Below are 288,358 nucleotides of genomic sequence, written 5' to 3'. Positions count from 1 at the left end.
ACGTATTTACGGACAACCCTGCAGGATTCATGGTGTCAATTCCCTCCAACAGTACTTCAGACATTAGTCAAGTGCATGCCACGTCATGTTGCGGCGGTTCTGTGTGCTCACAGGGGCCCTACACGATACTGGGCAGGTGTACCCGTTTCCTTGGCTCTTCAATGTACAAGGCATGTCCGGAAAGTAGCACCGAATTTGGAAAAAAAACTCTTTAAAATATTTTTAACAGAAAATTTCTTTTTGCAAGAAAGAGAATTTCTGAAACTATTTTTCTACATATTTGCCACCGCTGTTCAGACAGACATCTGTCGTAGTGAGAAACCTACTTTTCTACTCCCTCTCCATACAAAAATGCCGCCAGAGAAGACACCGTTTTATGAGTCCTCATCGCCGTCAAATCTCCTTCCTTCAAATTCACTCTCCAAGTTCAAGTACAAGAGGTAGTCAGAAGGTGCAAGATCGGGGCTGCACGTCAGATGACAAGACTGTTCCCAACCGAATTGTTGATTAAGGTTTTGAATAACAGTAGCAGAATGGGAACGTGCGTTGTCACAAAGCGACACTGCCTTGACTGAACTTTCCACGCTTTTTGTTTTGAACTGTGTGCCGAATTTTCCTCAATGTTTCACAGTATCGGACCTCTTGGTAGGAATTCAACAAGCCAAATGCTCTGTCCATCCCAGAAAGCAATGCACATGATTTTTTTGTCTGACAGTGTTGTCTCGAATTTTTGTTTTTGGGGGAACTCTGGAGTGATATGACAGACTGAAGTTTCATCACTGGTCACAATTCCATTGAAGAATTCATCCCCTCATCGCTGTATCAGGTAAGAAATGTCAATGTACTGCCAAGTCGCTTCGTTTTGTGAACATCTGCAATCAATTCCAGAACCTAACTGGAACTCAATTTTTGAAAATTTAAACGACTTGTGACAATCTCAGCAAAATAATTTTTTTTAAATTTATGGAAACTCATCAAAAACAATTCTTATTGTGAATTTTTTTATTCACTTTCTGAGGCAAATCATCGACAACAGAAGAACACCCACTTCATGCTTCATCATGAACATTGGTTCGTCTGTCATCGAACTGTTTAACCCACTTCCTCACCATTCAATCAGTCATTACATTTTCACCGCAAACATCTATAAGCTACCAATGAATTTCAGCTGGCGTAACCATCTTTGCCGTCGAAAACCATATTACAGAACGCACTTCACAGTCACCGAGCCCAGAGATTGTCTTAAACGTTTTGAACGGTCACTAACAAACGTAAACACAAGACAGTCCGGCTCTAATGGCGTCAGTGGAAATACAGTGAACCAGAGATATAACTGCAAAGGCACGGAACTGCGACACTAGTGCTGCCTGTACGCTCTTTCCCATGCATCTGTGTTGATGCCATTTTTCATGCGCACGAAACGTCCTACATCGAATGTTCGACTCTTCCAAAGTATTCATGAGGATCTGAAATTTGGCTGGCTGCCAAATGATTTGGTTAGGCTTAATTGAGTCCCTCCCCATTAACAATGGATCTTGCCATTGGTAGCAAGCTTGCGTTCCTCAGAAATATAGATAGCCGTACTGTAGGTGCAACCACTATGGAGGTGCATCTGTTGAGAGGCCAAACAAACATTGAAACCTCCCCTTAGAAAAATTAATGAATCACTCTCCTGGTAACCCCCTCACGTTATTTGATTTTCAAACAGCTGAGCAAAACTGAACGTCCTCAGACATTTCTCTCTTTACTTATTCTGATCATCACTAAACTGACACACAATATTTTTAACACAACGCAATCTGATTTTCAGTAATCCCCACAAAAGAATGGCCCTGACTAACAATAACCTATACCTTTCATGAATCACTTACCTCACAAAAATCTTCGTTACCCGAACTACTGCAATACAGTTAGCGCCAATACTGCAAGCTAAATAAAAGATTCTAACTACTGAAGGTACTAACTACTGATAGCCATAGTTAGCAAATGAAAGATCTGGATGGAGAACAAACAATGTATTTACCTTAATAATATTCAAAAGTCATTTTATATATATATATATATATATATATATATATATATATATATATATATATATATATATCAGATAATGATATCCAGTCTTAAAATTTACTCTTTCTGATAGACACACGTCCAGATCATACGCTCTCAAAACTCTGCCATCTCTCTCCCCACATCCACCACTGCTGGTGGCTCACCTCCAACTGCGCAACGCTACGCGCTGTTCACATCCAACTGCCCAACACTACAACAGCGAATATTCCAGCAATGCCAACCAGCCACAGACTGCACACAGCACAGCCAGTGATGTTCATACAGAGCGCTACGTGATGTTACCAAAATAAAAACCTAAACAGCCTACTTACAACAGGTGGTTCCTGAAGAGGGGCAGCAGCGATTTCAGTAGTTGCGGAGGCAAGAGTCTGGATAATTGACTTATCTGGTCTTGTAACATAAACCAAAACGGCCTTGCTGGGCTGATACTGCAAACGGCTGAAAGCAAGGGGAAACTAGGGCTGTAATTTTTCTCGAGGGCAAGCAGCTCTATTGTATGGTTAAATAATGATGGCATTCTCTTGAGTAACATATTCCAGAGGTATAATAGTCCCCATTGGGATCTCTGGGTGGGGACTACTCTGGAGGAAGTCGTTATCAAGAGAAACAAAACTGGCATTCTACAGACCGGTAGGTTAGAAATTTTAAAAAAGTAAATGGATAGTTTAAAGCTAGATATACTGAGAGTTAGTGAAGCTCTGTGGCAGGAGGAACAGGAGTTCTGGTCAGAAGAATACAGGGCTATAAATACAAAGTCAGAAAGGGGTTATTCAGGAGTATGTTTAATAATGTATAAAAAAACAGGATAAGCTACTATGTACAGCATAGTGAATGCGTTATTGTTGCTAAGATAGATGTGAAGCCCACACTCACTGCAGTTATATAAGTTTGTATGTCATCCAGCACCGCAGATGAAGAGATAGAAGAAAATTTTTATTAGGTAAAATAAATTATTCACATAATTAAGGGAGATACAAATTTAATAGTCATGGGGGACCGGAATTCGATAGCATGAAAAAGAAGAGAAAGAAATATAGCAGGTGAATATGGACTGGGAGAAGGAATAAAGGAGGAAGCCGCCAGGTCGAAGTTTTCACAGAGCATACTTTAATCATCGCTAACACCTGGTTTAAGAATCACGAAAGAAGACTATATACGTCAAAGAGACCTGGAGACACAGAAAGGTTTAAGATTGATTATGTAATCATAAGACATATATTTCGGAAACAAATTTTAAATTGTATGTGATTTCCAGGGGCAGATGTGCATCTGACAATTTATTGATCATGAACGGTAGATTACAACTGGAGAAATTTCAAAAATGTAGGAAATTAGGGAGATGGGGTCTGGATAAATTGAAAGAACCAGATGTTTTTGGGAGTTTTGGTGGGAGCATTAGAGAATGAATGGCAAGTACAGAGGAAAGGAATACAGTAGATGAAGATGGGTAGCTTTGAGAGAGGAAATATTGATGGTAGCAGTGAATCAAGTAGGTAAAAAGACAAGGGCTAGTGGAAATCCGTGGGTAACGCAAGAGATATTCAATTAAGGGGACAGGAAGATACTGCCTACAGGAAAATTGAAGTGATCTTTGGAGGAGCGAAAACTACCTACATGAACATCAAGAGCTCAGATGGAAAACTAGTCTTAACCAAAGAAGAGAAAGCTGGAAGGTGTAAAGAGTATATAGAGGGTCTGTACCTGGGAGATATATTTGAGAGTAATATTATAGAAATGGAAGAGGACGTAAATGAAGATGGGATCGGTGGTAAGATACTGTGAGAAGAATTTAACGGAGTGCTGAATGATCTAAGTCGAAATAAGTCCCCAGGAACAAACAACATTCCCTTACAACTACTGGGAGCCTTGGGAGTGTCAGCCATGACAAAATTCTTCCATCTGCTGAGCAAGATGTATGAAACAGGCGAAATGCTCTCAGACTTCAAGAGCAATATAATAATTCCAATACCAAAGAAAGCGGGTGCTGACACGTGTGAAAATTACTGGACTATCAGTTTCAGAAATCATGGTTGCAAAATACTAACACGAATTCTTTACAGAAAAATTGAAAAACTCGTAGAAGCCGACACCAGGGAAGTTCAGTTTGGATTCTCTAGAAATGTAGAAACACACGAGGCAATATTGACTCTACGACTTCTCATAGAAGATAGGTTAAGTAAAGGCAAACCTAGATCTATAGCATTTGTAGACTTAGAGAAATCTTTTGACAATGTTGACTGGAATTTTCTCTTTCGAATTCTGGAGGTGGCAGGGGTACAACTTGTACAGTAACCAGATGGCAGTTATTAATTGATACCAATTCTTGTTCTGGTGGCAGAGCCAGTTCTTCACTTTATGAATCACCTTCACAGCGTCCTTAAAATGTCTTCCACGAATTTCATCCTTTACTGGCCCAAACAAGGTGGAAGTCCAAGGCGGCTAGGTCAAAGTGTGTCACGTGTGACAGCCGTGGACGCTCTCCCCGACCGCTGTAAATCGTGGAGCTCCTCCGAACCGCCTTCTGATGATCTCAGCCTCCATACCCAGAGATTAACTGTACTTATGTCGACAGCAGATGCTCCATAGACTTTGCACAAGCATTTATGAATATTCCTTACAGTTTCTTTCTCAGCAGTGGGAAACTGAATGTCGGTGTGTTCCTTGTAACGTACATCACCTATAGACGACATTTTGAAACTGTCTTGCAGCTACACTATCTGTCGGAAGTGACGGAAATTCGGCACGCTCACCGAGGAGACCACATACTACATATGTGACGTTTGGCATTCGTAGTGATGTTTCCGGATAAGAATAAAATTGTGGTGCATTACTTTCTGTTCAGCCCTCGTAATAAATATAGTAACATATGAAGATGGTATCTGTCCGAAAGAACAGATACCATTGGTGATCCTGCAGCTCTCGAAGAATGAAATTACAATGAAATCCAGACCATTAGCTGCTTACAGGCGTTGATAAATGTCAACAGGGACAGTTGAAAATGTGTGCCCCGACCAGGACTCGAACCTGTGACCTACTTACATGGCAGACGCTCTATCTGACTGAACCATCGAGGACACAGAGCACAGCGCGACTGTTCTTTCGGACATGTCGAAAGAACAGACACCAACTTCATATAGATAAGGCTTACCGGCCAATGATCTTCTGAAATAAAAATTTAGCCCATTTTTACCATCTATCATAAATCGAAGACAGTGAAGCTATAGGATTTAAATATGCAGATGAGTGGTTTATGATCCGTTATAATGAAACGAAGCCCTCTTAGGTGCAGATCATACTTCTTCACACTCCATAAAATGGCTCTAGCCTCCTTATCCAAGGTAGAATAATTTTGTTCTTTTCTCCTGATGGAACTAGCAATCATTTGAGAGAACCCGAGTTAGAGTCTTGGTCCAGCACACAGTTTTAATTTGCCAGAAAGTTTCAAAATGAGTATTATCCAATTTTGCTTGCCATATAGATGGGGCAGAGATAATTGCAAAAGCCAGTCTAGTAGACTTATACAAGCCTCAAGGGCCAACAGTGGTTTGCAGATCTTGAGATCAAATTGTAAATAAGCTTCATTTAAGTCAGGTTTGGTGAATTTCTCTCCTCCTCCTAGCATAGCAAAAGTATCATCTCTGTTTCGTAAGGGATACTGAGGATGACTGGGTTAGGGTTAACAGTTACTTCAAAATCTCCACAAATTCTCAAATTAGGTGTCTGACCTTTAGCTTGCTGAATGATAGTCATAATAGGGATACTCGCTCTCCCCTTGGGTAGTGAGCGCTCGCGGTAAAATGCGATGGTCAGATATTACATAGCGTAGAGGACACGCAAACTGTGCGCTATCTTCAGAAGAATGACTGTGTTAAGTTCGTCGTACCCTTAGAAGTAAGCGTGTATACTTATTGGCGCAGTGCTTAAAGTGGAGAACACTCATTTTTAAACTGATGAACAGAATTATGTCCGAGTTATTAACTTCAAAGATAAGACCAGACAACCCACATCAATTTAAAAACGTCAGTACAGCATGCCTAGCTACGGTTACAACTCACAAATCTAAAGTGTCACTGCTAGTTGCGTGATAAACTTCATAACAAAATAAGTATAGGAGATCTCTCATAAACTACATTTTTGAAGCTTACCTTGAATTAGCAGTACTCAGAAAGTGGTAGCAGACAGTGCTTTAGGGAAAAGTCAAGTTACTGGATTTCATTGACATGTAGTGGTTTTATGTTTAATGTGTGAGTAACAGTCACGAAATACAACTTGATGTCTATTTAAGCTTCATCCGAAAACGTCTTTCGTCATAAGGCTACACTGTTCTTAAGAATTACCTGATTTTGTTCTTCGCCTCATCAATTAAAATACACTCCTGGAAATGGAAAAAAGAACACATTGACACCGGTGTGTCAGACCCACCATACTTGCTCCGGACACTGCGAGAGGGCTGTACAAGCAATGATCACACGCACGGCACAGCGGACACACCAGGAACCGCGGTGTTGGCCGTCGAATGGCGCTAGCTGCGCAGCATTTGTGCACCGCCGACGTCAGTGTCAGCCAGTTTGCCGTGGCATACGGAGCTCCATCGCAGTCTTTAACACTGGTAGCATGCCGCGACAGCGTGGACGTGAACCGTATGTGCAGTTGACGGACTTTGAGCGAGGGCGTATAGTGGGCATGCGGGAGGCCGGGTGGACGTACCGCCGAATTGTTCAACACGTGGGGCGTGAGGTCTCCACAGTACATCGATGTTGTCGCCAGTGGTCGGCGGAAGGTGCACGTGCCCGTCGACCTGGGACCGGACCGCAGCGACGCACGGATGCACGCCAAGACCGTAGGATCCTACGCAGTGCCGTAGGGGACTGCACCGCCACTTCCCAGCAAATTAGGGACACTGTTGCTCCTGGGGTATCGGCGAGGACCATTCGCAACCGTCTCCATGAAGCTGGGCTACGGTCCCGCACACCGTTAGGCCGTCTTCCGCTCACGCCCCAACATCGTGCAGCCCGCCTCCAGTGGTGTCGCGACAGGCGTGAATGGAGGGACGAATGGAGACGTGTCGTCTTCAGCGATGAGAGTCGCTTCTGCCTTGGTGCCAATGATGGTCGTATGCGTGTTTGGCGCCGTGCAGGTGAGCGCCACAATCAGGACTGCATACGACCGAGGCACACAGGGCCAACACCCGGCATCATGGTGTGGGGAGCGATCTCCTACACTGGCCGTACACCATTGGTGATCGTCGAGGGGACACTGAATAGTGCACGGTACATCCAAACCGTCATCGAACCCATCGTTCTACCATTCCTAGACCGGCAAGGGAACTTGCTGTTCCAACAGGACAATGCACGTCCGCATGTATCCCGTGCCACCCAACGTGCTCTAGAAGGTGTAAGTCAACTACCCTGGCCAGCAAGATCTCCGGATCTGTCCCCCATTGAGCATGTTTGGGACTGGATGAAGCGTCGTCTCACGCGGTCTGCACGTCCAGCACGAACGCTGGTCCAACTGAGGCGCCAGGTGGAAATGGCATGGCAAGCCGTTCCACAGGACTACATCCAGCATCTCTACGATCGTCTTCATGGGAGAATAGCAGCCTGCATTGCTGCGAAAGGTGGATATACACTGTACTAGTGCCGACATTGTGCATGCTCTGTTGCCTGTGTCTATGTGCCTGTGGTTCTGTCAGTGTGATCATGTGATGTATCTGACCCCAGGAATGTGTCAATAAAGTTTCCCCTTCCTGGGACAATGAATTCACGGTGTTCTTATTTCAATTTCCAGGAGTGTATATGCACATTTGATTATATTGTCATTTCAGTTCAGCAGCTTGTCACGTAAGGAATTAATTAATCAACGTGAAGCGATACATCTTCGTAGATCTAACATTAACGACTATAGAATAGACTCGTTGACAATAGTTTCTCGCATCGAGCTGCCTTGTTCCGATCCATCCTCCCCATCCCTCCACTCCACTTGCCTCCCTTCCCCTCTCTGTTACTCGCCATGAGCCAGCTGGTTGCTCACTGCTGAGGCGTGAGCGCGAGCCAGCTCAGACGAGCAGATCGGTGAACAGTCCTGCTCTGAGGAATTCATATGACGACTCTCGACGAGTTACAAATGCACAGCGTCTGTTCTGTACATTGTAGATACTGCTTGTCGGTGTCTAGTACATATACACAGCACATTCTGGGCCTTGGTATAAAGTTCTGTTGGGTTCTAAGTTGGAAGACAACCGCTTGCTTGATAATGTGTGAGTTACATGTCAATCTGTTCTAACTGGGAGCCTTGATAGACCTCGTCCATAATCAGCGTTCTTGCAGGGTTGCATTTACGAATCTTACAGCATCGCCACAAACTAATAACATTACCGGATTTATATGTGTAAATGTCGTGCTGTAGTAGGTTAACAGCGTTGTCTTGGATTTCCACTATAATAACCGTACATATATATATAAAAGGTGTGGAAATATCTGAGCCACATGAAATGAACTCGACTTCTCTGCCCCACCCCCTTGGGGTGGAGAGTGAGGGTTGACTTAGAAATCTTCAGTAGGAACCATCAATTTTTATTGTGGAATCGGATTCTCAGAAAAAACGTAACTTTTGTATGGGACAATTGTATCGTTGCATGATGGATGCTACTGTAATCGACACAAGTCAAAATGAGTTACAAACCATTGAAAAGTGATAGAGGAATGTTCGATATGTTAACCATTGCATTCGATACATTTTGTATTCAAATAACTGTGTGATGCAGGGCGGTGAACGTCAGTCGCAGTCAATCGTCATATTCTCGCTGTAGGTGCAACACCTCTCGGTGCGAGGATGTTGTCCCACTGTGTCGAGCACGACTGCGGCCATACCGCGATCGATGGACAAGGAAACAACGGCGCAAAGCGGTCGCGCTTCACATTACTGCAGACATTCGAATAGCAAACATCAATTCCTACGTGTGCAACAATTTTGACTATTGCAGACAGGACAGATATTGCTTCGTGCTTTGCGTCAATAGGCATGTAAGAGAAGTTTGTCGATGGTATGTGAATCTGTTTCCTGAGGGGAAAGTTCCTTCTGCAACATTTCACAGTATTATCCAACTGTTTACTGCAACTAGAAGTGCTCAACCTACACGAAGAATCCGACCACGACATGTACTGAACGAATAGGTCGCAGTGGATGTTTTAGCTCTAACAGCTGCATATCCTCACATTATTCATGGAAAATCACATGAGGTTCTGGAATTTTGCGACGAAATGTTCTGCACATATTGTGTGAACAGAAATACCATCTGTATCAGTAGAAAAGATTTTCCGCTTCTGCCTCAGGTTGACCCAAATCTGGGACTATCTACAAATTTTTCTACTACTGCCAATATCTGACCAATTCCATCAAATTTAACCAAATCTAATGAATTAACAGAACTCGGAAAGAATTATGTATTTTAACTAATTATTATAAAAATAAAAACTCTTACACGAAAAATTTAAGATCTTAACAACAAGAAGAATTTTCTTAAATAAATCTTCCCAAATCTCATCAATATATTTCAAATATCTAATAAAAATAATTCCTTAGACACTATTTCTTCCAAATCTCATCTTTTCATCCCCCAAAAATTTTATTTTTCAATAAAAATTTAACAGATATTTATAATTTTGTAAATAAATTTTTCTGTATATAAATGGACTTCATTTTTAAGAAGCTCAACAATGTTCTAAATTGTTTAATAAATTATGCAATATTACTACCTGCAGAATTTAAGTGTGAGGTATGAAGAAAGAATTTGTTTGGAGCTTTTCTAATGTTTATTTTCCTTATAAATGGAGCAACTTTGTAAAGAACTTAAAAGGAACTTCAATCTGGTTCAAACTGATTAAAAGCAGAAAGTCAAAACGAAATAATAAATTAGAAAAAGATAATTTCATTTATTTTAAAGTTAAAGACATAATCGTCAATTGAAAAGCAATCAAAACAACAATTGGAAATGATTAACATATTCTAAACTTTATACATTAAGGTTTTAAGTGTAATGCAGATAAACCACTGAAAGAAATATTTCCATTTTCTGTTGATATATTTGAAAATCAAGACAATAAAACATTAAAAGAAATATTTCCTTTTTCTATCAATATGTTTGGGAAACAAAAAACGGAGATAATACATTTTAAAAAATTTTATTTTCTGCCAAATTGTTTGGGGAAAAGGGAAATAAAAAACAGTTAATCAATTTTTAGTAAATACAGCAGTAAAGAAAAAATTACAAACTGTGAATTTCGAAAATATTCTAAACTCAAGTGGCCCTAATTATTTTTGAAATGTGGTAAAACCAAAAATTATAAGCATAGCTAAAGAAAATCTTAAAATACTTACTGGCTTGAAAATATTTCTTTAATATATTTTGTGACTACAGACACAGGCAAAAACAGAAAATATAAAATATGGATATCAAACTCAAAATTATAGAGAAGATATAATATAAAAATTTAGGAAAGGGAGAACAAATATTTTGACAAAACTATGATTTTGAAATATGATGATTGGGATGGACATTAAATAGGATTATTGGAATAAAATTAGGAATCAGTAGAAGTTTGCATTTAGAGGATTGGGATAGACATTAAATACAATTATTGGAATGCAAATAGGAATCAATATAATTGTTACATTTAGAGGTGCATCTTATATGGAATTGCCACAGAAAATAGTAAAAAAATTGTTTTAATGTAAAAAACAATGAAAACAGTTTTCTGTAGTCTATAGCTTCTGTGTTAAATCCAGTAGATAGGCAAATTAGTACAAGTAATTATAATGAATTATTTTAAGAGCTTGAAGAAAAAATACCTGATTTTTCATTTATTTATGCAATTAAAAGTACTCTAAAAATCGAGACAAAAATTGATTATATTCGAAAAATGATAATAAAGTTAACGATATTTTAAAGAAATACTAAAATTAATGGCATTCTAAAAACTGAGACTAACATTAGTGTATCTATTAATAATTTTTTATTCGATGTAACATGTCAAGCATAGCCATTAGAACCAACAAATACAATGAAAGAAGAAATTAACTCAAAGATAGAAAAAGTAAACTCAAAGAAAAATAATGATTTGTTATACTTTAGAAAATTCACACTACTGTTTGATAAGAGGTTCATTTCTACTCGTTTAAAAGCAGATAAATAAAAATGGCCATCAAAAATTTGTCATTTTTGGTTTTTACATTTTAATTAATAAGTCAGTAACAGTAGAACTACAAGAGCAAGATCAATGAATAAAATTTAAAAATTATTAATTTAACCAAAAGTTCCTTTCATTATTTACACAGATTTTGAAAGTTCGTTATTAAAAATGGATACTGTCAAAAAGCTTGGAAAATTCTTTTACACTAAAATATCAAAAACATGAATCAACAGGTTTTTTGTGATTAACAGATATAGATGGGCATTACAAAAGTACAGATGCTTATGGAGGGCCAAACCGCCACACAGAATTTAAATAATTTATTTGTAAAAGTATTCAAGCAAAATGGGAGATTCAAGAAATGACACCATTAACACCCACAGAACTATCAAGATATAATAAATATGAATGTGGTCCCTTATGTAAAAAATGTTGTACAACACATTATGTGATAACTGTAATCGACAATGAAAACATCCTACTTTTGTCCCAGTATATTTAAATAATTTATTTGGCTTGGATTGTCATTCATTTGTAAAAGAACTTGGTTACAATCAGGAAGATAAGTTTAACACAAAACAATGAAAACAGATATATTAGCACTGGTAAAGAGATTTATTGATTCATTAACATTTACAGCTTCCAGCCTTTATAAACTTTCTTCTAATTTATGAAACAATCAAATGAAAAATATTAAGAAATTTTTCCTTGGGGATGTGATAAATTTAGTAACTGAAAACGAATCTTATCTTTATGATTGTGTAGATAGTTGAGAAAAATGTGAAGAGAATAATTCCCGCCAAAAGAAGAATTTTATAATAAATTAAACGAATTTAATAATTTGTAAAAAAACTTTAAATAAATAAATTAGGAGACTACCATGATTTATATTTAAAAATTAGTGTTTTATGGCTAGATAATGGTGTTGAAAATTTTAGAAAAACAAGTCTAAAAATTTATAAGCTCCCGTTGGTATTTTACAGCACCAGGATTAGTTTCTGATTCTGTGTCAAAAATGACAAGACAAACACTAGAATTATTGGATGATAATGATTTGATTTTATTGGCTGAAAAAGCAGTAACAGGTGGAGTTGCCCTGTGTTGTAAAAATATCTTAAAGCTAATAATAAATATATGAAAAATTATAATACAAACATTATTTCGAATTTTGGGATATATTAAGACGCTAATAATTTCTATAGTTCTGCTAAAGACGAATATTTCCCTTCTGGAGGCTTTGAATGGAATGAACCAAACAATTTTGATTCTAAAAGAAATATGTGAAATATCAAACATTTCTAGTTTCTGAAGCAGTGTTAGAATAGTCAAAAAATTACATAATTTACATTAAGATTTACCACTACCCCGAAAATAAAATTATTAACGATTATAGATAATAAATTGAAATATATTTCTCACTATATTAATGTCTCGGAATTAAAATAACAAAAATCCACAAAGTTTTAAAATTTCAATAATCCAAATCGTTAAAATAATACATAGATTTTTACAAATTAACGAATAGTTCAAAATTTGGGAAAATAATGGAAAATATAAGAAAGATTAGATATAAAATTACTCTCAAATCCAGATAAATGTGATAAATTAATACCAAAAGAAAAATTCTAAGAATAGCCCATTATTTGCTGTAAATTTTGTTGATAACCAAATGAATAAAATATTTTGATACTAGTGATCACCCAGAAAATAATATTTATAATATTCCTCAAGTTAATAGGAAATTATTAGGAAAAATAATGGAGGAAGTTTGTGGTTTAAGAGCAAATATATGAGCTTAGAAAATTAATGAAAAGGAAGACAATAATCAAAAGCATTAAAGAATTTCTCATCAAAAATAAAATAAATTTTGAACATTATAAAGAGTATTTGACAATAAAGAACAATACAGAACTATGAATTTAGTAGAAAATGAGAAACTTTAAATTTCTTCTTTTGAGTTTAATAAAAAACTAATTAGTCACAGAAATGAAAGATAGATTTTAGAAAATAAAATAGAAATTTACTGTATGGACATTATTAAATTAAGTAATTAATCGCTTTTAATTCTTTAATTTTTATAAAGTTCACATTTAATATATTTTTACTCTCTATTAGAAAATAGATCAGTTATATGTTCATTAATTTCTAAGCTGTATTCCCAAACATCATAATCTTTTAAATTTGTAACATCAGTAAAAAAAGTTTTTTCATCAAAATTTGCAACATAGAAAGTGCATACAAAAAGTAACATTTTCAAAGATTTATTAAATATCACTCAGATGATTCTTTTAAAATATGTTTTATGCTATAATTTGCAAATTTTTACAAAAATTGAAATAGAAAAATTTATTACAATCAATAATTATTAAGAATTTATCTATTTTATATGTTCCAGTATACATTTTTAAGTTTATTTGAAAAGCTGTCATTACTTGTTGGATTTGTATCAAAACCATTTAAATTTTAAATTTCTTGAAAATGTGAACATTGTTTTGAATTTGTGTTTACATCATTTACTTATATATTTATCATTTTTTTATATTTTCGTCAATTTAAATAGATGATATTTTTACATATTCTTCACTCACAATTCATTTTAAATGTTCATTATAATTATATTTAGAAACACACACTCCACACACTCACACAAAGAATTTTATTTTTATTATATAGTCTTACATTCATTTAAACAAGGTCTATGCAATGTTCTATAACTATCTCTTGTAAATTTCTGTGAAGTAAAACAATCGACTCAATTCTCAACCCCATCCTTTGCAAAACTTTTAGGTTCCATTTATTTCGAAATATTAGAAAAAATGGAAGTAAAAACTAAAAAATTATAATACATAAATAATAATAATATGTAAATAATAAGAATAATAATAATATATAATTAAAAAAATTTCTTATAAATGAGATCATTCTAAGATATTAAAAATAACAAATTTAAATATATAGAGAAACTCCTTTTTATGAATATTGTTGAAAATCCTTGGGTTAAGGCAAAAGATGTAACAATAATTTTAGAATACAAGGATCCTATCAAAGCCTTTAAACAGATTACAAAGAAGATAAAATTATTTTAGAATATGTAATTCCAAATTGGTAGGTTTAAGGGTTAATGATAAACAAGTATATCAGTGAATCTGGATTATATTGTTCAGTTGTAAAATCGCAAAAGATAGAACCCAAATTATTTCAAAAGTGGGTTGATAATGGAGTTAGAAAAATGGAGACTAAAACATGAAGAATTATGTAAAACAACTATTTAAAGGTCTACTAACGCATTTAAAAATCTAAACACAGTTGAAAATAAATAGGTGTAAAACTCAGATAAAAAATTTGGTAGAGCTATAGAAATTTTAAATTAAAGGACTGGTGAACTAAATATAATAGTACCACATCTTGTACAATAAACTGATTACCCTATTTTGAGACCAAATTTTGTATTTTTGTTCTATATAATAATACCTGTAGGTATAACTCTTATGTTATTAGACCACAAGGGAAAAAGACTAGAAAAATAGTTAAACACAATTAGAAATAGACACCCTAATTGCAAACAAATTTGAAAACTTGGTTATTACTCCAGCTCAATAAATTTATATCAAAGAAACAACGAAATTTAGGATTTTTATATAATCAGCATCTTTTTAATATACTAGATACACCAGAACAATTTTAATAACATAATATATCAAATCATTTAATTTCTAAATTAACTCTTATATTAGCAGCATTTAAAAATTTATAAGATAATTTTTAAGTAATATTAATTTCTGTATTTTGAATCTTTATTCAATAAATTGGTACAGATAAACGGTATTTTGGTCCATAAATAGGTTTACCAAATTTTAAGTTAGGTTTAAAAGAAGCAACAGTATTAGTTTGATATAAATATTTATCTTTTTCTAGAAATAATCCATTTCTAAAACCGCATCTACACTAAAATTTATATTTCTTAATTCAGGAGATATAATTTCTACTAAATTATTAGAAACATTTTTATTAGCTTCAGTAATTTAAAAATTTAAGCCTAAAACTTTTCCAATACTACCTTTTTCATTCATAAATAATGTAACGCCACTCAATAAAAATTTGATTTACAGTTTTATCTTCTTTAACGTATATATAGGTTTTTAAAATTAATCCAGTTTTCTAAATCTATTAACTATTGAAGAACAGAGACTTAAATTTTTGCTCAACATACAATTTATTACTTTTTGAAGTAATATTTGGAGTAAATAATATTGTGTAAAACCAACTACAACAACATTTTTATGAGAATTACCACATAATTGAAATAACTGATGGCAACTCATTTTTTATTAATGAATTATCTGTAAATCATTACTAAAATAAATGAATCATAAAATAGATCGGGAATTAATGGTAAGTATTCCAGAAGGCAAAAAGAGAAATAAGTATAGTAAGCTCCTTCCTAATTCTATTCCATGTTATAAAATAGGACCAAGTGGTTATTTTAATAGTTTATCCTCTTGTTTCCCAAATATATATGTAGAACATGGAAATATTTTTTTAATAGTTTATCTTCAATATTCTTAAATATATCACAATTTTCAGCTTTGGAATAAGGCAATGTTTCTAATTTTTTATTTGGATTCCTCACCAACTGGCGATTATCTACAGACTAAATTAAGTTATGTTTTCTAATTTATAATATCCCTTTAATTTTCCTCTTTTTAAACTTCATCAGGTTAAACATCAGTGTAGTTCCTTTTAACCTGGTTACAAAGTTCCTCCACTTATAAGGAAATAGCACATTAAACTTTTTAATTTAAAAAAATGAAAATCGAAATTTGGGAGAACTAATTTATAGGGAAAAATTTATTAGATTTTTTTATTTAAGAATTCCATATTGTGAAATTTATTTTTATATCTTTTCAATCTTTTAGATCTTAATAATGTCTTCCTAAAAAATTTAAAATTATATCCACTAATTAATTTATTCGTGTCTGGTAAAATAATTTTAAATTCATTATTAAGCTGAAAAGAAATTGTTTCTCCACATCTAGTATTTAATAGTCACAGCGAGTGATACTGTATAAAAATGTAATTCTAGCTCATTTGATTTTTTATACATTTTAGTACTTACATTCTTGAGTTTCTTATGAAATGAAAAGCGTCTTATATATCTAGACAAATTTATTTACTACTTTTATAAAATTTTTACTCAATGCATAAGGAAAAATAAAATTTTTTGGGAGTGCAAAGACGAGATTCGGGAAAACTAATTTATAAGAAAATATTTTTATAAAATTTTTCGAGAAAAAAGATATTTCTTGGAATGGAAAGACGAAATTTGGTAGAATTTGTTTATTTTATGGAATATATAAGTTTTACAGATTTTTTTAAAATTTTCCTTTTAATCTTAAAATCTTAAATTTTTTCATCCACAACATTTTTTGATAATCAGTCAAAATATAAAATTCCTTCGAATTTCTTTTCAATTGGTTGAATGTAAAGAAATAATTTGATTGTGAAAGGGATTGATTGGTGTCATCAGGGATCAGTAGAAGTAAGAGTAAGAAATTTAGCCGGCCAGAGTGGCTGAGCAGTTCTAGGCGCTACAGTCTGGAACCGCACGACCGCTACAGTCGCAGGTTTGAATCCTGCCTCGGGCATGGATGTGTGTGATGTCCGTAGGTTAGTTAGGTTTAAGTAGTTCTAAGTTCTAGGGGACGGATGACTTCAGAAATTAAGTCCCATAGTGCTCAGAGCCATTTAAGAAATTTATTGCCTGTAGCCCCATATCTGTGCCAACTTGGGGCAGATCCAGTGGATCTTTTCTGTCCATATCTGTTGTTGCAGTAAGCCCCACATAGGGGCGACTTTTAAAACTGCTTGAACTTTTGCAATTGGATACAACAATAAATACCAGCCAATGCTGATATTCAGAGGTAATTTTCTCAGATGAAGCAATGTTTACAAATCGTGGTCATATGAATTGGCATAATATGCTTTATTGGCAGTGGAGAGTATGGACGGCTTAAGGCAAGACGAGCTGTAGTGCCACTGGAGTGTCCAACTTTTATGTGATGTCTTAGGTACCCAGATAATTGACCCATACTTCACAGACAGTAATGAGAATGGTCGAATGTGTGGCGGCTTTTTAGATAATATTTTGCAAGTACTACTGCAAACTGTCTAACCTCAAAGAAGAATGGATATGTATTTTCAACACGATGGTTGTCCAGCGCATTAGTCATGAATCCTAACCTAACCTAACCTAACCTAACCTGGCCTGCACATTCACCTCATTTGGTGCCTCTAAATTTTTTTCTATAAGGAATGCTAAAAGAATGAACACGAACCAACAACCTCTCCAAATGTACAACAGCGAATTTATCACTGAATGTGCAAACATTTAGAGAGGTAAGATTCTCTTTCAGAAAAAGTGTTGCAATGTGTATTGCGGCAAACCCATTTCAAACATATGTTTTAGTAAAATGAAGATTTGTGAGAGACAAGGGCATGCACACAATACAAGCACCCCAGTGGTGAGCGGTAAGGGCACTCAACTAGCACAAGCACCCGGGTGGTGAGAGACCAGGTGAATCACCTAAAACCAGGACCTCAATGGGGAGAGGCAAGAGGAATAAACGAAAACAAGCAACATCCACTTAAGTGCGATCTGCAGAGGTAATTACACCAATAATGTGCACACTGTAATGAGTTATGGTCTGAATAACCAGGTTACTTTGCTTTAAAACACTGGTGTTGCAATGTGTAATGTGAGAATACCGACCAGGTACCCTTCTATGACCCTAATCTATTGGGTAGTTTCCTCAGATACTATCATGTCTCAACGGATTATAACTCGTTTTTATTTGTGTAGATTACAGCGCTATCTATTACCCAACGGTAAAACTGTTCCATACAAAAGCTATGTATTTGTGCCCTGTATAACCCACAATAAACATTGGGGGCTCCTATTCAATATTTTAAAGTTGACCCCCCTTCCACCACCTGGGGATGGGGCAGGAGGATCGAGTGAAGTGTCAGTGCACGTCCCCTTTCGAGATGCACAACTTATATTACAACCCTTTCTTTAATCCGATGTGTAGATTCCCATATATTTCCCAAAATAGTTTTAACAGCCACACCCTCTACATGCAGTGTTACTTATTATTGATGGACAGGTAAGTCTTCATTTCAAATTCAGTAGTGGCTAGCGTGTGTCTTTGGAATTCTATGGATCATTCGAAAAAACAATGGTCATACTCTGATATGACGGGAAAAAGACGATTTATTTCTCATATAACCGTATTGGTAGCAGATACTTTCAGCGTGGACTGTGATTCCATTATGTCGCCATTATCGTATACCTGGCATAGCGATCATATGAAGTATTTGGGTGTACTACAAATCGCCTAGGTGTCAGCGTCTGAGGAGACTTAATGTAGGATGTGTAAAGCACAATCTGGATTCAGATGCACTTGCAGGAATGCACTTCGTTGTATAGGAGAGAGAAGCAGCTTACAAAAAAACGCTCTACCCCCTCTCCCCGCCCCCCCCCCCCACCTACCCACCCCACAAACTCCACCCCACCTCTCCTCCCCCCACTTCTGTCCCCCTCCCATACTTCTCTACCGTCTCCGCATCCCTCTACCCCCATCTGTTGATGAGCAGATCATTAATGGCTCAACTATACGGCCGCTGCTGGAAGCAACATTGCGACTGGATTCAGAAAAACGATTATTATAAAATTTTACTATGGATAACGTAAAATTGTGGCTGATTGAGAGTACTTAAAAAACCGCTCCGTGCCTCGAATGGTGTCATAGGTCTCAAGTGGCGTTATTTGTAATAGGCACAGTCTGAATATCTCCCTATGCCATCCTGCTCCAGAGTACCACCTTTTCATAGCTAGAGCGTATGTACCAGTTCTTGCTTCTAGTACTTCGAGGCTGCTGCCGTCATAGTATTGTCGAACACACACACACACACACACACACACACACACACACACACACACACACACACAATTTCAGTGGAGAACTCCTGATAACAGTAATAATGCCGCACTTGCATTGCGTTAACACAGACATATTTTTTATTTTTTCGATCTACACCACAGTGTATTGGCGCTATTGCTCAGGCAGGTAGACTTCATGTTAACTTTTTCAACTATCTGGCCACACCACTGTCAAATTACGACAGGTAGGAAAAAATATTACTTTATTTTTCTTTCAATGCCACTGAGTGCTGGTGCGAAAATAAACTGGGGGCACTGCAACTCGTTACTGACTCAGCTATATTGTCGATGCTGTAAAGTATTGCTGCTGCTCAAAATAACTTTTTTGCAATATTGCGAATTTATGTGGCTTCTGTTGCTGCTGGAAGTGGCTGTGCTGAAATAAACAATTGTAATAGTACCATTATCAATGAAAGCCATTATAATAGCAACAATACTACTAATATATTTGACAAATACTTACTGGCTTCTTGCTGCTGCCTGGTGCTGCTGAGAACGTCTTTTTTGCAGTATTGCGAAGTTATGTGGTTATTGCTGTTGCTGATGCTGCTGGAGGATGACTGACGCTCGTGCTGTTCAGTCATTTGATAGTATGAAGTGCTGCTCCACGTGGGGTCCCTGAGCCCAGGAGCCCATTGGCCGAAAGGTGTCGATACTCAAACGCTATTGCAGCCCGTGCTCATCGGACCATGAGAGAGGGAAAAGAAACAACAGAGATGGCCCAGAGATAGTACAATTACATAAGACCAATTAATTGAGTTATCTTATCAGGGGTCAGGGTCAAGATCGCAAATTAGATCAAAATGTTCCAGAACCAGTATTGCCTTACTATTTATACCCCACTGTACACGTTTTCCCAATTAATTGGCTTTCGGTGGCCATTCAGCAATCTCAATAGTAATGTAAATTACGACAATGCGAACATAAGGGCAACACAATACCCAGTGGCCGAACGGAGGGAAAATCTCCGACCAGTAGGGAATCGAACCCAAGCACCTTCGCTCAGCAATCTGCAGCGTTGACCACGCAGCTAGCGAAGCAAATTTATGTACTGCGATGGCACCGGGACTAACCACAGACACGCGAATCTTCTTTGCTGTTTCCGTCTCATGTTCGCTGTCAATGACATACTGCAGTCAGTTGTTCATTTGGGTAATTTTATTGTAAAATTTCTTCACACAGAGAAAATTTAGACACAAAGGCGCATACGTTGAACTCTTCTTTGATTTCACGTGGTCAGATGCTAGGTTTTGAACCGTATTTCTCAATAATACACCGACACAGAAGCACTTTACTCTCCATCTACATGCTTAGCAGATATGACAGGAACTACCAAAGTTTCTTAAGGGATGTGGGGGAACGAGTATTAGACCAGTCATTACTGTTACACTATCCATCACAAAAACTTGTTAATAATCAACTGTGATAATTCAAGCCAGAGAAGACCTATTATTTCAGCCTCATGTCACACATTTTCTGTTGGGTGAGTGAGGGAGATTTTGGAATATTTGTTGCCCTTGTGGTGATAAACCTTGTAGTTCTGATATTATTAATATTACCCTCGGATCTACTCATAAGATCGAGTATTCGTTGTTCATTAAGTTAAGAATAATTTATGTTTCATTTTACAGATTTGATGAAGTTCTTTTAAAGACTTTTTATTCAGTCTGTTGTCATTATTATTAATATTGTATTCTGATTTTTTATCAGACAGATTAAATTTTGTTTATTAATTTTGGGATGCTTTTCCAATTTATATGTTTTACAGATTGATGAAATTCTTCTAAAGATTTTTTTATTCAATTTGCTATCATTTATATTAATATTGTCAACAGGATTTAGAATAAGAGTGATTAAATTTTCATTATTAAATTTAGAATTATTCTTTAATTTTCTTGTTTCACAAATTGTTCAAAGTCCTTTTATATTTTTATATCTTAGTTCTCTCTTCTTCATGTTTTTCAGATTAAAATAATTAATATATACCTCTAGATCTTGTTTAGTTATATTTGTATCACCTTTTCCTTACAATAATTTTCTAAATCAGCATAGCTTAAATCACATATTTGCTTACAATAATTTTCTAAATTTTGAAATAAATGAGGTTTGGAGTACATTTTCTTCGCTTTTATTTACACATAAATAATTTAGCTTTTTAAAATATTACAAAGTTTGCAACTGTAATTTACTTAGATTTTTTATTAAAATTTCAATCGGTGATATAGATAGATGAGGTTTGATAGAGCTTCTTTATAAAGAGAATAATTAATTAGAAATTTATTTCTTAAATAAAGGAAATTTGTTCATGGATGTAGATAAACAAGATCTTGTAGAGCTTATTTATAAATGAAAAAAATTAATTAGGTTTTTATTTGTTAAATGAAATGGAAATATCATTTATTGTTCGAGATAAACACAATCTTGGGGAAGCTACTTATAAAGAAAAAAATTTATTACATCTTTATTTTTTAAATAAATGAAAATTTGGTTCATGAATGTAGATAAACACAATCTTCGAGAAGAGAAAAATTTATAAAATTTTTATTTTTAAATAAATGGTAATTTCATTTGTGGATATAGATAAATTTGAAAATGGGGGAAATGACAAAACTGAAATATTGTTTTATATTAGAGAATTTTTAAAAATTATACTCTTGAGCCAGAAGCGTTATATATATATATATATATATATATATATATATATATATATATATATATATATATATATATATATATGTACTACTCACATCCAGTACTGAGTACATTACCCAGTTGTCTGAATATGTGTGCAAATCTATTAAGTTGGAGAAAAACGAAGATTATTTTGTCTACTGTTATGCATTTTGCAGCTGTTTATGTTCTGTGCCCTTTACATTTTTTCTACTTCACTATTACCTGTTTAAACTGTTCTGTGGCAAAATAAATGGAACCTTGCAAAATTTCCATTTGTTGCTAATTTTTGGACACCAGTGTATTCGTTGAATTTCATGGTGAATACATTCAGCTGTCTTTTATTTTGCACCATGCTACTGATGTGTATTGTAAATCACTTTCAAACTTCGCCTACACGAGGAAATAAGGGCAACAGACAGATTCCATATTTCTAGATTTCCAGAAGGCACTCGACATGGTGCCCAATTGCAACAGGCTTTTAAGGAAGGTACAATCATAAGGAATAATTTCACAAATACATGAGTGGCTCGAAGACTTCTTAAGTAATAAAACCCAGTATGTTGTCCTTGACTGCGCATATTCATCAGAGAGAAAGGTTTTCGTCAGGAGTGTCCCAGGGTAGTAGGATAGGACCGCTGTTGTTCTCTATATACTTAACTGAGTTAGTGGACAGGGTAGGCAACAATCTGTGGTTGTTTGCTGATGATGCTGTAGTGTACGGTATGGTGTCGAAGTTGAGTGCCCGTAGGAAGATGCAAGACAACTTGGACAAAATTCCTAGTTGGTGTGATGAATGGCACCTGGCTCTACATGTGGAAAAATGTAAGCAAATCCAAATGAGTAGGAAGAACAAAACTGTAATGTTCAGATACTGTATTACTAGTGTCATGCTTGACGCAATCGAGTCGTTTAAATATATGGGCATAACGTTGCAAAGCGATAGGAAATGAAGATACCATGTGAGAACTGTGGTAGAGAAGGGGAATGGTCGACTTCAGTTTATTGGGAGAATTTTAGGGAAGGGTGGTTCACCTGTAAAGGAGACCACATTAGGATGCTAGTGCAACCTATTCTTGAGTACTGTTGGAGTGTTTGGGATCTGTACTGGATCGGATTGAGGGAAGGCACTGAAGCGATTCAGAAGCAGTCTACTACATTTGTTACTGGTAGGTTCGAACAACACTTAAGTGTTATGTAGATGCTTTGGGAACTCAAATGGTTATCTCTGGATGGAAGGCGATGTTCTTTTCAAGAAACACTATTGAGACAATATAGAGAACCGGCATTTAAAGCTGAGTACCAAACACTTCTACTGCCACCAATATACTTTGCACGTAAGGACCACGGAAATGAGATACGAGAAATTAGGTCTCATACGGAGGCATACAGACGTCATTTTTTCCTCAGTCTATTTGCTGCTGGGACAGGAAAGGAAATGACAAGTAGTGGTACAGGGTGCCCTCCGCCATGTCCCGTGTGGTGGCTTGCAGAGTATCTACGAGGTCTGTTCAAAAAATTGCAGAACTTTGTTCACAAAATTTCTCCACACATTCGTTTTATTTCTTGCGCATGGTCTCCTTCGTAATACTCTCCTCCACAACTGATACACTGCTCCCAACACTGTTTCCACTGGAAGCATACTTGATATGTCTCTTACTACATATGCGAAGTGTCGTCTACGATTTTTCTTTTATGTCGTCTGTCGTTGCAAAGCTTCGTCCTTTCAACGTGGTTTCCAACTTTGAAACTAAGAAAAACGCCAGCAGGATCCAGGTCTGGAGAATATGGAGGATGAGCCAGCACAGTGAATTCGTTTTTTCTGCAGTAGTCACGCATCAACAGGTATGAATGTGCGGGTGGATTATCGTGATGCACGAGCGATGAATTATCTCGCCACATTTCAGGTAGTTTCCTTCTCACATTTTCTAGCAGGAATCACAACATGCCCCGATACTACCATCAATTAACACTTTGTCCCTGTGGCACGAATTCATGATGAACTAAACCTTCCAAGTCAAAGAAAACTATCAGCATGGCTTTGACATTTGACCTGCTCTGACTGTCTTTTTTTGCTCATGGAGAACTTTGCCGCGACCCATTGTGGAGACTGAACCTAGGTCTCAACAACATATCTGTAGACCCAAGTCTCATCAACAGGTATGGTTCTCTTAAGGAACATCTCGTTCTCATTTGTGCATGTGGCAAAATTTCGTTAGCGTTTTTGACATGAGCGTCGTCGGTTGACGTCGAAGGGCCTCCTGAAGGAGGGTCACTTCAACTTCCGTCCAGCCATTTTTAAACAGTGTGAACCATTCGTAAGATAGAGCACGGCTTAAGTACTAATCACCGTAGGGTTCCTGCATCATTTGGTGTGCCTCTGTAAATGTTATCATGAGTTTCACCCAAAATTTAATGCATAGCGTTGTTCCTCCATCTCTGCCATCTTGAAATTCGCAAACTGTGCAACACAACGCTATACTCAATACAGCACTGAATAATAACTAACAGACATACAACAATGAAACTTCCGGAAGTTACACATTAAACATAGATGTGTGCAGAGATGGCAATCGCATTTAGCTCGAAGACGCCATTGGCTCGAAATTACGAATGTTGAAGAAATTTTTGAACAGACCTCATATGTAGATGTAGATGTACTAAACGTTAGAGACTGTACAGTTTGACAAGTAAGTGTAAGGTTATAAACATTGTACTTACAGACATAAAAGGCACGAATGTTATACCATGCTGTGATTTATGACAAGATACTGTTGCAGGCCAACCATAGGCAACAAATTTCTCAGCAATATAATAATTGTGCAGAGCAGTTGCTACCAGAAGACTTATTCGCATCGGAACTCAACAACATGGTAACAGCCAAATATAGATCAAGCAGTACATGTAAAACAAGCGAAGATATTGCCATGTTGAAGATAAAAACAGTATAGCATATACTAACGAATGAAACCTTTACCAAACAAACAAAGTGGTAAAAAGTAGTCCTTGGTTGAAAGTAAAACTTACATCTGTCAAATGGATCGTAGTATTAAATGTACACCGTAGCTAGCAACAAGATACAATCAATGCCTTCTCTGTGCGATAGCAATTAAAATACTATTGATGACAGTGCTGCTAAAGTAAAGTTACTAAACACAGCCTTTTAAAATTCCTTCACCAAAGAAGACGAAGTAAATATTCCAGATTTCGAAACACGAACAGCTGCCGACATACGTACCTTAGAAATAGACATCTGCGGTATAGTGAAGGAACTTAAATCACACAGTAAAAGATAAAAGCAAGTCTTCTGGTCCAGGTTGTATACCAATAAGGGTTCCTTTCACAGTATACTGATGCAATGGCTCTATACTTAATCATACACAACCGCTTGCTCGACGAAAGATCTGTATCGAAAGACTGGAAAGCTGTGCAGGTCACACCAATATTCAAGAAAGGCAGTAGGAGTAATCCACTAAATTACAGGCCCATATCATTAACGTCGATTTGCTGCACGATTTTGGAACATACATTCTGTTCGAACATTATGAATTATCTCGAAAAGAATGGTTTATTGACACACAGTCGACACGCATTTAGTAAACATCGTTGTTGTTAAACGTAACTACCTCTTTACTCACACGAAGTGTTGAATGCTATTGACAAGGGATTTCAAATTGGCTCCGTATTCCAAACTTCCAGAAGGCTTTTGACACTGTACCTCACAAGCGGCTTGTAGTGAAATTCTGCTTATGGAACATTGTCTCAGTTAAGTGACTGGAGTTGTGATTTCCGGTCAGAGGTCACAGTTCACAGTATTTATTGTAAAGTCATCGAGTAAACCAGAAGTGATTTCAGGCATTCCCCAAGGTAGTGTTATAGACCCTTCGCTGTTCCTCATTTATATAAACGATTTAGCAGACAATTTGAGCAGCCATCTTAGGTTGTTTGCAGATGATGCTGTTGTTTATCGTCTATTAAAGTCATCAGAAAATCAAAACAAATTGCAAAATGTTTTAGAAAAGGTATCTGTATGTTGCTAAAATTGGTAATTGATCCTAAATAATGAAAAGTGTGAGGTCATTCACATGAGTGCTAAAAGGAATCTGTTGAGCTTCGATTACATTACAAATCAGGTAAATACCTAGGAATTACAATTATGAACAACTTAAATTGGAAGGAACACACAAAAAATGTTGTGGGGGAAGGCAAACCAAACACTGCATTTTCTTGGCAGAACACTTAGAAAATGCAACAGATCTACTAAACAGACTGCCTACACTATACTTGTCCATCCTATTTTGGGGTACTGCTGCGTGGAATGTGATCATTATCAAATAAGATTAACAGAGTACATCGAGAAAGTTCAAGGAGAGCAGCACGTTTTATTTTGTCGCGAAATAGGGGAGTGAGTCTCACTGAGATTATACAGGATGGGGTGGACCTCATTAAAACAAAGCCCTTTTTTACTTATGGCAGAATCTTTCAATCGACAACTTTCTGCTCCAAATATGAAAATATCTTGCAGACGACGACCTACACAGGGAGAAACGATCACCATAACAAAAGAAGGGCATTCAGAGCTCGCACGGAAAGATATAGATGTTCGTTTCTACCGCACACAGTTCAAGATTGGAATAATAAAGAATTACTATAAAGGTGGTTCGATGAACCATCTATCATGCACTTACTTGTGATTTGCTGAATATCCGTATAGATGTAGATGTAGATGCAGATGTAGAAACAGAAACAAAGGAAGTAAAACTGACCAAAATGTTTGGTAATAAATTTATATTGATTCTGAAGTGCATTCAGGTGAATTGAGTGCTTAGAAAAATATTCCAATTTTAACCTCCATCACCAAAGATGATGGGTGGGGTAGAATAATTTTTTCAAAGTTACATTTTAGTGCTCCGCTATAAGCACAGGATAATGTAAGTTAATAGAAAAGCAATAGAGAAAGAGGGTAGAAGAATGGAGGAGGGGGATGGGAGAAGGAAGAAACGGACACAACCAAAGAGAGACAAAAGAAATTAATGTTCAAGTGTTGGCTTATACAAATCAGCAAAGGGCATGGAGGGGGAAATAAGGATAAGGGAACTGATAAAAAATTATTAACCAAGTCACTATACCTACACTATACTTGTCCAACCTATTTTGGGGTACTGCTGCGTGGAATGTGATCATTATCAAATAAGATTAACAGAGTACATCGAGAAAGTTCAAAGAAGAGCAGCACGTTTTATTTTGTCGCGAAATAGGAGAGTGAGTCTCACTGAGATTATACAGGATGGGGTGGACCTCATTAAAACAAAGCCCTTTTTTACTTATGGCAGAATTTTTCAATCGACAACTTTCTGCTCCAAATATGAAAATATCTTGCAGACGACGACCTACACAGTGAGAAACGATCACCATAACAAAAGAAGGGCATTCAGAGCTCGCACGGAAAGATATAGATGTTCGTTTCTACCGCACACAGTTCAAGATTGGAATAATAAAGAATTACTATAAAGGTGGTTCGATGAACCATCTATCATGCACTTACTTGTGATTTGCTGAATATCCGTATAGATGTAGATGTAGATGCAGATGTAGAAATAGAAACAAAGGAAGTAAAACTGACCAAAATGTTTGGTAATAAATTTATATTGATTCTGAAGTGCATTCAGGTGAATTGAGTGCTTAGAAAAATATTCCAATTTTAACCTCCATCACCAAAGATGGCAGAGAATGAATAAATCTAAAAAGGTTGAAAGTTAAAGGGGTAGGTAGTGGTAGGGTGGGGACTGGGCGGGGAGGGGTGTTGAAGGGAGGATTGAAGCCAGCCAGGGGAGAAGGTGGGAATATAAAGTACAAAGAAACATGGATATGAAAAGAAGAAATTGTGCTAACAAAACACATGAGGCGGTCCATAGCTTATGAAAATATTTTAAAAGTTTATATCACAATCAATTTTAAGGTATGAAAATCTTATTCGTAAGGAATGAATTTAGGTTTAAAGCTTTTGTCTGTAAGTATCTCCTCATTTAAGGAGAGTATATAATAAAATATTATTTACAGGGAATTTACCTTGATTCTGTTTCATACTGAAAAGAAAATTTTACAAAATTTATCCCTTTATAATAATTAACTGTTCATCAAAAATTTTATTAGGAGTAGGCCTTGGCATACAAAAAAAACCAAAATCCAATCTCACCAACAGAATATATAGTAAAACATTTATCTTGTCTATATGCCTATCTCCTACATCTTTCATCCAGAAGGTGATATTTGTGAAATTAAATTTTTTCAGTATGTTTGGTGTAATGTATTATTCACTGTAGATATTATGCTATATTGTATACCCCTATCGAGAGGTTACTACCATTATCTTTTCTGGTCGCAACACTCCCACCTGTTGCATCTAGCAGTCAGGCCTACTAGATGTGTGGCCTGCCAAGCGAGTGTTTTTAACATTTGTGCATCGGAAATGTTGATATTACTTATCATAGCCACTGCTTCTGTACATTGACAGCAAAGCCCCATCACCCAGCTGCTTTGCTATAATTTGTTTCCTTGTAAATATCTCAATGCAACGAAGTTAAGTCCATCTGACTAATAAATTTTAAATATGGCGCTGTCTGTAAACGTTTCCATGGACTCCACCTTGGCAAGACCACATACCACTCTGTTGTATTCATTTTAATCAGAGCTTGGCTATTCTAGTAAAAGAGAACTTATGGCCAAAAATATCTGAACAATATGGCTATCCTCTACTAAATGATCATGATCACCATTTCGTTTCATATCTCCTCTCTCATTTTCTGAGATTCTACCACCGCAATGATACAAAATTTCCTCCAATACATTTAAACATAAAAGAAAACAACGAACTCTCTGCCCAGTCGGCATGGTATTACATACACATTTCAATATCTAATGGTCTCTTAATGGTTTTCCTTATTGCTATAGTGTACTTTCTGGATTGGTATGGATATACACTACTTCTCTTTCACACACACACACTCGCATAAGCTCATTCATTAATAACCTAGAGAATTTACTAACGGTCAGGCTATTCAAAGAAAATTCTTGCTTTTTGATACAGTACTTGTAACTAAGTCGCCATATTCAAATAACAGTGATTAAACATGTAAAATAAAACACAACAACCGACAAATCACATCTTCCCCACAGCAAAATTTCAACCCAAATTAACAAGTCACAGACCTTCGGATTTAATTCCACACATAACCTTTCTTACAAACCTACTACATATTCTGGAGGATTTACACTCATCTCCTGCTGCAATGTAACCCTCATTGTGTTTCTGGGCAGATGGCTAACTCACCTTTTTCTCTCTCAGAGTATCAAAATTTCTAACTTGCTTCACACGAATGTAATTAATAATGGTAATTTTAGTATCATGATTACTTAATTATCTCACACATGGATCCTCAACTGAAAGTTTGCACAAGCACTTCTGCCATTGTCTCTTGGTCAGATTGAGACAAAGTCAATACTCATTATATGGAAGTACTTGTCCCTAATTCAAATTCTGTACATGCATTTCTTAAATATTCTCGGCTTAAATTTACACACACAAGTATCTCAGCTTAAAATTACCAAATGCAAGTATCTCAGCTTAAAATTACCACACATGGTTTCAGTGTGACCACTGGTCATTGGCAAAGAATCCTAAGTTCCCTATGAGTTTTACCTGCCTACCTTTACATGACTCTCCCAACAAAAAGTTTTGTTCTTGTCGATATTCCGAATAGGGAAAACATTATTTCTAGCTACTCTAAAATATTCCACATGCATACCATTCCCATATTCTTTAGTTTTGCAGAGCATACTGAAAATAGGTGTTTCAACTTCAGGAACCAGCGACAGAATGTCAGAATATTTCCGTTCACCAGGCCATCCCACCCTTCCTCAGAAGTGGTGGAGGATCCTGTTACTGTATTGGTCAGCCACACTCCAGGCCCTCTAGTGCTCTGTAATACTTCCTTTCTTTGGTTCTGCCAAAGGTGACCAGAGGACTGTCTCAAAGATAATTACAGATTCTACATCCACTATCTGTGGTCAGCAGGCAACAAACCATTCACTCATTTCTCATACATCACATAACTGGATATAGGGATCTATTTTTGAAGGAAGTGCATATATCGATTAGTAAATATACAAATTATCCTTCTTTTCTACATCAGTATCTGGTTTCAGTGTATTGAATAAAATTGTTACCTTAAAACCACTCTTCTGACAAGAACAATGAAGTATGTTGTTATACGACGGGTATTACTGTATCCAATTAGGCAAATGTATTCTATGCCAGGTAGTACTGTTCCATTTCACTATATTAAAGAGGCCCATTCTTTAACAAAAATTAGTTTTCAATAGGTTCTTTGTATACATTAGGTTCCTTAAGCCATAAATATTCTTAGGTATATTGTGTAAATTTTCATGTAAACTATGTAGTGTCCAATTATTCTTTTGGTACATTTTCATTCCCTCACTTTCATTATTCTTCTACTATATGCCACTAACTTCCCTCTTTAGTGTCATACATCCTCCCCCACAATCCCCCCCCCCCATGCCCATCCAACAACATCACACTACAATATAGGTTATACTATGGATTCCCTTGGTGAGACTGTAATTTGGTTTTTGTGCACCTCAGAGCAAGGTGACGCAATGGTTATCACACAATACTCACATTGGGGGATGGCAGTTTAAACCTATGTCTAGCTTCCAGCTTTTGGTTTTCCATGATTTCCCTAAACTCCTCCAGGTAAAAGCTGAGCTGTTTCCTTTGAAAGGATGCAGACAATCGCCTTCCCTATCCTTGACACAATCCAAGCTTATGTTCCATCATTAATGACATCGATGTCGATGGTACGTTAAACCCGATTTTCCTTCGTTGCTTTCGCATTTTGTGCACCAAAGCCTGGTTCTAATATAATTTTAGATAATAAATTTGTTCTTAAAGAAAATCCAATATGAAATGTAATCTATGTAAACTTTCCTGTAAATAATGTTATATTGTAAATGCAAATAAATATTGTAAATGTAAGTAATATTATATGTATATCTCTTGATATAACAGAGATACTTGCAGACTGAAGCTTTTTTCTAAATTTGTTTCCTTATGAATAAAAATTTCTTAAGCATAAAAATGATTTTCGTGTAAGCTTTCAAAATATTTAAGTAAGTTATTGACTGTCTTCATATGTTTCAGTACAGTTTCTTCTGTTCAGTTCCATGTTTCTTCCTATTATATGTTCCCACCTCTCCACCTGGCTGACTTCTGTCCTTCTGACTGGTTCACAACATAACATGTGAAGCGAACATGACATTCAAAGCAATAAAATTGTTACCTTAAAACTACTCTTCTGACAAGAACAATGAAGTATGTTGTTATACGACGGGTATTACTGTATCCAGTTAGGCAAGTAAAAAGAACTGGAGGTTACACTTTATCTTTACTGCAGGCTACATTAAACTCGAAGTTATATCATTCATAGATACAATGATCAGCCAGAACATTATTACCACTGACCTAATATTGATATAAACTCGTCCAGGCGACAGCATCATCACCTGGCAAGGAATGACTGCTAGTGAGACGCACACACAGTGCAAGTAGTATCAGTGGGCATGCTGCCCGTGTGTAGAATGGGGAATGCACACGATCTATCTGAGTTTGACTGAGGACAGATTGTGATGGATGAAGGCCTCAGCATGAGCATTTCAGAAACTGCACGACTTGTCGGGTGTTCAAGGAGTGCTGTGGTGAGTGTCTTCAACACATGACATAAACCAAGGTGAAACCTCTTACAGACGTAGAGTTGGGTGGCCACCGCTCATTACAGATATCGGACGTCGTAGGCTGGGGAGGCGGTGAACTGTGGTGCTACCAACATCAGGCTTGAATGCTGGGCGGGGTACAAGTCTGTCTGAATACACAGTGCACCGAACAATCCTAACGATGGGCCTCCACAGCCTACGACCCATGCATGTGGCAATGTTAACACCATCACATCGGCAACTGCAACTAAAATGGGCACGACCATTGGCACTGTACATTGGCGTACTGGCATAACGTTGCATGATCTGATGAATCCCAATGCCTGCTTCATCATGCCGATAGGAGGGCGCGAATCTATCGTGTTCCAAGGGAACAACTCCTTGACACCTATACTGAGGGACGAAGGTAATCTGGCGGTAGCTCCATTATGCTCTTGTGGACATACATGTGGGCATTCATGGGTCTTGTGGAGCTAATGGCAGGCACCATGATGGCCAAGGAGTATTTTACACTTGTTGCAGACCACACACATCCTTCATGACGATCATGTTTTCTGGCGGCAGTGCCATTTTTCAAGAAGATAATGCATCATGTCACAAGGCCAGAAGAGTGATGGGGTGGTTTGAGAAACACAGTGGTGAGTTCCAATTGAAGTGCTGGCCCCCCAAATCACCAGATCTGAACCCAATCAAACACACCTGGGATGTGGCTGAATGTGATGTCAGAGCTCATCTCCCCCTCCCTGGAATTTAAGGGGATTAGGTGACTTGCGTGTGCAGATGTAGTGCCAATTCCCTCCAGACCTACCAAGCCCTCATTTCTTCTATGCCATGACGCTCCGCCACTGTTATCCATGCCAAAAGGTGGATATACCAGCTATTATGTGGTCATCATCTTCTGGCTGATCAGTGTGTGTAAAGTGCTGCATTCATGTGGACTGGGCTGTGGATAAGGGAGAAATTAAAGTGTTAGCAAGAATTAACTCCGAAACTTACTGAAGATGTTGTAGTGTTTTTCTTAATACACCTTAAATAACTCTGAAAATGAGATGACTACTTGATTAAAAAAAAAATTCTGACGAAGGCTAACATTGAATCCAGTACCGTATATATTCTACAGGGTTCATGAAGATGTCTCAACAAAATAAGCTTATTTTTAGAAACTCTAAAAACTAGTTTCAGGAGTTGGTCTGCATTTAGTGGAATTAAAGCAGCAGCTCATTTATCGTATGTCCAATAACTAAATACTATTTTAAAACATTAAGCATCTCTCGAAAACGCGTTGGTACTGGTATAATTTAATGCAACAAAATTACAAAAAACGGTTGTTAAAGATCTACTTCCATTGAGGACATTTTTGTTTGGCAAAGAAGTGTCCTTAAAGAACTAGCTCACAAATTTCATTTTATGCTTTTCAGGTAACTGAGAATAAATCACCTTTTAATTCTTTTACAAATACGTCAGTCTTTTCTACGCTTTTTATTCTGATTGGTAGTTTGTTTTTACGATCTGATTGATATGTTTTTAACATTTATTCGCATTTACATGTTTCATACTGACTGTAAATTATTGACAATGCCAATGACAGTGTGTGTGTGTGTGTGTGTGTGTGTGTGTGTGTGTGTGTGTGTGTGAGAGAGAGAGAGAGAGAGAGAGAGAGAGAGAGAGAGAGAGAGAGAGCACTGTTATATTTACATAACATCGTACCTCCTATAAATGTGAAGGTGGAAAAAATTATTTTGGGTACGGTTGAACACAAACCTACTATACAGCTATACTGCACGCCATAACTCAACACTTATATCCACCACACCACAATGAACTAACAACAGCTTGCCTTTTGTACTGTAACAACTACTGAATCCAATATGGTGTTTCCCAATTACCCAGCATCGATTGTTAACGAAAGCCGATAACAGTTCCTGCGATCTTCGGTAAGTGTGTGTGATGTCAAAATGATGATATGTTTGCACAAAGTCTTCTGTACTGTAGGGTATCCATTTAAAAGTAAGGAATCACTCTTGAGTACATACCAGCACCGATTGATAGCAGCAGAAAGATTCATTGTTCGAAAGAGGGTGGATTACACTCATTTCAGAGTCACTGGAACTTTCCAAAGTGGATGAGCAGCTGGAAGCTGTAATGATTCATAATACCATCTTTGAGAAGATCTTAATTGTTCTATGCTTCATCAGTTACTCACTATAATAAGTTCCCTAACATTATCTTTGAGAATAATTTAATTATTCCACACTTCATCAATTACTGGCTTTTTATGTATCACAACAGCCCTCCAGTCGATTTCGGTGACATTTTCCAGATCCTGAATTGACAGTTTCTTAAAGTCACTCACAGGAAACTTTTTATTTTCACGGGCATTATATACTTCCAGTTGCGTCCAAATAAGATGATTTGGTTTGAAGTGGCAGTGATAAGGTGGTATTCTTATGACCCTATGTTCACATTTATACGTTGCCTTGTTGATAATGTATATTGGGAATTGTGACTTATGAACTGACACGAGTTCTAATAATTCTACTTTATCAGTATATTATCCACAATATATTTGTATTGTCATCATCACTGAATAATGTCTTCCTCTCAAGAGGACAAGGTTGGAATCTTATGCTTTAAAACTGAATGGAGTGGAGCATTTTCAAGAATACTTGCTGATGGAATCTCTAAACTTGCTAACAAAGAATTTTCGAACCAACTGAAAAATGTTTCATGACTCATTTACTGATGCTGCTCTGATGTTTTCTTTGTCTGAAAAGCAGCCAACATCTGGGAATAAAGCCATGGTAGGTACTGTCAGTGATTTGGACTATCTTTCTTCAGTGACCTTCGATATGTTGTTGCTTTTGTTATGATGTGTTGAAATGGCAGGACTCTACCCCTGTGTGTGTGTGTGTGTGTGTGTGTGTCATGTCGAAACACTATACATTCTTTCAACAGTGATATGCTATGCATTTGTGTGTATTCCCTGCTGCTATCAAAAGAAGATTAACATTTTACGGGCACAGGATCGCAGATCCACAGTGACAGGGAGTCAAGGTAACATCTGAAGGAAGACAAGTTCGAAAATCATTCGAAATGCTGAGGAACTGTCAGTATTGAAAATTTTCCATTTTACTGATGGCAGAGTGGATTCGTAAACGATATTACGAAATCAGTGTGAAAATGGTAGACGCTACTAATTCCTGGAAAATAAGGTCACTACGTATGAACAAAAAGTTTTTTTCTCTTACTGTACAATATATTTAAATTAAAAACTCGGCGCACTAGCAAATAATCGAACTGTTAAATGAAGGTAATTACTGTCACTAGGCACAAAAAATTAAGGGAATCCTCATAAGTAAACAATATTAACATGCTTTCGATGCTGGAATGGGAAACATGCCTACGGCGAAAGAACGAAAAACAAATAAAGGGGAGACGAGAAGTCTACTAAGAACTGTAGATAATAATTCAGTTGATGTACAAGACTAGAAACTAGCGATAGAGATATGAGACATGCTGAAAGATTCCCATACGCATTTAGATTTGTGGGGCCGAATGCTTGTGCTAAAGGATTACACGAACATAGAAAAGAAAGTGAACGACTCAATGTTAGATTGAAACTTCCTGGCAAATTAAAACTGTGTGCCGGATTCGGCAGTTCGAGTCCGAATTCGAGTCTCGGTCAGGCACACAGTTTTAATTTGCCAGGAAGTTTCATATCAGCGCACACACCGCTGCAGAGTGAAAAATCTCATTCTTCAATGTTAGATTACCTGGCGAGGCGCAGTGCATAGGTGTTCAAAGTTCGCGGTTCCAGCGTTGAATTATCAGACAAGTAAGCAGTTGTCCGTACTTCGATGGGTATATCTTCTGAATATAAGAATTTTGCAAGAAGCATGTGGTGTGATGAGACAGATTCCTCACTTAATAAATTCAAAAGCCGTCCTTTAGAAGAAGAAAGACGACTTACAAACATGGAATGCAGAAGTGAAAAGAGAACTTTAAACGTTTAGACTTTCAGGAGATGCCTACCACAACAAACAAAGCGTGGCGGAAGTATTCAAAGGGGACGAGGCCATGGAAACAGTGATAACAGTGATAACAGTCACGGAAATTACAAGAAAACACATGGCCATGGTGAACGATGTTTTCGTTGACAGGAGAATGGACATATTGAAAAATACTGCCCACAAGTCGGTGACAACAGTTTAAACAATGAGCAAACGAACCATAGAAGGGAAGCACATAAATCATCTTCAGATTATACACTCCTGGAAATGGAAAAAAGAACACATTGACACCGGTGTGTCAGACCCACCATACTTGCGCCGGACACTGCGAGAGGGCTGTACAAGCAATGATCACACGCACGGCACAGCGGACACACCAGGAATCGCGGTGTTGACCGTCGAGTGGCGCTAGCTGCGCAGCATTTGTGCATCGCCGCCGTCAGTGTCAGCCAGTTTGCCGTGGCATACGGAGCTCCATCGCAGTATTTAACACTGGTAGCATGCCGCGACAGCGTGGACGTGAACCGTATGTGCAGTTGACGGACTTTGAGCGAGGGTGTATAGTGGGCATGCGGGAGGCCGGGTGGACGTACCGCCGAATTGCTCAACACGTGGGGCGTGAGGTCTCCACAGTACATCGATGTTGTCGCCAGTGGTCGGCGGAAGGTGCACGTGCCCGTCGACCTGGGACCGGACCGCAGCGACGCACGGATGCACGCCAAGACCGTAGGATCCTACGCAGTGCCGCAGGGGACTGCACCGCCACTTCCCAGCAAATTAGGGACACTGTTGCTCCTGGGGTATCGGCGAGGACCATTCGCAACCGTCTCCATGAAGCTGGGCTACGGTCCCGCACACCGTTAGGCCGTCTTCCGCTCACGCCCCAACATCGTGCAGCCCGCCTCCAGTGGTGTCGCGACAGGCGTGAATGGAGGGACGAATGGAGACGTGTCGTCTTCAGCGATGAGAGTCGCTTCTGCCTTGGTGCCAATGATGGTCGTATGCGTGTTTGGCGCCGTGCAGGTGAGCGCCACAATCAGGACTGCGTACGACCGAGGCACACAGGGCCAACACCCGGCATCATGGTGTGGGGAGCGATCTCCTACACAGGCCGTACACCACTGGTGATCGTCGAGGGGACACTGAATAGTGCACGGTACATCCAAACCGTCATCGAACCCATCGTTCTACCATTCCTAGACCGGCAAGGGAACTTGCTGTTCCAACAGGACAATGCACGTCCGCATGTATCCCGTGCCACCCAACGTGCTCTAGAAGGTGTAAGTCAACTACCCTGGCCAGCAAGATCTCCGGATCTGTCCCCCATTGAGCATGTTTGGGACTGGATGAAGCGTCGTCTCACGCGGTCTGCACGTCCAGCACGAACGCTGGTCCAACTGAGGCGCCAGGTGGAAATGGCATGGCAAGCCGTTCCACAGGACTACATCCAGCATCTCTACGGTCGTCTCCATGGGAGAATAGCAGCCTGCATTGCTGCGAAAGGTGGATATCCACTGTACTAGTGCCGACATTGTGCATGCTCTGTTGCCTGTGTCTATGTGCCTGTGGTTCTGTCAGTGTGATCATGTGATGTATCTGACCCCAGGAATGTGTCAATGAAGTTTCCCCTTCCTGGGACAATGAATTCACGGTGTTCTTATTTCAATTTCCAGGAGTGTATTATGTTAACTAATAGCAAAAGTTCGTTACTCAGTGTAAAACACACTGACACACAGTGTCATTCTACAAATGAATTGGGTGTGATGATGTTGGACACTGATCACGTACGACATACACCACTTTCCATAAAAACGAAAGAAACGACGTGTGGATTCTGAACAGTGGAGTAACAGTGTGATAAATTCAACAAACATTAGGAATCAGTGAAGATAGCTGCTCGTAGATATTTGTTGAGTATGATCTCAGAATGTGGAGGTCGAACAGTCGACTTGCACAACGCTCTGTACATCCCAGACATCATGTGTAATTTGATATCAGTCCCTCAGGTGACCGATAAAGGAATGTTGGCGCCACTAACAAAAACTGAAGCTAGGATAGCGAAACAATGTGGGGAAATAATTGTGAAACATTCAAGTAAAGGGAATCTCTATTACTTAAGTAAATACAATTCCAATACTTCAATGAGTGGACATGGCCATGTCACAAATCCTAACACTAACCAGGAGCTGGATTTGTGACACCCAAGACTAGGCCATATTCACATCGATAAAACAAAGAAATAAGTCAAATGCAATGTATAAACTCTCAAAGCATCTAATGACAAGATGTATCAAATGTGCAGTGTGTCCACTGAAGGCAGATGAAAGCTAAACCTTTCCACAAACTGACTGAAAACAGAAGAAATGAATCGCTACGTTTGATACACGGTGATGCAATGTGTGTCTTTGGCTCACAGTCACTTGGTGGAGCGAAATTTTTATCACATTGATTGACAGTTACTGGAGATATGTGAGTAGTAAAGAGATGGCGGCACAAGGACACTTATCAAACTCACATGCAAATTAATTAAAATGGTCCATTAATTACCCCCACCCAACCCCAACCCCATCCTGCAATAACGTCATATGTTTTCCTCAGCTGGTACTTGGGTGATCGTTCCCTCCCCCTCCCCCCACTTCCTCCCTCTCCCCCAGCTGTCCTACTGACGGCAATTCCGAATTTTAACTGGAATTTGGAATTTTGGCGGGAATTTCGAATTTTGGTGAGAATTTCTTTGTCCCAGGGCTGTACTGTGGTTCCACCCCACCACCACGCGAGAATTGGCGGGAAATTAAAAATGGCGGCACCCCTTCTGGGACTCGAACCCTAGTCCTCCTGGAAAAATAGCACAAGTGCACCAGTCAACTTAAGGAAACTGTCCAGGTGCAGGTGAGGAGTGTTAGGTTAGTGTACTTTGTTTATTTTGGTTGGGAAACTAAAATAAAAGTTAGTCCTAATTAAGTAATTAACCATAAAGGTAACTCCTAATTACACACATATATGCATGGCGCTACACATGGAGTGCCTAAAATTGCATTACAGCTCAAAAACTAAAGATGCCATACAACAGGTGTTATCCTGCTGGAAAAAAATTTCACAGTACCACTCGAAACTAGTGACAGACGTACTCAAACTCTAAGCTTCACCTACGAGCTGGCTGCAAGAAGGATGGAGTGGAAGTACTACTTTTTTTTTGTTGTGGGTATTGTGCTCAACTGACAAGATGCTGATGCTGGACATACAGAAGCTTAACAAGTATATTACTTGTAAGCATATAGCTGACGACTGTATCTATCGCTGTTTGACATCAGAGTTCGCTACAGACGCCTCCTGCTGCTTTACTCGACAATCACCCTGCAACCCAGCTCATCGAAGCCAATACACGTCACCATAACTGATGGAAAATGCTTCTCTGTTCTGATAACGAATCGCAGTTGTCGGGAAAAACAACCAGCCCCCATAAACAACGGGTCATAATACAACACATGTACTGTGGATTGGGAAAACCATCGTAATATCACAGCGACCACAAAAACCGACCCCTGAAGATTACAACAGGGGACAGGGGCGGCAGTTGCACCTGTGTCCTCCTCAATGGGCATTCACGAACTAACCATCTTAAAGGTAGTCTTACCCTCCACGAACCACCCCTCATCCCTACCTCTCCTCACTGTAGGTATGGATAGAGGCCTGTTCTATCTCGTTACTGTTGGTCCACAAAGAGATCCTTCTGGTGGCACTGATATAGTGTCTCCGGTCTGCGGAAATAAGTCAAGATAGACAACAACAGAATACTTCATGCAATCTGTTAAACGTATTTCTCGGAAAGACTGGATGCCCCTGGAACAATAATGAAACTCTGCAAAACCTTCCAGAACGCATTTTCGGATGTCCGCTGCTTGTAGAATAGGCAGCTGCCACACCCTTTGCCGACCACAAGTCCCCCGCCATATCTGGAAGAAGAGTCTTTGGTCATCTGCAGCCTACCGCCCTCTCATAGACGGACGAGTGGGCGTGCCACGCGCAGCACCCAGCCTGCCTTGGAGCAATGCTGGGGTTGGGCTACACAAGCCCTATACATGTCCAACCTGCGTAAAACAAGATAAAAAAACTACCACTATTTTACTGTTAAGGCAGAATGTCCTTATTATTTAGAAACCGGCAACAAAGTAAGGAAAAAGAGAGAATTTAAACTCCAAAGAAAAAATATCTTTGTTATAAGCCATTTCTTTCAGCTTGATGGACAAATTATACGGCCTGAGAACGTCCGTCGGGTTCAAGCCCGTATCTGCAAATAAACAGTCATGCTCTTGTGTATTACAAACATTCCAGGCAAGTGAAATAACATTACAGAATACAGCCTTTCACGCCATTTGCTCACATGTCTGAAAGAAACACGATCATTTTACGTTCGACAACAACAAGCTATAGTTCAAAGGGACTTTGCTGTTTTATATACTATTGCAGGTCCCGTTTTACCAGTGCGATGCAATATCACACTGGCGATTACGAAACAAACCGTGAGAACCCGTCTTGTAATACGAGGAGAACCTCCTGTAAGATCTTCCCACATATCTCTCTTCCAATACATCAAAGACAAATACCGTGTAAGTGATTACCTTTGACATTTTTGTTTCATAGCTCCCCTCTACCGACCGGTGTAAAGTTTCTGTCATACAGGAGACAATCATTTGCAATAGCAGCAGGTTCTTGTGTTCTAGTTTTGTTAGAAATTTGATCACCACAGTCTGTTTCACGCATTACTCACATGTCGGGAAAAAGACTATCATTTCTAGATCCCACAAAGAGCTATAATTCAAGTGATGTCTACTTTATAATTAGAGGCTATGAAGTATGAAATAACACAGGACTTGCAGTAACACCTATTTTTAAACAAGCAATCGTGACGATAATAATAAAAACTGTCATGAATCCACAATAATAAATGCAGCCGATTTTTATTAGTTTTATGAGCAAAATTGAATTAATTTGCATATCAATTTTATATCAAAAGTGTCCTCATGCAACCATCTCTCTACTAGTTATGTGGTGATACATTTTCTAAAAGCCAAAATTTAAATGTTTCAGTCATTGAAAGAATATAAGGCATATGCAGAAAATTGACGACAGAAAAGAGTAGGAACACTAGGTCTAAACAATGGAGGCGAATATATTAATGAAGAACTCGAAAAATATCTGCTAAAAGAAGTAATTTGGGGGCAGTTGACAATCCCTGGCGCACCTCAACAAAACAGTGTAGCAGAACGGTTCTACCAAACTCTTTCAAATTTTGTAGGATGTCTGCTCTTAGAGAGTGGATTGCCACAAAATTTCTGGGATGATGAAATAGTTATGGCAAATTACAAGTGAAATGGATGTGCGACAACAGCAGATGATGACGAAACTCCCTAAAAACAATGGCATAGACGAGAACCAAATACTGACCATCTGCAATTATTCAGACGTCATGTATGAGTAAAAATGAAATAAACTATTACTTGAGGCGTCGTATTTAATGAAAGAATCTTTCCTGCAGTATTGAACAAAGGTGTTGCAAAAGTGATTGACCTAAAGCTCACAATCATCACAGATAATGAAGAAACATTGCAGAATGTAGTTATTGTAGAAACTGGAGACGCACCTGACATTGAATGAAGTGAATCTGTGGAAACATGCATGGCTTCCAAAACCATTGATGTAGAAAGGGAGACCAAAACTGCTGGCAATGATTGCTTCACAACAGAGGATAACGACCATCAGCTATAAGAACCTAAAATAAATAAAAACTGCAGAACAAGTTATGGGTGCCAAGTCAATCCACCAAAATGGCTGACAGACTATAAGACAAAAGAAAGGAAGAAGGCGTATGCTGTTGAAAATGAGAGTATACCAAGAGAAAGGGACCCAAGAAGTCTACAGGAAGACATGTCGGCGGAAGATAAAAACAAATGGCAAGCAGCAATGTCAGGAGAAATTGAAAACCTAGTGTGAAACCGAACCTGGACGAGCATGAGTGATGACTTTAGGAAATGACCAAACACCAGGCATAAATTTTGACAAAAATTACAGTCCAGTTGTAAAATGAAAAGTATGTGACTACTTATGGGAATAACAGTTGAACGAGATAGGGAACTTCATCATTTAGATGTCATTGCGGTGTATGTGATGGCTGATATAAGAGATAAAGCCTATGTGGAATTACTTATGGGTTTCACAAGTGCCACTGAAAAACTAAGAAGAAAACTCAATGGTATAATGGATCAGGAAGAACTGTGTAATGGTGAGTGCATCTGAAAACTTGAAAAGTACATCTATAGGTTGCATCAGACTGACAGGAGATAGAATGAAACACCTGAAGAGTTCCTGCACAAGCAAGGGATGCTACGATTAGTAGCTGACCAGTGTGTTTACTATTTTTGAGAGCATGAACTGATGATAACTACATATGTAGATGATATAATGTTGTATAGAGACAAAACTGAGGAAAGTAAAATGAAATATATTTTGAGCACTGAATTTGAAGTGAGAACCTTGGAATAAAATGACATGTACAGTCAATTCGAGTTACGAACAAAGATAGAACACTGATTTTAGACCAGACAGCAATGCAGAAGAAATATTAAAGGAATTCTATATGGAAAACTGTAAACCTGTTCAAAATCCACTCATCATGAATGTAAAGTTACAAAATGCAACAGATGAAGACAAGCTCAGCAAACATGGTGCATCAAGGTACAGAACCGCAATCGAAAGTCTTCTTTACTTGAAAATGGGCAAAAGGCCAGATTTAGCATACCCAGCATCGTATACAAGCAAGTTCTGCAACAATCAGGGTAAGGGGCACTGGCATGCTGTCAAACACACACTATATTACTCGCAAGGTACAACGAATGACGCATTTGCTTACTGGAAGACTGGTAAGAAAACTGAAATGTATGCTGATGCAGACTGTGCAGCTGATCCAAATCACTGTAAATCGTTTAGTGGATATTTGCTAGTTTTGGGGGTGCAACTGTAAGTTGGAGCAGCACGGAACAACGAACTGTGGCACTAAGCACTACCGAAGCAGAGTTTGTTGCACTGAGTGAAACAGTAAGAGATCAAAGTGGACGAACAGTTTTCTCAGTGAGATTGCCCAAGATTGTTTTCACTGCCATCCTATGAAGATTGTCATCGATAACTGTGAGGCTTCAAAAAGAAGTAAACATATGCATATAAAGATGTTCTTTGTACAAGAGGAGATGAAGGCCAACAACATAAGTTTGGATTACATTGCAAGTGAGAAGAACGCCGCTGTCTGTCTGACAAAAGCAGTCAAAAACTTGAAATTGGAAACCCATCAGAAGTTAATGGGGGTCATGGGCCAGGGATGGTGTCAGTAATATGGACTATTTCTCTTGTGTGATCTTTGATATGTTGTTGCTTGTGTTATGATGTGTTGAAATGGAAGGACTCTACCCCTGAATGTGTGTCACATCGGAATAAAATACGTTCTTTCAACTGTGATGTGCTGTGCAATTGCACATGTTCCCTGCTGCTCTTAAAAGAAGATTAACAGCTATTAGCGTGCAAAAGAATAAGTCTTTTGTGTTAGCAGAAGAGCCAACACCGTGTTACGAGTGGAGGCCGAAATGCACGCGTTTTAGCTCAAGCAGGCTAGCGTGAGGCGGGAGGAACTATACTGACGTGAGGTCTGGAACATGACAAGGATTGAGAATTCAGAAAGCGGACGTAATTAGTTTGGTACTTAACTTTGATCCATTAATGATGAACGTCGCTCTTGACGGTACATGATTCACAATATCTGTTCAAAATACATTCTTGAAGATAGCTCTTATAGTAACTGAATATGGCGCCTTGCTAGGTCGTAGCAAATGACGTAGCTGAAGGCTATGGTAAACTGTCGTTTCTGCAAATGAGAACGTATGTAGACAGTGAACCATCGCTAGCAAAGTCGGCTGTACAACTGGGGCGAGTGCTAGGAAGTCTCTCTAGACCTGCCGTGTGGCGGCGCTCGGTCTGCAATCACTGATAGTGGCGACACGCGGGTCCGACGAATACTAACGGACCGCGGCCGATTTAAAGGCTACCACCTAGCAAGTGTGGTGTCTGGCGGTGACACCACAAAGTCTACCACCTTCGCCAGTGGAGAGTGCCATACATCCTCTTTTGTCATCACTCCAATCTTTCGTAACCTGCATTTCATAGATCCAAACGATGTCCTCAAAATAATGTCTTTTATTTCACACAAAAATCTGCATCACCTTGCAGCTATGTCTCCTCATTACAACCTAATTTTACAGCATGAAATATTGTTGTATTTAAAACCGAGACTCTGCAGAATTAGTCGCCATGACAGTGAAAGATGGCGGTGCCTTTCGGGCAGACTACTGCTGTGGTGATACCCGTCAGGCACCTCCCCTTTCTTTTTTTTGTGATTATCACACATTTTCATTCGCCTTTGGTGTATCTAAATTTTCCCTGATTTATATTAATCTGGTGGACTATTAGGGTTAGCATAAACCACTGATTGGTCTCACAGTACTTGCATACTTGAGTAGCAGTAGTAGAATTAAACTCGGCTAAAGTGCGAGATTATTGGACGCTGGAGGTGACCGTTGCACTAGGGGCAGCTTTAGACCTTTCCCCAAGCAGCAAGCCAGTTCGCGGATTCCTTTGGAGTCACCGAAACGGGCCGTGGGCCTGGCAGGGCAGTAGTTTATGGGGCCTCCATTCTGGCGGCCGGCCTTGTTCCGCTATCGGCCAAGCAAGAGGCTAGGAACGCGGTGGCTGAATGCGAAATGACACTTCTTTAGAAACTGGTGGCACTGGGCACCCTGGCGCCGGCCTAACTGCTTTATTAGCGAATGGACGTGGTGTGGAAGCTTGCTCTCCATATCCCATGTGCGGATCCAGGTAATGTGGCGTCGGGCTGGCACCCAGCTAATGTGTTTATTATAAGAACAGCGTACCTTGTGAGACGGGACGACGAATTTCTCCGGATGTCGCATTTCTTGGATGCCGCCGCACCCCGCCACAACGGCGCCAACGAAATCGTTTGTGGACGAGACGGAGCTTGTTTTCACTAGGAAGCTTCCCTCATGTAGGCTGCAGGACCTCCAGGCATTGTATGCAGTTTTTTCAGAGAACAGAATGTGTACCGCACTGCATTGATTGGTTGAGGAAGATCGGGTCTCCTTACTAGAAAACGGTAACCACTGCTGGGCCATGATAGGTTTATTTGAGAGCATCGGGGGGAACGGCTGTTTTTCGGAAGATTTTGAGCGAAAGGGAGAGACGGGTCTTGCTTCTCGACCGTCGTGGAGGACAGTCGCGAGAGCTCTTCCGTTTCTACAGAGAGAGCAGTTAGTTGTAAAGACGTCCGGACACCCGGGCGAAACTTTATATTTTCGCGGACGTGAGACAATTACCGGCGGACGTGGGGTCATCTCCTGCAGTACGACGCTTCAGCAGCACCAGCACCTCGACCACGTCTCGCCCTTCACCGGCTATATCGGTAACGTTGCGCAGTTTTGCCAAATTCAGAAGCCTATCAGTTGTTTTCACGGTCGTCTTTTTTCATAGCAGCCTTGTACACACAGTAGTCACTCCCAGTGTCCATTGCATGTTTAATAGTACCTTGACGCGAGAGACCAGTCAGTAGAACGATACAGCAGAGTGTGCTTGCCTAGATTGGCATCCTTCCACGCGTGGTAGCCAGTCTCATTTACACGTAAATTCCAGTTAGGCTCCACAGGTCTATTGCTAACCAACCTGAGTTCGTGTTAATGAAATGTTATGCAGTTGAAGTTTCTTTTCATATGTTTGTTCTCTCTTGACCTTGATATTAGTTAATAAATCCCTTTGTGATGCCGTAGGTCCTTGTTACTAATTTTTCAACGACACCCATTCTCATTCCATAGGATGTCATTTATTTTGTTGTGGGTTACGGGTTTGAAGTAATTAAATTAATTTTATGTCTAGTTAGCCAGCTCAGGAGTGATCCACGCAGGGGCCACTGTTTAATATCAGATTTCCTTTGCTATTGATAAATGTGGCACCCTTGGGTATGGTGGTTACGACTTTTTAGTTGTTTTGCAGACGGACAACTCCCGCCACCATAGGCTAGCTTGCAACAGTTTGTTTCTTTCAAAAAGTTTGACCTCGCAAAATCTGAAACTAAGCTTATCTAATGTAGGCCAATCTCTGTTAATATAATATTTGTATATGTGATGCTCAATCGCTTCTTGTGTGAAATGATCCAGACTTGGTATGCGTTTCTGAATACTTCTCTTCTTGCATGATCCATGAAGACAAGAGCATCCTGCTTCAGCTCTTTCCTTCTCGTATTTTTCTTGATCAATATGAAATATGGTCGATTCACTAACCTTAACTGCAGCTGCAGTTTGCACAACTACCTTAGAAACCAGTAAGAGGAGTCCCCCATTTTCTGCCTCTCTCTCAGAATATTCGTGCACATTACACATGAGTTGTCACAATTACCCTTTAAATGCAGTTGCTTGCCCGGCTTTCTTCCATGGCATTATATCCCAAATCTGGTGTCTGGCCCCTTTCTTTCGCATTTCATCAGACATGACAACCGTTCCAAAAACAACACACACGCAGGCCATGAAGGTCGAAAGGTACCGACCTGCCACCGTGTCATCCTCAGCCCACAGGCGTCACTGTATGCGGATATGGAGGGATATGTGGTCAGCACGCCGCTCTTCCAGCCGTATGTGAGTTTCTGAGACTGGAGCCGACACTTCTCAATCAAGTAGCTCCTCAGTTTGCCTCAAAAGGGTTGAGTGCACCCCACTTGCCAACAGCGCTCGGCAGACCGGATGGTCACCCATCAAAGTGCTAGCCCAGTCCGACAGCGCTTAACTTCGGTGATCTGGCGGGAACCAGTGTTACCACTGTATCAAGGCCGCTGACGGTAAGAAGATACACACATTTCATACACAGCACTAGCCCAACAATGAAAGTTAACTGACCAACAGTGCACAATTTGGGTGTGACATTGAGCACTCTGATTGGAGGAATATAGCTCCTACACACGAGGTGTCAGTTATCAAGTAATTTTAATCATGCTATAGTTTTAGGCTTCGTCAGATACGTGGCCATGGACTCTAAAATCAAGCAAAATAAATTTAAAGTTAGTGTTAACTATATTCAATAAAAATAAACTGTGGTAACCGTTATAGTTAAAATAGAATGATCCACTATCTAATGGAAGAGTGATGCATACATGCTTTCCATCCAGCGCCCAAAAAGGATCTGAAAATTTTCACCTTTTCAGTCTCCATTACAATTTACCTTCAGTCATCTTCATAATTTTGAAACTAACAGTAAACATAAAGTTCTTCAGTCAAAACAAACCCGAAATTCAAAGACGGATAATATAGAAGGTAGTTTTTTTTACTTAAATTTACTTTGTATTATTTTATTTAAGAGTGGGCCTAGGCTGCAATATTGTGATACTTGGTCACAGGATGTACCATATTCTCTACCTCCACAGAATGCAAACACAAGTTAGGATGAAATGGATAAGGTGGAATTAGACCTGGGAGACTGCAAGACATTTGAAGAAGTTCATTCGTCAGCATCAGCTTCCTTCTTCATTAGCACTATATCGGCGTCAAAAGTGGTTTCTATCCTGTCAGCAGTCATCACTAAACTACGCGAAATGGGAAAAGAAGATGCTACTGATGCTGCTGCTAAGGAGTACAGTATGCTGAGAAGCTGAGGTGTTTAGATCCAATGCAAAGAATCTGTTCAGAGAGGCTTACAGCTGACGATTTTTTCGAGGCCCAGCTTAAGAATCTCACTAATTACACTAGACTATCAGTCTTGGAAAACCAGGTTAATTCTCAACAGTCTAAGGTCCACTGCAGCCATATCATAGGACTACTCATTTTCGAGGTGGTCAAATAGATTAAGAAGAATTAACACCTGTGGAATCTCAAAACAACTCAGTTACTCAGTTTTGGCAAAGATTCAGACCAAATTATAAAAGCATTTATTAACAAGTTAGGCAAAATGTCAATTGTGCTTTCAATTATTATTAGTAGTAGTACACAAGAATGAAGATGCATAATTATATTAAAAGAGTGCATAATGTGTAGGCTAATACAACAAAACACTGAACTTCAATTGTCACGAAACTTCCTGGCAGATTAAAACTGTGTGCCGGACCAAGACTCGAACTCGGGACCTTTGCCTCTCTTCAATTGTCATGTTTACGTATTTGTGGTTTATTGCTTCATATGGAATGAGATGTGAGTCAAGAGGAATATTCAGTATGAGTCATCGGCGTTGACCACCGATTTAATATTAATGTCTGCTCTGATGTCACAGTTTTGTTGTTAGTTGGCCAAGGCAATGAATTGAAAGAGAAAAATCTATTGTGGTGACAGACTGACCCGCAGCTTAGACCGTTTGAAAAAATAGCACTAATATTACATTATAGTCAGCATGTTGTATACAGTGTTGTTTACATGTTTCTTATTGCACTGACATTACCTATGTGATACACAAGAACTCTGTATTGGGCTGCTTTTTGAAGCTGTAATTGACACTGTGCCTGCAGCTCTGACACGATGGCTAGATGTCATCTTATTTCCATGTACGTTATTACCCGTTTAAATGGCATAATACTAGTAATCTTTATATTATTTCGAAAAAAGGGTATAAAAGTTAAGTATGCATAGTAAAGGTCATTACTCTCTCACTCATATTAGTTTAATGTGAAATATAAACATAGACAATCAAACTGCAGAATAATATTGCACTAATTTGGAACCCTATTTTCATTGCTCCATATGAGTTCACCCTTTTTTTAAACTGAGGAGCTAATACATCACATTAATATAGTGCACATTTTAAGAACCCTATGGTGACTCAAAAAAAGCTGGAGTATATGCCTGTGCATTGAGATCTTCAAGAAGTTCCTTCTTAACAGCTTGTAATTAAGCTGCTTTCGATCAAGATATTTCTCTGTTAGTTTTCTTCCAATATTACCCAAAAGTGGGTTGAGCAGCTTATTTAATAAAACAACATTGAGTTTCTCATTGTCACTTGTAGAACACTTCAGCTCATTTGTGAACCTCACCTTAAAGGGTTGCTGGAGCAATGCTCTTAGATTTTCTGTTAGGCAAGAACAGTGTAGTGCTTCTGCAGACAACCACTACAGATAGCACAGTGTGACAAATGAAGGATTCAGATATCATAGCCCACCATGATCTTGATTTTTATTAACATATTCCATGGCAAACAATTATTACCAATAGTTAACATGTCTAAGCAGTTATCACATGTCGTTTTTTATTCTGTAGCTCTTACGAGACACTGCATACAAAAGTGACAAAGGCTGTTTTCGTTTTCATCTGACAAGCTGAAATAATTAAATAAATTATATGACAAGTGGAAGAATTAATTAACAAAATGCTGATGACAAATTTAGTATTAAAATTAAGTACCACTGTTATATTAATCTGAAAATAGAAGGGTTAGATAATGTTTTTTCTCTTCACAATTCTAAAATATTACAAACAATATTTAAAAAGTATGTAAAATAAATAGTTCTTACTTACTGCTCAATGTTCAGTGAAGTATTTCCAGCACAGAATCGGGCAATTGCACCATCAATATCAGTGTTGAAGATGATGCTGTATGAAGAATTTTTTCAGATGAATGACTGGTGGTGGTTTCCACATTTGCATGCGTAGATAATTTGCACGATATTTCCTTTCTGTAAAGCCTTGGCAGGCAGCTTCAACTTGAAAATTGCACCTGTATCTTTTGTGAAAGACGCCTACAACCGTTTGCATGAGCAAATATCGCTGCACAAAATTTCTACTTATTGGTTAACTTTAAGTTGAAAGTTTGAGTAACTTAATTGGACTGGAAACGGGATAAGGCATTGCTGTGAGACTAAGTTAAGAATTTTATATAATAAAAATCATGAGAATACTCGTTGGTCACTCACTTTAGTTAACAGTACAATTATATGGAATGCTGGCCCATCATCAGTGATACAAAATAAAAATAAAAATTTTATCCAACCTGGCTATTTCTCCTAACTAAGATGACTATAGAAGTCATCACACAGAGCGTCTATACTCTCCAGGGTCTCAGCAGGGAATGCCTAACCGTCTCCCCTCGTTCTGGGCCCACACACAGTGGCCGGAAGGGCTCAAAGAGTCTGCACAGTGGCTATTTGCCAACGTAACGGGACCTGCTAACACATGGGGAACTTATGTATCTATGGTCCAGTGCAGTCGCAATTTACTTGGTTGGCTAAACTGCATCAGTACATTCACAGAGCCCACAGCAGACAGACCAATCATAAGTCAGCTGATGATCTGCATTCACATTTGCAGACTATACTAAGAGTGATAATGCAACATAATTCCGAATAATAAATCTTATAGTGATCTTCCCTGAGTGTTGGAAGGGCACCCAGGTGTGTTTCGAGTATATGAATGTTGTATCAAGCCATGTAGCGGCTCACATGGAACCATTACATAACCTTCCCCTTCTGAGAAAAAAATGAGCAGTAAGTGTCCTTGCTTTGGAAGGGCACTTTCAAACATTTTTTAAATCATAGTGGCAAGACTTGACTCATGTAAATATATGACTGATCACTAATTTTAAGCACACAAAATCCTAATAATCTAATATATAGAACATAATATATGGAAATTATTAACTATTAACAAATTATTCTCCATCAGTGAATATCAACACAGTCCTAATGCAGTAACATATAGGCCCATGCCCTTCTGAAACATCATTATGGAAACATACAGCACTTAAGCTGAACACAAGTCATTTCATCTTTACCTTGGCCAAGCATTCCGTTTGAAATGTTACGTAACTGAGTGCAATTCTGAAATTGTTAACAAAGACATGATCATTTTCTACATGTTAAACATTCGAAATTTCAAGAATCTTTCAATACTCGTGTACTAATACATAATTCTCATAAAGCATGTATACAAATCGATAATCGACTTTTAGGCACTCAAATTATAAACATGTATTCGTAAGTGTGTCCTCCTTTGAAATAATCTGCAAGACAGAGCAAAACATATGAAATCTTTAAACCTGAAAAATCGAAACACATTACATGAGAAACTTAGCCAAGTACAGTTAATGTAACATTCACAAGCTTATTTTGGCACTTCATCAATATTTCCCTTTTTTTAAATTGGCAAACAAATATGATGGAAATTTCTGAGATTATCACATAAAGCCATTGAAATTCTTTTAAGTTTCATTACTGAACTTTGGATTAATGTAGTAAAGTCATTTCTTTAACATTGGTCCATATTTCTTTAGTAAGAAATCAAAAGATCAGTTTGGAAGTAGAATTTCCTTTTCACTACAACAGTCACAGATTTTAAGAAATCAGTCTATGTCATTAACATATGTACATTTCTGAAAAATTACATAAAGATAATATGTGTATAAAATCAGATCTGCTGCAAAAGAAATTCACACTCTACATTTGTTAAATACATAGCACTTTCGAGCACTTTTATACACTTCACTATTGGGCTTGGGGCACTTGAAGGACATTCTTGTTGGGCAACTGGGTGGTTGTTGGGGGTGGGGAGGGAAACTTGTTCCGTAGGTGTTAGGGACTGTAGCCCGTCCATCTGTCACGCAGATCAACTCCTTACCTCTGTCCTCTCCTTCACGATTTGGCAGCAGCTCAACAGGACCTGTGGTGCCTCATGTTTAGAGCCGCATCACGACATGGCGGCACGCGTTTCTGCGTCAGGTGAGCATCGACCTCTGGGGCAGGATGATCTCACCCCAGCTGTCATTGCCTCTTGTTGTGTCACGAGTGCCTGGACCCACCTGGCTGACATCTCATAGTAGTGTGGCCTTATCAGCAAGTGTTGTGCTGACAGCCACTACTCATGACGTCAGCCCCTCGGTAGTGTCATTCTCTTTTCTTCTTCCCGCAGTCCCGCTATGCCCAACTCTGGTGGTGAGTCTGACATGTCTCTTGATTTGGTACTGCAGACACTATGGATGTGGTGGTGTTGCTGACAAGTCACAACTGGTGCCATTCCCCTTGCATGCACCTGCCCTTCTTCTCACATTCATCCTGGTGCATCGCAACACCTGACTTAGGGTAAGCCAAGCTCGCCTCTTGTGGGTGCTGCAGTCTTCAGTTTTGTATTTGGCAATGGCTGCCAAGCTGGCAGCACGTCGCCTTATGGATCATCTTTATGGACCACCCATGACCATTTGAAGTTTCTGCACGACTCCCTCAGTTTGCGGGGGGGGGGGGGGGGGGGGGAGTGAGGAGGGGCATCACCTCGCCTTTCAGTGTGGGCGCTCGACAGGTGTGGGTCACTACCTCTCGCCACACCCCTCTGCTGCTCGTGCTGCTCTCGTCCACCTGGAGTGCCCACCGCTTCCGCCGGGTGGTGGGAGGAGCCCACATTATCGCATCTGGCGGCTGTGGACAGCATTCGTCAATCAGGGAATTCCAGACGTGGTCCGCTCACCCCATCATCAACCGCTAACTGCCTTCACCAGTGGCTTCCATTTCCTCCAGCTGCAAACTGCTTCTTGACAGGAATCTGTGGTCAGGGGAACACTGTTCTCAATACACACTTCATAATAATTTTCTAACATTTACCTCTTCTCAATGATTCTTCATATTGTGCCTTATGGGCGTCAACTTTCTAGTTATATTTACCAAGGTTTGTGATTCAGCTGATTATTACGTAAACAAATTCTCTATCACTAATTTACAATAGCCTCCTTTCTTAACCGTTCCCTCAGTAGCTTTACAACAGGGAAAAAAACTTTTTTTACAAGACTTAAAGTATTATTACTTAATGATAAATAAGAAATAAATAGAACTTTAATTCCATGAATCGTTTATCGATTCTTTGTGTATCGTATCAACATTACTTAGGAAGCTAGAATATCAAGTATGAAAATAACCCAAATCATTTCTTTACACTCTCGTGTCATTCACACCTCAAATTTCACATTCTTTTATACATATACGTAACACACACAGTCAATCTTGACTAACTACGCAGAAAGCATCCCCAGTGACGTCAAATTTTCCGCATGCATGACTACTCATTTCAAGCTACTTTCACACTCAATACGTAGAACATGTACTATATTTTTTACCATGCCTATTCAATGATTACAGACTATGTCAATGCTACATTAACAAATACAAACACAGATCCACCATTAACCTAAAGTACATTTTTCAATGTCTACCATGCAGTCTACAACCTTAATTTATACGGTAATTTACTCCTCTGGCTCCCTTACCTTTGTTTTCCCTTTCCGTGCTCCTGGCATGCTTCATGTGGTGTCTTGCCTCATTCCGCTTCAAGCTGTTGAAGACTTATTTGCTACAACATAAATTATCTCCAGAAAATGCATTATCTTTTTTTACTTTTAAATCTTCCTGGTAAATCTTGTTTTTACCCTTTTAACTCTATCATAGACGACGTACATTGCCTTGTTGACATTATACAACATAATACTTGGGCAACAAAGTCTATGAGTGATATTTAATATACAAGGTAACGCTATTTACCTGTATTACATAAATTGTACATTGCTACACTGTTTGCTATTCTATGAGGGGCTTCACGTTGGTCATGTGATGCAGCCCCTCGATTTCTTTGTCCATAGGGTCTGGACTTTGATAGCATTGGGGTGAGGGATGCGGCACACTTGGTAAGGTCCACTATAATGGCTGAGGAATTTTTTGCAGATCCTTTTCCTCTTGTCTGTTAGCTTGTGTGACCAAACCCAAACCTTTTGTCCAATATAGAAGTCGATTTTTCGTATTGTCTTTTGGCACTTCTTTCGCTTTATTTTGGTAGCATGCTTGGTGTTTTTCAAAGCTATGTCTATGATCTCCTTGTGTTGGAGTTGTCTTTCCTTTGGCCGTGGTACCACTTATTTGATTCGGTTCGGAGGCTCCTTATTTTTCAATACTAATACCAGTGGCAACATCATTGACGCATTCAGCAACTCGTTCAGAATTACTTGGAATGCCTTTATATGCATGTCCCACGTATTGAGCTTGTGGTAACAGTACATCCTACACACCCGCCCTAACTCTTTCATGATGTGTGCCGTCAGGTTAGATGGTGGGTGGAACGAGATAAAGTTCGCCTTCATTTTTCTCCACTTTAACATCTGCAGCCCATGTTGCAACTGGAATTGCTGCCTAATGTCCAAAATTACCCATATGACCGGCCCGATCTCTTGCACGAAATCGTTTACAAATGCCACCGCCACTGTTTTCGCCAATGCTTTCATCAGCGAAGTAAAGCAGACAAATTTTGATGTTAGCTCCATGGCTACGACAATGTACGTGTAGCCAGACTTCATCCGAGTTATTGGCCCATAAAAGCCCACTGTAGCGACTTCTCACTTTTCCCAAATATTGTAATATCTGAAACCTTATCTCCGAGTTTTCTAACTCTTCTTTCATCTTCTTTATTTCCTACCTATTCTGCACTTTTACCACTTCTACTTTTCCCTCAAGATCCACGATTGCCCTAGTGTCCGCATCTACCTTTCCTTGAGATGCTTCGATGGCTTTTATACATTTGATCATCTTTTTTTTCGCTATTACATCTTTCTGTTAATGTTTGGAGTCTCTTTTCTAATTTTTCTCCATGTGTTCTCATTTCGACCTGAACTCTTTTCTGCTCTTTCTCGACAGCGCTTAATCTAATACCTACTACTTTAAATTTTTCGCTGCCCTCGTTTACAACGTCCTTTCGAAGCTGTTCGAGTAGCGCCTTATTGTCTTCAAATTTCGCATTTACTCCAGTCATGATGCCCTCGAGTTTTGGGTTAAATTTCATATTACTTTCTTCCTGTTTCGCCATACTTTCTTTCATCACCCTGACCAATTTGGCCACCCACATGTTATTCAGGTCTGTGTTAGCTGACGTAATTTGTCTGCTCATTATTGTCTCAGTTTCGTCTACACTCGTGCTTGGGTCCAAAGTCTTGCTACTGGTTGGGGAGATAGCTTGCACATTTTCTAAGTTCAGGATTGCCGCAGCACAACTGAAATTGGGGACATTCCCTTTACTTGTCTAACCCACACCTGTCTCCTCTTTCTCCACGGCTATCTGATTAATGGTAACTTCCTCTGCACCTGACCTATTTATCTACGCACCACTCCTTGAGCGACCACGTGTCTCCATTTTGGATACTGGGACCACACTTTTGCACAAAGTACCTAATTAACAGAGCTGTGCTCACGGAAAAACAGATTCCCTACCTTTACTACACAAATTACCACCTATTATTTTTTGTAGCTTAGAGCAAGCTATAATTACATGGAACCTAGCACAGTCATCACACACAACCTAACACATTTATTGTCACATGCAATGTAATTTAAAGTTCCCCAAAGTATATGAATATAACACACACAAAAAATTGCCCCCAGAATCACACAAATAAAATCACAAAGCAATGCAACACAGAATTTGCAATGTTGATTATTCACAAATTAGAATGTGGAAATTTAATCATTTATTAGTACATCCTAGCAATCTCACATCATCACAAAAGGGCTCCTAATTTGATTGATATCCTAAGCTAAAGGGTCGCCACTATGCATAATTACTTTCTTTCCACAAAGCCTTGGCAGGCATCCTAAACTTGAAAATGGCACCTGTATCTTTTGTCAAAGACGCCTACAACAGTTTGCATGAGCAAATATCATTACGCAAAATTTCTGTGTATTGGTTAACTTTAAGTTGAAAGTTTAAATAACTTAATTGGAATGGTAAAAGAAATAAGGCGTTGCTGTAGACCAAGTTAAGAATTTTATGTAACATCATTTATTTAATAAAAATCATGAGAATACTCGTTGATCACTCACTTTACTTAATAATACAATTATATGGAATGCTGGCCCGTCATCAGTGATACAAAATAAAAATAGCAATTTTATCCAACTTGACCATCTCTCCTAACTAAGATGACTATAGGAGTCATCACACAGAGCGTCTATACTCACCAGGGTCTCAGCAGGGAATGTCTAACCGTCTCCCCTCGTCTGGGGTCCACACATGGTGGCCGGAAGGGCTCAAAGAGTCTGAACAGCAGCTATTTGCCAACCTAATGAGACCTGCTAAAGTGTGGGGAACTTATATCTCTCTGGTCCAGTGCAGTTGCACTCTACTTAATACAGTGGTTGGCCAAACTGCATCTCCACATTCACAGAACCCACAGCAGACAGTCCACGCATATGTCAGCAGATGATCTGCAGTCACATTTGCAGACTATACTAAGAGTGATAATATAACATAACATAATAAATCTTATAATGATCTTCCCTGAGTGTCAGAATGGCACCCAGCTGTGTTTTAAGTATATGACTGTTGTATCGAGCCATGTAGCGGCTGTATATAACTGTTAAGAGACCGGTTTTAACTGATGTCTATTGCATGCATACAAAAATGTGCATCCATCATATCATTGAAGTCTCCAAGCTACCTGAGATGTCTAAAAAACAATTCAGTGTCAGCACTCGAACAATTCCTCATTAACACGTAATTGATTCCAATTTTCAATCGATATCATACACATGCTACTTTCGATCCTGCTGTGATGGCAATTGTATCAAACGTCTACAGAATAAAAGCCTCTTGTTTACTTTGTCCAGATTCCCGTATTTTCTTCATGTAAGGAAGAAATGTTTTGGTGAGCCATATAAGTTGGTCATCACTTATTCCAAAGAAGCGTAGTTTGTCATTGTTACGCGAAGTACATATGTGATACTGCATATATTGAGAATGTCATATCATCTATGTATTATCTGCATGAACTCAATGGTAGCTTGAAGATTTCCCTGATTGGGATAATATTCACTTGCTCCAAAAGTGCAAATTTTAAGAGCAACTACAATGGAGTCTGAAAACAACTGCTTTGCTCGTTTGACATTCACTATCACCAAATTAGTCTGATACACCATCTTTGTGATTACATTCCAGCTTGAACACCAGGCTACTTTGTAGTTTGTAGAGAGTGCTAACATGTTTGCCACTTACATGGTTCAAATGGCTCTGAGTACTATGGGACTTAACATCTATGGTCATCAGTCCCCTAGAACTTCGAACTACTTAAACCTAACTAACCTAAGGACAGCACACAACACCCAGTCATCACGAGGCAGAGAAAATCCCTGACCCCGCCGGGAATCGAACCCGGGATTGCCACTTACATCTCTCCCATCTATTATGAGTGTACTGTCTAGAAACTGAGAGCAAACATTTTTGATTTTGTTGCTTTGATCATAACTTAGAAACAAATAACGATTTTAATCTAAGGGATGCCTCTTCTACTGCAACAATTATGTGTAGCGTTTTTGGATGTACGTGAAGCCCATTTAAGTAACAGCAGAAGAAGAATACCATGAGTAATTGGTATTTAGTTGAGAGCCCTCTGAAAACAAAACATAACAGGCTATTTGTCAACTATTCACCATCCTATGAGGGTTTGTCATTAAGTTCATCTTTACTGTGGTATTGGTCAGGTTGTCTATCGTACATTAATATTGGTTGAATAGACATTTAATAAATAATTAATGAACCCACTTTATCTTTGTCAAAGGAGACTAACTAAATTTCAGTTTTCACTCTCTTTCATATGTCCTTGGGAATTCCTGCCTGACCACAAGACACACAAACATACTTTTTAAAAGTGGTAGGTGCAAGATTTCCATTCCTGTGGCAAATGTATCACCTGTTGGATACTTTTTCTAGAGAACAGAAATCGTTACAACTTCTTTACTGAACTTGACTTCCTTTTTTTAATGCTTTTAGCTGCTTTGGTGGAATTTAGTAGAGCATTACACATTCCGTCAGCTTCTATTTTTTCATTTTTAACTTCGAATTTTTCTGTTAGTGTTCTATTTTCTGCACACAGCCTTCCTATGATTTTGTTTTTCCTTGCAATGACTCCTAAATAACACTTCCCTGCGTTCCTATTAGAAGAGCAGAAACCCTTACAAGACATGTACACTTGAATTCCTACCTCTGCTTCTTTTTAAATATGATTGCAATGTCAGCTGCAGTTTCTTTTGTCATGTGCAGCGTGGTAGAAATACCTTAGACTACTTTCTTGTGCATCAAAGACAGCGTTAAAGTAATTTCCTTTTCTGTGCAGGTATTCAGTTTCTGCCTGCTTATATGATGGGTATCCAGCGAGCATTATTGGGATGTAACTGGGAAGATGTCTCCCAGTTATGGTATAAATACTAAAGCAACTATCATGAAAATGCTGACTATGTACTACAGATGTTCTGGTAGGCTGCTTAATACTGTTTTCCTCTCTTCCCTATCATAGTAGAGCTGTACTGGCTTTTCATGCAAGTCGTCATTTATTGGAAATTTTTGGACTGAAGAATCAGTCACTTTTGAGTCTTCATTTTTACATAATGGAATGCGGCAATACACCAGTGTTGCTTCTTTTCTGATCAGTCGTCTAATGACTGTATTTGTTAGTATTGTCATGTGGTTCTATATATAGTACATAATTCAAACTCTATTAAATAACTAGAGACATGTAGTGCGTTATGTTGTAAGAATACATTTTCATTTGCATGACTCAAATAGGGAATAAATACTGTGATTCTTGACAGACACTATTTTATTCACCTAGCGGGTGGCAAATTGCAACTAGAACGCTTTTTGTCATTGAGTACCTAACCTCTAACTTGAATTTTACAATTAATGCATTTAATGTATGCTTAAAATATTTAATGCTGGATTTTTTGTCAGAAATACGTGTGTTAGGTCCTATGTGCATTTTGTGGTGACAGTAATAGTAATTTATATTAAAAATCTATTGGGAAATTTGAAATCAATTATTACATAAGAATTTGCTTACCAACAAATTTATCACACCTGTTCAAGAGGAAAATTAAACACCCACCAAAAGAATATCACTCATAAGGTTTGCTGTGATGACAGTAATAGTAATTTATATTAAAAATGTATTGGGAAATTTGAAATCGATTGTTACATAAGAATTTGCTTACCAACAAATTTTTCACACCTGTTCAAGAGGAAAATTAAACACCCACCAAAAGGATATCACTCATAGCTTTGAACTACAGGGATTTAACATGACATCTATCGGCTGAACTTGAACTACGACAAACAGCAAGAGTGGGAATGTAGATGCCTTCAACCATCTCGCAGACGTCACCAGTAAAACTTATCGCGGCATGTTTCCGGTGGACTGTGCAGCTGGCCCCGGCAGAGGTTCGAGTCCTCCCTCGGGCATGGGTGTGTGTGTTTGTCCATACGAAAATTTAGGTTAAGTAGTGTGTAAGCTTAGGGACTGATGACCTTAGCAGTTAAGTCCCATAAGATTTCACAGACATTTGAACACTGTTCCGGAATTATGTGGCTCGACGATGAATGTGATATCATACTAGAAAATTTCAGTTCGACATCGCTTTTGTCAGTTGCCAGGTACGTCAAGAGGCCTGCACACATTCAATATTTATTGACAATACTAATTTGTTAAACCTTCAACATGTTGAAGCAAACGCACGCCATCAACATTCTTATCAATGTTGTCAGTTGGCAATGAGATTTTACCATGTTAAGATGTCGGACACTCAAAAGAAATCGTGTGCCGCAATTGTATTATGTGTAACAACAGGGAAGAACGAAAAAGAGATAATTAGTCAGAAAATTGTTCAAAAAGGGAAGTGACTTCTTGCATTTAGTGACTGAAATCAGAATCACTTTCCTATAACTGAAATCAAAATCACGTTTCAGAAAGAGTTCATAGAATGTGTTATGATCAGTCCTGCATCGTACGATAAATTATTATTGTAGATACATAAGAAAATATAGAAGAAAGTACGTTAACGAGGGATCATTCTCTGTCGAGGAGAGAGTAGGAGTAACTTCGAGATATCTGGTGTCAGATAGGTCATTTGAATGCTTGAAGTTATGTTCTGTAATATTAGCAAACAAAATCAGTAAAATTGTTTGGAAACGTATGAAGTAATTATATCTGCTTGAAATTAACGAACACATTTCTTTACGTTTTATGATCAGTGCAAACTGAATGCTACAAATCGGTTGCACAGACGGTCATTGCGAACGTGGCCTGCTCAGGCAAACCTGAACGTGTAAATAGTCATTTAGACAGTCCAGGTCACAGCCTGTCCCAGATGAGGTGCAGCTTGGGTAAATGGCCGGAAAAGATTTATCCGTCGTGCTGACATGTCATATCATAGCTCTGGCACTTATTTTTACAAGATCTTTGCACTATCGCCGACAATTTGTTGATTAATGATGAGGAATATCTTTACACGTGCGTGTAACGGGCGTCTAAAGCTAGCGAAATGAGGGATGCTCAACTACCGGACCTACCGATAGATGGCTCTAGCGCGTGCCGGCAAGAGATTGTGTGTCCGGCGTCCGCCATATCTGAATTTGGCAAAGAACGAAGTGTCAAAACACGGATGAAAATGTTTTTCGTTCTGCGCCCTCATAAGTATTTTAGGTTGGATGTTCTAGATATCTACACATCAACATAATGAAGTGTTTCTGATCTAGCGAGAAAAAACAGTGACAGTTCTGCTATGAAATTCCTAAATTCGAGTGCTTTATCAGTGCTTTACTTATTTGCCCGCCTTAAAATACTATTTAAGATTCAAAGGAGGTCAACAAACTACCTTACTTGCCGAGGCTTTTAACTACTGGTATAATTCGGAAAATCAAGTGTGGACAACAGTGAAGACGTCTCTTGAAAAAAAGTTGACATAGTTTGCTTAGGGGTATCTTTACTGACAACAGACATTACAACTGAACTATTAAAGTATTACTTACGTATAAACGGAAAAAGTCGTTATTTTTTCTTTATCTGAAGTGATGCATTACCGATCTGCATATATGCTGACACTGTAATTGCAACATGCACTTACGAATTTGGCTCTCTCTCTTTGATCAGTAATTTAAATGCCATGATTTTATTAACGCCTGTACATGACACGGTGTATTTAAACTGAGTGATGTGGTAGAAGCACTAGTTTTCAACAGTGCTTCAGCCTTTGATATGAGGCAAGAAATACATTTAAATGAGACAAACACGAAGCCCAACGTTAAGGCTCCTCTTAAATGCATGACTTGTATCATTTGGAAGTTAAGTCTAGTAATAATATTATATTGGACTGATCCATGATGATGTAGTAAGTGAAGGAACTTGTTGAAAATAACCTCGATCACAGCTGTTAATTTTAAGGTTGGAGTGTCTTAAAACTGTAATTTTCCAGTCTGACACCCAAACCATTTTAGAATTGAATTCAAAACATGTCAGTGATCAAAATTAATTACACTTTGAATTACAACCATAGAATTCTATTTCTGTGAATCTTGGTTCCAGTCTTTGACATGGTGTCAATCACTGGAATGACTGGTTGTCAGTATATGGCCCAAGCAAAAAACAAACCCGAAAGTGAAAGCTGACCAGACAGGCACCCAAATGGCTGCTACAATCTGTGTGAGACAAGGGTGACATTATATTGCAAATTTAGTGTAAAAAGTTCCATATTGTCTGAATTTGTCCTATACTGTCCATTCTAGTCCAGTCGATTTTCTTATCTGCAAAAGTACACTAGCCAATACCAGTGGCACAAAGGTAGTGCCACATTACAAACTATCTGGTAACAACAGAAGTATTGGTGGACAATGTACAGTAAATAATGTGTAATAACCTGAGAAATTCAAAATTGGTTTGAAGAAATAGAACGGTATTTGGAAAGAGAGTAACATTTTGAAAATAACAAATGACACAAGTAGAGTTTTCAGTTTTTATGAAAGCTCGCTTAAATTTTTTTTCCCCCTCTCTCTTTTCGATTATCAAGGGAAAAATGTGATAACGTAAAAGTGCAAGAAAGTTGTGTACGATGTTGGAAATGATGAAAAAGAAAATCTCACTATGTTTCCTCCTCCATGTGAAGAGTATTCCTGTAATAATAGCTAATAGCATACCAAGAACATGAGGGTGTCACAGTGGAGATTTGTTTTCTGGTACAGACATCTGATACAACTATTCCTCAGCAAAACATACTTTCAATAGGTGTGGTACAAGTGCACTCTCATAGGATAACAGAATATTATGTCCTCCAGGAATCACATTGGGTACACCACATACAGCATAAACTGTATAGCAACTACAATGCTTTGTGAGCAAGTAATAAGTCACTATCTTTAATTTTAACATAACTCTTGACTCCCAGAATTATCTGCTTATACGTGTGCTTGTACTACAGGTTATTGGTAAAGCAAATACTAATTGAATAGGTCTTCACACTTTTAATACTTAGCAGAAATTCTGAAAAAAGTAAATTGTTTTATTACTGTATCACCTCTATGGTGAATTAAGAGGTACTGATTGGTTTCTTTGAACATTTAATAGAAGCCTTCTTTTTTCCTGCTATTGATAAAGAGCCATTCCAAGTTCTGTACAGAACAATCTCTCACATTTTTCATGAGGTTTGTTATTCTGTACACTAATATTTCTTCTAAATGCTAAATAATGCATTCAGACAGTGCTGGTATTAAAGGTAATTCATGAAATAAATTATATTTAAACCAGAAAATTAAAGGTTCCACATGGCACATGAAAAGTACCTTGCTACACACATGTACAGATTCCAAAATGTCTGTGAATTTGAGTTACAAACATTTTTAAATAGAAATATGAAGATCACAATACTTTGAGTCTGCAATAACTCAAACATAAAATACTTTAGTTCCCTATGGGAAACTTTGTTCTTTATGTGACTTGTGCAACTGCTTTCACTCTTAATGGAAAACTAAATGGTTTATGTTAAAGTTAACTAGCAAAAAGTGTAACCATTGTTACATAATTTCTGTGAAGTAAGATTCCTTAATGTTATTACCTTCCTTTGTCATCATAACTTGATAATTTCAGTTCCGTATGGGACATACGAACTAACAAAATGAAATTCTTTTATTACTATGACCAAACAAAATCTTTCTAACATGTAGTACACAGTTCAAATCAGCAAAAAGTGTAACCATATAATTAAGGTAAATGTTGATGAAAATTAGGCATGTAACATGAATACTGAAATTTCCTAGATTTCCACGTGTACCTGTAATCACTGTATTCTGTACTTTGTAGTGCTAGAAAGATAATTCTATATGATTATTTGCATTCTCTTCCCCCCCCCCCCCCCCCTCAACACAGGAAAATATAATAGAAAGACATCCTAGCAAAATAAAGACAAAATTCAGAAAATTAGGTTTTGCCTGACTCAGGCCCCCTTATTCTAGAATGGTTATAAAGTAATAAGAATGCTTATGATCAACTGGAACATTGTGTTCATTATAGGAAGTATTAAAACAAGAATTAACAGAGTAACAATTTTATTGCTCTTATGTTGCAGAGTATCCACAAACATTTCTGTTTGAAACATAAGGCCACTGCATACCCCATTAGATCACAACCATCCTGTGATTAAACTGTTTTCTTAAAGTGAAAAATTCAAGTTAACATAGTTATTGAGGCAAATATTTTCTCACACTGAAAGCCATCTGTCAAATAAGTCTCAGAACATTTTTTTTCATTAATTTCACACAATTCACCCATTTTTAATGCAAGTGCATATTTTGTAACACCAAACATCTTAAAATAAGCTTATATAAACAATTATAATTTTGTTACAATATCTACACAGGACGTAAAGACTTAATTTTACTTCAATGTGATTCATCTTTTGAAGTTCATCATTACACAACAACAAATCTATGGACAAAATAGTTCTAAAAAATCTGTCAAAATGTCACACCCATCTGCATGGAATGTCCCATTACATAATTTTTCCAATTTGAGCACTATACATGATTAAACAATATGAGTTTATTTAACTTCTGCCTTATACTTGATTTGTTGTTTAAAATTTTCTCAGCAGGCTTTTTTTCCACATGTTTTTAAGTGTATGCAGGAGTATAGGGATGCAATCTTACAAACAAGTTGAGTCTGATGTAAGTCCTCAATCCTAATTTCATAATGGTAATCATGACCAAGAGCAGGAAATGGGTAATCTACAAATTTATTTTTAACACAATGCAAAATCTTGGCCTGTATGTATTTCTGTCGCATATCCCCAGCAATCACAAACATCTGAATCTGTTTCTGAGTATTCTACAACAGAGTACATGCAGTCACTTGTTTTAACCAGTTTTCCCCAGTTAACAAAATTTACAAATGCAGTTTTATTGGCCATATTGGGAAAAGCATAGAGAGAATCATATTCTAATGCAGATTTAACTACTGGTGGCTTCAGTATGTGAAGACAGTCTTTGCATGTGATCTGCCTTGAAAGGCGCAATGACACATACCCTGCAATATAATAGAGTATGTTTTACTTGTGAAATGAGAACTTAATCTTATCATCAAGAAGTGCACACCACTCCTCTACTTCATTTTCTGCAGAACTTCCATCACTTTCTACTACATGCTTTCTTGCATGAAAATCATAAACAGGTGGCAAACAACACACATTAAAATTTGAGCAATTCCCATTCATTGCAGTGACACTGTTACCCAAGAGCAACTTTATCATGGCACATTTGAACTGGTATGCATTTGGATTGTTGTTCCAACCACATCCGGACCGAATGCAGGGGGAAAAAAGGTCTATGTGGTCTTGTGACAGTTTATATGTTAGCAAATACTTCAAAGGAGATTCAACACGAAGCATACTTGTCAGAGCTATGTGCCTTACTGATTGCACATTGAAAATTATCCCAAAAGCAAAAGTATTTCTTGCATGGAGCAGCAATGGAACACCAATGGTTTTTAAGCTTTTGATATAATTTTCAGTGTGTGTAAAAATATCAACGTGTTGACTGGGTGTTGTGTGATGTCCTTAGGTTAGTTAGGTTTAAGTAGTCCCAAGTTCTAGGGAACTGATGACCATAGATGTTAAGTCCCATAGTGCTCAGAGCCATTTTATTTTATTTATTTTTTTAATTTTTTTAAAAATACCTAGCCAATAAGATTTGTTGTCAAGTCTCAGGGGGCTCTTATACCCTTTACCTAATGGATTTCTGGAGTTCAGAATATCATAAATCCTATCCATATTATACAAAAATTCTACTGTTGCTTCACTTCCTTTAATATTTGGATCACCAACCCTCCTCAAAAACTCTATACTATCTGCCACACTAGAACTCAAAGTCTGTGGAGCTAATGAAACATTCATTTTTCTATTTACATAACTTATATGTTGTCCTGATAGTTTGTTGGCAAATGTCATACCTTCTTCTTATTGTACCTTGTTCAATTGCTCAACGAAATGCCATCTAATAATGCCAGTTGGAGACTCAATAGCAGATACTTCTGCTAGAGCATTTCTGGCAAACTTAATCATATGACATGTCCAAGATACTATAAACATTGTAGCTTTTAAAATCACCCTTGGAAAAATTTAAAGTACAGCCAAGTGTACGTAAAGTGCTTATATTTACCTTGCAGCCATCACATGTAACACACCAAACCCTAATGCCAGAACTATGCAGCCTCTCTAATGCGGATTTTATCAGTGTGGCCGATTATTTGCCTGTACACCTTTGATAAAGAAATATGCAATTGGGCATATAAATTTGCCTTTAATAGGGACAAGCATGAAAACCAGAGCCTCAGATGCCTCTATTACTTCTTTTGACTGAGGCACTTCCCCACCAAACTCTAAAAAACCTGTGTATTGCTTAGTTCCTTGGTCCCAAACTACACTCCTGGAAATTGAAATAAGAACACCGTGAATTCATTGTCCCAGGAAGGGGAAACTTTATTGACACATTCCTGGGTTCAGATACATCACATGATCACACTGACAGAACCACAGGCACATAGACACAGGCAACAGAGCATGCACAATGTCGGCACTAGTACAGTGGATATCCACCTTTCGCAGCAATGCAGGCTGCTATTCTCCCATGGAGACGATCGTAGAGATGCTGGATGTAGTCCTGTGGAACGGCTTGCCATGCCATTTCCACCTGGCGCCTCAGTTGGACCAGCGTTCGTGCTGGACGTGCAGACCGCGTGAGACGACGCTTCATCCAGTCCCAAACATGCTCAATGGGGGACAGATCCGGAGATCTTGCTGGCCAGGGTAGTTGACTTACACCTTCTAGAGCACGTTGGGTGGCACGGGATACATGCGGACGTGCATTGTCCTGTTGGAACAGCAAGTTCCCTTGCCGGTCTAGGAATGGTAGAACGATGGGTTCGATGACGGTTTGGATGTACCGTGCACTATTCAGTGTCCCCTCGACGATCACCAGTGGTGTACGGCCAGTGTAGGAGATCGCTCCCCACACCATGATGCCGGGTGTTGGCCCTGTGTGCCTCGGTCGTATGCAGTCCTGATTGTGGCGCTCACCTGCACGGCGCCAAACACGCATACGACCATCTTTGGCACCAAGGCAGAAGCGACTCTCATCGCTGAAGACGACACGTCTCCATTCGTCCCTCCATTCACGCCTGTCGCGACACCACTGGAGGCGGGCTGCACGATGTTAGGGCGTGAGCGGAAGACAGCCTAACGGTGTGCGGGACCGTAGCCCAGCTTCATGGAGACGGTTGCGAATGGTCCTCGCCGATACCCCAGGAGCAACAGTGTCCCTAATTTGCTGGGAAGTGGCGGTGCGGTCCCCTACGGCACTGCGTAGGATCCTACGGTCTTGGCGTGCATCCGTGCGTCGCTGCGGTCCGGTCCCAGGTCGACGGGCACGTGCACCTTCCGCCGACCGGTTCCTGGTGTGTCCGCTGTGCCGTGCGTGTGATCATTGCTTGTACAGCCCTCTCGCAGTGTCCGGAGCAAGTATGGTGGGTCTGACACACCGGTGTCAATGTGTTCTTTTTTCCATTTCCAGGAGTGTATTTGCTTCCTAATTGCCACACTGTCTCCAATTAGACAAGAATCGCTGAACTGGTCCCTTACAATTGGGTTCGAATCAACGCACTTAAAAACATCTTTTAAGAAGCCAGTTTCACAGTCGACACTTGCCACCCATTTGGAAATAAATGATTTATGGGTCAGAGGCATTAATTTTTGCAGGTATTCATATGCTGCTGGTGAATAAAAGTACACAGTCATCGCAAACATTTTCATATGTGTTGTGTATCTATTACCCTTTGACGAGAGAGAGTTGTCCACTAAATTGCACACTAATTCCACTTGTGTTCCTTTCTGATGATTGAGGAAGTTATGTAACTTCTCAGGAAGATGCCCCTTCTCCTTCGATGAACTTATGATGTCATCCATGGAAAACACTTTCTTCTCTCTTCTTCAAAGTTTTTCACGGACACACTTCAGTTTACGTTTTAATTCGTGCACAATGTCTGAGAAAAAATTGCAAGTTTCGGTCACCTTGTCTTCCATTTCTACTTTCGACTGTATACCACAATCAATTACTTGAGAACCAACTGCACTCTGAAATAAAGAAATAATTTCGTTATATATGATTGAAATAACTCAAGGCTTGATGAAAAATATTATAAGAAAACTTTGGGGGTGTGAAAACATCCTTATACTAACGCAGCTTCTGCATTGGATAAATGGGACATGCTTTCCACGGAAGAATTCTCATTGACAACATTCTCCACGCAATCAGTAGCTTCTGCAGAGGACAGAACAGTAAAAACAAAAATATGGAACTGTATTACAACATTGCTTAGACCTATGTAGCCCATTTGTGTCCGTACGAAATAAATTCACAAAAGTCAAAACCACACACACAGCAAGGAAATTAATTAGCTACCTCAAATGGAGAAGCATCGTTGTCACTCAAAATCCTAAAATGTCGTCGTGGCTGTTTATTTGGTGGTATCAAATGTGTCGGAAAGTCAAAAACTGATGGCACTGTTTCGAGTCTGAGACGTTTCTTCCACGTTCCAGGGCTCACTACGTAATCATCTTGTCGGAAAAGGTTTCCGCAAAGAAAACTGCAAGACGTAGGTTTAAAATCTTTCCGCTTCACGGAAGTAATCCACTTCTTTAGCAGCTCTGGGTGCTTCACAGGAAACCTGTTCAAAAACATCGAATTAGCAAACTAAGTCCGTATTGTTGTCGTATTGTATCGGTAGTCCTATTACCTGTGAAATGGTAAGTCACTTTCCTTACTCCATCGCTTCGTGCAATTGAAAGCGGAACAAGAAATCACCATTTCGATAATCCTTAATTCCTTATACACCGTACAGACCGAGAGAAACTTCTTGGCAAATTCAAATATGGCGGGCAATATAGACGACAGTAATCAGCTGGTACAGCCATCTATCGGTAGGTCCGGTAGTTGAGCATCCCTCATTTCGCTAGCTTTAGACGCCTGTGTGCGTGTATGAAGTTCCGAAAGAGGCGCTTGTTTTGTCAGATGTGTGTGAGTGAGAAAGTTGTGATTGAACGGAGAAACGTTTTATTTATTGTTGAACGTTCATATTTCTATAAAAAATCAACATTATGATTCACAGTTTGTTTATAATAAATTCTTCCGGGTAAGTTATCAGAATACGAAGCAGCTTGGATTATGTAGTTGTTACCTATTAATGTGTCACTGTACATATTTATTTGGAGATAAAAACGTGTTTCCGATATTTCGCAGTGTTTTAAAATGCTGGTGTGGTGCACGGCTATTGAAGTAGTGCCACAGTATTATTACTTGCTGGATGAGTTACACTGAACTTGATAACTGAGAATTTGTGTCAAAAATTACTAAAACTGTATGAGACCAAGAGACTTGAGCGATCATTAGTGGCTGTCAAACACTGATGGAGAGATGGTGCACAAAGAGGTGTCAGTTATACGGCTGAGGCATAGATCTGTCATTTTGTGTACAAGCTGCTGACACAACATAGAGTTATGTGGAACTGACGCGACACAAAATACCGATATGCCTTCGTACTTCATTGACAGAGACCTACGTTTATCGAAAAATATTGAGTGGCGTTTGTAAATGCGTGAAGGCGTGAGAAAAATATTTAACTCTATGTGTGTATGCATGTGTTTAATAATATAGAGGTGCAAATCTCCTGCGAATGGGTATAGTAGAAGCAAGCAACGCTGTAGGTGTTGACCTTAAGGTATGATGTGATGACGTGCCAAATGTTCAGTGGACTTACATCAGTATTATTCATGTTGTTACATTGAGGACCATTCAATTTATACATCCGTATATACAATCACTTGTCCTGGTCTGAAAGTTATTTTTCATCATCTTCGCGTTCGTAAGGAGAACAGTGAAATTTTAGGACTGTAGGTGAACAGCTTTGAGGACCCAACAAGTTTGGTCATTTGTGCACTGTAATAACTAACACAAATTCACATTGTTTCCTTGGGGGGAGGGGGGGGGGGGGGAATTGAGGATGTAGTCATGTGTGTACCATAGCAAAAATTTAAATTAAACAAATTTGCATTTTTTAAAATGAATTTATAGTGTAAGTTATGTTTATCAGATGTATGTATCACTGTATGTTCTTGTTGCTTTATACAGCGTCAGCCATTAGTCATCTAGTGCCGAGTTTGACGTACCATGCATTCTGTACACACCTATTTTGATCCTCCGTTGTTTTGCCAGCTTGTACTTATATGTTGGCATCCAGCAAAGAACTTCATTGTCAGCTGAATTTAATGATATTAGGTGTCTGCTTCATCACATGATACAGTGATGTGACGTGTGATGTCATACATGTGCAAACAGAAAGAGACGAGAACAGATACTATTTCTTTTGACTGATCAGTTTTGCAGCCTGCTAGCTAGGTTAGGTTTTATGGTGACAGTTTGGTATCCAAGTGGTATTGAACATTCCAGCGAATCCCAGTGTTCTACTTACTGTCAATTTACCCTGCTCCATTTCACTCACTCTGATCTTGGTTTGCATGTGTCTCCTAATAGTTCCAAATATCCGCATCACTAGAGGCCTTTCTGTTTGTGGATGATTTTGACATCTGTCACTGTCATATGGCTACGTCAAAATTGATAATACACACTGAACTTTTTGTTTGAGAAACTTAATTTGAAAACTCTGTTTAGTGTACCAGACATTCCAGGGTATTTTTACTCTTGTGTTTATTTATTTCTTTTGCTGTACCTCTCATTGTGTTCCCTGTACATTATTTCAATCTTATTGTTGTTGGTTTTCAGGCTTACTTTCCCACTTGCTCTGTTAAGTTCTTCCATTTGCTGTTAACTATCTGCATCAGAAGGAGACACTAAAATATCAGAAAAATAAAGGTGATTCAGATATGTTTCATTAACTGTAATCCATCTTCATTTAACCAATATAAGAATCTGACAACTTTCTCTAGTGTACAAGAAAATAGTTTTGGTGAAATGGCAGCTTGTTACCTAACTCTTTTGATTCTAAATTTCCCACTATTCTGACGTGTGTAAGTTGATTTAATGACTTGTTTCACAAGGAAAATTTGTGAAGGTTTGTTGAAACTGGGTGAAAAGCTTGTTTGGACTAAGAATACCAGAAAAATTGGTATCCTAATTCATACTTGTTGCATGGTTTTATACTTTTGTTCACTTGTAAGTGGTCCATAGCCTCTAAAGCCAGCTCATTCCTTTATGCAATTAAAATTTGATGTGTTTTTTCATGTATTTCAGTATAGTTTCAGTGAATATCTTGTACATAACAGAGACATCTCTGCGGTGTATAGTTTCTTAGGTTGGTGTGTGGTGATAGCGTCCCACTCCTATCAGTATCTTGCATATGGTGACGGGTTGATTTGTACCATAGCTCAAAAACTAGGTTACATTCAGTGATGTCAGTGTGTGAGGTGGCAAAGCCAGTTGATGTGGATACCAAATGAAGATTGTAGTAATAAATCTATGTGTGACCTAGCCTGAGGTCAGTCTCGCGTGTTTAACGGACCTTTCATTTTATTGGTTAACACTGCAAGTAAATTCATGGTCCTTCAAGTTGTAACTTTGCCACTTTCCAAATGATTCATGGCTTCGAGTGTAGTGATGGCCTAATGAGGCCTGTAACTCAGTGTGTGGAAGATGTAGTTGAGGCTGGAGGAAGCTTTAGGGGTGTCTTTTTACCATAACTTGAGTCTACACATACAGGTTACTGTGAACATGAACTGTGGTGACTAAAAGTTCATGTATAGTGTCGGTAATTTTCCCATTGTCTGTTGCTGTTTGTCTGGACTCGCATTTGGGAGGACGATGGTTCAATCCCGTCTCCGGCCACCCTGATTTAGGTTTTCCGTGATTTCCCTAAATCGCTTCGGGCAAATGCCGGGATGGTTCCTTTGAAAGGGCACGGCCGATTTCCTTCCCCATCCTTCCCTCACTCGAGCTTGCGCTCCGTGTCTGATGACCTCGTTGTCGACGGGACGTTAAACACTAATCTCCTCCTCCTGTTGCTGTTTGTAACGATTCACGCAATGAATCATGGGAAGTCAACATGATGAATCATGAATTAGATATAGGTAGCCAATGAGGTCCTCATTCATAATGTTCTTGGATTCATAAAGTTAGCTGGTATTTTTTCTAGGTAGGCTAGTTATAATCTAACCACATCTCTGGAATTTTTGGCACAATGGGAAATAAGATACAAATAGGTATTTGCAGGGAAGAATGTATGTCACATGAATTGATTGTGGCAATCATGTTGAGATTAGTTAACTTTGCCAACCTATCTCTCAAGCTGTGCTACAGGTAAGTCTGCTGTCAGAACATTTTTTTTTTTTTTCCCCAGTCGCCAAAGAAATACAGAAATCAGTAAGCAACCTTAAAATTTATAATAATCAGATCACTAAAAGTTACTCTGGTGCTCTCCACATAGAAAACAGATGTAATCAATTCATATCTTCTGTCGAAGTAAGACGCTACATTCAGCAATTGTCATTGGCTACCGTATACTACCACCGGATTGGCCGCAACTGACATCAACAAATCACCAAAATCGGCATACAGCACTATAGCCACCATGATATTTATTTGAAGATTCCTAGTGGCAAAGTGTTGCCCTTTCTTCTACATCTTATAGTGAATACTGGTATGATGTCTTGCTACTGTCTCCCCAAATAACAGCTGCCCCATTCATTCTGCTGCAGGCATATGTTCCTGGTTTTACAGAACAGTCGCACACCTTATTGCACCTCAAATGGCCAAATAACACAGTCTAAATCTCGTGGAAAATGTCTGCGACTATTTGTAGCAGTAGGCAAACTGTAGAAGTCAACATACCTGCAGTTCGGTAACTTTTTGGGATTTAATTGTCAATTTGTGACTTCAGCTGGATATTGCATACCTAAAGAAAGTTGTGGACTCTCCTCATCACTGAGTTGAGGCCATTACCAAGGGTAGGGGTGGTATTATCTGTTATTAAGGTGGTATAACTAGGCCTAATTGTTTTTGTCTGGTGTGCTTACATCACCTATAAAAATTGCAAGCATCTGTGGTATGTAACTCTTTACTATTTCTTGAGTCTTGGCAGTCTCCTTTCTGTTTGTTCATACAGTTCAGGCATTCACGGCTGATGTGTACAGCTTTATTGATTCTTCTTTATGGCCTCAGGCCTCAGTAGGCGCCTTCCAGAGGAGGAGGTTAAAGTGCCAAATTGTAGTTGTGGTGACAGACTGGTCTGTAGCACAGCCTGGTGTTTAGGTTAGGTTGGGAAGAGACAATTTGGTTGAGAGTTGGCGAAGCTGACGACTGTGAGAATAGAAAATCAGCTTGTTGTTGTTGTTGTGGTCTTCAGTCCTGAGACAACAAACTTATTAAGCCTAATGTTTACACCTGTGTCATACTGAAAAATGTAGGAGGAGGGAGGGGGAGCGGTTGCGATATGTAACTTTTACCTAGGACGAGATGAAATGTTAGGCATAGCAACATGCATTTGACAGTAGCGTAATGCCCACAAAGCCAGAATCGCCAAGGATGTATTAGCAACACTGTTCCAGTTTTGAAGAAATATCTTACTCTGCAGACTTCTTGCAAGTTCATTTCATATTATTTTTTCTCTAGCATAACTGTTCCTATTAAAACAACATTTCTCGAGCTGCCCCTTCTTTCTTTATATCTCAAATGGGAATTATTGAACCCACCAACATGACTCATCTGATTCAACCCATATTATCAAAATGGTGGACATAAATGACTCATTGGAATCCAATATGTCTATAATATGCAGAAAAAAAGAATTGTAGTTATTCTAATAACATCACATTTAATCTACAGTGGCTGACAAAAAATGTTAACCCCAGAAAGGGAGGAGGAAACAAAATGAAACTTAGTGGGTTTAGAGGGTATATGATGTTGTTCTGTTATTTCAGCTATTCCAAAATAGTCAAATTTACACAGAACATGGCAGTATGAGCCCATCTATCAGTATGACATTGCCTCCTCTGTTGACTGGATGCGTGCATGTACTTGGTTTTAGTAGGGTGTCATAAAGCTGTTGTATCCTCTCGTGAGGCAAGCTGACTCACAACTGTTGTCACTGGTCCCTGATATCCTGAATACTGCCACTAGCATGGAGCTGATGCCAGAGCAGGTCCCACACATTATCCGTTGTTGACAGAACTGGGAATGTTGCTGGCCACACGAGTACCTCAACATCATGGAGACAGTTCAAAGAAACATGTACCATGTTTGGACGAGTACTGTCCTATTGAGCGATGATGCTATGATACTGTCCCATGAAAACTAGCTTAGAAGGATGCATTTGATGTATTGTCAAGAGTTCACTCAATCATTTAATATTTCCCACCACTCGAAACACAGCCATATGTGTTGTGATGTTAACGGCTGCTGCTAGTCTCCAGCCAACGGTGCAGGACGACATATAATGTTATAGTGAGTCCGTTACTTGTTCTTCAATGGCAGATGCAGATGTGAAGGGATTATAAGGTGCTTTGTGCCCAATATTGTGATCTACCCTTGTGGTGGTCAGATGTGGTTGATCGGAATGTGGAGGATGAGTATGCATGGCCTCATGTTCCCATGTGGTCTACCATCAGACCCCTGTCACATCTGAATGCCCCACAAATCTGGATATTGCTAGATTTGATCAGCAAACCAAATGTAGACCCACAGTGAGGCCCCTTTCAAACTGTCAGATGCTGATAACGTCATCTCACATGAGTATGTGGGATCTCCTTGTTCTTCAGTGATTGCTCAACGTGACATTGTTCAAACCCATTATATACCCCAGTGGGCCTGGTAAAAATACTAAACATGGACAACATTAATGCTCCCTGATGGCTATTCTACCTGTGAGAGAGAATAATAACTCTCCATTATTTAAATACCTGCTGGTGCTATTTTAATCACTTTTTGTGTGTGTGTGTGTGTGTGTGTGTGTGTGTGTGTGTGTGTGTGTTACATTGACATCCAACCATGTCTTCTTTTGTCAGGTGGTGTACATTCCAAAAACTGATATGGTAACAAAATAGATGCTGTCAGTGTTCTATCACTGTTTCTGCATGTATAGCATCACAAATCAAAACTGATATCTAGTGGATTAAGATACCCCTCTGAATGGCTTTCTTCAACTCAGCTGCCCTTACTTACGGAAAGCCATTATTTTCATTATTGGATAATCTCTGTTTTTAATTCGCTGCTTACCTATGCAAACATGTTAAGAAATGAATTTCGAACAAACGTTGGATGTCATTGTGAAATCCTCACAGTATTTCATTGATGCAACTGACTGATGTTGGATAGTTAAACAAGTGGTCACAATTTGCAACTGGACAAATCTTTAAGTCTCATTTGTTCACTTAACCTGGCCAGGTGGGGACCTCAAATCATTCTTTTGTTTCTTTAAAGTCAGTACCGCCAATAGACTTTTTGCATGATCATGATTTTGGCTTTAAGTTGCCATTATCAAGTGTTTTAATGCCGACTTAAAGCCGAAATCATGGTCGTGTAAATGTAACACTGCAAATAAAAAAAAAGGTCTAATGGCGGTACTGACTTTAAAGAAATATATTATGACTGTGGCTCCACATTATGGAAAAAAAATCTCTTCTGTTGGACTGATTGTGTCATATATGTTTTTACAAGAAGATTAAAGACAGTAGGTGAAAGTACGTAAATAGTCTAAGATACCTACCTTTTATTGTAAATTTTAATCAGAATATTGGGATTCCAGGTATTTTGAAGTTAGATATTAGTTCTTACTTCAGCATCAACTAGGTGCCAAATGTGAAATAATAAATATGATATGTTGAGGTACTGTATATATTGGCAGGAAATTTGTCAGATAAATGTGGAGCAGTAACTGAGAAAGCAAAGAAAAGAAGTGCTGCAGCTCTTTTGTGATGATTTTTCTTTTTAAGAGTTTCTTTTGAAATTAAATTGATATTTTGTTTTCATGTATGTTTGCCCGCTTTTGTAATCATTTAAGTGCTATGAATACAATTAGTGCATGTCTTTTTGAAATCTGTTATTGGAGGAAACATTTCGACCAACTTCAATTGTAATTGCAGTATTCCTGTATTTGTGTATAGCAATATTTTTGTAATTTTTATTGTTCTTTCATGTTATTAAATACAGTTTTGTTTTTCGACCATTAAGTGTTTCTGTATAGTGCAGTCTCCACATAAAAAATGCAGTAATAAAAATATAACATTTAATGTTTGTTAACTTATCTAAATTAAAATAATAATTTTGTGCATTGTTACTTGAGGATCAGAATTCATTTTCTTTCTACAGGGATGTCTTTATGGAGAAACATTGGAAGAGTGTGATCCTTCGCTCTGTGTGTGATTATTTTTTTGATCAACAACGTAAAATCAGCTCTCCAGAAGATATGCCACCCGTAATAGCAACACCACATCATTACCTCATCAGCATCAATCGTTGTTCTATGTTTTTTGTAGCCGTTTGTATGACTGAAGGTAAAATGCAACTACCTCTCATTTAAAGAATTCTGTAGCTTTATCACATAAAAATTTCTTCCACAGTAGACTTGTTTCAGCTTGTCTTAATTGAAAGTTGTTAATTTATTGTTATTGTTAGTAGTAGTAGTAGTAGTAGTACTGTTGTCATAATCACCACTGTTAACATGTGTGTTGTTGCTGTATTTGTTACTACTGCTACTACTGTTGTGAAAGTGAGTAGGGTATAAATTTAGGCCTCAGTCGCACCACAACTGTTTTGTGTTATTTTCCTTAACTGCTCAAGGCAAATGTTGGGATGGTCACTGTGAAAAAGATAATAGCAGTTTTCTTCCAAGCAATGTTGCACATTACAATGGAATGTTGTTTATACAAGAGAATAAATATCTGGACCTGACAGCCTGGATTGCAAGAATGGTACCAACCTGTATCAAAAAGAACCTCAACCTCAGGATTAGCTGTTTGTTAGTGGCAAAATGTTAAGGCAAAACAGTGGATGGTGATTCTGGGGTACCTGCTGGGCCCAACTGTATCAGGTTCATGATGACCTGTGAGCTTCTATCACAGTAAACTGTAAAATAGCCCAAGATCTTAATCCAGTGGCAACAGAGACCTGTTTTAAAACTCATTAAAGAAAGAGTGTGGCAGGATGTTTATAGTGCCAATAATGTACACAATAAATATGATTTACTCAAAACATTTGTTGTGTTCTTTGAAAGGTACCGTTAGAATATTTAAAATGGGGGGTACTAGCGCTAACAGGCAACCTGTGGGTGGCTGACTAAATGAATAAGGATATCAAGCAGAACCAGTTAGGTATTATATCAAAATGACATCCACATGGATACTCTGAAATCACACTTAACCATCTAGCAGTCCCCTGTGCAGGTCTGGGGGTTAGAATAGGCCCAAGGTATTTCTGCCTGTCGTAAGAGGCAACTAAAAGGAGTCTCATGTTTTGGCCTTTATGTGTTTGTCCCGTGTAGGGTGTGACCTCCATTTTTCAAAATTTTGCAAAGAGCGAGCCAGTTGGGGAAGGGCGCCTTACATGGTGTATAATGTCTATCATGTGCTGAGACCTCTTGCATTCTTCGTCGAGTGGATGTGCACTTCCCCTCATTCTCCAGCTGTTGGGCAAGGTCACCCTCCTGGGTGCATTTTCCTCCATCCTCTGTGCAGTATCGCTTTCTGCACTGTCGATGATAGTGGACTTCTTAGCTCATTTGCGCCTGATATCCAGCACAGTAGCCAGTCTGTTATGATGGGGCTGCCATGTACCCTGCTGGTTGTAGCCCCCTAACCACACAGGGATCGCTCTGCTGATGCCTGCGGCGTTAACTCCCCACGTATGCCAAGGAGTAGATGCCAGTCACCCTGGGGCATCGGGACTCCTGGCAATGGCCATCCTGCCAGGTGGTCTTTGCTGCAGCTGGGTGGCACCCGTGGGTAGGGCTCCTGGTCGGAGTGGGTGGCATCAGGTCGGATGACAAGCCATGAAGCGTAGTACGTCATCTCTTGCTGGTGGTCAAACACCAGCAGTCTCTAAGTGGTCAAGGTCTATCTTCAGTGCTAAGAAATATGACCCCAAATAGCTACCACCCTGGCCACACCATGGGAGGAATGCCAGGCTAAGGATGGCAGTGAAGCTTATTCACCCCAGTACCTCGTATGTACGAGAGTTGGTGGGGAATCTTTCTTGTCAATGAAACCTCAGTTTTTTGTGGAGCTTTTAGAGGAAAAATTTGGGGAAGTGAAGGGCTTGTCCAAAATGCGGTCAGGATCGGTCTTTTATCAAAACAGGATCCTCTGCCCTGTCACGGGCACTGCTCACCTGTGACAAGCTGGGGGAGGTTTCTGTTTCAGTCACACTCCATAAGAATTTAAATATGGTCCTGGGTATCATATTTCACAGGGACCTTCTTTTGCAGTCTGACGATGACCTGCGCACCAGTTTAGAGCGGCGAGGTGTCCATTTTGTGCGCCTCGTCCACCAGGGTCCGACTGATAATCAGGTTGCCACCGGTGCCTTCATCTTGGCCTTAGAGGGTGACACACAACCCGAGAAGGTCAAGGTGATTGTCTGCTGTTGTGATGTAAAGCCATATATCCCTCACCAATGCAGTGCTTTAAGTGCTGGAAATTCAGCCATGTCTTCCCGCTGGACTTGCAGCGTCACCTGTCAGGGTTGTCGACATCCTTCACATCCCAATACTCTCTGTGCCCCGCCTCCCATCTGTGTTAACTGCGGAGGGCACCATTCGCATTGCTCAGCAGACTGCAGGATTCTCCAGAAAGAAAGAAAAATAATGGAATACAAGACCCTGGACCGACTGACCTACACTGTGGCTGAGAGAAAATATGAGAGGCTACATCCCGTGCATATGATGTCAACCTATGCATCTGTTACGACAATAGTTCTACCATCTTCTGTTCCGTCGCATACAGTTGGCTCTCAAGAGTTTTCTGGCTCCACCTGCCCCCTTGATGGTGGGGGGTCACTTCCCTCCCTGTTGCTCCTGCACAACCTACTTCAGGAGCAACATCCCCCCCCACCATCAGGGACGTCAGTCCCCACTTCTAAGCCGAAGCCGTAGAAGCGTAAGTCTTCTTCGACTCCTCTCGCCAGGAACGGATCCCTTGGGTCATTTCCTTCCCAGGTTCCTACCAGTAGCAAAGCTGAAACTCGACAGTGGCTGAAGCAACCACAGGTAGCTGGTCGTAGAGCTTCACAGTCCTCCTCAGCCCTTGAGACTGAATCAGTGAAGCCATCCCAGCTGGACAAACCAAAGGAGCAACGACAGAAACCTAAAAAGAAAAAGACCCCCAAGAACTGAGGCACTGCCGTGGCACCGACACCACCACTACCTACAAGCTCCTTGTCTGAGGATGAGGTGGAGAGTCTGGCGTCTGCTGAGGACCTAGATCTCATTGGGCCCTCAGACACAATGGATGTCATTCGCACAGGTACTCATCTGGTGGCAGCAGGTGACCCTGAGTCATAGACTGGACATTGATTGTTTCATGCCTTCACAGTCTCACGAACACGTAATCCTCCAGTGGAATGGCGGCAGTTTTTTCCACCACTTGGCTGAGCTATGGCAACTGTTAAGCTTTACATCTGCTTTCTGCATTGCCCTCCAGCAAACCTGGTTCCCGGCAATGCAGACCCCTGCCCTCCGCGGCTGTAAGGGATATTACAGGAACTGTAGCGACTATAATAGTGCGTCAGGTGGAGTTTACATCTATGTCCTAAACTCCGTATGTAGTGAACCTGTGGCCCTTCAAATCCCTCTTGAAGCTGTAGCTGTCAGGATAAGGACAACGCAGGAAATAACAGTCTGCAATGTATATCTTCCTCCAGATGGTGCAGTACCCCTGAACGTATTGGCTGCACTCATTGATCAACTCCCTAAACCTTTCCTACTTTTTAGAGATTGTAATGCGGATAACCCCTTGAGGGGTGGCGACATTCATACTGGCTGAGGTAGGGAGATCAAAGATTTACTGTCACAACTTGTGCTGTGTCTCATAAATACAGGTGCAACCACACATTTCAGTGTGGCACATGGCACATATTCGGCCATTGATCTCTTGGTTTGCAGCCCTGGCCATCTCCCGTCTATCTACTGGAGAGCACATTACGACCTGTGTGGTAGTGACCACTTCCGCATCTTCCTGTCACTCTCCCGGCGTCATGCCCACGGATGCCTACCCAGATGGGCTTTAAAAAAAGGCAGACTGGGAAGACTTCACCTCTGCTGCCACTGCTGAATCTCCCCAAATGGTGCCATCAATGATGTCGTTGAACAGATCAATACAACAATCGTTTCTTCAGCGGAAATCGTGATCCCTCTCTCTTTAAGGTGTCTCCGGCGAATGACAGTCCCTCGGTGGTTCCGGGAAGTCACTGAGGCAATTACAGAGCGTCAGCGAGCTCTACAGCTACACAAGCGGCACCCTTCCCTAGAGCACCTAATAGCCTTTAAGCGGCTCCGTGCCCGCGTGCGCCAGCTTATAAAATGATGGAAACAGGAGTGTTGGGAGAGGTACGTGTCGATCATTGGATGCCATACGTTATCTTCCCAAGTCTGGATGAAGGTCAGATGCCTTTTTGGGTACCAGACCCCAACAGATGTCCCTGGAATTAACATCAATGGAGTGTTATCTAACGATGCAAACGCGATTGCCGAGCACTTTGCTGAGCACTATGCTTGAGCCTCTGCATTGGAGAACTCCCCCCAGCCATTCGTACCCTCAAATGGTGGATGGAAAAGGAAGTCCTCTTGTTCACGACACGCCACAGTGAACCCTATAATGCCCCATTTACGGAGTGGGAGCTCCTGAGCATCCTTGCACATTGCCCCAACACAGCTCCTGGGCCATCGCAATGGCAGGAGAGCATCATCATTCCGGTGCTCGATCCTGCTCAAAACCCATTTGATGTGGAGAGCTACGGGCCCATCAGCCTCACCAACTTTCTTTGCAAGCTGCTGGAACGTATGGTGTGTCGGCGGTTGGGTTGGGTCCTGGAGTCACATGGCCTACAGGCTCCATGTCAGGGTGGCTTCCGCCAGTGTCGCGCTACCACTGAGAATAGCTTAGGCCAACACACAGCTTTTATTTCATCAAAATTTTATCACAGATAAAAAGATATAATTTAAACTCAGCTTAGCAGTTCAGATATTTACCTCAGTGATGGTGCAAGCACATCAAAGAACCAATATCAATTGGGTGTGCTTCTTTTTACCTCAGTGACAGAAGTATTTTAGTAAGTTAAATCAGTCACAAAAATAAGTGCCACAATCTTATCTTTACAAATGCAAACTAACTTGAATTTACAGGGCTAAGACATGTGGATTTCACTTTGTGTATAAAAAAACTTAGTAAATCTTTCTCTTATTTCAATATGTTTCATTTACATTTGACTTTTCTGATATGAAAAATGACTCTGACAATGCGATCCTATAAGGATTCCATTTGTAACGACTGATGTACAGAACCCAAGAAAGCAACAACATACAAAGGTCGTTCTTTAACTTTTCTTGTGAAGCACAGGCATATAGCTAGCGGTAAATATAGCAGCATTCAGTTTTTGAGCAAGATCCTGAACATGGGCTTTCCATGACAGATTACAATCTATCTGAACACCCATGATTTTGAATTCTTCAAACTCAGTAATTATATGTTCATTCTGTGTAATCAAAATACCGGTTTTAGTTGATTTGCGTGTTACAAACTGTAAAAACTGAGTCTTACTGTGATTTAGCATCAATTTATTTTCTACATGCGAAGAATTTATGTCTAGAACTGCACAGCTCAAAGCCTGGTGCAGGAACACGCACTTCATATGCATGCATTTTATTCTGGTGGTGTCTCAGCAGTCCCTGAAGGAGAAACATACAGCTTCCAATATGTTGTAAAATGGTGCCTTGCTCTCAACACCTCTGTCTGCCATACAACCTGGAAAAGACTGAACCGTTAGTTTGATACCTTGCCTGTCCAGGTGGTGTGGGCACTGCCCATCAATGGTGGGTGCAGCAACTGAAGCTAGGTGCAGTGCCACTAACAGTGCAACAACTCTGCCAGTGAAGGCCTGTCACATGGCTGTGCAAGTCTGGACTGACTGAGAAGTGCTAAACAAAGATTGTAGAGGTTTATGTTCAATCACCAAATAAAATTTTCTGCCAGAGAGATACTGATGAAACTTAGTGACACCATAGACAATGGTGAGAGCCTCCTTTTCAGTTTGCAAATAATTACATTGAGCCTTGTTCAACAACTTAGAAGCAGAGGTAATCAGCCTTCCAACAGAACCAAATTTATGTGACAAAACTGCACCAGTGGTGTAAGAGGGAAGCATCCACAGCCTACACAACAGGTTTGACTGGATCAGAATGAACAAGATTGATAATGTGTTCTTCAGGAGTGCTTCCTGAGATGACAGTGTTGTCTAAATTTTTTGAGCAAAAAGGAACTTTTGGAGTCAGCTGCTCCAGGAAGTGCTGAAGTGTGCTTGGTGTGGAAGCACTGCCAAACTGCAAGCTGAAAAATTTGAAGAGAATCATATGAGTACTAATGACAAAGACCTCTTGTGACTATTCATCCAGTGGGATTTGCAAGTAAGTGTCACACAAATCAATTTTGAAAAAGTAACAACTGACATTTAATTTATCCAGCAGAGGACTCTGGACAGCTTTTTTTAGAATAGCAAGAGGGGACACCCACTGACTAGCAGTAATGGGTGCTAATGCCCCACTGTCTTGCAAAGCAGTAAGCTCCTGACTCACCTGGTTACAAAGAACATGGGGAACAGGGCGAGCTGTAACAAAACTTGGCTGTCCATCTTCCTTTATTGTGACATGGGTGACAAAATTATTGGTTTTGCTGAAACCCTCAGAAAACAAATCCTGACATTCTGCATATAACTTAGGAACTGTGTTCCAAGGATCAAAGGAAGAAACGGAAATTGTATTATCCTGAATGCTTAGCCCAAATGAATCAAAAGAGTCTAGATCAAAAATATTAGTACTTTCTTGGGAGGAAAGGACTGTAAATGTCACTGTCTTCATCAAATTTTGGAAAGTTGCTGGAAGGTTACAGATGCCCAAGACAGGAATGTTGTGGTCATTATACACCGTCAGTGCATGGCACGATATGCACAACTTAGGTTTGCAAAGCAATTCGTATGTGCTGTGATTGAGCAAAGTCACTGAAGCTCCAGGGTTAAGTTGCAAATGGACTGATCGTGCAGCAATAGTAAGAGAGCTCCAAGGTTTTTTGTCTTCATGTAGCACTGCAGATGATTTGGGAGCCTTCCCTGAATGGGTATTGCACTGTTATTTGACACTAACAACACTGTAGGGCTTTAAAGACACACCACACACAGTTTGTGACTTAGACTTACATGAAGGAGTATCAGGAAAGGGTGCCTAAGGGTTCTGTAAACCCGCAGACTGTGTATGTCCCCATTCGCCACAAAAAAAGCAAGTCGCTTCATGCGAGGGGCAAGACGGCGAGCATGTGTCATATTAAAGCGAGAGCACAACTTCACATCTTGTGCTGGACATGATGTGTTTGCATGAGCGCTGTGGCTGTGGCTAGCAGGACCACTGTTGACAAGGCGGCTGAGAGGCGTGTTTGTTGGGGCTATCTATAGAACAAAGAGACACTACCTCAAGACTGAGTGCTGTACTTTTGCAGGAATCCTGATAATCTAGAATATGCAAGTAAGGGCCTGGGTATTTAAGAATATGTTCCCGAATTCGATAGTCGACTACTTTGTGCGTGATGGCATCATGAATTATTGTATCACTGTAATATTTTCCACAGTCTCATTTGAATTTACACTGTCTAATAAGACCTTGGAATTCATTCACCCACTGACAGTATGTCTGTCCATGTTGCTTATGCAACCTACAGAATTTGTACCTGGCAGCTGCCACTTGAACCCTGTCCTCATAATACTTCATAGCCCCTACAGGTCCGTGGGTAAGAATAGGTCCAAGGTATTCCCGCCTGTTGTAAGAGGCGACTAAAAGGAGTTTCACACGTAATGTTCCATGCCTTCCCAGTCTCACAATGACATCATCCTCCAGTGGAATTGCGGCAGTTTTTTCCACCACCTGGTTGAGCTATGGCAACTGTTAAGCTTTACACCTGCTATCTGCATTGCCCTCCAGGAAACCTGGTTCCCGGTCCCCTGTCCTCCGTGGCTATAAGGGATATTACAGGAACCGTAGCGACTATAATCAAGTGTCGTACGATCCGAGTTTTAGCGCATGTCCTTTTTCCATCTGTGTCCTCCACCCAAATACTTTTAGGGTGGTGGTTTTAATGTGTTGCAAGGTGGCTAGCTTTTCCTTTTCATTTTCACGGTCAGCCAGCCACTGTAATCTGCTTTCTTATTTTACTCTCTTCTAACTGTTTCTTGCGTCTCTCTGTTGTTTTCTTGTCCTTTTGCTTCTTTTAGGGTTTGTTGCCTTTCCTTCATTATTGTCGTCTTTCCTTTCTTTCTGTTTTGTATTATATGTCTCATCTATTTTATTCTCACACTTGGGGCATTGATTTATTAGGAACAAGGGACCAATGACCTTGTAGTTTGGTCCCTTTCCCCCCTCTTTTAAATCAACCAACCATCATAATACTTCGTAAGCACCTACAATAGGTCTTCATAGTCTACCAACTCAGGGTGTGACATGGGAAACAACTTTGCCCAAAGGTGATATAAACAGTTACTCCTTCCATGGCTAAGAAATAAGAATGTTTGTCTGTACCTGGTATGTGATATGATGCGATGTGTGCGTTGATCTGTATGAGGTATTCTGTCCAGTCTTTCTTTGTCTCGTCAAACTCGTGAAACAGTGGCACATATGCAGGCGGTGGCACTGCCATTGCCTCTGGTGTCTTGTGTGAAGTCATCTCTGCCATCATGAAGCAATTCATCACTTCAAGCAATTGAACCATTTGTTGACTGTGAAACTGAATAAATTGAGTTAGATCAATTACAGGCGATACAGCAGGAGATTGCGGTGAAGTACCTATACGAATCAAGCAGTGCACAGAGACAAACAGCGCAAAGCAAAAATAGTGAGACAATGGTGCCCAGAGAAAGCCAAAAGAGGGTGCAAATGCAGTAACATGGGAACCTGAAACATAAACAGCACAAGGAATGGAAACACTGGCTACTCAGAGGAAAATCGAGAAGAGCAGAAACAAAGCAAAAAGACAATGGAACAGTAAGATGCTGAATTTAAGACTTGAAGATAGCTGTGAAGATAGCTGCATGTAGGTAGTAGTACTTGTCGCCACAGCTTGTGTAAGACTTTGTACACGGTGGTAAGGAGAGGTGGGCTACAGAGTGGTGGGGTAACTGTCATCATTAGAAACCTGGACAGGAGCAGAAATGATTAATGAAAAAGTTAACACAACAAATGGAAGACATACTTACCTTGTATTTGTCAAAGCAAACAAACGCCATTGCAAATTACAGCAAGAAGTAGTCCAGATCATATATTAGCAACTAGGAGGAGACTCATTGTCCTATGCACTAACTATTGTGTTGGTGCAGTGAGGCTCCAAGCGCAAGTGGGGCGAGCAGCTGCCACCAGCTGCCCTAATCGCAGCGGCAGAGGATACTTGTGGTGTGGAGCTGCTGAAGGTGTGGCTTAGTGGGCACATACCATTAGGTTCGCCCGATCCTGCACGACTGCTGTCAGTGTCGAATGGAAACTTGCCATTTCGTTACCGACCTCGATATGCCGCGGGGTAGTATGAATACATTGTAACACGCAATGTTTGCAGGGAAGCACAGGGGGTGCAAGTCACACCCATCTACAAGGAGGACAGGGGACACAGCATGTTATCTTTAATGGAGAGTCAGTGGCAGAGGTAAAAGTAACTTCAGGGGTGTACCAAGGAAGCGTGCTTCATGTTGTATATTAATGACTGTGCAGATAATATTAACCCTTAATTCATGATGTGTGGTCTCTCAGACTGCATGAGAATTTTCGAGATGTGAGCTTGCAGTTTATTTACATGAGTTCATGTCATTGAAGCTATGATGGCAAGACGACGTAACCTTGTGGAGTCAGAGATTCTCAACTATCTGGAGAATGTTTAACCAATGCAACCGAGTCATGAATCTGGTAGTCAGATGAGTGCAGAGGACGACGACGATTTTGTTCGAGTTGAAACTACTGACTTAAGTGAAGTAGAATCTGATCCATCTCATGATAACCTACCTCTTGCTTAATGTAAGCATGAACCGTTCTACACAAGTTTTTAAGTCAGTGAGCATCCAGTCCACTGTATAGCTATCTCTCTTCTACTCTTTGGATGTTGGATTTACGGATTCTACCATAGGGCTTGGATGTTCCTCCTGACCACGAGCCTAATGTGTGTGCAATACAAGATGGAGCCTTCGAAAAGGACAAGGATGGCAGGACAGAGGAGTTTTCGGTCAGCTACCTGATGGAGTCGGTAAGTCACTTTGTTCAAAACTCAAACGCACTCTCTCTCACCAGTTAGAAAGAATTTTGACGTACGATTTAATTTGCAGCTGACAGTGATGATCGTCAAGGTGGTGTAGATCCAGGTGTTGTGAACAACTTACAAGACGGCAATGGCATGGTAGTCAGACAGTTGACGGAGTGGTGGACACGGTCACATTACATTGGGTGTCAGATGTGGTGCAACAGCTCATCATGGATGAGGAAGAGGAAGTGCAGTGCAACATTCACTCCCTGGCAAGGATGTGGAGAGTTCCAGCGGCACCAAGTGGACACACACCAGGTAAGCACAGTGCCCAGAATGTGTCACGGGAGATACCTGGGCCAATGGGACACACCAAACGAGATGTTGTAAATGACTCACCAACCTCTTCAGTGCGGCTGTGTGTCAGTGACCTGATCTTGAAACTGATGATAAATTACACCGAAGAAAAGGCTCACAGCAGAGGTGGTAATAATGAGTGATCCCTAAGCCTGCAAGAACTGGATGCTTCCACTGGATTACTCTACGACCGTGGAGAATATGGCGCTCAGGGTATTTCATACAAAGACTTATGGAGCAATAAGTGGGGACCTCCTTTCTTTCAAAGCACCATGTCAAGGAACAGAATTGCAGAAATATACAGTGGTCTTAGGTTTGATACTATGTCAGGAAGACAGTGTAGGGAAACTGATATATTTTGCCTTTCTTGAGAAATATGGAATACGTTTACTGACAATTGCATTGTCTGCTACAAGCCAGGTGAGAACATGACTGTTGACGAGCAACTATATTCTTGCGGTTACAGATGTCCATTCCTACAGTACAATTGAGTAAACCTGACAAGTATAGGATAAAATACTGGCTTTTGTGTGATGCTGTCAAGTGCTACGTCCTGAATGGATTCCCTAAATGTGGCAGACGTGAAACTCTTAATCCAAGCAAGAGTTTTGGTCAGCATGCTATTATGAAGCCGGAACAGCCATTGCGCAACTGTGGTCGTAACATCCAATTGACAACTTCTTCACCTCTGTGAAACTGGCAGATGTGCTAAAACAAAAAGGAACAAGTTTAGTCGGCACTCTTTGGAGATCATGCGGCACGAAGTGGAGACAACATATTGTAAGAAACACACTTGTAAAAGTCAGGTGACAATCTTCTCACAGTATACCAAGAGAAAAAGTACTTACTCCGAGTAACATGTGAGCTGTATGTCAGGTGAATTAGAATTCTGAGAAGAAACTACCAGAAGCTGAGAAGTCTTAGAATGAAACTAAGGGCGGAGTCAATATAATTGACCAAATGTATAGATGCTACAGTGTCAGAGCTGGCACCCACCTATGGCCTGTGCATGTCTTTTACAATATTCTTGACCTTGCCATGATCAGTGCCCACACAGTGTTTAAGTTTCTTGCCTTTAAAAAGATTTCATGCTGAGACTTTATCCTCGGACTAGCAGATGAGCTTGTTGATCCCTACAAACTGCAGAGAGGAGCCAATCTCCCCTCGCATGCACTCACTACTGGCACTGGCCAATACAGAAACAGAAGGCATTGTCAAATATAGGTTTCCTGCAAACAACAAAAAGGGAAATAAAACATGAAACGTATGCTTAAAGTGCAACTAGTATGTGTGCAAAAGGTGCCAAGCAAAAACTCTTGTTGAACATCTGAAATGTGAGCCCATCCCAACTTAGACAATTCTGTCAACTTTTTGTTCCTAAATATTTCCAAATATTTATAATTATAGACTGAAGTTGTTTCTTCTTATGTCTCAGTTCCTTGATTGCAATAATCAAGAAAACATACAGAGCATTTTAGTCACCTGCTGCATTTTAGAATCTTTCACAAACACTCAGTACTTACCTTATTTATCTGTAAAAGTAAAAATAGCATTAGTATTCACATAAACAGTATGTTTTGACTGTTTCAATCTTTTTATAAAGAAAACCATTGTAACATTGTTACTTGTTTTAACAATGATTGATGAAAGACTGTGGAAATTCTTCTGTAAAATTTAAAATAAAAAAGTTTTTTTCTGAAAATTTAAGTTTGACAGTGTACTATTCATTTTAGAAACCAGATTATCCATTGGTTACACTTTAGAGTCTTGCTAAATGTATCATCAACATGGCAACACTCAAAACACCACCCAAATACTAATAAAATGATGGTTTCCTACTGAGGGTTAAAAATGACCCATGTTGTACTACCACGTGTACATCAAAGTCTGGTACTTCTATTGTTAAAATATTAAATATGTCGTCATACTTTGTAGAAAGTTGAAATCATTTGAAAGAATCTTATTCCAGCACTGAGACAACCACAGTGGTGATGAAGTCAAAATGTGGTGTGCCAAAGCGTTCCAAGAATATTTAATTTCAAAATGCGCATGAGCACGCACATGGGTACTCATGTGTCTGGGCATGTCTGTCTCCTCTTAAAGTCTAGGATTACATACTTTCTCTTGAAACATGGCTTCAGCATCATTAGCTTGCTATGTTTCTGTTTTGTAGCATAGGCCAATATTCTGTGTGCTGCCTCTTGTGATCCAGCTATGTGCTTTTGATTTTACATTACCTTGGTGATTGTGTGGACAGTTTCTGGTCCAGTAAATGGAGTTATCAAGCCTATCCTGATCAGTTTTTCAACTTGTCCATTGCCACTAATTCGTGAGTGACCAGGTACCCTCAGTAGGTTGACCATGTTGCTTTTCCCTAGTCTCACAAGGGCTTCATGGCATTCCACAGTGACTTTTGATCCTGTTGCAGGGGCTGATAGGGATTTCAGAGTTTTTTGGCTATCAGATTAAATGTAGATGCTACGATTCTTGTAGTGCCTGTGTAAATTCTCCTCCGTTCCCACTCTAATAGCAGATATTTCTCTCTGGAATAATGTGGCCAACTTCCCAATAGAAACTGCTCTTTCTAGTCTAGGTTGTATGCTGTATACAGGCTGATTATAATTAAAGTTTGACTTTCAAAATGATGGAAAAAAAAAAAAAAAAAAAAACCCTCACTGCTCAGAATGACATCAAATTTGAGTGAAGTATTGCAACCCTCTGGGCAGGGGTGCATGTCTGGTAACTGTATGGGTAGGCATGGTGGGGACTTGAAGGAATTAACTAAAATAAAGGATGAGAATGAGCCAAACTTTTCTAAGCAGTTTCCAAAATTCAAACATAAAGGAGATGTTCTATGTGTACATCTACATGTACATACATACTCCGCAAGACATCGTATGGTGTGTGGTGGAGGTAATGTGGACCAATATTAGTTGTTTCCTTTTCTATTCCACATGCAGATAAAGTGATGGAAAAATGACTGCCTTTGTGTCTCTGTATGAGCCCTAATTTCTCATATGTTATCTTCGTGATCCTTACACAGAATGTATGTTGGTGGCAGTAGGATTGTTCTGCAGTCAGCTTCAAGTGCAGGATCTATAAATTTTCTCAGTATCATTCATCGAGGAAAAAAAAAAGGTCGCCTTCAACTCAGTTCCTGAAGCATCTCTGTAATACTTGCGTGTTATCCAAACCCACCTGTAACAAATCTAGCAGCCTGTCTGAATTGCTTCGATATCTTCCTTTTATCTGAGCTAGTGTGGGTCCCAAACACTCAAGCAGAACTCAAAAATGGGTCACACTAGTGTGTGTTCTGTGGTCTCCTTTACAGATGAACCACACATCCCTAAAATTCTTCTAGTGAACTAAAGTTGACTATTCTCCTTCCCTACTACAATCCTCACATGTCCGTTAAATTTCATTTTGCTGTGCAACATTATGCCCAGATATTTAAGCAATGTGACTGTGTCAAGTAGGACAGTACTAATGCTGTATCTGAACAGTATAGGTTTGTCTTTCCAACTCATGTGCATTAACTTACATTTTCCTACATTTAGGACCAGCTGTCATTTATCATATGAACTAGAAATTGTATGTAAGTCATCTTATATCTTCCTACAGTCACTCTACTTGGACACCTTCCCATACACCACAGCATCATCAGCAAACTACCACAGACTGCTGCCCACCCTGTCGGCCAGATCATTTATGTATATAGAAAATATTAGTGGTCCTATCACACTTCCCTGTGGCACTCTGGACAGTACCCTTGTCTCTGATGAACACTTGCCAATTAAGGACAACATACTGGGTTCTATCACTGAAAAAGTCTTCGAGCCACTCACATATCTGGGAACCTATTCCCTATGCTCATACTTTCCTTAAGTCTGCAATGGAATACTGTTTCAAATGTTTATCCTACTTATTTCCTGGGGTTGTTTTCCAGATGACTGCCTAGATGTTTGGATGACACAAAGAAAATTGACTTTGTCCTCAATTATTTATAAGGGGATGATACCAATTGGGTAGCAGCCCATTCAAAAGAATTGTCTTTTTGGAGTGACTTCCAGGATAAATTTAAAAAGAAATATTGGTTGTCAAGTACTCGGGAAAAGTTGACTCTTGAGTTACCAGAAATTAGGTATTTCAGTAGTAGCTGGGATAGCTATAACAAATATACTAAATGGCAGCTAACAAGAGGGGGACCTGGCCGATTGAAATATGTTTAAGTTAAGCTTTTGTTTATGAAAGGAGATAAAGAAATATCAAACTTTCATCCAATTTCACTTTTGACAGCATTCCCAAAAATTGTAGAAAATGTGGTGTACAACCAGCTTCATAACCATCTTCCAACAAATAAAACATTTTCAAAGCCATAGTTCAGCTATCTAAAGTATTCTGATATTGAGAAGGCTACCTACACACACAGCAAAAATTTAGTTCATTCATTCGACAATATATTGCTGGCTAGTGGTTTATATTGTGATCACGAATAGGAATTTGACTGTGTAAATCAATATCTTTATAAGTAAATTAGAATTATAAAAGAAAATGCTGCAAAACTGTTCAAATGCTTTATCTCTGACATGAAACAGGTGGTGTCCATGGCAAAGATAGATGTATTAAGCTATCAGACATTATCAAACTGGTAATTAATTACGTGTGGTGTCCCAAAAGGTTCCAATTTTGGATCCTAACATTTCTTCTTCAATGACCTTTCATCAGTGACATTAGCAGGTGCCAAGTTCATTTTGATTGCAGATGATGCAAACACTGGAATAAATAGCAAATCAAGTATAATCTCAGAAAGATCAGTTAATGAAATTATCATGGACATTAATAAATTGTTCCTAGCCAATTGTTTGCCACTGTACTTTGAAAGAACACACTATATGCACTTTGCAACTTTTAAAGAGGTTTCGTGCCTGCATATGCCCAAAAGATGAGGAGGAGCAGATAGAAGACAGTGTTAAATTCTTGGTATTACAACTCGATAATAAATTCAACAGGAAGGTGCATAGCTCAGAACTGCTGATGTGCCTCAACAAATCTTTATTTGCAATGCGAATATTGTCAGAGACAGATGACGTAAAAATAAAAAAAAAAACTAGCATGCTATGACTACCTTCATTCCATGATGTCATACAGGATTATTTTTTGGAGTAACTCATCAAGCCAAGCTAAAGTTTTCGAAGTCTAAAAATGTTTAATAAGAATTATTTGACATATTGTAACATAGCAAGTTATTGCTGAATAATATTTATTGCAATATAGCATGCAGCTGTGTATCACGGTGGCTGTAGAATTCTGTCATTGCTATGAGTCACAGTGCAGCTGATGCCTCTAGCCATGAGAAAGGTCTCCAGTAACATCTAGTAGGAACGTAAACTGTTACCCCCTACGAATCTAAATAAACCATAGAAATTATCAGCCGATTTTGTTCAAACTTGGTATACCATCCTTTGTCATTAATAAAAGAATCCTATCAAAATTTCAGAATTTTATCTCATATAGTTCCAGAGATTGAGAAAATTACTTAAAAGTCAAAAAAACCAACACTTATGTTTCAAAACTCAGTTAGGAACAATAGCAGTTTGTCTTTTACTATCTTCTAAAGTCTTACGAGAATTCTCAGTAGGCCTATATAAAATCACTTTATCTGCTAATTATTTTTGTTGTGTGTATACATGGGACTGAATGAGAGAGTGTCTGTGGGACATACGTAAAAACATAATACTATTTTATGTAGAAACTTATGAAAATGGATCGTGGGAAAATTGTGGTGCAACCACGAAGCTGATGACGTATGTCGATGTGTGCTTGCTTTTGTACGAGAGCATTGTCGATGGGTACCGTGCTGGATCAATGACATAGCAATTGCTATCCAGGGCCGACGACGGGCTGCAATGATTTAAATGACACCCTTCACAGACTAATCTTATCACTTTTAAGCATCTCTGTGCTAAGGCACACTACCTTAGTAAGCAGAGTAAAAAGGAATGCTGGGAATGCTATGTTTCCTCCCTGGGGTGTATGCCTCTTCATCCCAGATTTGTTCTAAGCTCCGTAGGCTTCTGGGCTGCCAGCAACACTCAAGTGTTCAGGGTCTTATCCTAAAGGGTGCTCAGTGGACTGATCCCTCAGTCCTTGCAGGACACCGTGTGACACACTTTGCAACAGCATCAGCATCCTCTTCCTACGAGGTGCATTCAAGTTCTAAGGCCTCCGATTTTTTTTCTAATTAACTACTCACCCGAAATCGATGAAACTGGCGTTACTTCTCGACATAATCGCCCTGCAGACGTACACATTTTTCACAACGCTGACGCCATGTTTCCATGGCAGCGGCGAAGGCTTCTTTAGGAGTCTGTTTTGACCACTGGAAAATCACTGAGGCAATAGCAGCACGGCTGGTGAATGTGCGGCCACGGAGAGTCTTTCATTGTTGGAAAAAGCCAAAAGTCACTAGGAGCCAGATCAGGTGAGTAGGGAGCATGAGGAATCACCGAAGTTCGTAGGATGCACCTGTTACCGTAGTGCCCTTTAGAACGCAATGGATAAGGATTACGCTCTCGCTGTCCCAGAACATGGACACCATCATTTTTTCAGCACTGGCGGTTACCCGAAATTTTTTTGGTGGCTGTGAATCTGTGTGCTTCCATTGAGCTGACTGGCACTTTATTTCTGGATTGAAAAATGGCATCCACGTCTCATCCATTGTCACAACTGACGAAAAGAAAGTCCCATTCATGCTGTCGTTGCGCGTCAACATTGCTTGGCAACATTCCACACGGGCAGCCATGTGGTCGTCCGTCAGCATTCGTGGCACCCACCTGGATGACACTTTTCACATTTTCAGATCGTCATGCAGGATTGTGTGCACAGAACCCACAGAAATGCCAACTCTGGAGGCGATCTGTTCAACAGTCATTCGGCGATCCCCCAAAACAATTCTCTCCACTTTCTCGATCATGTCGTCAGACCGGCTTGCGCAAGCCCGAGGTTGTTTCGGTTTGTTGTCACACGATGTTCTGCCTTCATTAAACTGTCTCACCCACGAACGCACTTTCAACACATCCATAACTCCATCACCACATGTCTCCTTCAACTGTTGATGAATTTCAATTGGTTTCACACCACGCAAATTCAGAAAACGAATGATTGCACGCTGTTCAAGTAAGGAAAACGTCGCCATTTTAAGTATTTAAAACAGTTCTCATTCTCGCTGCTGGCGGTAAAATTCCATCTGCCGTACGGTGCTGCCATCTCTGGGACGTATTGAAAATGAACGCGGCCTCATTTTAAAACAATGCGCATGTTTCTATCTCTTTCCAGTCCGGAGAAAAAAAATCGGAGGCCTTTGAACTTGAATGCACCTTGTATTCTGCTGCTCTTCTCCAGCAGGAACGATGAGGTGAAGGAACCCCTTCTGTTTCAACCCTCGCCAAGCTGAAGCCTATAATGAACGTTTCATTGAAGGGGAATTCTTGCAGGCTCTTACCTCTTCATATGACCCAGCCCAAGGCCTGGATTCCATCCAAAACCAGATGATCACCGCTTGGACATTACCTAGAGACATCATCTACTCAGGACAATTCAACTGCATTTGTCTCATGGGTGTCTTCGTCTTGCAATGGCGAGACAGCATAGTTATCCCTGTACTTAAGCCTGGCAAGAACCCAATATCTCTCAACAGCTACTGACCGATCAGCCGGACTAACTTACTTTTTAAACTGCTAGAGAGGATTGTTAGCTTTCAGTTATGTTTGGTACTCAAATCTTGGGACCTTTTGTCTCCGTATCAGTGTGGCTTCTGGGAAGAGCGGTCTACAACTGATCATGTACTCAAATTGGAAACAACAGTCCGACAGGGTTTTTCTAAACGCCGAAACTGTATCGCGGTCTTCTTTGACCTACATAAGGCATATGACACAGCTTTGTGCCATCATATGTTAGTTATCCTCCATGACTGGGGATTTTGTGGCCCCCTTCTGATTTTTATCCCACCGGCTCGTCCAGCTTAGAGTTGGCACTTCAGTCAACACCCCTCGAATCCAGGAGGATGGTATCCCACGGGGTTCTGTGTTCAGGGTCACACTCTTCATCACCATCAATGGGCTTATAACCTCTTTGGGCATCTGGTTACGCTGGCATTGTATGTTGATGATTTTTGCATCTGGTTCAGCTCCCACGCACTTCAATGCGAGATGCTTAAAATAGTTTTCACAGCGAAACTTTGTATCAAAACTGGCAGAAAATCCAAAGAGATTCTGATTGTATGTGAAGTATGCTAGTGACAACACAATCAGTGCCTTCTTTGTGTGATAGTAATAGAGATACTACCGAAGATAGTGCTGCCAAAGCAGAGTTACTAAACACAGCCTTCAGAAAACCTTTCACAAAAGAAGATGAAGTAAATATTCCAGAAGTCGAATCAAAAACAGCCTCCAACATGAGTAACATAGAAGTAGATAGCCTCAGAATAGTGAAGCAACTTAAATCACTTAATAAAAGCATCTTTTGGTCCAGACTGTGTAACACTTCGGTTCTTTTCAGAGTATGCTGATGCAATAGCTCCATACTTAACAATCATATACAACTCTTCGCTCGACAAAAGATCTTTACCTGAAGACTGGAAGTTTGCAAAGGTCACACCAATATTCAAGAAAGGTAGTAGGAGTAATCCACTAAATTACTGGCTCATATCATTAATGTCAATATGCAGCAGGATTTTGGAACATATATTGCATTCGAACATTGTGAATTACCCCGAAGAAAATGGTCTATTGACACATAGTCAACATGTATTTAAAAAATATTGCTCTTGTGAAACACAACTAGCTCTTTATGTGCACAAAGTGTTAAGTGCTATCGACAAGGTATTTCAAATTGATTCTGTATTTCTGGATTTTCAGAAGGCTTTTGACACTGTACCACACAAGCAGCTTTTAGTGAAATTACATGCCTATGGAATATTGTCTCAGTTATGTGACTGGATTTGTGATCTCCTGTCAGAGGGGTCACAGTTCATAGTAACTGACGGAAAGTCATTGAGCAATACAGAAGTTATATCAGGCATTCCCCAAGGTAGTGTTATAGGCCCTTTGCTGTTCCTTATCTATATCAATGATTTGCAAGACAATCTGAGCAGCCATGTTAGGTTGTTTGTAGGTGACACTGTCATTTGTCAACTAGTAAAGTCATCAGAAGATCAAAACAAAGCACAAAACAATTTAGAAAAGATATATGTATGGTGTGAAAATTGGCAGTTGACCCCAAATAATGAAAAGTGTGAAATCATCCTCATGAGTGCTAAAAGGAATCCATTAAACTTCGGTTACACGATAAATCAGTCAAATCTGAAGGCTGTAAATTCAACTAAATAACTAGGTATTACAATTACAAACGACTTAAATTGGAAGGAGCACATAGAAAATGTTGTGGGAAAGGCTAAACAAATACTACATTTTATTGGCAGAACACTTAGAAAATGTAACAGATCACGAAGGAGACTGCCTACACTACACTTGTCCGTCCACTTTTAGAGTACCGCTGTACGGTGTGGGATCCTTACCAGATAGGATTGATGGAGTCCATCGTAAAAGTTCAAAGAAGGGCAGTACATTTTGTATTATCTCAAAATAGGGGAGAGAGTGTCACCAAAATGATACAGGATTTGGGATGGCCTTCATTAAAACAAAGGCATTTTTCATTGCAGAGGAATCTTCTCTCAAAATTCCAATCACCAACTTTCTCCTCCAAATGCAAAAATATTTTGTTGATGTCGACCTGCATAAGGAAAAATGATCACCATGATAAAATAAGAGAAATCAGAGCTTGTACAGAAAGATATAAGTGTTCGTTCTTTCCTCGCGCAATACGAAGTTGGAATAATATAGGATTGTGAAGGTGGTTTGATGAACCCTCTGCCAGGCACTTAAATGTGATTTGCAGAGTATTGATGTAGATTTAGATTAGGACCTCTCCGTTTGGTGCCATAACAACCCTCAGTCAGTCAGTCGCCCTGGATTCCTTCCGTACATGCAGTGGGAGGCTCATAACGATTTGTGTGATAGCAATCATTTTCAAAACTTCTCGTCTTTTCTCCAGCATCACTTGCCTGGATGCCCTCCCAGGTGGGCCTTTTCGAATGTCAATTGAGATGCTGTTTCCTCAGCTGTCATCCCAACTGTTTCACCACACAGTGGCATTGATGAGTGCATATGAGTTTTGACTGACACCATCCTTTCACCAGCTGTTTCAGCAATTCCTTCTTTCTTGGCTTCTCCCAAACAGAAGACTGCCCCTTAGTGGACCTCAGAAATTGCTACGGTTATTAAAGCCTGGTTAAGTCCCATAGTGCTCAGAGCCATTAAAGCCTGTCATCATGTCTTTCAGCACTACAAATGGCATCCATCTCTCGACTGCCTCTTGGCCTTTAAGTGACTTCAAGCCCAGGACCATTATCTTCTTAAATGACAGAAGCAGATTTGTTGGAAGTGATATGTCGCTGCCATATGGTGACATACTCCATCTTTGCAGGTATGGGCAAAGCTCAGGTGTATTTTTGGCCTCAGCGTCAGTCCACTACCCAACCTGTTCCATCTTCTCAAACAGAGTCTGGAATGACTCCCTGTATCCTCCACTCTCCACTGTGTGGAGCCATGTAATACCCTTTTTAGTGAGTGGGAATTCGCCATGGGCCTTGCACTCTGCCTTGACACAGCTCCTGGACTGGACCAGTTGCACAATGAAATGCTTCAACACTTATTGGTGGCTAGCCAGTGTCATATCTTGTCATTTTTAAATGTCTGTGGAGCGAAGGGGAATTTCTTTCCCAGTGTCGAGAAAGTGCCTTCTTTCCAGTTTTGAAATCAGGTAAACTGCCTCTTCAGATGTACAGCTATCATCCGATCAATTTACCCAATGTCCTCTGCAAGTTACGTGAATGTATGGTGTGTTGAAGGCTGTATTGGATCCTTGAATCCAGGGACTTCATGGCTTCAGTACAGGGTGGTTTTTGCTAAGGCCGCTCTACTGCAGAGAATTTAGTGCCTGCTACCTGAATGGCCTTTGCCCACCAGCAACAGCTTTTTGCAGTCCTCTTCAATCTGCATAGATCTTATGATACCACAAGGTGCAACCACATTCTTGCCACATTACATGAGTGGGGCCTCCATAGCCCATGCCTGATTTTTATGTGGAACTTTCTTTCATGTATCATTTTTCAGGTACATGTTGGTGCCTCCTGTAGCACCTCGCATCTGCAGGGGAATGGGATTCTGCAGGGTTTTGTTGTGTCCCCCTCTCATTTTAGTGGCTGTCAGTGGTCTGATGTTGGCTGCTGGATCTATGATATCCCCCCACTTTGCATGCTGATTATTTTTGCATTTATTTCTGTTCTTCCGCAATGGACATTGCTGAATGCAGACTGCAGGGAGCAGTATGCTGGGTGCAATCTAGGGCTCTCACTTATGGCTTCCATTTTTTTGCTGCCAACACCTACTTTATTCATTTCTGTCATTGCCATACTCTCCATCCCCGCTCGTATCTGTACCTTCATGGTCAGTCCAAGAATGTAGTGGACTTTCATATTTTTTGGACTGGTCTTTGATGCCCAGTTGACATGACTTACCCGTCTTTATCGACTATGGCAGACATGTCGGTTCCACCTCAGTGCTCTTCCATGCCTTAGCACCACCAACTGGGGTGCAAGCTTCTCTACTGTGATACAGCTCTACACAACATTTGTCCAATCCCTTCTAGATTACAGGAGTCTCGCATGTGGCTCAGCACCACTTTCGACATTACAGATGCTGGACCTGATACACCATTTTGGGGTATGACTGGCAACTAGTGCCTTTTGGATTAGCCCCATGCTCAGCCTCCTAGTAGAGGCAAGAGTTCCACCATTGGGATTTCAGGTTCTGTGCTAACAACAATCAACCACTTGTATGTTATACATTCGCTGCTCCCCAGAGCACCCGAACTACTGTCTCCTCTTTCCAGATATGAAGACTCACCTCCTGCAGTGGTGGCCCAGATCTGGGGCTACATTTGCCATCTGCATCTGGTCCCTTTTTTTTCTGAACTCAGCTTTCCTGTCTACCACCTCTTCTCCAGGCCCAATCACGTACAACTCCGTGGTGCAATTCTGCTCAATTTTCAGTGTGTTTCAGGGTTCAGAAGTAGTCTATACTGATGGCAGCCGGTCACGCTGGCTTTGCTCACATTTTAGTGGGATGTAATGAACTCCACTCCCTACCCGATGGCTGCAGTGCTTTCACTGTGGAGTTGGTAGCCATCTCTGATGCTCTTTAACATGTGCATTCCTGCACTGGTGAGCCTTTCCTGATCTGTAGCAGTTCTTTGAATACTTTACAAGCTTTTGACCAGAGTTACCCTTGTCATCCATTGGTCCTGACTATCCAGGATTCCCTTTTTTTCCCTAGGACAATGTGGATGCTAATCAGTGTTTGTCTGGATCCCAGGCTGTGTTGGGATCCCAGTGAATGAACTCCCTACCAGGCTTGCCAAATTGAGATCAGTACTCTGGAATCAGACCTTTGATCAGTATTGCACTGTCAATTCGAAGGATTCGGAATATGGAATGGCATACTCTGACATTTCACTGACAACCAACTTCACAAAGTACAACAAATAGCACTCAGAAACAATAACAAACATGGTCAGAATGATGAGTATTGAAGTAGATTCAGGGTAAACAGTAGAAGCAGGAAATAACTTACAAGGAATAAAGGAAACCTGTGCATTATCTCTGCACAGTGCAAAAAAAGATTATGGCATTTAAATGCCAGATTGCACATTGTGTCGGGAAAACCATCATAGCTCACGAAAAAATTGTCATATTTGTATGAAACAAAAACTGTTTTACACAGGAAATAGTGGGCACCTCAAGTATGGAAAAATCTAAAAATCGATTCTTTCAGCCCGTTTGCCTTCCATCTCCCCTTAACTCAATTGAAGATCAAGCTCAAGGCATAACTGGTTAATTCATCTGCATTGCTGGTTAGTCAAACTAGCTCTTATCCTAATTTAGCTAAATGCTTTAAGGTAAAGAGATGGGAATAGCTAACCCTCCCTCTTTGTGGTATTGTACTCATTCTAAGAGTCATTTGAAAGTGATTTATTGTATTTGAACTTACTGGTTCTTTTTTCAGATACATGAAATGAAACTACATAAGAGAATAAGACTGTCATCCAAGAAGATCAAGTTTGAAAAAGGGCTTCTGAGTGTGACACACTGAGGAATTTCAGTATGTATTTGAAGACGAAAAGAAACAATACCTAACAGCAAACAAACAGGATGGTGAAGAACCAAATACGTTGCTTTACTGCTGGAAATTATTGTGTATAAATATCCCAACCTTTATGGACTGGCATATAAGATTTTATTCATTGCTGCTGTTAGTCTACTTTGAGAAATTAGCTCAGAAGTCCACATGAAGTGTAAACAGTTGCAATAACACTTCATAGCTACAAACAATCCTTAGCAAACAGTGTCTTGAAGAATGCAGAAATTAGTGGCCAAAAGGTGGTTATAGTGAGACTGAATACCATGCCATTCAAAGAAGTAGTGTTGGCAGCAATTGAACTTTGTATACCAAGCAAATTAATAAGGGACTGAAGAAGTCCCAAATGGTACATAAAACAGATCAGTACACTGTTGCAGACGCAGTGAAAAAAGCATGCCTGATTTAAAAGGGACATAAAATCTCCAAAATGGCAACATTTTTGAGCTGCTCGAAACTTGGTGCAGGTTTCAATGTGAAATGCTTTCAGTAGTTTCCACAACAAAACTAAATCTGGCTGAAAATCCAAAGAGGTTCTGTTCATATGTAAAGTATACCAGAAGTGAGTCATACTCAGTACCTTCATTGTTTGATGTCAGTGATACTGTTACCAACAACAGTTTAACTAAAGTGGGTTACTAAACACAGTTTTCCAAAATTTCTTCGCAATAGATGTTGTTGCAAGTATTATGGAATTTGAATCGCGGCCAGCTGCCACCACGAGTAATTTGGAAGTAGATACTTTGGTGTAGTGAAGCAACTTGGGTCATTTAAGAAAAGCAAATCTTCTGGTCCAGACTTTATAACAGTTAGGTTCTTGTCGGAGTATCCTGACGAAATAACTCAATTTTTAGCAGTCATATACAACTGCTTGCTTGACAAATAATGCATATCTGAAGACTGGAAAATTGCACAGTTTGTACCAATAACTAAGAAAGGAAATAGAAGTAATCTGCTGAATTATAGACCCATATTATTGACATAGATTTTTATCAGGTATTTGGAATGTATGCTGTGTACCAACATTACGAGATATCTCATAGAAAATGATCTGTTGACACACAACCAACACGAAGTCAGCAAATGTGAAACACAACTGGCTCTTCATTCACACAAAATAACTATGCTATTGACAGGGTGTGTAAAGCTGACTCCTTAATTATAGATTTGCAGAAAGCTTCACAATTACAAACACTTCAGATTGGAAGTAACATAAAAAATGAAACTGATGGGGAAGGTAAACTGATGACTATTTTATTGGTAGAATGCTTACATGATGTAATAAATCTACTGTACTTCCTCATCATGTCCTGGAGTATTGCTGCGTGGTGGGGGATACTTATCTAATTGTATATATGGAAGACATTGAGAAAGTTAAAGGAAGGCGTAACTTGTTAGAGGTTGCACAGAATTATTAAGGTATTGATTTTTAACACGTGCTATTCAAGAATGGACCTATCAAGAAATATGAGAAGCATTCAATAAGTAACGCAACACATTTTTTCCTCAGCCAGTTTCAGGTGAAAAGCTGTTGACTTTGTGGTGGGACATCATGGAATATTCCCACTTCAGTACCTATAGTTTCATGAAGTTCAAATAGGTGGTGCCACTATACATAGCCTTCAGAATGATGTCTGAAACAGAGGTGCAGTCCAAGCAGAGAGCTGCCACTGAGTTTCTTGTGGCGGAGAACCTAAGCATTGCTGATATTCTTAGGCACTTGCAGAATGTGTACGGAGACCTAGCAGTAAACAAAAGCACCGTTAGTCATTGGGCGAGGCGTCTGTCATCATCATAGAAAGGTTGCGCAAACTTGTGCGATCTCCCACGTCCCAGGCAACTGCACCCAGCTGTGACTCCTGCAGTGTTGGAACGTGTGAACACACTCATCCCAGGTGATAAGTGGATCACAATAAAACACCTCGCTGCACAACTAGACGCCTCTGTTGGTAGTGCTGACACACTTATTCACTAGTTGTGGTACTCAAAAGTGTGTGCCCCCTGGGTTCCTCACCGCATGACAGAAGGCCGTAAAGAGCAATGAATGAACATCTGTGCAGAATTGCTTGCACTTTAAGAGGCTGATTGTGTCTTTTTTTTTTTTTAGATCATCATCACAGGGAATGAAACATGGGTTCATCTTTCTCTTTGAACTGAAAACAAAATGGCAATCTGTGGAGTGGCACCACACCAACTCTCCTCTGAAGAAAAAGTTCAAAACCACACCCTCAACTGCTAAAGTCATGGCGATAGTCTTCTGGGACTCTGAAGAGACCATTCTGTTTTCTGTCCTCCCTCATGGTGCAATGAACAATGTGCTAAACTCAGGAAATTAAAGAGGCAACTGCAGCGTGTTCATCACCACTAAAGTGCAAACGAACTTCTCCTTCTCCATGAGAACGCAGGGCTTTACAAGTTTGTGCACCTGAGAGGAGCTCACTGAACTTCCAATGGACTGTTCTTTGTCATCCACCCAGCAACCTGGATCTCGCACCTTCCGACTTCCACCTGTGGCCTAATGAAGGATGCAATCCACAGGGAGCAGTACATTAATGATTGGGCTGTTACTGATGCAGCAAGACGTTGACTATGGCGTTGACCAGTAGAGTGGTGCTGTGCAGGCCCCTAAATAAAACCAACCTGCTTTCAGATATTTGTGTTGTGTTTCTTATTTAACACTCCTTTTAGTGTGAAAGTGGTTCTGTGAACCCTCTACCAAACACTTAAGTGTGTATTGAAGAATAGCCACATAGATATAAATGTAAATTTATTGCCTTGGCAGAAAATGATTTAAGTCATGCGGTACTTGCCATTTCAGAGAGTACAATAACTGCTCAAAATTTGAAGGACAGTCTACTTATATACAATTATTTGGTATGTTTCTCACCAAAATTGTTTGTTATAAAATTGCATATTTTTATTTAATGTAAGTACAGGATGAACAATTCTCTCAGAAAGCTTACAAGAAACAAAACCTTCCTGCTTCATGCTTCTTGATCCTGTTACCCAAATAAGATATTTTGTGGTAGTTATGTTCATAATGGATGTAGGTTTTTTAATTATATTTTACGAAATCTTTTGTATGGAAATATAAAAGTACACGTGACTGCTTATGCTGTAGCAAACTAGCTCTTGCAGCTTTAGTGTATCATATACACTTGGGTAGATTACTTTAAATGTTATGAGCCTGCAAGAATTGGATGAGATGAATGCTGCTGACGTAGCTCACGGAGTGACTTTTGTGGCATTGGCCACACTGCATCTCAGGAGCTATGGGTTGGGCTGGATGGGATTGCGGGGCCAGCCCGGGCGCATGATGGACTGACTAAGACTTAGGCGGAGTAGTGAGCAACACCTGGTGGGTTGTGGTGGGTTAGCAGTCTGCAGCGCATAGGTCTGCCTGCCAGGGAAGGATCTTGAACAAGGTTGGGGAGTGTGTCTGTCTTTGGGGTTAGCCTTCAGGGTCTGTCTTCTTTCTTTCTCAGGCTCTGGCATTCCTAGGCTTACCTTTCCTTTCTTACTGCCCCACCAGGGGCACAATTCTATCCTCCCTCAATCCACATTCAATAGTTCCTTCACGTAAACCCTTCTTGTGTTAGTATACTTAAACCTGCTTTCATAGGATTGCTTGAGATGTAGCAATGCTCAAGTAATCCAATGTCAACTTCAGAAAAGAAACAAATAATTTTCTGAATTCTGGGTTGAAAGATAATTAATGCAGTGCTACACAAAATATGAAAGGTGTAAAGACTGCATCGTAATTAAAATGGCTAAGAGTTTAAACCTAGGTACTACCACATATTCATTTACTTACGATATATATTCATTGTGACATTTTTAGCCAAAGCTGGGGAATATGTGGTGCAACATATCACTTCAGCAGACTAATGTGTAACTCTACGTCTATGTAGCCAATGAACAATGATCAGAATAATAGTTTTTTAATTAAGAAAAGAAAACTGTGTGTGTGTGTGTGTGTGTGTGTGTGTGTGTGAGTGAGTGAGTGTAGTGTCCATCTGTGTAAGTGTTACATAAAACATATGTTCAAGGTGAGACTTCGATTGGAGTATTACCACATGTTGCAATACCTGCAAACAGTTTGTGTAACATCTTTAGCACATTGCACCACCAAGAAAATGCATGTGCCATGACAATGCTAAAAATGACATTGCATCAGAACCCAAAACTTATCGCTATCTGCCAAAACTGTTTGTAGTCGGATGTCTGATATCAAACTGAAGAGACAAGCAATGTTTCCTATTACTAACTGTTGGAGTATTGTACATTTGGGATACAATTTAAGCATTTGAGAAAAGAAGTGTGGTGTCTCACTTTGTAGAAAGTTGAAATTGCTTGAAACATTCTCAGGTTCGAGCACAGACACAATTGAACCAGTGACAGTTAAAATGTTATAATTTGATGTGGTCCAAGAAGAAGATTTAATTTCAGGCATAGCAGTATTCAGTTTCAAATCTAAACACACACACACACACACACACACACACACACACACACACTAAAGGGAATATTGTGGCACTTTACAGTGGTTTGCTGAGTACATATGTAGATCCAGCTGGGATTTCTATGAATGCTTCTTACTCCTCTAAAATTGCTCTTATCGGTCATGGTGCACCATTAAGTATCAGTTTTGTTCAACTTGAGAAATGAGCATCTGTTGATAAAGTGTGTGAAATGGCGAACAGCAGTAATAATGAAAATACCATATAGTCTGTGTGTGTTGATTTTTGAAAAAGGAAGAAACCTCCCACTCTTCTACACATAAAAATATAGTATGGTGTCATATGATTATCAAAGTCAATGTAAAAGACTGTGAAATGGAACACAACTTAGAAACTCCAGCTCCCTTCAGACCATCTTGATGTTCAATGCAGGTACTACAGTGCATAAGAATTTAGAAAAAATCAATTCAGTTGTTCGCAGCCAGTGGGGCCTGCACTGCATCACATCCTCTTTAGTTGCTGCCATCTCACTGTTGAGGTAAAGTGCCACAAGTGGTGGGCGTTACATAGGGGGTGACTAAGCTGATAGCTTGACTGAGATGGTCCTCCTCCTCATCCAGCCACTCCAGCAATATTAAATGGTTCTAATTCATTTACAAATTGAGCACTGTCCTTTGACATTTAGATACTGCATCTAGCAAGAGGAACTGCTGTATATTACTCAAAGTGACACATTTTACCTGATTGTTTATATTCAGATAAGAGCCCAGAGGTTAGTTTACAATCACCCCTCTCTGTTATTTTAAGAGACACAGAGATTAATTTGCTGTTAATGAATAGATTTTGTTCAATGTTCAGTCTGCTTGCAACATTATAAGGGAGGAGTTTTCTGTGAGTTACCAGGGTTGCTATTTGGTAATGTGCCAGGCTACTTACCAAAGGTCTTGGGTTCAATCCCCAGTCAGTCCAAGGGTTTTCGTGTGTCACATCACTTCTTTCACCTCTGAAATGTTTGTTAATATGAGAAATGCTAAGTTGGACTGTGGTTCGGAGTCCACATAGGAGTGTAGGTTCATCTATAACTGGCTGGGTATGTCAGTTCAGGGGACAGAGACAGGCAAAGGCAAACCACATCCAAAAGCACCTGCCTAGTAAAGCACTGCTGTGTTCAAACCAACCTTATGAATGATCACAGCTCATATAAGTGATCAGCCAGGCACATTTTTCTTATATTATCCTTTAGTCTATTAATTAATCTAGGTTTTCCTGAGTGAGGTGGTGCAGCGGTTAGCACATTGGACTCCCATTCAGGAGGACAAAAGTTCGAACACGTGTCTGATCATCCTGATTGAGGTTTTCCGTACCGTATTTACTCGAATCCAAGCCGCACTTTTTTTCCGGTTTTTGTAATCCAAAAAACCGCCTGCGGCCTAGAATCGAGTGCAAAGAAAGCGGAAGTTCTGAAAATCGTTGGTGCGTGCCGCCACAACTTACTTCTGCCGTCGAATATGTGTAGCGCTACACAGGCATGCTTTTTAGGCACAACGATAAATACTGGCACCAAATCCTCTGCGTCAGTAAATAAATTACAAAAAAAGGTGGAAGACGAGCTTTTTTCTCCGTCCCGAATTTCGACCACTGCATTTTCATACATTATCCAACAAAGTAAATACAAATTGTGTATTGTTCATCTTCGAATGTAGCAGCTTTTCAATGTACTACGAAAATCCGACTGGCAAGACTGTTTGCAATGTTTGTCAATATGGCCAATTCTACGTTTTGAATTTTTTCCTACCTGTGAGAAGAGATGGTTGCTAATGGGAACTTTTATGAATTGTGAATCACATGCAGTATTCTCTTCACCGTAGGAATAATACGAATATAAACATTTTGCCATGTATTCTTTCGTGTTTGCTGCTATCTAATTTAAATCCTGTCTGCCTAATAAATTACGAAACTAGGGTGAGACAACAGCAAACGCGGGAGTATACACATATCATGTCACGTTTATATTCGTATTATTCTTATGCCTAATAGTGATACAGTCAGAAATGAAGCACAGCAATTGACTAGATTTTTAAATCTAAGATGACTCTAATTTCTGTACAGAATGTAATGTACCAAAGAGGCGCCTGCAAAGATTTTCAAACGGAGAAAAATTTTCACTAACTCTCGTTCAGAACATCTATCATGCGCAGTAGTAGTAGTAGTAGTAGTAGTAGTAGTTTATTCATCTCGAGACAATGTACATTGCATGGATTATTAAGGTTCTTGTTGATCATTATCAAAGAAAGCAGCAGTGTAAGTAACAACAAATAGCAATCTCTTGCCATTGTTTCGCTAATGAGACGATTCCTCTCTTTTTTTTTTGATTGTAAGCGGCGTTAGTGCGCACAAAAGCAAGCCATGCCGCGAGCGGCGACAGACCGTAAACACGCACTATCTGAATGCGACAAACAATGCATGACACAGTACAGTAATGCATTTTCAGCTTAGAGTGACGTAAACACTTATAACAAAGAAAACGGCGCTTATCAGATCAAAGAAAAATAAGCAATCAAACCAGACGAAGCACGTGAAAAAGGAAGGGTACCCGTATAAATACGGACGGAGCGCCTGACGCATATCAATGGCTACCTGCTAAAGCTTAACTGCTAAGGTTACGACTCGAACCAAACTACTGTAGCGGCATACATTCGACCTAAATTGTGTCTCATATTACAATGCACCAACTTTGTTTCGATTTGGAGACGCGGCCTAAAACTTTTCTCTCCCCCTCAATTTCGAGTCTCAAATTTCAGGTGCGGCTTAGATTCGGGAAATTTTTTTTCCTTGAAATTGAGTCTCATTTTTCTGGTGCGGCTTAGATTCGAGTAAATACGGTAATTTCCCTAAATCACTCCAGGTAAATGTCGAGGTATTTCCAGCGAAAGGGCACAACCAATATCCTTCCTTTTTCTTGAACAACATTAGCTTGTACTCCATGTCTGATGATCCCATTGTCAGTGGGACATTAAACTTTAATATTCCTTCCTTCCTTAATGTAGTTTTTAGGAGTACATTTTAGAATAATACCCACTGTTACCTTGTTTCATTTTGTCTGGTTCAAAGTGAGAAAGATTGTAAGATAATTGTAATATGAAGAAAGCATTGTTGTTGATTTTTTGTTGTTGATTCATTCTTTACATTTCAACCATATTAATCACAGATTATTTCAACAAGAGCACTGTTAATGAGTGTCAAAGTTACACAATTACCTGTGATCTGTTCAACTCCAGTCTGGATACTGAGTCATCCATAAACCTTTATCATATCACAGATAGCTTGTTTCATTCGCATGTGTAACCACATATCACTGTTGTTTCTTTGTTATGAACATTTGTGTTTTCACTAGAACAATTGACATCTGTTTATTCTTTTCAATAATTCCTAATGTTGCCTTAAACACACACAGTTTGGCAATGAACTTTTCTCTTGCTACTCATTTTGGGACCAAGAACCCATGTGATGGAGCACACTTCATATTTGATGGTATTTGTCAGTTTCAAACCTATTTCCTGTGCAAAACACTGTAGCTATAACTTACTTTAAAACATTTATTCATTCATGTCTGTTGCATGAATTTTCATAACAGGGACAGGTCTTGAGTTTGGCCCCGTGTATGCTCCACTTAACGCAGAATAATGAAAACCTAGGTTCTTTTACGCTATACATGTTTCAGCTTTTGTCTTGCTTTCATAGACACATCTTGACTGTCGTAGCAGATAGAGTGATTTGCATTCTGTCATAAATCAAGTACATAATACTTTACTTTCTTGCTTTCCAGTGCCGCCTTTATTTGTTATTGAGTTCCTTCATCGTGTTGTGGACACCTTTGAAGATTATTTCGGTGAATGCACAGAATCAATTATAAAGGAACATTATGTAGTGGTATATGAGGTGAGTGAGAAGGAAAAAACTGGGTTGGTCATAGATTTTCTCTATGCTTTTAATAACATATTTATTCTGTTTTTTCAGTTGCTTGATGAAATGTTGGATAATGGGTTTCCATTAGCTACTGAATCTAATATTTTGAAAGAGCTGATAAAACCACCAAACATTTTGAGAACAATAGCCAACACTGTAACGGGAAAGTCAAAGTAAGATACATGCATTTTTTATATATAGCATTATTTACTCTTCATTAATTGGATGTTGGATGAAATTATCACTCGTGGAGTAACTTCTGTGATCAGTTAATGTTATGAGAGAGCTCATGACATTAGTAATGAAAGCACCTTCACAATAATTAACAACACAGTTTTGTTGGCTTGCTTTAATTGTATTGTTGTTTTGAGGATAGGCATTGGTTATTATGGATTGCTGATTATACATTTGTACATCTTCTGGAAACCATCTGGTTCTGTCCTTTGCTTTGTACAATTGCCACACGTCATTATTTTTGCCCCACGATATGGTGTACACACCATCTCTTCACTGTTCTTCTCTTGAGGTGCTTCAAAAAATGGGAAACAGACCTCTAATTGTATTTACTTCCATTAAGAGTAGTTGTGTGTTCATTATTAATGTTTGAGTGAACTGCCAGACTGGTAAGCATGACATTTGTATGGTTAATCCTGACTGTGGACTACTTGTATTATGGGGAACAGTTGCCCATGACATTAGTATTTTCATTGTTCACAATTAAAGTGCACTATTTCAGCTTGCAGTCTCTGTATGCTCAGAGCCTAGTCTCGCCAGTCTCTGCTGCTGCCTATTTAAGTGAAAACTCCTCACTGGAGCCTGTTGTCAGGTGCAAGTGGACTTTACTAGGGTAGAAAGAAGAGCAAATACATGAGTTCACAAGTATGAAAGAGGACTTGTGGCATTGATGCTTGAACAATTGTTGGCTATGATGATTACTATATACTGATACAGTGATTGATGAGTTAGCAGTAGTGATTGATGGGTTAGCAGTGAAAATTATTCTGTTTATAAATCCTTTTGATGAGTTACCAAGTCTATTAAAGACAGTACAAGAAAACAGGTTACAAGGATGAAGTATATTTGCTAAGTGTTGGTTAATTATTGACATAAATTTTCATCGGTCTTCTCAGAAGTTACAGAAATGAATCATAAGCTTCACAATGCTCTAGTAATCCTAAAATGCAAGTTGCTGTGACCAAAAAATTCACAAATAGTGCATTTTTTGGTTGTAGGGCTATAATGTTGACATTTCTCTGTGACCTGTTTTTGTGTGTTGGAGCACACGTTTTCTCAAGGTGGAGGATCAATAAACTAGAATACAAATCTTTTGTTTGCGTTAGATGATCATTGCACATTTTTCATTGGAATCATGGACTGCAAAAATCAAACTTTTTCCAAATATCACTCTTCTTCTTATGGAGCACATTTGCAGTTATATACAATGCATCACATAATTTTCGTCTTACGCCTTCCGCAGTCTCTCAAAATGCAGATTTGTTATAGGCAGTCTGATCCTGAGAGTCATCAGTGATTTACGTCTTACCCGTGCTACTTGACAACAGCAAAATCACACAATCACAACTAGCCTCGCAGTATTGCATGCTTCAGTGAGAGGGAACAATTCAACGAGTGGGAAGTGACTGCAGTCCTGCTGTTCTTGAACTCGTCAGTTGCAGAACTGTAGAGGTAAGGAAGGAAGCAAGCCAGTATAGCACTGATGGAAAAATGGCACCTCAATTTCTAACTTATGTGACCCTCGACATTAGACTTGTACTCTCTCCATTCCTGATCACTGAATCATGCGGTGGGAACTCTCTGTACAATGTACATTCCAGTAACCCTCCTGGCCTTAACCTTAGTCAGTCATTGACCTTCACCAACCAATCCCCTTCCCTGTTCCCACTCCAGCACTACACAGCTCTCCACTCCACCAATGCACCCACAGATTTAGATTATCACACAATATGAAGGTGATTTTTTGGTGTGGAAGGGATGACAGCTGTCAAAAAGCAGGTGCTTTTGATGGTTAGTGGGTTCGGTGCAGACAGAAGTGTGGACAGAGCCATACTGAAGAGGAGGACCAGGTGAAGTGAATGAGAGATGTGTTTAGGCTGTCTGGAAATGCGTACCAGGTGTCTTGGCCCTGTGTGCAGATCATGAAGATGCAATCAGTGAACCTGCACAAGGGGCTTGGGGTTCTGGGATGTTAGAAAGTTTTCCTCTTGATGGCTCATAAACAGATTGGCATAGTAAGGTGTGCTACGGATGGAGAAGTAGTTGTGTGAGGATGTAACTTGATTAGATAAATAAGGAATGTATAGTGGCACAGCACTTCAGACACCAGTTGTAGCAAGGTGTCGGGAAGGCTGCAGCATCATTAGGATAAGAGTTGGAGGGATTGAGGGATTGGTGACAAACTTCCATGATCGTAGTTTGCCCCTCTCACATTGTCCTGTAGGCAGCAGTTCTCCAATCGGAACAGGCTGAAGGTCTAATCTGTTTGTGGTGTTTACTATTTCTAATATTTCTTAATGATGACCCATTCGGTCAGAATTTGGTGTACTGGGAGTTCAGGTGGGTTTGTGGTTGTGTACCTTAAATAGATGTAGGCTGTATAGACAAGGTGAAGTTACTTGGTGACATATTTTACTGTGATATTACTGCATGTGCTGGAGCATGTGGTCTGAAGTAATGCAGTCTTTGTAAGTTGCTATTAGCTCACTGAACGTCCCTAGTTTTTCACTCAGACAAATTGTAACAAATATGGAGACCAAACTAATAAAATAATACTGCAAAACACTTCCTTCTTGTTTGTACTGTGGTTTCTTCACTCACTGTTTTTTTACATCCCCGATACTTTATCTTTGCAAAAGAGGTTTGTCATATGTTTTCCAGGATATCCATCCCTAAAACTATGCTGACACAATGCACATAATTCCCTCACTTCAATGTTAATTACAGGTGGAATCCTTTCTACAGTGTTATGTTTCCCTGTACCTTGCAGTACTTCGTCATGCAAATTGAGCCTCAGTGATATTGCACACAGTTTAACTGGTTTGTCTATTGCCCCATTGTGTCTTTAACCGTGTCATTATGTAACCTTTTACTAATACACAAAAACACAACAGCTGAATAAAATATGATGATGGGAGGAGCACACAAATCTAATTCTATATTAATACTTCTCATTTTATTCAATTTCTTCTCCAGTTTGGCTGCTCATCTTTAATACTTTACACAAAACAAATTTCCAAATGACAATTGGGCCAGACTCCTTGTTCAGAATGTTACATTGCCCATACTAAGTGCAAAATAACTTCAAAATTCACTTTACACACTTTCAAATCGTCATGTGAGTGTCTCATGACCTGCACATGCAAACCAGAATTGGAAATCTGGTAGGAGGCTGACTAGTCATTGCAGGAAATAACCAGGAAGCAGTTTTTCCGCTCGCCCCACTGAAAAGCACAAATGCTAGCTTCTGCCCTCTTCCCTTTGCTAAGGATTCTTGTCAGCATATGGCAACATTTTGCTGCTGACCTGGCCACAGGTCTTCAATTGCTAAATGACTGAAGCTGTGGTGCAATAGGAATGAGGGCTCCCAGGGACTCACCACTCTGTGGTAAGTTTGTGCTTGGCTACCACAGGTGTCAGCCTTTGCAGCACATTTTCCCTCCCATGGCGCATGTCTGTCCTCCTGGTGTTCTTTTTCCCATCCATTAGGAAACAAGTCTGGGATATGTTTAGGAATGTGTTCTGAAGTTTGAGTAGCCTGACATCAGAACACTCCCCCCCCCCCCCCCCCCTCCCTCCGTGTTTTTTCATTTTTTCTTTCTTCATTCTCCATCTCCGATCCTTCCACCACTTTGGTGTTTGAGGTTCCTGTTTGTTTCTTCTTCCTCCCTGTGTGCTCTGTGTGCTCCTGAAGGTTGGCCCATGGGTCTTGACACGTAACAGGCAACTGCGTAACACGTAATTCCCAGCACCGGGGCGACAGGTAGGATTCACACAAACTCCCTTGTACAGGCCAGGCCCAGGGAGGCGTGATGGCCTCAGCTGTTACCTTCCCAAATTGCCGGTTGGTCCCTCCGTGAGAAGTTTAGGAGGTGTAACCTGAGATGTGAATGATCACCTAAGAGGGGGACCAGTTGGAAGGAGCGTGCAATCTGAGGTGGTGGCAATCATGGGGGATTTTTTTTTTCATTGAGTCAGTCACCATCTGTCTACATCTACTAAATGTAAACGGAATGAGGCTGAAGGTTCCACAGCTATTCTGTTTGTGTCGAGACCTATCAAATGCTGAATTGTATTGTGGGGTGTTATTTACACTAGACTGCTCGGTGGTCTGACCGAGGGAGAACTCCAAACTTACTTCTCCGATCAGGGCGTCACTGCGGTCCATCAGGTAATGAAAAAGGTTGATGCAACTGTAGTGCCTACACACACTCTTTCTCCCTCATTTGATAGAATAGTGCTTCCATCAGAGATTAAAGCAGGTTATGAAGTCATCATGGTCCGACAATACATTCCAAACCCGATGCTCTGCTACCAGTGTCAATAATACAACCACACTCGAATGTCCTGTTGAAACACGGCTAGATATGTTACTTGTGGTAGAGATGCTCACGAGGGCAATTGCCCACCACCTTCTCCCCACTGTATCAATCACAGTGATGACCATGCAGCCTCACCCCAAGAATGTCCCATGTATCTCGCTGAGTGGACCATCCAGGAGATCCGGGTGAAGGAAAAGTACCTTACCCCGTCACTCACAAGTTGTTGGCTAGTCAGAAGCCCTCTGTTTTACTGTCTCCCACTTACAGTACCGTTTTTGCTCCATCTCACTCCATGAAGGACAAGGCCATGTACACCTGCAACCTGAAATTCAATGCTGCAGTTGCAAAATCACCCATTTTCATGGTCATATTCCTGTCTCCTCCTCCAGCTGTGCAACAAGCCACCAAATCTTTGCCTCTGGCGGTGAAATCACCTGCTACACAACCAGCAGGCTGGGAAGGACAGAAGGAATACTCCCGAGAAGACTTTTTACTTCCCTCCAGCCGGCAAACAACTGAGTCTTCATCTGCCAATGGCAAAGGCTCCAAGAAATCAAACAAAGGCAAAATGTCTTCTCCTTCACAGACTCAAAGATCCTCTTCGACGGTGGTGGTGCGTGGCACCCTCACCTGGCCAACCTCCATATTGCTGGTGCGCACTGCCACCTATTTATCCACCGAAATCCTCAGGACGAGTCAGGATGAGATGGAACAGGATCCTCCAGCCTCTGTGTCCTGTAGCAGTGTCTTGGTAGCTGTCGAGGTGACAACCCTTCATTTTTTTCCCCTGCTCCCTTTTCCTTGTAATGACTCTCCTCCAATGGAACATTCGCAGCATTAGATCCAACAAGGAGGAATTACAGCTGCTCTTGGAATTTCATTGTCCATTTGTTTTCTGCCTCCAGAAAACAAAATTGCATCCTTGCGACTGCTTTGACCTATCTCATTTCTTTCCAGTCCGCTTTGACCTCCCCCCCTCCCCCCCCCCCCCCATGGTGGCATGCCATCTCATGGGGGAGTCATGCTGCACATCCGGGATGATGATCATAGTCGATCCATCTCACTGAGCAAGCGGCTGCAAGCTGTTGCAGTCTGCATTTTCCTTCCTCTCTTCGTGTTTCTCTTTGCACTATCTACACTCTCCATCATTTGGTGACACCAGGTTAGACTTCCTCCCACTTACTGGGCAACTCCCTCACCCCTTTTTGCTGCTCGGTGACACTAATACTCCTTTGGGGCTCTTCCAGAACATGCCTGAGGGGTGCCCTCTTGGCTGGCCTACTCAATCAACTCAACATCATCTGCTGTAACACTGGAGCATCGATGTTCCTTTCAGACTCCACAAACACCTGTTCCCATTTGGACCTCTCATACTGCACTGACCAGCTGCATCATCTCGAGTGGTCCATTCTCTCTGACTCGTACTTGAGCGACCATTTCTCATGTGCTATCTGTTTGCTGACTCCTAACCCACCTACATGTAAACCTAATTGGCAGCTTTCTAAGGTCAACTGGAGGCTTTACTACTCCCTGGTGACCTTCAACAAGCAACTCTTCCCCGTTGTGATGACCAGGTTGAATACCTTACAAACATTATCCTTACTGCTGCAGAACATTCCGTTCCTTGCACTTCACCGCCACCTTTACTGTGCCATGTCCCAGTCCCTTGGTGGACTGAGGTGTGCCTTGACACAGTTCGCATGCAGAGCTTTACTCTCCGCGATTTTAACTTTCATCCTACAACTGCATTCATTATAAACAGTTGTGTGCGCAGTGTCATCACATTCTTCATGATAGAAAAAACGGCTAGTTGGATTTCATTTAGCGGTCCTTTTACCAGTTCCACTCCCTCTTCCATCGTGTGGATCAACCTCTGACGGTCCTCTGGGCCAATTTCCAGTTTCCGGCCTGACTGTAGCGCATGATGCCATTGTGGACTCCATTGCTATCTCTAAAATCTTAGGTCACTATTTTTGCAGAGATTTTGAGCTCCACCCACTATCACCCTGCCTTCCTCCATCGGAAACGAATGTGTCAATTGCGATTGAAAATGTAGAAAACAGACTTTCGTACTGTTGCTAAATATTTTCATTTGAAGGGTTGGACTGCTTCACAAATCGAAACAGAATTGGATGAAGTTCATATGGGATCTGCACCATCATTGAAAACCATTTACTTTGGGATTAATGAACATAAACATGGGTGGACAAGGACCAACAACAAACCATGCAAAACAGTACTTTTTCACTATGATAATGCACACACATCAGTAATAACAGTGAAGTGCATGCATTGGGCTTTGAATTGGTTCCTCACCAACCCAGTTCACCAGACGTAACCCGAAGTGACTTCTTCCTGTTCCCCAACTTGAAACTTTATGGTTGTAGGCAGTGAGTATTTTGCAGAGTTTGATAGAACCTAGTTTTCTGGTGGGATGACACAGCTGGTGAATCACTAGATCAAATGTGTGTCCTTCAAAGGAGACTGTTGAGGAGTGGAGTGGGTTGCTTATGAAACAAACATTTTTCCCCTGCTTTCTTACCAAACTTATCAAACCTCTGTCGTACATCTCTGAGGTACTAAGTTTCACTTGATCACCGATCACAAGCCCCCTTATTCCCCTTATTTTGCTGTTTGGCCTCCACTTGAAGCTTCCCGATAAAAAAATGCAGCAGCTGCAACAGTGGGCATTGTTCCTAAAGCTGTGTACACACTGCACTTGAAACATGTCAAAACATGTTTCTGGCTACTGCATCTGTACACTGTTCGGAAATGTGTTTCAAAGTGTGGAAACAGCTATCTGTAGCAGTGTTGTTACAGATCAAAGGAAACTATGTCTGAGGCCAGCTACCATGTCACTGCTGCACGGTGCTAGTGTACCTATTATGTCATGTTCATTGTCTGTTTTATAGAGTTGTTAGGTGTTGTTTCCACTTGCTGTATTGAGTTTTTTTTCAAAGAATGAATGAGGCTTGTGGAATGTATGAAGTAAGCAGTTGAAGAAGAGCAATAAAAAACAATGGGCTCTGCAGAGAACTACTGCTGCAATAAATTTCCTTTAATTTACGTCTATGGTTGTTAAAAGGCCATAGACGTAAATAAAAGGAAACTTATTGTATATACGGGTCACTGTTTTATTCGTGACAATGTCACAGCTTGTGGAACTACTGCTGCATTTGATATTGACACATTTGTAAGCAACCCCAAGACAGACTACATTGTTCAGGAAGTAATTTTCGATGATTTGTGTGAAATCATACCAAATGAACAAAAATTTGATGATATTCAAATTTAATGATCATTTTCATTTACTCATTTATTCTCGACCCTTTAGGACAGCTACCAGTTCTCCACAAACCTCAGTTATTATATGCCAGAAATTAATCAGTAGATGGCATTGGAGGGAAGTTATGAAAGCCAGACCCATCTTCCATATTCAACTCCTGTAGCAGGTTATTCCTGCTAAATGTTCTGTAGTATATTTTTGCCCACCAACAATATTTGATGCCTTTCATTTTGTTTGCATTAACCTTAGAGCATTAATAATGCAGCACCACATATCATTACAGTTTTCTTGTCTCTAGACATAATGTAGCAAACTATATGAAAAGAATATGACTATGTTACAGACAGTACAGATACACTACAAGAAATGTGTACATAGCTGAAGTAACTATACCTTCACTGAGGTGACAAAAGTCATGGGATAGCAATAATGCACATTTACAGATGATGGTAGTATTGCATACACAAGGCATAAAAGATTACTGCAGTGGCAGAGCTGTCATTTCAACTCAGGTGGTTCATGTGAAAAGGTTTCCGATGTAAGTGTGAGTTAACAGACTTCGAACGTGGAATAGTAGTTGGAGCTAGACACATGGAACATTCCATTTCGAAAATCATTAGGGAATTAAGTATTCTGAGATCCACAGTGCCAAGAGTGTACCGAGAATACCAAATTTCAGGCATTACCTCTCACTATGGACAATGCAATGGCTCACACCCTTCGATTAATGACCGAGAGAAGAAGCATCTGTGTTGAGTTCTAAGTGCTAACAGACAAGTAATACTGTGAAATAACTGCAGAAAACAATGTGGGATGTGCACTAAATGCGTCCTTTAGGGCAGTGTAATTTTGCAGCAGACAACTAACGCGAGTGCCTTTGCTAACAGCACATCGCCTGCAGCATCTGTCCTGGGCTCGTGACCATATCTGTTGGACCCTGGACACCTGGAAATCCATGACCTGGTCAGATGAGTCACAATTTCAGATGGTAAGAGCTGACGGTAGGGTTCAAGTGTGGCCCAGACCCCGTGAAGCGATGGATGCAAGATGTCACCAAGGCACTGTGTAAGCTGGTGGTGGCTCCATAATGTTTTGGGCTGTATATGTGGTATGTACTGGGTCCAGTGGTCCAACTGAACCGATCATAGACTGTAAATGTTTCGATTTAGCTGCTTGGAGAAAATTTACAGCCATTCATGGACTTCATGTTCTCAAACAATGATGAAACTTTTATGGATGACGGTGCATCATGTCACTGGCCCACAATTGTTCGTGATTGGTTTGAAGAACATTCTAGACAGTTCAGTCCAATGATTTGGCCACCCAAATGTCCTGATATGAATCCCGTTGAACATTTATGGGACGTAATCAAGAGGTCAGTTTGTGCACAAAATCCTGCACCTGCAACAGTTTCACAATTATAGACGGCTATAGAGGCAGCATGGCTCAGTATTTTTGCAGGGGCCTTCCAACAACTTGAGTCCATACCTTATCAAATTGCTGCACTACACTGGGCAAAGGAGGTCCGACATGATGTTAGAAAGTATCTCAAGACTTTTGTCACCTCAATGCATGAGATCCAACAGCACACCGCACAGTACTCCAACATTGATGCACTTTCATGCTTGTCATGTGGCCCAGTTGCTGACTTCGATAGGTGTGAGGCACTGTTTTTCCAAACAAATATTTTTTAGTAATCTTTTCACTTCCTTTTGCAATTTGTTATACAGGTTTATTCCCTGGTATAAAATGCTGTTTTGAGTTTTTTGTTTGCTTTGCCTGGGTAAACATAACTCCAAACTGGCTCTTTTGGTTCATGATTATGCATAGAGCTATTAGTGCAGTATTTATCAATATTTTTCCTGATACCTGTATGATGCACCACAAATTGGTATATGCACTCTATTGGTGCAATAAGGATGCCCACTTTTATAAATAGCTCTTAACAATGAGCCTGGCTATTACTTCCATTTATTATTGTTATGGATTTTCTGCAGTTTAGTAACTGTGTCCATGTTTTGTGCCCGTGATCTTCAGGAAAAAATCCCTTAGCTAAGAGTGTATGTAAGCATAGTATGTCGCCACAAGACATTGGCTGCAACAAACTAATGCTAACACCCTAAGAGCATAATATACTGATGACATTCTTTTTGCCAGTATCTTTGTATGTTCACTTCATGTTAGCAGACAAACAATGTTAATCCCTAAAAACTTGATGTTTGCTACAAAGTCTATAGGTTTATCATTATGCTTAAAGTGACAGCTGCTTCCTACCTCTATGTTGCCTTCAGGGGCACAGCATTCTTTTGCTGGGTAAGGGCTTGGTGACCCCAGGGTTCCTGAGTTGGGGACTGGTAAGTATCGTGAGCTCTGGGCATGCTTCAGCAACCACCATGCAGTGCAGCAGTGGAACATTGAGTGTCAAAAGGAATGTGGATCTTGGCTTGACTCTCGGATCGCAAGGATTATAGAACAGTCATGATGAGGCAACCTTTGGGGAATTTGCTGTACATCAGTTGTATAAGGCTTACCCAGGCAAGCTCTGGGTGGACTTTCTTCCGTAGCTGCATGTTTTTACTCCCAATGATTGGGGTGGCTGTTGGGCAGAATTAACACCCACAATCCTAAGAGGCCTCATATGGCTAGTCCACCTGGGTCATCTCTATCAGTGGCACTACTCAAAGTAACATACCACATCCTGTGGTAGATAATGTTTTTGTTGTGATGAAACATTTGGACAGTTCTTCTAGAAAATTGTTACCATTCCGTACCCATAAAGCTCTCAATGGACTTGCAGGGCAGCTCAAGTCTATCAAGAGGCTGCAGAATGCTGCTCTCCTGCCTGAGGCTATGAAGGCTTCACAAGTACAGAAGCTGTTGAATGCCAAGGTACTTGGAGAATATCCCATCAACAGCAAACTGCACACTGTGTTAAGTACTGTTAAAGGCATTGTCACATGCTGGGACAGTATTGATATGGATACAAAAGAACTGTTGGGAAGTAAAAGGGTGACTGAAGTCCCAAATGTTATGAAGAGGGTTGATGGTGAACTCCAAAAATCAGCTTCATTTAGTCTGAGATTCAGTATGCTGAAGTTGCTAGAGTATATTGTAGGAGGAGTGCCAACTCTTCAGTCATGCCACTGTTGTTTGTGGTGGTCATGTTACATATGGAAGATTTGGCAGTGCGGCACACAAACAAGGTTTTCAATGCACCAGCCCACCAAGGTGTGTTAATTGCTCCCAGGCCCATCCAGTTTAGAGCAGAGACCGTCCTGTCTTCACTGAAGAAAAGAAGATTCAGGGAATTAGTCACCCAATGTCTCTCATACTCTGATGCGAAGAAGGAATTTAAAGCCATTCAGCCGCAAAGTTTTGTCAAGTCTTTTGCATCAGCATTGAAGCAGCCTGTATGAAAGGTTAGTGTTAGCACTCAGACTGACAGTTGAGGAGGGCACATCTACCTGCACCTGTAAATGCAGCTGCCACCATGCATTGCAGGTCCCACAGCCCAGTCCTTATATCACCGAAGCATTGAAAGTTGCCAAACATAATATTCAGTGTAGATAGCAAACCCTCATGGCAGACATCAGAAGACTGTTAAATCAGCCTTGCCACTATCCCAAAATCCAAGTTGAGGACAAAGGCCAAATGACCATAGGGTTCCACTCAGAAGTCGTCGTACTGTGCGGCCTCTTTGCCGTCAGGTGGATCTGACGAGGTTGATACCATCGCCAGTATGGACGTCGATTTGGCCTGAGGGAACAAGTGAGCCCCTCAAGTGGCACTTCCTGTCACCACCACCACCACCACCACCACCACCACCACCACCACCACCCCTCTGTTGTTGCCGTCTCACCACCACGGCAGAACAAGAAAGGGAAAGACAGACTAAAAGCTCACTGTTAAAATGGCTTCCATACTGCAATGAAACATTACTGGGTTCAGGTCACACGCAAAGAAACTGAAACTGCTAGCACAGGAATGTGCATGTGCTTGTGCTTGTGTTTACAGGAAATGCATTTTAAAGCATCTGATGCCCCCTTCCTGAGAGGCTATGTGTCGTATCTAAAGGATGGCCTGACTGGAGAAAGGGCAAAAGGAGGGGTTGTTTTGTTAATAACGCGCACCAGTCCTCTGCTTCCCCTAGCTACTGACCTGCAAGCGGTTGCAGTTCAAGTTCATGTATGTCAGAGGATCACTGTTTGCTCACTCTATTTACCTCCACAGAGTGCAATTGACTCTGCCACAGAACAACTCCCCCGACCATTTCTCCAACTAGGAGACTTCAGTGCCGATCACATATTGTGGGGGTTCGATCTCTGCCTGCCCTTAGGATTGGGGTTTGGAGAGCTTCCTGACTTCTCACGAGCTGTGCATTCCCAACACAGGTGCTCCCACTCATTTTTGTGCAGCTACTGTATCACTTTCAGCCATCGACCTCTCTCTCTCTGCTCTCCAGCCCCTGCAGACTCTGTTCAGTGGAAGTCAGTGACGACTTTCATTCCAGTGACCACTTCCCACCGCATATTCATCTAGTGGCTAGAGCTCTCCCTGGAAGGACGCAGCCACGATGGATGATCTGCAGAGCCAACTGGGTTTGGTAAGTGGGCTGTGTTTGCCGTTCCAGGAGTGGGTGGACCACATTACACCAGAATCCACCATGCCAATGATCTGTCCATCCCAAAGTCCTCTCATCCTAGGAGGCCACCTGTGCCCTTGTGGGCTTAACAGTGCCTTTCAGTCATTCAGGTCAGTCATGCAGCTCTAACAGTTCAAGAGCCCCGCGATGGCAGAAAACCTCAGTCTTTTGATTAGCAAGGCTGAAGGCTTGATGCATCATCAAGGAGAGCAAAAAAAAAAAAGTCATGGCAAGTGTTCTTGGACTCTACAAACCATTCCACTTGTTTTTACTACAGTATGGGAAGCCATCAGGAGGATTTTTGGTAAAGGCAGTTGGTTATGTGTAGCAGCATTTTTGGGTCAGGGGTGTCTCCAAACACCATCTGGAGACATTGCACAGACAAAGGCAGAGCATTTTGCACTGACTGCTGCCACTGATAGCCAGGATGCAGCGTTTTGTCATTACTGTGCCACCATGGAAAGGAGAGAGTTAGACTTGAGGTCTAACAATTCTGAGTCCTGTAACTGCCCTGTCTCCATGTGGGATCAGGATTCGGCACTGTCTGTGTCTCGTGATACTGCGCCCAATCTTGACCAAATACAATACAGCATGCTGCTTAACTTGACACCAGTGTCCAACTAAATCCTCTTATGAAGTTTTAATCCAATGTGGCAGACAGGCAGCTTTCCCAATTCATAGAGGTATGCAATTTTGATCCCTCTTCTGAAACTGAGAAAGGACCGAACGTGTCCCAGTAGTTGCCAGAGTGAAGCTTTAACAAGGTGTATTGGAAAAAACCATGGAGTTAATGGTTAACTGTCGTCTCGTCTGGATGTTTGAGACAAGGTGTCTCCTATGTTGCTCTCATTGTGGATTCAGGAGATTTTGATCCACTGTTGACAATTTTACCTTGCCAGAGGCAGCTTTCCTATGTAAACAGCATTGTGTAGGTATATTTTTTTTTATATCAGTAAGGTGTATGATACTACTTGGAGACACCTTGCTCTAGGGCAGCTCCACCTGTGGGACTTCTGTGGCCATCTCTCCCATCTTTATGTGGTCCTTTTTAATCAAAGCATTTTTTTTTTTTTTTTTTTTTTTTTTTTTTTTTTTTTTTTTTTTTTTTTTTTCGGTACTGAGTTGGTGATGCTCTGTCAAATAGTTTAGAGCGGGAGAACGGTGTTCCTCTTTGTCATTGCAATAAGGAGTCCTGTACAACGCTCCTTATTTGTGGATGATTTTCTAGTTTTCTGCTCTTCCTCCAGTATTGCAACAGCACTTGTCAGTTGCAGCTTACATTGAAGAGACTGGAGGAGTGGGCTGCAAATACTGGTTTTATGTTTTCTGCAGAGAAGTGTTTGTGTGTAAATTTTAATCATTCTCGTATTTTTAATTTAGCTGAATTGCGAATGTGGAACACTGTTCTCCCTTTTTCCTGTTTTTGGGCCTCATTTTTTTACTCCAAGCTGTCTTGGTTACCACACCTGAAGGATCTGAAGGCAAGGCTCAGAAAGCATTGAACATTTTGAAGTGTCTTAGCCACAGGTCTTCGGGAGCGGACAGGGCATGTCTGCTTCAGTTGTATAGGTATTTCGTTCAATCGCAGCTGGACTATGGGTGCACAGTGTAAAAGTCAGCGTGGCCTTCATACATGAAAATCATTGACGCTGTACACCATGAGGGGATCAGGCTGTCCATGAGCATTTAAAGGACCAGCACTATACACATTGTTTGTGATGAGGCTGGTGAACCACCACATACCATCTGGTGGCAGCTTGTCATGGTGTGTCAGGCATGTCAGCTCCTCGCTATTCCCACTTCTCCAGCATATCATGCCATTGCTTGTCCAGCTGTGGAACACCTCTTTATGATGCGTCCGTAGGGAATGAGACCATTTGGGATCTGCGCAAAGTGTGTACTGGAGTCCCTTGGTGTGGGGCATGTACAGGCTCAAATCCAGGGTTGTAACTGACTGCCATCCTGGTTGCTGTGGAGTTAGTGATTTTAGATTTAGTGCAATACAGGAGAGACTGCATTCCTGCTTCTGTTTTTAATGCAGTATTTTCCAACATTTTAAATGAGCACCACAAGTATGTAGCTATCTTGACAGACGTGTATAAATAGGGGCACCCTGTTGGTTGCTCTGTTGTTTCCATAGATCGTGTCCTTAAGATTCGGTTGCCTCCTGAATTCACTACCAGCAATCTTGAGGGTGCGGGAGTAGATGAGATGTGCCATACAGATTAGTTCTCTGTTCAGACTCCCTGTGTGCCCTTCAGTCTCTGCAATGCTTGTATCCAGCTGATAAAGTACTTTAAGATATCCAGGATGCCTTCCTCTGGCTACAATGGCTAGGAAAGGAAGTATCCTTCTGCTGGCTGCCAGGGCACAATTGGTATTGCTAGGAACAAAAGGACAGTAATAGCAACCAAGGAGGCATGCCTTGATCTTCAGTTAGTTCAGTGTGCCATCCCCTGCATGCTATAGTCTCACCGTTGAGGTACAGCATCATGCCATGATGGGAAGATGTCTAACTGGAAGTGGCAGATGATAAGCTCCGTCTCGTAGACTCAGAATGCAGCAGTGGTGTACCTCCTTCCAGTCACTCAGATGGGGTGAGGTTCTCTCTTTACTCGTTTTCACATAGGCCACAACCTTATGATGCATGGCTTCTTGCTCCGGTGATAAGGCCCTCCAATGTGTGGTGCTTGTGGCATACAGATCATTGTGCAGCACATTTAATTAGACTATGTTTTATTTTATGACCAGAGGGTGGCAGCAGATTTGCTGACAGACCTGCCATGTATATTAGATAACATTCACATGAATGTGGTGAGAGTTTTAAGGTTTTGTGGTATGTCCAACTTGTTTCCTAAAATGTTAGGGAGATGTTCTAGATGTGTTATCAGGGTGACTGCCTCACCCATGCTTTTTTGTAGGTGATCAGCCAGTCACATTTCCCTGTGTCTTTCTTTTAGATCTTCAATGCTTTTACATCTGTTTTAATCACAAGTGTAGGACATTTATCCTCTATCACTTGTCTTCAATCGTGTGAGATAGTGATTGTGTGGCTATATGCGAGTGAGGTCAGAGTGAGTGAATGATTGTTAGACTTAATCCACATTTTCCTGTTTTTTTTTTTTTTTTAAAAACACACCACACACACACACACACACACACACACACACACACACACACACACACACACACACACCTCTGTAATTTGATGTGCATACTGTATTCATTTTGTGTTCCATGTTAATTTATTACATACTGAGCCATTGTAAACATCCTTGAGTATTTCATTTTCTTTCTCTAATAGGACTTCTGATGTTGTGTCAGTAACTATGATGTTGTTGTAATCAGCAGGTCTTAAGTCTGTCAGCATGGTTCACAAATTGTATATTACAACTGTAGTCCTCCTAGTACAGAAGAATATTGAATATTTATTTTAATACCATTGTCCTGCTGTCTGGAGACAAATATTACTTGTGCTCTATGGTAAGTGGAAGCCAGACGCACAGTTTTATCGTCTTTCAAAAAAATACCCCAATTCTGGATGAGTGTATCCTATGGTGAAAGTCATCTCTTTTCATTTCCTTTGGAGCGTGAGAGGCCTGTTCAGAAAGTTTTTCTGTTTATCATCATTACACCATAAACCAAAATTTTCTCTTCTTTTACCCTCCATGTGTGAAATGTAAATAAAAAAGTTATCAAATACCAGCCTCCTGTTATCACCACAAAACTTCTTTTAAAAACCTAAAACTACCCAAACTCACAATTTTGTTTCCTTCTCCAAAGCTTCACTTGCCCCTTAATAAAAATCAAAGGCTATAATTTAGCCTTGCAGGTCTGCAGTATGCTACATTTTGTAACCACATTGTACAGACGTCATGACGTTGTATTGTTTCACATATTTTCTTCCTTTGAAGAAAATAATTGAGTTACCTACTTTTCCTCCACGTTCTGCCAATTTTAGTCCCAAACATACTTCTACTTCTGAGAGGATTTCATGTAAGCAGTCATTTATTCTCTGTTTTATCACGTTTCTCTACAGTTATAGGTAAACTGATTTTGAGCTTCATTGGTGCACATGAATCTGTCAAACTTGAAAATCAAAGAGGAAGGGACTTTAATAAAAGACCCAATATATTTGGCAAACTATATAAATGATTATTTTAGTAGCATAGGAATAAAATTACAGGAAAATTTTCTAACAGCCCCTCAGGTCAAAAAGCCAAATAATGGTGTATCACACTCAATGGTGTTATTCCCTACAACACAGGAAGAAGTCTATAAAGCAGTCAGCAAACTGAAAAACAAAAACTCAGCTGGTCTGGATGAAGTCCCCATTTTTATAATTAAGGACTGTATCAAGAGCCTACTTCCACTTTTAGTTGATATTATAAATCAATCTTTCAAGCAGGGCTACTTTCCAGACTATTTAAAATATGCGAAATTACTACCTCTCTTCAAAAAAGGTGATGCAGGAATAATTGAAAATTATAGGCCAATTTCTCTACTATCATGCTTTGCAAAAATATTAGAAACTATTATGAAAGATAGGCTAATCAATTATTTAAATAAATACAACTTACTGTCTGTTGACCAGTTTGGATTTCGATCAGGGAAAAGCACAGAATCAGCAACAGCACACCTCACAAAACACATTCTAGAAGCATTAGATAAAGGGAACTACACAACAGGTATATTTCTTGATCTAACTAAAGCGTTTGATACAGTAGACCACAACATATTGTTAAATAAGTTAGATGAACTTGGAATTAGGGGACTTGTGAAAAAGTGGTTCCAGTCATATCTAAAAAATAGAAGACAGATAACTGAAATCTCACATATTTCAAGTTGCTCAAACTATATTGTAAAGTATACTTCAGACCCAAGTTATGTAAATATAGGTGTCCCACAGGGTAGTGTCCTTGGCCCAGTACTATTCCTCATTTACATAAACGACTTCCCACAGAGCATCAAGCATGGACAAACAATATTGTTTGCAGATGACTCAAATGTTCTAATCAGTGACAAATCACCAGATGCACTAAAAGAAAAAGCCGAACAAACACTAAACAGTGTACGTGAGTGGGCATCCAATAATAAACTAACACTAAATCTTAAAAAAACAAATGCTGTTAACTTCTATGTCTGCAAAAAACCACACTTTAACAACTTTAAGTTAAACAATGAAACTATAGAATGTGTAGACTACACAAAATTTCGTGGTATGCATATTGACAGTCAGTTAAAGTGGGAAGAACATATTAAAATACTCAGTAACAGAATCGCTACAGCATGCTATGCTCTGAGAATTCTGACTGCAGTTTGTGATACTACATGTGTCAGATCTGTATATTTTTCTTATATCCACTCTGTTATTACCTGTGGAATAATATTTTGGGGAGTCAACAGTAAAAATATTCAAATAGTTTTCAAATTACAAAAAAGAGCAATTCGTATAATAACCAAGAGTGGCAGTAGGGCTCACTGCCTTGAACATTTCCAAAAGCTGGAAATCATAACTGTCCCCTGTGAATACATTTTTCAAAGTGTTATGTATGTAAAAAAAAATATTGACTGCTATATGAAAAATTCATTAGTACACAGCTATGAAACTAGAAACCAATTCAATCTGCATCTAGAGAGGAAAAATAAAGTTAAAACTCAGCAGAGCTTGTTGTACAATGCTGTTAAATTATATAATAAATTACCCCAAAAAATAAGAGATATTGACACAATCGGACAGTTCAAAACAAAACTAAAATTTTTTTTATTAAATAAAAGTTATTACGCAGTAACGGACTATCTGAATTAAAACATGTAGTGTAATTAAAGTAGCCTGCATTGTAATACATGAGGAAATAATTATGATATGTAATCAAAAATTGTACAGTACTATAAGAAAATTACAAATTACACAAGGATATAAAACTAATTTAAGATACCTCAAAAATGTGTGTAAATACTAATTTTATGTGTATAATTGTAGGTATATTGTATTGTATATGATTTTGCTGACGAAATCCACACAATGTAAATTGTTACATGGATTAATAAAGAAATCAATCAATCAAAACATTGAATCAAAAACAGCTGAATGAAACTAATCTCCATGGCCATGTCTGTTATATGAATGTTTTCACTCACCCACTCAATCACTGACAGGGTTTAAGTGGTTTTCACTGGGTTTAAGTGGTTTCACTCAGTGTGAGACACTGGATTGAAAGATGTCTCCATTGGTTGCGGCCGTTATATGAATGCTTTCACTCACCAGGTTTGAATAAGACAACAGACTGACATAAGTCTCTGTCTGTTCCCACAGACTGGTTTCAGTCAAAAGAATTAATGAATAATTCAACCGATATGTAAGACTACAACCAAATGAGTCAACTGTTTTCCAACAGCTGAATGAATCTATTGTTTCCTTTTGGTTGTTCCTATCACTAATTGCTCAGCCAGCTGGCTGTGTTTGAACACTTGACAGCTTCCAGGATTGGGTGAACCACAGCACATGAGCGATGCATCGTGCTGCTGACTTATCCATCCCAAAGTCCTCAGTGCATCTTAGGAGGCAACCTGTACTTTGGTGCTCAGCAACCTGGAACAAGTATGTGGCTCATCAATAGTTTAAATAATGCCCAACAGTGGACAACCTCACAGCCTTTTGAGTACCGAGAGTCAAGGCTCAACATGTAATTAAGAAGAGCAAGAAAAGGTCATGGCAAGCGTTCCTAGACTCTGTTCACAATTCCATTTGTGTTAAAAAAGTAATGTAAGCAATCGGAAAGACTTTGGTAAACGCAGTTGTTTACCAGCAGCAGCAGTACTGAAAGAGGGGTGTCTACAAACACCTGGAGACATTGCTTAGACGAGGGTAGAGCATTTTGCAAATTTTGCAATGACGAATGTCACTGCAAGCCGAGGTTGGACTTTTTGCTACTACCATGCGACTGTAGATAGGGGCAAGTTGGACTTCAGATTCAACAATTCTGAATCTTATAACTGCCCTTTCTCCATGTGAGAGCTGGAATCAGCACTGGCTGAGACTCGTGATACTGCACCCAGTCACAAATCCAGGACAGCATGCTTTGACATTTGCTCACAGCGTCAAAAGAAATCCTCTTAGAATGTTTTAATTTGAAGTGGCACAGGTCACATCTCCAACTCATGGAGAAAGGCAGTTTTGATACCTCTCCTAAAACTAGGAAAGGACCGCACATGTCCCAGTAGCTATCAGAGTGTTGCCGTATGGAGTTGTATCAAAAAGATCTTGGAGTGAATGGTTAACAATTCTCAGGTCTGGTTGTTGGAGACCATAGAAATCCTTAGCCACTGTCATTGTGGCTTCCAGAGATTTTGGTCCGCTGTCGACAACCTGACTCTGCTAGAGATGGCTGTTCAGTAGGCTTTCCTATGTAAACATCACTGTCTCGATACAGTTTTTATCTTTAATAAGGAGTATGACATTACTTGAAGACAGTGTTCTAGAGGAACTGCACCAATGGGGCTTTCATGACCACCTCCCCATCTTCATAGAGTCTTTGCTGTCTTAAGTAGTTTTTTTAGGTTCTGAGTTAGTCATTGTTGGATCGTTTTGAGCAGGAGAATAATGTTCCTCAGTGTTTTAAGCGTTACCTTCTTTGCCATATCCATAAATAGTATAACATTTTTTGTAAGGAGCCTTATAAAAGGCTTTCTTGCAGTTTTGTATTCCTCCTCCAGTGTTGCAACAGCAACTTGTCAGTTTCCAAGTGCAGAGACTAGAGGAGTGGGCTGCAAAGAGGGGTTTGCAGTTTTATGCAGATAAGTGTGTGTGTGTGTGTGTGTGTGTGTGTGTGTGTGTGTGTGTGTGTGTGTGTGTGTGTCATTTTAACCATTCTTGCCATATTTTTTAATTAGCTGAGGGACACCTGTCTACTTTATAAAGACTCAGTGAGGTTTCTGGGCCTCATTTTCAACTCCAAATTGTCGTGGTTACCACACCTGAGAGACCTGAAATCCAGAACCCAGATGGCACTGAATACCATAAGGTGCTTAACCACAGGTCTTAGGGAGCAGACAAGTCATGTCTCCTCCAGTTTTATAGGGCTTTCATGTGTTCACAGCTAGAGTGTAGGTCACAGTGTATGGATCAGCAAGGCCTTTTTATCTGAAGATCATTGATGCTATCTACCATGAGAGGATTAGGCTGGCTACGGGTGCTTATAGGACCAGCCACATAACCCCTCCTCCCCCCACTACCTCCAAGTGGGCTCACAGCTCTTTAGTGAGTTCATGCGTGGTGCACAAAGGACTCCAAGCTATTGTAGTCCTTTCTGAGGCAGGGGAACTGCCAATCTCCATCCGGCGGCATCTCCTCATGGTATGTTAGGCGCGTAAGTTCCTCACAGCACGGAATTCGCCTGCGTACCATACTGTAGCTCATCTGCATCTGGAATACCTTTTCTCCAATAGTCCATGAGCAACAAGGCCATTTGGGCTCAACAATGCCATTTGGGCTCTGCGTGCAGTGTGTCCTGGAGTCACTTGGTATGGAGCAAGTACACCCCCAGAATTGGGTTTTAGCTGCTTGCCGCCCTGGTTACTGCAGAGGCCCAGAGTAATTTTAGATTTAGTGAAATAAAGAAGGGGTTTCACTCCTGCATATATGTTTAATACATTATTTTGTGACATTTTATCTCAGTGCCAGAATTCTAAGCTATCTTTACAGGTGGGTCAAAACGGGAGATTCCCTTGATCACTCTGTTGTTTTCCCTGCCTGTGTCCTCAATATCTGACTGCTTTGAGACTTTACTGTCTTTGCCACAGAATTATATGCAATCTTGTACATCTACTTCTGCATACATACTCCTCAATCCACCATACGGTGTGTCGCGGGGGGTACCACGTACCACAACTAGCATCTTCTCTCCCTGTTCCACTCCCAAACAGAACACGGGAAAAATGACTGCCTATATGCCTCTGTACAAGCCCTAATCTCTCTTATCTTATCTTTGTGGTCTTTCCGCGAAATGTAAATTGGCGGCAGTAAAATTGTATTGCAGTCAGCCTCAAACGCTGGTTCTCTAAATTTCCTCAGTAGCGATTCACGAAAAGAACGCCTCCTTTCCTCTAGAGACTCCCACCCGAGTTCCTGAAGCATTTCCGTGACACTCGCGTGATGATCAAACCTACCAGTAACAAATCTAGCAGCCCGCCTCTGAATTGCTTCTATGTCCTCCCTCAAACTGACCTAATAGGGATCCCAAACACTCGAGCAGTACTCAAGAATAGGTCGTATTAGTGTTTTATAAGCAGTCTCCTTTACAGATGAACCACATCTTCCCAAAATTCTACCAATGAACCAAAGACGACTATCCGCCTTCCCCACAACTGCCATTACATGCTTGTCCCACTTCATATTGCTCTGCAATGTTACGCCCAAATATTTAATCGATGTGTCTGTGTCAAGCGCTACACTACTAATGGAGTATTCAAACATTACGGGATTCTTTTTCCTATTCATCTGCATTAATTTACATTTACCTATGTTTAGAGTTTGCTGCCATTCTTTACACCAATCACAAATCCTGTCCAAGTCATCTTGTATCCTTCTACAGTCACCCAACTACGGCACCTTCCCGTACACCACAGCATCATCAGCAAACAGCCGCACATTCCTATCCACCCTATCCAAAATATCATTTATGTAGATAGAAAACAACAGCGGACCTACCACACTTCCCTGGGACACTCCAGATGATACCCTCACCTCCGATGAACACTCACCATCGAGGACAATGTACTGGGTTCTATTACTTAAGAAGTAGGTGCTGAAACAGGTGAGATGTGCTTAGATAATCTGAACACGCAATGAATTTAGCACTTGTGAGTGCCCCTCAGTCTCTACAACACTTGTACACAGCAGATTAAGTAGTCTAGAATATACAGTACACTGTCCTCGAACTACAGTGGGTAGGGAAGGTGGTCTCTCGCTTCTGGGTACCAGGGTACATGGGTATTGAGGGCAACAAAAGGACAGATGTAGCATGCATGGAGGCATCGAAATCCGCTCTCAATTCAGTATGTGCACTCATCTCACTGTTGAGGTACAGTCATTTGTTGTTGAGAATATGAGTGTTTAGAAGTGAGAGATGATAAGTAGCTGTTATTAAAGTCTTTGGTGCAGCCGTGATGTACGTCCTTTTGGCCACGAAGATGGGATAAGATCCTCTTTACTTGTCTTCACATTGGCTGCAGCCCTCTGAGCATGGCTTCTTGCTCTGATGAGAGGACTCTCCAGTGTGTGGCGCTTATGGTGTACAGATCACTGTGCTCCACCTTTTACTAGACTGTGTTTTATTGTCAGACCAGAGAGCAGCAGCAGATTTTCACTCGGTACTAAGTGACATTTAGATGAATATGGTTAAGAGTTTTAAGGTTTTATAATGTGTCCAACTCGTTTCCAAAAAAATTCAAGGAGATGTTCGTAATATGGGGACAGGCTGACTGAGTCACCCATGTTTTAAGTCGTCAGCCAGTCACATTTCCCTGTGCCATTGGTTTAGCTCGTATGTCATTTTACTTGTTTTTTAATCCCAGTTATAGAACTTTCACTATTCCTCCTTTGTTTCATGGCATTTGAGGTAGAGTGACTGTGTGGGTCAATGTGAGTGAGATAGGAGTGAATGAGTGTCATTTTCCAGGTTTACTCCTCCCAGTATAACATTGTGATTTCTTTTTATCAACATTCATTTCTTTTAATATTTGTTGGGGCACTGATGCACACACATGCACTACTGTGTCTCCTCAATGACCGTTCAATGCTGTTGCAGCGTTTGGGTCTCCTCAGCAACAGCCTGGTTCATGCTCCCATGCCGAGTGCTGTCCATCAGTGATGAAGGCTGGAATTTGAATGCTAATATTGCAAATGGACGTCCACTGAGTGGTGACAAGTGGCCTTTTCAGATCAGTCACGTTTTATGCTCCAGCAAACAGATGGCCATTGATGTGTATGATGTTAAATGTTTGAAAGCAAACACCCTGCAACAATTGTTCTCCTTGGAAGATCTCATAATTATTGTTGGTGGTGGTGGCGGGGTGGGGTGAGGGGAGGGGGTGGGGGGGCCGTGTCCTGGTGCATTCACCATATATATAAGCATGGAATCCAACATAAAGGTGGCAGAAGGAAAACACACTATAACAGCCTGTAGTTCCTGTTATTGAAGTGACTTGCTAAGCACGTAACAACTAATCAGGTCTGTCACCGGGAAAACAAGGTGTGAAGAGAAATTTAAAGCATCACAGGCTAAGATATAATTAACAATAATTTATTACAATTTTATATAGTACATAAATTGCGTATGAAGATGAGGTATGGCAAGAAGTCACAGATCTTACTTTGAGCACTGGTGTAGTTTCTGATTCCACTGAACAGTATCTAACTAAACTAAAAGTATGCCCAGTCTGGCTCTGCTGCAGGGTGTATACGACCCGGGAGATCTGGGAAAAACCCGGGAAGTTTTTCATCTGGGAGAAAACCGGGAAAAACCCGGGAATTTTTTAGAATTCTGGGAATTTGTCATTGTTTCTGTTTTCAGTTACATTTTTGTAATTTTCACTGGTAAGAACCGATACTCTAACAAAGGATATTACTGTATCCCACGACTGCAGAATAATACCATAGCAATAAAACAGGAACGAGAGAGAAAACAAAAATAGAACTTAAATTGCAAAGGAAATGCGTCATATACAGCAACGAAACACAGTGCTCATACAAGCATCTGCCAACAGAAAAATATGTCAAAGGCTTGAGGGAGACTATGCAATACTTCATAACAAAAAATTGCCTCCGATGAGTGTGACGTCACTACTGTTTACATTAGATTCGTTTTAGCAGTTACAAGCTGGATCATGCACATGCGCAGTTGAGTAGTACCTTCTCCCGCTTCTGGCTACAGAAATGTGGCTGTTGGCTGTGTAAGCAGTTGCAGCAAGCAGCTAGGAGCTACTGGGAAAAATTTTACTGGAGCGGCCAAGCTGCCAGATTCATGCATGTGCAGCAGGCCCGTGAGGGGGGGGGGGGGGGGCGGTGGCAAATTTGTTTCACAAAGCGCCTAGCATCGAACGCACGTTAGTCTATCAATTATTCATATGACTTTGAAACGCATCCCTGTTGGTTTTTGAACATTTTTGAACACATTCTAAGTTTATTTCTGAATGAAGTTGATTTGTGAATGCGCGCATAGTGTATATGATGTCTCTGTCAGGAGAATCCTCGTCGCATATAGAAACAAACTCTCCTACAGATAAAAGGGGCTATACGAGCTGAGCGGAGCATGGCTGAACGGATGAATGCCAACCGCTGTCTGATTGTGTGGTTGCTTGGATTTGCGAATGATGAGCGTTGTTATAATTACTAGTGAAATCCATAGATTCAGACTACCAGAGTGGAAATAAACAAATAACAGGCAAGAAAGATTACGTATTACTGTCTCAGTGTATCCAAGAAAATGAAAAGTTTGATAGAAAATTTTTGGCCAGATTGCTATACTAGTAAGGGCTAGTTGTACAGTCCCTGTCTAGCAGCTGCTTTAAGTTCTATTCTGGAAGTAGCGCAGAAAACACGTTGTACGAACATGTCACAGTGCCTAACCGGAGAATAATCACGCGATAACTAAACCGATGATTCTGTCAGAGTTAGTGAAGTTAAATGGCGAATAAGCTTTGTCGCTGGCAGGAATAGTTACAGAATTAGTGATAACAAGACTGTTTGTTAGAACAAGGAAGGGGAAGAAACGGGGACATCACACAAATTATGGAACAATATGACGTTTCCAAGTTTATTTAAAAATTTTGTACTACTACTATTCGATCTCGTGCTTGAGAAACTGGAACGTATGAATGAAGTGTGAAACTGTTTCCTAACATAAAGCTTTTTTACTTGTAGCAGGCTTAATAGTCATTTGATATTGGTACTTTGTGAATTATATTCTGCCGTTATAAAAATGACCATTTGTGTCAAAACAGTCTCGTTTATTTGATGTGTGTTACAATTGTTGCAGTATTAGAAAGGCCTGTTTTGTTTAATCTAGCAGACAGTGACAAAATGGATGTAATCAGATCGAGAAACCACACCAGTCTTGGGTCTTATTTGTATTAACAGCTTTTTCAGTATTAGACAATGACATTTCGATTTTTCATGTAGCAAAACATTTGACGAACTTTGCGGAGGTAATAGATTCTTTCGCAGAAAGGAAAGAATGCTATGTAAAGCTGTAGCAAGATTAGAGAGAAAAAAATTCTAGGAGTTAAGGATTGAAGAAATGTGTATTGTCTTGCTTGTCTCATGTCTTTACTGGTTTTATGTATCCTATATTTAGTTTTGTGTCACACAAAGCAGCGAGTTGTTAGCTGATAGGGAATAAAGAGTGCAAATTTTCTGAGGAGTTTTTTTTTTTTTTTTTTTTAAAAAAAAGAACAGTATGTCAAACCGGCAGACTGTAAGCAGGAGAGGCACCACAGGACATCTTAATTTCCACTGTCCTGAATACAGTTTGATGGCATCCATTACAAAATATACACGTTTCAATTCCACAGAGCAAAATACAGTGACATGCGATAGGAGAATGCTGTGTTAAGAGGTGGGGCACTGCACCTTGGCACACTTAAGACCAAATAACATGTCCTACATTTCCTCGAACACATGTTTTATGCATCAGACTCTTCAGAAAGATGTGTGCTACAAAATGAACACATTTTTGAAAATTTGATTTTTTAAAATTTTTGACGTCTTATCTCAAACGCTCGATGGTGCGGTGGGGGAGAGGGGGCAGAGGCAGTGTTGACTTACAGTGGAGAAGTGGGTAGTCTCAACCTGACCTGTATTTAACATTTAGTGATTTTGCTGTTTCCTCTTCGTTTACAGCTCTCACGTCATATGAAAACAAAACAGATTTCTGTGGCTGGGAGCTATCAAGTGAATTAAAATACATTCACATAATTATGGAAGGCTAAAGTGTGTTATTACTTTCAGATTTTATTTTATTTCCACCTTTCTGACAGTCAAGCATTAATTGCCTTGCAGAACAATGAAGTTATTTTTGTCGGTTTGCTAAAGAAATTTTCTTTTATTAATCTTTTCTGCTGAGGCACACAGTATATTTGAAACGAAGTGTTTAATTCCACACACACTGTTCACTGCATTTCAAGTGCACGTTTTCAACTTCTAGCCCGTATGGCATTATGCCATAATAAACAACCAAGCATGAGATAACACAGTATTGGTACTCCAAGAAAATGTACATACCATAAACCACATTGAAAAGCTTAATATCAGGTCGTGGCCTACTTCACTTGGAATCTGGACGAACAAATGTACATTTTTAAATGTGCACATTTTAGTATGAGTCACGTAATTGCGATGCTCTTGGAGTGTCCTCTGATCACTTGTTTCTTTTATGACATAATGTAAGATCTTTTAATGTTTTACATGTACGAACATATGGGCTCCCTACAACATCGTAGCTGCTCAAGCTCGGTGACGCCTGTCATCTGGTGCTCTCTGGCAGATGCAGAAATGAACCTATTCCTAACATGTCGCAGGAAAAATATTTATTCCTAATGGCGGCTTGAAAAGTGTTACTATCAAAGTAAATTTCCTTTTACACAAGTTGAACTATGCGTGAGAATGTACAATGAATTTCTTAAATCACAGACCGTTTGATTCTCATTTAAAAATCAGCTCTTTGATGACGAGCCATTTAGATGAATTTCGAGCCCAGATGATCAGACATTTATGTTGGTATTAAAAATTTTATTCGCACGTTTGTGTGATATATCTTAAATTGTAATATGTGCATAGAAGACCAAAATTATATGTGAAAGCTTCTCTTGCAGCATATTAATCTTATAGACCAATATTATATGTGAAAGCTTTGCTTTTCGTGTAGCAACACTGTGTATATTAATTTAAACCATTAACTTTTTCTGTTTGTGTGTTCGCGCTACTTAACAGTGATGTTGCTATTAGCTGACTACGTCACATGTCCTAAGCTCTGAATACCCACTGTCATCGGCTGGCGAGATCACGTGGTGTAAGCTATGACTGTCTTACAAAAGTGCATCGCAATGTCGATTTCAATGCTTTGGAAAGTAACATGCGGTGTTTGGTGGAATTCCAATTTATACTTTCGTAATACGAAAATATGCAGCGCACATGTTGCTGCACTTTAAAGATCTTTTCAAAAGTGTTTTTTTCCCTGTGATTTGTTTTCTAAAGCACCAGGAAATTCTACACCCATGTGTAAATCCATAACTGTTCAAAGGACTGATAAGTTATACGGTTCCCAGAGTACAAATACTGTCAGTTGACAGGGAAAAAGTATGTTTTCACTCTGGAAAAAGTGTATTTTTAGCCAGGAAATCCGGGAGAAATCCCGGAATTTTTTTTCCTTGTCCGTGTATACACTCTGTGCTGACAGTGACAGGAGATAAGTCCAGGCTGTTAATAAACACACACAGAAACTGTGTCACCAAGAGACAATGGAGAAACTGACTGAGTGGAACTGTGCATCTGCTTAAATCTGTGATTGGTGGGTGAATGTTAATTTGTGAACTATTTGTCTGATGGCATGTGGAAGTAAGATGTAGTCTGTGTTTTGACTGCTGTCTATGGTGGCAGGCCATAATTGAGGCAAATGAATAGGACTATTTGAATAACAGGCAGATACATAATATAGTCTTATATGCGCCCTTTATAGTGTTCAAACATAACTACATGGTGCCATACTGGACACGGCCTTGCCTTGCAGTGCCCTCTGCATTTTTTGTATACCATTTGTACTGGCGGACACAGCATCTGTCTACTTCATTAGCTTCGCATATCTCAGTGCTTGTTGACATAAGAGTATGGTCCTCCCTCTGGCTTTTACCTTTGGCACCCATGGAAAACTGTACCCAAAATCTCGGTGAGGGGGCAGTCGATCAAGCTAATCCGTTCTGCTGTCATCCATCCCCTCGTCTGTGTGGTGGGGTACTATATCCAGCTAGGTCTAGGACATCATCATTGTGCTACAACTGAGCTCTGCTGCTAGTGACAAAGACAGAGGTGGCTGCTGGCTGCAACTGCAGGTCCCAAGAGTCAGTTGAGTCGTGAGAGTATTGGGGGGGGGGTGGGGGGGGGGGACCAAGAGTTTTGCCTATATGTGCATTCATGTAGCGTGGCTTCATTTGGTTACTGGGTTTCAGTGTTATAACATTATTAGTTTGGACACTGTACAATAAGTTCTCAAGCTGTTGCATTGCTTTCGCTGGTACCCATTACTGCTCTCCATTTATGTAGATGGTAATAATTACCTGATCATTGACTTCAAAAAATTTTTGTCTCGACTGTTGTCAGTGCTTGATTTGTGGATGCACAAGTAACTTCAGTATTGATGTTACAGTATGATGTGATCTCACATGCAATTTTTCTGCCGTAGATTTTGTATCATGTGGAGTGCATTATCATTGTACTGCTAGGTAAATTTTATCATATGAAATGTGAATGTCCTCACAAATCTTTCAGCGAGTCCATTTGCTTCAGTGTGAAATAGTACGGTTTTGGAAATCTGACATGACATTTCTGAACCCAAAAATTTGAACTTCTGTTACGAAAATTTAATGCCATTGTACCAAAATTTTGATTTCGACAGCTCTTGACAGTGTTCATAGAAGTTTTTATCACATACAGAAATTTCAGAAATGCATTGATGACAGTCGGCAGATAGCTTCCTAAAAATGGTCCAGCATAGTCAATATGTAAACATGACGAGTGTCCTTATGCCTGTGGCCACAGAAAATATTGTCGTGGGGGAGTGATCAGTATTTCTTGCATAAGCGTTATTTACATCTCCATCAGTGCTTTCAGGAGCAATGCATTTGACATGTACAATGTCTCAATGACATTAATGTATCATTTTAAGCACGTTCGGTTTTCGGTTCCAGCATTTCATGAATCATTTGTGTCTTTTCTTATTCTGAATGTACCAGAATGACACATTTATAAATAGTGAGAACATGTCTCGTGTTCAAAAATGATTTAATTTCTGATTGATAGGTTAACTTTTTATCTGAAGGCCTTTGGCACAAGTTTTGCAATCAAGTTGGAATTTAGTGGAAAATTTTCAGCTGTGTCCTTACTTCTGACATCTGAAGCAGTCATATATCAGCAGAAGAATCAGTTTTATTTTATCTTGCCCTATTGACAGTCGTTATAGCAAGTCTGGTTTGAATATTGACCTGTGGACCAGAAAACAATTTCATAATTATAGTTTGACAAAAGCATTGCCCAGTGCTGCAGGCATTGAGCTGTTCTGGAAGGTACAGTATTATTTGGTCCAAATGTAGCTATCACTAGTTTGTGGTCCATATGCAGAATGAATCTTTGGCAGTAAATGTTCTCGTGAAACTTTTTTGCAGCTAAGATAACAGCAAGAGCTTCCTTTTCAGTTTGATTATAATTCCTCTGAGCAGCTGTCAGTGTTTTGGATGTGAATATGATCACCCTGTCGAAACAATATTGTTTATATGACAAGTCTGTTATGATCTCATATTTGGAAGAATCTGTTGCAATAATTAAGATTTTATTGGGATCAAATGTGGCAAGAAATCTAGTACCTAGTAAACTTTATCTTAGTTTGTCAAATGCACATTGGCGTTCATTGTTCCAGGTACAGGTTGTTCCAATCCATAACAGTTTGTGAAGTAGCTCCTTTAATTTGGCCAAGAACAGCACATAACTGCTTGAGATCTTTGTTCCAAATATACACTGCCAGCTAATGTATACATCGGTCCTTTCGATTTTGGAATTTGAGATGCATGTATTATGGCCTGCACATTATTGCCTTGAAATCAGAACAGATCCTCAACATGGCATTCGGTTTTTGTAAAACAATAATTTGTGTCACCTATTAGCTGCTGGTAATTGATTTTGTAATGTTATTCTGCTCTATGCGTCAAAGTTCCTGTTTCACTTTTTCCTTTAATGCAAATGCAATATTGTGTGCTTTACAGAATTTTGGCACAGCATTCCACTTCATGATGTGCACTTTGTAGTTTTAATGGTACGGTTGATTAATAAAAAATGACGTTGTTTCAATAGTTTCTGCAACTATTCAGTGTGAATCTGATTCAGTCCTCCATGGATGGTGAAGTTTAATTTATTGAATAAATTGTTTCTACTAATTTTTGTGATTTGTGTGGGCTTAGTACTATAAATTTGGTCTCTTTTGTAAATTGTATGCAAAATCTATTAAGAATTCACCTTTTACTGGAAGTTGTTGGTAGCTGTTGCTATAGTTGAGGCGTTGTTAGATCCCTGCCAGTTGCAGTGAGTTGGGCATGGTCACTTCACACGCACACATCAACCAGTCATGTAATGCAATTTCATAAACACCTCTGCGACAATGTATCAGCGTTGCAGCTCTACAGAAGACTCTTGTTTCTCCTGCAGCCATTTGCACTTCGCAGTTAAAGCTGACAACAGTGCTGCCAGCTGACAGGGATAATCTTATGCTGTCTTGACTTCAAGTAGCAAACTCTGAAATTCAAATAGTTCTGATGCTCCCAATTTTTTGTATGCCTGTGAACTGATTAAAGAAATGGATGAGCCCGTGTCTATTTGAAACTTCAGTGACACTGAGATCAATTTTATTTTTGTTATGAATCACTTTTGTGTACTTTAGCGTTTTATTGTGTTGCCTGATTATCTTCGTGTTGCACACTTCAAATTTATGACCTTTTTTTTTTTTTTTTTCATTAAGGGCAGTGTGCGTTTCGGAAGAAACAACCTTCTCACTTGTGATTAAGAAACAGCATGCACATAAAAGTAATTTTTGTCTATTGAAGCTATTTACAATCTTCTCTGCTTGTGTCTTTTTTTGCCCAGTGACTTATGCTCATAGTCGCACTCACAGCCTGTCCATGCGGGTTGTTTTGATACATTGTAAGCACATTAGTGTCTCCATACTGAAGTGAGTCAGCTGATACTAATGTCTGTTTATGTGGCCAGCTTAAAAGAAAACGTTGATGGAGTAGTCAGACTTCAACTTATTGTAAGCTGAGTACATGACGGGTATGTCACAAATGAGAGAAACAACATATGACTTTTTGCACGTTTCATTCTCACACAGAAATTTGCGATCTCTGTTTAGTCCCTGTATCCTTGATTGGGTTTCACAAAGCACTGAAAAATTTTATGCCTAGCTGCTGCCATTTGCACTTGAGCCTCAAAGTAACATGCTAGCATTTGAGTGTATATGGGAGTGGGGAGCATCATCAGATCTACTTCAGGGCATCGCTTTTGGTTTACTATGAAAATTTCTGTGCTAGCATTTGCAAGAAGAAAAACTTTGTGCTCAACATCACCTGATAATTGATGCATAATCAAATGTACTCCTTCCTGGAGACATACTTGGGTCAGAATTGTATCTTCTAGTCAAAAGCTGGAAATGGTGGCAGTGACATCATAAATTTTTCATGGTCATGTTCCTTCTCTCCTGCTAGTTTGGACAGATGGGCCACAATAAATTCCTGGGTGGTGGATAGCTGTTCAGCAGCAGCATCATGGGCTTGAGGACATCAGATTGAACCATTTCTGTAAAAATGGAATTCTTAACATTATTTGAAATTCTCTGTTATCACCCTGAAAAAGAAATTGGGTTAGCAACCAGAATGTGTTTCATAGTTCCATACAAAAGTATGTAGGGAGTAGGCTACAAACCTATATAGCCCCCTTCTCAACTGCTCCTTCCCTTTCACATCCACCGATCCTTACAATTGCCAGTTATGTTGTGCTAGCAACCTTGTTTTCCTTGTTGCCAATTCTGTTGTATTTTATTTTCCATCACTAGTTATTTTATCACTCTTTTTATCCATAATCAGGTGTAGCTTTTCTACTCATCACCAGTTTTGGCGTTTGCACTTGTCGCTGATTAAACATTGCCATTTATGTTTCTCATCATTGCCAGTTACGTTGCTTTCACCAGTTAACGTGGTGTCCAACATAAAGGTGACAGGAAGAGATTCCCCCTACCACAGAATGTAGTTGCCACTAATAAAGTGCCTCTCTGTGGTACCTGATTGTAACTGCTTGGTGCCATACAAAAGACTGGTCATGCCTTGGGGCACCCTCTGTATGTATGGCTGTGTACTGTATCTGCCAGCACAAACAACAGTCTGTCTCCTCATTAGTTCACCGATTGCCCATCTAATCCTCAACATTTCTTATACGGTGCCGTGCTTCAGTAGCTTTTATTCTCCTTTCTGTCGCTACTGTACACTGTTTGTATTTCACTGTAATACGAGCCTGCATTCCAGACAAGTACTTTCAGAAAAGACATCTTGACACTTCAATTTAAATTCAATTTAAACACATTTCTCATGTTCAGAAACGCTTTCCTTGCTATTGCCAGTCTGCATTTTATACCCACTTTGCTTCTTCCACTGCCATTTATTTTGCTGCTCAAATAGAGTACTTATCTGTTTTTTTTTCTTCTTTTTTTCACATTTCCTAATCTAATTCCCTCCCCATCACACAGTTTAATTTGACTACACTTCAGTACCCTCATTTTACTTTTGTCACTGTTCATTTTATAATCTCTTTTCGAGACACTATCCACTCTGTTCAGCTGATGCTCAGTACTTTGTCATCCTACAGAATTATGGTGTTATTACTGAGCCTTGAAGTTTTTACGTCTTTTCCCTGAACTTTAATTCCTTTTCCATTTTCTGTTTAGTTTCTTTACTTCTTGCTCAGCACCATAACACTGGAAGTAGGCTACAAACCTATATAGCCCCCTTCTCAACTGCTCCTTCCCTTTCACATCCACTGATCCTTAGAAATGCAATTTGTTTTCTGTACAAGTTTTAATTAAATTTTTACTCTCTGTATTTTTATCCATAATAACTTCAGAATACCAAATAGTGTGTTGCATCTAATATTTTCAAAACCTCTAAATCTACAAATTGTATAAATATTGATTTGCTTTTCTTCAAACTATCTTCTTGCATTTCCCCAGAACATACTGTTATTTATCAGTAGCTCAGCTACAGTCAGTCATTTCATCCTTCTGTAGACAGCAGGTGTTACTTTACATCCAGAACTTATGAGTCCATAATACTCACACCTTTCAGTGTCTGACTGTTTAGATACTGGTGTTATTAGATTTTCGTGAAACCTGAGGAAATTTTGCCTCTGTCCCACATACAAGTTAGAACAGTTTTGTGAGGGTTGGTTTTCCCAAGAATGTCAATAATTCTGATGGAGTGTCACCTACCCCGGGTGTCTTGTTTTGGCTGTCTTTAAGTGCTCTTTCAAATTCTTCTCGAGTAGTGCATCCTCATCTCATATCTGTCCCCTGCCTATTCCCTTCCTGTAATATTGCCTTTAAATATATTTCCTGTAAACAGCTCTTGTATATATCCTGTCATCTCCATGACTTCCTTTCTTCACATAGTACTGGATTACCATCTGTGCTCTTGTGCTTCTCTTTTATCCAGAAGTTTAATTGATGTTCCTGTACATGACACACATCTTTCCTTTTGTCATGCATGCTTTTTTCTCTCTGTCAGTATAATTGTCTGATGTATTTACTGCCTTCACATGTTTTTGTATTATCCAAAGAATTCTGCTGAGCCTTGTCTTATGGCCTATTTGATCCATTGCTGTCATCACTATATCATTCCTCAAAGCTACCCATGGAATTTCTGTTGTATTTCTTTTGCCTATTTCAGCCAGTTGTTGCCTAATGTTGCTTTTGAAACTATCAACAACGTTTGGTGATTTCAACTCATCTAGGCCCCATCTACTTATTTTTTTTTTCTTTTTCCTGCAATTTCTTTGGTTTTAATCCGCAGTGCATAACTATATATTATGTTCTGAGTTCATATTTGCTCCTTGAAATGTTTTGCAATTTACAGACTGATTTCAAAATCTCTGTGTTACCATTATATGATAAATATGAAACCTTCCAGTGTTTTTTCCACATATTAAACCTTCTTTCATGATTCTTCAACCAGATTTTTACAATGATTAAATTTTGTTTTGCGAAAAATTTTAACAGGTTGCTTCCTCTTTCGTTCCTATCTCTCAATCCATGTTCTCCTACCATGCCTCTTCTTTTTCATATTATTAAATTCCAGCCTCCTCATCACTGTTAAATTTTTGTCTCCTCTTTGCATAATTCCTCTTATTTCATGTTACATCGTTTCAACCTCTTCACCTCTCGAACTATTTTTGTGTGTGTGTGTGTGTGTGTGTGTGTGTGTGTGTGTAAAATTACTGTGGTGAGCCATGGTGTTATGTGTATATTAGCTATGACACACACACACACACACACACACACACACACACACACACACACAGTCTCACTGTGTAAGTCTTCTGTGACTTCAGCAACTCATGTTGTGGTGTTGCTGAAAGAGAACCAAAAACTGATACAATTTTTTCTGCGCTTTAGGAGGGCCTATGGACCACTCATTCATCACAAGCAGTTGAGTTGTTAACCCTCACTTTTTATTTGTAATTTTCATCATGGAATTTCCATTAATTTACTATACTATCTGACTTGTTTGTGTTTGTTTAAGCTGTGTTTGTCCCTGTGACCACTTGTTGTTCCTCATCTTTCAGTTAATATTTAACTGTAATAACTTGGTGGTGATGGTACAAAATAAATGGCAGGTATGAGTACAGAAGAAATTGAGGTTGAGCTTGTGTAAATAATGAAGTAGGCATATTGGTACTCCTACTGAATTCCAACCTTTGGAATGTAACAGTGCCATGAAGTAAATCCACATTTGTTAAAATCATTTTATCGGAAGAGTGGTTGAATTTGCTAGCTTTAATCATCTGCCAAGTGAACCGACACTTCACTTGATTACACCTGTAAAAATTAATGTATCTTGTTTTGTGACCATACAGCCAATCTTGCTCTCCCTTCCTGCTTGTTTTCTTTCTTGTGAGCTATACTTCTTGCCTGTTTTATGGAAACAGACTTTTCCTGATAATCCACTTGTGCTATCACCACTGGCACGTTAATTCCAAAACTCTGATAGGCAGATTATTGGCAATCTGCTAACTGCCCCAGTTTTAACTCTTAACAAATGTTCTTGATATCTCATTAAGCAATTGATTCACTCACCATATAGCGCACTAAAAAGTTTCAGTAAATAAAGACTTCACACATCGATGCTGTATTCTGAGCAACCTTACTCTGACAGCTGAACGACAGAACACTGAAAGTGTCAGTAATGGACACCAGTATTTGAAATCGGAGGTAATTAATTTCCATTCCTCGTTTTAGTCTGTGCCTGTCATTCTTCTACCTTATAGGTTTTGTCATGACCCATCATTCATTCACTGCAGTGTTTGTTACTATTCCTAAGTTATTGCTGCTAGATTGTGTTGAAAAGACCTTAATAATCAATTTCTTCAATTTCAGTGTGAGTGCAACGTTGCCTAGCGGTCAGTTATCAAATATCCCATGGCGAAGAACAGGTGTGAAGTACACAAATAATGAAGCGTACTTTGATGTGGTGGAGGAAGTGGATGCAATAATTGACAAGGCTGGCTCTACCGTGTTTGCAGAAATACAGGGATATGTAAGTAAATTTTTTATTAATTTTGAATAATTGTAAACCACACAACTCTGTCTTGTGATCACAGTCTGTTTTACAATAAAATGTCTCTTTCATTCCATAAGTAATGTATTGATGTAAGCCTCACAAAATTTTTATTATTTAATCAAATGTTCATTGTAAATTTTGACTCACCTGATCTCGCATAGTCAGCTTTCTCTCACTTGAAATTCCACCTGTTGAAATATTTCTCCTCTATTGGAACAATAAAGCAGCTAAGTATGTTGTTCATCTGCTTTAAGAAAAGATGAAATCATTTATTTTACTTGCTTGTGCATGATATAAAGACCAAATTTCTATTTTCAGTTGAATCTCTGAGTGATTTTGCACCAGATGCTGATATAGTGCATTTATGTATATTAAATTTATTACTACAATATTGATACTATTATTAACTTGCAGCAGTATAATTTTCTATAAATTTTATGTGGATGAAATGGGGAAGTGAGGATTGTTCTTCAGCAAAGTATGTTACCACCATTTGAGAATTTAAATTGCCAATAAGATGCCATTTGTTTGGGGATTGATTAATTAAACAACTTCAGAAGCTAAAGCCATGATTGACACACAGTTTTTTCCTACTTTAGCGACCCAGAGATGGTTACACATTATCAAGAGGTTGAGCAAAGAGTGAGAGTGTGTGGTCCTGTGTATGCCCAGAGACATCAGTGATTCAGCATTATCTGTAATAGCTTTTGTTGATCAAGCACAGTTTACAAAGGTATAGTGGTCTTCAGTGCTGTATTTGGCTGTGGTTGCAGGTGCATGTACTACAAAGGAATGCTGATACCTCATCAATGAGCTATGATGTCACCTCCACAGGTCAGTGCCATGGCAGCATGCTGTACTGATTATAGTAGTGGGATGAGGAAGGTGCAGACCACCCAGATGTACTGCAGTGACCCAGTGCAGCTACCACTTCAACAGTCTCAAAGACAGCCTGTTGTGCACTCAGTTTAAGACTGCTTTGGTCCAGGGCACCAGTTGTCGTCAAAACTAGGCCCCCAGTCATCCACCAGGGATTGACCAATACCGCACCAGATACTCAAGAGTCAACGAAGGGGCAGCATGGATATACCTCACCTGATCAGTGTGAAGATGGCAGCTTGCAGATAATCTGTGATGACTGAGCATTGGGCAGGGTTGGCTGCTCATTAGTCCTCTCATTCATCCATGATATGCCATTAGGCAGCAGGGGCAGACCACACCTGTGGTTTGCATCAGGTTGGCTGCTTCTTGGTGTCGAAGTCAGCAAGCAAGTAACAGACTGGTGAACGTCAATCAGCATGTTTCACTGATCAGACTGTCATTCTCTCTGGTTCTGCCAACACAGCAGAATGTGTTCTTGAGCTCCAAAAGCATCTCTATTTCACAGGTTGAGCCTGCATGTATGACATAGTAGCTCTGCTTGTAGGAGTACATTTGTCCCTGTTCATGAGACATGTCATTGCTCCTTGCCTTGCTGTGGTAATTTCAACGATGATTGTGGATTGCTGAGTTTGGTTCTTTCTGTCTACGTTTGACTTTTTTAGTCGTACTTGGTCAGTGAAGTTACATAGTGTTATCTCACTGTGCCCAGTTGAGCAGCACAGTGGTGCTTGCATATCTGTCTGCCCTATTCTGTGGTATGTTGCACTCGTGGTACACCATGTTGACATAGTGATTGATACACCAGCCCCGCACTAATATAATCTGTTACGAGCTCGCCTGTCAGAACCTTAACAAAATTTTAAGCCTGCTCAGTAAAATTATTCTGCAGTGTAACATTCCTCCCCTATTTCAAAGAAAATCATCCCAAATTTTGCTTCTGCTTACCCTCTATGACATTTTTTAGATCTACTTATGTAAATGTACATGGCGCAAAACTGTTGTTCTTGGGAACTGGCTTACATGGATTGTTTCCTAATTCTATATTATCATTATAGAGTTTTGGCTTGCTGAGCTCTCTTTCATGATTATGTTCCATTATACTTATTTCCTTCTCTCAAAAGTTATACTAATTTACAATTCCATTATTTCATGTCTTGGTTTATGCTAGTTAACCACTTGATAGGTGTCTGATATGTGGCTAATTCTGGATAATGAATACTCCTACATCTGATAAAAAAGTAAAATAAGCAAATTACTATCAGTAATGGGGCAAAACTAGTGGTCATAATGTTTATAGTTGCCACATTTCAGCATTGGTTCTCCTGTAGTATTGTTGAATATGTTGGAACATTTGCTCCATGGAAATTTTGCCCTGCTGAGATACTATCAGTGTGTGTAAGGAGTGTATGAGATTAGCATTCAGGGTATTGTTAAGATAAGTTAGATTCTATGTTGGCAGTACCGCAGGCATTTTCTCTGGCCAATATGAAGTAGAGAGAGTAAATTGGAGTACAGTCATACCCTTGAGTTTAGCTGAGAGACAGAAGTTTGTCACAGCTATCTCACACGTTGAGCCATTCACCAAAATGTCACTATCACATAACTCAAACTATACTGTGCCCTGAAGTTTTCCCTCCCTATAGCATTTCGTAATTATGACGCTGGTGCAAAGACTAAGTATATCCAATGTGTCTCTATCTTTTGAAAATGAGGCTGTGATGCAAATATTTCTGTCCATCATTCCATTGTCTTTGTTTCCCCAGAAACAGTTGTATGTTGCCTGTCAGTGCATCAGTCTGCATTTTTGTGGCTTAACAAATGATGATATTCTCCTTGAATGCTCCTCGAGGTCACACAGAGACATAAGAGAGTGAGCTCGTCCATGCTCAAACATAATTAAAATATCTCGCATCTTTACTTGAACCATTCTTCCCATAACTGTCCGTCTTACTGAATAAGGGTGAACTGTGTAATATCTATACGGCATGTTCATCCCTACAACTGGTAGTCGAACTAACACGTATAACTGTGCTCTGTCCATTTGCTCTGTTCACATTTGCTATGTGGTAAAACATTGCAAAGTGTTTCTCCGACACTTTTGCTTTATGCCATAGCTCTACGGGGAATTCTTCCTCCACTAGTTGCAACCCTTTTAAGAATTGTGGTGGCAGTAACACTGGACTTCATGGTTTGTTTGCCTTATGGTAAACTATTTTCTGCAGTGACCCATCTTCAATTCATGCATCATTGAGTCTATGTGCCATTGCTCATAAAAAACTGGCTATTGCTTGTTTACTGTATAGTAAGGTCAGTTGCTTTTGTATTTCTCCTAAATTACTGTTCCCTTCATATCCTGGGTGTATTGGGGTAAACCCATGCTTAACTCACATACCGTCTTGGATCTGGTCAGAACATCTTGCTCAAAGTTCGACAATTGTGCTGTATGTCAATCTACTATAGCTTTGGTGGTGTATGCCAGTGTTTGCACTTGCCTAACTGTGGTATTCAGCTCCCAAATACCTTTGTTATCTGCTGTCCCAAATACTGTTTTTAATATTTTCCCTCCTGCATTGAACCACCTTCATTTCCTACAAATTAATATCTGTGGTACAGTGTCAGTGATTCGTGTCAGTTGAGCTCTCAGTTTGCCCTGTGACGTGCTCAATTCCTTGTATTTTCCCTGTACCTCAGTGAGGACTTTGTTATCCTTCACTTCCTTATACAGCCCTACAAATGCTTATTGCAGTCCTTGGACTGGTTTCTTACTTCCCACATGTCAGTGTTTAATCTAAATGTCTGTTGGTGACTCATCTCCAATACATTCAATTGTCAAGAAAATAGCAGACCTGCTTCCGACGGATGGACGCAAGCTTCATGCATTGCTTGTCCACTGATGCTGTGCAGACACATCATGATTACCACAATCCATTTGGTTGCACTTGGTTATTCGTCACCTAGGAAAGGAACTCCTGCCATCTCCTCCCTCCTTCAAAAACATGTATATACAATAAAACTATAAAAAATAAGTGCCTATAATAGTACTATAACGACCCATAGTACAACTCCATATACATTTGACAAGAATAGAACAACTTGTAGACGTGGCACAGCTAAACTTCACTACTATTTATCATGTGACCTTAATGCATAGGGTATGCTATGCACATCCTGCTTGTGTACTGGTACATGCTTCCAAACTTTGCTAATTGTTTTGACACGCACTGACTCCATCATTAGGACCTGTGAAAATGGATCTACCATTCCTCAAAAAGGTTTAACTCTATACACATGGAGAGACATTTGTCAGAAACTGTACTTTAATGCTAACCAGAGAAGTCATCTCGATGACCTAATAAGGATTCTGATACTTTGTCAAAAACCTTTTCATCTTTCTCTTAGGTGTGTAAGGGGTTGATGACCAATACCATTTTGACCCACTCCATATTATTGTAGTTTCACATGCTGTTTGGACTTTCCTGTCACTCCAAAGCTTTAGTACTGGCTCACCTTACTTTCTGCCATACCTCCCGTATTCTTTTAGCAAATTTCTTAACTGATTCACAGTCTGGTCCTAACTTAGGAATCATGGTATCAAAACGGGATGCCATTTTTCAACTGTACACAGCGTTGGAAGGCAACAGACCTGAACCAGTATGCATTTCAGTATTATAAGTGCAAACTACATACTGCAGATACCATATTTACCTGGGTATAAGACACCCCTGACTATAAGAAGATCCCCCCCCCCCCCCCCCCCGCTCTTTTTTTTCTTTTTTTTCCAACAGTCTTCTTGAGAATTTTTTTTTTTCCTTGTTCTGACTAATCAAAATTACAAACCATTTTATCAAGATACAGTATCTGCCAAAAAAGTTAACATTTACCTATTCTAAATATATGCCATATATTGTCTACACTTTGATAATACAAGGAGAAATAAAGTAATTGAAAAGAAATGGTTTACATTAATTTGACCATTTCTTTTCCATCTCCTTTTCCATAGTGAAGTTACACTACATTTTGTTCAATTGTCTTGACGCATATGCTACTGGATGTTCTTGCTCAAAACACAACCAACCACTCCATTGCTGGCATCACAGGAGAAGATAAAGACCTTCTCAAAATCAGGAAAGCCAAGTGCTGCAACAAAAATTAATGCTGCTTGAAGTTACCGTATTTACTCGAATCTAAGCCGCACTTTTTTTTTTAATCCAAAAAACCGCCTGCGACTTAGAATCGAGTGCAAAGCAAGCGGAAGTTCTGAAAAATGTTGGTGGGTGCCGCCACAACTAATTTCTGCCTTCGAATATAGGTAGCGCTACATAGGCATGCTTTGTAGGCACAAAGATAAATACTGGCACCAAATCCTCTGTCAGTAAATTTTTTTTAAAAAAAAGGTGGAAGACGAGCTTTTTTTCTCCGCCCCGAGTTTCGACCACTGCATTTTCATACATTATCCAGCGAAGTAAATACAAATTCCATATTGTTCGTCTTCGAATGTAGCAGCATTTCAGTGTACTACGAAAATCCGGCTGGCAAGACTGTTTGAGATATTTGTCAATATGGCCAACTCTACTTGTCAATATGGCCAACTCTACATTCTGAATTTTTTCCTACCTGTGAGAAGAGATGGTTGCTAATAGGAACTTTTATGAATTGTGAATCACATGCAGTATTCTCTTCACCATAAGAATAATACGAGTATAAACATTTTGCCATGTATTGTTTCGTGTTTGCTGCTCTCACATTTAAATCCTGTCTGCCTAATAAACTACGAAACTAGAGTGAGACAACAGCAAACGCGGAAGAATATACATATCATGTCATGTTTATATTCGTGTTATTCTTATGCCTAATACAGTCAGAAATGAAGCACAGCAATTGACTAGGTTTTTAAATCTAAGATGACTCTAATTTCTGTGCAGAATGTAATGTACTAAAGAGGCGCCTGCAAAGATTTTCAAATGGAGAAAAATTTTCGCCAAACTCTCGTTGAGAACATCTTCTATCATACGCAGTCTATTATTTGGTTCTTGTTGATCATTATCAAAGAAAGCAGCAGTGTAAGTAACAACAGATAGCAGTCTCTTGTTGCCATTGTTTCGCTAATCAGACGATTCCTCTCTCTCTCTTTTTTTTTTTAAGTGGCGGTAGTGCGCACAAAAGCAAGCCATGCCGTGAGCGGCGACAGGCCGTAAACACGCACTATCAGAATGCGACAAACAATGCATGACACAGTACAGTAATGCATTTTCAGCTTAGAGTGACGTAAACACCTATAACAAAGAAAACGGCGCTTATCAGATCAAAGAAAAATAAGCAATCAATTCAAACCAGATGAAGCACGTGAAAAAGGAAGGGTACCCGTATTTCACCTGACGCATAACAATGGCTACCTGGTGAAGCTTAACTGCTGAGCTTACGACTCGAACCAAACTACTGTAGCTGTATCGTCATTCATTTGACCTAAATTGTGTCTCATATTACAATCGACCAACTTTGTTTCGATTTTGAGATGCGGCCTAAAACTTTTCTCTCCTCTTGAATGTCGAGTCTCAAATTTCAGATGTGGCTTAGATTTGGGAAAATTTTTTTTCCTTGATTTCGAGTCTCATTTTTCAGGTGCGGCTTAGATTGGAGTAAATATGGTATGCTGACCAGTGGAATTTCTCACCTGTGCTCTACAGTTGATTCAGGGCTTCCATGATATGTGCTGAATCCTTAACAAATATGTGATAATTGCATAAACCCATTAATTTTGTTGTTTGTGGTGCTGTGAAGTCTGAATTGCCTCTGTTAGATGAGGATCAGTTTGAATACCTTTCCTGCTAACCACATGCCCAAGGTAAGTTACATGTGTTTGTGCAAAATGGCACTTGTCTAGGCTAAGCATTACATGGGTAGATCACAGCCTGCTGAATACATCCTCCAAGCATGTCGCATGCTCTGGCATATCCTTCGAAAATACGATGGTTTTGTCCAGATACACCATGCAAGTGGTCTGCTTTAACCCACTTACAACTCCATCCGATAACCTCTGGAATGTGGGTAGTGTGTTTTTGAACCCAAATGATATTTGTTTATACTGATAATGTCCGCATGGGACTGTGAAAACAGTCTTCGGTCTATCCTCCAGGACTACTTCCAGCTGGTGGTACCCACCTCTCAGATACGCTGTTGTAAAGTACTGGCACTGTAAGAAGTTGTCCAATGTTTCCGTAATTCTGGGGATCAGATGTGCATATGTCATGGTCTTCGTATTTAGGTAGCTGTAATTGCAACAGAATCTATACTTTCTGGTGCCATCTTTTGACTTTTTTCTGGTGTGATGACAATATTTGTGCCCTACGGACTATCACTTTGTTGTATAATACTTTCCATTAACTATTGAGCTATAAACTCTTTTGTTATGGGCTGAAGATGCCTCGCTATGCTGTAAAGCTTCTTACAAACTGGCACATTGTTTCCTATAGGTATACAGCGATGGGTAATCAAGGACACTCTCCTGCAAGTGACCCACATTTTATCTTAATGCTGCAGCATTGATAGTTAGGTTGTGAATCTGTCATAACCTGACCTAAAGAGATCTTTCTCATCTAATGTCTCTAATGTGACAATAAATAGGCCCTTTGACACACTAACCACTTATGTGCTAAAGTTATCCAGGCTTACACGAACCACAAATTCGCCTGTATGTGTGGTGTTTGTTCTTTCAGACATGTATGGAGGAACAGACATTGAAGGTATCATTATTTGCTGTCAAGTACCACTCACGTTCACCTTGATGACAAATAATTATATCTCCTTTGCTTGACCTGTTGTGGAAATGAGATGAGGCTGCTAGCTAAGAGAACATGGGACGCTACATTTGTAGTGTGTGAGATATGGGAATTTAGATTTGATGAGAAACTTGGTTGGGTAGGTAGATGGGAAGTGTGCTCAGATAGCCAAAGTGGTTGAGGCTACCGTTTGTGATGAATGGGAAATCCGGGTTAGAGTCCTGATCCAGCACAAATTTTCACTCGGTGCCATTAGATTTATTTCAATCCTGATTGCAGTTGATGTCAGAATTTCTCTTCCATCACGCAGTGCATTCTATTCAATTCGTAATTTTCCTATAGTGGCTCTACTGTATTTCCTGTGGCAAATTGGTATCAGCAGAAACCAACACTAACTTCCACATGTCTGATTGTATTTTATCACAAGAACCAATCCTTAGGATGTGTGTTCGCAGTTTAGTCAGCAACACCTTCATGAGGGATGCATCTTGTGACATTGCCTCACATGCAGCAGTATCCCCCAGTGAAAACAGTCTCACTTAGCTGCATTGTATACTGCAAAAGATTGGATTTTGCGTGATGTTTGTCAAAAAAATCTGGCTGCTCACCAGTCTTCTCATCCGTGATGTCCTAGTGAGCAGCAGTGGCAGATTACGGCTGTGGTTTGCATCAGGTTGATCGTCTCTTGGTGTTAAAGTCAACAAGTAAGTAGCAGGCTGACCATCGTCAATCAACGTCTGGCAGTTTTCCTGAAACTCAATAGACTGTCAGTCTTCCTGGTTCTAGTGACAGGGACAGCATAGCAGCACTACAGAATGTGTTCTTGAGTTCTGAAAGCTTCTGTATTTCTTTGGCCTGCATATATGATGTTGTGGCTCTGATTGTGTGAGCGCATTTCTACTCATTTATTGACTCCATCAGCACCCCTTGCCATGCTATGGTAATTTCAATGATTATTCTGTATTGCTGAGTTCAGTTCTTTCTGTTTGCATTTGACTTTGTAGTGGCACTTGGTCGGTGAAGTTATGTTGTATTACCTCACTGTGTCCTGTTAAGTAGCACAGCAGTGCTTGCGTTTCTGTTTGCCCCATTTGGAGAACTGTTGCACAATGATTAGCACACCATCCCAGCACTAACTTAATCTGTTATGAGCTCGTTTGTTAGAACTTTAACAAAATTGTAATCCTGCCTAGTAAAATTATCGTGCTGTGCAGCATTACTGTGCCTACAGTCATTAATGCAACCAGATTTGCATTCGGTATATGAATGGAACACCTTTTTTCGGTGAGCTATTACACAGAGAAAGTGTGTCTAAACTATTAATACTGTTATGTTACAGTGCTTTATGAGACATCTGTTATTTGGAAGCTCCTTAAAGAAAGAGGAAAAATGGAATTTTGAGAATCTCATGTGAAACCAGACGATCTGGTTTGCCTGCAGTACTTGATAAAAGGGGGATTTCTTAATTATTTAATGTGGTAGGGTTGTGCGGCAAAATATTTTCAGTAGTTGCATAATTAGCTTTCAGTATTCAGTGTAGGTAATAAATTGCATTCATATATAAATCTTCCTTTTTTTTCCGGCTGCCAATAACATTCGCAGAATTTCAGTGGTGTATTTTTGTTCCTTACTTAATGCCTTGTGTCTACAGTTGAGCTCTGGTTGTCACATACAATTTGTTATCTCACAAGTTTGGCAAATACAGTGGCAGTGTGAAATGTTCTTGGCTTGACACACAGATGACTTTGAGATCAATCAAAGGTTTTTTTTTTTTTTTATTTTTATTTTTTTTATTTCTTTGGCACAGTTTATCACCAACAGAAATTCATTTGATTTTGATTAAGATTTATAGAGTGTCTTGTGCGTCATTTCAAAGCCCAGTACTGCTAAGGTAAATGAGAACATCAAGAAACTGCACATGATTGTGTTTTATAATTGATGATTAAAGCCATACAAAGTACCTAACACCATAGACATATCAGAAGAAAAATACAGTTCATTTTACATGAAGAATTGTGTTAGAGAAATCTTTCTGCTAGATGGATGATATATTTTATGAAAAAATGTGGTGTTTTTTAAATCTGTACAGCTGACTTTATGTGCTAGTATGTTATGGCGGCTGAGACAAGAGTCCACTGTATTATGCCAGAAATGGAACTGCAATCAAATCAGTGGGTGGAGGATGTCTGTGACCCTACAACAAAAAGCAAAAGTCGTTTTAATCTACCAGTATATGAATACTTTAAGGGAGACAATAATTACCCCTCTATTAAAACCAGACATGGTGTAGTAAATGTACTGCTGAAGTCGAGATAAATGTGACGCCAATATCCATGAGAGTAGACAAGTTTACTTGGATAGTAAAGAGAGTGAAACATCTGGTGGCAACAGAGGACTGGAATTTGAGGAGGAAGAGAAAGTAAAATTGGTAGGTGTACATGGGCTGGTGAAAAGGAGTGAAAGGGGAAGTCTCCGGTAGAATTTTATGCAGAGCATAATTTAATTGTTGCTAATAGTTAGTTTGAAAATCGTGAAAGAAGTTTGTATACATGGAGACACTAGAAGGTTTCAGATAGCTTATAGAATGGTAAAGCAAAGATTTTGAAACCATAACTGCAAAACATTTCCAGGGGCAGATATGGAGTCGGACGATGATCTATAGCTACAGATGGCAGAGTAAAACTTCAGAAATTACAGTAACATAAAAAATTACGGAAAGTACTGGAGAATGCCTGGGGTTTCAAATGGAGGATTATGCACAATCATGTGAAACAGGAAGAAAGACACGTGGTAGAAAGTGAATCAGTAGCTTCGAGACTCAAAATAATGGAGGCAGCAGAGGATCAAATAAGTGAAGAGATGAGGCCTGATAGAAATCATTCAAAAATGTGAGATATTGACTTTAATTCATGAAAGGAGAAAGTATAAAAATGTGGCAGAATTATTTAGATCTTTGGGAGAACTGACCATGATTATACTGTTCCTCCTCATTATGTAAGATATATGAGATACCCTTGGACTTAGAGAAAAACATAATCTGAATGCCAAAGAAAGCGAGTACCAACAAGTGAATGTATTGAACCATCAGTTTTATAAGTCATGCTTGCAAAATATTGACAGGAATTATCAATATGGTCATGGAAAATCCTGTTGGATTGTAAATAATTTAAGATGTAAAGTTAATGATTCACCAAATAGAAGAGCTGTTGTCAGAATGCAAATCAACAGCACTGAAAATTGATAACCTCTGGACAATCCTTGTGTGAGCTATAGAGTGTAAACACACCGGCTAACTCTGCAGCTCAACTGTGTTGAAGACAGAAGGGAGGCAGAGAGTGCAGAGAGGGATTTGGGAAAGGTAGCCAATAGGTGTGAGAGGCAGCAGATGTACGAAATAGAACTACAGCGCAAGTGCCCTCACTAGTGAGATCATGCAGTGCACATTGATGCGGTAAAGTGGATTGAGAATGGGGGAAATAAGACAAAGGGAGGATAGACTGTGAGGAAGAGTGTGCAGGTGTACGGGACAAGTGAAGTTAGGAGCTACGAGTATGGCAGAGGCAGGTGTGAACAGTACATTGAAGTCAGGAGAATTGTAGGATCAGAGTATGCTGAGCCAGAACAACTCATGTCTATGTAATTCAGAGGAGGTGGTACCAGGCGAAGGGTCTGGATGACACAGATCACAAAGTAGGCACCAAAATAGTGTGTGTAGTGCTCGTCGGTGTGCTGTGCTGACTTGTGGTGGACTCTGCTCTTGGCTGCAGTTCGGCTGTGGCCATTTGTAGGGGTGAATGGCTGATAGGTGGTTATGCTCAATTAGAACACTGTGCCTAAACTACAGCAGAGTCAGTATGTAACATGACTGCTTTCACAGGTGGACCTGCATCTGACAAAATAAGAGTGTGACTGGACTGGAATAGGACATACTTGGTGCTTGTGTCCTTAACTCGGAGAATGGTGATTCTGAAAGCTAGTGAACATTTCATTCTTGTTTATCTGTCATTCAACTACTCAATGCCTCTGATGTTTGGTGAGTGATTACCTTTACACATTAATTTATTAACAGGAAGTACCTGTAGAACAGTAGAAACATTGGCAGGAGCATACTCGGGGTAGGAACTATTTGACATCCAGGTAAATTAAATGTAGGAACACTCGAGGAAATACTGACCCTGTCACTTCTACTTCAGTGGTATTCGATCTGTACATTGAGCAATCAGTAAAGGAAACTAAGGAGAATTTAAGAAAGGGGATTGAAGTTCTGGGAGAAGAGAGGGGAAACTTTGAGATTTGCCAATGACATTGTAATTCTTTCGTAGATGGCAGAGGGCTGGGAAAGGCAGTTGAATGCAAAGGATAATTTGTCAGTTCAGGTTAGAAGATGAACTACAACGAAAAAGTGAAACAAGGGTGATGGAATGTAGTCAGATTAAATCTGCTGATACTGAGGGAACTAGATCAGGAAATGAGACAGCAAAAATAGAGATAAGTTTTGCTATCTGAGCATAATATTAACTTATGGTAAAAGAAGAGAGGACATAAATAGCAACAAAAGCGTTTCTAAAAAAGAGAGATTTGTTGGAGCTCCAGTGTCCTAAGACTGTGTGTGTGGGGGCGGGGGATTGCGGATGTGGGCGTGCACATGCACATTTTCTGCTACAGCAGAAAGACTTTGTTCGAAAGCTTTAGTGTTTTAGTAGTCTCTTCCATTGTACCTGTCAGTGACTCGACACCACCTCTGTATGGCGAGTAGCACTCTATCCTTTCCATATTGTTGTTTTCCCATTCTGAACTGTCCAATTTATTTAGAAAATTGTTAACAGTGAATATAAATTTATAGGAAGTCTTTTCTGAGGTTGTTTGAAGTGTAGACTTGTATGGGAGTGAAATGTGGACAGTGGAAACTGCCAAAATGTAGTGCTACAGAAGACTTTTGAAGATTATATTGGTAGATCAAATAACTAATGAGAATGTACTGAATTGCATTGGAGAGAGAAAAATGGCATGGCATAACTAGGAGGAGGAATGGTTGATACAATATCCTGAGTATCAAGTAATCATCAGTTTGGCAATGAAGGGAAGTGCAGGAGGTAAAAATTGCAGAGGGAAATAAAGTGACTGCAGAAAACAAAGTCAGATGTATGTAAGTTGCAATATTCATGCAGAGATGAAGCGACTTCCTCAGGATAGACTAGCATAGAGAGTTGCATAAACCAGTACTTGGCCAGATGAGCATGGGCATCCTATCTCAAGATGCTAAATGGTATTTGTCATCAGAATATTAAGTTGCCAACAGGCAACTGCCACATCAGTCCAGTTCTGAGTGGCTGATGAACCACTGCTCTGAACATAGTGACACTTTCTCATGGTGAGACAAATCCACAAAGCAACAGCATTGTCACAGTCAGTCACACAGTGTGTGGATGATCATCCAAACTTGGAGTAGAGAATCGGGAATTGTCATGTGCGACCAAGCTATTCAGAATCCATACTGGGGTGCACCAGACTTCAAAATAATGAACCAGGGTTAGAATAAAGTGTGACTCTGCTGATTTCAAACACTCAGAAGAGTTTAAGAGTGACTGAGACAAAGAAATCTTTCAACAAAAAATTTTTTCAATTTTTTTTTCATCAGTTCCAGGTGCATTCCACGAGTTTCATTGTTACGTACACTTTTGAGCAATTGAATTATAGATAGCTGCTTTGATGTTGAGAGAACACTCCCATTTATTTGCTAGACAGAATGAAATAGTTAGCGATATCACACAACTAGGGTGTTGTCACACCTTGTGCTAGCCATTAGTGTGACAGTTGAGCATCAGAAGGGTGACCTGTACAATTCTGACTGGGGTTTTTACGTGCCACCATGCTGTGTGTGTACACTAAATACCTAAATTTGAGAAAAATCACTACCTCCAGAGTCAGTTGCAGTTGATGTCAGTGTGTCAGTGATTGAGGTTATTGTTGGCTGCAGCAGATTGTAGCAATGGATAGATTACCTACAGTGTGGTGAGTTTGGTGCCAGATGACAACTGGGGAGTAGCCGTACTGTGCAGAGCTGTCTTCACGCTGTAAGGTTTGTAAGGGTCTGCCACACACACGTGCCTCCACTCACTGATATGCGTATGCATCCTGTTGGTGACAGGGCACTTTTTGGGATAGTGTTGGAGGTATTCTTGTGTGCCTCGTGGAAAGCCAGTGCCACTGCTGGTCTCACAGGGTACTTTTGCACTGCTGGAACTGCACAATCCAGCCATCTGACTTCCACTGCCAATGGCAGCTGCCACCTTAAACGAGGAGCCTCTGCTGGTTACATCCTGGTTTCTGGTGACACAGTTGTCGGACTTGCTGTGAGCACACCATTGCCAGTTTCCACATGTGCAAAATCATAGCACAGACCATGGCAGTCTTTCCAGCTCATTGACACTAATTGAAGACGTACTCCATCAAAAGAGTAATAGTGACAGTCGAACCCACTCCTGCTGAGCAGGTACTGCTCACTGCATTCTCCATGGTATTCAGTAACCCACAGGTGCCTCCCAGGTTGTGATGCTAAATGGCAAGCCCCTAAAGGAACTTCACATTTGTTTGCTGGATACTGGCTTGAAGAGCCTGGGTGTCCTGAGCTGGGAACTGGCAAACACCGCTAGTCCGCTGCAACTATAATCTCTGGGCATGCTACAGTGACCACCCACCATATTGCACAGTGGTGCAGATGTTGATTTAAACAATCAGGTTGTGTGGATGGTCAAAACCTGGGGAATCTGTTGTACCTGAGGCTTACCTAGGGAAGTGGGACTCTATCTGGATGGACCTTTATATCCATAGCTGCTCATGAAACTGAGGTGAAACTCTCAAACTGTAAGTTATCAACCCCCCCAGTGGAATGGGTGTACTGCTGGTGGGTCTCAATACCCAATCTCACAAGAGGCCTTGTTTATCCAGTCCTCCATATCAGTAAATGCTAAGACTTCTTGTGTTTATAGTAAGAAAATGTATGCTGATACTCAGAATGTGTTTATAACATGTAAAAGGAAAGGGGGCAGCTTTGAGAAAGTTTAACTTTTTTACATTCAAAAAGATTTGGAGGACATTGCAAGCAATGAAATTGTGGAAAGCTAAATGCCCTGTGTAATAAAACCAATGAAACAGAGCTTCAGAACTTAAGTCCTGATTCAGGCCATTAGTAGCATCAGTGATTTCATGCTAAAGGCACTGATACTTAAAAACAAAATGAATAATATGGGGGTATGAGGCAGAAACCAGTGGTTTACAAACAGTTAAGTGGTAGTGCTTTGGGCACACCACTCTAAGGTATAAAGGAGAAGCCATTTACAGCAAATGCGGTAAGACTGCCCACGAAGGTGTGTCATTTGTCCATCGTCTTCAGAGTGTGTAAATTGCTCTGGCGACCTCTCTGTCTGTAACAGAGACGGCAGCGTCTACCTTGAAGAAAGGAAGACACAGGAGCGTAAACCAACAAAGCACTTCCAGTATGGTGAGGCAAGATAGATCTACAAGGCTATGCAGCCTCCCACATTCACCAATATTCTGCTTCAGCTGTTAAAAGGCCTATTCTGACAGCATATCTGTACACAAATGGAGTTTGCTAGTGTCAGTACTACTAACTCATTTTTCAGTGAACTTGTGAAGCTGCAGTTGTTTCAGAACCCATGGCCCCCCACCCCTCTCATGACAAAATCAGGAAAAGCCATGATTGCTAACATTGCAGATCTCACAATACCTTCAAAAGCAGGGTCTGGTAAACTGTCCATCACCACCATTACCACTGTTGTGGTAGTTCCTACAAAGCCTTTCCATCTAAAAAAAAGCAAACGGGAAGTTTCAGCCACAGGCAAAAATAGATAGTAAACTGTCAGGTCATGTCTGTGTCATTCTATCTGATGGTACTACCGATTCTCCTTCAGAGCCAATGGAATGTGGGATCAGCCCAGGACAACCGTGTCGCCCCAAGACTCAATCTCCACCCATTGTAGGGTCCCCACACCAATGGAGAGACAGTGTGAAAGGTAAACCCCCAGTGATAAATGGCTCCCATACTACAGTGGAATATGAGTGGGTTCAGGACCTATGTGGAGGAGCTGAAACGCCAAGCACAGGCACTCATCCACTGTGCTTGTATTTACAAATAACACTTTTTAAAGCTACTGGCACCCCTGTGCTATGGGACTATACCCTTCAATGCAAAAATGACCTGACTGGGGATCCAAGGGAGGGGTTGCTGTGTCTGTCTCACACACACACACACACACACACACACACACACACACACACACACACACACACCTCCTCTTCTCTCTCCTTGATTACTAACCTAAAAGCAGTAGCCATCGAAGTTTGTGTAGGTCGGATGATAATATCTGCTCAATGTATTTACTTCCACAGGATGCGATGGACTCTGAGACTCTCACAGGCCTTATAGAACGACTTCCCCACCTATTTCTCCCACTGGAAAATAATATATTCTGGGGCTTGAACTCTGTTTGTCCTAGGGATACATTTTGGAGAACCTCACAATGTCTCAAGAGCTTTGCATCGTCTACAAGGACTGCTGCTTGGGTGATCCTTGGCCATTGACCTTTCTTTCTGCTCTCCAGCCCTCACAGGCCCCGCTCAATGGGCAGCAACTGGTGACCTTCATTCCAGTGACCACTTCACACTGTAAATCCATCAACCGGATGGAACATTACTTAAAGAAAGCCACCATGATGGATGGTCAACAGAGCTAATTGGATGCTGTTCAGCCAGATGGCTGTGTTTGAACACACAGGCACTATCCAGTAATGGGTGGACCACGTCACACATGTGATCTTCTATACGTCTGACTTACCTGTACACTTAGCAATCTGGGTCAGGTCACCAGAGCCAAGACCTGACACATAGTTAAGGAGAGCAACAAAAGGACATGGCAGGTGTTCCTGGACTGTGTCAATCTTTCCACTTGTTCTGCAAAAGTAAGGTAAGCCGTCAGGAGGATTTCTGGTAAACTAAGTTGTTTAACAATAGCAGCAGTGCTGAAACGGGGGTGTTTCCAAATACCCAGACATCGTTTAGATAAGAACAGAGCATTTTGCAATGACTACTGCCACTGCCAGACAGGATCTGGCATTTTGCCACTACTGTAAAACTGTAGAGAGGAACAAGTTACACATAAAATCTGACAATTATGAATTTTACAATTATCCTTTCTCCATGTGGGAGCTGGAATCAGCACTGTCTGAGGTTCGTGATACTGTACCCAGTCACAACCAAATCCGGTACGGCATGCTTCGACATTTACGAACAGCATCAAAGGAAATTCTCTCTGTTTTAATTTGATGTGGCAGACAGGTCACATCCCCAGCTCGTGGAGAGAGACGATATTGATACCTCTCCCCAAAACAGGAAAAGACTGCACATGCCCCAGTAGTTATGGGAACATCACCTTAACGAGCTGTGTCAGAAAGACTCTGTAATGAATGGTTAACCATCATCTGGTCTGGTTTTTGGAGACCAGGCAACTCCTTAACCGCTTACAGTATGTATTCCGGAGATTTTGATCCAATGTCAACAACATGACTGCTAGAGGTGGCTACCCAACAGGCTGTCCTATGTAAACGTCATTGTATCAGTATATTGTTTGACACCATTAAAGCGTACTACAGTACTTGGGGACACAGTATTCTAGGACAAATCCAACTTCATAGTGTCCTTCCTATCACTTTCTACATCCTGAGCTGGTGACTTGCTCTTGGGTCGTTTTGAGCAGGAGAATGGTGTTCCTCAGAGCAGTGTTTTAAATGTTATCCTCTTTTCCATAGTTTTAATAGTATCAAATCTAATGTATGGAGTCTTGTATAATGTTCGATATTTGTGGAAGATCTTGCATTTTTCTGTTCCTCCTCCAGTATTGCAACGACAACTCATCAGTTGTAACTTACAGTGCAGATGTTAGAGAAGTGGCCTGCAGAGGTGGATTTTCTGTTTTCTGCAGACAAGGGTGTGTGTGTGTGTGTGTGTGTGTGTGTGTGTGTGTGTGTGTGTGTGTGTGTGTGTGTGTGTGTGTGTGTTTTCATTTTAATCATTCCCGTTGTACTTTTAATTCACCTAACTTGCTTATGAGGGACACCACTCTACATTTCAGAGGCTTTATGACATTTCTGAACTTTTTTTAACACCAAACTGTGGTGGTTACCAGACTTGAGCAACCTGAAAGCCAGGACGCAGAAGGCACTGAACATCTTAGAATACCTTATCCAGGGCTTGGAGATCAGACACAGCACATCTACTCCATTTTTATTATGCTTTTGTGGTATCGTGGCTAGACTGTGGGTCACAGTGTATGGATCGGTGAGACCTTCATATCTGAAGATCATTGATGCTATCTACCATGAGGGAATTTGGCTGGCCACCGCTGCTGACGGGACCAGCGCCATACCCAACACAAGGGGGCTCACAGCTCTTTCATGAGTTGTGCCTAAACCTACAAGGGAATCTGTAGAGTAAAAAATCCGTGCAATTGCACATTTATTTATGTATTTATTACTTTGGAATAACTTTTTTGTGATGTTGCTTATGCCAGCTTTGTATGTTGATTTTAAATTTTGGATTCATATGTTTTACAGTTTTTGTCACTTCCATGTAATCTTGCATTGATAGTATCAAACTCATATACTGTGAAATTTCAAACGTTTGTGAGTATTGTGATAAACTTGTACTGTTATCATTATTTTTAAGCTTAAAATTATTTGTGCTCTTTTAAACTTTTTGAGAACACTAGGCATGTCATGTTTCAAAACAATCATTCTCTTATTTTATTGTAAAATTATGTAAGAAACTGTTATTGTTGAGAATGGTTGGACTCTTACAGAACTATGTTTTTGAAAATTTTCAAAAGTTGAGAGAGCTATGGATAACTTACTTCATAACCGATCAGCATTTGTGATTCAGAGTGATTGCCAAAGAATAGATCACCCGAAATTTTAGTGTACATTAGTGTAAGTAAACATACATTTTTTAGAATTTTTGGAAGTTTCCATTGTCTTGTGCATAAACTAATTGGCATTCATGATTTAGTTACTGTTATAACTAACTTATTGTGTTACATTTAGTTTTCCTTTTCAGGAGGAGTATATATTATTTACATTTATCATAAATTAACTCTATTTTCAAGTTTGTTAATGACAGTAATTAACCTCAAAAAGTTTTAGGAAGCCTGTAATTTTTACTACAGGTTTTTCTATTGCTTTAATAGAAATCTCGTTTGGTGTATTTGCTTCAGGTCTTATAGGGAATTAGTAATTTTTTTGGCCCAATTGATATAAAAGATAATCAGCAGGCTTAATTTAAAGTTATTTGTTCACTGTCCTATAATACATCATACAAACCAAAATGCGACCCCATTGTGACTGCTGTTCTCGAGCACCAGATGAGTTGGTTGATGTTCATAAGCAGCTGGAAATCTCCATGACAACTGTCAAATGATTGGCAGCTGCTGTGAATGTTTGTGTTGGAAGAGTTACCAAAAGTCTTTTTACCTGTGATACCTTGAGTACTATCCTTTCTGGTGGATCCTATCTCCTCTGCAGGAAGTGCAGGATCTGTCATTACTCATCCACTTGACTGCAAGTGATTTGTCAATGACAGAGCCAGGCGTCCTATACAGAGTACACATGCACCAGGGCGAATTCAGGGTGTTATGCCAGTCCCCCTAATCAATGAGTTCAAGGTGTTATCTGTCACTGATACTGATCCAGTAGGATTCAATTCACCTGTTTTGGGGAAACTTTCTTTGTTCTGTGTGCAGAGGCGGCAAACGCAGAAGGGTAAGGGTCTATTAACTGTTGACAGTTCAATTGTACGGTGGGTAATGGTACCTCTCAGTGAAATGGCAGCAAGGGAAGTAAGCAACACCAAGTGGACTCACTGCGTGCACCTGGGGGCCTCATTCAACATACTTAAGAGGCTATTCCAGCAGCCATTGAGGGAACAGGCTGCAACCAACTGCAGATTGTGGCGCACATTGGAACACACGATGCGTGTCGTCTGGGCTCCGAGGTCATACTTGGATCATTTCAGTGACTGGCAAAGAAGGGTGAGGACAGAGTTTAAACAAGTGTCACTATTTGCAACATTTTAACCAGAACTGAATGTGACTTCCTGATTCTGGGTTGAATGGGAGGACTGAACCAGAGACTCCGAGGGTTTTGTGATAAGCTGGGCGGCGATTTCCTGGATGGGAGCCATAGGGTTGAGAACTGTAGGGACTCCATAAATGGATCAGGTGTGCACTAAAATAATAAATAGTTCTACTGCTGTAATTCAACTTTTGTAACGTAGATGTATAGTTTGTTTTCAGTAACTGTACAATTTTACCATGAGTGAGGAGTGTGGGCTTTGTTGTAGGTTTGTGAGTAGTGGGTTACGATGTGAGATTTGTTCAAAGTATTTTCATGGGGGGGAATGCAGTGGGGAAGTCAGTGGTCATTATAGTGAGATCCTCTCCTATGAATGCAGAATCTGTAGTAGAAATAAGTTGATAGAGGAGCAAGAGCATAATATCTGTGCCCTTCAGGTGCAGTTACAATGTACAAGTGAAGGTGAAGGGTCATGGAGAATGGGAAATGGCAGTTGGCAAGAAGGCAGCTAGGAAGAGGAGGTATTCAGACAGTTATACTTTATGTATACGCAATAGATTTGACCAGCTGTCAGAGTGAGTGGAGAGGAGCCTCGTGTAGCTGTAGATGTAGGGATCATGCAGCAGTCCTCAGCAATTATGAGGCCTAGGTTAGTTGCAAACTCTTAACAGAAAGGAGGAGGTTCTGCTGTTAGGTAGTTCGCACAATAGAGGTGTGGGCCAGCAGTTGCAGGAAGTGTTGGGGAGTGAATACCAGGTCATCAGCATTGTGAAGCCTAGTGCAGGGTTATCTCAAGTGGCTGACAGCATAGGGGAGCTATGTAGGAATTTTACGAAGGAGGATCAGGTAGTGATAGTGAGTGGAGCAGGGAACAGTCTTGATAGGGACAGGGAATGTGATGTAGGTGGTGACCTGGTAAAGATATCTTCTCAAACTGGTGGCTCTAATGTACATTTCGTGCAACTGTTTCAGCATCACGATCAGCCTCATCTTAATGCAGCTGTTAGGCCCATTAACATGGGGCTGGGGAGGGTGCTGATGGCAGAGGGCATGGGTTACATCTCAGTGGTGCCAGTTGGGTCTTATCAGTAGATCAGGATTAACTAGGCATGGCCTGCACCTCAATAGGTATGGGAAGGGGAGGTTGGCAAACTTATAGGTAGTGGGTGATGATGGTGGTGGGATCACTCATGGAAAAATTTCTGTAGCTGGTGGTGTTAGAGCTGCACCTTTTTTAGATTGAAGTCAGCTGATAGGTATACCTGCTTAAAGGAAGCCCCTCTAACTAAGTGCTCACCTTCTGAGGATGTAATGTTTCAAAGTAGAGAAGGAATTAGCATATTTCATCAAAATATAGGAGGTATTAGGGATAAAGTTAGTGAACTGCTTATAGATGTTGACTTTGAAATTATTGGTATATCAGAGCACCACTTAAATAATTTGACAATTCAGAGGCTTCCTTTGTCAGGGTACAGATTAGCTGGCTGTTTTTCTAGGAGTTCCTTGCAGGGTGGGGAGTGGCTATGTAAGCAAAAAACAGTATTCCATTTGATTCCATAGACATATCATGGCACTGCACTGAATAGATATTTGAATATTTTGCAGGGGCAATTGAAATTAGTGAAAGTAAACTTCTAATTGTTGTTGTTTATAGGTCCCCGAACTCTGACTTCAGAGCATTTCTGCTCAAGCTATAGAGGGTTCTTGTTTCACTTTATAGGAAGTACCAGAAATTAGCTATTTGTGGTGACTTCTGTTGTGGCGTAACAAGCTAGTTACGCCACACTGAGAAGGGAGCCGAAAGGCACGCGTACACACACGCCGACTGGCGTCAAGTCTGGAACAGGATACGTTATGACTGCTATAAAGAAAATACGTAGCTTTGGAATATGCCCCAGGGATCAGTGTTGGGGCTACTCCTGTTCCTTATTTATATAAGTGATATACCCTCTAGTATTAGGGATAATTCGAAAATATTTCTGTTTGCTGATGACACTAGCTTGGTAGTAAAGGATGTTGTGTGCAATATTGGCTCCATTTCAAATAGTGCAGTAATGACGTAAGTTCATGGCTTGTAGAAAATAAACTAATGCTAAATCACAGGAAGATTATGTTTTTACAGTTCCTAGCACACAATTCAACAAAACCTGATGTTTTAATTCCACAGAATGTGCATATGATTAGTGAAACTGAACAGTTCAAATTTCTAGGTGTTGATATAGATAGTAAGCTGTCGTGGAAAGTCCACATTCAGGATCTTGTTCAAAGACTTAGTACGGTCATTTTTACTATTTGAACGGTATCTGGAGTGAGTGGTCATTCAATATGAAAATTAGTCTACTTTGCTTATTTTCATTTGCTTATGTTGTATGGTATTATATTTTGGCATAACTCTTCCCATTCTAAAAGGATATTTTTGACTCAGAAATGGGCGGTTAGGGCAATAACTGGTGTAAGTTCATGAACCTGTTGTCGACCCCTGTTCATGAGTCTGGGTATTTTGACATTGGCCTCTCAATATATATATTCCTTACTGTCATTTCTTGTTAACAATATTAGCTTATTCCCAAGAATAAGCAGCTTTCACTCAGTTAATACTCGGCAGAAACCAAACCTGCATTTGGATTGGACTTCCTTAAGTCTTGTGCAGAAAGGTGTGCAGTATATTGCTGCATCCATTTTCAGTAAGCTACCACTCGAATTCAAAAATCTTAGCAGTAATGCACGTGCTTTGAAACTGAAACTAAAAGGTTTCCTCATGGGTCACTCTTTCTATTCTGTCGAGGAGTTCCTTGAAAAATTTAGCTTATTCTTGTTGCATTGTTGATTGTGTTTACTTAACCTTATGGACTGACTTCTTTTGGGTTCATAAACATTTATTTTTTATCTGTTATTGCTTTTATGTTGTTATTTCATGTACTGACATGTTCCCTGACCTTGAAGATTTGCTGCTCAATTTGGTCCTATGGAACTTGGTGTGTAAACAAAACAAAAAAAAAAAAAAACTACACTTCAGGAGCCACTACACAAGTAGCTGACTGTGTCACATGATACTATGTACAGAAAGCTGGTTGAAACCTGACATTAAAAGCCATGAGATTTTTGGGTAAAATTTAAGTGTATATAGAAAGAATAGGGTAATGGGAAATAAAGGTGGTGTATTTGTCACAGTAGACAAGAAACTCAGATCCACTGAGACAGAAATTGAAGCTGCATGCAAGATTGTTTGGGCAAGACTCAGTATCAGAGGTGGGCGTAAGATGATAATTGGGTCCTTCTATCGCCCACCGAAACCTTTAGAGAGAACCTCGGTTCGCTTGTACACAAGTTCCCCAGTCACACTGTAATCATTGATGGAAACTTTAATCATCCAACAATCAGTTGGGGAAGTTAGTTTTGTTAGTGATGGGCATGACAAGGCATCCTGTGAGACATTACTAAATGCCTTCCGTGAAAATTACCAGAGCAGATGGTTCAGAAACCCCCCCTCATGAGAAAATATATTAGATCTAATGACAACAAGTAGACCTGATCTCTTTGAGGATGTCCACATTGAAACTTGTATCAATGACCATGACACAGTTGTGTCAACAATGGTAACCAGGGTACAAAGGACATCTAAAACGAGCAGAAAGATATTTGTGTTCGGTACACCAGATAAAAGATCAGTAGTGTCATATCTAAATGAGGAACTTTGAACTTTCAGTGCAGACCAGGAGCATGTGAAGGAATTATGACCCAAGTTTAAAAGAGTAATGGACCATGCACTGGACAGTTACATACACAGTAGAAAAGTTCATTGTGGAAGGGACCCTCCATGGTACCTGTACAGTGACTATAAAGAAACCTTACAAGAATCATGTTACTGCATAGCTCTATAGGTAGAGAGATCCTGAATGAAATGCATTTGGCCATCAAGAGGGCAATGTGTAAAGCCTTCAATGACGACCATAGCAGAATATTGTCAAATGGTCTTTCACAGAACCCAAAGAAATTCTGGTCATATGTAAAAGTTGTTAGTATCTCGTCACTCGTGAATGAGACAGGAATTGAAACTGAGTGTAGTAAAGCAAAAGCTGAAATGCTTAACTCTGTTTCCGAATGTTTCTTTACAAAGAAAAACCCAGATTAATTCCTCCAATTTAATCCTCATACCACTGAAAAGATGAGTGAAATAACTTTTAGTGTCAGTGGTGTTGAGAAACAGCCAAAATCTTTAGAATTGAACAGAGCTCCAGGACCCAGTGGAATTCGTATCATATTGTACACTGAATTTGTGGCTGAGTTAGCCCTGCTTCTAACTATGATCTATCGTAGATATCCCAGACAGAAAACCATGCTCTGTAGTAGGAAGAAAGCACAGGTCACACTCGTTTACAACAAAGGTAGTAGAAGTGATCTGCAAAACTTTCCTCCAATATTCTTCACATCGATTTGTTGTAGAATCTTGGAACATATTCTGAGTTCAAACATAATGAGATATCTGAAACAGGATGACCTACTCCATACCAGTCAGCATGGATTCCGAAAAAATCAATAGTGCGAAACCCAGCTCATGCTTCTCTCGTATGACATACTGGAAGCTTTGGATGGAGTTAGTCAGGTAGATTCAGTATTTCTTGATTTCAAAACAGCGTTTGACCCAGTTCCACATCTATGCTTGTTGTCAAAAGCTCAATCACAAGGAGTATCAAGCGAAATTTGTCACTGGATTGAGGATTTTTTGGTAGGGAGGATGGTGAGTCATCGTCAGATGTAGAAATAACTTCAGGTGTGCTTCAGGAAAGTGTGTTGGTACCCTAGTTGTTCATGTTGTATATTAATGACCTTGCAGATAATATTAACAGTAACCCCAGAGTTTCTGTAGATCACACTGTTATCTATAGTTCTTGAAAGAAACTGCCTACATATTCAGTCAGATCTTGATAAGATTTCAGAATGGTGCAAATATTGGCAACTTGCTCTAAAAGTTCAGAAATGTAAAATTGTGCACATCACAAAATGAAAAAAATGTAGTATCGTATGACCATAGTATCAGTGAGTCACAGTTGGAATTGGCCCACTCCTACAAATACCTGGATATAGCACTTTGTTGGGATATGAAATGAAATGATCACATAGGCTCAATTGCGGGTGGGTTAATGCAGGCAGTAAAATTCAGTTTATTCATAGAATACTGGGAAAATGCAGTCAGTCTATAATGGAGATTCCTTAAAAATCACTCGTACAACCCATTCTGGACTCGTGCTTAAGCATGTGGGATGTAGATGTAGATGGATATCTGTACCAAACATTTATTGCAGGTGTACAGTGGAGGGCAGTGCAAAAGGTCAAAGGTTTGTTGACCCATAGGAGAGTATCATAGAGATGCTGAAGAAACTGAACTGGCAAACTGTTGAAAACAAATGTTAACTGTCCCAAGAAAGAGTTTCAAGAATTGACTTTAAGTGATGACTCTAGGAATATACCAAAACCCCCTTCTAATCGCCCACACAGAGATTGTAAGGACAAGATTATATTGATTACAGAAAACACAGAGGCATTTAAACAATCATTATTTCCATGCACTGTGTGTGAATGGAGTGGGAAGAAACCCCAATAAATGGTACAATGTGACGTGTACTCTGCCATGCAGTATATAAGTAAAATACACTGATCTGATACAAGGAATATCCCATACTGGTGTATGAATCTGGAGGGAATAGCATGCTGTACATATTCCATTACTAATTATTTTTACACTCTCTCCCCACTTTGACTGTCAGTATGCGTTCCAAGAAATTTTATGCTTTCCACACATTGTATGTATTCATTATTTACTTCCAAGTTATTGTAATCTGGGTTTTTGTTTATGTAGAAGTTCACAGTGCTTGGTTCCTTTATATTAAGTGTGACTTTATTGCTTATAGCCCATCTTTATACTCTGCTCAATGTCTCTTCAGGTTTCTCTCTTGATGCTTCTGGTGATTTGTCAGTGATCAGTACATTAGTAATCTACAAACAGTATTCTTTCCCAATGCTTGATACTTTGTGGGAAATCCTTAATCTAATTTAGGAGCAATACTGGACCTAGCACTTTGGCCTGTGGTATGCCTATATTTATGTATTTAAAGGTCAGAAGTATGTTTTACAATATATTTAGAGCTATTTGATATGTGTGTAATTTCACTTAACTGTACTTTATTTCCTAGGTATGACTAGCACCACTTCCTTATTACCCCACTCACTCCCAGTTCCTCTCGCTTATTTAACAGTAGTTTTTGATCGACTGTGTCAAATGCTTTAATTACAGTGAGGAAGTTATCTTTTGTAGAGTTCCCTTTATCTGATGCTTCTAGGACATGTTTTTTGAAATATGCTTTTGCCAGTTCAGTGCCTTTTTCCTGATCAGAAACTGGTCATTGGAAAGGAGGTTATATTTATTTAAATAGTTAAGTGTATCTTGCACAACAGTTTTTATTATTTTTGCAAAGCACAAGAGTTCCATCTGTTCGTCTTTACATCATTTCATGCTAACTCCATGGGGTTGATTCTGCTCCTTACTGATTTCGTCTACTACATATGTAGGAGTGATTGGCTTATTTTCTTTAAGAAGTGAATATCAAAGAAGGTTCATCATACATCGGTAGTAATATGTCACACCTGTAATCACTGTCTGATAACTTCTTTGTGACCATTTATGGTTGGGGCTTTGTTCAGTGTTACTGAATGCTAGGGAGCATTATCCATCTCAGTTGTTGGTAATAGGAAAGGCAAGTGCTTGACTTCATTTTATTGGGAGAAGTTTGGAAAAATGTAACTCATCTATAAAGGAGACTGTGTATAGAACACTAGTGCAACCCATTCTTGAGTACTATTCAGATCTTTGGGACCCCCACCAGGTCGGATTAAAGGAAAACGTCAAATCAGTTCAAAGTTGAGCTGCTGAATTTGTTACCGATAGGCTCAATCAGTATGCAAGTATAATGGAGGTACTTCATGAACACAAATAGGAATCCCTGGAGGTGAGACAGTGTTCTTTCCAAAAGGCACTACTGTCCAAATTTAGAGAAGTGGCATTCGAGGCCGACTGCAAAGTGGTTCTATGCCGCCAACGTACATTTCGTGTAGTGACCGTGAAGATAAGATGTGAGAAATTAGGGCTCATGTGGAGGCTTTTAGACAGTCATTTTTCCCCTGCTCTGTTTACGAGTAGAACTTAAGAGGAAATGACTAGTAGTGATACTAGGTACCCTCCACCATGCACCATCCAGTGATTTTTGGAGTATGGATTGAGAGGTAGGCAGGAAATTGTTCTAAACGGTTCCTGAACCACTCAACAAACCATGTATGACCCATGCCTTCATGGTAATCAACTGTCTTTTTGGACCGAAAAACTAAAAGTACATCAGGTACAAAACTACTGGAAGAGTCTGCATAGACCACAGTTAATCTAGCTCCTCTTCTTGTTGGCTGATGACCTCTACTGCTTAGAGTGCCATCCATCCAGCATTTACTGACAGTTTCCCCCCGGCCTTTATCCCACATTTTGTGTAGCCATATTATCAAATGAATGTCTTTGCTCAATATTTTGTGCAAGAGAATGCTTAGAGCCTTAACAATATTTGCCTTTTCTAACATGACTATGCATCAGTCCAGTGTTGTTTTTTTAAATTTTTTTTTATTGGAACCCATACTTTACAGCACAAGTTTTAGTGACTTTTCCCACCCCTGAAAAGTTTACTTTCACTTAATGACAAAAATAACTTTTCTATGGTAGGACACTCCTCCCTGCTTCAGCAAGCATAAACATGCCTGTGAATTTCATCAGTCTGGTAATAATCTAAGTCACTGGCAGAGTGAGGCTGCTTTTTCTTCTTTACAGGAGTCAGTAAAAATATGTTGTTTGATCCAGACGGCACGCAGTTGTCACAGCTCATGTCTGCATGTATCAACTTTTGCAGTAATACTGCCTCACTTACTACTGTTCTTGGACTAATTGCAAGAGCTTTTCATGTTCATTCCACAACTATATCAACAGGAATTGGTGGCGGCTCATGAGTACCTTGTTTTCTTTATCCTGCTTGTGAATCTCAAGAATTCTCCATGGTAACTCTAATGCCTGGCTGTTTAGCGGCACACCTTGACGTGAAGGATTGTCACTAGGTGAACAAAGGCTTTTTGGTGGCATTTCGCAAGTGTCAGAACTTCCTAAATTACAGCAAAACAGAGTGCAGTACATCACAGGCATGTGATAGAAACCATACACAATGCACATAGTGTATGATCACTTAAAACAAAGCCAGAAATGCAGGAAATTCACTGTTCCAACTGGCAATGATTACTGTGTTGTGACTGGTTTGTGACCCACGCCTAACACTGTGTACCTCTCTTTCTTCACTAGTTACACTGTTATGCAGACAAATTGAAACACACATCTTAAGCGCAAAGATTCAGCAGACTGGGTATAGTTGCATGGCAGCATTGCCTGATCTGTTAAAACAAGTTTTGAGAATTATTCAACCCTTTTGAATCTGGCTGTGCTTCCAATGGAAGGAGATCAGTGTAGAATGTGAGTGTGGCTGTGGAGCAGTATCCCTGACATCCCATGCTGTTCAACTGTTATCTTGCCCACAGCATGCCTAACCCTGTGTGTCCCAAAAGTATGTACATGAAATATGCGATAAGAATAAAATAGTTATTAGTTTCTTTATTGTGGGACCTGCAGCATATGTTAAGTCACAGTAGGACGTTATGCAGAGAATTAGTACACAGTATGCTACTCAGTATTTTATTTTTGCATATAAGCTTACTTTGGCTTTATTGTCTTCGTCACTACATTTGCAAATAATCAAATTTATTTATATTTTACATACTATATAATTTATAAAGGTTTGTTGCATTGGATGTTGTACTGACATCCTGACATTGTAGACAGACATATCTCAACTTTGAGTAAACTATTACTGCTGTCCATACTTGTTGGATGTAATATTTTTTTCAGTATTGTTTTAAAGTTGTTCGTGGTTTGATGCAGCATGTTGTTGTTGTTGTTGTGGTCTTCAGTCCTGAGACTGGTTTGATGCAGCTCTCCATGCTACTCTATCCTGTGCAAGCTTTTTCATCTCCCAGTACCTACTGCAACCTACATCCTTCTGAATCTGCTTAGTGTATTCATCTCTTGGTCTCCCTCTACGATTTTTACCCTCCACGCTGCCCTCCAATACTAAATTGGTGATCCCTTGATGCCTCAGAACATGTCCTACCAACCGATCCCTTCTTCTGGTCAAGTTGTGCCACAAACTTCTCTTCTCCCCAATCCTATTCAATACTTCCTCATTAGTTATGTGATCTACCCATCTAATCTTCAGCATTCTTCTGTAGCACCACATTTCGAAAGCTTCTATTCTCTTCTTGTCCAAACTATTTATCGTCCATGTTTCACTTCCATACATGGCTACACTCCATACGAATACTTTCAGAAATGACTTCCTGACACTTAAATCTATACTGGATGTTAACAAATTTCTCTTCTTCAGAAACGCTTTCCTTGCCATTGCCAGCCTACATTTTATATCCTCTCTACTTCGACCATCATCAGTTATTTTGCTCCCCAAATAGCAAAACTCCTTTACTACTTTAAGTGCCTCATTTCCTAATCTAATTCCCTCAGCATCACCCGAATTAATTAGACTACATTCCATTATCCTTGTTTTGCTTTTGTTGATGTTCATCTTATATCCTCCTTTCAAGACACTGTCCATTCCATTCAACTGCTCTTCCAAGTCCTTTGCTGTCTCTGACAGAATTACAATGTCATCGGCGAACCTCAAAGTTTTTATTTCTTCTCCATGAATTTTAATACCTACTCCGAATTTTTCTTTTGTTTCCTTTACTGCTTGCTCAATATACAGATTGAACAACATCGGGGAGAGGCTACAACCCTGTCTTACTCCCTTCCCAACCACTGCTTCCCTTTCATGTCCCTCGACTCTTATAACTGCCATCTGGTTTCTGTACAAATTGTAAATAGCCTTTCGCTCCCTGTATTTTACCCCTGCCACCTTTAGAATTTGAAAGAGAGTATTCCAGTCAACATTGTCAAAAGCTTTCTCTAAGTCTACAAATGCTAGAAACGTAGGTTTGCCTTTCCTTAATCTTTCTTCTAAGATAAGTCGTAAGGTCAGTATTGCCTCACGTGTTCCAGTGTTTCTACGGAATCCAAACTGATCTTCCCCGAGGTTGGCTTCTACTAGTTTTTCCATTCGTCTGTAAAGAATTCGTGTTAGTATTTTGCAGCTGTGACTTATTAAGCTGATAGTTCGGTAATTTTCACATCTGTCAACACCTGCTTTCTTTGGGATTGGAATTATTATATTCTTCTTGAAGTCTGAGGGTATTTCGCCTGTTTCATACATCTTGCTCACCACATGGTAGAGTTTTGTCAGGACTGGCTCTCCCACGGCCGTCAGTAGTTCCAACGGAATATTGTCTACTCCGGGAGCCTTGTTTCGACTCAGATCTTTCAGTGCTCTGTCAAACTCTTCACGCAGTATCATATCTCCCATTTCATCTTCATCTACATCCTCTTCCATTTCCATAATATTGTCCTCAAGTACATCGCCCTTGTATAGACCCTCTATATACTCCTTCCACCTTTCTGCTTTCCCTTCTTTGCTTAGAACTGGGTTTCCATCTGAGCTCTTGATATTCATACAAGTCGTTCTCTTATCTCCAAAGGTCTCTTTAATTTTCCTGTAGGCGGTATCTATCTTACCCCTAGTGAGATAGGCCTCTACATCCTTACATTTGTCCTCTAGCCATCCCTGCTTAGCCATTTTGCACTTCCTGTCGATCTCATTTTTGAGACGTTTGTATTCCTTTTTGCCTGTTTCACTTACTGCATTTTTATATTTTCTCCTTTCATCAATTAAATTCAATATTTCTTCTGTTACCCAAGGATTTCTACTAGCCCTCGTCTTTTTACCTACTTGATCCTCTGCTGCCTTCACTACTTCATCCCTCAAAGCTACCCATTCTTCTTCTACTGTATTTATTTCCCCCATTCCTGTCAATTGCTCCCTTATGCTCTCCCTGAATCTCTGTACAACCTCTGGTTCTTTTAGTTTATCCAGGTCCCATCTCCTTAAATTCCCACCTTTTTGCAGTTTCTTCAGTTTTAATCTACAGGTCATAACCAATAGATTGTGGTCAGAGTCCACATCTGCCCCTGGAAATGTCTTACAATTTAAAACCTGGTTCCTAAATCTCTGTCTTACCATTATATAATCTATCTGATACCTTTTAGTATCTCCAGGGTTCTTCCATGTATACAACCTTCTTTCATGATTCTTAAACCAAGTGTTAGTTATGATTATGTTGTGCTCTGCGCAAAATTCGACCAGGCGGCTTCCTCTTTCATTTCTGTCCCCCAATCCATATTCACCTACTATGTTTCCTTCTCTCCCTTTTCCTACACTCGAATTCCAGTCACCCATGACTATTAAATTTTCGTCTCCCTTCACAATCTGAATAATTTCTTTTATTTCATCATACATTTCTTCAATTTCTTCGTCATCTGCAGAGCTAGTTGGCATATAAACTTGTACTACTGTAGTAGGCGTGGGCTTCGTATCTATCTTGGCCACAATAATGCGTTCACTATGCTGTTTGTAGTAGCTTACCCGCATTCCTATTTTCCTATTCATTATTAAACCTACTCCTGCATTACCCCTATTTGATTTTGTGTTTATAACCCTGTAGTCACCTGACCAGAAGTCTTGTTCCTCCTGCCACCGAACTTCACTAATTCCCACTATATCTAACTTCAACCTATCCATTTCCCTTTTTAAATTTTCTAACCTACCTGCCCGATTAAGGGATCTGACATTCCACGCTCCGATCCGTAGAACGCCAGTTTTCTTTCTCCTGATAACAACGTCCTCTTGAGTAGTCCCCGCCCGGAGATCCGAATGGGGGACTATTTTACCTCCGGAATATTTTACCCAAGAGGACGCCATCATCATGTAATCATACAGTAAAGCTGCATGTACACACATCAAAAAAGTTTTGCATCACCCTGGTTCCCAGAACTCCTGAAGATAGATGTTGACTGTGGATATTGTATCACAGACACAGTCCCTTTGACTGTTCAGAGAGGCCACTAAACCTGCCCAAAGATGTGAACAACCATGCATGAGCAGCGCCTATTAGAAGGAGGGGGTCCGACAGCCAATCAGTTCCAGTCATTCCTCCAGGAAGGAAGTACATGGCTCGTGTTGTCTGTAGTTCAACCATGCCTAGACAGTCAATATTGCGGTTCGATCGTTTCCGCATTATTACTTTGTGACAGGAAGAGCTCTTAACAAGGGAAGTACCCAGGCATCTTGGAGGGAACCAAAGCGATGTTGTTTGGACATGGAGGAGATACAGAGAGACGGGAACTGTCAACGGCATGCCTCGCTCAGGCCGCCCAAGGGCTACTGCTGCAGTGGATGACCATCACCTACCGATTATGGCTCGGAGGAACCCTGACAACAATGCCACCTTGTTGAATAATGCTTTTCGTGCGGCCACAGGATGTTGTGTTATGACTCAAACTGTGTGCAATAGGCTGTATGATGCGCAACTTCACTCCCGACTAACATGGCGAGGTCCATCTTTGCAACCACGACACCATGCAGCGCAGTACAGATGGACCCAACAACATACCGAATGGACCACTCAGGACTGGCATCATCAGTTCTCTTCACCAATGGGTGTTGCATATGCCTTTCACGAGACAATCGTCGGAGACGTGTTTGGAGGCAACCTGGCCAAGCTGAATGCCTTAGACACACTGTCCAGCGAGTGCAGCAAGATGGAGGTTCCCTGCTGTTTTGGGGTGGCATTATGTGGGGCCGACATACACCGCTGGTGGTCACGGAAGGCACCGTAATGGCTGTACAAATACATGAATGTCATCCTCCAACCTATAGTGCAACCATATCAGCAGCATATTGGTCAGGCATTCATCTTCATGGACGGCAATTCGCGCCGCCATCGTGCACATCTTGTGAATGACTTCCTTCAGGATACCGACATTGCACAACTAGGGTGGCCAGCATGTTCTCCAGATGTGAACCCTATCGAACATGCCTGGGATAGATTGAAAAGGGCTGTTTATGGATGATATCACCCACCAACCACTCTGAGGGATCTATGCCAAATTGCCATTGAGGGGTGGGACGATCTGGACCAACAGTGCCTTGATGAACTTGTGGATAGTATGCCACGACGAATACAGGCATGCATCAGTGCAAGAGGACATGCTACTGAGCATTAGATGTACTGGTGTGTACGGAAATCTGGACCACCGCCTCTGAAGGTCTCGCTGTATGGTAGTACAACTTGCAATGTGTGGTTTTCATGAGCAATAAAAAAGGCAGAAATGATGTTTGTGTTGATCTCTCTTCCAGTTTTCTGTACAGGTTCTGGAATTCTCGGAACAGAGGTGATGCAGAACTTTTTTTGGTGTGTGTATATTATAATACGTTTTTTATTATTATGACAGTCATAGAAATTCAAGTTTGATAGCTTGTTGTTCACTCAAAGATGTTTATGTTGTTGCGGATCATGCATCTATCGAACTGTTACTGATGTGCTTGTAATCTCTGGTGTTTTTGTTATCTGTTATCCCTATATAAATCTACAGGAAACCAACTACTACAGATGGAATAATTAACCATACATCTTCAAATCCAGAAATTCACAAATATGCGTCATTTCGTCCCATGATTAACAGAATCCTAAACCTGCTACTGCAACAGGAGGCCATACATAGAGAAATAATTACACTTCAATACTTCACATAGAAGGACAGTTATAACTCTGTGCAACAAAAACACATAACTACACTACATCACATCATGTACAAGGACAGTTATAACCCTAATATGGTTCTACAGCTATACAAAAAAGGTAAAAAAAAAGACCCCCATAAATCATAAAATCACACTGAGAGAAACTATACATCATCTGCATACCAACAAACGATATGAGAAAATTATCTGATAAAATAAACATCCTCCTAAAATATACAAACATGATATTAGCCTACATAACAACAAATAATATTAGCACAAAACTAAAGCTGTACTCACAAAACACTTAAATGCTGAAATTTACAAAATTAACTGCAACAACTGCACAAAATTTTATATAGGACAGAGTGGAAGACATTTCATTGTCAGATTCAGAGAACACATGAGAGAAACAAATAACAACCAATCCACCTCCACACTGGACTCGCTTTCGGGAGGACGACGGTTCAATCCCGTCTCCGGCCATCCTGATTTAGGTTTTCCGTGATTTCCCTAAATCGCTTCAGGCAAATGCCGGGGTGGTTCCTTTGAAAGGGCACGGCCAATTTCCTTCCCCATCCTTCCCTCACCCGAGCTTGCGCTCCGTCTCTAATGACCTCGTTGTCGACGGGACGTTAAACACTAATCTCCTCCTCCTCCTCCTCCAATCCACCTCCTTTACTCACCTTAAAAATGAAAAACATGAAGTTGACAACATTGAAAACACACTACAAATCGTGCACAAAATCCCAAAAGTTCCAGTAATGAATAATTTGGAGGAATTTGAACTATACATACACACAAAGGATTATCCACACAATAAACTAAATAAATAAATGGATTTCAAGCAAACAGTTTTAAAAAAATTATCAATATTTTATGTAGGGATAATGGATGACAAAAACAATAGAGGTCACAAACACATGAATAACATTTCCATAGATGCATGACCTGCAACAACATAAATATCTTTGAGAAAACAACCAGCTTTCGAACTTTAATTTCTACGACTGTCAAAATAGTAAGAAATGTTTTATAATATATGTACAGTATCAGATCATCAAACAACTTCAAAATATTACTGAAAAAATATTACTTCCAACAACTACAGGCAGCAGTAATAGTTTACTCGAACTTGACATATGTCCGTCTCCTTCAAGTAAAACATCCAATGTCAAAAACCTTTATAAATTATATAGTATGCAAAATATAAATAAATGTGATTGTTTGCAGATGTACTGATGAAGGCAACAAAGCTTAAATAAGCTTATATACAAAAATAATGTACCAAGCAGCATGCATTCGGGAGGACGACGGTTCAATCCCGCGTCCGGCCATCCTGATTTAGGTTTTCCGTGATTTCCCTAAATCACTCCAGGCAAATGCCGGGATGGTTCCTCTGAAAGGGCACGGCCGACTTCCTTCCCCATCCTTCCCTAATCCGATGAGACCGATGAGACCAAGCAGCATACTGCCTACTAATTCTCTGCCTATTTATTAGTTTGTTAACATAGAACCCTATACCAAACATATTCACAACACCCTCCACCTGCACCATACATAGCAGCACTGTAACTGCAGAATGAACAGTTGTTCACCTAAGGGGAGGGGGAGAGACATATTTAATGAAATGCTCCATTGATGCAAAATTCTGATCTGTATGTATTCCCAGGAATAAATGCTGATGTCTTTCTTTCAAGTAAACATAATTTCTCCAAAATTTTATCAAAACCTGTGATCAGAATGACACACTTTCCGTGTGAGTTTTTTTAATTCAATTGCATTGCAACACATCTGTTCTAATAATATGTGTAAGGGCTGAAATATAAAAGATAGTGTTTGTCCTAATATTATTCAGTTATTCACATTGTGATCATTTTATAATTCTTTCTTTCAGTATTAACATTTTGTGTTGTTAATTATGTAAACTAATTTGCTGTTTCCCTCCTATTGTTTGTTCCAGATTGACTGCTGCATAAAATTGAGTGGGATGCCCGATCTGACTCTGTCATTCATGAACCCTCGCCTGTTTGACGATGTCAGCTTCCATCCTTGTGTTCGCTTCAAGCGCTGGGAGGTAAAGTTCACTTTCTGTAAGCAAATGTGGATATATCTGTTTAATTTGTTGGTAACTTCTAAGTGTTAATATTTTAAAATTGATATATTGTCATGTAAGATGATACAGTTTGATGAACACCATGATTAACTAATTATTGCTTGCTTACTTGTAGTCCCTATAGAATTTGTGAAAATGCTTTTTCTTAGGCATTGATAACATTTGCATGATTTCATTAAGCATTTTTCTAAATACATACTAGAATGTTGAGGTTCTTCCAGTAATATATTTATAATATTGTTCATTTATGCAGCCTCTTCCAAACTAGTTTTTTTTTTTGTCACTGTACCATCAGTTTTATTTAGTTAAAACATCATCAGCAATTTGGAAAATTCATGTTTTCCAACATGAGGGTTTCAAAAACTCATAAAGAATATTTTTAATGAAGTACTGAAATGGAATTACTTTACTAATTACATACCCTCATTTGTTTCTAGCTTACATTTGCATGAATTTCCACATGAATTACCACTATTTGAACTGCTTTTCCTGCCTGTTTCTTATTTTAAGTGGTACATATCTCTCATACATTGCATTCATTTAAATATCATATTGCACTTACATTGCTGTATTTATTTTGCTGATGTTTGTGTTTTCTTTCTTTCGTTATGTGATGTTTCAAATGTCAACTTAATAGGAGGTTGTTGGGCTGTCAGAGAAAGGAAGAGAAGTAGGAAAGTGGGAGGGAGGGAGGCAGCAGATCATTTGCACACGTGTGGAGATGGCAACAGTAGGTGCAATATAATACAGGCAAGTTATGTTGTTGGTTGGGAACTGGAGGGGGCGGGGGGGGGGGGGGGGGGCGCGTTACAGGACTGTGAGAAGAGTGGAGATAAAAAATAAGTGCTTATTGTATAAAGAGGAATTCAACTATTTGTGATTGTTCCTTTCATGTCTGTATTCACCAAGGACCTGGAGGGATGGTATTGGGAATATACTAATCTTGTATAGTCCCCCCCCCCCCTCTCCGTCTCCCTCTGGTTTCCGACATCTTTGTGGTCATTAAGAAGATGAAGATTTAAGTTCAACATTCCATTGATGATGAGATTATAGAGGCCATTCATGAGAATGGGTGGCACTCAAAGTGGGTGACACCATGGCAGATGACATGCATATGAAACGAATTAAGCTTTCTTCCACTAGTGACCACATGGCCCCAGCAATCTTTCAGTCTGATTAAAATGGCCTCCATATCCTAGTCACAAGTGCTGCTGGATGACATTCATGTTACTATCACTCATCCCTCTCCCACCCCCCACACCCCAATAACATTCTCAGTATGATATATGGTATTGTCTTCCACCACGACCTTGTTTTACAGACCAATGACAAGTTCAAGAGGCCAAGGAGAAACGTGATAGTTTGCATTATGCATGCAGGACAATGACCTATGCTACAGCTATGACATCATCCTCTCTGGCAGCAGTACCCTCACTCTTCGTACATCCTACATTGGGTCCTTGGGACCTCTTGACTACACCTGCTCCCCTGGTGGTTGAGGACTCTTGTTCTACTTCCTACTCCTTCACCTACTTTGGAAGCGTTGACTCCTCACCCCCTCAGAAGAGGTCCCTCAGGGTACTCCACACTCAGGAATCTGCTAATCTGCAACCAGATACCAGCCAGTGGCTGAAGGTGCCACAAGTTGTAGAGCTTTCTGTTCTTCCTCTGTACCTGAAACTAGGGCAGACAAGCCTGTGTGGGCACCGAAATCAGCCAAGTCTCACTAATGTTCTGTGCAAGTTGCTCGAACTTAAGGTGAGCCCACAGCTGTGTTGGTACCTTGACTCACAGGTCCTTTTGTCTCCATCCCAGGGCATTTTTCACAAAGGCTGTTTTACAGCTGACAATTTGGGTTTGTTTTTGCCTGCTTACAACACGTTCTTGATGTCTCCTTTGACTTACAAGAGGCTTACGACACTACATGACGTCAGCAAACCGTACTCGAGTAGGGTCTCCGGGGCCCACTCCTGGTTTTTACCTGAAACTTGTTATCACACTGGACTTCTTGGGTTCAAGTTGACGTTTCCCACAGTCCTCTCTCCAACCCCCTTCTCCCCCCCCCCCCCCCCCAGCCCCAATGTACAAGGGGATGGTGTGCCACAGGGTCCTGCATTGTGTGTGCCCATTGGGCTCTCATCCATGGCTTTTGGTTTTCAGTCGCCAAGACACATGTGATGCACATCTGTCACCTTTGCATTGTTGATCCACAACCAAACCTCCACCGCGACTATTAATAACTCAGTATGGTGGAGTTTAATCACTCTTTGCGTGGCCTCCCCATCTTTGCCAACATAAGCAAAAGTGCTGGCCACACCTTAATACTTCTTCATTGCCTCAGTAACACTAGCTGGGGTGCCAGATCTGCAGCTTTACAAAGCTCTGATTCTGTCCTGCCTTGATTATGGGAGTGTGGCATATGGCTCACAATCGCCTTCAGTGTTGCAGATGCTGGACCCGATACACCGTTGTGAGGTCTGATGTATGACAGGTGCCGTTTGGACTAGCCCTGTGAATAGCCTGCGTGTTACACATTTGCTGCCCCCCTAGGCATCTGAACTGCCATATTCTTTTTCCTGGTCGCGGTTTCCACCTCGCACAGCATAGGCCCAGGGCTGGAGTCACAATACTATTTCGCAAACACTATCTCTGAATGGTGTGTACCCAATCCTCAGATCTGTGTCAACCTAGCCCTTGGACTGAAAGACTATTAATATCGTGGTTTTTTGCTGCCTGTTCCTGGCCATCCTTGGTGCTTTTCCGAGTTCGGAAGTGCTATACACTGATGGCTCAATGGTAAACGGATGAACTGGTTTTGCCTACACATATGCATGGGCAGTGAACTACACTCCCTGCAAAACAGATATAGTGTGTTGTGTGCTGACTGCTGAATTGGTGGCTATCAATCAAGCCCTTAGTCATGTTCACCTGGCACCAGCAAGATGTTCTTAACCAGCAAGATGTTTACAATCGGCAGTGACTCTCCGAGTAGTCTTCAGGCTATCAACCAGTGCTACCCTCAACATCCATTGGTTGTGACTGTCCAGAATCTCCATTGTGATCTGGACAAAGCTGGATAGTCAGCCATCTTCATCTGGACCTCTAGTCACATTGGGACCCCAGGGAACAAATGGGCTGTCCCATTGGCCAAGTTGGCTACCCAGATGCCAACTTTGGAGATTGGGTACTGGAACCGGATCTTTGGTTGACTCTATGCTGTCAGTTGTTGGAGACTTGGAACACAGAATAGTATGCTCTGGTTTCTCCAAACTAACTGTGAGCAATAAACGGTACCACAGCCATGTGAGAATCTTACCTTCATGCTTCTCACAGGGAACCCACCATTATGTTGGCTTTGTATAATGCTAACTTGTTGCCAGACGATGCCAAAGCATCTGGTCTGCTTTTATATTTTACTCATGAATACAGTTTCCTCTCCTTTCTGTGAGGTAGGCCACTTTGGACTCGTTGCCTGCTCTGACCCAAGGGGCTCATGGTCACCCTTGCTCAGTGGTCCATCTTAGCTCCTGCCATTCCCACTTCTTTTATTCTTCTTAGTCTTCTATATTTGTTGTTTTAATGTCTCATTGTGGTTGTTCTCTTTCCTGAGATTTTATCAATGTACCCACATTGGTTGTTTTCTGATGGTAACAGAGGGTGAGGAAACAGTGGTCACATACAGAGGATGGATCTCCCACCACATAACATGTACCAGGGGCCACCAGCTGTTTTCTGGGTGGAACAGCTTGCCCACCACTTTACTCCTTCTCAGCCCGCTCTCACTTTCTACTTGTTTCTCTCTCTTGATTTTATTGATTCTTACTTGCATTCAGGTTTATCAGAATTTGTCTTCTGTGTTCTTCCTCTCTGAGGACTGTTCCCGTCTTTAGGCACTTACAATGAAGGGATCAATAACCTTGTAGTTTGGTCCCTTTAACCTCATCAATCCAATCTAAAATCTCTTCTTCTTCATTCTCATATCAGTCTTTCACCCCCTTTCCCTCTACATCACACCTCCCTGTATCGTATAACATCCCTTCTTCCTTCCCCTTCTTTTACACACACACACACACACACACACACACACACACACACACACGCACATTGTATGAGAAAGTAGAATAGAAAATAGAGCTCTATGAAGACGTTAGTAATCAAATCAGATAAATTGTGTACAGAAACTGAAGAGAAGGTAGTTTGACTATTCAGTAAACATTAAAAATTAAAGAATTATGAGTAAAATGTATAAGGATATCTGAAATATTGAGAGAGTTAAACTATCATGTTATAAGTGCCACATGATGCTTTGATAAAATCATCACATGAACTACTGGTCAGAGCAGACGGTGGCATTTAGAAGCAGAGCACACTGCCCTCAAGAGACCTAAATTAGCTGAGGTCAGTATGCTGAAACCACATAACCTTACAGTCAAAACAGATTGTATAAATGCTGTTAGAACAATCTGATTTCATTAAAAGTGTAAAACAAATATCAAATTTTGTATAATCTTCAGTTTGACTGATTTTTTTTACACAGATTGAAAGTAAGATTTGAAGTTTGAATAAATTTATATGGGAAGAAAGAGAACTGATAAAAACTATGAACTGTCATGATGGATAGAAAAGGACACTATCATTAGGTGCGTAATTTAAAAACAGTACTGAGTCTGTGTAGGTTGCCAAAGGACAATCCCAAAAACTGTGGGAAAAACTACCATTATTTGTATTTGTAACTTACTTGAATGAATGCTTCCAAGCCATTAGGTGCAGGCTCACATTTGTGAAATAGTATGCATATAGTAAAATGGGAGGTAATGTACATTGCACTAAATTTGAAGAAGTTGGCAGTGCTGTTTTGAATTATTACTGGTAAAGTTGTGGACCAAGGACCAAAATTGCAATACTGTACTATGAAGCTACTACAATATCAGTAAAGGTACAAGTTTAAACGGGTTACTTAAAATTGCAGAGAATAAATTATGCTCAAACAATTCAGAATTGTAAAACAGCCACTTAGAGTTCAGCACAGGCTAGAGGCTCCCAGAGCAGAATATTAACAGCATCTCAGTAAATATACTGGGCAGTTATAATTAACTTTCACTACTTGAGAGGGCCCCATGAAAAATGAGTGATTGTAGAACAATGAAACAGGAAGAGAAATAACAAATGAACTGTAGAAAGAAACAAATTTTATTTTCCATGTGAGAGGGTAACATTTGTTAATTACATACCAAGTTTGCATTCCAGCTACACAGATGTTGGTCAGTGTAATGATCATCTACATCCACGACAGCCTGGACGTTTGTACATGTGGGTGGACGATGGAATGTTCAGCAGTCGTGACACTGCTTGAAGATTGCACATTTCATCCAGCATCCTCAGCCATGTCAACAGTAACTTCTTCAACAATTTTTGGCACAATTGGCCATTGGACTCTCCCAGTAGTAATTCCCAAATTGCCAGTTAATTCAGACTTTGGAATCGTATTCTTTCAACTCTGGTTCAGTGAGAAGACTGCTCATTATTCCCTTACTGTATTAATGATTGTGAAGAGCAGCAGCACTATTGCTGTTGCTTTGATGAAACAGCTTTATGAGTAAAGCCCTGCTCCCCTTGTCCAGACCCATGTTGACTGACTGCAGCTGTAATGCACACTAATGCTTGTGTGTCAACCCTGTGTCACTGTACCAGTACTGACACCTAATGGCAAGTCATGACTGTAACACTACTAACAACGCAAATACTGCAGCGCACAGTCTGAACGTCATTCCTATAAAGTTGGGTACACGTAAAGTAAATAGTTTTCCACATACACTGGCTCAGGTAGCAAAAGTTTAATTATAATCACCCTTGTAACAGCTGGATGATCGTATGTTGATAAGTTGAGATTATTTCTATTCTGAATTGAAACTGAGAGACAGCTAGAAGAAATTAGGTGTGCAAAATACTGAGATGCGAATGAATTAGGACTGTTGTGCTAGCGAAGTGAGCATGCATAGCTAAAACACCTGTCACTGCACCAGTAGGATTTTAAAAAATCTTTTAGAGCAGATTGACTAAAGGTATTGAATGTTACAAATCAGTAGTTCCTCTACTGTACACTATCTGGTCAAAAGTATCAGAACATCTATTAGTGGACATCAATATGAGGTTTGGCCACCCTTCATGTTGATGACGGCTTGAACTTTGATAGACGTTGCCTGGGTGTCTGTGAAATTATGGTGGCCCATTCTTCCTCAAGAGGTAAAACCAAAGATAGGTAGCAATGTTGATCACTGGGGTATGAAGGGAAATTAGTGATCTAACTTCACCCAGGGATCCAAAAGTCAACTTAGGCAGCTTTATAAGGGTTGAAATGTACCAAATGGATTTGTTACTCAGGTGACAGCCCGTGAATAGTCCACATTTGAAGTCACTGTGCTCTCATGACTGACTCATTCTGGTGTTACTTCTTCTCTACTGACAACACAATACTTCCCACCTCCTCTTATACTGGTTGGTCTGACTTTCCTGATATTTATTGGTCAATTCTACATCAGAAAGAGATGTCCAGATACTTTTGATCAGACGGTGTATATGTTACAGGGTGAAAATACAGTGACTAAGAAAAACTAAATCTGAAATTTAAAGCATTATGTACTGAATTTTCAATTATTAAGGTGATTGTGTGTGGTGTGGATATTTATACAAACACTGCTGTGAATTATATCATCATGTCGTCATAGATAGAAAGGTAAGCCCTTAGGTATTACTATTAGGGATCAAATAAAGACCTTTGCTTTACTGTTGTTGATTGTGAGGTTGGAAAGTGGGTAGGCAATATTATTTTTGTGTTCTCAAGCAATAAATGGAGGTACAATCTTCTAAACATGGAGAACACCTTCTTTTTAGGCTTGGGAAACTTGTTTAAAGCAGTAAAATTTTTTGATGCCACTGTGATTTTAAAAACAAGGCACGAGGGACAGTCAAAAGTAAACACCGACACCTACCACAATGGGGCCATTCCGTGAATGGGAGAAAACTTTTCATCTACTACAAGTTTAGCATGAAAGAATTTCGGTAATGTCACATGGAGTGAAGTTGACCAATTTTGGACTTCAAATATTTCTGAAACAAGTAAAATTAATGTACTGGTTTTTCTTTCAGAGCATGGGTATTGAGCTGTATTGATAAAATGTTTGGTGTTTATTATCTTTTGCTGTAACAGGTGGAAAAAAAGTCAGCCAACTTCACTCCACCTTGGGGGTGAAGTTACTGATTATCTGTTATGTGGTAATTGTCAGTTATTCCTGACTCTAGGGTAACTTTATTTGTTCTGGAGCTTTATGAATGACAGAAAATGATTCTGGTATAATATTTAAATTTTAATACTAATTCCAGTGGAACATGCCAAGAAAATTTAAGGACTGAAAAATGTGATCACAATTTTGATTTGTGAAATTCCAGAGAAACACACATTCTTCTTCTTTAGCCCTAAAAACTGGCTGATCACCTAGTGTTTTATCATAACAGCCATGAATCCTGTTTGTCAGTGTTCCTTTGGGAATTTTAGATACTTAGATAGCCTTGTTAATGCTTATTTTTCCATTTAAAATTTCTGTGAGACAGTTCTAAAACACCCAGGCTATATTTCTTAAATTCACCCACGAGTGTACTTACGTGGCATTTTCACACTGACTACCCTTAACAATCTCAACTGTACATTATAACAAACCGATCTACGTGACAAATTCCTAAGTTAACAGACAGACACTTGCAACTGTGACTTCCTCACTCCACCACTATACTGTTAATAGACAATTGTTTCTGCATCCACTGTAACTTTGTTGCTGTGTTCATTAGGTCACAGTGTTGCCACATTCACAGATGTTTGTCATAAAGTAACTGCTGGAGAGAATACGTTCAGCTTCACCCCAGTTCCACCAAGAATTTACAAAGTTTTATTTGTGTGTCCATAAATAAGTAAATATAATAAATTTTACTATTGCTCTAGTTACCATTATGAAGGATCAGTGCATGACACATGACTTAGTTGCTTGGGTTGTTTTATGCCAGTCACACAGATAAAAACTCATTAAAAAACTTAGAGAGAGAAAAAAAACAGTCCTCCTGAAAAGATTAGCATTCTGATACAGGTTCAGAATACTGTACATGTTAGCCATTACCACAAATTAAGAACTTTTGACAGTGAATGTAATAACTAAAATAAAAGAATTTTCATCACCAATGTGCAGTTTTTAAACATCATACATTTTTTGAACTTTGCAGTCAACTTTACCCCAGGGGTCAACTTCACCCCATTTAATGGTATATCTTTACAGATATTCATTGCACAATTATGAAATTTTTGAAATACAGTGAATATCTGGCATTAACCTTGAGATTATCTGCACGCGTGGTTGTATACAAAATGTTTACGCAAAAGCACAACCTTTGAGTCATTGACAGGTGCACATAAAAACATAGAAAACTTGCTAGCTTTTGTAATAAAGCCTTCGTGTCGGAGGTGGGGTGAGTAGAGGGGGGGGGGGGAGGTGGGACACAGGAAGGGGGACTTGAGGTTGGTAACTAGTGACTCAGAGGAAGGCAGCCAGTTTTCTGGCTAGGAATGCGAGACGGAGGGGTGGCAAGTGCACAGACCAGACATGTGATGCACAGGTCTCAGAGCTGGTGGGGAACAATGCCCGATGAAAGTGAAGAGACATGAATTGAGAGATAGTGACAGGACATGGGAAGGAGAAACTGTTGGATGGAGAGTATGCGGACAGTGTGTTAACAGAACTTGGTGCTAGGAAAGTTATAGGAGATAAGCCTGTGACTGGGCTGGACTGGGATAGGAAGTGTGGGGTGGATGGATTGGCCAGGCCTTGCACTGTGTCTTCCACAGTGATACAATTCCCGTGGCAAGGGGTTAGAAGTTGGCATGGCATAGAGGTGGACTAGGATGTTGTGTAGGTTGGGTGGGCGATGGAACACCACTTGAGTAGGGGTGTGAAGGCTCTAGAGGAAGATGTCCCTCATTTCAGGGAACGATGATAGACAATCAAAGCCCTGGTGAAGGACATGGTTCATTTGTTCCTGTCCAGGGTGACACTGGGTGAAGAGGGGGCAGCTCCCTTGTAACTGATTCTTGTGGTTGGTGGGGGAGGGTTAGGGGTATGTGACGATAGAGCATGGAAAATCTGTTTACATACAAAGTTTGGGGGGTGGTGCCTGTTTGTGAAGGCCCTTATAAGAATGCCAGCATACTGGCAAGGGAGTGCTTGTCACTACAGGTCTACATGTGGTCAGACTGTATGGGAGGAATCTTTTGGTGTGAAAGGCAAGACAACTGTCAAAATCAGGTGCTGTTTGTGGATATTGGGTTTAATAATAGACACAAGTGTAGATGAAGCCACCAGAGAGGAGATGGTCAATGCTCAGGAAGGTTGCACATTGGGTTGAGGAGGACTGGGTGAAGCAGATAAGTGAGAAATTATTGAGGCTGAGGAGGATTGAGGATAGGGCATCTTTGCTCTGAGTTCAGATCATGAAGATTTCAACAGTGAACACTCACCAGGTAAGGGGTTTGGGATTTTGGGAGGGTAGGAAGGTTTCCTCTAGATAGCCCACCGTGTGTGTACCCATAGCCATTATGTGGATTTGTTCATACATCTTCCTCTCAAAGGAGAAGTAGTAGTATTGGTAAGGAGTATGGGTTTTGAGTCTGAAAGATGTTAAGAGAGGTAGTGTTTGATTACAGCAAGGCACGGGCATGAGGGATGTTGGTGAATTGGGAGGTGGCATTAACTGTGATGGGTAGGGGTCCAGGAGATAAAGAGGTAGGGGTGATGAACAGTCAGTGAAGGAGGTGGTTAGTATTTTTTGTGAGAGACTAGGTTTCACACAATTAATTGGAGGTGTTGGCCAACAAGAGGGGAAATCTGTTGGTAGAAGCACAATAACCAGCCACAATGGGGCATCAAGGATTGTTGGATTTATGGATTTTGGGGAGCATGTGGAAGCTAGGTGTGCGGGATGCCATTGAGAATACACCAACTACTTTGAGGGGAAGATATATTAACAAATCCACGGCACAACGATGGGCACTTGCCTGGCAAACTACATGTTAACCTTGGTGTGAGCTATCTAAAGGAAATTTTCCTAGCCTCCCCAAACCCCTTGTCTGGTGAGGGCTCATTGACGATATCTTCAAGATCTAGCTTGAGGGCCAAGACATCCTATTCTCATTCCTTTCCAACCTCAACAACTTCTCTCCTATCTGCTTCCTCTGGTTTTTCTCAACCAGAAGTGCCAACTTTCTGGACATTGACGTCCACCTCGCGGTTCCATCCACACCTCTGTCTATATTAAATCCACTAACCGCCTACAGTATCTGCATTTTGGCAGCTGTAAACCCTTCCACACCAAAAGATCACTCTCACACTGCCTGACCACGCATGGTTGTGAGATGTAATGGACAAGATAGTAGCCTCACTGGCAGGAGCTTGTGTGTTTGAATCTCGCCTGGGGCAGTAAATCTTTTTTATTTTTAAATTTTTATCAAAATGACTTTGATCATCATTTTATTTAATCAACTGATTTAAATGTCATTTTTTTATTTCATTCCTTTGTCACATCAATTTAATCATAATATCAACTTCTTCATTTGCTCTCTTTTTTTTCCTATCGATCTTTTTCCACTTGAAACCTTTGTTTGTGAGGTTTTCATTAATTTTGTGTGTTCGTTTAAATTTAATTTCTTTTGTTTTACCACACTGTTTTTTTGTCCACATTAATGCATTCATTAGATCTTTTTTGCATTTTGTTTGAATTTCATTGTAATTATAAATCCATCTTTCCTTTAAATTTTCGTCTGCTGTATTTTGTCTATAGTGCAGTAGGTATTTAGGTTAGGTTTTAAATGTGTGTGTGATGATTACCATGCAAAAAAATTGCCCGGCTGTTAACGAAAACTACATTTTTCACACCACTACACAGTCAGTATAAATAGATTATTTGGCCTTTCATTTCTTAACTGATAGGTTAGAATTGTCAGATAATTTAATATTATAATAGATAAGCATAATTAAATTCATATTCACAAAAATTACAATTGGAAAAAGAATAGTATAAAGAAAAAAATGAAATAAATGAAAAGTTCTTATGCTGATTAAAATAATGTGATAAAGGAAACTGTGTAATCAGAACTTCTTAACATTTTTGAGCATCATGCAAAATTCTAGTACTTTCTTCGTCAATTTCTTGCAAACAAGAACTCACCAGGGTGAATGATTGCAGGGTATGATACCTGGGATCTTAACCTATATCACCCTACATTTAGTTCCATAAAGCCGATCCCACCCTGGATGCCTCTCCTTGTAAGTAGAACTCCATGCATGCATCTGTGAACACTCTTCATATTCTCTCTGTCTTCCATACTGCACTAAGGAGGCAGCTGCACTTAGTTGTCGTCACAGATCTCGTCCAAATTTATTCTGGTGTGTGCAGTGCTTGGCTAGAAATGAAAGTGACAGGAGTAGTAGCTCCCAATGGCCAAGCATTTAGAAAAACTAAAACTTATTGTGTGCGGTGGGCCAGACGCGTCCCATTTATGTTAGTGTAGTTTCCAGACAGCAGTTGATGCAGCATAAAAGAGTACAGAATGGTAATCCCAGGGTTAAGGGATTGAGTCCGTATGCGGAAACTTCATTTGTAATTTTTACATTGCTTACATTGTACAACAAAAATAGTCCTCAGTAGTAAACTGAATGAACAGGTAGCATGAACAGGTAGCCCATTTCGAGGCTTTAGGATGTGACATATCATGTAGTCAAAATATGGATAGCCAGAAAGGAACTAATACTTGCCAATGAATATGTGGCACAATAAAAGGAAATGCTTTTGCCATTTCTGTTACACATTCTTTCACAAGTAAGCCATTACTGAAGCATTTCTGAGCTTTGGATAATTTGAAGCATACTGTACACAATGCAGTTAAAATCTTTTCTCTAAGACTTTATGGTTCGGACAACTCCTTTTTTTTTGTTTAACTTATCAACTGAAGTGCATTGTTTGTCACGAGAGTAACACCTATGTGTCGGCTTTGTGGAGCAAAGAGAAATGTCGAGAAAGATTGTTACCTTTGTTTTGACTAAAGCATTTTTTATGTATTAATCATTGGGGTTTTTCGTTGGAATTATTTACAAAAAAGTACTTAATCTCCCACTCATCATTGTAAATGTGTTTTCCATGTTCTTTGTTTTCAACATTCATAGGAAACATAGTAGAAATACAGTCACAGTAATGACCAGGATAATAGCTACAGAATAACCAAAATGATGGCCTGAAAAGTAGTGGAATATTAAGAGGAATAAAGCTGAAAAAAAAAAACCCGAGAGGAAGCTGACTAACAAAACAGTGATGCCTTTTCGAAGTTGGACGGCGAGTGAAGGTATGACAGTGTACAATTTGAGTAAACAGTCAGAGAGATGCTGCCCCACTTGACAGCTGATATACAGATGAACCAAAGGCTGTGGACAGGCCGTGATAACACCGTGCGTGTTGTGTTGAAGGGGGAGCACTCACCGGAGGGGAATGACTCACAGGCCATACTTTGGCAGGCCTGATATAGGCCTTTCAGCCAATTGGAATCAGAAGCAGTACCTCTGTAAGGTGCTGCCTCTAGACAGGACTTCAAGAACCTTTTTTTGTAATGGATGTTAGTGACAGCAACCGAGCTGTGTAAGTACGAGGTGCCATCCAAAATTTTCAGGACTGGTGCTGCCATCTGGTAAAAACCTTACCACAGAGTATATGACCTGGGACAACAGGAGATCTGGGAAAAACCCAGGAATTTTTTCATCCAGGAGAAATCCGGGAAAAACCTGGGAATATTTTAGAATTCCAGAAAGTTTTCGTTGTTTGAGTTTTCAGTTAAATTTTTGTAACTTTGATTTGTAAGAACCAATACTCTAACAAAGGATGTTACTGTATCTTGCTACTGCCCAAATAATATTGCAGCAATAAAACATGAACGAGAGAAAGAAAACTGAAATAAGACTTACGTTCCAAAGGAAATGCGCCATGTAGAACACCAAAACACAGTGGTCATACAAGCGTCTGCCAACAGCAACATATGTCAAAGGCTTTAGGAAGACTGTGCAGTGCCTCATGACAACAAATTGCTTCCGATAAGCGTGACATCAAAACAGTTTACATTAAATTTGTTTGAGCAGTTGCAAGTGAGCTCATGCACAGTTGAGTCGCGTACGAGTAGTACCTTCTCCCACTTCTGGATACAGAAGTGTGGCAGTTAGCTGTATAAGTAATAGCAGCCAGATGCTACCCGGAAAAATTTTACTGACGCGCCCTAAGTTGGCAGATTCACACATGTGTAACAGGCCTGGCAAACCGGGGTATCTTCCCCGGGTGGCAATTTCAGGGGGCGGCGGCACCAAATTCATATTCTTGACGAAACAGACCTTGTTTCACAAAGCGCCTAGCATCCTGCGCACGTTGGTCTATTGATTGATTTTGAAATGCATCCCTGTAGAATTTTGAACATTTTTGAACAAATTCTAAGTTGATTTCTGAATGAATCGTAAGTTGATTTTTGAATGCGTGCGTAGTGTATGTGATGTGTCTACCAGGGGGATCCCCATTGCATCCAGAAATAAACTTTCCTGCAGACAAAAGGGGCTACACGAGCTGAGCGGAATAAGCCGAAGGGGTGAATGCCAATCACTGTTTATGTGGTTGACTGGGATTGTGAATGATCTGCATTGTTATAATTACTTGCGAAATCCATAGGTTGAGACTACCAGAGTGGAAATAAACGAGTAACAGGAATAAGAGGTAAAAAAGATTACGTATTATCTTCTCAGTGTATCCAAGAAAATGAAATTTTGACACAAAACGTTTGGCCAGACCTTTACACTAGTTGTACAGTGCCCAGATAGCAGTCGCTAAAGTTGTATTCTGGGAGTAGCACGGAAGACGTGTTGTACGAACACTTAATAACGACTAACTGGAGAATAAATGTGGAATAACTAAACCGGTGATTGTGGCGGGGTTAGTGGAGTTAACCGGAGAATAAGTTTTGACACTGGCAGAGATAGTTACAGAATTAGTTATGACAAGGTTGTTTGTTAGGACGAGAAAGGAGAAGAAACGGGGACATCATTTGTATAAAAATTTCGTACTACTACTTTTTGATCTCATGCTTGAGAAGCTGGAGCGTAGAAATGAAATGTGAAACTATTTCCTAACATAAAACCTTTTGTTTGTAGGTGGCCTAATAGGCATTTGATATTGGTACTTCCTGAATTATATTCTGTGGTGTTATTAAAAATGCCAAAACTGTCGTTTATTTGGAGTGTATAACAATTGCTGCAACATTAGGCAGGCCTATTTCATTTTATCTAGCAGACAGTGACAAAATATACGTAATCAGATCAAAAAACCACACCAATCTTGGTTACTATTTGTATTAACAGCTTTTTCAGTATTCGACAACGACATTTCGTTTTTTCATGTAGCAAAACGTTTGACAAACTTTGATAAGGTAATAGATTGTTTCCCAGAAAGGAAAGAATTCCATGTAAAGCTGTATCAGGAGTAGAGAGAAAGAAATGATGGAACTTAAGGATTGAAGAAATGTGTACTGTCTTGCTTGTCTCTTGTCTTTACTGGTTTTATGTATCCTATATTTAATTTTATGTCGTAGAACAGTAAGTTACTAGCTAATAAGCAATAAAGAGTGCAAATTTTCTGCAGAGTTCTTTTTCTTCCAGTTGCAAATAAGCCCATTCAATATTAATTCAGAGTTTTTTTTTAAGAGGGGCAGGATGTCAAACTGGCCGACTGGGAGAAGGAGAGGCACCGCAGGACATTTAAATTTCCACTGACTTGAATATAGTTTGATGGCATCCATTACAAAATATTACACGTTTGAATTTCACAGAGTGAAATACAGTGACGATCAATAGAAAAATGCTGTGCGAAGAGGCGTGACACTGCACTTTGACACACTTACGACCATTTAAAATGTCTCACATTTCCTCGAAAACATATGTTTTATGTATCAGACTCTTCGGAAAGATGTGCGCTACAAAATGAACATATTTTTTTGAAAAGTGTGGCTGTGGCTGAGCAGTTCTAGGCGCTACAGTCTGGATCCGCGCGACTGCTACGCTCGCAGGTTCGAATCCTGCCTCGGGCATGAATGTGTGTGATGTCCTTAGGTTAGTTAGGTTTAAGTAGTTCTAATTTATAGAGGACTGATGACCTCAGATGTTAAGTGCCGTAGTGCTCAGAGCCATTTCAACCATTTCTTGAAAAGTGGATTTTTTAAATTTTTTGCGCCCTGCCTCAAACACTCGAGGGGGGGACACTATCTTGTATTGCCCCGGTTTGGAAATATCATAGATCTGAGGCTGATGCACAGAGCAGTCTGACTTGTAGTGGAGAGGTGAATAGTCCCCACGTGACCCTTGTTTACGTTTTAGTGATTTTGCTGTTTCCTCTTCGTCTATTGCTCTCACGTCAAATGAAAACAAAAAGGATTTTTTCTGTGACCAGGAGCTATCAACTGAATTAAAATACATTCACATAATTATGGAAGGCTAAAATTTGTTGTTAGTTTCAGACTATTTTATTTCCACTTTTCTGACAGTCCAGCATTAATTGCCTTGCAGAACAATGAAGTTTTTTTTGTCGGTTTGCTAAAGAAATTTGACTTTCATTAATCTTTTCCACTGAGGCATTCAATTTATTTGAAACGATATGTGTAATTCCACATTATTGGCTAGTTCTAACTGTTCGCTGAATTTCAAGTGCACATTTTCATCTTCTAACACGTTTGGAATTATACCATAATAAAGAACCAAACATGAGATAATGCAGTGCTGGTACTCCAAGAAAATTTACATCCGAACCTGGACATGCGAATGTGCACTTTAAGCCGAATTATGCATTTTAGTATGGTCCACGAAATTCCGATGCTCTTACAGTATCCGCTAATGTCTTGTAAAAGACATAATGTAAGATCTTTTAATGTCTTACACATACGATCATTCGAGCTTCCTGCGTCATCGTAGCTGCGCGAGTGATGCCTGTTATCTGTCGCTCTCTGGAAACTGCTTAAACAAAACCTATTTCTAACAGGTCATGGGAAAATATTGCGAATGATTGTTTGAAAAGCGTTACTTTCAAAGTAAATTTCCTTTTACGCAAGATGATCTATGTACGAGGATGTACGATGAATTTCTTAAATCACTGAGCATTTGACTCTCATCTAAAAGTAAACTCTTTGAGGATGACCAATATAATTTGGAGCCCAGAAGATCACACATTTATGTTGTTGTTAAAAATTTTACTGGCACATTTCTAATGTATCTTAAAGTGTAACCCGTGCAAAAAAGATCAACATTATATGCGAAAGCTTAGCTTCTCTTGCAGCTTATTAATCTTCGAGACTAATATGTGAAAGCTTTTTTCCCCTTGTAGCAACACTGTGTATATTAATTTCAACCATTAACGTTTCCTATTTGTGTGTTCGCACTACTTTACGGTGATATTCCTATTGGGTGACTACATCACGTCCTGTGCCCTGAATATCCTCTGTCATTGGCTGGCGAGATCACGTAACATGAGCTATGACTGGCTTACAAAAGTACATCGCAATCTCGATTTCAATGCTTCGGAAAGTAACATGCGGTGTTTGTTGGAATTCGAATTTATACTTTCTAACATAAATATATACAGTGTAGATGTTGCTGCACATCAGACATCTTTCCAAAGTAAATATATATTCTCTAAGTCCAGTGATCACACACAAGTGCCCACCCACCATCCCCACACCTAATACCACCCAACACAGACTTATTTAATTACTTATTTAACTACTGTGATGTCCCAGGGAGCATCCCAGAGTGCCCCAGAGGTGCATCCCAGAGTGCCACAGAGAGCTACAACACTAAGAAGAATCGCTTCTCGGCTTTTGGCAAGATCAATGTGTAGTCTTCTTTCATAACTATAAACAAGATAAAAATTACAGATAAGAAATTTTATAAGATAAGAAAAGTACCATAAGACGACAAGAAGCATAACAAGTAAGCCTTTTATACTTGTTATGCTTCTTGTCGTCTTATGGTACTTTTCTTATCTTATAAAATTTCTTATCTGTAATTTTTATCTTGTTTATAGTTATGAAAGAAGACTACACATTGATCTTGCCAAAAGCCGAGAAGCGATTCTTCTTAGTGTTGTAGCTCTCTGTGGCACTCTGGGATGCACCTCTGGGGCACTCTGGGATGCTCCCTGGGACATCACAGTAGTTAAATAAGTAATTAAATAAGTCTGTGTTGGGTGGTATTAGGTGTGGGGATGGTGGGTGGGCACTTGTGTGTGATCACTGGACTTAGAGAATTCAGCGCTGGCTGAGCGCCTCCGGCACCGCTATATATATTTACTTACTGACTTAGCCGCTCGAGCGCGCCTATATATTTTTACTTGTCTCTGTTGCTGGAAAATCAAACTTGCGCAACTTCCGGCAGTGTTATTCTTATGGAGATTAGAGCGCTGATAAGGAAGTTGACTGAATTTCGTTTCCTAAGGTGACAGGAAATTCTACGCCGGTGTATAAAACCATAATCATATTCAAAGGGTTGATAAGTTTTACAGTTTCGAGGAATAGCATACTGTCATGTAACACAGAAAAAGTTTATTTTCACCTGGAAGAAAGTTTATTTTTTACTGGGAAATCCGGGAAAAATCCGGGAATTTTTTTTCCTTGTCCATGTATACACCCTGCTTACCTTTGGACTAATGGTCACCATCACACTCGAAGCAGTTCCCATCTGCAAGTACACTCTGGTCCCAGCACTTCTGCCACTGGTCAAACGTTTTCTGGAAGTCCTGTTCTTTGAGGGTGTTTATCACCGCCAGCAATGCTTCTTGAATCATCTCAAGAGTGTCGAACTGACGGCCTTTCAACTTGAGTTTCAGTTTTGGGAACTGCGCAAAGTCGCAAGGTACCACATCTGGCAAGTACGGTGGGTGGGGTACAACTGCCATGTTGTTTTTTGCTAAAAAGGTCCTGGTGAGCAAGGACATGTGACAGGACGTGTTGTCGTGATGCAGCAGCCAGTTCCCTTGACGCCAAAGTTCAGGCCATCATTGCCGCATCTTTTCACGGAACCGTCACGAATGTCACAGTAGTACACGGAATTCACTGTTTGGTTGGGTGCAACAAATTCTTTTTGCACAGTTCTCTTGGTATGATGTCATGCTCTTCACATTGCTCTTCACCTGTCTCACTTTTTTGGGTCTTGGAGAGCCCTATCTCTTCCACTGGGACGATTGTTGCTTTGTCTCTGGGTCATAACCATTAATCCACCTCTCGTTGCCGGTGATAACCCGTGGCAAGAAGGTTGGATCATCAGATGTGGTCTGACGAAGGTCCGTGCACACTTCAACCCAATTGTTGAAGTTTGGCAACAATGTCTGGCATTGTGCAGCTAACGGTCCTTCCAGTGTGAGCATCATCTTCAATGTCTGTACGGCCAGCCCTGAACCGAGTATGCCCCTCAAACACACATGTACAGCTCATGCTCTGTCCCCCAAACACTTGTTGAATCATTTCTAGGGTCTCCGTAGCACTTTTCCTGAGATTTGTACAGAATTTGATACACACGCACTGTTCTGTTCATAGATCCATCGTAAAATCGCCACACACAAAACACAGAGTATTACGGAAATCACTGTGGACACACAACACGTCCTCCCAGCTGAATGCCACTCCACACACTGGCTCATCAGATATGCAGCTCTCGCCACCTAGTGGTGCAAAGATCTAATACTCCTACTTTCCAGATGGCAGCACCAGTCCCAAACATTTTGGATTCCACCTCGTATTCACTCTTAAAGCCTGCCTAGTCAGTTTGGACTACCAACCCTTTAGGATTAGGTAAATCCCCCTTCACCCTGCAGCTGAAAACAGTCTGAGCCGACCATTAAAGTGAACGGGGCTAGAACTCCTGGGTGGCCAGGAAATTAGAGGTCGCTTTAGGGCCTGTGTGTACACAGTCTGTCTGTAGTCTTAATAAATGCTGGTACACTATTTTCCACATTATCAGAGTGAATTAATTTTAATGCATAATTTAGTTGCAGGCATGGGTCATTGGCTGGTTAGCTGTTTAAATACTGAAATACATCTCTATGACCCCAACTTTCTTGTAGCTGAACTGTGTATGAATTAGAAGACTGGCTATCCTTAACATTTTTAGCTGTGTGCTGTTAAGATTGAGAAGAACTGGTTCATTAATTTTGTGCAAATTCTCATTGTTAGTGTCTGACTGCCTGCCAAAAATTTCAATCTCAACAAAGAATTATGTAATTCATATTATTGTTGAAATACACTATGTGCTGCATATCTGCAATGTTGGTGATATAGGTAAATAGGAAAGCTATGTCATGCAATATGTAACAAAGAATGTTATATTATTGTGTGAAATAGAATGTCTTCTGTACATGTCTAGTTGATGGGTGTGAGTCAGTCAGTGATCATAAAAGTGAACTGAATTTTATTTGATCCTGTAGGATTATATGGTATGCAGTGAATGTGCATGTAAAATAGGACATGTCAAAAATACAAAAACCTTCATTATCAAATACTTCCTAACTATTCTAACATCATTGATTATAATTAACAATATTTACAAATTTAATGTGAGCAGTACTCATGAACACCAAAATTCACCAGATAGTTTTTTAAGTTATTTGAAAACTTAGTGTCATGTATGTTGTCACACTTCTTAGTAATTTGATACCTGAGTAATGGGGTCCTTTTTCAAGCATTGCCAGTCAGAGGGGTATGCTTCATATGTCATTCTTCCTGTGTGTGCTGTGGGTGTGTACACTTGCATTTGTAGTCCTCTCTGCAGTATCTTTTGTAACATGTAGTATAGTTTAATATATGTACAAGGAGGAAAAAGTTAAGATGTGTAGTCTTTTGAAGCAGTTCTGCATGTTTCAGAGGTTTTTCTTCTTAATATGATTCTGACTATTTTTTTAAAGTGAACACCCTTTTTATCTCTTGAATATTTGAGTTTTCCCACACTACCACATACACTGTAGGTATGGCTCGAAGAGTCCATGGTATACTGTGCACAAGTCCATGACATACTGTGCTCAGAAGCTGTTTGTCTGCATGCTGTGCTAGCTGCATTTTTATAAATATGATAGAGCTGAGTTTCTTACAGACAGAATTAATATGTTTTTTTCCATTTCAGCTTGTTATCCATCATAATACCTAAAAATCTAGTGGGTTCCACTTCTCCTAGTCTTGTTTCATCCGCCTCTAAACCCATGTGCACAGCCTTCTTATTAATTCTGAACACTGCATACATAGTCTTTTATAGGTTTATAACAATTCCATTTTCCAGGATCCATAGAGCTGTGGTGTTCGCAGACATGTGTGCTCTTCTCTCTAGCTGTGTCACAGTTTGGTCATTGTTCAGTATTGTCATGTCACCTGCATACAATATTTTCTTCTCTTTCCCGTCAACACCTATGTGATTAACAAACAGATTAAACAGCAATGGCCCCATTACTGATCCCTGCGGCACTCTGTATTTGATGGTTTTGGTTTCTGACTGATATGCATCCCCTATTGATACATATTACTTCTTGTTTCATATGTATTATTCTATCCACTTCCCTGCTTGCCCTCGAATACCATAGTTTTCCAATTTTCTTATCAGTATTTCACAGTCAACAGTGTTGAATGCTTTGGAGGGACCCAGAAACATTGCAGATACAACTTGTTTTTCATCTAAGGACTGTATAATGTATTCTGTCAGATTGACAATTGCTCATTCCATAGATCTACTCTTCCTGAAACCGTGTTGTGATCATATGAGAATGTTGTATTTGTCCAGATAGTCAACTAATCAGTTATACATAAGCATTTCCAGGATTTTTGAGAAACCTGATATCAGTGAAATTGGCCTGTAGTTGTTGGTGGGGTTGTCCTTATCGCCTTCTTTTACGCTGATACCCCTCTGCTCATCTTCAGTTTTTCTGGAAAAAATTCCATCTCTGAGAGAGCTGTTTGGTATGTCCAACAATGGTGAGATTATTTGCTCACTTACTTGCTTTATTACATGATTTGATATTTCACCATCACCAGCTGATTTACTGGACTGCAGTTTCTTTATAGTTTCCCTGAGTTCATCTTCTGTGACTGGTTTCAAGAACATGGTTCTACTTGATTTTTGTGATAACTTAGTAACCTTGCTTTGTGGACTGTGTCTTTCCAGTTTTAAGTTCTCTACTACATTTATGTTGTTATCATTGAATATGTTAGCTGTTTCTCTACCATCTGTAACCATTGTGTTGTTGGTATTTAATCCTGCTTTAGGATTTTTATGCCTTTTCTGGGCACATGAGCTTATATTATTGCATAATATTAATACTACAGATGATTCCTTTGTTGTACCATTTTTACTTAAGTTAATGTTATTAGCTCTTAAACTATACCTATGTGCAGAACGTAAGCATGGAAGTAACTTTCATTTGACATTACTCCCAAGTGGCATTGCTCAATGACAAATCACAGCCATGTAACATAGCTCGATGAAATTTGTACTGCACATCGAAAGAACTGCTGCAGTATAGTATTGAAGGTAACTGAAAGAAATATTCTGTGAGACAAATAGGTATGACAGTTTTATTCAATGACAACCATTACACTGAAGTTACCATAATTGTTGATGGTCCCCTGGACATTACAAAAGGTGTGTGATCACAATGAACAGTGATGCGTGCTCTGCAATGTGCTTCCATGAAGGCCAAAAGGTTGTAAGGGTTTCTTGGAGGAGGGCATTCCATTCTCTGCCAGTGCAGTTGACAACTACTTGGATGGTCATCGATGCATGTGGCCGTGCTGCAGTACATCTCCCCAAACCATCCCACACATGCTTGATAGGATTTAAGTTGGGTGAACATGCAGGTTAGTCCATTCACCAAATGTCCTCTCATTCCAAGAGCTGCTCCACCAACACTGTTTGGTTTGACTGTGCATTTGAAAGATACTGAGGTCAGTACACCCATGCCAAATTATGCCTCCCCATACCACCATACTTGGGTGTGTTACTTGTTCCCACCTCTTGCCATATGAGGGTATGTCCAGCATTGTCCAACATTATTGTTTTGGTGGTCCACCAAACATTTGGGCATCAGAGCAAAGTAGAAATTTTTTGAGCTAAACTGAGTCACTGGTTTCATGTGATTAACAGCAGGGGAATTAATGTAATGAACTACCATGGCAAACATCAAAACATGTACATCTACATGGATACTCTGCAAATCACATCTAAGTGCCTGGTAGAGGGTTAATCGAACCACCTTGACAGTAATTCTCTATTATTCCAATCTTGTACAGTGCATGGAAAAAACTAACTCCTATATCTTTACGTTCTAGCTCTGATTTCCCTTATTTTATTATGAAGATCATTTCTTCCTACGTAGGTCGGCGCCAACAAAATATTTTCACATTCGGAAGATAAAGTTAGTGATTCATATTTCGTGAGAAGATTCTGCCACAATTAAAAAGCCCCTTTGTTGTAATGATTTCCATCCCAAATCCTGTATCATTTCAGTGACACTCGCTCCCCTGTTTTGCGATAATACAAAATGTGCTGCCCTTCTGTGAAATTTCTCTATGTACTCTGTCAATCCTATCTGGTAAGCAGTATTCTAAAAGAGGACGGACAGGTGTAGTGTAGGCAGTCTCTTCAATAGATCTGCTACATTTTCTAAGTGTCTTGCCAATAAAACGCAGTCTTTGGTTAGCCTTCCCCACAACATTTTCTGTGTGTTCCTTCCAATTTAAGTTGTTTGTAATTGTAATTCCTAGGTATTTAGTTGAATGTGCAGTCTTAAATTTGACTGATTTCTCATGTAACTGAAGTTTGTGTGGTACAGTGTCAAAACATCTCTTCACACTCGTGTGAATGACCTCACACTTTTAATTATTTAGGGTCAATTGCTAATTTTTGCACCATACAGATATTTTTTCTAAATCGTTTTTCAATTTGTTTTGATCTTTTGTTGACTTTCCTAGTCGATAAATGACAGCGTCATCTGCAAACAACCAAAGATGGCTGCTCGGATTGTCTCCTAAATAGTTTATATAGATGAGGAACAGCAAAGTGCCTATAACAGTAACTTGGAGAACACCAGAAACCACTTCTGTTTTACTTGATGACACTCTGTCAGTTACGATGAACTGTGACCTCTCTGACAGAAAATCATGAATCCAATCACATAACTGAGATGATATTCCATAAGCACGCAATATCACTACAAGCCGTTTGTGTGGTACAGTGTCAAAAGCCTTCTGAATCAGTTTGAAATCCCTTGTCAACAGCACTCATGTGAGTAAAGACAAAAACAAAGTTTATTTAACTTTTGGAAGTAATGATAAATATGCTCTCCATGAAAATGATGCATGTTCACCTGTCGAAATATTGATGATGTTCCCCAGCTGCCTTCCCATAAGTTAACGAAATGTTCGATGTGTGATAGAAGCTCAAATTACATATTATAGTACATATTTTAAAATTTGTATTGTTTCTAAACACCTCCCCCCCCCCCTCCCCCCCCCCCCCCCCCCCCCCACACACACACACAAATTGTTGTTAATCTGTCCTTTGGTGACTAATTTATGTCCTACTAGCGCATCTGAAAGCAGACATGTAAGTCTCCAGGCTTTTTGGTAAAGGCACTCACGGCCCTGAAATCAATAATAATTTGTGCTGCCACCTTTCCATAAAAATGATGATGATATTATTATTCTTTTAATTTAATTTAATTTAATTTTAATGTATTTTTTTAATTGATTTGTTTGTCCTGCTAAGGACCTCATGAAAAAACTTAAATCTTTCCTTTCTTTCTTTTCCAGGAGTTTTTCGTTTGTTCCCTACGTTTTGCTCTTCCTCCTCCTGTTCATGTTGTGCCTGTCTTTCTCTCTGTTTTCTCCAGGAAGCCATTGGAATATCAAAATGGGTCCATCTCCGTATCTGGTGGCATTTGGTCTGCATCCATAGCCCATGTGAGGGCCAGCTAAAATAACGCCTTCATACTTACAATCTCAGTTTTAAACGTGAATTGTCACACACAAATTTCCTGACAAGATAATGATGATTATTGTTATTATTGATGGTGGTGGTGATGGAGGCAATCACTGAAAGTTTGGGATTTTATCTGACTTTTATCCAAGGAGTACATTGCAAAAGACTTCATAGTCACATTATGACAGATGTTCTCATTCATTATTTTTTCATTAATTCACTGTGTTTATCCAACCATTTGGCACCAGTTGTCAATTTCTTGTCTCAGAACATCTCAAATGTCGCCATAGTTATTCTGAAGATGTTTCAGCTTTGTGTACTTTTTGGCCATATGCGCACTTCCTCTAGACCTTTGTCAACATTCTGCACCATGTACTAGGGATTGCCCCCCCCCCCCCCTCCAAACCCCGTCACCACCCTCTCCCTCCCTGGCTTCAAGTCAGAGATGTTGAAGTTGATGTGACATAGCTGTTGGATCCTTCCCATCTGTTATGACTCTCATAATTAACCAAACTCTTTGGCTAATTTTTGTCATATTTTTCCATACATTTACCTAGTGGCATGTATACTTTCTAAAAAATCTCAAGTTCTTATTTAGACTAAGTATCACTAAAATTTATAGTTCCGTTTATTCTTTCCACTACAATGATTCAAGAAGTAATGTTGGTTTAGCAATATAGCATGTTAATTAAAGGTTACAGCTAATTACAGTTAGCACTATAGTTTGATACATGAAAAACTTTGTGAGCTAATCAGCTTAGTTACATATAATGTCCCACATAAACACAGAGCTAAGCAGTCCGACTTTCCTATAAAGTACTTTAAATTATCCAAAACTAATTATCTTCTAAAATCATTAAATTCAAAGTTCATAGCCCATGCCAATTTCCATCACACATTTTGTCATAACTACTGTTAGATTTTGAATTTTGACTGCATACATTTGTTGCCTTAATTTTTCTGTAAAAATAAGGTACAGCATTGATTAATTTACTTGCTAATCAGTTATTTCATGTATTTTACCATATGGCAATCGTGTGTAAATAGGGGGACACACATTGCATGAGGAGAATTCTTTGCATGTATTTTTATAAATTTCTGACCACCATCATTTTCTGTAAACCAAAATCACATTAGTTTTGCTAGTTCTTCCAAAACAATAAAATCTAGCCTAGCCAATTTTCAAAGCATAATGTAACATACAAAATAACAGCTCATTGTAGTGTCCATCTATAAGTAGTCAGACATCACCAGAAATTGGCAGTTCACAATTTGTAAGTTCACAAGTAAGACTTGTGTTGGGCACACTCACAATGTTAACTCACACCAATACTGCACACATTCAGTATATGAAAATATGCACACTGAAAACCACAAAACTTGAGAACTTTAATGTTTAAAGACTTGAGAGTGATTTCTGTAACCTAAATTAGGAACATTTTAATTGAACTGTGTTGTGATGAGTAAGAGTGTGGAATGTCATTGTTATCGATACAAGCGATAGTTAGACAAACTGAAGCTCATTATGAACTGGGTTAATTGAACTACCAAAGTTTAGTATTTTCTCTAATAAACTGCTACTGGGTAGTGCTAAGTATGAACTGTGACATTTTAGAGTAAATGTGAACTGTGTTGTTGTGCCACAGCATAATCATTACCTTTGCCATTGTAATCATAGGGGTGATCTAGTCCAGCATGCTGATAAACGTTTGTACTTGACAAGCTGTCACCGTTATTAATAATCCTAGTGAAGAATAAATGTGTGCATGAGTGCAAACTAAACTGAGGTGCCATATACATCTTTGCTGAAACACCGTCCCACACTCAATTACACTTTCAGCTTTTAGGTGATTAAAAGTGGTGCTACTGAGGAGAGATTACGAGAACCTGGTCAATGTTTTGTCCATTTGGAAGCATTTGTTCATTCTAGGTGGTCACAAAACAGAATTCTGTGTTTGATGTCTTCAATTTATTCTATTTTGCATTATATTTCTTCTTTCTATTTGTGTACTGTGAGATTCTGTTTTTAAAAATTTTGACCTAGTATGTCGTATAAGATAGTCCTGTGTTTTGGTTCTGTTTTGGCTGGTGTTTCTTAGTTGCTTTCTTTCTTTCTTTCTTTGCCCAAAGAAAGACATTTCTTCAAAATCAGTTCACAGATATATAGCTGCATATCATTTTCTCCTTGTCAAATAATGTACTCAAATGGTTTTCAACTTGTCCATCTTGTCATAAATTTCAGTATTATCTCTTGCATACCTCTAGCTTATGATCTTCTGTGAAAAATGTAAAAGAAATATGTTTTTGAATTTACTTAAAATGTTGTACTTTGTTACGTTGATTGCTAAAATTCTGCAGTAGTTTTGTTATGAAGAGCTATATGTATTGTGTGAAAATATTGTTCTGAGTGTTACTAGGGAATTCTTGCACAAAAAAGTGAAAAAAAATGCACAAAGATTGAAAGAAAATATTGATCTTTCAAAATGTTCATATTTAGTATCTGTGTGTAGCCATTTTGTGATATTTAGTTGCTGTGTAGCCATTATGCTGCTCCTGACAAAGAATACAAATATTACAGATATTATATATATATCAGTCAGAACCTTTATTTTAACTCAATGGCCAGAAGATACGTGGCTTAAATACACTCCTGGAAATGGAAAAAAGAACACATTGACACCGGTGTTCAGACCCACCATACTTGCTCCGGACACTGCAAGAGGGCTGTACAAGCAATGATCACACGCACGGCACAGCGGACACACCAGGAACCGCGGTGTTGGCCGTCGAATGGCGCTAGCTGCGCAGCATTTGTGCACCGCCGCCGTCAGTGTCAGCCAGTTTGCCATGGCATACGGAGCTCCATCGCAGTCTTTAACACTGGTAGCATGCCGCGACAGCGTGGACGTGAACCGTATGTGCAGTTGACGGACTTTGAGCGAGGGCGTATAGTGGGCATGCGGGAGGCCGGGTGGACGTACCGCCGAATTGCTCAACACGTGGGGCGTGAGGTCTCCACAGTACATCAATATTGTCGCCAGTGGTCGGCGGAAGGTGCACGTGCCCGTCGACCTGGGACCGGACCGCAGCGACGCATGGATGCACGTCAAGACCGTAGGATCCTACGCAGTGCCGTAGGGGACCGCACCGCCACTTCCCAGCAAATTAGGGATACTGTTGCTCCTGGGGTATCGGCGAGGACCATTCGCAACCGTCTCCATGAAGCTGGGCTACGGTCCCACACACCGTTAGGCCGTCTTCCGCTCACGCCCCAACATCGTGCAGCCCGCCTCCAGTGGTGTCGCGACAGGCGTGAATGGAGGGACGAATGGAGACGTGTCGTCTTCAGCGATGAGAGTCGCTTCTGCCTTGGTGCCAATGATGGTCGTATGCGTGTTTGGCGCCGTGCAGGTGAGCGCCACAATCAGGACTGCATACGACCGAGGCACACAGGGCCAACACCCGGCATCATGGTGTGGGGAGCGATCTCCTACACTGGCCGTACACCACTGGTGATCGTCGAGGGGACACTGAATAGTGCACGGTACATCCAAACCGTCATCGAACCCATCGTTCTACCATTCCTAGACCGGCAAGGGAACTTGCTGTTCCAACAGGACAATGCACGTCCGCATGTATCCCGTGCCACCCAACGTGCTCTAGAAGGTGAAAGTCAACTACCCTGGCCAGCAAGATCTCCGGATCTGTCCCCCATTGAGCATGTTTGGGACTGGATGAAGCGTCGTCTCACGCGATCTGCACGTCCAGCACGAACGCTGGTCCAACTGAGGCGCCAGGTGGAAATGGCATGGCAAGCCGTTCCACAGGACTACATCCAGCATCTCTACGATCGTCTCCATGGGAGAATAGCAGCCTGCATTGCTGCGAAAGGTGGATATACACTGTACTAGTGCCGACATTGTGCATGCTCTGTTGCCTGTGTCTATGTGCCTGTGGTTCTGTCAGTGTGATCATGTGATGTATCTGACCCCAGGAATGTGTCAATAAAGTTTCCCCTTCCTGGAACAATGAATTCACGGTGTTCTTATTTCAATTTCCAGGAGTGTATTAGAAAAATAAAGTTTTTGTGGCAGCACTCCCAAAATTTAACAGACGTATTATTTATTGCTCTATGAAAACATCCAGATGCGTGTGACAAACATGCCTTATAAAGAGAGAGATATTTTATGTGGGGGAGCTATGGAGACTTTCACTGTAGTGACATTTGCAAAAGGTTAGAAATGTTACATCTTTCTTGGAAGAAAGAGCGTGTTGTAGTAATGGGGTATGTGGAGCACGTTTCTTGATTTGCACAGATAGCTATTGACTAATCGACATAGTGATCCTGATTACAGTGTATGAATTGATTCCATGTTTTTTTATTTTATTGCAGGCTGAAAGGCTGTTGTCTTTTATCCCTCCTGATGGGAACTTCCGTCTTATGTCTTACCACATTGGATCTCAAAATATAGTAGCGATCCCTATATATGTAAGGCATAGTATTTCCTTTAAAGATGTTGGAGGAGGAAGACTGGATCTCACTGTGGGACCAAAACAGACAATTGGTAGAACTGTGAGTAAGGTTTTGTTTATAAGTAATTAATTTTTTTTATTATTAGTGGCCAAACACTGTGTGTGAAGATGTGTAAGTAGCAGGTCATGTTGTGTAAATCTATGCTGCTTAACATTTTATAACTGAGAGAAGAGACTAGACATGTATCCAAATATTTTATTTGTTTATTTTATTTTTTCAATGTTTTGTTGACAAGGAACCAGCAACTTTGTTAAATTTCTTAAAGTTTTTACTAACAATTCTCTTACCAAATCAAAATTCTGACTTGGTAAGAGGCACGTATGGGTTGTGGCATTCATTCTGCAAACATGTATAAAGCATGTGTTGCCACTTTGATGTTTATTATTAAGATCAGGCACTGTTAGTGCAGCCTCGGTAGGCCAGGCTTAAAAATGAACTTTTAAGATTTGAAACTGGTTGCCTAATATAATACTGTAACTGTGACAGAATCATTAATAACTGCTTTAACAAATGATATTTCTTTCGGCAAAACCTTTTACTTATCCTCCTCACATTCTTACATTGCCTGAGGGACGGGGGGAACTGTTACAATAAGAAAGAGAGAACTTAGTTTTCTAAACAGAAATTTAGAGGAAACATTTAATGTACATAGCTGTTCTTCTGTTTTACAGGTCGAGAATGTTGTTATTGAAATTCCAATGCCAAAATCTGTGCTAAACTGTAGTCTTGTTCCTAATCAAGGGAAATATTCCTTTGATCCTGTCAGTAAAGTACTGATGTGGGATATTGGACGTATAGATACATCAAGACTGCCAAATCTCCGAGGCACTGTGAGTTCACTTACACATTATAATTTATTAGTTGTATTTAAACACACACACACACACACACACACACACACACACACACACACACACAAACAAACAAGTGTAAGACATAAAGTAGCTAATTTGCACACAATTTGTGTGTTTAGTTGATTACTGAAAGAGAATGGGCCAATTACTCAGAGGCCTTTTAACACGTCCATTGGCATCGTCCAGGTAAGATTGTTAACTGGAGCACATGACAGTTTTCATTTTTGCTGTGCTGGATTTCTGTTTTGTACATTTGGATACACTTCCAATCTCTCTGATGTAATAAAACTGCAAGTGCCCAACTGCCACAGAACATTTGTGCACTCGTTAGCCTTCTCTCTTTGCCCTTCTCATTCAGCAGTTTATTAGCTTATCAAGAATCCACTTCTGTTGCACTCCATTGTTCCAAACTCCCATTTAGTCAACATCTCACATATTCAAACTATATGATGATCATCATCTAATTCCTTCTTTTTTATCGATTTATAAGGTTTTGCTCTTTCTCATTTTCACATTTTCTTCTTAGCAACTAGGAAAGATGTTGAAAAATCTGTCTATCTTTGTTGCAGATGTTAGCTGTACAGCAATGTTTTCGAATCATAGGTGTTACACAAATTTTCTTGACAGGTTTAGTTTTACTTGTACTACAACTTTTCGTATATGATGTATAAAATCCAGATACTTGGTGTTTAAAAGCTATGAATGATGGGTAAAACGTGTTTGTCCAGACAAGGAAAGTGTTTTTGACGCAAAGGTATCAGGGTAATAATGTGTAGCAAAATTCTGGCTGGGTGAAATGCTGTGTCATGTTATAAAATAAAATGGAATAGATGTGATCTGTCAGCTAACTCAGCGACCTTCCTTTCATTTTACAGTATGACACATCTTTTCAAGCATAAGAATTGTAATAGGCTTAGAAGTGAGTCTTAAGGAAAAGTAACTGGATAATTAATTTCGGTGATATACGAGTGGAAACATCATCAATGTTATTCTTCTTGATGCAATAATTTACCAACAGCCGTATGATTTGTAGAAGTTTATTTTATTTTATGAACTTCTATGTGCTGCTACCAGTTTCGGCATTACATTGATGCCATCTTCAGGCCCCACTTGTCATAGTCGTAAAGTCGCTATACACGGAAGGAGCCATATAGCTGGATCCGTGACTGTGACGAGTGGGGCCTGAAAATGGCATCAGTGTAATGCCGAAACTGGTAGCAGCACATGGAAGTTCATAAAATAAAATAAACTTCTACAAATCATAAGGCTGTTGGTAAATTATTACATCAAGAAGTTCATGCCAGCTGTCATCCCACGATCCATAATGGATCAACGAAGATTCGATGTTATTCAGTCTGCGTATTGAGCAAACAGTAAAGGAAACAAAAGAAAAATTTGTAGTAGCTATTAAAGTCCAAGGAGAGAGCTTTTATACTCAACAGTACATGGGAGATCTTCAAAGTAGATTTTTTCATGATTTTGCAAAAAGTGCTTTGCCCTTCTGTAGGGTATTGATATAAGGGTACGACTTGAAATCATGTAAGTGTGAAGAAAATGGGAAAGGGCAGTGCAGTCCCTGAGGTCACCTTGCCTATCTAGCCAGTACTTTGAATTACTACTATTAAAGGAACACTCAATCTTATGAAGGAAAAAGTCTTTCTGCAGTTTCCTATATTACAAGAAAATATAATTTTGAGACATTCGTCAAATTTTCGATCTGACTGTGTGACATTCGTGACAAATTGTACTGAAAGCCCAGTGTACGTATTGACACGAGTTGTATATTTGAATATAATGTGAAGACAAAAGTGTTCCTTGATTTTATGTAAAGAATGAATCAATTGGGGTTGGGGGGGGGGGGGGGGGGGCAGAAGATGGTGCCTCATTTTCAGAGATGGCTAAACTTAAGTGAAAGAGAGATTGCTGTCAAACAGTAGAAGATGTGAAAAAGTTGATAGTTGACAGACACGCTGGGACAGCCGATCAGCCACAGTTAACCAAGAAACATATATGTGGTACCTTACATTGGACACTTGTGTATGTGACTTATTACGAAAGGCACCCACTGTGTCACCCACACCTCAAATAAGCTCAGTAGTGAAAACAACTGTCCAATTCAAAAAATTGTGTGAGTAGGACGGGTTTCACTAGACATGGCCTGCACCTCAACAGGTATGGGAAGGGGAGGTTGGCAAAGCTTATAGGTGACAGCATAGGTGGGGTTGGTGGGATCACTCATGGGAAAATTCCTGCAGTAGTGGGTGTTAGAGCTGCACCTTTTATAGATTGAAGTCAGCTGATAGGTATTCCTGCTTAAGGGAAGTCTCTCTAACAAAGAAACCACTTTCTACAAAGCTTGGGTATCCGATTAATGAGGGAATTAGTATATTTCATCAAAATATACAAGGTATTAGAGATAAAGTTAGTGAACTGCTTATAGATGTTGACTCTGAAATTATTGGTATATCTGAACACTTCTTAAATAAGGAGATAATTCAGAGGCTTCCTTTACCAGGATACAGGTTGGCTGGCAGCTTTTCTAGGAGCTCTTTGCGGTGTGGGGGAGTAGCCATGTATGTGAAAAATGGTATCCCATTTGAGTCAATTGATGTTTCAAAGTACTGCACTGAAAAGGTGTTTGAATGTTGTGCAGGTGTGGTTAAATTTAGTGGAGCTAAACTTCTTACCGTTGTTATTTATAGATCCCCAGACTCCGATTTCACAACATTTTTGCTAAAGCTAGAGGAGGTTCTTGGTTCACTTTATAGGAAATACAAAAAGTTAGTTATATGTGGTGACTTCAATATTAATTGTATAAGTGATTGTGCAAGGAAAAGGATGCTGGTAGACCTCCTTAATTCATATGATCTTATGCAAACCGTATTCTTTCCAACGAGAGTGCAAGGGAACAGTAGAACAACCATAGACAATATTTTTGTTCATTCGTCATTATTAGAAGGGCATTCTGTTAGCAAAAAGGTGAATGGCCTTTCAGATCATGATGCACAAATTTTAAGTCTAAAAGATTTTTGTGCTGCAACACATGTTAAATATAGTTACCAACTTTTTAGGAAAGCTGATCCAGTTGCTGTACAGACTTTTGTAAACCTTATCAAGGAACAAGAGTGGCAAGATGTTTATAGTGCTGATACAGTAGACGATAAATATAATGCTTTCCTCAAGACTTTTCTCGTGCTCTTTGAAAGTTGCTTTCCATTAGAACGTTCAAAACAGGGTACTAGCACAAACAGGCAGTCTGGGTGGCTGACTAAAGGGATAAGAATATCTTGTAGAACAAAGTGGCAATTATATCAAAACGTTAGAAACAGTCAAAATCTAAATGCAGCAGCCCATTACAAACAGTATTGTAAGGTGCTTAAAGAAGTTATTAGGTAGGCAAAAAGTATGTGGTATGCAGATAGAATAGCTAAGTCTCAGGATAAAATTAAAACCATATGGTCAGTCATAAAGGAAGTGGCTGGTCTGCAGAGACAGGTCGAGAATATAGAATCGGTGCGTAGTGGGGATGTCCGTGTTACTGATAAGTCGCATATATGTACAGTACGTAATAATCACTTTCTGAATATAGCAGGTGAACTAAATAGAAACCTAGTCCCAACAGGGAATCATATAGCGCTCTTAGAAAAAAGTGTTCCGAGACTGTTACCTGAAATGCTCCTCCATGATACTGACAAGAGGGAGATTGAGTTAATAATTAAATCACTAAAGACCAAGAACTCTCATGGATATGACGGAGTATCTAGCAGAATACTGAAGTATTGTTCCACGTATGTTAGCTCAGTACTTAGCCATATCTGTAACTTTTCCTTTAGGAGCGGTCGGTTTCCTGACCGATTAAAGTACTCGGTAGAGAAGCCACTTTATAAAAAGGGAGACAGGGATAATGTTGACAATTATAGACCTATTTCTATGCCATCTGTGTTTGCTAAAGTTATCGAGAGGGTTGTATATACAAGGTTACTGGAGCATTTAAATTCACATAATTTGCTGTCGAATGTACAGTTTGGTTTTAGAAATGGCTTAACAACTGAAAATGCTATATTCTCTTTTCTCTGTGAGGTTTTGGACGGATTAAATAAAAGGTTGCGAACGTTAGGTGTTTTCTTTGATTTAACGAAGGCTTTTGACTGTGTTGACCACAAAATATTACTGCAGAAGTTGGAACATTATGGAGTAAGGGGAGTAGCTTACAATTGGTTCGCCTCCTACTTTAAGAACAGAGAGCAGAAGGTAATCCTCCGCAATATTGAGAGTGGTAATGATGTTCGGTCCCAATGGGGCACTGTTAAATGGGGCGTTCCCCAAGGGTCGGTGCTGGGGCCACTGCTGTTCCTTATTTATGTAAATGATATGCCTTCTAGTATTACAGGTGATTCAAAAATATTTCTGTTTGCTGACGACACCACCTTAGTAGTGAAGGATCTTGTGTGTAATATTGAAACATTATCAAATAATGTAGTTCATGATATAAGTTCGTGGCTTGTGGAAAATAATTTGATGCTAAATCACAGTAAGACTCAGTTTTTACAGTTTCTAACCCACAATTCAACAAGAACTGACATTTTAATCAGACAGAATGGGCATGTTATAAGCGAGACGAAACAGTTCAAGTTCCTAGGCGTACGGATAGATAGTAAGCTGTTGTGGAAAGCCCATGTTCAGGATCTTGTTCAGAAACTAAATGCCGCTTTATTTACCATTAGAACAGTATCTGAAATAAGTGACATTTCAACACGAAAAGTAGTATACTTCGCATATTTTCATACGCTTATGTCGTATGGTATTATTTTTTGGGGTAATTCTTCTGATTCAAAAAGGGTATTTTTGGCTCAAAAACGGGCTGTTCGAGCTATGTATGGTGTAAGTTCGAAAACCTCTTGTCGACCCCTATTCAATAGTCGGGGAATTTTGACATTGCCCTCACAGTATGTATTTTCTTTAATGTCGTTTGTTGTTAGCAATATTAGCTTATTCCCAAGAGTTAGCAGCTTTCACTCAGTTAATACTAGGCAGAAATCAAATCTGCATGTGGAATGCACTTCCTTGACTCTTGTGCAGAAAGGAGTGCAGTATTCTGCTGCATCCATTTTCAATAAGCTACCACAAGAACTCAAAAATCTTAGCAGTAGCCCAAACACTTTTAAGTCTAAACTGAAGAGTTTCCTCATGGCTCACTCCTTCTATTCTGTCGAGGAGCTCCTGGAAGAGATAAAAAATTAAGCAAATTCCAGTGTTACATTCTTGATTTTCTTTATTTAAACTAACGACTTGTCGCCTGAATATGTTTCTTATATTTCATTTTATCTGTTTCTACAATCGTGTTATAATTTCATGTATTGACTCGTTCCATGACCATGGAGACTTCTCCTAAATGTGGTCCCACGGAACAATAAATAAATAAATAAATAAATAAATAAATAAAAATTGTGGTGTCAAGATTTCTACTTCATCCTACAAATGGAAGTGTAAAAGTTTGGAGTAAATTTAACGGTAGTGACTTCTCGTGAATATTGCCCTGGCTGTTGACAATGAGTGAATAGTGCCGCCATGTACATTTTCCTAGTATGTCTATCTGTGGTACAGTATACCCTGCTTCTACATTCCCAGAATTAACATTTTCACACCATTTATGACTTTACCACTCCCATTAAACTTCCTTTGTTCAAAATGGTAATTCACACCTAATTTTGCATTAACATATTTATAATGTTCCTGATTTACGCTTTATGAAAAAAAAAATGTTTGTGGGGAAAGAATATGACATAAGTGAGGTAAAATGATGCTGGCTTTCAAGTAATGTTTACAGATGTTATGTGGTTAAGTTTCTTGACAGTAGCACACACTGTTCAGCAGATCTGAATTGGTAAAAGTCTTAAGAGTTACTGTTTTATCTTCTGCTGCTGCCCAGCTCTACTCGGGATGGTGGCTGATGGGGCTAACTTAGTGCCTTCGGATAAAGGTATCATGACTAGTCACAACCGTTTCCAAACTATCCCTACTGTGCACTCGCAGCTTCACGATTGCTGTGATCTTTGTGAAACCTTTACATTAACTCGAATGCAAATGTGCGCATACTTTGCATGTTTTGTTATTTGGTCACTTGTGACACCATTGCTCTCTTTGCGTTGCCCGATTGTTTTCGGTTTAAACAGCAAAATTTTGTATTTTTAATATTTGGCAAGACATGTTTCAAGAATTTAATCTCACCATCCAGTGCAAATGTTTATGTAAGTAGTTTTTGTGATGTTTTACCTTCAAACAACGTGGGTGACAGGTTGTGTATGTGGTTTTCTGGCTAATGTAGGACACACAGTAATTTTTAACCTCAAAAAGACAACTACAGTGCAATAAATGCAATACACCACATACGGAAACACCACAAAAATTCTTACGTAAATATTTATGCTTGAGAATGAGAATAAATTCTCAAAACACATTATGCTAAGGTTAAAAAAATATGTAACTGGTGCAGTGTTTTATTATTTAAATAATGGATGACAGTTACATGTTTTCCAAAAATGATAATATGTAGGAAATTACGTCACATGACTGTATTTCCCAGACAGTTACCTGTTCTGGTTACATTAGCAGCTAAACATATTAAAAAAAAACTCTCAATCTTTTTTCAATAATAAAAAAAGTCCCAGGTGAGTATTTTGATGCCTATCATGTACGTAATTATACATAATAAATTGCAAAAATGAAAGGGGAAATCCTATATGTAACTTCCGCCACTTAAGATGTGATTTCCCATATTTTACATTTTCCCACACCATTTTTGTAAAGTTCCCTGAAAAATGTAAAAGAAGGGCTTCACTGTGTATGTAACCAGTACACAGCTGGTATCCAGAGTTGTGGTCTTCTGGATCGGTTGAGTAAGACTGGTTTTTTTCCCCCAATTGCAGTACCATCTGCTGAGATGACAGTGCATGTACTCATGACAAAAATGGTGCAGTAGTTCTTTGAGAAACTCAGTACTCATGTTCAATGATGTGCACGACACTCCATCCTGCACAGACAGAATGCTGTATGGAATTTGTGAGATTTTGTAGAACAGGTCCTCAATCGCTTGAACATCATGCTTCCAAATCAACATTGCTGCATTGTGTGTAGCATTGTGGGCCGCACCACATAATTCTACTACTATCAGTGTTTCATTATAATATTCTCACATCAGACTGATGATGCTATACAAAAGGCGAACATAACTAAGAATAATATGTGGATGGCGATAATCAGTAACTGTGGAGCATAGTGCTACCTTTTAATCTTTCACAAGTAAATAGTAAATAGTACTGTGACATCTTTGCATTAATAGCAGGCATGCCATCACTGAGTGGCCTTGTGCATACACTAAGGTGACAAAATTTATGGCATAGTGATATGCGCATCTACAGATAGTGGTATCACCTACACAAGGTATAAAAGGGCAGTGCATTGGTGGAGATATCATTTTTACTCAGGAGTTTCATGTGAAAAGATTTCCGATGTGATTGTGGCTGCACGAAGGGAATGAACAGCCTCGAACACGGAATGGCAGTTTGAGTTAGAGGCATGTGACATTTCATTTTATAAATCATTAGGGAAATCAACATTCAAAGATCCATAGTGTCAAGAGTATGCTGAGAATACCAAATTTCAGGCATCTCCTCTCACCACGTACAACACAGTGGCCGATGGCCTTCACTTAATGACCGAGAACAACAGCATTTGCATAAAGTTATCAGTACCAACAGACAGGCAACACTTTGTGAAGTGAATGTGGAACACACGACAAACATACCCATGAGGGCAGTATGACGAAATTTGGCATTAGTGGGCTATGGCAGCAGACGACTAACGCGAGTGCTTTTGGTAACAGCACAACATTCCCTGCAGCACTTCTCCTGGGGTCATGACCATATCGGTTGGCCCCTAGATGACTGGAAAATGTTGGCTTTGTCAGATGCATCCCTATTTTAGCTGGTAAGACCTGATAGCAGGGTTTGAATGTGTCACAGACACCATGAAACCATGGATCCAAGTTGTCAACGAGGCACTGTGCGTGCACTGATGATGGCTCCAAAATGGTGTTGGCTGTGTTCACATGGAATGGAGTGGGTCATCTGGTCTAACCGAACCAATCATTGGCTCGAAATGATTATGTTTGGCTGCAAATGGTCTCCGAGTAGCCATTCATGGATTTCATGTTCCTAAACAACTATGGATTTTTGTGGATGATGGTGCACCATGTCACTGGGTCACAATCATTCACGATTGATTTGAAGAACATTATGGACAATTTAAGTACTCAACATGAATCCCATTTAATGTTTAAGGGACATAATGGAGGGGTTAGTTTGTGCACAAAATCCTGCACTGGCAACACTTTTGCAATTATGGACAGCTATAGAGGCAGCACGGCTCACTATTTTTGAAGGTGACTTTAAATGACTTGTTGAATCCTTGCCACATCAAGTTTTTGCACTCTGCCAGGCAAAAGGAGGTTTGACATGACTTTTGTCATGTTATTGTAAGTGTGAGATTAGCAAGCCAACAGTTCAGGGTCTGAGACCTGCTAATCTCTAATTTTTATTTCTTTTTGTCACTAATAATTTATTTCATCTTTGTATATATTCCATGCAAGTGAAAAATGCCAAGTTACCCTGTGCTTGGGATTCCATATTATATTGGTGGAGGACCCTCTTACAACTTGCTGTATAACTCAGTTCATGAGGAATGCAAGAGTGTGCTGCTTCCCGTTATAGTGCTTTGCTAGTGAAACCGGCCTTTGCTTTTAAGTTCAGCATTACCTTTCTTTATAATTCAGTTTTGTTATACCGACATGTCATAGTTACATATTTATGTGCACAATATTTGGAAGATGCTTTGAAGCCATTGATGATGAAGCAGAAGTGTGTGTAATATACTGTCAGAATATTTATAGTTAAATTCCTGATTTATCTGCAATCCTTTTTGTTAACATTGCCATAAATAACAAGCCTATGATCTTTTCAAATTTCAGATCAATTTGCAGTCAGGTGCTCCTGCCGTAGAATCAAATCCCTCAATAAATGTAAGTAATCAGTAGTTTTCACATAAATGTAGTTCCAGTTTTCATATAGCTCATTGTGAATGCAGTTCATCATCAGCTGCTTTGTTTTATGCTGTGAGTGTGTAAAAGATAATGAGCAGATTTGTATCGCATATAATCTTTCTGCTTGTGTAAAGTAATGATATGCATGTGTGTATTAGGCCTTTCTTACGATTTGAATATATTTTGTTTCTTTAGTTCTTAGATGCTGCCTTTCTCATTTATTCCCATTTAAGCATTTTTTCCCCCATTATAAAGCTTTTGCTGTTCACTTAGGCTGCTGCTAATATTCCTTAGTGATCAATCAATCTTGACTGACAGTTGTAAATTAATAAATTAATTATCTGTGTTCATAAATGAAGTGGCTATTGAAATGGATGATGCAGCTGCAAGGACAGTAAATAATCATTTAAATTCAGTTCCCCAAATTTTAATTAACTTTGCTGACTAAGAAACTTGTTTAAGATGACTACATAGATTTTATACAGATGTATCCATTGTTTTAAACTAAAATGCTAAATATAAATGAAAGTCATATGTATTAGCATTATAGCCTCTTTTTTATGACAGTCCTATCTTTGACCCATGTCCCCTGCACACTAAAGTAGGAGATGATGTGCAAAAGAGTCCACCCATTTGCTCAACTGTAATTTTCAACGCCAACAGCTGCAGCTGTGACAGATGCTGGGTCCAGCCGCGGATTTCCACTTCAGAGAGGATTGATGCTACATGCCCCCTAGAGGCCCAGTCTCTTCAGTAACAGCGTTGAGTTGAAGTGGGGAGGGGTCTATTGTCAGGCTGCGGTTGCTCAAAGAAATATCATTATTCACCATAAATTTTATTGAAGAACAAACTGCCACAAATGTAGCACACTTTGCAGTGGCAATGTCCTCCCCCCTCCCCAAGCAGTATAGTTTCTGTTTCTGAACTTGAGCACCATGTGCGTGTAATTGATGTTGTCTCCGGTTGCCACCTTCGTGGGCAAACCAGGTAAAAATTTCCACACTTTACTACAAACATAGCTGAGAAACTTGGCGTTGCCAGGGTTTTTATTTATTCTAATCTAATCTTCTATTATCTGTCGCCTTTTCCCTCCTCCCCCTCTGCCCGTCGCCTCCTCCCACTCTGCCCATCGCCTCCTCCCCCTCTGCCCGTCGCCTCCTCCCCCTCTGCCCGTCGCCTCCTCCCCCTCTGCCCGTCGCCTCCTCCCCCTCTGCCCGTCGCCTCCTCCCCCTCTGCCCGTCGCCTCCTCCCCCGTCTATGTGCATATCCCCCCCCCCCCCCCATGGGCCTCACGGTTGTTTCTTGAGTTTGTGCTTGGCGCACACGGGGCTCTGAGCTATTGCAGCCTATCATCTTTCCACCTCCCTTCTCCCCCTCCTACCTTCCTTTCCCCCCTCCACCTTCCCCTTCCACCTCCTACCTCCCTTTCCAGCCTCCCCCTCCTCCTCCCCTTCCCCCTCCCCTTCCCCCTCCCCCTCCCCCTCCTCCTCCCCCTCCTCCTCCCCCTCCCCCTCCTCCTCCTCCCCCTCCTCCTCCTCCCCCTCCTCCTCCTCCTCCTCCTCCTCCTCCTCCTCCTCATCTCTCTACTACAGTTACCATGCCCTCCACCTCCCCCACAGTTTCCACACCCTCCCCCTCCCCCGTGATGGGGCTCCGCCCTTGGTGTCTCTCAGGCCAGAAGCCTGCTACCACAACTCGGCCACAAGACGCACAGTCTGTGTGTCCCAAGGTTACTCCTTCTCTTTCAGTCTAGGATCTTGCAGAAGCCTGCTCTCCTTCCGTACCCTGCCCTCCTCATCCTCCAAAACAAGAAGAAGAAGAAGAAGGAGAAACATAAGTGCCAGGACAAGGCTCCCCCAGTGTCCTCATAGGTGACATCTCCCCCCATCTGACATTTATTTATGGATGTCACGCCATCCTCGTCGGTGAAGATCTGTAACTTAGTAACAGACCTCCCTTCAGCTTCTTTATGTCTAACCTGGACTCCACCACATGCTCATCCAGGGGAATTACAATGGATATCATTGTCACGTACTGGAAATACAACACTGTGTTTCCTCTTAATCTGTCTTTCTCTTCAAGAAATGCACTTCCATGATGACCACTCTCCAACATTTGGTTGTTATCAAGCATTCTGTTGGAAACCCTGGAAGCAATAGCGGTATGCATGCAAACGACCCTAACAATCACCATTTGCAGTGTCTACCTCCCTCTAGGTAGGACATTTTCTTATGGTTGACTCCCAGTTTTAACACTCAAGTTCCCGCCCCTGTATCTCCTTCTTGGGGACTCCAGTGCACACCACCCCCTCCGGGGGGAGTGCCACTTTGATGAGTAGGAGTCGTCTAATTGGCCAATTTATTACATACTTTGATTTGTGTCTCTTCTATAATGGTTCCGTTACCCACTTCAGTGCCGCTCACAGCACCTTTTCTGCTGTTGATCTGGCGATTTCTTTGCCTGCTGTCATGACTTCCCTACATTGGTCATCCTTTGATGGCCTTTGTGATAGTGACCACTTTCCGGTGATCCTGTCATTCCTCTGCCACCACCAGGCAGACAGGCCCCCATGTTGCGCATTCTACAGAGCCAATTGGCTTTTGTATACATCGGCTGTGCACTTCAACACCTCTGTCTTGGATTGCATTGATGTGGTCGTGCAGGATTTCTGTGACACTATCCTTCATGCCAATGTCACTGCCACTGCTATCCCCCATGTCCACGGGTCCCTCTCATTGTCGACCAGTACTGTGATGGACCAAGGACGTCGTAGTGCCGTCGAAGAACACTGACAGGTGTTGTAATGATATAAACAACACCCTTCACCGATCAACCTTACCACTTTGAAGTCTGTCTATGCTGAGACCAACAACCTTACTAAGCAGAGTAAAAAGCAATGTAGGGAGCATTGTGTTTGCTACCTCCAAGCTCAATAGCCTTTTGGGCCACCAGTGAAAATCAGCTGTCCATGGTCTTATCCTACAGTGTGTTCTGTGTACTGATCTGTAAGTCTTTGCAGAACACCTTGCAACACATTTTGCGACAACATCAGAGTCTTCTTGCTATCCTGCTACCTTTCCCCAGCAAAAATGATGTGCTGAAGAAATCCCCCTCCGTTTCAACCCCCAAGAAGCTGAAACCTATAATGAACCCTTCATTGAATGGGAATTCTTGCAGGCCGCTGGGCCGAATTCCATCCACAACCAGATGATCCAGCACTTGGAAGTTAGACAGAGGCAACATCTGCTCAGGGTCTTCAACCACATTTGGCCCACAGGTGCCTTCCCCTTGCAATGGCGAGACAGCATAGTTGTCCCTGTCATTAAGCCTGAGGAGACTCTAATGTCTCTTGACAGCTACTGACCGATTACTTCGTAAACTGCTCTAGAGGCTGATTAGCTTCCGGTTGTGTTGGATACTCAAATCTCAGGGCCTTTTGTCCCCATATCAGTGTGGTTCCCAGGAAGAATGGTCTGCAACTGACTATTTACTCGGATTGAAAACAGCAATCAGATGAGCTTTTACTAACCGCTGACACCTTGTCGCAGTCTTCTTTGACCTACATAAGGCATACGACATGGCTTGGCGCTATCACATTTTAGTTACTGTCCATGACTTGGGCTTTTGCAGCCCCATCCCCATTTTTGTCTACGAGTTTTTATCCCACTGGCTCTTTCGGGTTTGAGTTAGCACCTCACACAGCACCCCTTGGACCCAGGAGAAAAATACAATATTATTCTTTTTCTGGTCAGTGTGGTAAAATTTTGTAATTGTGATTTTGTTTTCATATGAGAGGACTCTCAGTTGGTTTGAAAAAAAAGTTAATATATTCTTTCAAGTTAGATTTGAACCAGCAATCTATGGACATCCTCTTTTATAATTTGATGGTCCACGACTAACAATTGAGCTACCAAATAATTTAAGTAAAAATGGGTAAAATGACAATTTTCACTAAGAATTCCATTTGAATGACGCTATCCTTCCTTGTAACAGTGGGAAAGCGTATGTTGGAGGTAAATTAATGTTAACTTCACAGTGAAAAACTTTATTTAATGAAGCTAGCAACTCATACGTTGACATGGTGGCAATTTGCTGGTACATTGCGATCACATTTTACGCATCTTCTCATTCTTTGGAACACTCAAAAACAAATTTTTAGGAGTGTTTATAGATGTATTTGTACAGTACAGTACTAAACACCATTCATAACCCATTTTCCGAAAAATAAATTCCAAAACAAGATGGCACTGTGAATTAACATTACGACAGTAGGAGCAGTGAGCTAGCCATTGGCGTTGCAGGCGTCGTGACTCAAATGGAGCGTTTTTATGGGCTATCAAATTATATGAATTTCATTTCTGTTTTTATAAAAGAATATTGAAATTCACGAGGAAAATACAATTAGGAACATAAATTGACATAATTATTCATTTATGAGAGTTTCCAGAAAATAGTTATGGGACACGGGTTTCTGACTAAGTAAGGCATGGAAACCCGTACTTACCTCAATCAAAGAAAATCATAACATCCGTACATGAGATGCAATCCAGACAGTGACCAGCAGATAACTAAGGCTCTCCACCACACCGCCACAGCCGCACTTCCCCCCGCCACTGAGCACAGTGTGAAACTTGTGAGGCCAGAATTCTGGACCTACAGGTATATATACTGGTAGTGCACTGCAGACCCCCTCATTCCATCAGTACCACATGATGATGGCAGAATGGTTGTTCACTGCAATATCATGGAACTCCAACGATTGCCTCCGGCAGTACACCCGAGAACCTTGGAAGCATCATATATGCCGGGAAAGCCTCATATCATGTATAAACTGATATGGTTTAGTTTTCTAAACCTGAACACTGTGTATTAATTAAAAGCTCATATCACTTCCCAATCCTGGCTACAGCTCCGAGGGGGTGTACAAAGACAGGGTGACTGCAGCATTGGCAGACCACTTGCTACACATCCAAGCCACAGGCTTGTCATGACTTATGTGGTTGAAAATGCTTCTTCTGAAAAACATGTACACATGGAGCTGTTGCAAATACTTGTCAATTTTAGTCAAAGGCATCTCAGTCTGGTGGCAACCACGTACAAGGGAGGGTATACGCCGGTTGTTGGGGCAACATGGTTCTGTAAACAGCCGCCATGAAACTTGACCTCTGCCAATGGTGAGCTTACTGCTGGCTGGTAAGTCCACTGTTGTGGCCTTAGTGCCTTGCTGCCGGTAGTTCACCTCCAGGCTCACTTCAGCCGCAGCCAGCCTTCTGCCCTGGGGCAGCCATTCAAGGCCAGGGTAGTGCAGTTACCCAACCACCTACACCTTGGTGGGCATACTGATGTGTATGTCTCTGCTTGCAAGATTGGACACCACTGCTGAGGGCTGACTTCCTATACAAGAACAACAGCGGTTCCCGCACCATCCAGTTGCCCTGCCCTGAACTGCAGAGCTGTGCCCAGATGGCACATGGCCCAACAAATATCCAACACATCAGTGTTGCTGTCAAGCCACTGGCGTCACAGCAGGTCATGGACCGTCTGTCATATCAGCACCTTCTCAGTCGTTGCCTACAGCACATGCACAGGGGGCATTGCCACCATGCAGTGCGCTACAAATGTTGTAGTTCGTTGTTCAACAAAATGTGTGACTAATGATTATTTTTCTTTGAGCAACCATTGGTAGTCATCTTAAAACCACCCCCACCTCGGTTCAGCCCAGCTACTGTGGAGTTCATCCATCCCGGGCCTCTGTAGTATGTTACAGCTATTAATTATTTCTCCTCTCTCCATTTTCACAATCTTGCCTCTGCATGGAGTGACATTGCATGTGTCATTCCTGTATTAGTTCCCTTCTTGACACTGTAGGCAGGTAGCTGCACTAACATTTCTAACACTCACAAATATGACCTTGCTAATTGCACTGCCCATTGACATACGGAAGTACAAACTGGATTGCATGAGCATGAAAAAACATTTTAAGCTGTCAATGTAAATCACTCATAACTTCTGAATGTGTGTGTGTGTGTGTGTGTGTGTGTGTGTGTGTTGAAATTAACATGTTTGGTAAAAACATAATTGTGTGTTTTATTATTTTTCTAGGTTCAGTTCACCATTAATCAGCTAGCTGTTTCTGGTCTCAAAGTTAATCGATTGGATATGTATGGTGAAAAGTACAAACCTTTTAAAGGTGTAAAATATATTACTAAAGCTGGACGTTTCCAAATACGAATGTAAAATTTATGTGACTGTATGACAGTTGACTGGAGTCAGCTGAAGAGTAGTGAGTATAAATTATGATGTATGAACTAAACTCACAAGCAGAGCTAATTGTTTTCTCCAGTACACTATATATTGTTTTGCATACAATACATTGAATATTCAGAATACATGTATTTACACACCACTGTATTGCCTTCTGCTTTTTTTTTGTAAAAGGTGATCTACAGTACAAACAATGGAGTTTATTACCAGTAAGAGAGATATACAGGGTGTCCCTGGAAGAATGGTCAGTATTTGGGGAACTGATAGGAGTGATCATTTGAAGCAAAAAAGTTGAATAAACATAGGCTCCAAAATCCATACCTCAAGAGATATGAGCACTTGGTCATCTTTGTTTCTTGAAACTCATCTCTTCTACTGAACATGGTCTAATTAGCTCTTAAGGTATGCATTTTAGAGCCCATATTTACTGCACAATTTTTTCTTGTTTTGGTCTGTACTACAACCTGCCAAAATATGAAGCAATGTACTTGCAGTAAAAGAGAACTGTCTCACAGCATGTAGTAGTGCTCATAGCTCTTATATTATGCATTCTAGAACTCGTTTTTATTAGACATTCTTGCTTCATATGACCATTCCTGTCAGATCCCTAAATATTTACCATTCCTCCTGGGACACAATGCATATACAACATTCTATTAAGGACACTGCAAGCTATCTTAAGTCTGCGTTTCCAAGCAAAGTTCAGTCCAAACCATATCAAATTCTGTCTGTTACAATTAAAGTCCATCAGAATAACACCCTAGGCAGTATAATAATAGTTGTGTAGTGTACTCCATTATTTGCATTGACATCAGCTTAGGCTGGCCAGCTACTGTGGCCGAGTGGTTCTAGGCACTTTAGTCCAGAACTGCACTGCTGCTACAGTCGCAGGTTCGAATCCTGCCTCGGGCGTGGATGTGTGTGATGTCCTTAGGTTCGTTAGGTTTAAGTAGTTCTAAGTCTTGGGGACTGATGACCTCAGATGTTAAGTCCCATAGTGCTTAAAAGCCATTTGAGCTTAGGCCAGCTTGTATACCAGAGTCTGGCATGTTTCTGCCAGGGCGCATGCCTGAGGATTGGTGCCTTCTGATTAGTGGTAATGTTGCTCCAGCTACTCAGTTTCCATGGTAATGTTGGCTGGTACAGCTAGCTGGGGAGACGAGGAAGGTGGTGTGAGATCTGGAGAGGCCACTACTAGGAAAGGCAACAAGTAGGTGTCCACATACATTGCTGCAGAAGGCTGAGGCAGGACAATGCTTGATGAGGGATAAAAGAGTTGCCAGGAGACCAGACAGTCTGCTGGGGTGGATGGCGTGGGATGGTAAAGACAAAATCGGTTTCAATGATGCCGCAGAAATCAGTGGTGGCACGCTGAGATATACTGAATGGATCTGTGGCAAGCAGAGAGTGCCTTACGCACCCAGATTAGGTGGTGCCCAAAATGACAAGCCCAAACCAATAAGCCAGCCTGGAAGAGAGAAGTGTCAGCTGCAACTTGGGGCAGTGGACACAGCATATCCGAAAGGATACAGTGAAGGCAACCATGAAGTCAGCCTGCTGACGTTGATCAGTGGCCCTGCCAGTTGCTGCAAAGCCAAAGTGGGAAAGGTGGAAATCCAGTCTGAATTTAGATGGAAACCACAAATTCATGTCAACTGAAAGTGAGGTCTCATTGGGAACTGGGACTGTGCGTCCTCATTTGCATGTAACGTCACTTTTGAGTAGTGGGTAGAATAATGGAAGTTAGACAAGTACAGTGTCCTGTGCTGGAGATGATGGGTAGTCCAGTCTGGTATGGAATGCTTGGGGCCAAATGTAGTGAGCAAAGGATGATGATATGTAATGAGATGAAATCTCTGTCTGTAAAGGAATAACTGAAATTCCGAACTGCATAAATAATGGGAAGGGGGCTCCCACACTCTGAGAATAGTGTTGCTGAGAAGCAGGTAAGATCTTGGAAGCATATGCTCTAGGGCACACTGTTCCACCAGGGTATTTACAGCATAGGACTGTGCTGATACCACGGGGAGACATGTCTGTTGCTATCACCAGAAGCAAACTAGGGGTGTACATCTCTAAACATAGTGCTGTCTTAAGGTAGTATTTTAAAGTCTAGAAAGCATGTCAACAACTAGATGACCAGTCCAGATGCATGCCTTGACACCGTAGCTGGTTCAGTGTGTAAGAGAGTTCTGATAGGTTTTCAGTCGATCGATCATAAGAGTTTATCTTTCTGAGAACCACTTGTAAGCCTTCGACATTTATGCGGGCCTGCATCTTGCCACATCGTGATCCTTTGTTAGTTTTAGTCCATTTTTTGAGTGTTTAAACACTAAATATGTTGTATTCAAGTCCTCTTCTTATCCATCTCTAGAACAAAAGCTCAAGGTTCTGAAGATGGTCCTGTGAAGTCGTACCCATGACCAAAATATCATCAAGTTATGCAGCACTGTTGATAATGCCCTATAGTAGTTGATCCATAAAATAGTAAAATATAGTAAGAGCTGAGATATTCCATAAGATCCCCATTATAAATGGTTAAGTCCATGTGGCTTGTTTAGTACAAAGTAAGTTTGTGATGTTGCATCTGTCTCGGTGAGGTCAATTCAACTAAATACAGTGCAGTGGCCAAATTTTACAGTGTGTTCATCTGTGGTCAGTAGAGGATAAGTTTCCACTTCAGCTTTTGCATCTGTTGATACTTTGAAATTGTCACGATGTCTCTAGGTGATGTTGGGTTTATGTACAGTTACCATGGGAGTGGCCCATTGACTACAAAGACTAGGGGTTACAATGTCTCCGTGAATGAACCTATCTGGCTCTAATTTGAGGCCGTCTTTAAGAATCGAAGACACTGGCAGGGCTTTGAAGAAGTGCAGAGCTGCCGCCACTTTAACGATATAAGCTTAGAAATCAGTAATTTGGGCATAAATATCATTTGGGTGGCGATTCTTTTGGAAAACCTGGAATTCTCAGGGAATTAACATTTTACCCAGAAAAATATGGGAAATCTCAGGGAATTTCTGAAATTTGATAAAATCTCAGGGAATCCTGCATTTTTAACCTAGCATTAAATTTCATTGAGTTTTATAAATTACAAATTTTAAAATACTTAATAATTCAAAGTGTGTTAATTGTATAAATATTGTTGCATATAGATTATCAGTGTTTAAAAACTGTGATTAAACTGCAGATTATAGCTGGTATATAGCTCAGCCGAAAGGAAAGAAAAGTCATTATTGTGATATGGTGCTGCCCAGTCACCATTTATTTATCAGTAGCTTGTCGACACCATCGTCATCTTCACACCTGGAATTCTCAGGGAATTATTTTTCCCATGCATTCACTGGGAGACATAAAGATGATATGGCCCCTTCAGATGGCGTGGTGTGCACTGTTTCATGAACTGTAAATCCAAAAATTTGAAGCTGTCCCAGAGACACTGTCCACTATCAAGTCAGCTACTAATGAAAATTTACTGGATGAGTGACTCAGTTAGAAGTAAGTAAAACTAGAAACTTACCTGAAAAAGGCACACAATGACATCCATAGGCCTAAAGATTTGCCTCAACTGTCTGCAATGCTGGTGAACCTAAACATAATTAGATTGGTTTAGCAGTGACACAGAAGCACAGATTTCCAGAAGGAATCTCAAAGGATGCTTGTCAATGAATGCAGCTGAGTAAATTATCTGGGCCACATTTTGAGAAGTCGGCACAATAGATTTCTCACTCACTTGGTTTGCTACATATCTGCATCAGAATTGCTGCAATGTGTCTCTTGCAGGTGTTCTTTTTGTTGTGACTTGGCGAGACAGCCAAGCCACTACGAGAGGAAGCCGAAAGGCACGCGTTTAAGCTCACGCAGGCTGGCGTGAGGTCTGGAACAGTTAAAGGAGTTGAGTCTAGTAAAAAAAAGTACGTAGCTTCTGGAATACTTAACTTTAATCCATAATTGGTGAACATTGGTCTGACGGTACATGCATCACAAGATAAATAGCAATTGATAATGGCGCCTTGCTAGGTCGTAGCAAATGATGTAGCTGAAGGCTATGCTAACTATCGTCTCGGCAAATGAGAGCGTAATTAGTCAGTGAACCATCGCTAGCAAAGTCAGCTGTACAACTGGGGCGAGTGCTAGGACGTCTCTCTAGACCTGCCGTGTGGCGGCGCTCGGTCTGCAATCAGCATACCAATGGGGGCAGGTGTGTGTGTGTGTGTGTGTGTGTGTGTGTGTGTTGAATGAAATGACGTTTACAGCTGAGCAGTGGCATTACAGCTGAGCAGTGGCATTGCTGGTGAAATGGTCCATCACCGCCAGTGTGGTCCTTTACGAGGACAGCTGGGCTGCAGAGTAAGCGTGGGACCTGCCAGGCGGCATGGCATCCTGCGTAAGTGGTGTAAAGAGTGTTAACTGTCATGGTATCTTCTTCTACCAGAAACAAATCTGTGCTTCATGGGCAGTCTTGTGGGCTTCAGCAATTTGCATAACTTGCATCAGAGATGGATCTCATTTTCTCAGTACAATCTCCCCAAAGTTGTACCCATGTTAATATTTCAAATTGCAGTTCCTTCTTAACTGCAGTTGGTCAGCAGCCCAGTTCAGACAATTGATTGGGAACCTTCCTTTGATGTGAGAATTCTAACCTGTCTGCAATAATATGTTTCTTCATTGACAGATGTTCTCACAATAAAGAAAACATTCGAGGTAACTCGAGTTCTGCTCTATTTATTAATGGTTCTACTTTTTGTATTAGTTGATGCAGTGTGGGATTTCCTGACAAGGATGTGACCTTTTGTTTTTCTGTATCAGAAACTGTTGAAAAGCTACAGGCACAGGTGGTGCGGGAGATGTTCCTGCTACATTCGCTAATACTTGCACTGCCTTTAATATTGCTACTGTTAGTTCATGATAACCCTGTGTGATATTTTTTAAGAGTTGCTGTAAGTATTTCACAATTGAACAATTTTGTAGCTGAGCAAAAATGCGTGTTTTGAAAGTCCGATTTGCATGCATCACAGGTCGAGAGTCATCATAGATAATACGAAAACACTCATAGTGGACTCTCTGCTGTACTTTTATGTAATTGTCCAGTTACATTCTATTTAATTTAAATGTCACTTTAGAGCTCTTAATATTATATCTGTAAGAATGGATGATGATTAATTTTTTACTGGTATTTAGCTTGATGCATATTGTTCTGTTATTGGATGTTCACAATTATAATTGTTGGCAATGTATTAACTGTAGTATTATCTATATTACAGGTTCTCATACAAGTTGCTAAATTTTCACAGTTGCCCATTTCTGGGAAACTGATGTATCACCTGTGCTGCAGTTGACAAGAAGCAGCTGGTAAAGAAACACATTCTGGACAATAAGACACATGTCGGTGTCAATCTCACAGAAGTGTGTTAATGTCTTCAGATGGGAAAAGACTAAAATTATTATAGCATGGATAATTTGGAAAATATAATTTAATGTAATCTGTGATAAGTACTTAGGTTGAAAAATTCTTGGGCTCTGAGTTTCTGTTGGCCACATACGTAGAAAGGAAGGAAACTGAGTAAAAAAGCAGGTGAGAGCAGGAGGGGGACTGGGTGTGACATGTCGTTGGCTAATTTAGATTAGTATGAACACTGGTCTGGAGATAAAAACTTATTACAGAGTGAATATGTTCAAACATGCAGAGCAGTGTCTGAGAAACTGAATGCTTAATTTTGCTTAATCCTCAGTAAAGTTTGTAGTAGCTTTATTTGTGGAATGCTGTTGGGACCTTGTTTCATGTATAGGTGACACCTCTCTCTTATCCTCATGTGTCTTTGAACTCTGGGAATTACCTTTGGGTGACCTATTATCCATAGTTGTGTATCCTAGTAGTGCCTATTACATTTAAAAAAATTGAATCCTTGAAGTTATCTATACAGTCACAGTTACTATTATTATTATTATTATTATTATTATTATTATTAGGCCAGGATATATTTAAAGACTAATCTCTCCATTATGGATATCCTCCTTCCTATTAGTGAGTGAAACTAAAGCATTTGATCAGAACATTTATGCTGCAGCAATACAATTAATTCTGTTAATTATTTTTATTCTGCCATTCTCTTCAAATTTCATCTCGGCTCATTATATTAACACACTCAACACTCAATATTTTAACATAGTGCTAATGTGTTACCACATTGTAATGTCACAAATGTTCATGAAAATGCTGGATGCTCATGGTGACTGAAATTGAGGGTAAATAATTTCAAACATAATTTTAAATTAATTGAGTGTGAAACTGTACTTGCTGTGAAGTAGTTTCACTAAAAATGGCAGAAAGAAGAATTGCAAGATCACAGAAACAGTTTTACGTAATATTTGTAAATTGTGCAGGTTCTGAAGTCCTAGTGAATGGAGAAATGTGAAGAAATGAATTAAGGGGAGGGGGGGGGGGGGGGGCGGGGCAATGGAGTGCTTACCAGAGTACGTGCATAAAAATTTAGGAAAGTGTTCTTCCCTCAGCTTAGTAGTGTAATGAGGTGGAGAGCAAAAGTCTGTATCACAGAGTTCCTTCACACTACAGTGAACAGTAATATGGGTAATATGCACGTGTGTGTGTGTGTGTGTGTGTGTGTGTGTGTGTGTGTGTGTGTGTGTGTGTGTGTTTGTAAGGTAATATGTTCTTGAGAGATAGAAACCTAGAGAGGCCAGAATATTCATTGCAAGATAATGAACGGCACAATAAGACATAAATGACAAAATATCTTACATGGCAGGTGGCAATTGTGTGATGATGAGAGTGGCTGCCATCAGTCTTGTATGCTGTCCCAACTTTTTGTATGCCAATAGTCTGATATCCAGGCCAATAGACACCATCTGTCTGCAGAGCTGACTAAGGATCAGGTTGTGAGACCATCAGTTGTTTCCAGTGCCATTGTAAGTACTCTCACTAATGATTTACTGTCGAGTTTTTTGTGAGAATGAGAATACGGCAAGGTCATTGGCAACATTATTTCTCAGTCTGTTGTGAATTGTAGACAAAAGATAATATGTCAGTTTCAAAGCTTCCTAACCCACAAATTCTATCCAATAGCCATGTGCTGGCACAGCCACCACCACCACCACCACCACCACCACCACCACCTCCATCAAATCCAACTACTCACCTCTCAAGTTTCACCACTGACTGCTGTGAACTGTTGTATGTTCCTACCTATGCTTACACATATTTTATCATTCAATTCAGTTCCATGTCTTGCAATGCAGTCAGTAAAGACGGCTGCTTACCCTGAGGTGTGAAACAGTGGGTATGCGCATAAAAAAGATAACACTATAGCTCAGCTTTTCAACTACTACTGTCCTGCAGTTTGTAGGGACCAGATGGGAGGGGGGGAGGGGGCAGTGGGAGAGCAAGGTACACAATGCATGTGCAAATGTTTGTCCTTGCTCCTTGTTAGGCCACAAATTTTGTTCATCATTTTATTTGACTATTGTATTTTTGTTGCATATTCAGTCACCATTTTTGAAACACCTTTCATCGTAACCAGATGCTATTGAGGTGGAGGAATTTTAATCTCTCCTACCCATTGTTTATATCTGATCTTCAATATTTCTTATAGAAATCCACAAAATGAGGCATGACTTCTTGTATTACTTTTAGTTTATGAATTGCTGATTATTAGTCATTATTTTATGACATACATCTGGCAGTTTAAAATCAAATGGAATGCAGCTGATTGGATAAAAGTTGAAAAGTTGTAAAAAAATGTGATATAGTAACAGTGTTATTAATGGAACTAAAGAATAAGTCATGTGAGGTAGACTGTGGTAATATTTTTGTATTGCTCTTTCTACCAGTGAGAAATACGTGCTGTCTGCAATTAATAAATGTTAATTTTCTTTAACTGTTGAGTGCACTATACATTATTTCACTCCCTTTTAACAACCTTCAATGGTGATGTTTCTATTACAGCTTTTGGAAAGTGGGTTTGAGTGGATCATTGAGATTAATTTGAATGTAAAAATGATGACTTCTCGGTTCTTTAAGCTCTACTCATTTCTGATTAGTTGCTTATTTATGCTGCCAACTCAGCTTTTATGATCTCTCTCTCTCTCTCTCTCTCTCTCTCTCTCTCTCTCTCTCTCTGTGTGTGTGTGTGTGTGTGTGTGTGTGTGTGTGTGTGTGTGTGTGTGTGTGTGCACATATGTTGGGTGTTGGGAGGAGAGGGTGTTGGTATGTGTATGCACTTAACAGTGCAAAATGGTCTGTCCTTCTACAGTTTCAACCAAATCTTTTACAGCACTGGTATATATTAAATGCAACATGACAGTTTTCCCCTTTAGATTGAGAATGCTGTCAATGGAACTTCATACAACTACACACCAGATATGTAAATAATGAGCATTGCGGGTCTCTGTCACAGGTGTGTGCTTTGATGGTGGTACCATATCTGGTAGGGTATAATGGGGGGTGACTTGCATCAGATATTGAGTGATCAGTGTGAAGGGCATGGAAATGCTGCAGACTCGTGTGAGTCAGCATTATCAGTTTGGAAGAGAGCACATTTTGGGTCTCCATTTTTCTGTCTGGTTGAATTGTACAGTATACAGATCAGTGGGGGCTTTGGATGTGCCATGGCCCAATGTTGGACTGTGTTGAATGTGACACAAGTGTACTTGTCATCAAGCTTCGAGTTGATCACATCTGACCATCCCAAGAGAGGATCACCACATTGTGCACCGAGCACACTGTAATCCCTTCGCATGTGTGCTTGCTCTCCGAGATAAGGTAATGGACTCCCTGCAACATTCTGTGTCATCCCACCCCATTGGTCAGAGACTATCTGTGGCCAGACTAGGGAATTACCATCCCGTGTGTAGCTTGTCATTAATACAACACAAGCATCTGCTTTTGGAGTGGTACTATGAACAGAAAGAATGGACTGCTGATGAATGGTGGCACATTGTGTTCGTTGAAGAAGAGTGATTCTGCTATGCTGTAGAGGGTCAAATAATTAGAGTGAGTAAGTTAGTTAAAGGTAGGAGTTCTACAGTAAAGAAGATGGTTAAAATGTGAAGGAATATTGGGAATCAGAAGTTATATGTGTGTTACATTGTGTTGCGCAGATTAAAGGTATCGTATAGTGACACAAGTGGGTCAGCAGAGTGCCTAGTTAAGCAACATGAAGGAGAATGCTGTCTCAATGGCCAGTGAAGGATGTGACAAGAAGGAGCTCACCGTACGACAGTGTGTCTACATAAAGGGCAGTAATCGGGTCAGTTACACCAGCCAAGCAACACCAGAATATTCCACCAACCTACTGGGGAAGAAAAACTGCAGACAGCAGCAGTGGAAATCCGTATTTAAGGTGTGGCAGCCGGCTCATCATCAACTTTCATGAGGCATTGGAGTGATGCTGAGCCTGTGCCACTCAGTGCCGCCACAAGTTTGGAGTCATCACTGCCATCACTGTCCATCATAAGTCACCATCGTAATGCAGGTCATGACCTAGGAGGTGCCAGAGTGACATCGGTGCTGTAATGATCATTGTATGCCATCAGCAGGCAGCTGCATGTCATGGGAACCATCATCTGAAGTGCATTGTGGTAACATGCTGTCTCTTTCATCCTGGAACGTTGCCTCCACAAAAGCTGTGATGGGGCAGAGCCGGAGACCATGGCCCACTGATGCCAGACAGCCTCAGCTAGGAACAGTTGCTGAGACAGGGCAGTAACCTGTCCCACGGCCGCTGCTGCAAAGTCCCCCCCCCCCCCCCCCCCCCCCACTGCGATCGTATCAGAGATCCACAGCACGTGGTACCAGCAGACATTGTATGATCCAGAAAGGCACTGGATGCAGAAGTTCTTCCTTTGGCTAGCAGTAGGTACAACATTATTCTCAGACTCGATCTACTGGTTGCAACCTCGAACGGCAGAACTGAATGGAAAATTGTTTCAGCTAGACTCTGCAGCTAGAATACCTTCATTGTTGCAAAGTCCAACCCATGGCCAGGGGAAACCAATTAAACTGCATACAAGATCCATTAAGGTCAATTTACGGGATCCTATACCGAAAGGTACTGGAAAGCTAGTCTGAATTGATGTTGGTACTGACCTGCCAGTGAACTCGTTATACATTGATGAACCTTTGGCAAATAAAGGAGAACTAGTTGGAGTTAGTTGTTTTATACGATGTAGCATGTCCTGTGTTTGTGAGATAGACAACACGAGGGTAGTGCATGTCAGTATCGATAATTTTGGCCCCGAGGAAGTAACATTGTCCCAAGGTATCCTGGTTGCGAACTTAGAACTGTTAGATGAGGATGAACTAGACCATGATTTTACAGCAAATTACATAATGCTGGGAGAGTCTCAATCGGTAGGCACTAAAGAGTAAGGTAGCACATTTTGAAGCACAGGATAGAGCATTAGTGGAAAAACTGTTCAGTGAGTACATGGAATCATTTAATCTGTCTGATCCATTACCAGCAAAATGGCTCGTTTAACATCAAATTTCTAGTGGAAGTAAAGCAACTATTTACAAATGACCGTATTGAGTTCCAAGGTATTAACAGCCAGTTATGGAAGAATTTGTAGATCAGTAAGAGATGGCATTGTATAAAGTTTTAGGTCTTTTGTCTGCTCCCATTGTAATTGTAAACAAAACATCACCAGATGATGGCAAAGCATATAATTTCTGTTTTGACTACTGGTTCCTCAACCAGAAAATGGTGTCAGATGTGTATCCCCTTCCTAATATAACAGACACATTGGACAACTTGGGGTCAATGTCAGCGCTTCACAACACTTGATTCACGTAGTTGTTACCACCAGTTGGAAGTAACACTGGAGGACCAACCAAAAACTGCATCCTCAATACCAACTAGGCATTTTCGATTTTGTTGTATGCCTTTTGGACTTAAAAACATGCCAGTAACCTGTCACCGTTTATTGGATAGTGTGTTGCATGAATTAAAACCAAATCAGTGTATGGTGTACCTGAATGACATAATCACGTATTCAAAGAATATTCCAGCAAATTTGGAGTGGTTGCGCAAAGTGTCATCTGTGCGCAGCATGGTTAACATTGAGTTAGAGAAATGTCATTTTGTATTGCAAGAAGTTCGGTATTTGGGTCACATTACAGAGCAGGATGGAATTTGTGTCAATCCAAAGCTAGTTGAGGCCATTCAAAATTTTCCAACTCCCATCAAGGTAAAGGAATTACAATCTTATTTTGGGCTCATGAATTTTTACCATAGGTATGTTACAAAATTTGAAAGACCTCTCACGCAATTGCTACACAAAGGAGTGAAGTTTCACTGGACAGCTGAGTGTGAGGCAGCATTCCAGAAGATAAAATATCTGTTGACATCTAGTCCCTTTTTGGTCTATCCAAATTTTGAAAAACCATTTATTCTTTCTTGTGATTTGAGTGATTCTTTGCTAAGAGTTATTTTGAGCCAGGAAGTAGATGGACAGGACGATTCTATTGTACACTTCACAGTAGTTCAATAATGCTGAAGAAAATTATTCCACTGGGGAGAAAAAGATGCTCGCAGTGATTTTTGGAATTGGGCACTTTGTTATTACCTGTGGGGTAGACGATTTAAAGTGGTAACTGATCACGCAGTGCTTAAGTGGCTTTCAGGACGTAAAGATCCAACGAGTAGATTGTTACGATGGGCTTTGGGGTTGAACAAGTTCAATTACATAGTAGTGTATGGGCTGGGAAGGTTGCATGCTAACATGGGTGGACTCATCTGTAAGATATGCACTATGGAATGCACAGGCATTGATGTAAGTGAATGGAGGGCAGCACATAGTGCTGACACAAAACTGTCAATGGTTTGGTAAACAGCAGCAGTTCCATAAGAACAACAGAGTATTGTATCGAACGGCGCGAAATGGGGCCCAGTTAGTGGTACCGCAGACCTTGTGTGACAAAGTGTTGAAGCAAGCGCATGATTTGATTTTAGTGGGACATTCAGGTTGAAGAGCAATGGAGAAAAGGGTAGTGCAGAATTATTGTTGGATGGTACATAGGCAGGACATGGACTGTTACATGAAAATTTTTGTATATAATGCATATTTGAATCATCAACTGTATTTATTTTACACCCAAACATCTGCCGGTTTCAGTCTTGGGCCATCTTCACAGATGAAGGGTTAAAATGTTGTAAGCCATTATATTGCATTAGTCATTGCTTAAAATTTGTAGTGCATGTCATGAATGTAAATACATGACATAGAACTTTAAAAGCAAACATACAAATACTAAATGCATACAGAGCAGTACTGAGTACTGAGCTGTACAAATTTAGTATTCATATATTTGCTTTTAAAGTCCTATGTCATATATTTAAATTCATAGTATGCGCTACATGTTTTAAGTAACGACTGATGTAGTATGGTGGCTTAAACCATTTTAACCCTTCATCTGTGAAGATGGTCCAAGACTGAAACTGGTAGATGTTTGGGTGTGAAATAAAAACAGTTGATGGTTCAAATATGCATTTTATACATCACTTACTGGCTGTTGACAGTAACCTTCCAGAAATGTTTATGAAAATTTGTGTCCCATGTAACCAGTAGAAAATTAAGCTACAGACCTTACCGGAAACTGATAAGTCCTTACAGATGGTAGAATTGGACATCCTAGGATCCCTAGCAGAAACACCAGCAGGGAATCATTATGTATTAACCATTATTGACCATTTTTCTCATTATGTTTCCATGATAACTTTACTAGACCAGCAAGGCACAATGGTGGCTCAGGTATTAGTCAGCCAGTGATACTTTGGTTTGGGACACCTGAAACCATACTCATGGATCAGGGCGCAAATTTTATGCCAGAATTAATGCAACAACTACGCAGGCTGTTGCACATTAAGAAATTACAGACGAGTGCTTTTGCATCTTCAAGCTAATGGTCACAAAGAATGAGTCAACAGCATAATTGTGAAAATGTTGAGTTTTTACATAAATTCCGAGCATAACAATTGGGACATCCTATTAACCTATGTCGTACCTGCATACAACTCGAAACTTCATCAGAATACAGGTTTATTCCCAAATGAAGTAATTTTTGGGTGCAAGATGCCGTTGCCCTTTGAGTTTTGCAAAACCCAGCCACAGGGAGATATCTCATCAGTGAAGGATACCGCTAGGAGAGTGAAACTTATCTGGAGGCAAGTGCAAAAAATGAATGCGAAGGCTTTAGAGAAACAGAAAAGAGCACATGATGTGGAAGCAGTGTTACCTAAGTACCCTGTGGGTCAGTGGGTTGGGTTATGTTAGTGAATTCTTATGTACTGAAGGGAAAACAAAGAAGTTTGTGTCATGGTATAATGGCCCTTTCCAAGTAATAGAGACGTCATTAACTTTAAATTGCAGCTCCCCATCTGCCCTTTTATAGTCCGCGTAAGCCGCATTCGCCCATTTAAGCAGAATATGGACAACTTGGCGCGTATGACCCCAGCTCCCATAGAATGGGTGGGAGAAACAACAAGCAGAGAGGAGGAAAAAGAAAAAGAAAAGCGTAGGAAGCAGCCTAATATGGCAAATCGTTAGCATACGCTAAGTCCTAGAGAAGGGATGTGGGACTGATATTAGGATTTTCTTTACTCGCAGGATGCATGTTCCTTTCCAAGGACAAGGAGAAAATGGAAGTAGCATGCAGGAGCACATACGGTCCATGGAGGAGGATTGAAGCATGCAGTCGTATCATGTTAGGCCTATGGTACTAAAAGTTTGTGGCCGAAGCAGTACATTCTGTGTCAGGAGGTGTCGTCATTCTCCCAGCAGATGGACATGATTGTTGGATAACCAGTGAACATTAAGGGCCAGTTGCAATATTTGGGCACTCGGAAATGAGATTCGGATACTGGTATAAATGTTTGTGAAATTGCATTGCATGATGAGTAATCAGTCAGTGTGTAATGGTACACAAGAAGAGTATCGTCTTTAACAATCGGAGTTTGCAAAGCTGCAGGTGCAACTATGACAGGCTGCGAAGTTGACCCCACAGCTTAGACGGAAAAGAGGACGGTTGGAATCTGGTGGTAGGATCCTAAAGATAATGTTCGGTACAGCCAATGCGGATCATATAGCTAACATCATTTAAGCATTACGGGAAATTTGGAAGGAGGTGCAAAGCACAGAAGGCAGTGAATTTAGACACAACCCAGCTCACCAGTTCGGAAAGCAATGTGCTGAACAACACGTGGCAGCTTCGTAAGTTGGCCATTACTTTAATGCCACATATTAGGTCATCTGCTGAACCACCAAACAAAACTTGCGTGTTATTGGTGATCGCTTGGACAATATTCGTGCACAGTTAATGACTGCAACATTGTTACGCAGTCTTGCTGATGGCTTGACAGATGGTCAACTGCAGAGTTGCAGGAAGCACTGTTGCACGCCATGCACGGACACCTTACATCAGTTCCACTAGCAATGGAACAATTATTGACATGTTTGAGAGAAATGGAGACTGCTTGGCTATTGTTATAAGCCAGCTGAGAGGGTGTCACCTGGAGGTTATTGTCAGAGTGCTATGCAGTACACGCATACCCAGTCTTTGCGGAAGTACATCCAACTAAATATTTAAGAGATCTGACTAGTGGCACCAGACAGACATAGTCATGCGTTAATATCTACACAAGAGATGTTGTGCTGTCGCACCAGGCCAGTTACCATCTGCCCTTCGATGCTAGTGCATACAGTGCTGAAGTCTTGCGAGTTCGCATTGTTTTGTTCCAAGGAGGTCACGGAATGCGCTAATGAAGTACTGTCGGAAGGTGGGGTAATACTTCCAGTGGGTAAACAACACTGTTTATATTCAGTGCTGGAGTCGACAGTCGTTATTTGTACACGCTACAAGCAGGACAAGTTAGATGGCACACACAGGTTGGATCTGCAGGGTTAAGAATTAATACTCAATAAAACTTGTGAGATATCTGGACCCACTTTTCACTTACCAGCTACAATAATGGGAACCATTGCCGTCAGTATGGTAGACTCGTTAATTTATGTATCTGACCTACCTTCCTCGGTTTTGCCCCCTGAACACCCTTCGTTTCTTAACAATACCACTGGCAAGGACCTGCTCGCCCTCTCGATCAGGTTATTGCCAGTCAGCATGCTCATGTTACCATGGAACATGTCTTAGCACACATGAAAAGCTACAGAAGTTAGCAGCAGCAGCAATTGGTAGTCGTTAGTTCATCAACATGAGCCGTTTGTGTATCTCTTGTGGTGATCAGAGTTATATGTATTGTTCAAGAGAAGAGTCGCCCACATTCCACCCCTCCCAACCTTGAGTCTATGGATTCAAACTGATCAGAAGGTACCCCCCCCCCCTCCCCTCCCCGCCCCCCCCCCCTCTCTCTCTCTCTCTCTCTCTCTCTCTCTCTCTCTCTCTCTCTCTCTCTCTCTCTGCGCTGACAAGGCAGTGCAATGAGTGAACACGTATGAAGGCAAAGACCAAGTGTGCTTATGGACCATAATGAACAATTGTGTATAAGAGAGAGAACTGTGGTGTACTTAATAATGAGAAGCCACAATATATAGTTTCAAAGGAAGTAAAGTGTGTAAATATGGTACAAGTCCAGCATTGATAGAAGGTTCAAAACCATGTAAATAGTCAAGTGTAAGTAGATGTAGAGGCACAGTGCAAGGACACATGCTGTCCATGGAAGGAGGGAATGTAGAGGGCCGAATGGTTAGACCGAGTAAGTTAGTTAAAGGTAATGAAGTTACTTAAAATGTGAAGGAATATTGGGAGCAAGAAGTTGTGTGTGTTATATTCTGTTGGGTGGCTCTGTTGTTATGGTAGTGATGCAAGTGGGTCGGCAGGGCACCGAGTTAAGCAACACAAAGAAGAACGCTTTGTCACTGGCCAGTGGAACACATGACAAGAAGCAGCTCGGCACACGACAGGGTATCAACTTTTAGGGTGGTAATAGGGTCAGCTACGCCAGCCGAGCAATACCAGAATATTCCACCGACCTACCAGGGAAGAAAAACTGCAGGCACTTGCAGCAGAAAGCCATATTTAACCCTTTGACTGCTGGAGGCGCACCAACTGCTTGGCACACTGAGGCCTGCGGTGTAATCCGTCTACCTGTGCTAAGTGCCTGTCCATTGGAGCTGCCGCCGAGACTGGAGCTGCCCATGCTGCCCAACCCACCCTATGCTGAATACTTCTGGACTGATTACGACTCACGCAGAGCCAGCGTGAATTTTTGGCGACTTTGAGCTGTAATATCTTGGCCAATAGTTTTTGTAAAGAAATCAAATTTGGCCATCTTGTACTACTTTATGCATTCTCTTAAGAATAAAATCGAAAAGAATTTTATGAACCATATTGAGCCAGAAAATTGCAGGTAAAAATTGGCCAAAAATATTAGTGCCCGAAAAGTTTTCGAAGTTTGGCTTCTCGCATCTCCTGGACTAATGCTATGATGAACGTGGAACTTGGCATGTAGGATCCTAACAACACAAGGTTTTCAAATATAAAGTTTCATTTGTGTAGCACTTTCCAGTAGAATGAATTAAGCGCAAAATTGAAGATTTTGTAAAAATGTGGTATTTTCATTCTGATTTTGCTAAAGAACTATGTTCTATAAAACATTCCAAGCTATATAATTGTAATAAAAGTTGAACATGAAAATCAGGCCAGGAAACAATGTAAACTTCGGATTCGCATATCTAGTAGAGTGAACACATGATGAAAATAATATTCAGAGTGCAGTAAATTGATAGCACAAAGATATGGAAAAAAATATCCTCCTCCTATTTTGTAATAATCTAAAAATTAGTCGAAAAGATGTTGATTTTTATGAAAAGATGAGAGCAGGGTATATTCGGTACTTCTTTTACAAATACCATTTTCTATTAATGCTTCAAAGCCAGTTTGATTTGAACAACCAATTTTAAGCCCCCCACCTTCCCCATAACAGCGAGTTTAATTTCCAATATTGGTTAACAACAGGGGCAAAGTAGCAAAAAAAAAAAATCGCACTGAGAACATAGTTTTAACTTTGGCATGTTATTTCTCATTGATTAAAGGCGTTTGAAATCAGTTATGGAAAACAGGTTTTGTGTAAGTAGTCCGAATGTGATCTATTTTTGTACTACTAAGGATAAAAGAATATAACTGTCTATATTACATGTTAATAATTTAAATGTGTCGTATGTAGATTAATATGTGGGTTTTGCTTTTTATGATAAGTCTCAAAGCAGCGTACAACACATAATGGAATGTTGCAAGTTTTCCATTGGTATCTAGTTTCCCAGCACTCTGCAAATGTTCACTCACAATAACAGGCAGAAAATGTCTCCTTGTGAAATGCAAAAAGGATTCTCGTGATAATAGGACCTTCCCCTCCCAGCTCTTTTCTGCCCTGTAGCATATTTTCCTGCAACTTTCCTTACGAGAGAAAGGTGAAACTCTGCGAGTGCCATTTTTCGCCATGTTACCAACTGGTGGAGAGCATGAGCATGAGCATTTAGAATGCACAAATCCAGAGTGTAAAAAAATACACTATGTGATCAAAAGTATCCAGACACCTCCAGAAACATACGTTTTTCATATTAGGTGCATTGTGCTACCACCTACTGCCAAGTACTCCATATCAGCGACCTCAGTAGTCATTAGACATCGTGAGAGAGCAGAATGGGGCGCTCCGTGGAACTCAGTCTTCTAACGTGGTCAGGTGATAGGGTGTCACTTGTGTCATACGTCTGTATGCAAGATTTCCACACACCTAAACATCCCTAGGTCCTCTGTTTCTGATGTGATAGTGAAGTGGAAATGTGAAGGGTCACATACAGCACAAAAGCGTACAGGCCGACATTGTCTGTTGACTGACAGAGACCGCCGACAGTTGTAGAGGGTCACAATTGTCTGCTAGGCAGACTATCCGGACCATCACACAGGAATTCCAAACTGAATCAAGCTCCACTGCAAGTACTATGACAGTTAGGTGGGAGGTGAGAAAACTTGGATTTCATGGTCGAGCGGCTGCCCATAAGCCACACATCACTCCGGTAAATGCCAAACAACGCCTCGCTAGGTGTAAGGAGTGAAAACATTGGACAGTTGAACAGTGGGAAAACGTTGTGTGGAGTGATGAATCACGGTACACAAAGTGGCGATCCAATGGCACGGTGTGGGTATGGCGATTGCCCAATGAACGTCATCTGCCAGTGTGTGTAGTGCCAACAGTAAAATTCTGAGGTGGTGGTGTTATGGTGTGGTCATGTTTTTCATGGAGGGGACTTGCACACCTTGTTGTTTTGCATGGTATTATTACAGCACAGGCCTACATTGATGTTTTAAGCACCTTCTTGCTTCCCACTGTTGAAGGGCAATTCGGGGATGGCGACTGCATCTTTGAACATGATCAACCACCTGTTCATAATGCACAGCCTGTGGCGGAGTGGTTACACGACAATAAAATCCCTGTAATGGACTGGCCTGCACAGAGTCCTGACCTGACTCCTATAGAACACCTCTGGGATGTTTTGGAACACCGACTTCGTACTAGGCCTCACCGACCGACATCAGTACCTCTCCTTAGTGCAGCACTCCATGAAGAATGGGCTACCATTCCCCAAGAAACCTTCCAGCACCTGACTGAACATATGTCTGCAAGAGTGAAAGCTATCATCAAGGCTAAGGGGGGGCCAAGACCATATTGAATTCCAGCATTACCGATGGAGGGTGCCACGAACTTGTAAGTCATTTTCAGCCAGGTGTCCGGATACTTTTGATCACATAGTGCATTTCTTGTACCATTTTACAGTCTTACACACTGATCCCACTAACCTCAGTAAGCTGCACGCATACTCGAATTGTAATCTACAATACATTGCAGTTTCTTTATTGTTTCGCCAGTATTTCTGTCAGTCTTCTCTGTTTCAACCATTTGTGATATGGGACTTGTGGTCTATGTGCACACCTCTCTCTTCTCACACCACTTGATAGCCAGGATCTTGTCAGTGTACTTAAACTCAGTTTCCTCTCATTTTAATTTCTTCTAGAGTTTTGGCATGTTGCGCCTATTCTTACGATTAGTGCCTCTTGCGGCTGTTCCATGGTTGTGAAGCCAGAGGAACAGGTTCAGACTTGAGTACCAGTTATCAACATATAGAATATAACCCTGTCCTAAATATGGTCCAATAAAAGTTGCCACTATGTCGCCACTTTTCCCTAAATTGTGGGACCCAGTTTCTGTTGTTGCACCTGTCCATACAATCAAGTCGAAAATATACCTACTCTGACAGTCACACAGTAGAAATGTCTTTATTCCAAATCTACTTCACTTGGTTGTAATAAATTGCTTAAAAGATAATCATCCTTTGAGCAGCAAGAGACTTTCATCTATACAAAGCTGCGATGTGGACGAAATGAATTGTGAAACGTCTTACAAACTTTGTGAACACTCGTCCTAATTTTAAATAGACTGTCGCCTCCAGTACTCGTAGAGTTATCACTGAAGTGTAGCCTTCTCAGAAGTGGACAAAAATGGCCTCGGCCCATAATTTGCGCCATTTACAAGGCAAATAGCAACAAAACAATACATTTCCTCAAATCCAGTGTCTTTCCACTCTGACAGTCAAGAATTCACAGATTCTGTAGTATTTTTTCTGGTGTAAAAGTAAAAACGATTTGTTTCATCTGCAATAAATTGCAACAGTTCTTCATACATAAATATCACAAAAAAATGAAAGAATGCTGTTTGGTTCAGTATCTAGTTGACATTTGTGTCCTGAACTCGGCCGGCCGTGGTGGCCGAGCAGTTCTAGACACTTCAGTCTGGAACCGCGAGACCGCTACGGTCGCAGGTTTGAATCCTGCCTCAGGCATGGATGTGTGTGATGTCCTTAGGTTAGTTAGGTTTAATTAGTTCTAAGTTCTAGGGGACTGATGACCTCAGATGTTAAGTCCCAAAGTGCTCAGAGCCATTTGAACCTGAACTCGAGTCATCAGAGTAATGGTTTAATGACTGGAAATTGCTTTCTTTCTAGTCAAATGTGTCACTTAAGCGTGCTCTGTTCTGAACCAATTCACTATCACTTTCTGATTCCTCGGATTCAGAGGAACTGCTGACTGTAATTCTTGCTCTCCCCTCTGATGTAAAGGTCTAAGGACTGCAGCTTTGAGATTCTGATGAAGACTCATCATTGCTAGCAACTTCAGATAATTCAACTCGCTGTCGCTCCTAGGTGAGCATATCCAGGATCTCTTTATCTGCACATCCACAGCGACATGACATTTCTGCCATAGAAAAAAGAAAACTGACAAAAACACGGGAAGTGAAGTCGAATTCTACAAAGGGGGAACACAGCAACAAACATATACACAATCTCGAACTATACAATCAGACCACTGAACAGCTACTGGAAGAGCAGTACGGAAAAACAGCCTTGTGCATTAACACACGTGTCGTGCTCATTTAGCTGTGACTCAGCATGCCTAAGCTCGTCCCTAGTAGTGGAAAAGCCGGTGGCACAGTTCGTGTCAACACCTCCTTAGCACTGTAGGGAAAGCCTAAGGGCTGTGCTTAAACATATCCTGCTCGCCAGGGGAATGGCGACACATGATGAGTTAACACGTCCACAGCAGTCAAAGGGCTAAAGACAGGCAGCCAGCTCGTCGTCATTGACAGTCATGAGATGTTGAAGTGAAGCGGGGCCTGTGTCACTCACCACCTCCACCAGTTCAGAGTCTTCACAGTCATCACAGTCATCATAGTCATCATATCAGTCCCTGTCGTAGTGTAGGTCGTCACCTAGGAGATGCCAAAGTGATACCACCATTGTAATGATCAAAAGACATCGTCAGGAGGCAGCTGCCTGTCATGCGAGTCATCATCTGTGGTATGGTGTGGTGACGTATTGTCGCCATTGTCCTGGATGTTGCCTCCATAAATGCTGTAACCGGGGCCAGAACCAGGGACCGTGGCCCGCAAGACAACCGCAGCCGGGGATGGTCACCGAGACAGGGCACTAATGTGTCCCACTGCCATGTCCCCCAGCTGCAATCACATAAGAGGCCTGCTATATGTGGTTCCAGTGACCATAGTATGACCCAGCGAGACTATAGTACCTCTGTCAAGGCAGCAGATTCCAGTTACACAAACACAGCTACAGTTACCACAATGGGTGCACGTTTGAGCCTCAGCCAGCCACCTTTGTCACCGCCGAGAATATTATGAGCAGAAGCAAACCTTGCACAAAGGGCCTACTGCAGTTGATCAATAAATGTTGTTATTCTTATCACCTGGACTATCCATGAACACATCTCCACCATCCTCTTCCTCACGTCCAGCAGAGAATCCATGTTCAAATTTGGTGATGAGTAGTGGAGGCCCGTGCCTGTTTACACTACTGACAATGACCATTTGTGATGAGTATGGTGCTGACCTCGGTAGAAGTCCCATTCTTCCAATGGTTTGGAAAGACAGTTGTGTTACTCCTGGTGTCACGGTGAGAGAGGGGTCATCGGGTATGACTTTAGGTCATTAGTGATTGAGGGAACTGTGATGGCGCAGCAGTATGTCAGGGACCATCTGCATCCTCCTGTGTTACCTCTCATGCAACATTATCATGGGGCCATTTTGAAACAGGTCAATGCTGGTCCATGCATAGCATGTGTGTCTGTGAACTGTCTGCATGATGTTGAGGTACCTCTGTGGTCAGCAAAATCCCCAGATCTGCCCCAATAGCACACATGTGAGATCAGCTTGGACTTCAACTCTGCCCCTGTACCAGTCTGCAGGATATCGAGGATCAGTTAAGACAGTTGAGAGCCAGATTGCCTGAGTAGAGGAGACGACAGCTCTATGACCCCCATCCTGACCGATTCACTTAATATGACCAGGCCAGGGGGAGGTGCAACTCATACTGTCAAGTTTTTTTTTTTTTTTTCTTTTTTGACTCGATTTTGTAATCACTGAAATGACATCACATATCATCCCAACATGAAGTTTAATTCCATTTCCTCCTCCACTTCTGTGCATCACTTTTTTGTCAGGCCATGTGTATTGTTACAGTACATAGTACCTAAATGAAAATGTTTCTCAGTGCTCCGTGTAGCTGATCCCCCTGCCCCTGTTTTGCACGCACGCACGCAAAAAGACCATGCAAGAATGACAAGCACCCTTCTCCGCATTTTATTAAACACCTCCCTCCTTAATGATGATTTGTAGTCAATTTCCCACAGGATATGCAACAATGATTTAGCAAGAGGGCCACTTGTGATAACACACATGGTAAAACTAGTGGAAACTTTCACCATTTGCCTACCTAGATGACAGTAATAAGTTACCTATATGACTAATAAATTATGTTAATCACAGTCTTGTAGAAAGTTTAAGAGTATCAGAACCGAGATATCCAGTCTATACACCAACAGCAGCACGGACATTGAGCTTTCTTATATAAAAAATTTGTCAGTTCATTTGCCATGTCAAATTCAAATAAAATTCTAAGCTTTTGATGATATCCATCATCATCTTCATCAGGGACTAAAACCGACTGTAATGAACTGGCAAGGTTCCCTCTTTTATACCCCCAGAATGGCATCTGATTGGCTGGATACATCATGATAGTGCCGACAGAGGTGGTGCACACTCTATCTTGCATTGCTTCAAGAGCCATCCGTTGCATCAGGTGATGAACTGTGAGAAGTATTCCTCTCCGTTTTTTCCTTGTCTAGTGCATAGCTAGTGTGTCTGCTGTAGTTGTTTTCAAAAAAATCTGATTTCAACAGCTTCGCTGATCACAGAGTCCCAGTAGTTCGAGAGTGGAGTGCTGGAAATTTATAACATTCATCACGAGTGTGACAAGAGTCATGTGGGCTAGTCTACGGGGACAGTTGCCAATCGTTGCATTGAGCATTGGTGACACCTTAAATACAGGCATTTGGATAAACCAGTTTTTACAGAGCACAGCCTGTTAAATAAGCACAAGATTTTGTTTGAACAAATGAGAATAATTGCCCCAAGCTTTGAACTATTGGGACTCAGTGATCAGAGAAGCTGATGGAAACAACAACAGACACACTGGCTATGTACTTAGCAATGCATGGAAGTGTGCACCAGGCAAGGAAATACAAACAGGAATACTTCTCACAGTTCATTGCTGGCAACACTCGATAGATCGCGCAAGCAAAATCTATGGATGTAGAGTGCGTCATCTCTGTCCGTGCCATCATAACGTAATCCATCCAATTGGATGCCATACTACCGGTATAAAAAAGGGAACCTTGCCAGTTCACAACAGTCCGTTTTAGTCCCTGACAAATATGAAGGTGGATATCATCAAAAGCTTGGACTTCTGTCTGAATTTTATGTGACAAGTGAACTGAGAAATTCTTATGCAAGGACCCCGCCAAGAAAACTTCATAGCCATTGAGTTTTCTTATCATCATATTACTGAATTTGGTTCCGAGAGTTAAGAGTTTTGGACTGAGAGATGGCCCAATTTCGGCATGTTGTGAGGGAGCGGTACCACTAAACCAATGAGGCACTGAAACCTATAAAACGCTCTCATTGCTGTAGTGGTAACATTTCATAAGTTAGAGTTAAATTTTGTAACTTTGTGTAGACTGACACTCTGGGAATGAAAAATTGAATTTACGACTTCAGTATCAGCCAAGAATAATTTAGTGTTTCCTTGAGATAATAATGGATTACCAAGTGAATTTAGCAGCATAGTATAGTGGCACACCCAGAAATAAGTGTATGGTCTAAGTTGTCAAACATTTCGTACAGTGTTGCCAAGTCAGATCTGTATCGGAGGTAAGAAAATATTTTTGCAGCAGTAGCCTCAGTTGATCTGAGTGCGTCTGTGGTGTGCCCCTCAGCAAAGGCTATGCAGGAGGGCCATTTGAGACAGACGTGGTTGAGTACTGAGTAAGAGAGTATTGGCCACAGTGTTGATGAAACAGCTTCCCATATTGGCTTTATCTGCCCTGCAACAAAATCACAAATTCTTCCATTTCTCAGAAACTATCAGGTTGTGGACATGGTGAGTGGTAGATTTTGAAGTAAAAAAATGTAGAAAGTGCCGAATTATGTATCTGCTCTTATCTACACAGCTTTTAATTTCTTTTTACTGTCGCCACCAATTTCCACATTTTCATGATAATGTTGAAATGTGACTCCTGTAAGATTGCGCATTTGATGTCTTTCAAAGTCATATATGACAGACATATTACTGTTCTGTAATACTTTGGGCAAGCTAATTCAGCAGTTACTTTCGCTATAAATTGGAAGTTTTTGTCAGAAGCTAATAATTATAAGTATGCAGTTAATTTGATTTTTCAATTAAATTTTAATCATGATGACTGATTTTATACTTTAATGTTCATCACTCCATATCTTACACATATTGCTAGCTGTGCTATATCTATGTTAAAATTAGGTGTTAGTAACCACCAAGTTCTAGTATCCTTTTGTACTAGACAATTTAAAAAATGCGCTACTCTGGGTAAACCATTGTTAAATTCATATTGTACAACTTCCAATTTATTTAACTGCATCACACATCCATTCATGGATCACAAAAGTGCGCTGAACAGTATCCATAGACATTATCTATGAAAAGGAAAACATGCTTGTCGAAAGCAGTAAGTAGTAGCAGACATTTTAAACCATAGGTAGACTCTACAGTGCAAAAACTCTTGGGTTGGAATTGCAGCTCAATACCTGGAAAAGAGGTCCTTGAAGTTCTCTGCCAGTTTCTGGCATCCTACAAAATTAGAGAGGTGAGTGAGCTGCCCGGGCACTGGATGTATGAGGTTGCATTGCGTACTTTAAACCGTTAACCAGGATACTCCTAGCACTTTACTCATGTTAGAGTTGGTGGAGGAGTGGTTTGCAGAACAGAATGAGATTTCTCCATGTGACTGGCCTCCTCCTGCACGAGGTGTAAGCCCTCTTGAAAACAGATGAGTGAGGAAACCAGACTAAATGAGAGAAATGATGTGACTCCATGACAAGAACCTGTACAGTGGGGGCCCTTACTGAATGGATGTAATATTATAAAAATTTCATTTTTTATATTTCAATTGATGTTCGCCAGTGCCTTCTGCCTGGCGGCTAGTTTCAGCTCGTAAGTCACGATGCATTATACCAGACAGAACCACATCGAAACTCACATGTTGAACCATCAGCAGCTAAACTCGTGTGTTGCTGACGAGGTAACGCTACCGAACCGTGCGTCAACAATCTGGCTGTCCAATAGGGAGGTTTGGAGGTGGTCACATGGGGGTGGAGCTGCGGCCAGCCGCCAGGAGCGGACACACCGTCCGTTCTCTTCTGCTGGCAGCTTCTGACCTGATTAGATGCTCTCCTCTCCTGCTCTCTGGGGCTGCAGCCCATTCAGTTTCGGCGGCTTCTCTAGGCCTGCCTTCAACCACTTTTTACTGAAATAAAGCATCATGCCTATCATAAAATGTTTAACTTCATCACCTCAACAGGTGCCTACTGCTTCCTCTTTCTCGCCAATCCTGACACATTAACATCTGGAATCAGGAGTGGGATTGCTCACCATTAGGCCCGTCTTATCGCCATAATTGAAGTTCATCATGCCATACCCAATGAAGCTGCCGGTAGTACTTCGCACCTGACGCGCCAGATGCAATGCACAATAACAACAGCACTCATTCATGGTTCACCACACAGCCTTCCGCCATTTTGGCAGTCTCTCCTAACAGCTGCTGCAGCGAACATCAGGCCACTTGCGTGACCAGACACCTCGCCGCACCACACAGCCAGCTGCCGCCACTGCCGTTCCCAGGCAGTCTGGTGGTACCCCATGCCGCGGGTAGTCATCTTCCACGCCACTCTGATTCAGCACGGTGGCATGTTCCAGCCACGCACCACCATCCAGGAAACACACATGTTCCGGCCGACTAGCTGAGGCACGTCGCACAACTGTAAACACTGCCAACATCATCTTCGATGCTGTTTCCTGCTGCCGTCGTCCACTGGGATGCAGCTGTTGATGACCCACTACTGCCGCAACTACAGCTTCATCGATCAATTTTTCGTCACCTCTGCCTCCTTGCTGCCAGCTATGCTGTCATCTCATCAAGTGTAGACCCTTTTTTTTGTGCTCTAATTGTAAAGTTTTTGCCGAGCACTAGGTGTCCTAATATTGTAACCATGCCTCAAACCCGTAGTACTGCCACTGGTGAAGGGAACTCCCCACCTATGGAAAAACCAGATCTTGTAGCTGCCCTTCAAGTAGAAGTCGATAAGTTAATATTGGGAAAGATAGAATTGACGGAAGAATGCCAAAAATTGGCCCAGATCAAGTCTACTGATCTAAGTGCATCAGAAACACACCCTGCTGTGCCGCAAATGACGGCTGCAAGCACCTTAACTGGCACAGTACCCCAGCCACCCATTGTTACTTTGGCTAACAGTTTCCCTGCAGTGAATTTCATTCCGACGTTTTCTGGGAAACCTAATGAACAAATAAATTCCTTTCTACAAACTGTCTGAGATGTAGGCCACACTTGAGCATGCCCAAACGATTTCCTATTAAATGTACTCCACACTTCCACTTGGCCAAACGATTTCCTATTAAATGTACTCCACCTTAAATTTTCAGGTGACACCCGTACATATATTGAATCAGTTCACACCCTTAGGGACACCACCTCTTTTGCAATGTTAGAGGCTGGGTTGAAAGACAGGTATTTGGACAGGCGTGACACCAGCTATTACAGGGACAAGTTGTCCACCCTCCACCAGAAGCAAGGGGAGGATGCAGAGACATTTCCTGACCGAATCCGCGCTGTAGCTTGCCGCACTTAGATGCTGGGATCAGATTCTGCCCGTAATGAGGTGTTAATTGAGCAGGCGGATGCCCGCTCGATTGATGTATTTATGCATGGAATCGACCCCTGTGTTGGAGAAGAGGTAAAAATAGCATCACCCACCTCACTGTATGATGCCACATGACTCGCAATGATGCGATGGGAGATAGGGCATTTTATTGCCAGTTCAGTGCTTCCGAACAAAAGAACACGTCCAATTTTTAAATACAAGCAGGCATACCAATGCTGCTGAAAGACAGGCTGTGCTGCCACTCAGTGCCACGCTCCTTATTGTTCTCGGTGTGGAACCATAGGGCATATGAGTAGAAACTGCCCGCAGAACCCGGGAGGGAAACGGGGTCCCTCGCACAATCAGCAGAAGGAACAAGTCACAAACAATTCACCACGACCTCAAAATCAGCTGAGAAATGGTTGGGGGGCAAGTCATGCTGCCTGGGACTATGCCCCCTGTAAAATTCACGCACCCAGTCTGCCACGCTGTCGTAAATGTGGCGACGAATATGCTCCTCAATGGCATAGTTCAAGGAAAAATGTAAGAGTGCTTATGAACACTGGAGCCCAAACCGGCGTGCTGTTCATAGGACATGGGGATAGACGAGTGTTAAAACCACTCCGTTACCACATTAGTGGTTTGAGCGTAGAAATAATCATACCCGCTGGGTATTGCCTAGTTAAATTGAAAATCGGAGCTAGCCACTACCCTTTTGACACGGATGTAATGCGAAAACTAAGGCGAGATTTTGACGTCATCCTGGGGAATGATTTCCTCCACCACTATCAGAGTGTAGTAGATTACAGGACACAAACTGTCTGTGCCATTGAGGAAACCCACCGTCTCGGTGGCCTCCACACCATTCCGCCGCAAGGTGTTTGTGAAATGCAGCCTCTTCCACAAGTTCCTTCCGTGTGGTCATGGGCATTACATACAACTACCTCTGTTAGAATCAACAGTGGCATGGGACGCATTCTCTGGCTTGGGCTCAAATCTCGCGAACTGCCGAGAACAACCCTATTGGTGGGCCCTCTCTGTCAAAATGATGTCCTCGACAGATTACAGGTACGTGTTAAACGTGGCTTATCAACAATGGAAGTGCAGGGAAAGAAATTTTGTGTTCCTGTCAGTTTGGACAATTTTGGAATGAAAGAGGTAGAAATTTGTAGTGGCACCATTATAGCTAGCAGCCTCGAGATTGAAGAAAACCACCCCGTACAAGAGAAGTTAAAACCTAACCGAAAACAATGGCTTCTGGGATGCAGCATATGTCATATTGCTCTCATGCTCAGAGACAAATTTAAAGGTAAGTTAGTTCATCTGCCTGCGGCTGACCAAAATAAATTGTACTCCATCTTTGAAGAACACTCCTGCTTATTCGAGGAAAGGCATTATTTGCTGGCTGCTGGCCTTGTTTACCATGAAATTCCCCCCCGGAGATGCAAGGCCTATTGTGCAGAAACCATATAGACTACATCCAAATCTACATTTATACTCCGCAAGCCACCCAACAGTGTGTGGCAGAGGGCACTTTACGTGCCACTGTCATTACCTCCCTTTTCTGTTCCAGTTGCGTATGGTTCGCGGGAAGAACGACTGTCTGAAAGCCTCCGTGCAAGCTCGAATCTCTCTAATTTTACATTCGTGATCTCCTCGGGAGGTATAAGTAGGGGGAAGCAATATATTCGATACCTATTGTATCATGTCCAGCCTGTTGTGGAGGAAACTATTCAACAGCAGCTAGAGGCAGGGATAATACAACCCTCCGCCAGCCCCTGGTCGTTCCCAATCGTAGTCGTCCCAAAGAAATCAATCAATGGAGAGAAGACCTACCATCTTTGCGTCGATATGAGAGCAGTAAATAAGGTAGCTACTCCTGATACTCACCCTCTCCCACATATCGACGAAACACTGGACAGGCTAGGAAATTGCAAATACTTCACTACCCTTGATATGAAGAGTTGGTGTCACAAAATACTTATTGCACAACAGGGCAGGCCAAAAACAGCATTTGTAGTTCCCTCCATTGTGTGTGAATTTTTGAGAGTGCCATTCAGGCTGCGCAACATACCAGCCACCTTCCAACGCTTTGCTGACTGACTTTTAAGAGGACTGAAACTTACAATGTGCCTAGTTTATCTAGATGATATCATTGTCTTTTCCAGAACCATAGATGAACATGTTACCTGGCTAAGAAATGTTTTGTCTAGACTAAGAAGTGCCAATTTAAGCTTGAAAATAGAAAAATGTTCCTTTGCTGAGAGTCAAGTACAGTATCTAGGGCATATTATTAGTGCTGATGGAGTAAAGCCAGATCCCCTCATAATTGAAGCAGTTAGAACATTCCCTTCCCCTAAAAATGTAAAAGAATTGCAAAGCTTTATGGGACTCTGCAATTATTATAGGCGTTTTGTAAAGGACTATGCCACAGTAGCCAAGCCCCTTACCCACCTGTTGAAAAAAGATCTACCCTATCAATGGACCCCCGAGTGTGAAGCTGCTGTGCAGCATATCACAGATGTTCTGACTAGTTCCCCCTTGTTGATCTATCCCAATTTCAAAAAACCATCCATTCTCTCCTGTGACACATCCGATTTTACAGTGGGGGCTATTCTGAGTAAAATTATTTATGGTGAGGAAAGACCAATTGGTTACGCATCCCGTCAGCTGGATCAGGTGGAAATTAATTACAGTACTACGTAGAAAGTTTGGAGTCAACTATTTTAACTGCCATCTTTATGGGAGAAAGTTTACAATAGTAACAGATCGTGCAGCACTTCAGTGGCTATTAAGTTTAAAAGACCCTAGCAGCCATCTCACCCGCTGGGCCCTGAAGTTGAGTGAGTACGATTACCAAGTGCAACACAAAACTGGAAAGTTGCACCAAAATGCTGACACTCTTAGTAGAAAAGTGATGAGAGTAGCTCAAACAGATGATGTGATGCTGTGTTAATTGACAAATTAAAAGACTCACAGGAGAATGGTGCAAAACGTTGCTCCCATCTGGATTTTGTTACAGAAGATGGAATTCTACACCGCAGGGACCCCCCCCCCCCCCCCTTGGGTAAACATATAGTAATACCTAGAGTCATGCAATCCAGCATTATTGCCCAGTGCCACGCCAGTGTTGCCATGAAGTGTTGGTGGGACAAAAGATGGCGAGATGTTGCTAAGTACATAAAAAAAACTGCCTACCATGTGCCCAAAGAGCACCATCCCCATGAATCAAAATTCCCTTACAATCCCTTCCTGAGGCATCAAAAACCTTTCAGCTTGTGGCTTTTGACGTAGTCGGGCCACTTCCCATAAGTACACAAGTAAATAAATATATTATATCCGTTACTGATCATTTTTCTCAATACCTTATTTTGGTACCCATCACTGACATGTCAGAGCTATTGTGGATCATCTTGCCCTTCCTTTCAGAAGCCCTGAAACCATTACAACAGACGAAGGAATCAACTTTATTTCTGCCTTATTTGTCCAAGTTTGCAAATTGCTGAGAATTAGAAAATGGAGAACCACCCCTTTTCACCCCCGGGCAAATGGCCGTATTGAGTGTGTCCATCACACTGTAAAACGAATGCTTTCCTATTACATCAACTCAGCCCACAGTGACTGGCAAAGATACATTCCATACGTGCCAAGTGCGTACAATAACCGTTTCCATGAAGCCACTGCACATACCCCTTATGAGATAGTGTTTGGCCGCCCTAAGGAATCTCCCTTTGAGATCGATAAATTACCTCCGGGAATCGATCACACAGCTGTTAAGGGGCTAGCCTGCTGCCTTAAGGCCATTTGGAAGAAGGTGCAAGGGAACAACCACAAAGCAACCAGGAAACAGGTGGAAAGAAGTAAAAATTTCCATCCTCCCCCCTATAAACCTGGTGATTTGGTTTTACTAAAAAACCCTAGTATAAAGAAAGGAAGAGTGAAGAAACTTACCCGTCTGTATGACAGACCATATTCAATCATTCAGCTCTCTTCCCCTGTCAATGCAGAATTGCAACTGCCTGACGACAAGGTGGTCATCCATTTTGATAGACTAAAACCCTATTCGGGAACAATGCCTCTCCCACTGCCTACTGAGACAAGTACCGGACCTTCAGCAGGTACTGCCCCCCCCCCCCCCCCAACCCCCATAAACAGAGGAAAAGGGGAGTTTCACCACCCCTGGGTCACCCTAGATACGCTCTGAGATCTAAACGCCCAAATGTCAGATCCAGGGACTAAACACAAACGTACTGCTTCTTACTTAGGAGATTCCCAGTTATATCAACAAAAAAAAAAAGAAAAAAAAAGGAACAAGGCTTAAGCAACCACCCTGTTACTTTCCTTTGCAAATGAACATTGTATGTACACAATGTGTATTTTATGCCCCCATGCTATGGTGCTATGGTAAACCCTAGCCTCCCTCTCTGAAAGAGGTTATTAGAGCTTTACCTGCACAGCCTGTTCTGTAGTGCTGGCCTAGGCTAGTTAATCCCTAGTTTTAACCAGTATTTTCATTATGTTCACATGATAAGCCTAATGGTCGGACAACAGCTCTATTTTCAATACCAATACATTTAATTGTAAATAAAAGTATCATATGGAGAAGTTATGGATCAGTATCAGGATATTGTATGAAGTAATGAATGTATTAAGTCTCTGCCTTTTCATTCCAAAGACTTTCTCCCTGAAATGGCACCATGTTTCGATAAGTAATTTTCCCGTTTGAGCACCCAGAGTGATAATTAATAACACGCAGTACTGAGAAATTTGCTCCTAACAAAGATACATAACTTGTCGCTTTGACACCAAAAGAAATGTTAGATAACTCAATGATTATTCTTGTACCTCAGCCGCGTGGCCAACATACAACAGTGACACTCTAAATTCCCCTTACCGTCCCTCACGGACACCCGTTCTTTTTCAGGTTAACTCAGAAGGTAAGTACAGCCACTCAGTGGTACTGCAAAGTTGTAAACACGTGTGCTCCACCTGTCAGATTCAGGTGAACCCGTCAACAAGGAGTCACTTCAAACGTGTGGCACTGCTGTTACCTCCCCACCCCTCCTCAACCTGCACCGTCCCACTAGCTCGCACTGGCTGTCGCCGCCTGATTTCCCCCCTCCCCCCCCCTTTCCCCTCTCTCCGCACGCCGTCTGTGTGCCTGACTGCCTTACACATATTACAACATACCATCTTCGCTATCAACCAATGTACAGCAATTTAATACAGAAAGGTACCATCTTCTTATTTAATACCTATTTCAAATGTGATTTCATCCATGCTTCCGTCTCATACCCGGGTAACTTCAACTACTTGAAAACCCACCCGTAAATTTACTTGCACACCTAAACCCTTAACATGCCCACTGTCTAGACTATAACTCCAAGGAGAGTTTGGAAGCAAGCGACCTCCAGCTGATGGTACGCGAAGTGGAAAAGCATCGCAATAACGAAGCGTGCCGTTATGGGGTGTCTTCCTGTGCACCGCCATTTAGCTTGGTGACACTCTGCATTTCTGAGCCTTCTCCAAAGTATAGTACCACCATCTAATCTGATCCATCTAATCTGATCCATCTAATCTGATGCATCTTGAGAACCGACTACCTGCTCCCTTTCCAAATCGTTAAATGGTTTCACCAATACGTGACCACCGCAGCTTATACACTTTAGCCACCATGAAAGTAAAAAAAAATCTTTATAAATGAGCTATAGTAATTTTACCCAATAAACCCATATAAATTGATTTGTTCGAGAAAGGAGTTAGAGTACCATTCTCAACAGTCACTAATCCCACTCTAATATTATTAATTTACGTGAACTGCATTTTATAAATGGTTAGTTCAAATTTCCCAAGGAGACGTGAAAATTTTTCACTTAGAACACGCCGGAGCTGTTGCCGTGGTGTGCTACATGCGCCTTGCAGCCGCTCTGCTATCTCAGCGTTAACCTGAAACCTGACTCCGCCGCACCACGTCTGCTTGTGCCTCTTGCCAGTTTTATAATGCTACCTGCTTCACCATGTACAGAGTTTGATCAATTGTTTTACCACTCAGTTTTGGCAGCACCCTAAAAATTCTCACCACACACACATCTCCACCAATAAGAGAACCCCAAAACAGACAAATTTAAGAATTAATACCGTGAATTAAATATTACGTACCTATTCAATATGCCCCGCACCTCGAACATAAGACTTATGAAAATCGACTATCGAAATGTCCCCTTTATACTCCCGATAGCTTTACAGGTATAAGGAGAGAGCACATGACACAGGAGAACCAGGCTTTGAACCTCGGCCACAGCCGACAAGGAAACAATAATTACAGGTAAGTCTGTCCCGTTACTACAACATGATACACCACATGGCGCCTAATCTCTTTTGCCCATCCAGATATATACCTGAAGGCAAATTCATATTATTGAGGAAAAAGACCTTGTTTCACAAAGCGCCTAGCATCCAGTGCACGTTGGTCTATCGATTACTTGTATGATTTTGAATGCATCCCTGTTGGTTTTTGAACCTTTTTGATCAAATTCTAAGTTGATTTCTGAATGAATCATAAGTTGATTTTTGAATGCGTGCATAGTGTATGTGATGTCTCTGCCAGGAGAATGCCTGTCGGATGTAGAAATAAACTTTCCTGCAGACACAAGGAAACGGGTCTATACGAGCTGAGCGAATAAAGCTGAAAGGGTTTATGTGGTCGACTGGGTTTGCAAATGATCAGCATTCTTACAATTACTAGCGAATTTCATAGATTCAGACTACCAGAGTGAAAATAAACGACTAACAGGAATAACAGGCAACTAAGGTTACATGTTGTCTTCTCCATGTATCCAAGAAAATGAAATTTTGACAGAACATTTTTGGCCAGACTGCTACACTACGAAGGGCCAGTTATACAGTCCCCGGCTAGCAGTCGCTAAAGTTCTATTCCGGGAGAAGTTCGGAAAATGCGTTGTATGAACCCAGGACTAAGATAACTGAAACATACCCTCTGACAAGGCTTTGATCATCTATCTCCATGCTCTGAAATGAGGGACATCCTGCCCAAGATCCTTCCCACCCCTCCTAAAGTGGTGTTCCATTGCCCACCCAAGCTGCACGACATTCTAGTCCATTCTTAGACCACTCCTACTCCCAACCCCTTGCCACAAAAATCATATCCCTGTGGATGAGTCAGGTGAAAGACCTGTCCAATCCACTTATACTACCCCATCAGAAGCAGAGCCACCTGTGAATGCGGCTGTGTCATAAGCAACTCTGCTGCAATCACTGCACAGCTTTTATGACTACCAACCAGAGTCCATTAGAATGAATGGCCACCCTGAAACTGTCACCAGGAACAAAGTTGACCACCCAGTGGTGCAGTATGCAGCTGAGCACATTATGCTCAGTTTCATTGCAGTGTATTATGCATCTGTAATGATCCATTTGTGTGTATATTTTAGTCACCATGGATTACAAACTTTGCCTTCATGCACTTGGAAGTAGCTGCAGAAGTACCAGGGCTAAGATATCTTGGCATCAGACCCCTTTCCTCTGTTTTGATACTTTTGCCAGCTTGGAGAATTATGTAAGAGACCACTATTGTTGAATAATTCTTCTTCTTTGCAATGTGCATATTCACTTTACATTATGAGTATGGTGAATTTTTCCAGTTGGCTACTCTTCTAGTTATACAGCATTAGCCTTATACAACATCTCTTGTATATCTTGGCTATCAACCAATAACCAACACTTTTCCTAGGGGTGTCAACAGCCAAGCCTCCAATTCCCTGGGGGTCCTGTGGACCAAAGCATATATCCTAGGCAGTGCATAAGTGCCAGGGAATAATCGCTCACTGCAGCAAGTGTCGCAGTACACCACAATATTGCTGCTTTGTTTTGCAGATACGCTGCATTCACTCCAGAACATGGTGAATGTACAAACAAAACAAAAATTCGGTGCACAGAAGGCAGGTTAATATACATTGTCTGACAGCTGTTTCATTTTTCCCCATTATAGTGTTGTTCTTCCTTTCAGGGTGGTATATTAAGTTCAGAACTGGTAATGTACTCTGACTCAGTTAGGTCAATGATGTCCCTCATGGGAGTGTCTTAAGTGTTAATCTTTCTGCAGTAACCACCAACAGTATAGGGCCACAGTCAGGGGACTGCCTGATGCCCTCTTTTTGTGGACAATTTTCCAACTGGTTGTTAATCTTCTAGTGATGAAAACACTGCTCAACAACTGCAGCCAACATTAAATTCTTGTCTGACCATCAGCAGAATGAATGTGCGAGTATGTGAATTGCACAGAAGCAACATGACCATTCGTTAGTAGAGCAAAGGAGAAGCTTGCAGAGTTTGGTATGGCACACCTGAATATTTTAACATGGGATCAAACAAAGTATCCTCTCTGGTTAGCAGTGATATTAAAGCTATTTTTAAATTCAACAAAAGTGCAAGAAATTTTGTACACTAGATTTAATTTTAAACAAGTTTTTATAGAGCTCAAAAATTTAACTTATATACACTGCTGTGTCCAAGCAGGGCCATACTGTTGGCTGCTCAGTAGTTTCCCTTGACACTGCCTTTGGGATTAGCCTTCCAGATGTATTCACAGTCTTTGCTGCAGAGATCTCTAGAATGCTAAAGGCACTGAAAGAGATAATGCACAATAGTCAGAACAACTTTCTCATCTGCCTGGATTTCCTAAGTGCTCTATGGACCATCCAGCAAACAGAATATACAGGACACATTTTACATACTGCAACATCAAAGGAAGGAAATCTCACTCTTACTGGGTACCAGGCCTGTGAGAGTACTGGAAAATTGACAAAACCAAATGGCAAAGAAAGAAAGTAATATTCTGTCCCTTGCTGTCCCCTTGAATGCTGTTACCTCATTACTGAGGGGGAGAGTTATATTAGTATACAATGTGACGCACTTACTGAGTAGCAACATTACAATACTTACTACTTCCATTGGAACAGTTAAATGTACTGAATACAACCACTCTTTGTGGTATTTGCGCACCATCGTAATTAACTGTTCCATTTAAATTTTAAATGTAGGTGTGTAGGTCTGCAGCATCTTGTTGAAAATCTCTGAAGTTTTAATAGATGTGGACCAGTTCAAAAAATGATTTAGGTGGCAAATGGGATTATCTGTATGTCAGCAAAAGTTTATTTTCTCAGATTAAAGTTCAGTCTAATTAAGCATTCCTTTAAGATGAGAAAGCTCACGCCCTATTAGAGCATGTGCACTGTGAAAAGGCAGATGTTGTTCTACTAAAGACTGAAGCCAGGTCACATGTCCATCACAGATTACTCAATGAACTACTTATAATTCCCCTAGAGTTTCACCATTTGTGTTCATTGATTGAATCAGCTGCATATACACACATCAAAAAAAGTTTTGCATCACCCCAGTTCCCAGAACTCCTGAAGATAGATGTTGACTGTGGATGTTGTATCACAGACACAGTCCTTTTCATTGTCCAGAGATGTAAACAACCATGCATGAGGAGCACCTATAAGATGGAGGGAGTCCGACAACCGATCAGTTCCAGTCATTCCACCAGGAGGAGGTACACGGCTTGTGTTATCTGTAGTTCAATCATGCCTGGGCAGTCAATACCGTGGTTCAATGGTGTTGACATTGTTACTTTGTGCCATGAAGGGCTCTCAACAAGGGAAGTGTCCAGGCGTCTGAGTGAAACAAAGCAATGTTGTTCGGACATGGAGGAGAGAGACAGGAATTGTCATTGACATGCCTCGCTCAGGCTGCCAAAGGGCTACTACCGTAGTGGATGACTACTACCTATGGATTATGGCTCGGAGGGACCTTGACAGCAACACCACCATGTTATATAATGCTTTTTGTGCAGCCACAGGACATCTTGTTACGACTCAAGCTGTGCGCAATATGCTGCATGATGTGCACTTTCATTCCCAACATTCACGGTGAGGTCCATCTTTGCAACCATGACACCATGCAGTGCGGTACAGATGGGCCCAACAACATGCCGAATGGACTGCTAAGGATTGGCATCACTTTCTCTTCACTGATGAGTGTCGCATATGCCTTCAACCACTGTCCAAAGAGTGTAGCAAGGTGGAGGTTCCCTTCTGCTTTGGGGTGGCATTATGTGGGGCCGATGTACACCGCTGGTGGTCATGGAAGGCGCTGTAACAGCTGTACGATACATGAATGCCATTCTCTGACCAATAGTGCAACCATATCAGCAGCATATTGGCAAGGAATTCATCTTCATGGACGACAATTCACATGCCCATCATACACATGTTGTGAATGACTCCCTTCAGGATAATGACATCGCTCGACTAGAGTGGCCAGCATGTACTATATATTGTAGGATCCATATAGGTTAAACTGAAAGAAATTCTTTGTTAGGACACAATCAGAATTCTTACACAAGTAGAAGTAACAAAATACAAATTTAACAATGGAAAATTCAGAATTCAATGCCACAATATTATGAAAAGGATAGTTGCTATTCACCGTCTAGCAGAGATGCTGAGTTGCAGTTAGGCATAACAAAAAGGTTGTCAGAAAATAAGCTTTCGGCCAACAAGGCCTTCTCAGAGACAGAACTTACAGAAACACATTCACGCACATGCAACTCACACACACATGCCTGCAGTCTCTGGCTGCTATGACCACACTGCAAGTAGCAGCACATTATGGGAGACGCAACCGTGTGGGGGGATAAGGAAGGGGGTGGGGTGGGGTGGGGTGGGGTGGGGTGGGGTGGGGAGGGGGAGGGGGAGGGATAGTAAAGTAGGTGCAGGGGATGGTAAAGTGCTGCTTTTGGAAGCTTAGGGACGATGTGGAGAGAGGGTAGGGCAGCTAGATGCAGTCAGGAGATTAGCCGGATGGTGAGGGAAGGTTAGCAGAAAAGGAGAGAGAGGTAAAAAAACTTTGGGTGCACTGGTGGAATAGAGGACTGTGTAGTGCTGGAATGGGAACAGGGAAGGGGCTAGAGTGTAAGGACAAAGACTAACAAAAGTTGAGGCCAGGAGAGTTATGGGAACATAGAATATATTGTAGAGAGAGTTTCCACCTGCAAAATTCAAAAAAAGCTGGTGTTTGTGGGAAGGATCCAGGTGACACAGGCTGTGAAGCAGTCATTGAAATGAAGAACAATGTGTTGGGCAGCATGCTCAGCAATGGTGTGGTGCAGCTGTTTCTTGGTGACAATTTCTAAGTTGCCATTCATGAGGGCAGACAGCTTGTCAGTTGTCATGCCCATGTAGAATGCGGCACAGAAGTTACAGCTTAGCTTGTAGATCACATGACTGTTTTTACAGGTATTCCTGCCTTTGATGGGATAGGTGATGCTTGTGACCAGACTGGAGTAGGTGGTGGTGGGAGGATGTATGGGACAGGTCTTGTATCTAGGTCTGTTACAGAGATATGAGCCATTAGGCAAGCAGTTAGGAGCAGGAGTTGTGTAGGGATGGATGAGAATATTGTGTAGGTTTGGTGGGTGGAGGAATACCACTGTGGGAGGGATGGGAAGGATAGTGAGTAGGACATTCCTCATTTCAAGGCATGATGAGAGGTAGTTGAAACCCTGGCAGAGAATGTGATTTAGCTGCTCCAGTCCTGGGTGGTACTGAGTCTCCTCGTGACTGCAACCACTGTGAAGCATTCTACATGGACATGATAACCAACAAGCTGTCTGTCCACATGAATGCCCACTTAGAAACTGTGACTAAGAAACAGCTGGACCACCACTTTGCTGAGCACACGATCAAACACAATGTTCTTAATTTCAATGACTGCTTCACAACCTGTGACACCTGGATTGTTCCACCAACACCAGCTTTCCTAAATTTCACTGGTAGGCTCTCTCCCTACAATAGATCCTAATTACCATAGCCCTCCTGGCCTCAACCTTCGTTAGTCTTTGTCCTTACACTCAAGCCATTTCCCTGTTCCTATTCCAGCACAACACAGTCGCTATTCCACCAATGCACCCACAGTCTTTTTACCTCTCTCCTTTTCTATTAACCCTCCCCTGCCATCCGTCTAACCTCCTGACTGCATCTAGCTGCCCTACCCCCTCTCCTCCTCGTCCCTATGCTCCAACAAGCAGCACTTTATCATCCCCCACCCCTACCCTGCTATCCATCCCTCTCCCTGCCCCAGCCTCCTCCTTACCCCCACTGTCCAGCTGCATCTCCCATCATGTGCTGCTCCTTATAGTGTGGCCTCAGCATCCAGAGATTGCAGTCATGTGTATGCAAGTTGTGTTTGCATGAATGCATGTGCGTATGTTCTATCTCTGACAAAGGCCTTGTTGGCCGAAAGTTCATTTTCTGACAGTATTTTTGTTGTGCCTATCTGCAACTCAGTATCTCTGTGATATGGTGTGTAGCAACTGTTCTTTTTGTAATAAAGTACAAATTTGTTATGTGAGATGGAACTGTGTTTATCTGGGGGCACTTTTGCATCTGGTACTATCAAAACATCTCTCCTTGACAAAGACATGGTGATTTGAACTACTAGAGTTTATGAGGAACAGGTTCATGAAGTAGAAATCACTTTTTAAATGAATGTCAACAACATGCGTGAGGAGCGTTTCTGCTGAGCAGATTTATATTGTTTCAAGTATACAGTTCAAATCAGTAATGATGGCAGCCACATTAGTTGCAGCAACTATCAGGTTTGACGCCCACTCCCCAGAACTGTTGGCTACACCTGCAGCAGACAGCATCTTGCTGAGTCCATCTAAGGTAAGTAAGTTTAAAAGTTATTTTTAATCTTTTTGTGTTTTTGGAATCGGAAGTAGTGAAACTTGAGCTAAGTCAACATTTCTACCTCATTTATCACCATAAAATGTGTGTTCTGTTTCTTATAATGAGATGCCCATGCTATATTCATACCAATGCTACAGTGTCTTTTTGCCTCATTCTGCTTATAACTACTGTTTACGTCCATATATACATCAATAAATATTTAAATTTATTTATTAATTTCTATCAAACATCAACTGATTACAAAAAAAGTTTTGAAATAAATACTAACAAAGAGATAGAGGGGCTGGCCAATACTTACCTCAACTCAGTACAGCCGATAGATACACAAAACAGAACAGAAAATTTACGTATCCTAGCTTTTGGAACTTTGTTCCTTCATCAGGGAGGGGAGAGGGGAAAAAGTGGGAAGAAGGGAAAGTGGATTCAGTTTTACTCAACCCAGGTTATGAAGCAATGGGGGAAAGGTAAACAGGGAGGGTAGCAAAGATGGAGGCATGGGTGTCAGAGGGAAGCCAAAGATATTATACTGTAAGTACTGTGCCAGCTTCAAACCAAAGAGGATGCATACAGAAGTAGAGAGGTATATAGTATAAAGATAAACACAACTATGCAGGATAAAAAGATGCGTGAATGGCTATAGAGGAAAGGGAAAGAGGAGAAGACTGAAGAGTAAACGGGAGTGAGGTTGGTTAACATAGGTTCAGTGCAGGGGGATGGTGGAATGAAAGGATGTGTTGGAGTGCAAGTTCCCATCTCCGCAGCTCCGAGGGAGTGGTGTTGGGTGGGAGAAGGCAAATGGCAAGTACGGTGTAGCAGGTTCCTAGGTCCCTAGAATTATGCTGGAGGGCGTGCTCTGCTACTGGGTATTGGACATCTCCTAGGCAGACAGTTTGTCTGTGCCCGTTCATGTGCTCAGTCAGTTTAGTTGTCATCATACCAATTTAAAAGGCTGTGCAGTGCAGGCATGTCAGCTGATAAATGACGTGTTGTTTCACATGTGGCCCTGCCTTGAATTTTGTATGTGCAGGCTTTTCTTTGTTCCAGTCTTGTGGATAAGTCAGAGCATTACTTTCTAGAGTTACATATTATTGCCTGGCATTATTATCTACACAACTTTTTCTAAATTTAGTTGAGAGAACAATGTTACATATATGGACTACACATAAAACCAATTTGCTATTGGAATGCATAGATTAAGGAATTTACAGTTTGTGACACAGTATTCAGTATGCCGCAGCAGTGCAGTCTAGCAATTAATTCATTCCACATATATAATTGGTAATTGAGGATCAATTTCATGTAGATGCTATTATCTTTCTCCTCCTCAGGACTGTCCAAATACTATTAGTATTAATGTCACAGCATATGTTCAGTCCATATAGATCCATTGCTTGCAATTGGCACTAAAGTTTCTATATCATTGGCTAAACCAGTCCTTAGAATACAATTATCAACCATTTTTAGTACAAATATCACACATAATATCAAGAAGACCAGTCATTTATGCAAGGGATTTTTAAGGTCCTGGTGGGCATATAATCCTTTAATTTTAATGGGTTTTGTATAGGCCAGGAGGTAACTTCCTTCATACGGAATCCTTACTACTTTATAAAGTCTCATGTACAAAAATTGCCATTTACTATTTCTTTTCCAAAGAAGCAAAGATTTTGGATGAGTTTTTAAAAGAATACATTTGCCTACATGATATCTCTGCATTTGCTGAAATCTTCTATCACAGTAGATATTTGTCCAGTGTACCTGCTCAATGAGTGTGACCAAGACTTGTCATAACTTTGCATCCCAGGACTACTCTTCTCTGTGAAGATGTGGAAGTGGATATATCCATTCATTCCACTCTTTCATCTTGCTTATGAGTTAAGCTGGAGGAAATTGTGTGTGTGGTATAGTGGCAAACTGTTTACAATCTTTTCAAAAAGTCCTAAACATTTTACCCATTTAGTCTGATGACTGTGCACATATGTTTGTATGAACCTATTAAATTCAAGCAAAATGTGCTCTGTGGGATTACATTCAGGATAAAATTGGGGTATTAGTATCTCTTTAATTTAATTTTCATGTAGAAATATTTTCCTGACTCTACAAATGAAATTAGATGCATTGTCTGACACCAAGATAGCAGAATTGCCAGCTGTCAGTACATAATCATTAACTATTCTTTTAATGACAGGCCTGCTGCAATAGACTTAGTAGCATATAGTTTAATGTACTTTGTGAAAATATCATATAGTGTTACTGTTCTTAACTCCACCTCTTGCTGATAGTAAAGGTCATGAAATATCAACTGAAACAGTTCATAGGGGTTTTGCTGGTACGTCTGGATGTAATGCTCTATGACAGCATTTGTTTGTGGGTTTTACTTTTGTCATATGAGACATGTTGTAAGTAGCTGTCGTATTCATCTTCTCAAGTCAGAAAAATAGCAGTACAAACAGATCTTTCTTAAACACTTATATGCACCATAATGCTCCCGCACCTGATGAGTGTACCATGCCATGTGTCAGATTGAGCATCACATCTGTAGAATAAATAATTGTTGTGTATTTTGTAATGCTGTTCCATTTGTCTGTAGGATTTTGTGTAAGCAGTGTTTTCACTTTACTTCAGTGTTGCTCACCATTCTGCAAATCAGCAGTGTTCCTGCACATATCCAAATAAAACTGTTATTAGTTACTGTCTGTCATTAATTATGCATGGTCGTTAGTGGTCTGACCTACAATTTCTGTGTACCCTGGCAAACCTGAGCATCTGCCACTATGTTATCTTTTCCTGGGATGTATATGACCTCAAAACTGTACCCCCTTAAAAGCAGTGACCAATGCACTAAGCATGGATGGAGTAGTTTGCATGACATGACAGAGCTTAATGCCTGATGTCACAGAAGACCTTGATGTTTTCCACAAATAAAATAATTGAACTTTTAAAAGGGCCAAACTACTGCTAGAGTTACCAACTTGGTAGCAGAGTAGGCATGCTCACATTCTGACAATGTCTGGCTAGCAAAACAAATAACATGAATATCTGGTTTGCCATTTTCTTCATTGATTTGAAATAGACAGACTCCTAAGCCTGTAAGGAAGGCTTCAGTCATATGTGGATGATGTAAAATATCAGAGTTAACTAAAGCATCTTTTACCACACCAAAATCTCTTTTGTAGCCACTTGTCGACAACCATGGTGCACTTTGTTTTTTCAGTAGAAGTATCGAAGTTGTACTATTTGAAAACTGATTTAGCACAAACTGCCAAAGAAAGGAACACAAACCAAAGAATGCCCTAAGCTGTTTTCAGTGCTGGGGTAAGGAAAATCTCTTAGAGCACTAATTTTGTCTAGGTCTGATGTTACTCCTGTAGAAGAAATTATGTGGCCTAGAAGCTTACAAATCTTGTCATCTGTAGATTTACTGTAACCGTTGCTTCTGAAAATTTTTGAAATGACCTTCTCAACAAATCTACACTCTCTTCCCATGTATGTGTGGCTACTAATAAATCATGAATGTATAATTTGACTGTGTTTAGTAATTCAGGACCTAAGAATGAACACAAGGCAGTAATAAATGCACCTGAACTTACTTTTAAAATGAATGGCAGTATACAAATTGGAAATCAGTATAATTCCTGAATGTGTTGGTGAGGCTTACTGCCAGTATGAACTTCTCACATCTACACTGATAAGAAATTTAACTCATGGAACTTGTGCAATTTTTCACCTAAATTCTCAGGTCAAGTACTTATTAGAATAATGATTTTGTTGATGGCTCTCACACCTATAACTAAGAAAATGTTTCCACTGGACTTTGCCACAGCTAGTATAGGCCTGCAGCATGGAAATGTAGTGGCACATTTCCATTCAAGCATTCGCTTCAAGTCATTAGTGAGCGCCACTCTCTTGGTCCATAGGACGGTATGAGTATTAAGACAATATATTTTATGGGGTGGAAACTTCACTTTGATACTGGTATGTTTTAATATTACAAGGTTTGTTTCCAAATACATGCACACTCAATGGCACAATAAGTGGGCCACCCCTGAATTCCAATGTGTAGGCCACACCTGATTGAGTGCAATCAACATATGCAGGTCCTCTAAATGCTCTGCAGTACAGTCGGTTGACTACACACTGTGGGTACCACAGGAGACTATTAGAGAACACTGCTCATTATGGCAGACAGTCCAGATATAAACCTATACCATTATACAACAAATATCAGAAAACATTACTAGAGATGAGGCAGTCCCTAACACTTGTAAATTAAACTTCATTACAAAACATGACACGCAGAAGTCTTATCACACTCATTAAATTACATGACGAGTTGTTGTTTGTGATCCAAATTTGAATCCACTATTAACCAAACAAAGCTTGCATGTATGATGGAGACTCAACTAGGCACAAAGAGATGAAAAATATTGAACTTTTCGCAAGTATCAGTTTACAAGACCAAATGTCCAAACCTGGAAATAAATGACGATACATTTAGCACTGCACCAGAAACCCCACGAAGCTTATATTGCACCTGAGAAGTAACCATAAGAGGTATGTAATAAAGTGCAAAGCACAAGTGTGAAATGCCATGAAGTAAAGTAGTTGTGGTGGATGGGGAGTAGAACCCAGTACGTATCAAAATTGTTAACTAAGCACAATCAGATATAAAATATGTTCACCAGTAGTGTGATATTGGAACCTGAAATGACAATACAAATTATTTTTGCCTGGCAGGGATTTGAACCCGGCACCTTTTGCTGTTGTTTTATAGCTACGAGTAGACATGAAATATTTATTGTTTCCTCACCAGCAGTGGGATACGGACATGTTTGGCTAGAGGAAATGCAACAAATAGTTCTGTACTGCCTGGGACTCCAACCCTGTGCATATCATTGTTGACACCACATGAAGAGGTGACAACCATCAAATTCTCTTTTATTAGTAGTTAGAATCACACCATTTGTAGGGACATGGAGGAGTTTCGTATCGTGAGGAAATGATGAAATCGTGGGACAGTAAGGTCTTGAAGGGTTCAAATCCAGAGAAAAATTGGAATCAGAGTACGAGTCCAGGTCCAGTTCCAATGTTTTCAAAATCTCAAGGTCACTTAAAATAAGAAATGAAGAGCCTATGACCTTACATGAGGATTGGTTTATGAACTAAAATAGCATTACTACTATAATGACATTACTAGAGACAGAGTTTTTGCAAGTAATGACTTTTGCCTCTGACAGCCAAAACTAATCCAACTATGTTACAGAGTCAGTAGTGAATAGATATATTTAATGTATATTTGGAACCACAGCAAAGTCCTCGGTTCTTTACTTCATGTTACTGGAGGTAAAAAGGGTATTTCATGGCTGTTAAAGATTGATACCCCCCAGTGGGAATCAAACCCACACCTTAGCCATTACAAGCTAGCCTCAGTCCAACCAACCACCGAATTTTATGCATTAGCATAACGTTTCCATCAAAATGGGGTACACAACACATGGTACGAGGAGCACTGACTTCCACTTGAGCTGTTGTTGTGAATAATCTTTTCATGGTCTAGTGGTCAATGTCATGCAATGCAAATATAAAGGCGTGATAACAAATCCAACCTTTTCCTTTCTTTTTTAACCCATATTCTGTCTGTTTTTTAAAAGCATCAGTCTGACAGAAGGTCAGAGACAGTTTCATTTATTTTCTAAGCGGCCAGTAATAGAAAAATCTTGTGGAAACATGTTTGTGAAAGGACTTATGGGTGTCTGTCATGGTAAGACCAATTTCAGTGCCATCAGCCAGTGGCCACTTGACACAGACCAGCATCTGCCCATGTGATCATGACACATCGGGCATAGAGCCTATGATCTCTAGCGGACTTTTCTGCACTTGAGTTAGCAAGTATAACATTATGTAACATTTCATATGATATAATACTATGTTTCAGCATGCTCCATCATGATCCTGTATGACATGTTGCTATAAACGTATTTAACTGTGTTCTTATTTTATTCAAGTTTGTAGTATAGCTCGTGCCATGACAACTTGAATATTTCTCATTTTTTATGCCATGAGGAATGTCCTTTATGCAGTAGAAAATGGAGTCTAAAGCAGAGTAAATTCTAACATTTCTGACATTTTGTTCTGTTTGTGTTTAACCCTCAAGCAGGCATGCCAATTTTTGTAACACAAGTGGCGCTTGGTGCACTTTGTACACATGTAGTCAAAAGCTGGCATTATGCTACCAAGGGCAACATGTATTAGCTAAATCCCAGTTTAATTTTAGTTTATTTAAACAAAAATACAGGAAACTTACATTACACCACTAATTTACTATTTGATTAAACAAATAAGAAACTTTCATATCACTCTATTGCCGCAGCTGACATATCAGTCTATTCCAACACTTTTTTAAGCATATACTGAACAGAAACACTCTTTCACTGCAATATAAAAGAACAAAGGCTTTATATATTGAAAAAGTATCAGTTATCACGAAGTTCCTTCCATCTACACAGCTAATGGTCTTGTGCATTTTTGGGAAGTGCTCTACACTTCTCACTTGTATGCACTGTTTTTACATGTCCTCTGTAAACAAAGCTATGGCATGAGTTATGCCTTATGGTAGTAGATGTGTTTCTTGCTTGTCCACATGTGACACACCAACCTCTTTTCTTGGTGGTAGGTTCCTTAGTTCTTTTAACACATTGATCTTTGTATTTTATGAGGAAAGTTGCAGGGTCAGCGGAAGTGAATGAATATTAGCTCTTTCCACTAGCCAAGGCTTCATAAGACACAGTGCTAAATCTTTCAAGAAAATTCTTCTCTTCTTTTTTGGATTTGCCTCTTTTGCATGAAAAATTATTTGAGCATTGATTCCTGCTATATCCATTAGGGCATAGAATACAACCAATAGTCATCTTCTTGTCATCCATGTGACAAAATACACACCTCCCAGTTGATCGACTGTGCTGTGACTCCTCCCTTTGTTATACTGTAATCCGAAACTATCTCTGGCTTACCTGTAACTTTGCCAGTGGTTCCAAATCATGCATAGTTGCCTTGTTTTGTTTCATCACAAACGAAACTAGCATCATATCATTCTGAAAACCAAATAAAGTGGAGTCGATAGCCCTACATTTCCCAGGTAAAAATTCTTGTGGTATCTCACGTTTGTTTTTTCTCAATGTGCCAATGCATGTTAGTTGCTTTTTCAAAAGGGAGTAGGCTAAAGAATAGCTAGTGTATCAATTATCCATTGTAACATTTCTTCCTGAGCCTTCAGTGTGAGTAACTAGCCTCCCTATAATACCACAGGGAGAATTAGAAACATTGTGTAGTCCTTTAGGTTGCTTCCACAATATACTTCAACATCACTAGTGAATAACTGTTTTAGCATCTACGACAACAAAAATTTTTATCCCGTACTTCGCTGGTTTGTTCAGGATATGCTGAACAAAAGAACAGCAACCCCAGAAAGCTTGCAACTTTTCATCTACTGTCACAAATTGTCCTACATTATAAGCGTTCTTGCAGTTCACCACAAAGGTATCCAATATTTGCCTTATTGCAGCATGTTTATCAATTACTCTTCTTTCTTGCCTTGTACTCTTGTTACCAAAATGGATACGTCATATAAAAGGAACAGAAATCTTCTGTAGCTCATCACAGCCCTCATAATCTCCATACCAGTACCATCTACTGTCCACAGTTCAGTGACATTTGTGTGGTTTGCTTTCTTAGCCCTGATGAGATAAAGCAATCCTAACAATGCCATTACTTCATGCCTCATAGTTTCTTTAGCGCCCCTTTCTCTGGAATATTGTATACATTCTTTCTTAGATTGAATGTATATTTTCATGTATTTTACAATTTCATCCATTATTTCCAGGCTAAGTATTGTTCAAAAAGCCTCTGTTTCACTTGTGACTCCTCTGGCAACACTGTAGGCCCAGGGAATATTTTCACAATATTCTTTATTTTTATTTTTGAAGTCACATTAGGACATGTTTTATTCCCTTTGCACATTTTGTCCCTCCCAATAAAAATAACACCAGTGGAGGGTGGCTCTTCACAGTCATCATCTGAATCATTAACTTGATCAGAATCTGAATCCTGGTAACTTCATGGTATAAATTCCTCTTCTTCTTCTTCTTCTTCTTCTTCTTCTTCAGAGTCGACATCGTTTTTGTTGTCTCGTACAGAGTTGAATTGTGGGTTCTAGCCGAGTAACCGATCAAGCTCATTATCTGTCAGCTTTAATATTACCCTGTACAGTGATATATCCAGTTGCTATGTGTTAGCTTTAGATTCCATTAAAAAGGAACTAATAAAAGTGAAGGAAAAATTACTTACATGAGCAGGCACGTGGTGTACTTTGCACACTAAGATGACACACTCGCAGTTTATTTCAAATTACTGTAGCTCATGTGAACCTATCACAAAACAACTTCTCACTGTGCTACCTGAAACGATAATGCAGGAATTGTTTGATGCTTATATTGTAAAACAACAATGGAACTATGCACAACAATGTTATTTGTAATTGGCGTACTTTATACACATGTGTGCCTGCTTGAGGGTTAAAAAAAGGGGTGAAAGCAGTGAAAGCAATTCAAAATGCCTGTGTCCTGTATGGAGTCAAGTTGTATCATTTCACGTATGATCATTTTAAATTAAATTAATCACCACATTTAGGAAGGTAAACAGGCATTGATGAAGGTTGTTTCTGTGATTTACTACTAAGGTCAAGGACAATGTATCCAATAATTGGCAAGTGTGTCGACCAGATAACCTTCATGCCACACGTGCCTTCAGTAGTCATATTGAGGTTAAAAGGAAGCAAGGCGGATTATGGCACTATGTCTTGTCGAAAATAAGATTAGACACAAAGCAGAATCTCAAACTGGGAAGGATGTCATCTGTGTCCTTTCAAAGGGTTGATACTGGCATTTGGCATAATAGATTTAAGGTTGTCACCATAAATCTAAATCAGTGCAGACTGATGACCATTTGAAGTACCATATGGTAACTTCATAAGCAGTAAATAGTGGATAAATCATAACAAATATTATCTCTAATGATGGCCTGTATATGTCCACAAAATGTATAGTTATTGATATACATCTGGTGGCACACAGAAGGTGTATTGTGTTATGAATTGTTTTGCAAGGATGTATCCTTAAAGGTTGACATTTGTTGCCAATAAATGAGATGACTTGCAGTCACAGGGTAACAAATGCAAACTGGAAGACAGCACAAAGGAACTTGGTTGGAAAACATGTCTACTGCACATCTTATAATCTGCCACCCATGTGTATTCACTTTCATCGCCTCTCATCGATCAATCACCAAGAAAGTTTTTTTTTTACCTGCACATCATCATACAGTTTTTGATAACAAGGCAGAATATATTTTTGACACTATCTTTGATATTTGTGTCTATTTTGTTCAGTAGCCTAATAGGAAACATTATTAATATGCAGTTCACTAATACAATTGGTGTCTCATCATATCGTCATACAATGAATGGCTCTCTTAATTAGATGTGAAGTCTTTTTGTCATACTCAAGTACCTTTACCAGGCTACAACATAAATACAACAGTGCAACTCTGAGAATAGTTGCTGAATGACATGCAGTTAACACAGTATTCAGTGATACATCTACATCTACATCCATACTCCACAAGCCACCTGACGGTGTGTGGCGTAGTACCCCTATCGGTTCTCCCTTCTATTTCAGTCTCATATTGTTCAAGGAAAGAAAGATTGTTGGTATGCCGCTGTGTGGGCTCTAATCTCTCTGATTTTATCCTCATGGTCTCTTTGCAAGATATACGTAGAAGGGAGCAATATACTGCTTGACTCCTCGGTGAAGGTATGTTCTCGAAACTTCAACAAAAGCTCGTACTATGCTACTGAGCATCTCTCCTGCAGAGTCTTCCACTGGAGTTTATCTATCATCTCCATAACGCTTTCGCGATTACTAATGATCCTGTAACAAAGTGTGCTGCTCTCCGCTGGATCTTCTCTATCTCTTCTATCAACCCTATCTGGTACGGATCCCACACTGGTGAGCAATATTCAAGCAGTAGGCAAACAAGTGTACTGTAACTTCCTTCCTTTGTTTTTGGATTGCATTTCCTTAGGATTCTTCCAATGATTATTTTGTCATTCTGAGTTTCATGTATCTGTTTGTAGCTCTGTCACAGAGGAGTTAAAATGTTACTCTTGTACCAGTTTGGAACTGAGAGCTACTACCTCCCACTCTGTACAGTTTGGATTCAGTTGCCAGAGACTGCAGTCATGCATGTGTGACTCATGTTTGCGTGAGTCTGTGTGTGTGCATCTGTTTTGACAAAGGCCTTTCTGACAGTAAGCTTATTTGTGACAGTCTTTTTGTTGTGCCTATCTGCCACTCAGCATCTCCGATATATGGTGAGTAGCAACTTTCTTTTTCATAATATTGTCACATAGAAGAAGGTGTAATTAGATGAATGACGAACACTAACTTCACTTAACGAAGGTTTATTCAGCACTTGCACATACTAGAGCACAGAGTAAACTGCCTCCAGTCAGAACACATACAGTATATATACCACTACAGAACATTGTAGTACAATGATTCTTGACATTTGTGGATACTTCTAGAATGTACTCGAACCGAATATAAACATTAAAACTGTACAGTCCAGGCGAGTTTTGAACTCACAACCCTTCATGTAACAGTTTAGTATCATAACCACTACACCATGTAGCTACTCAGCTTCTCCTGCAACATTGCTCCCTCCTTAAGAGAACAGCGTCTCGCTGTTACATCCTCCTAGTCTGAGAATAAGTCATTGGTCCTGCATACTCCGATTCCTGATGACTGATTCTCGCACTGGCAATGATCTTCTTAGAACTTCTTTTGTGTCTACACTCTTCATCACCTTTCCGCTTGTTGCCTGTCCCTGGAGCTTCGAATTTACCCTGGGTTGCAGGATCCTTATTTCATTCGAAGGATGTGGACCGTATCTCTTATTTTTCGTCAGCTTGTGTCAGGGTCAGAATCTTCAACTTCGTAAGTAACATCAGACAACTGTCTTACAACCTTATAAGGTTCAAAGCAGCGCCTGAGAAGCTTCTCAGAGAGGCCAACCTTCTGAACAGGAGTGAAGATCCAGACAATGTCACCAGGCTGGTAGACAACAGGGTGGTGGCTCGCATCATACCTTCGTTTTCTTGAGCCTGCAGCGTGCAGAGTCAAGCTAACTGCTGAGCTTACTCAGCTCTGGTTAACACCTGGCCAATGTAGTCACTGTACACATCATCAGGATGTAACGGAAACACAGTGTCCATCATCATCATTGTCGCCTCATGCCCCTGCACCAAGAGAAATAGCATAAATCCTGTGGTGTTTTGTTTGGCGGTGTTGTAGGCAAACACCACGATAGGTAGCACCTATCCTGGTTGCTCTGTTCAACATTGATGAACATTGATAGCATGTTGGCCAAGGTCTTATTAATGCGTTCAGTAAGCCCGTTAGTTTGCAGATGGTAGGCAGTCGTTATGTGATGAGTAATGTTGCACTGACGGTTTATCTCTGTCACAAGATTTGATTGAAAAACTTTCCCTCAATCCATAATTAACAACTTTGGGGCACCGTGTTTTAATATAATGTCTTCCATGATGAATTTGGCTACCTCGGATGCTTCAGCTGTTTTCGTGGCTTTTGTAATGGCATAGCTTGTCAGATAATCAGTACAAACAATAATCCATATATTGCCACTAGCAGACGTTGGAAATCATCTGAGGAGGTCAATCCCAACACGCTAGAAATGTGTTTCGGCTGGTGGAATTGGTATCAGTCGGCCAGGTGGTTTCTGAGGAACTGCCTTTCTCCTCTGGCACTCTCGACAGTGCGACACATAGTGACGGACACTCCTAAATAAACCTGGCCAGAAAAATCTCTTGCAGATTCTATTGTACATCTTAATAAACCCTAGATGTTCGGCCTCAGGTGTCTCGTGGAATTTCTGTAGAACATCAAAGTGCATGTGTTTAGGAATCACTGGTAGCCACCTCTTTCAAAATGGATCAATGTTTTTCTTGCCAAGTAATCCATTAACTACCTTCACTTGTCCTTTCACATTCTCTGACCAATTTAAGGCAATCATAATTTGAGATATCTTGGCATCCTCCTTTTGCTCAGCAGAGAGATCCTGGAGCACAGAGAGACAGTCACTATCTTCAAAGTCTTGATGGTCTTGCACAGGGTTTCTTGAGAGACAGTCAGCATCTTGGTGTTTTCTTCCAATTTTGTACACAATGGTAATGTCATACTCTTGAAGACGTAGTGCCCACCTGGTGAGTGGTCCTGTTGGATCCTTAAGACCTGTGAACCATCAAAGTGAATGATGGTCTGTAACAACTGTGAATGGCCTTCCATAGAGATACTGTTGAAATTTGCACATGGCCCAGATCACAGCAAGACATTCTCTTTCTGAAGTTGAGTTGTTTCTCTTGGCTTTTGTAAATGTCCAAGAAACATAGGCTATAACCTTCTCTTTTCGATCCGAAATTTGCACCAGAACAGCACTGATCCCATACCCGCTGGCATCTGTGTGTAGTTCTGTAGACGCTCTCTCATCACACAGACCAAGTACAGGGTCAGTTGTCAGAGCTTATCGCAGCACATTGAAAGAAGATAAATTTAGCATCAGCTTTTAACAACTCTTGGAGTGGCCTGACTTTGATACAAAAGTCTTTGATAAAACCACAGTAATAAGAACATAATCTGTAGAAGCTTCTCACATCTCTAATACTTTTAGGAATAGGAAATTCCATTATAGATCACACATTTTCTGGGTCTGGCCACAAACCTTTGTTTGACACAAGGAGTCCAAGGATTTTGATTTGTTTTGCTCCAAAGAGACACTTTCTTGATTTCAGTTTCAGTCCACCTTGTTGGAGACACTTAAGAATGGCCCTCATTCGTTTTACATGTTCATCAAACGTCTCTAAGAACACTATAAAGCACTCCATCTTCAGGCCATGAGTGGCCTACCGGGACCATCCGACCACCTTGTCATCCTCGGTGGAGGATGCGGATAGGAGGGGCATGGGGTCAGCACACCGCTCTTCCGGTCGTAAGATGGTATTCTTGACCGAAGCTGCTACTATTTGGTCGAGTAGCTCCTCAATTGGCATCACGAGGCTGAGTGCACCCAGAAAAATGGCAACAGCGCATGGCGGCCTGGATGGTCACCCATCCAAGCGCCGACATTACACAAACCAAACGGCATTACCTTAAACTCATACAGGCCCTCAGGGGTGATGAGTGCCATTTTCTCATGATCAGCCTCATCTACATTGATTTGCCAGTGTCCCGAGTACATGTCCATGGTTGAGAAAAACTTAGCCCCCTTCAGACAATCAAGTGTATCGTCAATTCATGAGACAGGGTAAACGTCCTTTTTAGTTCTCTTATTAAGCTTCCCATAATCAACACAAAAGCGCCAACTGCTATCCTCCTTCCTGGTGAGGACCACTGGTAATGACCATGGGCTCTGTGAAGGCTGAATGATGTCATTCTGCATCATTTTCTCTACCTCGCTGCAAATTATTCGACGTTCCGTTGCTGACACACGGTTTACTCTCTAGCTTATTGGTTGACGGTCTCCAGTGCTAATACGGTGATTCATCATTGATTTGTCTAATTTGCTCTTCACCTGTGGATTGAAGCATTCAGAGAACTCTTGAAGAATGGTAAGTAGCTTCTTCTGTTGGTCCTTAGTGAGATCTGGTGATAGTCAAGCTTGAAGATCTTGTCTTGTAGTGGTAGCGCTAATTTCGCCCACAGACTCGGCATGGGAAGTTTCTATGATGCTCACTTGTTCTGCAATTAATGGCTTAGTGTTTGCTATGCACATGTGTCTTAGAAGGATCTGCGGTTCTCGGGGACAGATGGACAGTTAACTGTCCACAATGACAGAGGCTGGGATGACCAAGTTATTCTTCAGTGGTATGCTTCTCTTACATTCCGCTACAAGATCCATGGGTTGATGCATGGCATGACACGTGACAGTTACCTTTCTAGTGCTTACTGCAGGCATGATAACTTCATCCAGCACACATAGTCTCCACACACTCGGATGCGCATCTTCCTCTCCACAGTATCTCATCTCGTCTAGCATAATCATCAAGCGACCACAATCTATAATTGCCTGAGAAGCTTTCAAAAAGTCCCATCTGAGAATGTCACCATGACTACACTCTTGTAAGACGATGAATTCTAAGGGCACTTATACCTACACGGATGATACATCTTCCTGTAGGTTTTACATATTTCCCATTAGCCACCTTCAGAAGAGTTGTTTTGCTGTCGACGAATATGGTTTTCTGCAACTGGCGATGGTACTTCTCCGAAATGACTGTGTGGTGTCACCGTCAGACACCACACTTGCTAGGTGGTAGCTTAAATCGGCCGCGGTCCATTTAGTACATGTCGGACCCGCGTGTCGCCACTGTGTGATCGCAGACCTAGCGCCACCACCAGGCAGGTCTCGAGATACGATAGAGCACTCGACCCCAGTTGTACGACGACATTGCTAGCGACTATACGGACGAAGCCTTTGCTCTCATTTGCCGAGAGACAGTTAGAATAGCCTTCAGCTAAGTCCATAGCTATGACCTAGCAAGGCGCCATTAGCCTTACATAGTTTGATAGTTATCGTATGAAATGTCTCAACAAGAAGAACGATGTATACAACAATGATTAAAAGTTAAGTATAAAGCAGCTACGTACTTTTCTTGCTACCATTCAATAGTTATCCTGTTCCAGACTTCACGCCAGTCGGCGTGTGTGTACGCGTGCCTTTCTTTCGGCTACCCGTCACTGTGGACTGGCTGCCTTAGCCGTCCACATCAGACTGAATATGATGCTCCAGAGTCCACAAGGGCTTGGGCTGGTCAGCCATCCATGAGGATATCAACGTAGTTTCCTATCATGTTTGTAGTGATCGACGGTGGAGGATTTTTCTCTTCAGCAGCCTCACCTCCAAGGAAGGTCACACCCTTCAGTTTTCCAGGTTGTGGTGGCTAGGTGAGCGGCTGGAACTTCTAAACAGAGATGGAGACCTTGATCAGCGTGTTGGGGATCGTCATCTCCAGCAGCTAGCTTGCGGCGATGGTGACCTATGTCATCCTGCACCCACATCTTCTTGTTCATCTTCATCGTCCCAGAGTTGGCGTCTGCTAAGATCAGTCTGCTGTCTTCTGGCGCGGGTGTCATCAAATATCTGCCGCCTTTCTCGACAATAGTGCACCACATGTCCCAGCCGTCCGCAGTGGAAACATACTGGTTGGTTATCATGGATGCTCCAGATATCAGTCTACCTTGGTGCCCAAACAGGTTCCTCATGCGGCATTGTAGGAATGTAACTCTGCCTGGGTCTCGACTTTTCCACCGTTTTAAAGGAAAATGAAGGACGAGAGATTGGGTTCAATGTCTGTTCCACTTCCTCCTTTATAACCTCTTGAAGCGCCTCGGTTTTATTGCTTGCCATGCAATCCAAGTGCCTTCTGAACTTCTTCTCTCACTATCTGATGAAGAACACTTGTGAAATCAGTTGCTTCCTCCATCACAGACATCGATACAATGTTTGGAAGCCATTCAAACTTCTTGCGTGTAATTCTTTTTTGATGCATTGTCTCGATATACTGGCACCAATTTATGAAGTTGTCTGCTGTCGAAACCTCCTTCAGGAGTAGTGCTTGATACATGTCCTCAGCAACACCCTTCATGAGATGTGCAACCTTATCTTCCTCCTTCATTCTAGGATGCACTATTTTACACAGCTCCAAGACATCTTGAATGTAGGATGCTGTAGTTTCTCCTGTACACTGTGCCCTACACTTTAATTTATCTTCAGCCTTGCACTTCTGTCATTGTGTGTTGCCAAAATACTTGCGCAGTTCGGCCTGGAATACTTCCCAGTTTGTGAACTTCTCTTCGTTGTTCTCATACCATTGCTTGGCAGTGCCCACCAAGTAGAAAAATACATTAGCCAAGCACACAGTGTCATGCCATTTGTTAAATTTGGCTATATGCTCATATATCTTCAGGCACTTGTTGGGATGTTGACCATCATCTCCATCTGACACAGAAGGATGTCTCATGTGGTGGTGCACAGTTTCTGTCATCGTAACATCCTCTTCTTCTTCTGTCTTTGATAGATTACGATCTGTTGAATATGGGTCAAACTTGGGTTTTTGCCACATAAACGGTGGCTCTGTCATGGCCTGATGGGAGCCACTGTTTCATCAACAATGTGTGGTATCACAAGTTCCAATATCCACCAGAATAATGTCACATAGAAGAAATTGTAATTAGATGAATGACAAACACTAACTTCACTTAGCGAAGCTTTATTCAGCACTTGCACTTACAAGAGCATGAAGTGAACATCTTCCGGCCAGAACACATACAATATATATTCAGCTACAGAAAATTCCAGTACAGTTATTCTTGGCATTTGAGGATACTTTTAGAATGTACTTGAACCGAATATAGAAATTACCTGTGCAGTGCAGGTGAGTTTCGAACTCACGACTCTCCATGCAACAATTTAGAATCATAACCACTATACCACATAGCTCCTCTGCAACAATGTTGTTATATTCCATCTTGGATTTTCCATTGTTTAAATCTGAGAGTTATTGATGAATACCCAAGAAGTGCACTAAGGAAACTGGCAGCACTCTGATTGTTGAACTGCTTCTGGAATTTTGCTGACCACTGAACAATCATTACCTGATAGGATGAAGGACATTGAAAGAAATCAGCTGATTTTGTAGTACAGGGTGTACATGAAGTCCAGGAACACTTTCAATTATTTATTGCACAAGAACCAAACATTGTACAGATATCATACATCTGTCATTTTGAAGAGAAACACTGAAAAGTTTTTTTTCCTCACGTATACCGCCATAGCATAGTTTGGTAATTTGCCAATAGTGAGTGCCAGTTGCAAACATGGCGAGTTCAGATGCAGAGCAAGTTTTCTGTGTGTTGGAGTTCAACAAACACAAGTATGCTGCTGCTGTTCAGTGGATGTTTAGAAACAAGTATGGTAATAAGCCACCAACAAGAAAGGCGATTTACCACTGGCACAACAAATTTGTTATGACAGGTTGCTTGTGCCCACTAAAGAGAAGTGGACATCCCAGTGTGAGTGATGTGAATGTGGAGGTGGTACGAGAGACATTCATAAGGAGTCCAAAGAAATCGATGCATTGTGCATCCTGTGAACTCGAAATGGCTCCGACAGTGTGGAAAGTCCTGCGACAGAAGCTGTCTACGAAACCATTCAACTTGGAACTAGTGCAGAAGGTCAATTACGACGGTGAAGACAAGCGTTTTGAGTTTTGTTTGCAGTTGCAACAATTGAATGAGAATTGGGATGATATTGTTGGTCACTTAATTTTTAGCATCAAAGCCAGTTTTCACACTAATGGGAAAGTGAACAGGCATAATTGTTGAATCTGGGGTACAAAACATCCACATGAATGCATTGAATTTAAGCATGATTCCCTAGAGGTAAATGTTTTTTGTGCCTTGTCATGTTGAAAACTGTACGGGCCATTCTTCTTCACTGAGAGCACTGTCACTTGATATTCCTACTTGGACATGTAGCAGCAATGGTTGATGCCTCAAACGCAATTGGACTCTCTGTTCATCTTTCAGCAGGATGGGGCTCCACCGCATTTTCATCATGAAGTTCATGGGTACCTGAACACGGAGCTGCTGCATCGATGGATCAGCTGTGCTACAGAAGGGGACAACTGTTCCATGAAATGACCTCCCCAATGACCAGATCTCACTCTGTGCCTTTTTTTCTGAGGGGACACATTAAAGATCTGGTGTATGTACCACCTCTACCACATGATCTAGCAGAGATCTGGGAGAGAATACAGACAGCGACTACCACAGTCGACGATACCATGCTGGGACGGGTATGGCAAGAATTCAATTACCGTATTGATGTCTGCCGGGTCACTCATGGTTTGTATATCGCATGTTTGTAAAAAAATCTTTCAGAGTTTCTCTTCAAAATGCAATATGTATGACATCTGTACAATTTTTAGTTCTTGTTCAATAAATAATTGAAAGAGTTCCCGGACTTTGTGTACACACTGTAGAATGAATTTAGGGAGAGAGTGTCATGGATGTTTTTCTATTCTGTTCTTGAGGTTGGAGGAGGAGGGGTGCAGTGGGACAAATTGGGGATGCAGTGGGACAAATTGGGGATGCAGTATTAAGACAAACAGTTTTCACGATGCCACATTGTTTCCATGACATTTTAACCACGATCTTTCACCTCCAAATGCAAACAGGTTTTGTTGCCGCTGCCAGTGATATTACAACTGTCATAACATAAGAGAAATTAGAAGTTGCACATAATGACTTTGGTGCTCATTTTTCTTGAGCCTTGTACATGAGTGGAACACCTGAGGAATTGAACCAGTTCTGTGAATCCCTTATGAAACACTTAACATTGAATTACAGAGTAATCGTGTATCACTGCAACGTAAATGAAGTGCCTCAGCAGAATGTAATTTCAGTCATGCAGCACTTATTGTTTGAGACGCTGAGTACACTTTATAAGTGCTCAAAATGTGAATGATATACTATGTATACACAATTATTTGGCAGGGTTGCCACCAAAACAGTTTACTTTTAAAATTCACTTAGTTATCTTGTTAGAAAACATATTTTCTTAAGGTGAGATCTAATGCAGAGTGCTTATAAGAAAGAATAGTTTCCTGCATTGTGTGATGCTAGCAAGTTGAAATATTGTGTGGTAGCTGTGTTTATCATGAGTGCGTTCTTTAACTTATTTTTTGTTAAATATTTGAATGAAATGTCAACTGTAGATGTGCCTGCTGATGTTATAGCAAAATAGGTCTACCTGCAATACTTTACATTACAGACTTGGTTAGGATAGGTGAAATGTTTGATCTTACAAGGGGTGAGTGTGGCTTTGCAGCCTGGGCCACAGCTCGCGAGCTACAGGCCAAGGTCAAGCAGCCACATACTGGTGCCCAAGGCCAGACCGAAATGAATGAGCCAGCGGTGGTGGGCCCAGCAGGGGGCTGTTGCCCCCTGCCTGGGATGGGCCAACACAGCCGCAGTGCAATGACTCTGCCTCTGCTGCTCCTTTTGATGTAAATATATTTACTTCCTCTCCTGGCATCGGTATAAGAGTGGCAAGCAGAAATACACATCAGGTCATCTTGCAATGGCTCAGTGGGAGAGATCAATGTGAGACAGAGTTGTCCCTCTTACTGAAGAAGGTGGATGTTCCATCAGAGAATCTGAGGGAAGGTATGGCTGCCAGATACCACTGCAATGAGATGAGATGGTGGAGGAACTACTTTGAAAGAGGCACTACCAACCTGGCTCAGGCAGGAAGAGAGTGAGCCCACAGCAGGAGAACAGGAAGCAAGTGTCTAAGAGCAGAGAAATTTCCTTTCTGAACATGAAGCACTTGCGGCAGGAGACCAATTAAACCAGCTCTGGCGACATGATTCACCGAAGGCTGAAGGATGCTAGACTGCATGCATGATGATCTGCTGTGAAATGAGAGCTCAGTGAAGACAACGTTTTATACTAGCTGGCATTTGCTGAGCTCCATCTCAGTGCATCATGGGAAAACACCATTTTTACTAATGAGAAGGTGTTTTCCAGCAGTAAGAATGGTTCAGGAGTCATTTACAGGCTACAAGGGGCTCATCATAAATGCAAATATTTAACTATGACAAGAAGAAGTGGGCAGCTATCTGTTTCCTGCTGGGGGTGGATTTCTGCATGAGGAGCAGGAATTATTCATGGGATAGGAAGAACTCTTGACAGTGAGCAGTACACCCACATATTGGAAAATGTGATGCTTCTGTCAGTGTGAATGCTGTACGGAGAAGAGGACTACACATTGCAAGTGGACCATTCTCCCATTCACAAATGTGCATTTGTTTATAACGATACAGTCTTCCCAATAATTCATATGAAATGTCTGATACCACCTTTTGTTTATATGCATCCGGATAGTTATCGGACAATTCAGTGCTTCTTAAGGCCTTGTATGTGTGCCTTTATATATATCCTTCTGTCCTATTTGATAAAAAATTTGATATTCATTGCGAAGTTGTGTGGAATGTTCTGGAAGGACATGTGTTGTCATAATTATCGGTCGATTGTTGTCATTGATAAAATAACGTACATATACTAAATTAACTAATCAAGAAATTGAAGTAGTAAGTCCTTAGAAATAAATAACTAGAGACTGCAGAGCTGTTATCATGAAAAATCGATCCTTCTAATTAACAAAATGGTAATCTAATAATCCAGTAACAAAAGACCTCACTGTCTTGAAAAACAGCTTAAAAGTTACTACCAAGTGATGTCTTTTCATTTGTTATTTATTTTTATGTCTTCCTCTGTAATTAATGTTCTTTGTAATTACATTTTTATTAACTCTCCAATTGTTTGCACCTCACAGTTTTCCAATTTCCAGAATTTGAGGCTTTGCTTGTGCATTTTTTGTATGTAATTAGATAAAGCATGAGCTCTGTACTATCATTGAATATTAGTAACAAAATCCAAACTGTAATTCATTACATAAACAAAATAATATGAGAGATATTATTGTAATTAAAGTTCAGAATGATTTTCTTATGGAAAACTAACAATATTACTATAAAAGATTGTCATTGAATATTGTATTTTATACCTTATTCGGCTATAACATCGGTTTCTTTGCGTTTTGTAAATTTTAATTGTAACATCAAAATTGTGCATCAGTTGGAAGTTATTGTTAAAATTCTATACAAAGCGATGCAGCAATGCTGTGAGGACTCAGTTTTGAAGTTACTTTAGGAAGTCAAAGAGATCAGTGAAGTCTGTCCGTGTTTTGTTTACATAACAAGTATGCAGTTTGGATGTCAATTAACGTGAATAAATTTTGTGAAGCATGAAAATTTCACATTCATTCATCAATGGATCAGGCAGAAGAAACTTAAGTTAAGTAACATTCTCATGAATCATTACAAATGGTGGAGTTGGGACGCAATCCATGTTTGAAATGTGGAAATATGTTTAACAAGCGACTCTTTCAGGTGAACTAAGATATATGCCAAACATAGATTGTCTTGAAAAGTTTTGTGTCATGGACGCACAGAATGAATGAATGTTGCCGCAAGGAAAGAGTTGGTGTGAATAAAAAGGACCAAATTCTCGGACAACTCTATCAACCATCAGATGAGTAACAGTTTATCTTTTTAATTAAATATTTTTCTGACGGTGACAAACATTTGTGTGTGAAGTTGTAATTTACCATGGCTGATAACAACAAGGTAAAAATGAGTGAGGAAAAACTCGTAAGCAGTGAACCAATGGAAAACACTTCAGATCTAGGGGCATGTATCAGTGAACTATTGCTCAGTAGTAATCAAAGTGTAGATTGAAGCTTTGGTGGTGAGGGTTCCTGTGAAAATGTCACCATGAGTACTCAAATTGCACCAGGAAGAGTAGGCAGAGATGATTTGTTAATGTTCTTAATGCAGCATATGAAATAAATAAAGGAACAGATGGGACAGATGAGGCAAGAAGCAAAGGAACAGATGGCACAGATTAAGGATATTGGTCAACAGGGACTACAGTTAAGTCAGCAGTTCAGTGAACAAATGGTGGACTTAAAGAATACTGTTACTGAAAATACTAATCAGATTAGGGAAGTCCAGGAGAGTTTGGCTGCAGTGAGAATTACTGTTGAGACAGGACAGGGTGAACTCAATACTCGTGTAGGAGCAGTAGAAGGAAGGTTGGAGATATTAGAAACTAATTTCACACAAAAGTTGTCCAAAAATGAGGATAGATTCGAAAAACTAGATAAAAATGTAGAAGTAGACAATTCTCAACTTAAAGAAGAGGTTGTTCAGGCTATGAGACTGTTAGAAGAGAAAGTGGAAGCTTACAAAAGGAACTCTGAGCTAAAACTTACAGACATTTCCAATCAAATAAGTAATGTAGAACTAAAGTATGACGAAAAAATAGATTTGTGTAAAAGTAATGTTGTAGATTTAAGTAAGAAAGTTGTAGAACTACAAGAGGGTGTAGCTCAAAGAAATTTTGTTAGCAATATTAATTGTGTATGGGGTGGCATACCTTTAAAATGCTTTCCAGGAGATGGTAAATTGCATCCTGTTGATTTTTTACAGCATTGTCAAGATAATTTTAGTAATGATATGACAGTCAATGTTAAAATTAAATTTGTTAAGAGATTTTTGGATGGAGAAACAATCTCATGGGTCAATCAGAATGTTAATTGTACCATGTCATGTGATGAATTTGAAAGAAAGTTCTTAAATAAGTTTCGGGCAGAATCTGAGCAAGCTAGGATTAAGAGTGAGTTTTTGAATGGTGAAATGTACAGTGGAGAGGATGGTAGCTTGAAGTGTTTTTGTGAAAACCAGTTGAGGAAATTAGTACACTTAGACATACCTTTTGACGAACTAATACAAATAGATGCCTCAAAAAGGAGATTGCCGGAAAGAGTACAGTGGGAGATGATTTATGGACCAGACGACTCTGTAGATCAGTTCTTGAGGTATGTAGAGAAGTTGGATAGACCCTTTGAGAGAAATAAGAGGTTGAGTAATGGCAGATTTGGCAATCAACCATCTGAGGGGTGGAATCAAAGCAGGAATTGAGGCAGGAGTGACAATGACAATCAGAATAATAGCAGTGGTTACAATAGAGGTGATAACAGATGGATCAGCCATAGTAATGGGAATGGAAACAGAGGACATGGCAACAGGGAGAGACCTTGGGAGAATGGCAGCAGACAATTAGATAATCACCAATAAAGACGAGGCAATTGTAACTGACAGACACCTCATTGGGAGCCTGTCAGTTTGGGCAAGAAATAAGTACTGAAATGAGGCTAAACACCACCGGCCTAGAGACATCAAAAATAACTACAAAAGACAGAGTAATCAAAAATATTGGAGTGGAAATGACAGAACTAATGTAACAAGAGCACATCAGATTAGCAAATTACAGTTTGACAGTAAATTCTGGAAAAGTATGAGTGAAGGTGTGGAAGATAGAAGTATTAGCATCTGTAAGAATGTTGAAGAAGTTCCGTTAGAGGAGGAAACTATTTCAAGTCTATACAATCAGTGTGGCAAAGAAGTTTGTAAAGAAAATGTTGGTTCTTATGGTAATCTTGATGAGTTTGGATTAAGTAAATTAATGGAGGAAGAATCTATCACTGTTAAGCACTTAAGTGACGATACTTGTACTGGTGTAGCTGGCAATAATTCTGACGATCATTGTAAAGATGTTGTAGAAGTGCCTAGTATTGAAGATGATATCATGCGTGACGATGTTGATAGTGAATGTGACAGTAGTAATGATGAATGGGAGGAAGTATTAGATGGCATGGTGTATATGGAGATTAAAGAAGATTTAATTAATCGTGAAGAAGATGATGATACTAGTATTTTTGAAGAATATGAGAACCAGATTGTACCAATGGAAACTGGAAAGGTATCATCAGATAAGGAACATGTGGACAGACTTTATGATTTAGATGTGATGCTAGAAACTTTATGGGATACTTACAAGGGTTATAGTGACAGTGACAGAGTAAAAAGGGTCATCAAGACTATTTGTGAAGAATTGCATTCCAACTGGGAAAGTAGAACCAATCAACAGGCTTACAGTGAGATTAGTTCTGGGAAAAGTGTACAATGTGTAAAAGTGGGATATGACATCAAGCAATCATCTGATGTAGCTCTAAGCAAAATTCAGACAAGTAAGAGAAAATGTGCAGGGAAGAATGGTGTAAATAAAAAAAAAAAAAATTGATGTTAATGAGGACGACACTGAAGAAGAATGCAGTGAAGACAAGTATGCTGAATTAGTGGCCACCAAAGTAAAAGAAGCTGGAAGTGTAGATGAAGAACAGACAGATAAATTAGGTAGTTTGTTGTGGGAATACAAAGATGTGTTTAGTGAGAAACATGAAAAAGTGAAAAACTATGAATGCAGACGTAATCTAAAACCTCACAAACCATTTTTTAATCAAACCATATGGAGTAAGTGTCAAACACCAAGAAAAATTAAGATGATGTAAAATCCCTCAGGAGGACACATCTTTGTGTCAAGGGTGTGGTGAGCACTAGATCTCCGAGCTATGTAGCATTCTATTTTCTTCTTTTTGTTTCCAGAT

At 40.4% G+C, this 288,358-nt stretch overlaps 1 protein-coding gene across 3 annotated transcripts; it reads left to right on the top strand.

Moving 5' to 3' along the window:
• Positions 1 to 68,137: 68,137 nt before the first annotated feature.
• Positions 68,138 to 232,373, top strand: LOC124721240 (AP-3 complex subunit mu-1). 3 transcript variants are annotated; one of them, XM_047246098.1, is made up of 11 exons: positions 68,138 to 68,321; positions 75,503 to 75,687; positions 107,616 to 107,728; positions 107,807 to 107,928; positions 143,693 to 143,852; positions 179,458 to 179,571; positions 208,120 to 208,299; positions 208,932 to 209,090; positions 218,140 to 218,190; positions 224,314 to 224,494; positions 229,743 to 232,373. In XM_047246098.1, the coding sequence occupies exons 1-10, from the start codon at positions 68,287 to 68,289 to the stop codon at positions 224,446 to 224,448; spliced, it is 1,254 nt and encodes a 417-aa protein (XP_047102054.1). In that variant the 5' UTR covers positions 68,138 to 68,286; the 3' UTR covers positions 224,449 to 224,494; positions 229,743 to 232,373. The 3 variants fall into 3 exon arrangements, with proteins under 3 accessions (XP_047102054.1, XP_047102055.1, XP_047102056.1); XM_047246099.1 differs by lacking the exon at positions 68,138 to 68,321 and adding an exon at positions 68,392 to 68,906; XM_047246100.1 differs by lacking the exon at positions 68,138 to 68,321 and adding an exon at positions 70,023 to 70,057.
• The last annotated feature ends 55,985 nt before the right edge of the window (positions 232,374 to 288,358 follow it).

Source organism: Schistocerca piceifrons, chromosome X (assembly GCF_021461385.2).
Source record: "Schistocerca piceifrons isolate TAMUIC-IGC-003096 chromosome X, iqSchPice1.1, whole genome shotgun sequence".
Lineage (NCBI taxonomy): Eukaryota > Metazoa > Arthropoda > Insecta > Orthoptera > Acrididae > Schistocerca > Schistocerca piceifrons.
Note: the sequence above shows the minus strand (reverse complement) of the source record. Positions and strands in the feature narration are given on the sequence as shown.

What these genes read in the sequence shown, in the direction of transcription:
- LOC124721240 (XM_047246098.1), top strand. Translation starts at nt 68,287, where the DNA reads ATGATTCACAGTTTGTTTATAATAAATTCTTCCGG. An exon ending in ATTATGTAGTGGTATATGAG is followed by an intron (nt 107,729 to 107,806) that starts GTGAGTGAGAAG and finishes CTGTTTTTTCAG; the next exon opens with TTGCTTGATGAAATGTTGGA. An exon ending in AACAGACAATTGGTAGAACT is followed by an intron (nt 208,300 to 208,931) that starts GTGAGTAAGGTT and finishes TCTGTTTTACAG; the next exon opens with GTCGAGAATGTTGTTATTGA.